General features: G+C 44.2%; 3 protein-coding genes and 1 pseudogene across 7 annotated transcripts; 2 read left to right on the top strand and 2 right to left on the bottom strand.

Moving 5' to 3' along the window:
• The first annotated feature begins 101,109 nt into the window (after positions 1–101,109).
• ATP12A (ATPase H+/K+ transporting non-gastric alpha2 subunit) lies at positions 101,110–123,197 on the top strand. Its single transcript, XM_061133215.1, has 23 exons — positions 101,110–101,127; positions 101,942–102,097; positions 104,799–104,858; positions 105,626–105,829; positions 106,829–106,942; positions 107,875–108,009; positions 108,130–108,247; positions 108,512–108,780; positions 109,826–110,024; positions 110,156–110,265; positions 111,152–111,286; positions 113,379–113,571; positions 114,419–114,594; positions 115,266–115,402; positions 118,339–118,489; positions 118,863–119,031; positions 119,122–119,276; positions 120,368–120,491; positions 120,604–120,749; positions 121,358–121,491; positions 121,609–121,710; positions 122,105–122,196; positions 122,288–123,197. Exons 1-23 carry the CDS (start codon positions 101,119–101,121, stop codon positions 122,314–122,316), a joined length of 3,117 nt encoding a protein of 1,038 aa, XP_060989198.1. The 5' UTR covers positions 101,110–101,118; the 3' UTR covers positions 122,317–123,197.
• A 7,691-nt stretch (positions 123,198–130,888) lies between these two features.
• Positions 130,889–247,844, top strand: RNF17 (ring finger protein 17). Its single transcript, XM_061133328.1, has 36 exons — positions 130,889–131,015; positions 133,423–133,517; positions 147,966–148,057; positions 149,926–150,037; positions 151,151–151,231; positions 152,563–152,663; positions 162,566–162,737; positions 163,913–163,989; positions 164,277–164,351; positions 167,836–168,140; positions 169,002–169,091; positions 170,647–170,805; positions 174,473–174,662; positions 175,483–175,651; positions 177,725–177,915; positions 178,872–179,013; positions 191,500–191,653; positions 193,454–193,569; positions 194,776–194,896; positions 197,640–197,760; positions 209,165–209,395; positions 210,048–210,198; positions 210,335–210,453; positions 215,444–215,534; positions 216,550–216,665; positions 218,280–218,569; positions 220,303–220,466; positions 231,696–231,815; positions 233,761–233,841; positions 235,863–235,988; positions 237,097–237,153; positions 239,136–239,252; positions 240,385–240,553; positions 242,242–242,377; positions 244,251–244,440; positions 247,712–247,844. The coding sequence occupies exons 1-36, from the start codon at positions 130,889–130,891 to the stop codon at positions 247,808–247,810; spliced, it is 4,947 nt and encodes a 1,648-aa protein (XP_060989311.1). The 3' UTR covers positions 247,811–247,844.
• On the bottom strand, positions 141,373–141,754 carry LOC133049465 (small ribosomal subunit protein eS24-like; annotated as a pseudogene).
• CENPJ (centromere protein J) lies at positions 247,366–288,007 on the bottom strand. 5 transcript variants are annotated; one of them, XM_061133876.1, is made up of 17 exons: positions 287,644–288,007; positions 282,969–283,478; positions 282,338–282,461; positions 278,549–278,851; positions 276,497–276,608; positions 275,637–275,739; positions 273,875–275,510; positions 271,864–271,996; positions 268,610–268,775; positions 266,203–266,445; positions 262,426–262,510; positions 255,154–255,215; positions 254,787–254,897; positions 252,373–252,513; positions 252,209–252,293; positions 252,002–252,122; positions 247,366–250,432 (listed from the first exon to the last, which is right to left on the bottom strand). In XM_061133876.1, the coding sequence occupies exons 2-17, from the start codon at positions 283,410–283,412 to the stop codon at positions 250,237–250,239; spliced, it is 4,065 nt and encodes a 1,354-aa protein (XP_060989859.1). In that variant the 5' UTR covers positions 283,413–283,478; positions 287,644–288,007; the 3' UTR covers positions 247,366–250,236. The 5 variants fall into 5 exon arrangements, with proteins under 5 accessions (XP_060989859.1, XP_060989861.1, XP_060989860.1 ...); XM_061133878.1 differs by having other exon boundaries at positions 282,969–283,430; XM_061133877.1 differs by having other exon boundaries at positions 287,741–288,007.
• Between the last annotated feature and the right edge of the window lie 351 nt (positions 288,008–288,358).

The raw sequence follows: 288,358 nt of genomic DNA, 5'->3' as shown, positions 1-288,358 counted from the left end.
ACAGGGACAGCCACCCTCTCTCCCCACAGCGGGGCCCCATGCCACCTCCTGGGCCTCATCGTCGCCTGCCCACCAGGATGGCCCTCTGCAGCTAGGAGCTGCCAACAGTGCCCTGCGGGCTTTTAGTAAGAAGCAAACATACCTGGGAAAGAGGAGGGAAGGGGCAGAAGGGGCGAGCTGCAGGGCCAGGGGCTGGGGGACAGGCAGGTCCTGTCCATGGTGGCCCTAAGTGTGAGGCCTCCCAGGGGTTGAGTGCTGCTTGGTGAGCACAGGAGCTTGGTGGGGAGCCCCCCAAGCCTGCCCAGACCACAGTCTTCTGTCCACGATTGAATTCAAGGTGGAGGGTGGGTGCCTAGCAGGTCTCTGCTTGTCTGTCCTGTGACCTGGCGAGTCTCACGTGGGAGTGAGTCTAGCTGTCAGACCACCTGCTCTCTCCACGTCTGCCCACAGAAGGTGGGCCAGGCTGCAGTTGAGCTGAGTGTCCCCAAGCTTCCTTGCCATTGCTGCTGCCAACAAAGCCAGATGTCCCCTGGCCTGCAGGGTCTCTCCTCAGATGCTGAACTTCCTTTGGCATTTGCAGCTGCCAGAGGGACAGGACCACTCCATGGCTGTGCCCCACTGGAACCCGTGGTGGGCTCCCAGGACTCCCAGAAAGCAAGGACTGCCAGGTGATGTCCAGGGAGGGCAGCCACTTGTCTCAGCCATTCCGGGGCAGGGGTGGGAGGCATTCAGGAAGTCCCTGAAGAGGCAGAGTTGCTCAGAATCTCCCTGAGACATGGCAAGGTAAGGTGGCAACACCGTCCTTGAGGAGGCAGTCGACAGCTGCCCGCACTACTGACCCCAAGTACTCGCCCAGCCAGTGTAGCCTGAAAGCAGGTGTGCCTACTTGCAGGGCTGTGGCAGGGACCCAGGGAGGTGATGCATGTGAGGTGTTGGGAGGTTCAGAGCCGCAGTTTCATGGGACCTCGATTAAGGCAGGAGCTACGTGGCTGGGGCCCAGACACCCACGACAGACACCGGGTAGCTGAGCTACTCGCTGTGTGTCATCAGGCAGCTCTGTGTGCGGCAAGAGCAAGGAGGGCAAGGAGCAAGTAGGCCTGTCCTCTAGTGACTCAGAGAGGGATTTGAGTCAGGGAGTCTGCAGAAACACTTGGCAAAGTAAGCACCTGAGCTGAGGTGCCAACTGTCAGCACCGTTCAGGTACAGGTGTTAGTCATGACCCACCTGCTCTCACTGCGTGTTTCCCTGTTGTCCTGCCCAGCAGGAGGTTGGCTGCATCTTCTGCCCTCTGGACTCCTTCTCTGATACAGACCTTGGCTGCCAGTCCTGCCCTACAGGTATAAGCTGGCCGGAGACCCTAACCGCATTTGGGAGACTGGCCCAGGGTGGGTGAGGAGGGTGCTGGGTCTGCACACTCCCCCGGAGCCCAGGTGGTCTCAAGCCCATCCCCTCAGGGCTGTGGGGAGAATGCACTGAGATTAGGCAGAGGAAGTATGCACAGTGATGAGGTTCTGTCCCTTCCCAGATGTGTAGTCCTGGCAGAGTCTCACAGTCCATAGTGTAGAGGGCCTGTTCCCAGGACCCCGCACACCATCCCTCGGCCTGGGGGCTCCTCCAGGATGAAGCCCAAACCCCGTCAGGACCCACCCATGAGATGTCCCCTCACAGACGGAGATTTACCCTGTCTGCACGGTGCTGCTGAGCCATACCTGGCCAGGAGCTTCAAGACCAGGAGGGAGACGCCTCATTCCAACACCAGTTTCCACTCAACAGGTCAGGTCTGAACTCTGTCCACTGTTTGCACAATGAGGAGGGTGACTTGCTAGTCAGGTGCTTCTCCAAAGGCTTGCGGAGGCTAACTGTTCAGTACTGAATGTGGCCGGCAGCCCAGCCCCTGGTGAGGGATGACCACGGGAAAGCCACACCCAGGGTACAGCAGGCCCTTTTAGACCCCACTTATGGGAGCCCCAGGATGCCGTGCTCAGCTGGGAATTCAGGACCTACTTAGTGCTCACCAAGCGGCTTCCCTGGTGGCCCAGCTGTAAAGAATCTGCCTGTGATGTAGGAGACCCAGGTTCGATCCCTGGGTCAGGAAGATCTCCCAGAAAAGGGAATGGCAACCCACTCCAGTATTCTTGCCTGGAGAATCCCACAGACAGAGGAGCCTGGAGTGCTACAGTCCACGGGGTCACAAAGAGTCAGACACGACTGAGTGACCAACACTTTCGCTAGCACTCACCAAGGCTTGCCATGTGTCCAGTGCCCTGCAGAGCTCTGTCTATTTGAATAATGTATATTTGGTCCTCCCGGCCAACCCAAGTGGAGGTGTGGTTCTGATACCCGTTTTATAGAAAGGAAAACGGAGGCTTAGGGAGTTGGGAGCCTGCCTATCACAGCCATCTGTGGGAGGCCAGAGCTCCCTACAGGCTGAGTGGAGCAAGGATGCCCAGCAGTTAGCACCAGCCACTCTCCTCTGCATGGGCAGGTGGGAACCAGTCCCCATGCTGTATCTCCAGGGAAGCCCTTCCTGGTAAACTGGAAAGGGGACCAGCTCCCTGCACCCCCAGGTACGCGGGAGTATCAGGGGCATCAGGGCCTGGGAGACGGTCACTGCTTCTCCTTTGAAGACAGCAGCCCAGGCTCTTCAGAGAGGACTCATGATCTAGGCTGCTCTCTCCACAGTCCTCAGCCAGTGTCTGCAGTGCCCAGCAGGACACTTCTGTCCCAGCGACGCCACACAGCCCATCCCATGCCAGCCGGGCACATTCGGCCCCCTCCCGGGCCTGGACAAAGCCACAGCCTGCACTCCGTGCCCCGCAGGCAGGGCCTGTACGCAGGCTGGGCTGACTCAGCCAGATGCAGAGTGCACACCCGGGTAAGGGGCTCCGATTTCTCCGTGGTGGGGGCTCAGAATCCTCCTCTTCCACCGTCAGAAAATTAGCACCTCGGGTTCAGGGAGGGCTTCTCCAGGAATTCCCCTCCTTGGTGTCTCAGGAGGGCCCCAATAGAGCTTAGGGTCACACCAGTCCCCAGTTCCAAGACCTCCTGAGGGAGCCCTGGGGCCTGAGCATGCTCAGGAGCAGCTGGGAAAAAGGAATCTCAGAGAGGCCAGGTCACCATGCCAAAGCCACACAGCAGGTTGGTGGACACAGTGTGAGTCTCCCCAGGATGGAAGGGCTCTGCCTCCTGGGTACCAGGCTCTGACACCTTGGTTGCCATAGGTATGTGTGCCCTTTGGGCTCCTCGAGCCCCCACGCTCCCACACATGCCTGCCCAGCTGGGACCTTCAGCAACCGCAGAGACCTCTCTGACCTGTCCCAGTGTGAGATCTGCCCCTCGGGACTGGCCTGCCGTAGGGGTAAGTGAGGGCAGAGGGGCAGCCTCGCTACCTGCCAGACCTGCCCCTGGGTGAAGAGACAGGGAGCCCAGGGAAACAGACCCCGGCCCACAGCCCCTACTTTCCTCACAAAGAGCAAGGTCCACCTCCCAGGTGGGACCATGAAGAAAGTTCTTAGCTCCCAGCCCACTCTCTCAAGGCGGGGGGAAGAAGAGAGCCTCTGGGCCACTGCTGACCCTTGCCAGAGGGCTGTGGCTAGAGGGGCTGAGGCTCCTGCAGGCCTAGTTCACAACTGTGTTTGCAGGAACCGGGGGTCCAGGCCGGCCCCCCACCCTGTGCCCAGCTGGCCATTATTGCCCTCGGGGCACCAAACATCCAACACAGTTCCAGTGTCCCCCGGGTACCTGGAGTAACCGGACCGGACTGACGGCGAGCGAGGAGTGTGCGCCCTGTCCCGGGGGCTGGTTCTGTGTCGGGGGAGCCCAGGTGCCCTCGGGGACATGCAGAGCTGGACACTACTGCCCAGAAGGTGAGCGGGGCAGTGTCTGTCCTAGCAGGGTCAGGGGCCAGAGGTGAGGGCTGGGGTGAGATCATGAGCAGCCTTCAGCCCTCCCAGGTCAGGGTTAGGTCTCAGGAAGACCTTCCTGAGAGGAAGGCTGGGACTGGTCAGCCAGTGAGCTCCCTGACTGAGGGTTCCCAGGGCGTCTCAGATGATGTGGTCATCTGTGGGAGGGGCTCCTCCGCTCCCTGCCCCTCCCCAGGGCCTCCCTTGGGGACCCCCGCCCCCCTCCCCCGCTGGGAAGAGGTGAGGAGCTGCTGTGATGACAATGTGGCTCTGACCCCTCTCAGCCCCTGCTCTTCTCCCTGACACAGGTACTAAGTGGGGCGCCGAGCTCCCCTGCCCAGAGGGCACCTACAGCTCCCAGTCAGGCAACAGCCAGGTGGAGGACTGCCTGCCCTGCCCACCAGGGGCCTTCTGCCCCAGAGGGGCCCCCAAACCTGTGCTCTGCCCAAGGTATGGGAGGCTGGAGGCGGGGGGCTGCTCCTGAAGCTAAGTGACCACATGTTACTCACTGGAGCCCAGTGCTGCTCCAGGCACCGGGGGGTCTTAGAGAGGCCTTCAGGACCCAGCAGCCTTTTTGAGACAAGATACAGAAACAGAATGGGCAGGGCCAGGGTACAGGGCTGATGTGGGAGCCACATGTCCATGGGCCCAGAGGTGGAAGGAGGGAGGGCGCTTGGGGCTGGAGTCAGTGAGGAGGTGCCTGTCTCACCTTTGGTGGGCACTGCAACTGTGAAGCCACCTCAGAATGACCCGGCCCAAAAACCAAGGGCCTGGAAGCTAACTCCAGCCTGGGTCTCAGCAGAGATTTGGCCCAAGCTCTGGGGTTCTCTCCTAATAGACTCTTTCAGCAAGTTGTGCCTTTTATTCCTGTAGTCAAAAAGCAAAAACTTAGAATTTTTCTTATTTAAAAAAAAAAGCAATCTATGGTCTTGTAAAAAAGTGAAAACAACATCATCTAAAAATAAATTTCAGAACAACTATAATTTCAAGGTAAAAAACACAATCATAAGATTACAAAGCAAAATATAAATGGACATTTATAAAATCTGAGAGAATTTGGAAAATCTAAGCACAGCATGAAAGGCAGAAATAATTGAGGAAAAGACTGAAAGATTTGAACACAATGTTTCAAACTTCTATCCTTCAAAGCTGCTCTAAAGGAAGCTAAAAGGCAAACACCAAAGCAGGGAGATATTTTCAACATGAACAATAGGCTAACCATCCATCTACTTGGTACCTCACTATGTAAAAAGCCATTACAAATAATATAAAATATGACAGAGAGAGAGAGAACCAGCAGAAAAACAGAAGCAAAGGTGTTTTCACAGGCACCTTTCAAAAGAAGCACAACTGGCCCATAGCCAGGTAGTAAAACGTCTTCCACCTTACGTTGTTTGGAGTCACACCCATCCCATCGGTGGCCTGGCCCAGGGTCTGAGTCTACCCTTGAGCCCTGCAGTTGGCATGGGGGCAGTGGGGACCCTGCCTGGGTGTCACGGCTCCTCCCCCAGGAAGGCTCTGGGCCCCACACCCTCAGCTCCACTTCCACTCTAGGGGAACCACCCGCCTGAGTCCTGGTGCGAGGCTGGCTGTGGCCTGTGTGCTGTGCCCAGCTGGCCACCACTGCCCTGACCTAGGTACCGCCACTCCTCGGCCATGCAGCACGGGCAGTTTCTCGGTAAGTGTTCGCTCCAAGGCCCTGGAGTTGGGGAGTCCTAGAGTCAGGGACACAGGGTACAGGCCAGCAGAGCGGAGCCTCCATCCTATCCCCTCCTCCAGACTCTGGAAACCTATGGACCAAGGAGATACTCAGAGACCACCTCAGTTCTGCTGGCGTCCACCCTGCTGTTGGGCCCCCCACACCCCACCCTCCTCAGAAAGGGAGGCACACGGAGCGTAAGGCCAAGGCCAGAAGTATCCCTAACCTGATTCGACACGTTTCCCAAGCACCTGCTCTGCCCAGGCCTGACCCTGATGTCGAGGTGTGGAAAGAGACCAGTCTTCCTGCCCATCCCTCTTTCCAGGGTCCAGGTCATCTCTGGTGCCAGGAGTGCCCAGGAGGAAAACTCTGCAACCAGACAAAGCTGGCCAGCCCTGCCGCATGTCCACCCGGGCACTATTGCCCAGCCCGCGGCTTGCTGTCCATCCCCTGTCCCCAGGTGAGACATTCCCTCTGACCTCTGGTCTCTCTGCTTCTGTGTGGAAAAGCTCTGCAGCCATCAGTGTCCCTCCACCAACGCAGGGCCACACCAGGCCTTCTGCTCCTACCCCAACTCTGACAGGGCTGGGACACCCACTTTCCTGCAGCTGGTTTCTAAAGATGGCTCTAGACCAGAAAATCACAAGGGAAAACGCGAGCCAGGCCTGTGGAGTGGGAGAGGAGTAGGGACAGGAGGGAGGCCCAGGTGGAACCCCAGCCTCCCGAAGCCCCACTCTCACGCCCCTCCCCCAAACCATGGCTCCCCTCCCCAAAAAGCACACCCCTCCTAGCCTCCTAGGTGGCTTCTGTTTGCTTGTCCTGCCTGCTATCAAAATCTGCTCTGCGTTCCAGTTACAGGTTGTATGCTCTGCAGTCAAACACTTGATCTGCTGAGAAGTAAATCTCACCCTTTCTTATGAGCCTGTTGATCAGGTCTCTCCTGCTCCCCTGCCCATCTGTCCCAGACCCTGCTCTGCTCCCTTCCTGGCAGGGTGACCAACCTGTTCAGGCCTGGAGCCCCACTCTGGCTTCAGGACCTTGACTTCGGCAGCCTTCTCCTTGCCCAGGGCACCTTTCGAGAGGCCCCTGGGGCTGCCCATGTGGAGGACTGCCAGCTATGCCGCCCTGGGGCCTTCTGTGGCAGAGCTGGCTTGGTCGAGCCCGAGGGTCTGTGCCGTCCAGGACATCACTGTGGGCCTGGTTCCAACACCTCTTCCCCGGTGAGTGCAGGCCCCACAGGGCCGCCCAAAGGCAAGCCTCCTAACCACCCAGGACTGGGCCAGGGTCAGGGGACACACAGAGGGCAAAGCCTAGTGCCCGCCCTCGAGGGCTCACTGCCTAGTGGGCTGACAGGGTGCCCCCAGCAGGTGGGATGAAACCACTGCAGAGCAGAGCTGGTGGGTTCAGAACCATCACACATGACCAGTCAAAGTGTGAAAAAACAAAGACAGGGCCAAAGTATCTGATGACAATCTCCAGCTTCCACCCGAAAAGGAACCAAACACAAATACAACCAGAAAAAAGCACAGCTGGACCGGCAGTAAGGACAGGAAGCAAAGTCCTTTTGTACCACAGGCATCTGCATGAGTGCATGCTCAGTTGCTCAGTCGTGTCCGACTCTTTGTGACCCCGTGGACTGTAGCCCGCCAGGCTCCTCTGTCCATGGGATTCTCCATGAGTTGCCATTCCCTCCTCCAAGGGATCTTCCCAACCCAGGGACTGGACTCGGGTCTCCTGCATCTCCTGCATTGGCAGACGAGAGCTTTACCACTAGGGCCACCTGTGAAGTCCCATTGTCTGCATCTACTAATCCCCAAAAGCAAGACCATTACCAGAGGCTCTAGGAAGGCACTCCTGGAGAACAGCATGCAGTACCGATCAAGAGACCCCAGGCAACTCCATCTTCTGACCCAATAATTCAAATGTGGGGAAAAGCCTGAAAGGGGAAAAAGTGATTTATGAAAGACGGTCAAACCACAGATTTTAATAGCAAAACCAAAACAAAGCACTATCAAGGCTCAGTAATAAGAAAGTATCTAGTCAGAGATATGGCATATCAACTCAGTGGGATTTTAGGTAACTCTTAATAATGACAAGTAAGTATACTATGTTGATACATAAATGATTGAGAGATGATTGATAGATAGAAACAGATATACCTTACACAATTGAAGCTGTGTATCAATACTTTTAGCAAACAGAGAGCTGGGATGCTTTATTTTCTGCAAAGTTAACCTCCCAGAGCTGTTGCCAAGGGAGGTGTGAGTGAGGGCCAGCACATGTGCACGAACAGGAGTGGCCAGGTGGAGCCGGGCAGGCTTCCTCAGAGAGGGGTCAGGCGGGACCAGGAGGGAATCTGGCAGAGACAACCTTCTCGTCCTTGACTTTAAGCCTTGACAGTCCCCTATTCCTCCAGGAGGGACTCCCCTTCGGTGACCTCTGCCCCCCTGGCCATTTTTGCCCAGCTGGCACCGAGAACCCCAGACAGAGGCCCTGCCCTGTGGGCACCTGGAACGCGGAGAGAGGGGCACCGGATGTAAGCTGGTGCCTGCCCTGCCCACCTGGGCTCTTCTGTGCTGAGGTGGGGCAGGCTGCCCCCAGGGGCCCATGTGCATCAGGTGAGGGAGACTTTGACCGCTGGCGGGAAGGCACCAAGCAGAGGGGGGCCAGCCAGCCACCCCGGTCCTGGCAGACAGAATCCAGGGAAATATGCCTGTGTGGCTGGGTTTGTGCAAACAGGAGCCACAGTGGAGCACAGGACCCTCAGGGACACAAATGCAAGGAACTGGGCCGCAGCCCCCAAAGTAGACCAGCCTGAGCACTTTCTCTGTCTCCAGGATTTTACTGTCCAGGAGGGGCACAGACCCCAAGACCTCTTGGTAGGCCTTGGGGAAACCTCGGCATGGAGGACCACGTCTGCCCTGAAGGCTCGCTGGCGACCATGCCCTGGGTGGACGGGCAGCACAGCAATGGCTCAGGTACTTGGTGCAGAGAGCAGAGCGGGGTTGCTGTGAAAACCACTACAGCGTGGGGGGGATAGGGCCACAGGGCGACCAGAGCACTCTGCTTTCCAGACCAAGAGAGCCACCAAGAGAGGACCTGTCCGCCTGGTCATTACTGCCCCCAGGGCACTCACCACCTACCCCTGGCCTGCCCTCCAGGCACGTCCAGTTCAGGGCAGGGCCAGAGCCAGCCTCAAGGCTGCTGGCAATATCCTGCAGGTGAGGTGATAGAAGGAGGCAGAGGGGCACTCCTGGGAACACAGTCAAGGTTGTGTCCTGGGGCCTGAGGGGTGGCAGTTCCCTGGGAGCCTATTCTCCCCACTGGCCCAGGGCCTGGGGGGCCCAATGAAAGGTGGGGAAGGAAAGGGCCTTGGGCCTTGGGTAGAACCCAATGCACAGCTCCTTCTTGTGGGAAGTCATACTAATTCTGATGGGGATGAATAATGCTGAGGTGAAAATGCTATGAAGCAGAGCAGAGGAAGGCATTGAGGAAGGACTCAGCCTGACCGAGGCTAAGACGGGGCCACAACGCAGGATATGTGCTCAGTGACCCGTCACCAGCCAGGAGGGAGAGGGGTTCTGCTCCTGCAGGGAGCACCAAGCAGCAGCTCCATCCAGCTGCATCCTTGGAGGTGGGGGCACTGCACCCGCCCACAGCTGAGCTCGCTCCCAGGTCAGCCTCAGCTGAGCAAGGGGGGGGACACAAGGTCAGGAGTCACAGGACCTCTGGCTGGAGGAACCTCAGGGGACAGGACCTCGGTGCCACCGGTGCAGGTTCTCCGTGGCGAGGGCTGACCCAGAGCCCACATGTGTAAGACAAACACCAGCCTGAGAGTCCCTACCAGGCGGCACCACCTCACAGGCACGTCCTCCAGGGTGAGGTCGGGGCCCAAGGCTGGTAAAACCAGCCCCTGACCTCAGGCCGCTCTTGTTCTAAGATGGCTCACCCTCTCCTTGTCTCCTCAGCGCCCCTGGTGCTGTGGAGGTGGCGATCACTGTGAGGCCACAGTGCTTAGAGACGTGTCCCTCGGGCCTCTTCCGGCACCCTCAGCCTGTGTCAGAGTGCGGCATGCAGGCGTGCGGGCGTCACCCTTTTCCTACCCCACACGTGCATGCAGATGTGTGCACATTCAGGCTTCCACAAACCCCCAGCCTTGAGGGCAGTCACAAAAGGGGAGCCACACGTCATTTCCTTTTCTCCTCCCAAAACAATACAAAGGCCCTCAGGTCCTCAGAGTTTGGCATCAGTATAATCAGGTGCCCTGACTCATCCCCTAAAGGCTTGAGCAAACCAAAAGGGACATAATGATGCAAATAGAACAAAAGACCTGTCCAAGATGAAAACAGATTTCCATAATGCCCAGAGGCCTGCATTTTGCCACCCAGAGGCCCCACCCCCTTCTGTTCTGTGCCCACATTTCTCCTGAATCGGGCAGATGCTGGCATCCCGATATTTCCTCCCCACCTTCTAGCTCCTAAGCAGGGTGCCACACAGACAGCCCATAATTTAGAAGGAGACACATCTCAGGACCCCATCTGACCCTGTACCACCCGACATCCCCACAGAAATCAGGACTGGACAGGACCCTTGGAGTCAAGGGGCTGTGACAGGAAATGGCCCGCTGCAGAGTGTATACCTGGTGGGGGCGGGTTGAGCGACCGGTTCTGGGTTGGAGAGGCTGATCTGTGATCTCACCCACCCCTGACTTTGGGCAGGAGCTGAAGCTGTCGGAGGGGCCTGTGCCACAGGAGGGGGCCCCTGCCCTCCAGGCTACTTCTGTCCAGTGGGAACGGGGGTGCCCCTTCCCTGCCCTAAGGGCACCTACTCAGATCGGTGAGTGCCCCCAACCATGGGGGTGGGTCCAGAACTGTCTTCTCCCTGGTCCTCCTTCCTGCACTGACATCTCACCAACGACATGCCTCTGCCTCAGAGGGTCACGCATGGGCCTTAGGGAGCAGGACTCTCATCCAGGCTGTGGGGTGCCAACCTGTGCCTGCCCAGGATGTCCACTGCTGGGAGCTTAAGAACATGCCGTGCCAAGAAAGAAAAGCATCAAGAACATGGCTTGTTCACCTGCGTCTCATCTGAGAGCAGAGGCCTGTGTCCCCACCTTCAGGACCTCCCAGTCCCAGGAAAGGATGCCCCAGAGCAAGGGGATAGCAGTGGAGCCAGGGCTGAAGGGCTTCTGGCCATTCTGGATAGCTCCAGACTCCAGACCCAGAGGTCCAGACTCAGGCAGCCTGAGTCTGATTTGAGGATTAAGATAGAAAAGGACCCCTCCGCCCAGGCAGTTATCTTGAGAGAGAGAGAAGCCAGCCTTTCCTTCAGCATCTGCAGAACGTTTCCCTGGGTACCCTGAATGCAGGAGGAATCCCAGGGGGATGACAAGAAGGGAAATGTAGAGGCAGCTCTGCCCGCTCATCCCCCATCCACTCCTTGCTACCCAGGACCCTCCCCACCTGGCTCCAGCCCAGCCTCCAGGTCTCTGTCTCTCCAGGATGCTTCTTTCCACGGCCTCCGAGTGCTCGTCCTGCCCCTCTGGCCATTTCTGCGGTGCGTCTGGCCTCACTGCCCCCTCGGGACCCTGCTCCCCCGGCTACTTCTGTCTGGCAGGAGTCACCTCCCCAAACCCAACAGGTAAGTGCCTCTCAGGACAGGAGTGGTCCCTGCACCGGCCACAGGCAGGTGGGCAGTCTAATGATGGGATGTGACTGGATGCGGGCAGTTTGAGGACAGAGGCCGTGTGTGAGCAGGGTAGGCCTGACCGCTACTCGCGGGCCGTCTGGCCTCCTGTCCCTGGCCTCTGTCCAGCAGTGTCTCACAGCGTGCTCACTGCCCTCCTGCACTGCAGTCATGGGATTCTGGTCACCCTGCAGCCCCAAACCCACCCCAGACCCACCCCACCTCCTGAATCAAAGCCCCAGTGGTCTAAAGCTGGGAATGTCGCAGAATTACAGGGATGAAAGGCAGGGAGGGCCGAAGGCTTTCGGAGACCAGGAAGTGGGTGTGAGAAATGCCCTGTGTGGGCCACCCAGAGGTGAGCTGGCTCGCCAGTGGTATGGCTCTCGTCTCCATCCCATGGGAGAGCGCCTAGTAGAGGGTGGGATACAAGACCCCCTGCCCGCAGCGGGATGCAGGCATATTTAAGAAAATAATCAGAGAGCCTCTAAGGGCGCTCCATGGAACGTGAGAGGACAAGGCTTTTGCGTCTGGAAGACTGGTATACCGTCTCAGGCCAGCACCCCATGACACTGCAGTGTCACCCCTACTCCCCTACCACAGCTTAGCCCATGTGTAAAGGACTTGCTTTTTGATCTGTCAGGGCTGTGCAGATGCTAGCCATGGGCATTATCTCTTTATAAAACCACTGAGCCTCTGACCCAAACCCAGGTCCACATTTTATCCCGGTGGCACCACACCAGTTGCCCAGCTCAGCTGTGACTCGACCTGCTGGCCTCAGCCAACCTCCTTCTTCTCCCCAGGCCACTCCGAGCAGGGGGGTCCCTGTCCCCAAGGCCATTTCTGCCCCCAGGGGACCAGCCTCCCCCAGCCTTGCCCTGCCGGCTCCTACAACAACCTGACAGGCCAAGCCTCCTGCTTCCCCTGCCCTGCCGGCTACTACTGCCCTGAGACCCTCACGACCTACAGTGGGCACCCCTGCCCAGCTGGTTTCTACTGCCCCCGGGGTGAGTGCCTGGGCCCTGCTCATCTAGGGGGAGTGGGCGGGTTTCGGTTCTCACTGCGCTGGAAACTGCAGCAACTTCGCAGCCCAGAAGTCCTCTACATCCAAGACTTAGTCCTCTATGTCCATAATATATCCATGTAGACTGAAAAATAAAGATATTAGGTAGCAGTGTGTTACAAACTTGGGGGCCTATGCCCTTCAGCACAGCTGACCACCTGGAGGAGGAGTCCTGCGTATTCTGTGGCTTTGTGGACCCCAGGGCCAGGGCCACACAGCCAGGGCGTCTGGTGGAAGTGGTGGGTGAGGAGGGGCTCCTGTGGCTGAGGCCGGGGCTCTGTGGGGACGGGCCTGGAAGGAGGGTGGCACTGCCTCCTGCCCCAGCCCAGGGCAGGGTTGGACTCCCAGGCTGGACCCAACCTTCTGAACTTTGCTTTTCAGGCACCAAGTATGCCACCCAGTTCCCCTGCCCTCGGGGCTACTATAACCCAGACCCACTGACCCAGAGCCTGGACAGCTGCCTACCCTGCCCTCCTGGCCACTACTGTGGGCAGGAGAATCTGACGCAGGTCTCCGGGCCCTGCAAGGCAGGTGTGTTTCCCGCAGCACACGGAGACGTCCCCACTGACCCCTGTGGTTCCCACTTCTGTCCCTGGACCTGGGGTGACCCCGTCACCCCCTGGCACAGCTTCAGGGATAGGGGTGCCTTTGACCTCCAGGTCACTGCCTGCCCTCCTGCTGGCTCCCATTTCAGGCTGGTTCTGTGTGTCAGCAGCATGGACGGCCCGCCCCTTCGACCTGGACAACTACACCAGCACCAACTGCCTGTGCCCAGCCACGGCCACGGGGGGCAGGTGCCCAGCTGGCTCCTTCTGCCCTGAGGGCAGCCCTGAGGCCATGCCCTGCCCCCCAGGGTCTTTCTGTGCCACCTCTGGTAAGGACTGAGCCCTGTCCAGCCATCGTGCAGTGACCCGGGCTCATCAGGCAGTGCGGTGAGACAGCTGGGGGATACTTGACCGGTCTCATTAACTACGCCTCGCGCACGCCACCACCAGTTTCCTCGAACAACTGCAGATTCGGTCTGCACCTGCCTCACGGGGCGCTGTGCCTGGTGGTCTTAGGGGCAGGGCTGTGTTGCCATCCAGGTGATCCATTGAGCTCAGGTAGATCACATGGAAGAGTGTGGGGAGGAGGCACAGTGCCTGAGCACCTACAAAGGCTGGACACCCCACTCACTGAGGACCCAGACATGAACTGGAATCTACCTGTCTGGTTCTCAGTTCCCCTTGAACTGGAGAATGCAGTGAGGGCCGGACCCCAGCCAGAGTCCCCTGCTGGCGGTGGACTCAGGCCTCAGGCGACACGGGAGTGGTACCCAAGTCTCAGGGCCAGGAGGAGGGGAGGATGGGACTGGCTGCTCAGCACAGGCTGGGCCTCTGGACTCTGGCGTGCTAAGACCTGCAGCCCAGAGGCACCTAGTTCACTGAGGCCGGACACTGCTCAAGGCCCCCAGTGCCCGGCAGGACCAACCACTTCTCACAGTGCGTCTGCTCTCCACCAGGCCTCTCCACGCCCAGTGGACCCTGCCAGGCTGGCTACTTCTGTGCAGGAGGAGCAGCATCCCCAGCCCCAGAAGATGGGCTGACGGGGGCCCCCTGCCCCCCAGGAACCTTCTGCCGTGAGTGTCTTAGCCCTACTTGCCCTCCTGCCCTAGGTCTGCTGACACCGCAGTCTTGGGTTTGCATTAGGACCCTGGGGCAGGCGGGAAAAGCCAGAGGGAAATGGGTGCCCAGGCTGTCTGGCCTGAGGCCGAGAAGTGTTATGGGGACATGGTAAAATACACCTGGGTGCTGGCGTGGTTTGGGTTATTTGGTGTTGATGGCTGAGGATCGACTGCTGCTGCCTTGCCACACCAGAAGCTTCATTTCCTCTCGGTATGTCACCCTTGCTCCTGAATCCCAGCCACACATAAAGATCTGGGGTTCTCCCTATGTATCATGCTGAGGGGCTGGGGGACGGGGCCTCAGGGAGATTGGGAAAAGGTAGTTCCAGAGGGGAGCCTCATCTCCGAGGCTCGGTCCACACCTGCTGTGCGCGGACTGGTGCCCCCCTGTACCCTCAGCTGAGGCATCACCCAGGCCCACACCGTGTCCTGCCGGCACCTTCTCCAGCCTCCCGGAGCAGACCACGTCCTCTGCATGCCAGGCCTGCCCACCTGGCTTCTATTGCAAGGAGGCCGGTCTCCAGGCCCCCAGTGGGCAGTGCCCAGCAGGTGAGAGAGGCAGTGAAGACCTGGGGTGCCAGCAGAGGGGAGGAGGCCAGGAGCGAGAGTCAAGGAGGGCAGCTCTCTGGGCACTGGGCCCTTGTGCTGGAGATCCTGCCTGGACTAAACATCTCAGGGGGAGTCTGAGAGCTCATCGCTCCTGGCCAGGTTACTACTGCGACTCCAGTGCTGGGCCTGTTCAGGACTTCAGCCTGCACCCTTGTCCTGAAGGCTATTACTGCCCCCCGGGCACATTCGTAGCCACACAGCACAGCTGCCCAGTGGGCACTTACGGCCCTCGGAAGGGTCTAAGGAGCATCACTGAATGCCAGCCGTGCCCTGCTGGGAAGTTCTGCGCACTGGCGGGACTCATGGCTCCATCAGGTGTGTTCTAGGGGCAGAGGAGACCATGGGCAGTGGAGGCTGTGGGCAGTGGTGGGAGGAACAGTGGGTTGCAGCCAGGCTGAGGAGGAGATGCTTCCGGAGAAGCTCCATGGACCTGGATCCCTGGCCAACACGGGATCAGAGCAGCATGGGCTGATTGGGCCAAAGGGAGGTCTTTATTCCCACTGCCTGCTCAAGACCCCTCAGGTCAGAAAGAAGGAGCCCCCACAGCCCACCTCAGGAAATCTCAGGGCTGGGCCCAGGCATCTAGTTTAGAGACTTCTTCAGGAGATCCTGGGGCTCTCCCATTCCTGCCTGCAGCCTCAGAGGGGGTTCCCCCCAGCCCCATTCTCAGCTCTGCCAGCCGAGCACCAGGCTGGGTTCTTCCAGAGGGTCTCCAGTGTCTGCCCCACCCCTCAGCCCTGCCCCTGTTAGCTGGTTTGAGGGAGTGGAAGAATGAGGGTGTCACTTTCTTAGAGAGTTCGGGTAGCTCCTGTACAAAATGACTGGAATAATCCACAAGGAAAATCTAGGCCTGGCTGTTGACTGTCCCTGTGGGGGACAGGCCCCACACCTGCTCTGACCCAGGAGCTCAACACTGGACAGGGGAGGGCCAAGGACTCCCACTATCTGCAGCCACCATGGGGTTGGCTGGGTATGGGGAAAGCCTCATGCTGCAAGGGGCAGGCAGGGCCGACAAGACATCCTCTCTCTAGGAGACTGTGCTGCAGGGCACTGGTGCATGGGAGGAGCCACGAGCAAGGACCCCACCCACGGGGCACGGGGCCTCCTCTGTCCGGCTGGGCACTACTGCCTCCAGGGTATCTACCACCCCCGGGCCACACCAGCCACGGCAGGGCAAGGCCACTCCCTCCCAGTCCTCTGCTGGTGGGAGGAGGGTCTCCACGTGCTCTACCCTGCTTCCAGCCCAGGGGCCCCAGATGAAGGGCAGAGCTGAGCCATGAGGGCCGAGCACAGAACTGTCTCCCCCAGAGGCCCCTCTCTGCTCAACAGCCCTCACCTTCCCCCTCCCCAAGACCCTTCCTCCAGCCTGAGCTCAGAAACCTCACAGTGTAGCTGACCTTCCAGCCTCACCCCTGTGTCTTGGTTACTCCCCACCAAGGATGCTCCTTCAAGCCTGGGGCTGCTCCCCACTTTGGTCCCTGCTTGCAGGATGACAGGTGAAGCTGGCCCAGAGGCTCCAGAGCAAAGCTGGTCCCTGCCCTCTGGAAGCTGAGAAGGGGCAGCAAATTCACCGGGTCTGACTGCCCACAGGCCTCTCCCCTCTCCTCTCTCTCTCTGACTCCTGCAGGCGCTCCTGTCCCGGCCCAATGCCCACCAGGTACTTGGTCTGAAGAAGGGAACAGAACCCCAGGAGGGTGTCAGGATTGCTCCGGAGAGCGACTCTGCCCTCGCAGCCACCCTCCGATCTGGCCAGCCCCCTGCCACCCAGGGTGGGCAAGCAGTTTATATCCTCTGACAGGAAGTGGGTTTTTGGCTCTAGTCCAGTATTTCTTGTCCGAGAATAAGAGGAAGAAATTCCTACTGGTAGGGAGGAGCCACTCCAACCGCCCTGTGGGGCCTGCGGCCACTTGTAGACAAGCAAAGGGTGCCGTGTGCTGGGACCCAACTACTCTGCTCACAAGGTCACTGGAAGGACATCAGGGTGGACTTGTGGCAGCAAGTCTCATCTCTGCCATCACCACCCCCTCCCTCCCCTGGCAGAACCAGGCTGCCAATCCTGGGGACCAGGCTGGGGGGAGGAGTCAGTGAGGCAGGAGGTTCCAGGAGTGTGCAGAGTGGGGAGAGACCCAGGCCCACCACACTCGAGGTCCATCTGCTGCCCATGGGTGCAAGCTCTTCAGCAACTCTCCTCTGCTAAGGCCCTTTTTTAAAATTGGAATATAGTTGCTTTACAGTGTTGTGTAGTTTCTGCTGTACAATGAAGTGAATCAGCTGTATTTATGCTGAATCAGCTAAGTCCCTGCACCATTCGGCCGATTCCCACCAGCTCTCTGTTTCACACACGGCTCTTTTGCTCACCCCTCATTTTCCCAGCATGTCCTGTACTGGAGGAACTGTCCCCGTCACCCCCATGGAGGGGCTTTCTGGGAGGTCGTGCTCCCAAGGGCACCTCTGCCCTGTAGGATTGACTGAAGCTGCTCCGTGTCCTCCTGGCTTCTATGCCTCTGGCACCCATCCCACAAAATGTCACGTCTGTCCCAGCGGCCACTACTGTGCTCCCGGGCTGAGGCCACAGCTGTGTCCTAGAGGTCAGTGTCCTGCCAGCAGCCCAGCTGACTGAGCAAAGGGTCCAGAGCAAAAGGGAGGAGGGGGGGGTGGCCACCACAGGACTGTCATCGCCTCCAGCTCCCCCAGATGAAGGGAGGGCTGTCTATTCTGATCACAAGGCGGCAGGAGCTCACCGCCTACCCAGCTTCTCCCGGGCGTCCTCCCTGCCCGTCTCCTTGGGCCTTGGTCCCAGCCCTGCCCCTTCACAGGTTTCTACTGCCCTGAAGGAACAGAACTCAGCTGGCAGCCCTGCCCCGCGGGCACCTACGGCCCTGTGCCCGGGCTGAGCAGCCTGCAGTCATGTCGAGCCTGCGATGGCGGCAGGTTTTGCCCCAGAGCCAACGCCACGGAGGCTGGCGGGCAGTGCTGGGAGGGCTTCTTCTGCTCCAGAGGGTCCACCCGGCCCAACCCGGAGGCCGGCACTGAAGGTAACTGCCCCCCATCCTCCCGCTGGATGATGAGCTCCACTCCATTTCCGGGGCCTCAACTGGGAGGCCAGAGACAGATGCAAGGCCCTCCGTTCACTCACCGGTCACCCACACAGGCTCATGTGTCTGTTCTTTCCAGGGACCTGGTTGCTGACCATGTTCCCATGCTCTGGCTCAGGGTTGGCAGAGCCTATGGTAACAATGAACTGAGCCCTGGCATTTGTCCCTTCTACCCATTGTCCATCTTGTTGGAACTCCCAGGGACCCCCATATCCCACACTGGCCAGGCCAGGGGCAAGCACCAGAGCAGGCCTGAGGAAGCTTGTTTTAAGGGTAGCATATGAATCACCTGGTGCTTACTGTGGGGTCAGGGAGGGACAGGCCATCAAACCAGAGTGTCTGGGGTGGGGGCCAGGCCAGGCACGGTCAATTTTATAATCTTCCTAAGGGGTTCTCATGAGCAGCCAAGAGATCATTCGGTGTTTTGAGTCTCTGGGGGGGTCAAATGTCCTGTGGAAAGTGACAGAGTCTATGGACACACATCCAGGGAAAACACAGATAGCTTCACCATGTCTCACGGAGCTCCCAGTGCTCTGTGTCCAGGGTCCGAAGGACAGAGGCCTGGGATCCAATCCAACCCTGGCCTCAGGAGAAGGGAAAGGGTCTGCTTCGCCTTAGATCACACAGTCAGTAGCCCAGCTGGGCGCCCACTGACCCACTGGTCCAGCTTCAAGCCTCTCTGCACTACCCCAGGAGCCCAGGGCTGCACTACCCCAGGAGCCCAGGGCCCACCACCCTGGAGAGGCCCGGGTGCCAGCTCCAACAACCCAGTCTGCTCATTGGTAGCCACCTAGGCCAGCTACCCGCCCCCACCCCCAGCCACCCTGGTGGCAGGAGTCTCAGAACCTGGCCCATAGGAAGCCAGGGGAGGAGGGAAGACACGGCTGAGCGACTCCAGAAACGGGAGAACACCACCGCACTTGCCAGTGCAGGGAGGCCTACAAAGACTTCTGCAGCGAGAGTGAAGCGGGTGGTGCTCCAGGGGCCCTCTTCAGTCCCAGACTGACCGTCCCCTACCCTTGAGCCTTCCAAGAAGGCCCGCCTCCCTCAGGGGCCCCTTGCCAACCTCACCAGCCGTGACAAGTATCCTCGGGCCTCTTTCCCTTGGTACCAGCAGTACGGGCGGTGGTGGACGGGCAGGTGCCAAGGTGTGGCCACAGGAGGGCCCTTCCCAGTGTGCCTCCTAGAGGGCCCACCCCGGAACCACCCCCAACCCCCCAGAGCCCGGAGCCTGTACCAGGGGTGCGGGCATAGCTGCTCCGGTACCCATGTCTCATCCTGTCCTTCTCAGTGACCCGGCTAACTTATCTCTTGGTTCCAGAGAGGGCCGGCCCTTGTCCTCCGGGACACTACTGCCCTAGGGGCTCGGCCATGCCCCAGCCCTGCCCACCTGGCACCTTTAGCCCACACAGCAAGCTCAGCTCAGAGGTAGGAGACCCTGGCCCAGGGAAAAGTCCGGGTGTGAGGAGAGCCTGTTTGGTCTAGCCTCTGAGATCCAAGGTTGTCGCACAGCCACACAGGTGCATCTCTTGCAGGCTGCCTGCTCCCCTTGCCCACCTGGCTACTACTGCGGCTCTCCCGGCCTCACCAGCCCTTCTGGGCCCTGCAGCCCAGGCTTCTTCTGCCTCACTGGGGCCCTCGTCCCCAGTGGCTCCCTGGGAGACCAGACCAGCAGCCCTTGCCCTGCAGGTACGCCCAGGGCTGGTCTGAGGAGGAACCAGAGAAGGTGGGAAGGAGCAGGCTCCAAGGTGGCCCTCAGTCAGGGCTGAGGGTCCCCCAGACCCTCCAGGAACTGGGTTTAGGATGGAGCTGCTCTGAGCACCGGGGAGTGGGCCTGCCTTGGCCCTGACTGTCGGGTCTGCTTCCCTTCTAGGACACTTCTGCCCCCTGGGCACTGCAGCCCCCAGGCCCTGCCCAGCAGGCACCCACAATGGCCAGGCTGCCCAGGACCATTGTGAGCCTTGTCCTGAGGGGTAGGTGCACCAGGCATCCCCCTCCCCAGACCCAGGGCAGCTGGCAGGCCCCTTTTAACATCACAGAACTTCCACTTTTTCTTCTCCCCATCTTTGTCACCTGGCATCACCAGGTCATTCTTCATTTCAAACCTGGGCCTCTCTGACTGTAATTTAAGTCACTTAAGCTCCACACAAAGCCCCCCGCATGCCCCGCGCGCTACTGAGAGCTGTGTCCCCATGCAGGGACAGCCCCTGCAGCCACAGAAGGAAGGCAAGCCCAGGCGCCCTCTCCTCCCCACACTGAGTCACGGGCCGCACAGATCTCTGACCCCTGCCTTGTCCCTGTAGCTTCTTCTGCCCGGCCAACACCTCCTCTGTGCTGGAGAACCAGTGTCCTGCCGGCCACTACTGTCCTGCCTCCACTGCTTTTGCTTCCCAGTTCCCCTGCCCCCGGGGCACCTACAGGCCACAGAGAGGGGGCACCCAGTGGTCAGACTGCAGCCCGTGTGAGCCAGGTATGGGGGCAGGGAGGCACCCATTCCAGCCACGTTAGGCCACTTCCTCCCTGGCCAGCAGAGGGGGGCACTCAGGCCTGTCCCATGTGGGGATGCTCTGGCCATGGCCCACAGTGTACATTAGAGCCACCCACCTCTACTGCATGGATGTGGGGGCCCCCATCACAATGCCCCCAGCATCCAGGGGTCCTCTCTTTCCCTCTGCCTTACAGGCTCCTACTGTCCCCTGCCTGGCCTGGCAACCGCATCTGGACCTTGCAGCGCAGGGTTCTACTGCATTCAGGGAGCATCTGTCCCAAATCCCAGTGATGGGACCACAGGAGACCTCTGTCCTCTGGGCCACTTCTGCCCCCAGGGCAGCCCCAGGCCCACTCCATGCCCCCCGGGTGAGTCACTGGTAGATGAGCACCAGCAGTGGGGGGTCTGCTCTGGGCCAGGGAGGGGAGATCAGCCTTGGGGAGGCCTCAGGGAAGGCACGAAAGATGCCCCAGGTGGCACTTAAAGAGCATCGTCCAGGGCTCTGGATCCGCATAGCTGGGGCTTGTGTGTGGAGAGACTTACAGCCCAGGTCCAGGGCTCTGAGGGAGGCCTGAACAGGGAGGGGTATGACAGAGGCGCGGTGAGAGTGCATAGTGCTGGCAGGGGAGGTGGGTGATGAGACACGGAGGTGCCGCGCAGCGAGCACTGGTCTGGGAGGTCGAGTGGGCAGAGCAGGGCGCAGCCCTGTAATCCGAGACAGGCCAGCGCTAGTGTCCCTCCTGGAGGCCCCCCAGTGGTGGCCATAGCGTTGGGCCTGCAGGCTTTCTCCTGCCCATCCCTGGGGCCACATCGTGGAAGGACTGCCAGCCATGCCCAGCCGGTTGGCTCTGCTCCCGGGCTGGTCTGAGCTCCCCGGACACTCCGTGCGAAGGAGGTTGGTTCTGCCCCGGGTCCTCCGTCTCTGGGCACAGTCCAGGTAAGCTTGGGAAAGGGGTGCCATGGGGTGCCCAGGGCCAGCCTGGAGGGGAGACAAGGCCTGTGGGCTCTCCCTCCAGGTAAGGGGGCCGCTGTTCACAGCTTGGGAAGGGGGTGCTGTGGGGTCCCCCATGGGTGGGCCTTGAGGGGAGACGAGGCCTGTGGGCTCTCCCCCTGCACTCGGGTTCCCATAGCCCAGCAGTAGGGAGGTGGCCTTTGTGACCTGGAGCCCTGTGACCTGTGGACACCTGGGGACACCGTGCACCGGAGAGCCTCCCCATGCGCCCGAGCTCAGGAAGGGGGTAGGACCCAGCCTGCATACTGCTTGGTGGTGACCTCCATTCATAGGCAGCCTCCCCACCAGCGTGGGGAGGACAGCCCATGTGCAAGGCATGGCCCAAGAGCAACAGCATGGGAGGGGGCTCCTGACCAAGGGTGAGGCTCCTCTGACGCTGCAGTTCTCAGGAGGCACCCCCCGGCTGTCCCCATCTGGAAGCTCTGGCATAAAAGACAGTCTCACCTCCAGAACGTGGACACAGAGCACAGGCTTCCAGTCCCACCCCACTTCTCCTCCCCACAGTTTGGCTCCCACATTGAGCTTCACTGCAACTGGCATCTCATGCCCTCACCAGTCGAGGGTCCTCAGGAAACCTACTCTGTGAGCCCAGGTGGGCTTCCTACTGCTCGCCAGTGCTCCATGTTCTGAGAGCACAGGGGTCTCCCAGGGGCTTAGTCCACACAGCAGTTCCCACAAGAAGCTACAGTTTCAGGGACACCTCATAGGACTGGGACCGGGGAGCCCCTTTCGTGAGAAGTAAGTGCAGCCCAAGACTGCCCTGCATGCGCGGCTCTAGCCCAGCCTGGAGCACTTGTCCTGCACCTGCTCGGCCAGGCCACCGCAGGCCTGACTCCTGCCCAACGCCGCCCCTCCACGCAGGGGACCACCCCCTTCAGGCTCTTGGGGGACTGAGCTGTGAGGGTCCCGGGCCCCATACATCACACGCCCGCCTCTGCCTCACTGACCGGAGAGAGTCAGCAAAGGCTGCTCTGGGCTCTGGCCGGAAGAAGATGGGGGCTCTCCCGAGAGGAAGTAACTGTCTCCCCCATCTTTTCCAGGCATTCTCTGCCCTGCTGGGTACTCATGCCCCCCAGGCAGCCTGGAGCCCCAGCTCTGCCCCCCGGGGCAATATCAGGACGAGCCTGGACAGAGTCTCTGCAAGACCTGCCCTGCTGGAAAGTGAGGCGCTGGGCTGGGCTGGGCTCCTCCTCTATCCGGGTGATTCCTGACTTCTCCTGCCCCTACGTCCCCTGGGAGCCAGAGGAGCCCCCACATGTTGCAGGGACCGGTGGCCACGGGTTCTCCAGGCCCCCGTCACCCTGTGAAACCGAGCATAATGGACAGTAACGCCAGTGCAGGGGCGTGGAGGGCTGCAGGCTTCAAACAAGACTCTGAGAGAGGAGGACATTTTTGCCTCAGTGCCCATCTCCTCTGAACTCGCAACTGCTTCTGCCCAAACCCTCCACGTCCCAGGAGCTCTGGGCGAGCCAGCTTCCTAGAAAGTCTGGGGCTATAGACGTCCTTGTTCCTTTGTTCCTGACCACCTCATGTCTCCAGGTTCTGTCCCTATGGGATCCAAGCTCCAGGAGCCATATCCCTTTGGCCAGTGGACTGTCCAGCTGGCTACTACTGTCCTTTGGGCACCCAGAGCCCCACCCAGCACCCTTGTCCCAGGGGCACCTTCAGGGAGAGGCCCGGCGCACGCAGCACTCAGGACTGCAGGCCCTGCCCTGCTGGACAGTTCTGCTCAGACTCAGGTGATGAGTGCCATCTCCCGGGGACTTTGAGGGTCCTAAACGGTTCCATTTCCCCCAGAGGCACAGCCTGCCTGAGGTCAGACACCCTCTCATATCACTATGACCTGCAGCTCCCACAAGGGTCTCTGCTGGAGGCCTGGGCAAGAGGATGGGAAGGGAAGGTAAAAGTGACTTGCCCCAACCCCTGGAAGTTCACAGGGGGGAGGGGGATACACTGAAACAGAGGCACAGCCCAGCCCAGGCACATCCGGACTCCTGCAGTGTCCTTGGGAGGGGCCGTGTGGTAAGCATGGGCTTTGAAGGTCACTAGCCTTGCTCAGGGAGCAGTTAGGGGCAGAGCTTCAGGAGGACACCCCAGGATTGAGCCCCAGGATGAAAGGGTGAGCCCAGCTGTACCCATGTTGGAGAGAGGAAGTGTGAGGATTATTTGTCAGTGATAGCATCTAGTCCGTTTATACATAAACCGCCCAGAAGACACAGGTGGGTAGGAAGTGGAGTGGTGTGTGAGGCTGGGAGCAGAAGGGCAGAGTGTGTTCCCCCAGATGGTCCCCAGGCCCCCGATGAGCTGCATGAGAGCATTTGGGGAAAGGCCAGGGTGTGAGGTATGGGCCCACCAGCCGCAGGTTCTGCCCACTGAAGCCTGGCCTGTGTCCTGGGCCCCACTCTCACCTTGGCTCTGCATGACCATATGGGACCTTTGGCTCATTCATGCTCACAGCAGGGTTATTCGCTGTGAGGTTACTCGCTCACAGACTGAAGTGCCAGAGAGGTCTGAAGTGCCAGAGAGGCAGCAGCCGCAGAGCAAGTCTGGCTCCAGGCCTGACACCTCAACCACCAGCCTCCCCCTCCTCTTCCCCTTCCCACCTGAAGCCAAGCCCCACTCTCCACCCTCTCTCCACAGGGGCTGGGAAACGCTTCCCAGATGGGCCATGCTCAGCAGGTTACTACTGTCCCCCTGGCCAGACCTCAGCCACCCCTTCATCTTTCCGGTGCCCACCCGGCTTCTCCTGTCCAGAAGGTTCTCCCCAGCCTCAGGCCTGTGAGAATGGAACATTCCAGCCCCGGGAGGCCCAGGGGTCCTGTGAGCCCTGCCCAGCTGGGTTCTACTGCCAGGCCTCGGGCACAGGTGAGCTCCCCAGAGTGAGCTCAAGTTCCCCACGGGGCACTGGCCCCAAGGCAACATGCCAGAGACAGGGTCACTGAGCTCTCCGTGGGCCCCTCGGGGGCCTGGATCCATCAGCCTCGTTACAGAGGGGAAGGCCTTGCCATGGGCGGGGCAGGGGGAATGAGGAGCACGGGCGCTGGTGCCCTCCCCTGTATGTGCACCTCAGGAATTCTTAGGAGAGGATCTTGGTTGTCACGGTCGTAGAGTTATGATTCACGTGCAGCCCTTGACAATCAAAAGCAGGGTGAAGGAAGATGGCCCTTGAAAGAGACAGGTTTGAGGGGAGGGCTTGTTTGCTCTTAAACCAGGATGGGGTGTTGCATGGGGGCCCCCAAGATGCCCAGGGCCCAGCCCAGGACAGCAGGCACAAGGCTCAGGACAGGACAGTCTGAAATCAGGGACACTAGAGTGTCATGGACCCACTCAGTTTCCCCAGGATGTACCTACACACCTGAGGTCAGGATGTGCCTTCAGTTCAGTTCAGTCGCTCAGTCGGGTCCAACTCTTTACGACCCCATGGACTGCAGCACACCCGGCTTCCCTGTCCATCACCAACTCCCAGAGCTTGCTCAAACTCATGTCCATCGAGTCAGTGATCCCATCCTACCATCTCATCCTCTGTCATCCACTTCTCCTCCTGCCTTCAATCTTTCCCAGCATCAGGGTCTTTTACAATGAATCAGTTCTTCAAATCAAGTGGCCAAAGTCCTGGAGCTTCATCTTCAGCATCAGTCCTTCCAGTGAATATTCAGGACTGTTTTCCTTTAGGATTGACTGGTTAGATCTCCTTGCAGTCCAGAGGACTCTCAAGAGTCTTCTCCAACAGCACGGTTCAAAAGCATCAATTCTTTGGCGCTCAGCTTTCTTTATGGTCCAACTCTCACGTCCACACTTGACTACTGGAAAAAGCATAGCTTTGACTAGATGGACCTTTGTTGGCAAAGTAATGTCTCTGCTTTTTAATATGCTGTCTAGGTTGGTTATAGTTTTTCTTCCAAGGAGCAAGCATCTTTTAATTTCATAACTGCAGTCAACATCTGTGGTGATTTTGGAGCCTAGGAAAATAGTCTGTCACTGTTTCCATTGTTTCCCCATCTATTTGCCATGAATTGATGGGACCAGATGCCATGATCTTTGTTTTTTGAATATTGAGTTTAAGCCAGTTTTTTCACTCTCCTCTTTCACTTTCATCAAAAGACTCTTTAGATCCTTTTCACTTTCTGCCATAAAAGTGGTGTCATCTGCATATCTGAGGTTATTGAAATTTCTCCTGGCAATCTTGATTCTAGCTTGTGCTTCATACAGCCCGGCATTTCGCATGATGTACTCTGCAAAGAAGTTAAATAAGTAGGGTGACTATATACAGTCATGATGTACTCCTTTCCCAATTTGGAACAAGTCTATTTTTCCATGTCTGGTTCTAACTGTTGCTTCTTGACCTGCATACAGATTTCTCAGGAGGCAGGTAAGTTGGTCTGGTATTCCCATCTCTTGAAGAATTTTCCAGTTTGTTGTGATTCACACAGTCAAAGGTTTTGGCATAGTCAATAAAGCAGAGGTAGATGTTTTTCTGGAACTCTCTTGCTTTGTCTACGATCCAACAGAGGTTGGCAATTTGATCTCTGGTTCCTCTGCCTTTTCTAAATCCAACTTGAACATCTGGAAGTTCATAGTTCACGTACTGTTGGAGCCTCACTTGGAGAATTTTGAGCATTACTTTGCTAGCATGTGAGGTGAGTGCAATTGTGTGGCAGTTTGAACATTCTTTGGTATTACCTTTCTTTGTGATTGAAATGAAAATTTCTTTGGAATGAAAACTGACCTTTTCCAGTCCTGTGTCCCCTGCTGAGTGTTTCAAATTTGCTGGCATATTGAGTGCAGCACTTTCACAGCATCATCTTTTAGGATTTGAAATAGCTCAGCTGGAATTCCATCACTTCCACTAGCTTTGTTCATAATGATGCTTCCTAAGGCCCACTTGACTTCGCACTCCAGGATGTTTGGCTCTAGGTGAGTGATCACACCATCGTGGTTATCTAGGTCATGAAGATCTTTTTTGTATAGTTCTTCTGTGTATTCTTGCCACCTCTTCTTAATATCTTCTGCTTCTGTTAGGTCCATATCATTTCTGTCCTTTATTGTACCCATCTTTGCATGAAATGTTCTGTTGGTATCTCTAACTGTCTTGAAGAGATCTCCAGTCTTTCCCATTCTGTTGTTTTCCTCTATTTCTTTGCATTGATCACTGAGGAAGGTGTTCTTATTTCTCCTTGCTATTCTTTGGAACTCTGCATTCAGATGGGTATATCTTTCCTTTTCTCCTTTGCCTTTAGCTTCTCTTCTTTTCTCAGCTATTTGTAAGGCCTCCTCAGACAGTTATTTTGCCTTTTGGCATTTCCTTTTCTTGGGGATGGTCTTGATCACTGCCTCCTGTACAATGTCACGAACTTTCATCCATAGTTCATTAGGCACTCTATCAGATCTAATCCCTTGAATCTATTTGTCACTTCCACTGTATAATCATAAGGGATTTGATTTAGGTCATACCTGATGTCTAGTGGTTTACCCTACTTTCTTCAAAAAGACTAAATTTAGCAATAAGGAGTTCATGATCTGAGCCACAGTTAGCTCCCAGTCTTGTTTTTGCTGACTGTATAGAGCTTCTCCATCTTTGGCTGCTAAGAATATAATCAATCGGATTTCAGTATTGACCATCTGGTGATGTCCATGTGTACAGTTATCTCTTGTGTTGCTGGGAGAGGGTGTTTGCTATGACGTGGCCTTGGCCAGCTCTAAATGCAGGCAGCTACAGGGAGGCCCGAGCAGGGGGTCTGTAGGCCACTGAGGGAACCCAGGGTGTGGCCCCAGTGTGGCCAGCGTGGGCAATGCCATGTCCTAGACAAAGGGAGCTTTATGCTTGACAGCCAGGGTCCCAGAGACTGAGGTCTCAGGGGCCACAAAGGTTTTCTGATGACACACCTGCTACACGGCAGCCCGTCAGACGCCAAGGGGCCCCTGCCAGCCAACATGCCCCAAATCGGACTAAGAATAGAGTGCTGTGCCTGGGTCAAGGCAGACTCAGGACCTGCCTGCAGATTCAGGTCCCAAGTCTCCCACCCAGTCTGCTCGGGGTGGGGGCAGGGGGGGTCAGGTCTCCCACAGTCTTAGGGTGACCCTGCTGTTCCCCCCAGGTCCTGCTGCCAGGGCCCCCAGACCATGCATCCAGGGTTACTTCTGCCCCCCCGGCTCCCACTCAGCCACTGCCCACCCATGCCCTAGAGGGACCTTTGGGCCCAGGCAAGGGGCCACTGCAGAGCTGGACTGTGAGCTGTGCCCAGCAGGTTGGTGAACTCTGGACAGGAGCCCTCAGGAAGCCTGGCTGAGAGGCCGGGAGAGAACAGGAAGAGTAGAAAAGGCAGCAGGAAGTTCCTGAGAGTGAGGGCCTGGCCCCTGGCCATTGTCAGGGCAGCACCTCGAAAGTCCAGGCCCACCCGTGGGCCTTGACATGCCATCCCTCAGGGTCCCACAGCCCCCACCCTGGGTTCCCAGGGCCTCCCTTTGCCCCTCCAAGTTCACCTCTAGTAATCAAAACAAGATGAATCCCAACTTCCCGCCAGAGGCCTGATGTGGAGAGAGAGGACAGGTCTCCCTCCCGAGTGCCTGTGAAGGTCTATGGCAGGTCAGGGGGTCAGGAGGTTCAGAGAGGTCAGGAGAGTCAAGGGGAGTCAGGGGAGTCAGGGGACTGGGAGGAAGGTGGGGTCAGGGAGGGTCAGGGGATTGGGGGAAAGGTGGGGGTCAGGGGGTCAGGGAGTCAGGGGGTCAGGGGGCACAGCCCAGGAGGGCACAGCAGCTGCTGGAGCAGAGAGAGGGAGGAGGGAGGCCCACTGACACTGCCCTTGGGTCTGCTCCTTCTAGGGATGTTCTGCTCCTCGGAAGGACTGTCTCGGCCGTCAGGGTTCTGCCACCCCACCCACTACTGCTCAGGGGGTGCGGTGTCCCCCACTCCCATCCAGCACAAGGTACCTGACGGGGCGCAGCCCCCAGACGGGTTCTGACTCACCTGTAGCAACTGTGCATGTCGGTCCACAGAGCCAGCCGGCTCCTGATGAGCTGACGGCTCTCCCTGCAGGGCTGAAGTACCTGCAAGCCGGGCCCTCCTACCAAGTGTCTCCAGGGCTTGGCTCAGGGCCTGCGGCTTAGTTGAGTGATTCTAAGACATGTGTCTTCTTCACCATTCACCATCTCTAAACCAGCAGCATTTATAATCCTTGGCATTTGGCAGTCATAATGGCAGTGAAACTTTTTCTTTCAAATCACTCACTTCCCAGCAGATGGCATCTTTTTGGTTTGAGACATGTGGCAATATCAGCAGGTCGCATGTACAAAGCCTTTATGTGTGCTGGCTGGCAGCATCCATGTGCTACACACACGTTGACGCAGCAGGCCTCACAGGGGCCCTGAGGGAGGCCCCAGGGTGACCCCATTTAGGCAGGAAGAAGCTGAAGAACACATGGGGTAGTGGGCTTTCTCAAGGCCACATGGAAACAAAGCAACCGTCACTGTGATGGATTATTCTGCAGAGCAGGGCAGTGGAGAGGTTGTTGGTGGGTGGGTGCACAGACCCAGTTAGGCAGACAGATGGACAGATGGGCTTGGTTGACTGGCTTTGATTCTTGTTTTGTTACTGACTGGCTGCATGACCCTGGACACACATGCCCCTTTAGAACAGAGACATCCCCTTCTTGAAGTCACTGAGTCCATGTGAAGGCCAGAGAAGAGAGCAGGCTGGGACAGAAAGGGAGGAGGGGAGGCCCTGCAGCAACGCTGTGATGTCCTCCATGTTCCCCAAAGGTCATAGCCGTTAAGGTGGAAAGCGCCTGTCACCGGGGAAATTTGAGACTCTTACACCCTCTTCTCAGCTTCGCCCCCAGGAGCAGAGGAGTCTGCAGCCGGAACCACAGCCAGTCCTGACACCCTTTCTTCTCTCTGGATGCACAGGTGGAGGCCCCCGGCCTCTCTGGGAATGACATCTGCCCCCCTGGCTTCTTCTGCCCCCGCGGAACAGGCTTCCCAGTCCCCTGCTCGCCAGGGTTTTACTCCTCAGCCCCAGGCCTGGCCAGTGAGCAGCAGTGCCAGCCATGCCCTCCAGGGCACTACTGCAGCCGCCCAGGACTGTCCCACATCCTGGAGGCAGGGGTCTGTGATGCGGGGTGAGTGGTGGCCTGCATGGGGAAGAGGGGCCCAGCAAGGTGTTCCAGAGGCCCCAGTTCACAGACTAACCCTAAATTCCCATGGTCTCTCCCAGCCCCTCTGATGAGCCCAGGTCAAGGTGACCAACTCTCCCAGGAATTCATGCCCCCAGTGTTCCATCCCTCAGATACGGGGCTGAACTGCACACACCCCACGGGCCCTCCCAGCACCGACCTCCCAGGGTCCAAGGAGCTCTGGTGTCCTCACACCCTCTGCAGTTGGGCCAGATCTTGGTTTTTATTCCATCAGCCAGCACCCTCTGCCAACAGGTATCTGAGATTCCTGGCAGGTGCATTCCCCTTGTCGTCCAAAGGGCTGGAGAATGGCCATGGCCACCAGTGAGCTCCACCTCTGGCCCGGCCAGAATGCCAAGGTCGTCCTGGAGGAAGTTCACTATGGTCCCCCATTTTCTCAGGTACATCTGCCTGGGGGGCAGTGTCGTCCCCTCACCCTCTGATGGAGCCCATGGATACAGATGCCCCCCCGGTTTCCGCTGCCCCGCAGGGGCCCACAGCAAGCTGCCCTGCGAGCCTGGCACCTTCAGCCCGTTGCCTGGCTCTGACACCTGCCTGCCCTGCCCGGGAGGTACCTACTGCCAGAAGGCTGCCGCCGTGGAGCCCGTCACCTGCCCCAAGGGTAACAAATGCCCCCAGGCCCGCCTCTGGGGACAGAGGGACGTTGGGCATGACCCCAGTGGATGGTGCCCCTGAGGGTTCAGTGCAGGCGGGACCACCATCTCCCTCAGCTTTGCTCTGTCCTGGGACTCCCCAGTCAACAGCAAGACCACAGTCCCTCCCAGCAACCAGCAGCCCGCCTGTGAAGTGGGGCTACCCATGCTAAGGTGGGGGGGGCCAGCGCCCCACCCACGGCCATGCCTTCCTGCTCAGAAGGCAGTTCCCAGCGGAGGCCCCAGAGGTGATAGAGGGGAGAGCCCAGGCCTGCCTGAGGGCAGATGTCTGGTCAGTCCTTGCGCTAACCTAAGTGCTGCTGACCTGGGGCAGCCAGCTGTCTGCAAAATGAGACCAGATGGCCCGGGAGAATTCTGCCTGGGGTGCGGAGCTGACTCGCTCTCAGCAAACACCCCCAGAGAAGACTGCCATGCGTCCGGGTGGCCAGGCTACCTGTCGTGGGTATGGCCATTTCTCCAGAAGAGACCTGGGGGCTTACATGACCCGCTTTCTCCCAGACAACACTCTGCTTCTCTCTCACCCCTGACCATACACATCTCCTACGTCTCACTAAGTAATGACCCCAGAGACAGTGCTGCTGCCTCTGTGTGCACACACACACACACCACACACACTCACACACACATGCACACAGGCACACACACATATACACACACACAAGGGTACATATATGCACACCTACACACACAAGGGCACGCTCACACGCACACACACCATACACACACAGGCACACACGGGCATACACATGCACACAAGGGTACATACATGCACACCTACACACACAAGGGCACACACACAGGTGTGCACATACAAGGGCACATACATGCACACCTATACAAGGGCACGCGCACACAGGCACACACACGCACACACACAAGAGCACATACATGCACACCTACACACACACAGGCACACACACACACATACAGGCGCGCACACAGGTGTGCACACACACACACAAAGGCACACCCCGGACAGACCTCCAACAGCACTCCCATCCCCTGCCTGAATTCCAAGCCTGCTGGCCTCTTCCACCCGCTGAGCCAGTCACCCCACCCCTGCCCTCTGGCTGTGTGCTCTGCCTGGAATGAGGGAAGTCTCAGAGCCAGACACTGAGAGCTTCCTGCTCTGGCCTCCCCACAGGTCACTACTGCCCAGCAGGGACGCCCTCTCCTCATCCCTGCCCAGAGGGGACCCTGAACCCCCGGGAAGGTGCTCTCTCCTCCAGGGCCTGCCAGCCCTGCCCTGCAGGGACGTACTGCCCTGGGGAAGGCAACGGGCAGCCTGAGGGTAGGTATCAGCAGCCCCACACAGCCTCCCCAGGATGTGCCTTGGCAGGGCCACGGCGGAGGTCAGGGGCTGGCTTCAGTGCAGCCCCCTGCACCTCCTCTCTTGAACCCTGTTGCTTCCTCCCTCCCCCGAGGGCCCTCAAGGCTGGGAGCAGTGAGGTGCTCAGTGCAGGGGTGACCTGGATGAGTCACTTGACCTCACGGGCCTCAGTCTCCGACCCTTTAAAATGGGGTTGAGAGCATCCCACAGCCCATGGCGGCTGTGGAGAGTGGGGTCCTTACAAACCCAAGCTTAACGCCAGCTGTCATCTCTGCTGCCCCACCCCCCAGGCTCCGTGTGGAAGTCATACCTGTTTCCTGACCTTCTCCTGCCTCCAGGGTTGGGGGCTGCAGGCAGGGATGGGGAAAGGCTGGGACACGGGTTTGCAGTACCATTGGCTACCCTAAAAGCCTTCACCTCTCTGCTCAAGGACCTTGCTCAGCCGGTTACTACTGCGAGGGGGGCGCCTCTAGCTCCACTCCCTGGAGAAATGCTGCGTTCCCCCTCAATGGGCCTTGCCCTAGAGGCCACTACTGCCCACAGGGGACCCTGCATCCTATTCCCTGCCCCGTGGGGAGGACAAGGAGCAGCCCAGGTGAGCCTCTGACCCGTGCCTCCCATCCCCCAGCCACGGGACCCTCCCTCTTCAGCTCCCACACAGCCCACAGCACAGCCTCCCTCCACGCCCACAGCACAGCAGGAGCGTCTGTCAGTCTGGCTCCTTGGGGCTCCCTGGGTGGACACGAGTCCAGGCAAAAGACCAAGGACAGGCTTGCCCAATGCAAGGCTCTGCTTGTAGAATACCAGCGGTGCCCTGGGGGAGACCCTGGCCATGCCTTTTCACTGACACTCATGGTGCTGGCTAGGTGCTGTCCTGGCAGACGGCAGTGGGCCTGATAGGGAGCCTGTCCAGGGCCGACTCTCCAGTGTGTGGACCTCTCTCTCCAGGCGGCGTCTCTGAGGAGAGCTGCAGGCCCTGCCCAGCTGGCTCCTTCTGCCCGAGCCTGGGCCTTGGCTCTGCCCCTGGCTCCTGTGCGGCTGGCTCTGAATGCCCCTTTGACGCCAGGGCCCCTAGTCCCACCGCTCTGCTCTGCCCACAGGTACCTCCCTGGGCATGGCAGGAGGGAACCCAGGCACCCCCAAGGCCCAGTCTCAGGCAGGAGCTCTCAGGGCCTCATAGGTGGGGCTGCAGCTCCGTCCCCCAGACCCCTCTCTGCTCCCCAGCCACCCCGTCCAGCCTCCTCTTCTGCACTCCAGGCACCAGGGCCTAAACCGAGAAGGAAAGACAAGGCACTGCCCCTCCCGAGCCAGGGCCCCTGACCACACCCAGCCTGGCCCTCAGAGGTCTGCTCTCCGTCCAATGCCCAGGGCCACTCCTGCCCACCTGGGGCTGCTCAGCCTGCCCTGTGCCGTCCCGGAGAGTACCAGCCCTCCCCGGGCTCAGACGCCTGCCTCCAGTGTCCACCTGGCTTTTACTGCCCGCATCCTGGAACCAGAGCACCCCAGCTCTGCCCAGCCCACGCCTACTGCCCAGCCGGTATGCCCAGCAGCCCCCAGTTCCCATGCCTCCCGGGCTCTCTTCTTTCCCAGTAACTCCCCCATCCTACCCGCTTCCTTCATTTCATTCATTCATTCATTCACAATCCACAGAGGGCCTACTGTGCGTGGGGCACCAAGCTAGCACTAGGAAGGCCAGTGTGCAGAGCTGACTCACAGCCTCCGTCCTCCCTCCACTCCACCCCACACCTCACTCTCCCCCTACCCTCTTGTTTCTCTTCCCTCCCTCTATTGACTCACCCACACTCCGTGCCCACCTCCTCCCTGCACCCACTCTGGGGGCCCCAGCAAGCACCTGGACCACAGACAGTGATAGACTGCGGTCATCGGCTGTGCTAGTCTGGGGCAATAGTCTGGGGTGGCCTCCTGAGCTCTGCCTGGAGAGGGGCCCTGCGGGGACGTCAGGGGTCTGGGGATGTGACAGATGAGACGGCAGAGCCATAGCAACTGCAGGCTTGCTTGCCCAGAACACATTGTGCAGGAGCCCACACTTGCACCAGTATGTCCACACACAAGCACCTGTACATACACACATGTATTCTCACACACTCTCATGGTGCACACGCACACACTTACAGATGCACAAACACGCACACACTGTACATGTGCACACACAAACACATGCGGCCCATGGGCAGCCCAGCACACAGGCAGGTGTCCACAAAAGTCCATAAGTTTTGTCACGTCTTAGGTAAACGTGGGAGAAAATTCTCCTGCCCATTTTAGGGTGGTAAGCACGTTACGTTTACAAGTGTTTGATCTGCAAGTGATGTGTACATTTGTCTTTCCTGGGCCCATGGTGTGGAAGTTATACCCCTTTTAAATGACCAACCTCCTAGCCCAGAATATTTAGGCCATCCCACATTCAAATAATGTGGCCTGTTGTCCCATGATTGCATGTCATGCTAGTCACACACATACACACACACGATACACACACACACCCCACACACACAGTACACACACACCACACACAGTACACACACACACAGTACACATACCGTACACACACACCACACACACACCATACACAGGACACACACAGTACACACACACCACTCATATTACACATACAGTACGCACACACACAGAGTACACACACAGTACACATACAGTACACTACACACACACCCCTTGGGGGGAGATGGCTCTCCTGGACCACCCAGACCCCCACCCAGACCATCAGCACCCCCTTACTGAGGTACTGATGCTCTTACTCTTAACGTCCCCCCAAACTAAACCTGCACCTTTCAGCGTCTTACTCGCACTCCAATTGCTCCCTCTAAACCTTTTCCTCTGTCAGGGAATTTATTTCCATTCAGGGCATGTGCACTAGTATCTACCAGCCAAGCCTACATGCACAAGGAAACACTGAGGCCAGCAAAGCCAGAGGGCGCCCCCCAGGACAAAGGCCAAGGCTGTAATGGGGTTGGGGGTGCTGCATCATGGAAGATGGAACAGCCACGGGAGTGCTGCCCAACCCAGCGGGGCAGAGGGCCTGGGACGGAGGAAGTGGGAGGGGAGGCAGCTCCTGCTCAGACCCGGCAGGGGGGTGAGGGGGCTGAGACGGTAGAGGGGGAGCCCAAGGACTCTGATGCATGCATGGAGGCCGCCAGACAGCCAGCAGCCCCTCCCCCCAAAACCACTCCACGCTCCTTGAAAACCCTCCATGGGAGTTCCTCTAGTAAAGAGACAGTGATCCCAGGGGGCGGGATTGAGGGCACCACTGTCACCATTCCATCGGCTCTGAGCAAGCCGCCTGAGAAACCCGGTGCCCTCAGGGCAGCAGGCACCGATGTGTGGGGGGCCTGGGACAGAGATGCCTTTGTGAGCCCACCCTTCCGGGCAGGTCCAAGGCACAGGCGGGGCCCAGGCCATCCACTGGCCACCTTTACCAGCTGCTCCCCGTCTCCAGGAACGTGGTCCCCACCTCCATGTCCACCAGGGACCTTCACGCCCAAGGACATGCCAGGCCTCCGGGAAGAGGGTGACTGCTCTGTCTGTCCCCCTGGTCACTACTGCAGGTGAGTAACAGCCCAGTCATTCACCCCCTGCCACTGCCATCGAAGTGCACCCTCAGGGTGAAGAGGCCCAGGGTCCCTTAGCCTGTCCCAGAGTCTCCAAACTGTGGAAGCCAGGGCAGCCAGTAAGACCACTGGCCGCATGGCCTGAACAGGAAGGGGAAGCCTGACAAGTGCATAGAGACAGTTAGAAAGTCAGGACAATTAGTACAGACCTAGATTTTAAAATAAATGATATACATTCAAACCAAATAAGAAGTGATATGAAATGAAAATAGCTCTGCTCAGTTCCAGCCTAAAAACAGGGCAGTTCCTCACAGATAACACCTTCCGTACCTCTGGATGATACCAACATCCCGTGCAGACGCCCAGCATCCCACACAGACGCTAGGGGGAAGGTTGCAATTCTTCCTGTGCCTCTCCTTCTGAGTTTTCTGTAGCTTGAGGAGCTTAGGCTAGAGAGAGAATCTGCATCTTCTTTAAACAGAATGACAAATGAGCAGGTGGCCCAAATCCCACCTGATACCCGACACCTGCTCTCTGTGGGAGACACATGCAAAGTTTCACCTGCCTGCAGGGTGGAGCAGCAGGAATCAGGGCAAGAATGCTGCACCCCTGGTTCAGAGACACACAACCTCCAGGGGATTCCCTCTCTTCCAGCATCTCCCGAGACCTTAGTAGCAGGCCTGGCTGCTCAGAGCAGCCAGACAAAGCAAAAGCACGCTGGCAGTCTCTGGTCAGGAAGAGTTCCCACACATTCAAAGCAGCTCTGGAGGCTGGGAACAATGTCGTCAGAGGAGGTTCTATTGGAAGCAGAACCTGCTTCCCAGTGGAGTGTCTTTTGCCTGTGAGGAGACAGCCAAGGCTCCTGAGCCTCTCCATCTGGGGGTTCCTCTCCCATCTAGGGAAGGGAAGTCCAGTTTTAGGTCTAGCCTGCCTTCTCCCACTGCTGAGCTGGAAGCCAGACTGGGGCTCAATCCTGGGCCTGGGGGACCCTGAGCACACGTGGGGACAGTATCTGCTGTCCCCGGCCTCTCACGCCACAGCAAGTGCCACAGGGTCCCCAGCTTGTCCTGGAGGGCTTGCCCTGCTCTTATCCCCTGAGCTTGCTCACAAGCTCCGTGAGCAAGCTTGCATATGAGAGAAGATACCCAGACACCCACCTTCTCCGGAAGGTGGGGCGGGGCGGGGTTCCAGGTGTGAGCCCACACCCAGGGGCTCACTTTTTCTGTCACATGCTTGGATACAGTCACACGTGCTCCTGGGGCAGAGTTCAAAGATCTCTCACACACACCGTGGGTCACAGTGAGAGTGCCCGAAGCCAGGGTGGGCTTCCCCCACCCTGGGGCACTGGGCTCAGGAGGGCTGCTCTGTCCTGGTCTCACACCCTCCCCTCTCTCTGGCTGGTAGAAACGGACAGGTGAAGGGGAAGTGTCCTGCCGGTTATTTCTGCCCACCTGGGACCTCTGCAGTGATAACACCAGGCCCCAGGGAGCCCCAGCACCCATGTTCCCAGGGACAGCTATGTGCCAAGCAGTGCCCACAAGGTAACAGCTCCCTTTGCCTGCCCCTGGGGGTATGAAAGAGGCAGAGGGAAGGCTGTCCAGCCCTCACTGCATGGCCCACCCTAGCAGAGAAGCTTTTCCATGTGTCACAAACAGACTCTAAAAATAGTCAACCCTGGTTTTTGTACATCTAATGTGTACATGATACACATATGTGTAATTAAATGCATATACCACATGTATATAATATCCTGTACGGTACACACCCAGTGTAATCCAGATGGTCACTGATTTGACAAACGCAGAAGCCAGGGGAACCAGGACGGGCATTCAGACCTCGAACTCCTGGGCAACAGAGTCCCCCAGCCCCTGCTCCAAACACAGGCTCCCGCCATCCCAGTGCTGTGCCCCACCTGCCATGGGGCAGAGTCTCCCTGCCTCGTGGGACCCAGCACCATCCATGTGCTTCAGGCTTTTACTGCCCGGAGGGCAGTGGAGAACCTGCCCTGTGTCCACCTCACACTGTGACAGCCGCCCCTGGAGCCAAGGAGCAAGAAGACTGTGGGCCTTGCCCTGCCGGGCATTGGTGCAAAGCAGGTGAGGCACCTGTGACCCTGGAGTGCGCAGTTCCTGAGAAGGGCTGGGGAGCAGGGAGCATGAGCCCTGCACTTGCTTCCAGGGGCCTCGGCCATCCAGCCCTGCCCAGCCGGCCACTACTGCCCCGGAGGCAGTAACATCCACCCAGGAGCCCCTCAGGCCTGCCCGGAGCACACCTACCTGGCAGTAGAAGGGGCCCAGAGTTTGGCAGAGTGCCTCCCCTGCCCAGCCGGCTACCACTGCCCGTCCCCAGGTAAGAGGCCATCCCCAGGCTGGATGCTGAAGCCTCTGGGGAGGAGAGTCAAGAGGCACTGGGGAGCAGCTTCCTTGCCTCTGCCTTTGCCCCAGGTCTCTCTTCCGTCAAAGATTACCCATGTCCTCCAGGCCACTGGTGTCCAGGTGGTCAGGGTGCCCTTCTCTGCCCACCTGGAACGTTTCGGACAGAGCCAGGGGCATCATCCCGGGACGACTGTGAACTCTGCCCCCCTGGCCACTATTGCCCAGAGACTGAGCAGAGTGGCCGCGCAAATGTGTTTGCATCCCCCTGCAGAGCTGGAACTGAGTGCCCTGCAGGTGAGAGTGCAGTGCTTCATCCCTCCCAGCCCCTGCCCCCAGCCCTGCACCCCAGGAGTTCACACAAGAGGCCCAGAGAACATCACACAGGCACTGCATGGCCACCTGCTGGCCCTAGAAAACCATCGGCCTGGTCCCTCAGTGTCCACCCAGTCTTTGGTTGGTTCCGTGCATTTGGATCCCCCCAAGGCCAAGGGCCCTCAGCCTGTTTCTGTCTCCCTCAGGTGCTGTGGCCGAGGTCACCTGCAGGGCTGGCTCTTACTGTGGGCCCCAGACTGGGGTCCCCCCTCTCTGCCCTGGGGGATATGCCTGCCCAGCCGGCTCCTCAACCTACGCTGGCCCAGGTCAGCTGTGAGTACCCCAACCCCGCTGTGTGAGTCTGAGGCTCCCCAACATGTCTCAGCCTCCGGGCTCTCCGACAGGGGTCAACGCCCTCAGGTTCCCAAAGGATTCAGGCCAAACAGCGGGGTTCAGTGACAAGCACCAGGGGCCCTCTGCTTGTCTTCTAAGCCTCTGTCCCAGGGAAGGAGGGCAAGGAAGCAAACTGCACTGAGATGCCCTTCATCAGGGTCTAAGGTCATCCTGTAGGGCAGCCAGGTTTAAGTAAATAAATTAAAATGCAGGAAACCCAGTTATATTTGAATTTCAGGTAAACCGAGTAAATTGCACATGTAACTATGGCCCATGCAATGCTTGAGAGCATTTATACTGTTTATCTGAGATTCAAGTGTCACTGCACACTTTGTATTTCACCTGGCAGCCCCACTCCTATGTCCCGGACTGACTCCCCCAGCTGCCCCACCAGTCTTATCTAGTCCACACATCCTCATGTCCAGGGTGAGGTGGGCAGGGAGCAAGGACATGGACGCTGCCCAATGGCCTGGCCACCTGGGCACAGCTCAGCCCCTCCAGAAAGGCACTGCGATATGCTTAGGCCCATCAGATACAAAGCAACCGGAGGCCCCCATCTGGGGTGATAGTGGAGCCCCCCTCTCCTTGCCAGCTTACCAGCCTTATTAAGGCCCGTGCCTGGGGGAGGTCAGGCTCTACTAGTGAGACAAGAAGCCACAACACAGACCATCATTGTGAAACTGGGGCCTGGACTCTTTGTCTGTGCAGCTGCGTGTTTCCCCACTACTGCCCCCCCGGCAGTGTCCATCCACGTGCGTGCCCAGGGGGCTCTGAGGCCCTGAATGGAAGTGGCCTCAGGGTCTCCCAGGAGACTTGCTGCCGGCTCTGTGAAGCGGGCACCTACCACAGCTGGGCTCTGGACGCCCTGCCCTGCCAGCCCTGTCCCGCCGGATTCAGTTGCCACCAGGGTGAGAGTGGGAAGCAGGGGGGCAGGGCTTGGGCCTCGAGTCGGAACTGGGCTGAGCCTGGTGGGGTGGACAGAGGTGGCAGGCGGAGAGGCCGGCAGAACCCTAGGAGTGTGCAGGGGATAGGCCTGTAGCTCAGACCCATGGAGGACACAGGTGAAGGAGGACTGGGAGCAGGGAGGCATCACATCTGTCCTGATGTTGGATGAAGGCCTATGAATCAGACCGTGAACAGCACCGTACAAGCTCACAGGGTGAAGCTGGAGCCCAGGAATAGGACACGGGCTGCCCAGCATCTGTCCCTGCCTTCTCTGTAGCCCATGGCTCAGAAACCCCTCCACTCCCCACAGGGACAGAGAGCTACTACAGCCAGCCCTGCCCGCTGGGGCACTACTGTCCTGCCGGGACCCCCAGCCCCAGGCCCTGCCCACCTGGAACCTTCCAGAACAGCAGTCAGGCGGGCAGAGAGGGAGAGTGCCTGCCCTGCCCCGCAGACACCTTCAGCGCCCAGCCAGGCCAGGCAGGCTGCCTGCCCTGCGGGAGTTCTGCCTTCTCTCCACCAGGTGAGTCTCACAGGCAGCCAGCTGGCTGGCTGCCCTTGTCTGCAGACAGGGACTCCAAACACACTAGGTCTCCTGTCCCTGCAGCTTTGAGGGTCAGTGGTGTAAGGTTTCAGGAAGCCACCTTAGCCCTGAGTGGAGTCGTGTGCGTGGATGAGGTGAGTCTGGGCAGTGACTTCAACACGCAGACAGGGAGTAGGAGGAACACCCTCAGAGAGCCTGAGGGCCAGGCCTGCTCCAAAGGCCAGGATGGGGTGTTGGCTGGGACCCTGAGATTGCCCAGCTGGATCCCGATCCGGTGCTGCAGCTCCGAAGCCCTGCAGGGCATCAGGGGCAGAGCTGTGAGCCAGAGACCCCTTGCTGACCCCTTCACCTGCCTTCATTTCAAAGACGTGGCCTTCACATAGCTTTTGCTGCATGACTCATTTGCTGGTCCATTGTGCCAGCAGAAGATTTAATCAGATAATCCCACAGAGGGAAATTTAGGTCCCACGGGTCACACACATCTAGCCTCAATGGGGGCTCATTCCAGCCCTGCCCCGATGAGGTCTGATATCCACAGACAAAGCCAGAAGACTTTACCTAGGAGAGTAATAAGAGCATAAATAATGAAAGTTAAGCCATGTTTGAGGATTAGAAGCCTCAATAAAATAAAGCTGTCAGCTCTCTCCCAAAGGATCTGTTGTTTCTCTGCAATCCAAGAGAAATTCCAGCAAGATCTTCGTGGGTGTGATCTGATTATTTGCAAATTCAAGGGCCACAAGTAGCTAAGACAAACTTAAGAAGAACAAAATAGGAGACATAGAGGTTCTATATTAAGATTTATTTTAAGGGCTTCCCAGATGGCGGTAGCGGTGAAGAACCCACCTGCTGATGCGGAAGACATAAGAGAACTTGGGTTGGATCCCTGGATCAGGAAGATCCCCTGGAGGAGAGCAAGGTAACCCACTCAGTCCAGGGGATCCCAAAGAGATATGACTGAAGCAACTTAGCACACACACATACAATTAATTAACATTGTGCTTAGTCGTCAGTCGTGTCCTACTCTTTGCAACACTTTGGACTGTTACCCACAGGCTCCTCTGTACATGGGATTCTCCAGACAAGAATACTGGAGTGGGTCACCATTTCCTCCTCCAGGGGATCTTTCCAACCCAGGGATCAAACCTGTATCTCCTGTCTCCTGCACTGCAGGCAGATTCTTTACCTGCTGAGCCATCATAGGATTAACTTTTTTACTAGGTATTTGATACCTTTTGCTGTTATTGTAAACACTATTAGGTTTTAAATTTTCATCTTCTAATGTTTTATTTGTCTAAAGATGTCTCTTTTCAGCTTTAGTCTAAAGCATATTTTAGCTAAGTGGAAAAATCTAGCTTGACAGTTATTTTCTTTCAGCATTTTAAAAATACAGTTCCGTTGCTTCTGGCTTTCTATTTCTGTTGAGAAGTCTTATATATGTGCCTTATTTACTCTCTGCAGGTAATTTTCCTTTTTCTTGGGTGGTTTAAGATTTTCTCATTATCTTTGGTTTCTAGGAATGTATCTGAAGTTTTTTCCTGCAGTTTTTCTTTGTGTTTATCCTATTTGAGTTTCTTTAGTACTTTTCAAGTAGTTGGATGTCTTTTAATTTTGTGACATCTCAGCCATTATGTTTGTTAATATTTTTAAGTATTTACTCTGTTTTGTCCTTTCTCCTTTCCTTTGGCTTTCAAATTATATGTTGTCTCTTTTCACCATGCACATGTCTCTTGCACTATTTTCTGCATTTTTCATCTTTTATTTTCTCTTTCTGACATTCAATTTGGATGGTTTTTTCAGACCTATATTCTACTTTATCTTCTCTTCAGCTCCACCTAGATGTGTCCAACTCTTTGAGGCCCCATGGACTATTCAGCTCCATATAATATGCTATTAAATATTTCTAAAGATATTTTATTTTTTGCTATTGAATCTTTCAGTTCTAGAATTTCTGTTAGTCTTTTATAGTTCCCTGTTCCCCTGTGAAATTCTTCATCTCGTCATTTAATTTATCAAATATGCTAATCAGGGACTTCCCTGGCAGTCCAGTGGTTAAAACTCCACGCTTCCAAAGCAGGGGATGTGGGTTTGACCCCTGGTTGAGGAGCTAACATTCCTCATGCCGCTAGTTCTCAGCCCTGGCTGTACAATAAAGCCCTCTGGGCACTTCTTAAAAGGTAGCTCTTCTGCCCTCACCTCAGAGGTTTTTATTTAATTAGTCTAAAGGGGACCCAGACATTGATAGCTTTTAAACACTTCTAAAAGATGATTCTAATGTGAAGTCAGGGTTAAGATTTGGAAGATCTCATCCAACCCCTCGAAGACCCTCAAGGTCTGTACTTCGCAAAGGCAGGTCTCTATCCCCCACCTGGCTGTGTCTGGCTCCCTGCCAGGTGCCAGGGACTCCTCTCTCCACAGGTGCCTCCCACTGCACGTGTCGGGGCCTGAACAGGGTCTTTCAGAAGTCGGACAGCTCCTGCATCTGCCAGGCAGGACACAAGTCCTACGATGATGACGAGAGCAGCAGTGAGGAGGACTGTCAGCCCCAGGTAGCCCGGGGGCCTCAGTGGGGCAGGCAGAGGGAGGGGAATGCCATCCACACAGTCTCTCTGCCTGCCAGGGTGGGGATGACCTCCTGCGTAAGTGGGAAGACCTTGGGCTCTCTCCCTGTCATAAAACCACAGAGCCTCAGTTTTGCAAAGGGTCTTGGGAGTTGCCCCTGCAGTGGGTGACCATTCTGTGTGGTCCAGGAGGCTGGAGGAGGAACAGCGTCCCTCACGAGGCACACAGCCCTGCTGGTGGCAAGACATGGGGTGCCTTCCCCTCACAGCCATCTCTGGAGGTTCTGGATCTGACTTGTTGTTCAGCCACTAAGTCATGTCCAATTCTTCGCAACCCCATGGATTGCAGAATGCCAGGCTTTCCTGTTCTTCACCATCTCCTGGAGTTTGCTCAAACTTGTGTCCACTGAGTCAGTTATTCTTCTTAAAAGACAGTAATCTCTTCATGGGGACACTTCGCTCAACCAGCTCGTGGTACAGAAGCCTCTGTGCTGACCCTGGCTGACACCTCTGTGCTTACTACAGCTCAGTCAGCATATGAGACGACTGCCAGGACCCCAGAGCCACCTGCCCACCCAGGTCCGATGGCAACTCCAACTGGAACGCTGCTCTCTCACCACCTCCTCCCACCCATACCCTTCCTCAGGCAATTCTCCCTTCCCCGTGGAAGACCCTGCTCCCTTGAAAGGAAGACCCAGCTCCTTGAGGCTGCTTTATCCCTACCAGATGGAAACAGGCACCAGCTCCGGCCATGGCTCCAGCCTGGCTGGCTTCCAGCGTGCCCAGGAGCCCAAAATCATGTTCTCACTTTCCAGAGGTCCATCCCTGTCTGAGCTCCTCTCCCCTACCTTTTGTAGACTGTGTGCATAAGTTGCTTCAGTCATGTCCGACTCTTTGCGACCCCATGGACTATAGCCCACCAGGCTCTTCTGTCCATGGGATTCTCCAGCCAGGAATACTGGAGTAGGTTCCCATTCCTTTCTCCAGGGAATCTTCCCAACTCAGGGACTGAGCCCATGTTCTCTTATGTCTCCTGCATTGGCAGGTGGGTCCTTTACCTCAAACGCCACCCTGGAAGCTAGGGGTTCTCAAAATGTGATCTTGACTCTGACAACATCAGCATTACCTGGAAATTTGTTAGAAATGCAAATATTCAAACCCCACCCCAGACCCACTGACTCAGAAACTCCAGGAGTGGGACCCAGCAAACTGGGTTTCCAGCAGCCCCCAAATAGATATGATATTCACTGAAGTTTGAAAACCACTCACCAGCCTAGCTCCCGGGTCTCGCCCACGTCTGCGCTCAGCTGAGGGCCCTCAGCTTGGATGAGGAGCTACTGTCTAGAGCCATCAGGGCACCTGTCCTTCATGTCACCAACTGGCCAGCTCCTTGCTTGCCTACTCGGGCCTGGGAGGGCTGGTTCCCCGAGACACTGCACCGTCTCTGAAATGTTCTCCGGTGCCCCCAGGCTGAGGTGCCGAGGTCAGGGACCTCCTCCCCGCCCCCCCCCCACAGGTCGTGGAGCGCTGCCTGCCTGGGGACGTCCTCTTGGCTGCCACCCGCACCTGTGTGTCTCCCCGGCAGCACAACTGCTCTTCCTTCTGTCACCCAGCGGGAGGCCAGCTCAGCGCGAGGCTGGGCATGTGAGTGATGACAAGCTGCTTAGACCACAGTGAAACCACCACCCCAGGCAGGTCCTGACTGTCCCCAGAGCGCCCGTCCCAGAGGCCTTGGCAGGACCCAGGTTGAACCACATGCTACAAGCTCCTCCCAGAACGCCCTCTGTGTGCGCACCTCGAGCAGGGAGCCAGCCAGAGCGGTGGGGACACGCAGCCGGGCTGAGGAGGTGCTGGAGCAGGGAAAGTGAGGTCCACACCCCAGGCCCCGGCCCCCAGTAACTGCCAGGAGCTGACCCGGACTGGACGCTGAGTCAAGGGGGTCCCGATTTGGCGCCGAGTTCTAGACTGCCAGCTGACCTTTGCACCGGGTGGAGCGGGCAGTGGAGAGGAAGATAAACAAGAGACTTCTGGCTGAACCGTTGGCTCTTGCATCCCTCTTCCTGGCAGGAAGCCAAGCCAAAGTGCTGAGCCTTCCCCCACCCCACCCCCAGGACGACGTTTTCATCCCAAGCGTGGCTCTCATCCTGGGAGATGCCCCAGCCAGTGCAGGAGCAGGGCATGAGCGTGTGTGGTCCAGTCACCTCAGGTTCCCCAGGGAAAGCGCAGCCCCAGCTCAAGCAACTCACATCCCTCTGGAGGGGCCCACATGGCTTCACACTACCTGAGACAGACCCCGTCCTCTCCCACAGCTGCCAGTGCCAGGAGTACGTCTCTGCAGAGGAGCTCTGTGATGCCCAGTGTCTGGCCAGGGTCGCCCAGCTCTCCCTGGCCTCGGGGCCCAGCAGGAAGCTGATCCTCAGCATGAAGGACGAGGCTGCAGGCAGCATCCAGAGGGTGAGCCCAGCTCAAGGAAGGATTGGAATGGAAGGGCAACTCTGCCCACTGGAGAAGGAGACGAAGCCGCCCAGGCCTGGCGGCTGCAGAAAAAATCAGGCACCATCTAAAAAAGCCAGGAGGTGGAAGGAATGCCCATCTGTGAACCAGCCCTCCCACCTGGTCCTTGGCTGCCTGGATGAACGTCCATCTGTGGCTACAGGGAAGGGCAGGCAGGAGGCAGTAGTGGTATTCCTCATGTCAGTGTCAACCATCCCAATCTGAATGCCAGAGGGCCTTGGAAACCATTAGCTTCACTTCCCAGTAGGCCCTCCACACGTCACAGAGATGGTGTGACCCTGCAGCCACCCAACCAGAGTCTTCTCCAGCCCAGATCTCCAGCTACAGAGCAGGCCTGTCTCCTGGCCACCAGGCTGTGGCCCTGGCTCTCTTCAGGGACTTGAGGCAGAGGATCACGGCCTGGACGCAGGTCCAGCTCACTCTGGATGCTTGTGCACCAGAGGTTCTAGACCACTGTGTCTGCTCACCACTGAAAGGGTCGGAAGGGTCATCTGGCCCGGGACTGGACAGCAGATGTGGGGTGATGGGGTGAGGTTTCCGAGTTGCTCTGTAAGTAGGATGTTTGCAGGTGGAGAGAAAAGAGAGGAAAAGGCCTGAGTTGAGTCAGGGGTATTTCCTGAAAACAAGAAAGAGCCCAGGTCAGGACGTCACCTGGGAAAGCTCAGTGAGGAAGGAGACATGTCCTGGGGGAGGTGGGGTGGGCCCCGCTGAGCCTTGTCGAGCCTCGCCAGGGGCTGGTCTGGGCTTCTGTCCATCCAACGCTGCAAGTCTCCCTGCCCTTCTCCCAAGGTGTTCAGTGCTGTGTTTTGTCGTTAGGAGGTAACGCGCACTCTGGGCCCAGACCCGTCCTTCCAGGGCAGTGCCAGGGTCCATCTCGTCCTGTGCAGCCCCCGCGGCCTCCTTGGCTTGCTCATCTCCAGCGGGGACACACTTGATGCCTTCCTCCTCGGTGAGCTTTCCCAGTGGGGATTGGAGGGGTGAGGGATCCCCCAGTCTGGCAGGAGTCACAGGTCATGTGGGAAGACGATCTTTTTTCCTTAAAGGGAATCTAGACTGGGGGGGTGGGGGCGGGGCACAAAGGTAGGCATGGAGCCCCCAAGCAGGCCCTGGTCCTCTAACTTTCCTCCCCTGAACTCTCCCAGGTCCACCTGTGTCCAGCTCAAGGCGGCAGAGGCAACCTTGGACCCCAGGCCCAGGGCACCGAGCCCCCCAGGATCCCAGCATCCACCCCCACATTCCAAACCCAGTGGTCTGCCTGGCAGCGGGGGACGTGGTTCTTTTCCAGCTTCACATTCTTCCCCACAGTGAGTCCTGCCCTGACTCTCTCACCATTCCCCGCCCAGGTGTCCAGTGATCTCACATACAGACCAGATTCGCAGTAGCGAGTCACAGGCCAGGGCTGCACCTTGCTCTTGGCCTGACCAGTCATTTCACTGTGACCTGGATTCCATATCTCGGACCTGCTGTTCCAGCTCCGAATGGGGTTGCCAGACCTCTGCACCTTGGGAGGAGAGGGGTCTCACCAAGGTGACCTCTGACCTGTGCTCCAGCCCATCTACAGGGCTGCCCTGTGCCGGGGTCAGACCCTACACCTGCTCAGTAGCCTATCCATCTTGGATGCCTTGATTTATAAAGATTGTCTTCCCCGTAATGAGCTGAAGCCTGCCTCTCGGTGACACCCCTCCCCCACTACTGGACCCTCACAGCACAAGCCTGAGTGCTCCTCTGAGACAGCTTCACTGGTGGGAGAGGCTCAACATTCATCCTCCACGCAGTGAGCACTGGTCAGGCCCTCAGCAGACTTGATTCCCTGTCGTTCTCCCACCTGGTGCTTCCCTGGGGGCTGCTGTGGGGCTGGGCGCCCCACCTGTTCACACACACACACACACACACACACACACACACACACACACAAAATCACAACAGCACTGACACGAGGTAGGTAGCCAATGAGACAGAGGCGAGAGGGTGGCCAGTGCCTTTTTTTTCTTCTCCAGTAGGTTTTTTAAAGAATGGATTCCAAAAGCAAAAATATGGGGCAGAGAGCTCACAAATGTAAACTATCTTTCTAAGTGCTTTAGCAATCAATATAGAGACAGCACACATTGAAGGTTCAAGAGGAGGTGTTTCTCCAGGCGTGGCTGAAGATCTCAGCGTTAATCAGATCTGAACAGAACAGGCACCCAGCCCACGTAGAAGCAGACCGAGGGTTTGATTTCACGCGTGGAGTAGCTGCCCAAGTTCCCCCACACGAAGCAGTGAGAGGGTGATGGGGCTGGAAAGGAAAAGGACTCGCACAGAGTGAGCCCCAGCTTGGACATTTCCAGGCCCAGCTCGCCTGTAATCCCATGGGCCTGGGTAGCCCTACCTCTCAACCTCAGTCTTCACCTCTGTGATGTCTTGAGAGGCAGGAGACAGGCCTGGTCAGAGAGAGTGGCCAGACCCAGACCCGTGCTTCTGCCCACCTGCCCCCCTAGCAGGAACTGAGCACTGGCTGTGTGCCTGCCCTGAGCCACCTGCCAGGGTTCAGAGGTGGACAGACCCCACCCTAGAGGGCACCGGGCGTCCGGCGTGCTCACCCCGGCGTGCTCACCCCAGGGGGGCATCTCTCTCTGTGGGCCAAGAGGGAAGGGTCTCACCTGGCACCAGGTTTATTTCACAGGACAGCGTCCTGGGGACAGGGTGTGGGCTGCCCGGGCCTGTGGTTTCAGAAGCCCCTGGAGCTCAGGCCTAGCGGCTCATTCCACAGATCGCTCAGCCAGTCACTACCCTGTATACCAGACACAACACCTGTTCAACAGCAACCCCCACTGGGACTTCGGGGCCTTCAGGCAGCTCGAACGCCTGGTGCGGGAGACCCACCTCAGCTTCTCCAGGTGACTGTGGTGAGGCTATCCAGTTCCTAGAGTGCGGGTCACAGCCTCTCCAGGGTGGGCGCCAGGAGGGCACAGGGGAAAGAGGGGGCCTCAGACCATGTCAGGGGTGAGGGTCATAGGCAGCTTCCCTGGGCCACATTACTCTAGGGGGAGCCCCTGCCACGGCTTGTGGCCCTCAGACTGTCACCATATTCTGGCCCTTCACCCCTAGGTTTGCTCACCAGTTTGTAGATCCGGGCACGTACGTGTTTCAGGACAATGGGCTGCCCGAGAGCCTAGCTGTGGTGCTGGTGAAGGAGCAAGGGGTGGCCTGTGACCCGGGCCTGCCCCCCGTGCAGCCCTCCTCACCCTATCAGCTTGCGAGGCATGGTGTCCTCAGGCACCAGCCGCCAAACCTGGGCCCAGACTGGGTGGCAATCTCAGGTACTGACCACAGAATGGAGGAGTGGGGTTGCAGGGGGCGGGGGACCAAGCTCCAGCCTGCAACCCTGGGCACAGCCTTGAAGACGACAAACTTGTCCTTGAACCTGGCATTCCTCTGCCAGGCAAAGAATATTGAAATTCCCTCCTGGGCCTCCTGTCTCAACCCCCTGCTCCTATGGGTCCTGGGGTCCCTGCCTCAGTGAGCAGGGTCCCTGAGTGGAAGTGTCCAGAGGTGCCTGTTCTTGCCTCCTCTGCAGGTCTCCTGCCTTCTTCCCTCTGTATTCATGAGCCAGGTCTGCCGTCCAGGCTGAGCCTGTCCAAGGGGCCAGGAGGGAGACAGGCAGCCCATAGCAGCTGAGGCTCAAGGGCCTGGCCCTGGGGCAGCCAGAGGAGGACGGAGCAGCAGCGTCCCGGGAAGGCCCCCCACCCCACCCCCAAAGAATCCAGGGTGGAGGAGGACCCCCAGTAGGATGGTGACTGGGTTACACCTGGAGGCAGGAGTGAGGGCTGTTGACAGGGGGCTCAGGAGGGTTAGAGCCCAGAGGCAGCAGGAAGAGAAAGTGGGGACTGCTGCTCTCACAGCTCCCCACCCACCCCCAACCCCGTAGGGGTGCTGCTGACTGTAGGCTTGGCAACCACGCTGCTGACCAGCCTGGGCTTCGTGCTGAGACCCTCCTCAGTGGCCCAGGCCTGCCCTGTGAGGGCTCGGGGGCCTCAGTGGAGGGGCCTTGGGGAGCCTCTCATGCCCGCGGAGACTGTGCCCCTTGAGGACCGGTGAGTCCCCTCCTGCCAGCTCGCCTCTCGCAGCCCCCGACCAGCCCGGGGCCAGCTATGTGTGCAGGCTCTGAGGCTGCTGCTTCTCTGCAGCTTTCCGTCCTCTGAGGACCTTGGTCCCTGGGGCTCCAAGAAAGGAGCTGATTCCTGGAGGAAAGCCACTGCCCAGGGCCCAGGTACAACCGCCCCACCCGCCTCCCCCTGCCCTCCCCCCAGCACACCAGGTGCACATGTGGGAAGCAGCTGGCTTTTCTACTGACAGTTAATGGCAGTCCATACCATCTCTCTGAGCCTCACCACAAAACCTAGAAATGGGCATTTGGAGAGCTGTATTCCCATTTTCCAGACAGACTGATGCCCCAGGAGGTGTGAGTGGCTCTCTGGGCGCCCTCAGGTGGTGAGGTTGGAGAGCGGCCAGAGCTCTGGGTCCTCACTGTGCGGGTCAGGAGCTGCGCTGGGGGGACGGGCACTGCCCTGCAGGGTCCCTTCACGGGACGACCCACCTGCCCGTGTCAGCTCCTCTGCTGAGCCAGCCTCCCCTGCAGGCAGGCCTCCGCGCTCCTCTGCCCCTGCATCCTGCCTGCAGAGCCCCACGGGAGAAGGGAGCTGCTGAGCCCAGGGCCCCTTCCTGCAGGGAAGCTGCTTGCAGCCCACACCCTGGAGGACTTCAGCGTCCGCACACTCTACGACAAGCTGGAGGATCAGAGCCTCCATGTGGCGGCCCAGCTGAGCAGACACAGGAGCGACGCACTGGCCTTCTACAGGGGCGCCAGCCTGCAGCTGCAGGGGCTCCAGGTTAGCCCCAGCCCCTGACAATCGGGACCACCGCCTCTCCCACGTCTCCCTCCCCACCTACCCACCCACCCCAGGAACAGCCACCCCTCTGAGAATCGCCTGAGTTGAGACGGAGGGCCACACCCAACCTGAGAAGGTGACCCAGCCCTGGTTCCTCCAGGACCTCCTGCAGGGCCTCAGTGCAACAGAGCGGCCAGGGCTGGGCAGGGCTGGAGACCCAGAGACAGGGGGCAGGGCTGCTGCCCAGACATGCACTGGACAGAGCGCAGCCTCGTGGAGCAGCCGCAACACAGCATCTCCTGGGGAGCCTGAGCAGCATCCGCCAGGTGCGAGGCCAGTACCCAGGGGTGGGGCAGCAGGTGAAAAGCTGTGATATCAAGGCCCAACAGTGTTTCACGTGGTTCATCCCACTCGGTGCCAAAACCAGAGAGCATCCAACCTGATCAAAGAAGATGGTCCTGGGCATAGTGCCAGGGAGAGACACTCCCAGGTTGGGGGGGCACTAGCATGAACAGGGGTCTGACAGAGGAAGGGGTCCGGTGCCACTCCCTGGGGCCACAAGGGCCCTGGAGCACAGCTTCCAGCACTGTCCTCACAGTCCTGCACTGCGTGATGACTGTACTCACATCACCTCCACTAACCCGTTCAGTTGTCACAGGAAACCTATGAGTGGTATTACCACATCCCCATTGTACAGATAAGGAATTTGAGGCCTAAAGAGGCTAAAGGACCCTCCCAGCTTCCACAGAGAGTGCACAGCTGGCCCAGAAACCCACTCTGCTGCATAGGACTTATATGCCTCCACCTGCAGCTGACAGCATGCAGGAACATGTCTCGTTAGACCCCACGAGCTCGCCAGTCACTACCAGACTTGGGCTCCGAGCCCAGCCACAGCCTCCACGGAGCTCCCTGGCCCTTTGGGGGAGGCAGGCTGTTCCTCAATGAAGTCTACTCCCTGGAAAGTAGTATGGGGGCTGAGGTCCAGACAGCTGTGTCACTTTTTCCACAGTCAACATCCTCCAGGTCCCAGCCCGGGACAGGGGTGGATTCAGGGTGCATGGCAGAGATGCCAGAAACCCTCCCTGGCAGATGCATATGTGTGTGAGTGTGTAAGTGTGTATCAGTGTATGTGAGAGTTGTGAGTATGGGGTGTGAGTGTATGTGTAAATGTATGTGGGTGTGTCGAGTGTGTGTGAACGTATGGGGCGGGGTGTGTTTGTAAGTGTGTGAGTGTGCATGAATGTGGGTGGGGTGTGGGTGGGTGTGCATGTGTGTAAGTGTGTGAGTGTGTGTGTGTGTGTGAATGTGTGTCAGTGTGTGTGTGAGTGGGTGGGTGGGTGGGTGTGACTGTGTGTAAACGTGTGTGTGAGTGTGCAAATGTGTGGCCTGGAGGACCCTGGGGACTAAGCAATGACATCCAGAGCTTTCCTTGACCTTCCCTGCAAACCATCTCTTCTTAAACTCCTCCTCTGTACCTTCTGGGCTGGGACATCTGGCCGAGTGATCACGAGGAGAAGGACAGAGAACACTTCCTCTGAAGTTTGCCTGAGACCAGTCATTGCCCTCTGTCCTGGGCACTGACGGAAGCTGGGTTAGAAGGCGGGTGCTACTGCAAGCTGCATGCTGGGGTTCCATTTTTCCTTTTTGTTGGCCAAATTTTCAAAAATAATATGTGACAAAGCATTAGCAAATCAAAAAGACAAAAAAACAAAATCTTCCTCTAACCCAGGAGAGTCACCATGTGATTGGGAGGTGTGCAGCCACAGCGTGTGCCTGCTGGCCTGGGGCCCCGCACCACAGCAGGGTTCTGAGTTGGACAGAGGCGTGAATACCAGAGGGGCAGATCTCTGATTAGAAGCAGCTAGGAATGAGATGTAGAGAGAGGGGGATACCATCTGGACTCAAGCAGCAGGATGCTTCCCCCAGGCTCCGCCCCTGGGTGTCCAGCCGGTGTGGTGACCGCCTAGAGGAAAGGTGGGGTATACACACCAACTCCATGAGCGGGGAGGGGTGAGATGTCTGGCAGGGTGGCTGTGATGGATGAGGGGATGTCTGAAGGGTTCTCTGTATTCTTCCCCCCAGGCTGCACCCCCAGTGTGTCCCCCCCAGGCTGTCATGTGGAGCTGGACCGAGCCATCGCAGCCCTGGCAGCCGCACTTTCTCAGGCGTGTGGGCCACCAACTGGGGCCCTGAGAAAGGTGAACACCCGGGGCAACCACAGCCTGACTGTGTGCAGACTCATTAGGCACACAGGCACACACACGCACACACTCACCACACACTCACACCCATACACTCATGTGTACATGTGCATCACACACACCATAAACACTCACATGCATGTGCACACAGCCACACACACTCACACCCATACACTCATGTGTGCACATGCATCACACACATGCACACACACTCACATGCATGTTCACACAGCTCACATTCACACTCACCACACACTCACACCCATACACTCATGTGTACATGTGCATCACACACACATACACATTCACATGCATGTGCACACAGCACACAGCCACACACACTCACACCCATACACTCATGTGTGCACATGCATCACACACACGCACACACATTCACATGCATGTTCACACAGCGCACATTCACACTCACCACACACTCACACCCATATACTCATGTGTGCACCTGCATCACACACAGGCTCACAGGCACCTGGGCCTCACGCTCTGCAAGTGCCCCGCCCTTGCTCAGAACCCAGGGTACGAGGTCTGTGCTCTAGGTGCCCCTGCTCCATCGCTTCTGAGCCTCCTCCAAAAAGCGTGTTGGAGACAATGCCCCCCATCTGCTAGCTGACCTGGCCTCTGGCAGGACCCTCAAGAGGGGCCCGACCCCCAATTCTTGCTGAGGGCAGCACGTCTGAGGGACTGAGGACTCGGAGGGCCTCTGGGTCCTTAGTGTGGCACCCCTGTGCAGCAGGGCAGAATCCATTGTGTCCCACATGTCCCAGGAGGCCTGGGGGCACAGACAAGGGAGGCCACCACTCTCATCGGGTCTTAACTGACTCTGGGCAGCTGCTTGGGGCCCCTAGGAGCACCCAGCAGTCAGTGGCCAGGCTCCCCAGAGACATGGCATCCCACACTCAGGTCGGCACACCTGTCCAGGTCAAGTTAGCAATGACGTCCTGGTTCCTCACTGTTCTTTTCCAGGCCCCGAAATGGAGGAAAGTTACAGGACTGTCTGTCCTTTCCAAGGCCTCTGGTTGGGTTGGTGAACAGCCTGTCTCCACCTGTCAACAAGATGCTCAGTTGGTGAATGACATTCTCCCAGAGCCCCAGCCTCTGCCCTCCCCTGAGGAGCACCGAAGCCCAAGGTGGGCAGGCGTGGACACCCTAAGCCCCCTGGCACCGAGGTTCTTAATTTTCACCACCTGATTTAGAGCCTCAACCCATTCTGATCCAGCTACAAGTCTTTGGGGCTCCCTGCCCCTGATAGCCCCCATTGTTATGGCCACCCAGGTTTGCCAAGGGGTTGTCAGTTTGAGGACCTCATCAGAACTCATGTCACTCACTGGGGTTGTCCCCACCCGTGGGAAAGAGGCCACATTCACTCCAGGTGACCCCAGACTTCATATTCCTGCCCCTCCTTCTGATTCTCCTTCCTCTAACTCCCATCTCTCTTCAGGTGGAGACCCACAGTCTCCTTTGTTCCTCCGAGTTGAGGAAAGGAAGTGGTAAAATCATTGACTGTGTTTACTGATACTGAGATAAGCACTTTGTCTGTTATCTGATCCTCAAAACAACACTGTGAGGTGGTACTATCCCTTGGTTTAAAGGTAAGGTAGCTGGGGCTCAGAATGGTTATGTTACAGGAGGACCTGGAATTGCAGCCCAGGGCATCTGACTCTCAAACTTGCTCAGTCTGAATGCTCACCCCTCTAATCCCTGCACCAAAGCCACCATGGCCTGTCCTCCCAGAGACATCTCTCCTCTTGGCTTCCTGACTGAAAGTCCTGGAGAGCTTATACAGATGATTGAAGTCCTGAAGGAAAGAGAAGAGCCCAGACTCTCCTGCTCACATCACCAGGCTGGGGCCCCTGGAGGTCCAGGTTGCCAGAAAAAGAATCACAAAAAAGGAAAGGCAGGTCAGGAGTCCAGGGACCTGAATCCCTGACTGGACTCTGTCCTGGACACTGGACATTGGGGATCATGAAAAAATACCTCCCAGCAGCTCCATGAGGACCACCCAAGAGAATGTTTCAGTTCAGTTCATTTCAGGCCCTCAGTTGTTTGCAACTCTTTGCAACCCCATGGACTGCAGCAGGCTTCCCTGTCCATCACCAACTCCCAGAGCTTGCTCAAACTCATGTCCATTGAGTTGGTGATGCCATGAAACCATCTCGTTCTCTGTCGACCCCTTCTCCTCCTGCCTTCAATCTTTCCCAGCATCAGGGTCTTTTCCAATGAGTCAGTTCTTCCCATCAGGTGGCCAAAGTATTGGAGCTTCAGCTTCAGCATCAATCCTTCCAATGAATTTTTAGGACTGATTTCCTTTAGGATGGACTGGTTGGATCTCCTTGCAGTCCAAGGGACTCTCAAGAGTCTTCTCCAACACCACAGTTCAAAAACATCAGTTCTTCAGCATTCAGCTTTTTTTATAGTCCAACTCTCATATCCATACATGACTACTGGAAAAAGCATAGCTTTGACTAGATGGACCTTTGTTGGCAAAGTAATGTCTCTGATTTTTAATATGCTATCTAGGTTGGTCATAGCTTTTCTTCCAAGGGGCAAGCGTCTTTTAATTTCATGGCTGCAGTCAGCATCTGCAGTGATTTTGGAGCCCAAGAAAATAAAGTCTGTCACTGTTTCCATTGTTTCCCCATCTATTTGCCATGAAGTGATGGGACCGGATGCCATGATCTTAGTTTTTTGAATGTTGAATTTTAAGTCAACTTCTTCACTCTCCTCTTTCACTTTTATCAAGAGGCTCTTTATTTCTTCTTCACTTTCTGCCATAAGGGTAGTGTCATCTGCGTATCTCAGGTTATTGATATTTCTCCCAGCAGTCTTGATTCCAGCTTGTGCTTCAACCAAACCAGCATTTCTCATGACGTGCTCTGCACAGAAGTTAAATAAGCAGGGTGACAATATACAGTCTTGAGGTTCTCCTTTCCCAATTTGTAACCAGTCCGTTGTTCCATGTCAGAAGAATGTTTACTGCTACCTTTGACACAGGACTGAAGGAGTCTAGAAGAACAAGTGATTATAATGAAAGACTTCTAGAAATTTAAAGACATTTGTAAGGATCAGGAAAGATAAGATAGGCTTTAAATAAGGATGGTCCTAGCAGCAGGTGTTGGGGAAGGATCTTCCTGGAGGACAGCAGTGTTGACCAAGACCTGAGACGATAGTGAGAGCACTCAGGTCTTGCTTGAGACCCAAGGCCCATCCCCAAAGCCCAAAAGCTCCCTGGACACTGTCCAGCATCTTGCCTCAAGGTGTGAAAACTGAGATCTGGAACTGAGCGGCCCAAGGGGACTCTGAAGGAGACATCCATGTACGGACCAGGCTTGTAGCAGGAAACAGATGGAGAATTTGAGAACAGCATAATAAAGGAGACGTATGAGGGTGTGCAGGTCCAGGCACCTACATGGACTAGCACAGGCCTCCTCCTGGCCTGGCAAGGCAACAGCAGATGGCAGTCCCTGGACCCAGGAAAGCACATAGCCAGACAGGGCACAGCCAGCTGATGCAGGGGAGGGAAAATCTTTTTCCTCTACCCATCTCAGGTTCTCACACAAGCAACAAGAGAAAACAGAAGCTCATTCACGGGTCCACAGCCCATGTGTGGGACCCTCAGCGCAGGATAACTTGAAGGGAGGTTGGAACTGTGGTAACTCTAAGAACCTTAATGAGAGGACAACACATTTTAGAGAAGTGACATGAAAACAGTAAAGGACTTTGGGTTTCCAGGGCCGCAGATTTTGGGATGGTAGATACAGGGGAGTGTCATGATTGGGGGGACTAGTGTCTACGTAAATTCCTCTGGAGGTATCTCTGGGCTGGTGAGGGTCTAGGGTGCCTCCAGTGATTACCCTCTGAGCCTCCTGGTAAAGAGGGGAAGGGACCCCTTCAAAAGGTAAGTCCTGTTTTTAGGCAGATATGGGAAGGCAGAGAGATTTTCTTATCTCATTGTGCCTCCTTGACATGTGCTGGGCGTGAATTGTGCTCCTGGCACTGAGAAGTCACCACCCGTGGGCAGGGAAGGCTGCCTGGGTCCTGTCATCCAGCTTCAGGGGACCTATGTGTGTGTCCTTCATGTTTAAGTCTCCTATCTCGTCTTTCCCTAATCTCAGACTCCCTGAGGAGATGTTAAACACGGCCGAGGGGGTGGACCACCAGCAGTAGAGGCCTGAGAGGGTGTCTCTCATCCCTCTTTTTCTCAGCCCCCAGAGGCAGCCAAGAGCTGGATGGCGCCCCCGGGATGATGTCAAAGGAGGAGGCCCTGTGAGCCCTGCCCCCATGCACAGCCAGGGAGCCCTTCCTGAGCTGCAGGTAGGGGCCGGGCAGCGTGGGGAGGGGCACAGCCCAGGAACATGGGATGATGTAGGGAAACCGCCCACCCTCCAGCCTGCTTGTCACTTACACACTGTGTACGACTCTGGGACACAGGAAATTAGAATTGGAGAATACTAGTCAAGAGTCGGACATGACTGAACGACTTCACTTTCACTTTTCACTTTTATGCATTGGAGAAGGAAATGGCAACCCACTCCAGTGTTCTTGCCTGGAGAATCCCAGGGATGGGGTCGCACAGAGTCGGACACGGTTGAAGTGACTTAGCAGTAGCAGCAGTCAAGAAAAGCATTGTTTCAATCAACAAGTATTCATTGATTTCTACAATATTCACAAGGGCAAGAGGTGAAGGTTTAAAAGAATTTTCAAAACAATGGGGGAAAAAAATCCCAAAGGTAAGGTATGATCACATAATAATATTAAACCTCTAGGTCAAAATGTTACCATTAGTAGACACTTTTACTCTTTTAGAAAAAATGTGCAAATGGCCTTAGAGAAAGGTAACACAAACAAGTAAATTGTATTAGAATGTTCAAAGAATCAGAAAAAAAATATTCATTAAACTAAATACCCTTTTTTATCTACCTAAAATATCTGACCAAGTTCAGTTCAGTTCAATCGCTCAGTCGTGTCTGACTCTTTGCGACCCCACGGACTGCAGCATGACAGGCCTCCCTGTCCATCACCAACTCCCGGAGTTTACTCAAACTCATGTCCATTGAGTCGGTGATACCGATCTGACTAAAGTACTAAGTAATTGTGAGGAATAAAGAAATAAGCACTCTCATATTCCACTGGTTGAAGAGTACAAAATTTAAACCTTTCAGGAAAGCATTGGGCAAAACTCAGCTACACAATCATCTCTGCCTATAAGAGTGTCTGAGATAAGCAATTTTTAATCAGAAATCACTCACTCTCCCAAAAAATAAATAAGAAAGTCTCTGCCATTGTAACCACAATTAGCACAAAAGGCCCTTCACAGCCTGCTGTCCCCAGCCACCATTTCTATGTCTCCAGCATCATCTCTGTCAACTTTTCCAAACAAATTATTAATGCATGCTACCACAAAACTGAACTTTGACTACTTCCCACACCAAGCCGAACATCTCCTTGGGTAACATTTGTCACTGATAATTCCTTGTTCTATGTTTGCCTTTCCTTATAGACTACAAACCTCATGGGAGTTCACTAACGGGGTTCCATAATCAACAATTGGCTTGACACATAATGGGTGTTCAATAAATCTTGCTTTATCTATGAATGGATGGACATACAAATGGATGGATGAATGGATCCATGTATGAATGCACTGATGGATAGATGCATGGATGGATGCATAGATGGATGGATGGATGGATGAGTGGATGGAAAGATGCGTGGATGGAAAGATGCATGGACGGAACTGGGTAAACTGATAGATAGATAAAAGTTTCTTGAGCTCTCTTAAATATATATATATATATATACACATATATATATATATATCTGTTTCCACACATGCTGTTGCCTTTGCCTAGCATGCCCTACTTCAGCTGTCCTCCCAGTTAATTCCTTTGTGTTAACATTCAGTTGAGTTGTCTCGCATCTTCCAGAGAGCTCTCGCTGATCGCAACTGCCTGTGTTAGGCCTCCGGCTTTTTGCTCCTGTAGGCCCTGCACATCCCTCCACACAGTTCTCACTACACCAGACTATAGGCCTGCATTCTCTTTTCTTTAAGTGCTGAGCTCTTCAAGAGCAGACGTTTCTCAACTCCATACTTCCAGCATTGATGCCCCCACCTGTCATGGAGAAGCTCAATGGGTTTTTAGTGAAATTAGAATAAAAGGGACAGTAATGAGGACTGTATGTCCCTTGTTTCTAGAGGAAGATACAGCAGGTGGAAGACAATTTGGATGAGCTGAATGAGGAATTCTTCCAGCTCACTGCTCAAGCCTTGGCGCTCCAGAAAGAAGAGGACAGAACAGGCCAACTGCCACCTAGCAAAGGCAATCTGTGTGTGGTAAGCCCACGAGACCACCACCTCAGCTCCTGAGGTGTCCACAGACAGCTGGGTCTCATGATATGGGGCCCACAGGGTGACAGTGTCTTCCATAGAAAGGTGTTTGGAACAAAACAACCAGCTCAGACCAGAAGGCCCACAAGTTTTGCCTGTTGTGTTTGGCAGATAGAGGGCTCACCCTGGGGGTCAGTGCTACATGTATAGGCAGGGGAGCATGTCGGCCACCTTTCATTTTCAGGTTTCTAAGTAAATTGATGGCATGGAAAGACTGGGGAAGGGCATGAAAGGGTACAATGGAAATATTAATAGCTTTTCCAGCTGTGGCCTAAACAAAGAGTTTTCTGTGAGATGCACTCCCATCCCAGCTCAGTCCCTGGAGGTGTAGATCTGGCAAAGCTGGAGGGGCACAGGCATGAGACACAGTGCCAACTCAGCTGTGTCTGCACTGACCTCGTCACTAAAGCAACACCAGCTTGCAGGCCTCGAGTGGACAGCTAGATTCCTGATGCTGTGTTAGAATACTCTTTCTCCTGACCTGAGGTTTTGGTGTCCCTTTGACTTTTGCATCCCAAGCCCAGTGCCTCCTCCATGTCCCCCTAGTTCCCATCTTGCTGAGTTGCTGAAGACAGGCAATGCCATGGGTTGCAGGGGGTGCAAGGTTATGCACCCCTGTCACCAGGCTTCAATGCCCAGAAACACTGCTCACCAAGGCCTCCCTCTTCACAACCAAGGAGGTCATGCCTCCAGGAGCCACCCCAGGAGCCAAGATGCTCCCTGAGTACAGACCTCCTGCCTGAGTCTGGATGTTGGGGGGGTCTAGAAAATGGGTTCTTCTCAGTCAAGCTGTCCTCTCAAGACCAAAGCACAAGAAAGGACATCTATGCTCACAAACAAGCAAGGGAAAATTTATCTTGTGTGCACACAAGGCACAGTGCGTCATGTCACAGTCACAGAACCCACAGACCCTGCCAGCGGCTCCAGAGAAGCCCAAATGCAGACGGCACTCTGAGTCCCCCACCCAGTGTGCCTGTCACTCTTCCCCTGAGCACAGCCAGACCCCTCCCAAGAGACCAAGTAAGCTGGAGGGCTGGTTCCTGGAGGCAGCCATGCAACGAGGTGCAGGCACCCAGCACCGCTGCACTGAGGGGCTCAGGTGACAGCGGTTTATGAGAATAAAGGAACTGGAGATTTTCATGCTTAAAGAGACATTGTGTTAATATCCCTGGCATTAAAGAAGGGACAAACGGGATGAGCTGAGGGGCTATGAAAAGATTTAATTATTCAATAATTGTTCCAAATTATTAAACGTGATGATTGTGTAATGAAATAATTAGTTGTTGTTGTGCATGAATGAGGCAACATAAATGCAGGGGACACTGTGTTTTTCTTCGTTAAGCATGAGGCCAGTTCCTGGATGTAGCCTGTTGGCATCTTCCCCAGGGTTCAGCTGGGTGTTGCCTGGAATCTGTCAGAGTGACCAGGGTCACAGCAGGTTACAGGGTGGGCTCAGGGCTTGCAGAGTCCCGTCTCCTCCTCCATTCGTGTTCTTTCCAGGTGGTTCCCGGGATCTGCCCCTCTGAGCAGCATGAAGACAGACCCCACCAGGGAGAGGCAGGCATTCCCCATGGAAAGAACCTGAGACCCTGGGCCCTGCAGAGCAGCCAGGCCCTGGCACTGGAGGCCAGGAGAGCCTGGGTGGCCCGCAGGGCAGAAGAGCTGGAGTGGGAGCTGTCCTTGCTCGTCCAGGTGGTGGCTGGCAGCCGGCCGAGCCTGGGGAGGCGCTGAGTCAGAGGGGGCCAGGCGGCTTCTCCACGGGCTTGGCCAGGCGCCTCTGCTGTCTGCTGGCAGGAAGGGGGCGTGTGTACTCAGCTTTGGGACCTGCTCCTTCAAAGCCCAGCAGGCAGCCTGTGCTGGTTTCTGCCTGTGATCCTTGGGGTGAAGGAAAATAAAGTCTCACAGGTGAGAAATCAGTGTGTGTTCTCATCACTGAGCCTGCCCCTCAAATCTCTGTGGTCCAGGCCAAATGCCCCCCAAAAGCCTCATCTGGGACCCTGGCTTCAGGGGAGGAGAACACAGGTGCAGCTGCTGCACAGAACTTTCCTCGCTGCTGTGTCCTTGCCGGGAGCCCAGGGATTGATGGTGTTCCCTTCCTGGCGCCAGTGCCGTCCAGGCCAGGGGAGCAGTCACGCCTACCCTGAGGGCCTCCAGCACCAGAGGAGACTCGGCCATGCCCTCAGGGTTAACAGAAGAGTGTGTCTGATGGAGCAGCAGATAAGAAGACAGCTACTAGGAACTCATCTGTTTGTGACATGCCCTTACTGATTAAGCCTGCTTTCACTGTTACCCCTTTTTTCCAGTTGTACACCCTTCAAGCCAAGGTAATGTATCACCAGGCTGCTTAACCACCCCTGGGGAGGAGGCTTCTGACGTAGGGGTCACTACAGTAATGGGGGCCCAAGTTGTTTTTAGAAACTTGGAGTAGGCTCTGGGCAGTGCTGACTGGCTAAGACTAGCTAAGACCAGCCAGTCTAAACCTGGGCGCGTGCAGAACACAGATCACCTCACCTCTCCTCTCCCTTCATGCCTCTGCCATACAGCTGAGACCTGCCAGCTATTTTACCCGATCGATATCTCAGCTCCCTCATTTTCTGAGAGGCAGATCTGAAATGTGGTCTTCCTTCTCCTAGCCTCTCTTCTAGGTTGTAGCTTCCTTAGAGGCAAAGTGTCTCTCTCTCTCTCTCTTTCACACACACATACACACACACACACACACACACACACACACACCACTCAGCACACTGCTTCTCACGTACAAGGCATCAGGTAACCCACACATGCTTCCTGCATGTAACTGACCTTAGGGATACAGACTAACCCTGAGATCACATGGTCACGTCAGGGCCACACCACACCTGGAAGCCATGCAGAATCACTAGTGCCAGCCTCAGGGACAGACGGGGAGACGCTCAGAGGGGCGGGACATGGACCTCCAGGGTTGGACCCTTGGGACAACTCTTGGGAGGGCTGGAACTTGACCCAAGCCTTCAAGGGTATGAAATGTGGATGCTTGGAAAGAGCCAGGGGGAAGAGAGAGCATTTCAGGCCTAGTAGCCTCAGGGATTGATGTAGGTGACCCCAGGTGACCTAGAAATCCCATTTCCACCACTCTCAAACACCCAAACACAGCCCAGACATGTGAGTGTGCATGTGTGTGTGTGTGTTAGAGTGGACCCAGGCCTGCAGGTGAGATGTGAGGAAGAAAAGTGACCCCCACGGCGGGGTGGGGAGCTGCTCCCACCTGTGGGTCTGAAAGATCAGCTGGAGAAGGAGGCATGTCCACCCAGACCTGAGTCCACGGCCACCTCTTGTGGGTCCTAAATCAACCATCAGGGCAGTCAGACACTTAGCAAAGTGGACTCCAGCCTCTATTCACAGAGGGAGCCCCAAGGAGGAGCAGCCTCCATTCACAGAAGAGACCCCAAGGGGATCAGGTGGCCCAGGTCTTCAGGATGCTAGGCCTGGACTTGACCTGGGCCAATGACAGTGAGAGGCCCAGGTACAAAGGTCCCCACAGGGTGGCGTGGGAAAGTTGGGGCCCCCAGGACTGTCCTCGTGTGTCTGGAGGACAGTGACCCCCTGAGTGTCAGAGTGGAGGGGTAAGCATATCGCAGGAGAATTGCCAGGAATTGTTGGAAGGCAGCTTCTGAATGTGGGAGCTGGAGCATCTGTGTTTCTAACAAGCTCCAGCTGAGACGCTCAGGCTGTTCGTCTGTGGTCCCCACTTGGAGTCAAGGCTATAGGAGAATGTGGCCTCCAGTGCTGGGAGGGCCAGGGGGGCATGGATTTCATTTGTTCCTAAGTTTGAGCATCTACTCGACACCCAAGTCCAGAACAGGACGTGCCTGTGAGCCTGGGGCTCAGGTGGCACAAGCCCCCACAAGCCCCCCGTTTCTGAGCCCATGCAGCCCATGAAGCACCCTGAGGTTGTCCCCACCCCTCAGTAAGGGCTCTCTGGAAGGTGAAGGCTGGGCCAAGAGCTCTCAGGGCGCTGCCTCACAAGACCACACAATGGGGGACACCAGTTCCATTCAACACACAAGAAAGGACAGCTGCAGCCACTGCCAAGTGGCAGGATTCATGTTCAGACCAGGTCTATCCAACAACAGAGCCCAGGCTCTTAACCACCATGTTACAGCGACTCTACTGAGGGTTTCACAGCTGCTGGAGCCCACCCGCAAGGGCAACAGGCAGCCCGCTCTCACCCACAGGCCTGGACCACAGGGCACCAAAGCTGCACCTCAGAAATCTCATGAACATTCGGCGTCGAAGGGCCTATAGGGATTCACTTTCACTTTCTAAATATGATTTCTCAATTGTTTCTAAGATGAAAATTAAGAAAATACATTCAAAGGTATAACAATCAACATACAAATCATTGGGGACCATCGAAGTTCTAACAGTTACTAGGATAGTGTGTTTTAATATAGATTGCAAGATATGTCTCCTGCCCTCACTAATTTTAAAATATTCTGAAATTGCACAGGCTTATGGACTCTGTGGGAGAAGGCGAGGGTGGGATGTTCTGAGAGAATGGCATTGAAACAAGTATACTATCAAGGGTGAAACAGATCACCAACCCAGGTTGGATGTATGAGACAAGTGCTCAGGGATGGTGCACTGGGAAGACCCAGAGGGATGGGATGGGGAGGGAGGTGGGAGGGGGGATCGGGATGGGGAACACATGTAAATCCATGGCTTATTCATGTCAATGTATGGCAAAAACCACTACAATATTGTAAAGTAATTAGCCTCCAACTAATAAAAATAAATAAAAGAAATCACAAAGCAAGACATTTTCAGACTTCTGAACATTGTAATAGTGGATCTGCAGGAATCTGGACTTGTTTCAATAATGCGCCACCAGCTGACAAGTGAGATGCTGGCAGGAGCCTGTGTCCACCCTCCTGCTCAAAACATTCATGTCCATCAGAAGAGCCTCTTCGATCTCACTGAACACTTCATAAGTTACATAAATTTGAACCCATAAAATAATGCACACTCCTAGCAGACGGCCATAGGATCCTGCTGGCAGAAAGCCTTCCCTCCTCTGTGTGCCTGAGTCCTGTCCCAGCCTGACGCTCTGCGCAGCCACCCACCTTCCTCTCAGGGTGAAGCCCTGGGTCTTGGCCGCTTAGGCCAAGAGGGCCTGTCATTTCCCCAGCGTGGGCAGTGTCTCTGGGGAAATCACCAGAGCACTTCCGTGTTGGAGCTGCTCCTGGCCCAGGTCCTACACAGAAGAGGGACGGCCCCCAGAGCTCACCCACCTTGAGTCGCTGCCCTGCCCCACCTGCCGCATTCCTTCTCTCTGTGCTGTTGACAGCCCAGCCTCTCAGCTTGCTCTGCTCCGACATCAGGAAGCTCCGAGGACCAATGTCCTCCCCCCACCTCCGTCACCAGCATTCTCACCTGTGCTCAGCTGCACCCTGAGGGTGAGGACCTGCCACCTCTGCTCCTACCTGGGGGTGAGGAGGGGACCAAACTGACACTCCCTGAGGGGTCTGAGGACAGCGGGTCCCTGTTCTGGGTGAGGTGCCCTCCTCTTGGGCACATCAGGAGTAAATGAGGCGTGATGAGTCACTTTCTTAGTTCCCTGACCTGAGTGGGATAAACATTCTGTAAGAACCAACCTCTACCATCCCCTTCCTTATTCTGTCAAATGAGCTAAATAACAATACTGACCTCAGTGTTGTTTTCAGGGTTAAGTGAGTAAATGTATATAAAATTTTTAGAAGAGCTTTGACACATAGTAAGCACTTCCATGAGTGTTCCCTATGGAAACACTATTTTATTTTTGCTCTTATGTGTTTCTGGCCCTGCACCCGCTCCTTGCTGCCCACAGAGCAGCCCACAGGGGTAGAGAGTTCTCAGGGAGCCAATGTCAGGTCCTAGGGTCTCAGAGGCATGATCTGAGGCCACCCGCCTGAGAGCAGAGCAGTGAGGGCACCATTGTGACCCCTGCCCCTGCCCCCAGTCACCCACAGAGGTGCTTCCAAACAAGCTCATGTTGATTAATCAAATACGTCCCATAATAGTCCTGATAAAACCATATGTCAATCTGAAAGAAAAATGTTAGCATTTAGAATCTTACAGTTACAGAAAAAAGTAATTTCAGTTTGAATATATACAAACTATATATATATATATATATATATGTATGTATGTGTGTGTGTATCCTCCTCAAAGAAATACGACAGAATAACTGTTATGCTTCAGCTATTTAAATTAAAAATGAAAAAGTTTACACGTCAAGTGGCGTGTGAGATCTGGTACATAGTAGTACAGAATTCTGCTAGGGCGTACTGAGGACAAATTCTAGAAAACCTCCCTCTGAGGGAAGGGTGCAGCGTGCATTCCTTCCTGGGTCTACCTTCCACTCACTGCAGGGCCTCAGACCAAGAGTAAACCAAACCAGACAGGCAGCACTGTGAGCAGAAGCCCAGGCCCAGACAAAGGGAACAGTGATCCCATTTGCCCAAAGGAAGCCCTGCAAGTGCTTACATCAAGTGTTCTAGGCTGGGGCCATCTACAGAGGGAACATACAGTATTCTTCACATCACACTTGGGTTTTCTCAGTATTTCAGTCATCCTGACTTCCATCAACAAACTGAGAAAAACCCCTCTGGCCTTTTATTCGTATGTAGACAGATTTTATACCTGTCTGGAAACAGCTACTTCTCCACTTATGCAGGGGAGTAATAGGAATGATGTTTTTGATTGCCTGAGCTCTGTTCCCTCTTGGATTTGCCTGAGCTCTGGGCAGGTGGACACAAGTGTGCAAAAGCCCAGTACAGCTGTCACCCCACAAGAGGGAGACAGGCTTTCTCCTGAGTGGGCCAGAGTTATCTCAGCATGACATCTGGCTTGCTTGGCCGACACCTCAGAGCCCAGGCACCCAGCGAAGTCCCCGGCCCTGATGACATCAGACTGGACTCCTCTTGGCTGTCCTTCCCTATGCTGTTCGCTCTTATTCACACCAGCCCATCCTGCTTCCCACAGGTCAGCTGAATTCGATTACAGAAGGAGACCAGCATGGAGCCAACTTCATTCTCTTGATGCTGGAAACAAAAGACAAGCTTGGGTAAAAGCATTTGTTTAGTTGGTGATGAGATATATTAGCACAATTTAGAATAAATACCACATGCAGACCTGTTAACAGCCAAAAATATGCACAAGCGCTATCAATCCCTCTATCTACATGTGGTTTTCTCCTTTAATACTTTTTACCTAATGCGTTTAACTTTAAAACTGTATTGAAATTTTATTGAAATTTATACTCCATCTAAACTTCTTAGAAAGTAAAAGTGTTAGTCGCTTAATCATGTCCAACTCTTTGTGACCCCATGGACTGTAGCTCACCAGGCTCCTCTGTTCACGGAATTCTCCAGACAATACTGGAGTGGGTTGCCATTTCCTCCTCCAGGTGATCTTCCCAACCCAGGGATTGAACCTGGGTCTCTTGCATTGGGGGCAGATTCTTTACCGTCTGGGCCACTAGGGAAGCCCTAGTATAAACTTATTTACACAAAATTAAAATTCATAATTTCAAAGAGCTCACCATTCACATCTTGTGTGTCTCTTCAGTGGCCATGCATAGATACTAAATATTGTGATCAGCATTTGCATATCTTGAGTTCTGCTTTTTTATACTGTTTTGCCTATAACACTCTTTTTCTATGTCTGAACAAGGGAATGATAGTGTTCACTTTGACTTTTTTACTTATGTGGTGTTGGAGCAATGTACCATAATTTGTTCAAGCATTCTCTATTACTCTCTGATTTTTCTAGTTTTCTACTTTTGGATAATGCTATGATGAATATCTTTATAAAGATTAGCTTTTTTTATTTTCAGTTATTTTATTGCAATATGCTTTTTTGAGGTGACCTTATGTGATCAAACGGTTTGAGTGGATTTTGAGTGTAGCTATATTATCAGCTTACCTCATTATGTCTGATCCTTGAACCTAGACTGTCCCCAATCCTGAGACAGACTATAGCTGATATGATGCTCCAAAGAGACCACAGAACACTCCCCCACCCCACTCTGCCATCAGCCCTCTCCCCTCCCTGAGGTACCACCACAGTGGTCATCTGACACTCAGCTTGAGCTTGGTCTCACCTGAGTTTAGGTGTGTATCTTCTCAACCTAGCTGATTGATGAAAAGAAGATAAATTTGATTACACATCAATGACGTGCAAGATAGTATTTCATACTCACAAAACCCTACAAGGAAGTCATTCTTGTCCCCATTTCTGAAGATGCACACTGGGGAATTCCCTGGAGATCCCGTGGTTAAGACTCAGCGCTTTCACTGCCGTGGCCCAAGGTTAACCCCTGGTTGGGGAACTAAGATCCCGCATTCCATGGGGTGCAGCCAAAAAAAAAAAATGAAGATGAAAACACTGAGGCAGTTTAGTAACTTGCCACAGGCCCCAGAGGCAGCAAAAGACTGGGTGGAAAACTGTTGTCAGGGTTTTCTGAATCTGCACCAACATCATACCAGCCCACAAAGCTCTGAAAAGAACAGTGCTGCTGTGAAGATGACGACAAGAAGGACCCACAGTTGTGCTTGGGGTCTCGGGCATCCTTAGTGGCAGGAGCAATGGGAAACATCCCCCAGGTTGTGAGTCGCTGGCTGTAGCACTAGTCACCAGGAGGAAGAAGGTGGAGTATTGGCTGGTCTGACTTCATGATTCCCTGAATAGGGGACAGAGATGCTTGACTCTCTTCCTGTTCTTTCACACCAACCGCTCTCATTCTAGGGGGCCAGGGCATCTCAGCCAGAGACCGGCAGCAACGCCATGGAAGGCTGTGATGCTCACTTCATCCTCAGCCCAGAGGAGGCTACAAAAGGAAGGTGATCTCTCCAGCCATCAAGACCAGCAAAGGCGAGATGGCTTTGCCACAGTTCAGCTGATTCTGGAGCAAAGTCTTCTTTACTGTGGAAGGAAATAAATGTATAGCTCTAAGAGCTCAGGGACTGTTCCCACGTTACACGCACTGGGGAAAGTGTCTCCCCCGCTTCTCCACATCCCCTCCCCGCCCTGCCTCCAGCCCTGTTGCTGTGTGACCCAGGACAAATCACTGGCCCTCCTCGGCTTCAGTTTGCTCATCTCCAAGACGTGGGCCATGAAGTTGAATCATAAAGAAGGCAGAAGAATTGATGCTTTCAAATTGTGATGCTGGAGAAGACTCTTTCCCTGGGACTGCAAGGAGATCAAACCCATCAATCCTAAAGGAAATCATCCCTGAATATTCATTGGAAGGACTGATACTGAAGCTGAAGCTTCAATACTTTGGCCAACTGATTTGATTCATTGGAAAAGACCCTGCTGCTGGGAAAGATTGAAGGCAAAAGGAGAAGGGGGTGACAGACTGACTCAATGGACAAGAGTTTGAGCAAACTCAAGGAGATAGTGAAGGACAGAGGAGTCTGATGTGCTGCAGTCCATGGAGTCAGTCCATGGAGTCGCAAAGAGGCGAACACAACTTGGCGATTGAACAACAACAAAGACATAGGCAGTGAGGAATCTGCCTCACAGGCTGGGGTGAGGACTCTGCAAGACTTTCGAAGCCTTTGGAACAGCTCGCAGCAAATGGTGAAACCAAGGGGGCCTGTGTGGAGGCCTTTCTGTCCCTCATTTCTTGTAGAGGAGACTCCAGCCTCCATGATCTTTCCTGGGTTCCAAAAGGTGGATTCCAACTGTTGCTAATCAAGGGAGGAGCAGCTGAGAAACCACCTGAGGCAAGATTAAAGGATCAAGATTAGGAGATATGACCACCTAAAATGAGATTAAGGCAGGGCAAACCCTGCCCACACGCTAATCTTGTTAGAGACTCCACCTTTGAGTTATTGTTATAAAACCCTCATCAAGTTCTCCCCTGTTAGGATCCATGTGCAGAAGCCTGGCACATTTCCCCTTGAGCTGGAGGGAGGGCCTGGAGCACTCCCTGACAACATCTCAGTGAAATGTGACCTGGAAGGGACCCAGCTTTCACCAGGGGTTGCCAAGCATGGGTGTTTGGGGGCTCTTCCAGTGATTTCTTGTAATTGTATTCAGGTCAGGTCTCTTAAGCCTTTTTATAAAAATTCAAGCACAGAAATCATGTGGGATATGATTTTGAACTGCCATTTGTCTTTAAAGCATTTATAGGCTGAGGGCAACATTTCTTCTCAGAGCCTTCTCTATCCAGTGTTCTTCTCGGGGGGACAGGTCATCACAAACCCCAACCCTGAATTCAGCATTAAAGGTGATCATGGAGCAAGACATCCCACACAGCACAAAGGTTCCTGGGAAGTCATCAAAACAAACAATAAAGTTTTTTTTTTAATCCCTTTTCACAAAAGATTCAAGGTTTCATTATCTTGGTCCCCAGCTTGTCTAGATTAATAAGTCAGAAAATCATCTTCCACCCTTTACAAGAGACTCATTCCTGCTCATTCTCTTTAAGCCAGTCTTTCTGCCCAGGCTTCTTTCTCCAGCTCTTTACTAAAAAGTCAGCATAGCAGGTATTCTTGTGGGGGCCATGCAAAGTGGATTATTCTAACTTGAGTTCCCTGGTGGGGAAGGGGTGGGGAGAATGCATTCTAGAGGCAGAGGAGGTAAAGTGAAAGTCGCTCAGTCGTGTCTGACTCTTTGCAACCCCATACAGTTCATGGAATTCTCCAGACCAGAATACTGGAGTGGGTAGCCTTTCCCTTCTCCAGGGGATCTTTCCAACCGAGGGATCGAACCCAGGTCTCCTGCATTGCAGGTGGATTCTTTACCGCCTGCAAAGGAGAAAGACCACAAATCACAGAAATGATGAAGACTTTATAAATACCAGGGATTAATCTAAATGAAAGTAGTATCAGGCCTGATGAAGATCTGAACTCTGGCTCACAGCACAACACTGGTGCAGAACCAGCTCCTTTCAAGTGTTAGTCCCCTTCCTCACCTTTCTATCTCACTCAGTTTTGTGGGGTTTCCAGGTGAGAGCTGATGGGGTGAAGAGACACAGGAGACAGCCTGGCAGAAACCTGCCTTCCCCTAACACTTGGGTCAAGAAAATCACAGAGGCTGAAGCTAGAAGGTGCACTAGAGTTCTTCCAACTTTGTTTAAGAGATGAAGAAGCGTAACTCCTCAAGGAGGTGGCTCCCCTGAATTTGCACAACTGTAAGTCAGAGGAGGAAGAGGGCCTGGCCCACAGATCCCCCTGGACTTTCCAGGGTGACAAGCAGCAAGATACAGTGAACCGGGAGCTGTGTGACAAAGGGACTCCTAAATGTAGGCATCTCCTCCTCCTGGGAAAATCCCTTGGATCCTCTGACCCTCAGCTTCCCTTCTGTAAATACGGGCATGCCCACACGCTTTTGGTGTGAAGCTTTGGGAGGGGATGCAGGGCAGACACCCCTGGGAAACAGAAGCCATCAGAGGAGACTGTAGATGGAGGCAGACATTTCAAAGCTAGGGAATCTGAGCAACCAACTCATGTGACTCCAAATTCACGTCCAAGTGACTCTGTCTTGACTTTGTGTGACTGGTTCCTGTTCTGCCCAAGAGAAACCCTGGAGCCCTTGAGAAGGAAGAACTGCTTTAATATGCAGTAATTCTCCAGTATTTTCCCTCCGATTGAAGTGGAAATGTAAAGTTCAAGATTCTCATGTAGAGTTAGTTAGTCAGTTCAGTTTAGTTGCTCAGTCGTGTCCAAGTCTTTGTGACCACATGGACTGCAGTACGCCAGGCTTCCCCGTCCATCACCAACTCCTGGAGCTTGCTCAAACTCATGTCGGTGATGCCATGTAAAGTAGAGCAGAATAAAGACAGTCTTTCAAGGTCTCCACACCCTTTGTCCAGTGACTCAACTTCCCCCTGGGCCTCTCCACCCACCTCCAGGAGGGCCTGAGTCAGGTGGCTGACAGGTCCGTGGTGTCAGCCTCTCCCAGGACTGTAGAAAGATAAAGAAGATGGACACAATGTCCCCATTCTTGGACTTCCTGTGGCTGGACTCAAAGTCACTTCCTGTAGGCTTTACCATTGTCCCAACTGCCCTGGGTATCATTTCTCCTTCCTGATTTCATCACTGGTTCCATCCATTCAGCCAGTGTTCACCTAGCAGGTGCTGGGGTGATACTGGAAGGCATGAAGGAATCCCAGGCCCTACATGACGAAGGTGTGCCATCCTGTGCTTGGACCCAGCTTGGTGGAGAGCAGAGCAGGCCCCTCCACACATGTCCTACACAGTCACCTGTAAGCAAGGGGCTCATGTCCTCACTGTACAGCAAAGGAACATCAGTCCTGGGGAGACTGTCACATACCCACGGCCAGCTCACAGGAAACCAGCAAGCAAGCAAGCTGGATTTGGACCAAATCTCTGAACATAGAGCCTCCTACACTTATTCACCTTGAATGACTCGAATGATAGATAAAAAGAGAGTCAGAAAGTTGGACTCTAAATCTGAGGCATTAGCAGCCTTAGAAATGGTTTTGTCATTGGTCTTAGTCTCAAGGGAGGAGAGGGAATAATGGCAAGAACACTTGCTGTTTACTGGGAGCAGTTACTATATCCAAGCATCATATAGTCTTCTTTTTTTCTTTTATTGAAGTGTAGCTGATTTACAATGTTGTGTTAATTACTGCTGTACAGCAAAATGATTCAGTTATAGATAAATATTTACATTCTTTTTCCACTTTGGCTTATCATAGGATACTGAAATAGTTTCCTGTACTATACAGTAGAACCTTGCTTATCCATTCCGTATACAAGAACTTACATCTGCTAATCCCAACCTCCCACTCCATACTTCCTCCAATCCCCTCCCCTTGGGCAACCACCAGTCTGTTCTCTATGTCCATGATTCTGTTTCTGTTTCATAGATAAGTTCATTTGTGCCACATTTTTATTCCATGTGTAAGTGATATAACATGGTATTTATCTTCCTTTTTCTGACGTTCTTAATTTCACTTAGTATGATCATCTCTAGGTCCATCCATGTTGCTGCAAATGGCATTATTTCATTCTTTTTATGGCTTAGTAATATTCCATTGCAAACAGCTGACTCATTGGAAAGTCCCTGAAGCTGAGAAAGATGGAGGGCAAAAGAAGAGGACATCAGAGGATAAGATGGCTGGATGGCATCACCAATGCAATGGACATGAACTTGGGCAAACTCCAGGAGATGGTGTGGGACAGGGAGGCCTGGTGTGTTGCAGTCCATGGGGTTGCAAAGAGTTGGACATGACTGGGCAACTGAACAACAGCAACAACAATATTCCATTGTCTGTATGTATCACAACTTCTTTATCCATTCCTCTGTCAGTGGATGCTTAGGTTGCTTCTATATCTTGGCTATTGTGAATATTGCTGCTATGAATATAGGGGTACATGTATCTTTTTTAATTAGTTAATGCCCAGAAGTGGGATTTCTAGGTCATATCAGTCAGTCAGTTCAGTCACTCAGTCATGTCCAGCTGTTTGCGACCCCATGGACTGCAGCACTCCAGGCCTCCCTGTCCATCACCAACTCCCAGAGCTTGCTCAAACTCATGTCCATTGAGTTGGTGATGCCATCAAACCTCTCATCCTCTGTCAACCCCTTCTCCTGCTTTCAATTTTTCTCAGCATCCGGGTCTTTTCCAATGAGTCAGTTCTTCCCATCAGGTGGCCAAAGTATTGAGTTTCAGCTTCAGCATCAGTCCTTCCAATGAATATTCAGGACTGATTTCTTTAGAATTGACTGGTTTGATCTCCTTGCAGTCCCAGGGACTCTCAAGAGTCTTCTCTAGTGCCACTGTTCAAAAACATCAATTCTTTGGCACTCAGCTTTCTTTATAGTCCAACTCTCATGTCCATACACAGCTACTGGAAAAACCATAACTTTGACTAGATGGACCTTTGTTGACAAAGTGATATCTGCTTTTTAATATGCTGTGTAGGCTGGTCATCGCTTTTCTTCCAAGGAGCAAGTGTCTTTTAATTTCATGGCTGCAGTCAGCATCTGCAGTAATTTTGGAGCCCAAGAAAATAAAGTCTGTCACTGTTTCCATTATTTCCCCATCTATTTGCCATGCAGTGATGGGATTGGATGCCATGATCTTTGTTTTGTGAATGTTGAGTTCTGAGCCAAATTTTTCACTCTCTTCTCACTTTCAAGAGGCTCCTTATTTCCTCTTTGCTTTCTGCCATGAGGGTAGTGTCATCTGCGTATCTGAGGTTATTGATATTTCTCCTGGCAATCTTCATTCCAGCTTGTGCTTCATACAGCCCAACATTTCACATTATGTACTCTGCATAAAGATTAAATAAGCAGGGAGAGGATATACAGCCTGGATGTACTCCTTTCCCAATTTGGAACCAGTCTGTTGTTCCACGTCCAGTTCTAACTGTTGCTTCTTGAACTGCATACAGATTTCTCAGGGGGCAGGTAAGGTGGTCTGGTATTCCCATCTCTTGAAGAATTTTCCATAGTTTGTTGTGATCCACACAGTCAAAGTCTTTGGTGTAGTCAATAAAGCAGAAGTAGATATTATTCTGGTACTCTTTTGCTTTTTTGATGACCCAGTGGATGTTGGCAATCTGATCTCTGGTTCCTCTGCCTTTTCTAAATCCAGTTTGAACATCTGGAAGTTCATAGTTCACATATTGTTGAAGCCTGGCTTGGAGAATTTTGAGCATTACTTTGCTAGCGTGTGAGATGAGTGCAATTGTGTAGCAGCTTGAATATTCTTTGTCATTACCTTTCTTTGTGATTGGAATTTAAACTGGCCTTTCCCAGTCCTGTGTCCACTACTGAGTTTTCCAAATTTGCTGGCATATTGAGTGCAGCACCTGTACAGCATCATCTTTCAGGATTTGAAATATCTCAACTGATATTCCATCACCTCCACTAGCTTTGTTCATAGTAATGCTTTCTAAGGCCCACTTCACTTCACATTCCAGGATGTCTGGCTCTAGGTGTGGTCACACCATCATGATTATCTGGGTCATGAAGATCTTTTCTGTATAGTTCTTCTGTGTATTCTTGCCACCTCTTCTTAATATCTTCTGCTTCTGTTAGGTTCATACCATTTCTGTTTGTTATTGTGCCCATCTTTGCATGAAATGTTCCCTTGGTATCTCTAATTTTCCCAAGGTCCGATGGTAGCTCTATTCTTTTTGTTTTTGAGGAACTGCCACTGTTTTCACAGTGGCTGCGCCAACTTATATTCCCACCAACAGTGAGGTTGGGTCCCCTTTTCTTTACACCCTCTACAGCATTTATTTGTAGACTTTTTGATGATGGCAGTTCTGACTGGTATGAAGGCACCCTATATTCTAAGCACTTTATATGCAGTATCAAATTTAATCCTCACTATGAGACATAACAGAGAAGGCAATGGCACCCCACTCCAGTACTCTTGCCTGGAAAATCCCATGGACGGAGGAGCCTGGTAGGCTGTGGTCCATGGGGTCACTAAGAGTCAGACACAACTGAGCAACTTCACTTTCAATTTTCACTTTCACACACTGGAGAAGGAAATGGCAACCCACTCCAGTGTTCTTGCCTGGAGAATCCCAGGGACGGGGGAGCCTGGTGGCCTGCCGTCTATGGGGTCGCACAGAGTTGGACATGACTAAAATGACTTAGCAGCAGCAGCATGAGACATAAGAGACATGGGTTCAATCCTTGGGTCCAGATGATCCCCTGAGGAGGCATGGCAATCCACTCCAGTATTCTTGCCTAGAGAATCCCACAGACAGAGGAGCCTGGCAGGCTAGTCCAGGGGGTCGCAGAGTTAGACACAACTGAAGCAACCTAGCAAGCACGCATGCGTGATCAGGTAAGACAAGTGTTATTGTCCCAATTTTATATCTGGAAAGACTGAAATTCAGAAAACAATCTGTCCACCATCTCAAGCAAGATTAGTGAAAAACCTGGGGCTGAAACCCAGAGGTAGAGAACCCCAGAGCACCTGCTCTGACCTGCTTTCACCCTGCCCCCTCTCAGGGGCACAGCAGAAGCTGAGGGGAGGGCAGAAGCTGAGGGGAGGGCATCCTCATGCCTCCAGAAAGTCTGCTTGACCTGACTATATGCATACATCTCGACCTGACTATATGGATACAGACATGCAGCATTTACAGCATAGAATAATGTGAAATGTATTTTAAAACACCAGCAGCTCTGCCTGTCAATCACTACTGATAAGCGGAAACAACAGTGTGTATTATTACACACACTTTATCCCATTTTATTGGTGAGGCTTCTATATCTGGCAATACAGCTGACTTAAATGGCCTCAAATCTTTAAGCGTGCTAAAAATGGAACAACTTTTAATGGCAAGGCTGATCCTTAAACAGAAGGAAGTGTGGACAGGGTGGGGTACGGTAATTCCCAGGTGCCATAAACTAGGAAGGAACCCAAAGCTGGCACAGTTAAGTTTGCAACTGCCTTCAGGGCATGCTGGTCCCAATCTCCTCAGGGTTTAAACAGAAAACAAGATTTAAATTCTCACAAGGAGGGTGACTGGGGCTGAGAACACAGCCTAAATCCTTAGTTCCAAAACCCCTCCCAACATAAGAAGGGTGCGCAAGGCAAGACTCTGAACAGGCTGTTGAAAAGAAGGGTATCTGCTCTAGGCACTGGGGACAAGAATGCTTCCCTGAGGGTCCAGGACCCCAGGCATTCTCCTTAAAGAGACATGCAGCTAGAATGTACATTACCCCGGGATCCCCAAGCCATGATATTATCACAAAATTGGTTGCAAAACTGGTCTGGGAGGACTTTCACAACAAAGCTACAAGGGATTGTTTCATGGCAGAAACAAACCCCACTAAACAAACTCACGACCAAAAATGAAGAAACACATGGGGAAACAGCCAGTGGGTGTGAGAACACACAAATGAACCGAAAGGTCAGAGTGGTAAACATTGGAAGTAATAGAACAGCAGCATGGATGAGAACATAAAAGTGTGCCGAACCATCAAAACATACAAAAGAATGAATCAAGTTTCTAAAAAAGAAAAAGGTCCTATTTGAAAATAAGGGGGGAGAAGGACTTGAAAAAATACCAAACAGAACTTTCAGAAATGAAAAACGTAGGGTTAAATAATAGAATACACAAAGCTAATGTAGCCGAGAGAAGGAAAGATCAGAATCTGCAATTGATGGGCAAGATGTGGAACCAGAGAAAGTCCATCCCTCTTGGGTGCCTCCACAGAGAACAGGGATGGCGGCCCACTCCAGTATTCTTGCCTGAAGAATCCCATGGGTGGAGGAGCCTGGTGGGCTACAGTTCACAGGGTCACAGACAGTCAGACTCAACTGAGCAACTAAGCATACATGAGAACAGGGAAGGAGCCACGTTCAAAGGGACAGTGGCCAAGAAGGTTTTTAAATCTTCAGATTCAAGAACCTCAAGTCCCCAAAAGCATAAATAAATAGAAATCCAAAGGCTTTTAATGGACTAAGTAAAGAAGTGAAGAAAAAAGGAATCATACTTTGAAACTGTGGTCGTGCTGTTGACCAGGTGTATCTCTGCTCACTGAGGATGAATTTCCATTTTGTCATCCGCCCAACAGACCTTGAGAGCAGAACTGGGAAGGAGACAGTTACTGAAGCAGAAGGAGCTTCAGGAAGGTGACCGGTGTGAGAAAGGAGGAAGCAAAGGAAGGTGGGGAAGGAGTCAGGAAAGGAGAGGAGTGGAGGAGAGACTAGGAAAAGTAACATGGCTTGATGAAAATAAACTGTACGTTTGTTTACATTAGCATTTACCAAATCTGTGTTACTGGGAAGGTGGCTTTCCTCTCTTCCATACTCACAGACTTCTGTTGTGATTATACGTCTGTCAGGATAGACTGGACACAGTGAGGCTGACGGTTTTTGAGATGTTGCCCCACCTTCACTCTGCACCCCCATTTCATAGCAAAGAAAGTGTAATCGTTTTCCCTCAAGCTTTGTTCTTATCAAAAACAACCAGTGCAATTTCCCACAGAAAGGACCTGTAGACACAATTATTTGTCATTGTTAAGTAATTTCTCCTGTTTGGGCCATGAACACAGGGGTAATTCTCACATTCAAAATTATCCACACATTCCTTCCCCCAAATTTTTTTCACATTTTTTTCCTCCAAAATGCTTGCCAATTTTAGAGCAACTGCTGGTTAAGAAGTGGTTTGCATTGAAAAGTGATACAGATTCATATTTCTGGAATGCTATTTTTTTAAATTATTTATTGATATATTTTTGGCTGTGTTGGGTCTTTGTTGCTGTATGGGCTTTTCTCTAGTCGTGGTGAGCAGGGGCTAATCTCTCATTGCAATACACAGACTTATCACAGTGGCTTTTCTTGCTGAGCACAGCCTCTAGGGCATGCAGGCTTCAGTAGTTGTAGCACGTGGGCTCAGTAGTTGTTGCTCCCGGGCTCTAGAGCACAGGCTCAGTAGTTGTCAGGCACGGGCTTAGCTGTTCCTTGGCATGTGGGGGTCTTCCCAGATCAGGGGTCAAACCCAGGTCTCCTGAATTGGCAGGTGGAGTCTTCACCACTGAGCCACCAGGGAAGCCCTGAAGTAAGCTATTTTGAAATTATAGTTAAATTACCCTAGTTATTATGTCAAAGCAACATAGTTACATAAAACACTTCAGAGTTATACAGGACCTTGGATATGACTGTTACACAGTCACTCAGCCAGGGTAGAAATGTTTTTATTCTCTTAAAAGACCCTTTACAGGGGACTTCCCTGGTGGTCCAGTGGTTAAGAATCTGCCTGGCAGTGCAGCGGACACAGGTTCAATCCCTGGTTGGGGAACTAAGATACCACATGCCTCAAAGCAACTAAGCTCACTTGCTCTGGAGCCACAACTAGGGATCCCCTGTGACAAGGACGAGTGATGCAGCGAAAACCCCACATGCTGCAACTCAGACCTGACACAACCAAATAAACACTTTTTTTTTTTTTAAATCCTTGAACAGATCATCCAGATTTACTAGCAATTTTGACATTTTCAAGTATGAAATATGCCCCCATTTATGATAGTGAAAACATTGTTCTCAAAATCAGGAATTTGATGTAAATGAATTAAAGAAATATTCTCCTCACTCAAAGTTTTAATTTTACATGTTCTATTCCAATATTGACTTTGATCATATAACAAAAGTAATAAGCATATATTTCAAAGTACATCTATCTTTTGTCTTAAAAATGAAAATACTAAGCTGTAAATATATAACTATCCCCGAAAGGGCCTCTAAAGAGTGCTTTAGGTGAAAATGAAAGTTGCTCAGTCGTGCCTGACTCTTCGCAACCCCATGGACTATACAGTCCATGAAATTCTCCAGGCCAGAATACTGGAGTGGGTAACCTTTCCCTTCTCCAGGGAATCTTCGCAACCCAGGGATCAAACCCAGGTCTCCCGTACTTCAGTCAGATTCTTTACCAGCTGAGCCACAAGGGAAGCCAAAGAATGCTTTCAGTTCAGTTCAGTCGCTCAGTCATGTCTGACTCTTTGCGACCCCATGAATCGCAGCATGCCAGGCCTCCCTGTCCATATAACCAACACCCGGAGTTTACTCAAACCCATGTCCATCGAGTCAGTGATGCCATCCAGCCATCTTATCCTCTGTCATCTCCTTCTCTTCCTGCCCCCAATCCCTCCCAGCATCAGGGTCTTTTCCAACGAGTCAACTCTTAGCATGAGGTGGCCAAAGTATTGGAGTTTCAGCTTCAGCATCAGTCCTTCCAATGAACACCCAGGACTGATCTCCTTTAGGATGGACTGGTTGGATTTCCTTGCAGTCCAAGGGACTCTCAAGAGCCTTCTCCAACACCACAGTTTAAAAGCATCAATTTTTCAGCACTCAGTTTTCTTCACAGTCCAACTCTCACATCCATACACGACCACTGGAAAAACCATAGCCTTGACTAGATGTACCTTTGTTGGCAAAGTAATGTCTCTGCTTTTTAATACGTTATCTAGGTTGGTCATAACTTTTCTTTAGTCATGTTTAAATGGCTACACATAAATGTGTTTCCACTTATATCATTAGGGTTTCAATAAGAGCGTTTCTTTCTGAAACCAATTCACAAATTGATAAGATCAGTGTCATATTTAAAGTAACTTCTACTATTTAACACACAAACTTCCAAGATCTTTGTTGCTTAAATGAAGTCTGAAACGGGGGCTCAGGGGTCTTTTTGTTCAAGGGTCTTTTTTTTTTTAATGTATTTATTTGGCTGGGAAGCACAGCCACCCCATGGAATCGTCCACTGGTTCCACTCTGTTCAGTCAGTGGAGGGTCATGACCCAGTCATGAGGCCCATTCTGAGGTTGGGTGGCCCGGCACTGTCTACACCGCTCCTCCCAAGCAGGAGCATCGCACAGCACACTGGGCCGACTAAAACAGCAGACAGGATGAATCATGAGTCAGTTTCTATTCACTGGCTATTCCTTGGGTTCAAGCTATTTTTATAAAAACTGAACATAGAGCAGTGAGTATTCTCTGCTGTAGATTTAACTGGGTGAGTGTTGGAGAAGAAAAACACCATCGGTAAATAATTATTAGTGAACATTATGCAAATGTTTCATCTCTGGAGCCTGAAGTGGGTGGACAGGGAAGCAAAGGGAGATGAGGTGACCAGAGGCCTGGTTGCAGGAACAGGGAGGTGGCCCCGCATGGCCTCTGTGGTTTGTGGTGACGTGTGTCCCCGGGTGGGTGTGAGTGTTTGTGCAAGTGGACTCTTCCTGGGCCTGGACCAGCCAGTTCTCAGACAGCAGCTTTTTTCACTCTTGAGCCCTCAGTGTCTCTGCAAACCCATGACGCTGGCCACCAGAGGGCTGTGGGAGAGGGGTTGGGGGTGGTGGAGGCTGGGTCCCCAGGGCACACTGGTCCCCCTCGTGGGTGGGTTGACATCCTTTCTGCTCTGCTCCATGTCTTACTAACAAACCTGAGGCAAGTGACTCCATTGTCCCCGCAGAGAACACCATCCACCAAGTGACAGAGGCTGGCGGCCCCCCAGGTGTGCAGGGCACGCCCCGTCTGCTTTCTCTCCAAGTCCACATACAGCATCCCTGCCCAGCCCTCACCTCCGCACGCTCCTTCCTGCCTGTGCCCAAGCTCCCTTCCACCTGGTCCTGGTCCCTCAGGCTTTCAGTCCTTCAGGGACAAGCAGTGCAGATGCCCTGCCCCTCAAGGCGCTCATCCCACCACAGACAGCTTCAAACCCACTTCAAACCCCCCCATGGGGGCTGCTGTCCTCCTCACATCCATCTCCTGTTCTAGGTTCCCCATCACCATCAAGGACAGTCAGTTCACTTCGGTCACTCAGTCATGTCCGACTCTTTGCAACCCCATGGGCTGCAGCATGCCAGGCTTCCCTGTCCATCACCAACTCCCGGAGCTTGCTCAAACTCATGTCCATCAAGTCAGTGATGCTATCCAACCATCTCATCCTCTAGTCGACCCTTTCTCCTCCTGCCTTCAATCTTTCCCAGCATCAGGGTCTTTTCCAATGAGTCAGTTCTTCCCATCAGGTTGTCAAAGTACTGGAGCTTCATCTTCAGCATCAGTCCTTCCAATGAATATTCAGGACTGACTTCCTTTAGGATTAACTGATTTGACATCCTTGCAGTCCCAGGGACTCTCAAGAGTCTTCTCTAACATCACAATTCAAATGTATCAATTCTTCGATGCTCAGCTTTCTTTATAGTCCAACTCTCACATCCATACATAACTACTGGAAAAACCATAACCTTGACTATATGGACCTTTGTTGCAAAGTAACGTCTCTGCTTTTTAATATGCTGTCTACGTTGGTCATAGCTTTTCTTCCAAGGAGTGAACGTCTTTTTAATTTCATGACTGCAGTCACCATCTGCAATGATTTTGGAGCCCCCAAAGTAAAGTCTGTTACTGTTTCCACTATTTCCCCATCTCTTTGCCATGAAGTGATGGGATTGGATGCCATGATCTTAGTTTTTTGAATGTTGAGTTTTAAGCCAACTTTTTCACTCTCCTCTTTCACTTTCGTCAGGAGGCTCTGTAGTTCCTCTTTGCTTTCTGCCATGAGGGTGGTGTCATCTCCATATTTCAGGTTATTGATATTTCTCTCGGCAATCTTGATTCCAACTTGTGCTTCATCCAGTCCGGCGTTTTGCATGATGTACTCTACATATAAGTTATATAAGCAGAGTGACAATATACAGCCTTGATGTACTCCTTTCCCAATTTGGAACCACTCTATTGTTCCATGTCAATCAAGGACAGACCCCAGCTTTTTCTGGTGCCACTTTCCACTTGCTCTTTGGGCCACTAGCTTGGTTTCCACATTCTCAAAGCACAAGAGAATTTAAAGGTCACTTTAATAATGTGTCCTAGCACATTCCCTTCCATTGTTTGGCACTGAAAGTTTTAAAATTTGTAGAGATAAATGTGTTTTCTTTTGTGGTTTCTTCCATTGCTTATGCATCCTTCCTATCCCAAGTTTAGCCCTATTGTCTGTTCTTGTTTCTTTGTTCATGTGTGCTTTAAGGTAGGAATCCAATTTCTTTTTTTCTACATATAATATTACTTCCCCTCCATTTCTGTTTGTTTTGCTTTTAACTAATTTGTTTATTTATTTTTGGCTGCACTGGGTCTTCGTTGCTGCATGCAGGCTTTCTCCAGTTGTGCTGAGCAGGGCTCACTCTCCAGTTGTGGTGTGCAGCCTCCTCGGAGTTGTGGCACGTGGGCTCAATTGGCCCACAGTTTGTGGAATCCTCCAGGACCAGGAATTGAACCCATGCTCCCTGCATTAGCAGGTGGATTCTTACAAGCTGAACCACCAGGGAAGTCCATCTACTCTATTTTTAATACCTCTTCTTTCTATCTTACTTGAGTTCTCCTATATACACATATTTGTTTTCTATTCCATTGATTTATTTTTTAATCTCTTCTCTCCCATTTGCCTATTTTGATTCATTATTGCTATGTTCTAAATGTTGTAGGTTAATGATAATTTCTTACATCCAATAATTCAAGTTCTTCCTCTTAATTCCTTTTTTTTCTGAAACATTTTAGCTATTCTTAGATATTTACTCTTTCATTGGTGATATTCCACCAAAAAATGTGTTGGAATTTTTGTTGGAATTGAATTGTATTTACAGATCAATTTCTGGAGATACATTTCTTGGATATTGATCCCCATATTCATGAAAGTTGGCCTATTTCTCCTGAGATCATTCATGTCCTTCAATAATATTTTATAATCAATTTCATAAAGTTCTGACACATTTTTGTTTGTTTTAATTTGAAGAACCTTGTGTTATAGTTTGTTGCTATTGTCTTTTTTACTACATTTTCTACTTGGTTATTGCATTAAGATGTTATTAATTTTTTAAAACCGACTTCAACAAAGTATAATTTACATAAAATAAAATGCACACATTTTAAGCATACAGTTAGACAAGTTTTGATAAACATATACACTCATGTAACCCAACACCTCAATTGTGATACAGAATGTTTCCATCACCCCAAAGTGGTTCCCAACCTTTACCCATAATCCTGAGTACTACAGATTCACTGTCTGCTTCATAGTACTACAGATCCAATTTGTCTTTCCTAGAATTCTACAAGATTAAGTAATATAGCACAGACCTTTTGTCCCTGGCTTCCTTTGCTCAGCACAATGTTTTCAATTCCTCTACCTTACATTGCTTTTGCTGTGCAGATGTACCCTAAATTGTGTGTCCATTTACCCGTTGATGAACATTTGGGTTGTTTCCAGTTTGGGGCTCTTTTAAGTAAAGCTGCCATGAACATTCATGTACAAGTTTTTGCGTAAGCAAACACTCATTTCTCTTGACTGGATAACTAGAAGTGGAATTGCTAGGCAATATGTCTAACTTACAAAAAGTTTCAAAACTCTTTTCCAAAGCAGTTATCTTATCTTACAATCCACCTGTAATGCACTTGGCGACTCCATGTCTTGCTAAACAGGTGGCAATTTGAATCTTTAGTGATTTGGTTTGACTCTTTCAACAAATTGATTCACTGCATTTAAGTTTTCAAAATTATTAAATTTTAATTCTATCACTTTTCTTTTTCCTTACCTAGTCTAGCTAGATTTATCCATTTTTATTAATATCAATTAAAAACAGCTTTATATTTTATTTTCTATGTTGCTTGTCTGTTTTGTGTTTCAGATTTCTATTTCTGTTTTCACTATTCCCTTCCTACTTATTTTGGGTTTAACTTATTCATCTAGCACCTCAAATTGGAAGCTTGGAGAGTGATTTTAGACCTTCTTTTCTAATATACACATTTAAAGCTAAAAATTTCCAACTTTTATGCTGTACCCCCACAAGTGATATGTTGTGATTTTAATTTTAATTTTTATTTATTTCAAAGTATTTTTCTACTTTCCCTTGTGACTTTTACCCATGGGTTATTTAGAAGTATGTCACTTAATTTCAAAATATTTGGGGGATTTTCCAAATTTCTCTCTATTATAGAATTCATAAATAATCTGTCCAACAAATCATTGAACTCACTTATTAGTAGCCAAAGTTCATGACCAGATTTTCTTAGATTGTCCCTATGGATAAATATTTCATAACAGCTTCTCTAGGGGCTCAGTGGTAAAGAATTCACCTGCAATACAGGAGACATAGGTTTGATCCCTATTTGGGGAAGATACTGTGGAGAAGGAAATGGCAACCCACTCCAGTATTCTTGCCTGGGAAATCTCTTGGACAGAGGAGGAGCTTGGTGGGCTACTGTCCATGGTGTCTCAAGAGAATCAGACACGACTTAGCAACTAAACAACAACAGATAAGTATTTCATATAACAGTATAAATGTTACACTGGCTAGAAACTCCAGTGCAATGTTTAATTGTAGCAGTGATAACAGTGATGCTGTATATCTGATTCTTCAGAGAATCTTCTGAGATTTCACCATTCATGTCTGAATGATGATGTTTGCTATAGGTTTTGCTGCCTTACCCTTTAATAGATTAAAGAGTATTTACATGAGAAAAATTTGGATATTTGAGTGCATTTTTTACATACTCTGATATATCACTGATTTTTTTTCTCTTTTAAACACTGATTTTTTTTCTCTTTTTAACACATTTTTTCTCTTCTTTCTCTCTTTTGTCTCTTTTTGCCATAGTGATTACTTACACTGAAGCTTTTCTGCAATTGGATCACTTTTGTAACTTTATTGCTCATTTTTTTAAATACAGTTCTGGATTCATTTTTGCTTGTTTTTGTTTGTTTTTTCATTATTGTATTTTTGATAGTGATTTTAATATACCTAAAATTCATTTGGGTATACGGGTGAGGTGAGCAGAGGTGAGAATCTAAATATAAGTTGTTTAATATAAAGCTTTTATGGTGACTTATAGCACAAGAGTGAGCCTGTGGCCTCCACTTCATGTGTCCATTGCTCCCTGGCTCAGTGCCCCTGTCCTCACTCCAGCATGAGCCTCCTGCCCCTGACCTTCCAGCTGACCATGGGCTCACACCTCCACAGGGCCCTTCCCTGGGGCTCTTCATAGCAAGAGCAGACTGCCAGACCTTCAGCCAGAACCAGACCTTCAGCCAGAACCAGACCAGCTCTTCAGCCCTGCCAGTCAGGGCTGCCCACCCTGAAACAAACTCAATCAGCAGAGCAGTCCCCGTCACCTCCAGGAACTGCTCCCATAGGACATAGGAGAGGATGTTCTGGGCACCAGGGTCCTGGGGAACTCCTCCAGGGTGAATGGCCCCCACCACACCTACCCAGGCCACAGGCACTGCCCTGGTGTGGCCCAGTCCATTTCCCATCTCTCCCATCCCTCCCATTTCCCTGCCTCCCAGCTGGTCCAGGCGCCTACCCCAAATCCCACGCCCCACCCCATCCTCTGGGCCACATGTTGCCTCTGCGCCACAGATGGAGGTGGGCGTGGGGGTGGGAGTAAGCGTGCCCACTAGCAAGTATCCCTTCCATGAGAGCAGCTATCTAGGAGTATTTTCAGTCACCTGCAGGAAGACTGCCTTGTCTGGTTTACAATCTTCTTCCTAAAGGTTGCCCAGAGAAGCAGGCCAGACGCTCACCTCTCTGGCTCTCTTTGGTCGCTTTATCATGCACATCTGTAGCGCCCATCACCATGATAAGGTTGCACGCAAAATCCTGGTTATAATTCTTCCAACCATAATCATATCAAATGTTAACATGTGAGCAGCTATGGTCCAGGTGTGCACACTCCAGACAGCCGGCCTACAGCTGGGGGGGCGCGGGTGGGTAGTGTATAGGATTGCTTCGCACCATCTGAGGGTCCTCTCACCCGGAATAGGTTATGAACGGATAACTTTTCTGTTTCTCATAACAGGAAGACAAAAATATCACTCTCAAAAGAGCGATTCTTGACCAGAAATATTTTAACTCACACTTAGTTACTCAGTGAAAGGTAACTTGAGGTAAAATGGAGCTCTGCTTATCTCTGCAAGAATATCTACTGCCTCCTATTACCATAAACACATTTTATTTGATGAGAGCGAAAGCGAGTCCAGTCTGGTCCACCTAAATGATAATCCTGGTTGAAATCCAGCTTGAGCTGGTCTGGAAAAGTGATCTCCTTAGAAAAAACTCTCCAAGGACAAGACTCTGACCCTCCAGAGCAGGCAGGACTGTGGCCAGTCCCAGGCCTTCGCCAGGACGGGACCACCACTCTCAGCTGGTGTGTACCCTCCCAGAACTGATGCGTTCGCTTACACTGTGTATGTAGATCATCCTCCTAAGGGACAGTCCCAGCCTTCCTCAGATTCAGGGGCCAGCAAAGTGAACTGACTTGCCCTTTCCATTTCTCCACTCCCAGTAAATCCTTTCCCCACTGCCTACATCATCCATCTGGTCAGGCTAGACTATGTGGAAACAAGAAACCCCAGTCAGCAGCACCACCAAGGATTCTCTGCATCAGGTCACAGCAGGCGTGGGCCCAGGGGCCTCCTGGGCAGCCCCTCCCCTGCCGCCCCAGCTCCTCACATGGAGACACTAAGATGAAAGAAGGGGCCTGAGTTGAAGGCTCACACTGGTTCTTAACTACTCTCTCCAGAATGAGCTTGGGCTTTCCACTCAGCCCAGCAGCACTCATCACACAGCCCAGCAAGACTGGAAGGAGACGAGGAAGGCAAGGGATGCAGAGAGGATGCTGGAAGCATACTGACCACCTCTGCTGGTGCCTGGTCCTGATAAACGCAGGGCCGAGAGATGTGGAGACAGCAGGACACCATCAAAGGGAAAGAGCCTCAAGAAGCTGCTCGGGAGACATGCTCCTGAGTGCAAGCCTGGGGTGGGTCCTCTGACCAAAAATCTCTCTCCCACACGATGTAAGAACTGTGACCCCTTCACTCTGCCTAAAACCCCTCCGATGGACAGAGGCTTAACTGAGTTTCTTCTTGAAGTCTCAGCGACTTTGAGAAATCTAACTTGTGTTTTCTCTCTCAAAATTAATTTGAAAAGGTTTTCCCCACAAGCACCACCTGTGGCTCAAATGGTAAAGAATCTGCCTGCAATGTGGGAGACCCAAGTTTAATCCCTGGGTCAGGAAGATCCCTTGGAGAAGAAAATAAGAACTCTCTCCAGTATTCTTGCCTGGAGAATTCCACGGATAGAGGAGCCTGGAGGGCTACAATCCATGGGATTGCAAAGAGTCAGACACAGCTGAGCAACTAATGTTTTCACTTTCACAAGCCCTAAGTGGGGTCAGTGAGAGAAGAGGCAATTTGTTGGGAAATGTGAAGAGGTCATTTTGGAGCAGGGATTATGAGAAAGCAGGCAGGGGGCCAGATGCCAGCTGCCCAGAGGCATGTGGGGAAGCAGGGAGGAAGAACCCAGAGTGGGGAACAGCAGGACCCAGATTTCCACGTCTGCACTTTGGGGCCTCCTGCTGCTGCTCCTTCACCTCTCACCCCCTCACTCCTACCTCGTCCTCCTCCTGGAGCAGATTTCAGACCAGTTCCACAGGGAGACGTGAATCCCTTTGAGAAACATGGCAGAGCTAATCATTAGATTGGCCTTATATTTTTAATTACTTTGTACATTTTATAGAATTTTATAGTCTTGCCTGGGGATACAAACAACAATCTTAACTGTTTTTAGAGAAAATAATGATCTTCCCAGGTGGCACTAGTGGTGAAGAATCTGCCTGCCAATTCAGGAGATGCAAGAGATGTGGGTTCGATCCCTGGGTGGGTAAGATCCCTTGGAGAAGGAAATGGCAACCCACTCCAGTATTCTTTTTTTTTTTCCACTCCAGTATTCTTGCCTGGAAATTTCCTAGGACAGAGGAGGTTGGCAAGTTACAGTCCACGAGGTCACAAAGAGTCGGACATGACTGAGCACACACACACACACAAAATTCCAAACACCTGGATTACTTTTATAGTTTTTTCTTCCAGTTTCATTGAGTTATAATTGATACACAGCACTGTGTAAGTTTAAGGTATGCTGCATAATGATCTGACTTATATACATCATGAGATGATGACCACAAAAGTTAGTGAACATCCATCATCTTATGTAGAAACAAAATAAAAGAAATAGAGGAAAAAAATGTTTTCCTTATGTGGATTACATTTTTTAAATGAGATCTATTACTTGTTTTCTGATTACAAAAGTAATACATGTAATAATAAACGTGAAAATAGGAAGAAGAGAATTGAAACCACTGGCAGTTTCACTGTAGAAACACCCCATGCAGTCACTGAGGCAGCACACACTGCCGGCCATGAGCCAGAACTCACGCATTGGCCTCTCCAGCTGCAGAACTGGAACTCATTTCGTCGACTGCTGTTAGATGTGGCCACATAACTAAATTCCTAGCCAATGAGCATGAATGGAAGCTACATGTGCCACTTCTGGGCCCGGCCCGTGGAAAGCTCCCACACTTGCACTCAGTGTGCCCTTCCTTTCCTGCTGGCTGCAATCAAGATGGTCTCTAAGGCAACCTTGGAGACCCTACCAGCCTCGGTCCTGTGGGAACTTGTAGAGGAGGGGCCCCTGCCAAGCTGCATGTCACCCAGCAAGGCTAAGTAACCTCCGGTAGTACAGTCTCCACTCTGTCCTACAGCTCACCTGCCCCACTGATGTACCTAAGGGCTCTCTAGATCTCTCTGCTGCTGCTGCTGCTAAGTCGCTTCAGTCGTGTCCGACTCTGTGCGACCACATAGACGGCAGCCCACCAGGCTCCTCCGTCCCTGGGATTCTCCAGGCAAGAATACTGGAGTGGGTTGCTATTTCCTTCTCCACTAGATCTGTCTAGTAACCTGTAAATAGTCTACCACAGGCCTAGCATAACAACAGGCCCTCAGCAAGCATTCTTGTTTGATCACTGATCAACTGATCGGCTGAATACGTAGATTCTCAGTGAAACGACTCCTGAAGAATCCCCTTCTTTCTACAGCTGCAAACCTTTTCATACTGGAGTTGAGGCCTTGCTATCCAACAGCCCCATTGCCAGCCTGGCTGGGAAGCCCCCGGTGGGCCAAGCAGTTCTCCACTTCTTTGTTTCCCCCACCAGGAAGCATGACTATAAACCTTTCAAAATGGTAGGCTCCAGCAAGGAAAGAGTTTAATGCTTATTTTACAGATCTGGAGTGTCCGGGGGAATGCCATATCATCACATCTAAATTCTGACAAGAATCTGCCGGCACGAGTTGTGTACAACATGCATGTATGGGTGGGTCAATCTGTGTACAATTTTCCCTGCTAAAGCACATGTTGGTTCCAGGCATGCAGACAGGTGTCATCTAGAACACAGACGATAAAGTAAATGTCTCCCAGGAGTAAAGACAATAAGCAATGGAAAAGTGAAATTAGAGGACTAGAATTGAAGAGCAAGAAAATATAAGAAGGAAAATGCTTAAACTGAAAAAATAAAGATGAACAAATGTATATTAAAGAAAAATTTTTAAATGATAGTATTTAAAAAAGAAAGAAAGAAAGAAAGACTAAGATCCAAGTGAAAGCCCTGAGATTTTCCAGCTTCCCTGTGGCTGCTGGCTGGGTGAGGCTGGTTGGAGCCTGGCTCAAGTGAGCAGGGGTGGGTCTTTCCACAGTTGCTGGATTTAATGGGCATCCCAAGACCCTTTCCCCTACTTTCTCTGCCATGAACATGCCTCAGTGTGGAATTAAGCTAACTATTGTGGAATTGCCTCTCAAGACCAGTTTAACAGCTTGTTTGAGCCAAAGGGATGTAGGGCTGAGATTCATGGAAATAGACTTGGCCCAGGATCCCCAGTTCTGCGGTGTTACACCTTGTGCCACTCAACAGATGTAAAAGGAACCTTCCAAGAGGACTCATAACCTGGTCTCCTGCATTGCTGGCAGATTCTTTACCATCCGAGCCACCAGGGAAGCCCCATTGCCACCGTACTTGCCTCTATATGTGTCTGTGTGGCAGCTCGCCACTCCAAAGTCTTTCCAGAAACCCCCATCAGGGCATGGCCCCCTAGGATAAGCACTGTGCCCACCAGACCCTGCCCACAGACCCTGAGCTCCTGCCCTCTCCCCACTCTGTGTGTTTCCATGCTGTTTCGTGCCCTCAACAAAACTAGCAAGTAAGCAAGGTTTATCTTGCCCATTCTCCCTACGTCTTTGCCTCATAACCTCACCTGCGCCATCCTGTCACGGTCTTGCCTTTAGCTGGCCAGCTTCCCTCTAAAACGACCAGCTGGTTGATGCTGAAGGGTATGCACATTTCAAGTAAGGCTCTTAGACATCAAGTGCCTTCAAGATCCATGAGGAGGAAACTATCAGGATAGAATTTCAAGCACATTTCAGATATTGGAGCCATACAGGGACCTGCAGATCCTTCCCAAACCACACCCCATGGATTCTAATAATTCACTGGATGTTTTAGATGGTCTGTGCCCCAGGACGTGAGTCTCCAGAGTCAACATGCTTTCATGACCCCCATCATCTGGCCAGTCTCGCTGTGGAAGTGATAGCCATGCGGTAACCGTGGAGTGCAAAGCTGTTGACACCTCTTCCCCAGCTGACGAGAAGGTGTGTGTAACACAGCTCTGAAGGCTTCATGCATGCTCAATGAAACCATAAAGAGCTGGAACTAGGAAAATTCAAGTGATTTTTATCATGGCTTCCACTTCCTCCCACCCTGATCAGCCGTTCCTGGAGCTATGCCAGCAGAGCACAGTGAACGGACCTGTGCTGCCCATCCCCCATCCCCAGGTTCTGAGCCCTCCTACTGCCACAGGATGTTCCATGACACAAGGAGCAACGACAATCAAAGAGGAAAAGCAGGAAAAGCTGAGGGCTGGTGGTAGGTGCATAGCACAGCCAGCCTTCAGGACCATGAGTCCACCCTCCAGGTACAAGCTCTTACAGAACACAGGACATTCCATCATTGTCTCATCTGATCCTCAGGCATCCTGTGGAGGCAGGTACTACTCCAGGAGGAAACTGGGTGAGTCACACAGTTGCTATCTGACAGCAGAACACAGACTTTCCAGTTTCTTTTCTAGTGTTCTTTTCACTCTATTGCACTATCCCCTGGGCAAATACCTCTGACTCTAGGCAATTATTTTCCCCCAATGAATAGTATAAAGCTGCCTATTAAGAAGGTGATTGTTAGCTCCCAACTCTAGCCAGAAAAAGGCCAAGGGCCCAGAGGCTGGGTGGAAAGGAGCCACCTCTTCCCCCTCGTTGCCTGCCTCTTGGAAATACTAGAGTGGGTTGTCATTTCCTCCTTCAGGGGATCTTCCCAACCCAGAGATCAAAACTGCATCTCCTGCATTAGTAGGCAGATTCTTTACCACTGAGCCACCTGGGAAGCCCAATGGAATACTCAGTTCAGTTCAGTCGCTCAGTCGCGTCCAACTCTGTGACCCCATGAACCACAGCACGCCAGGCCTCCCTATCCATCACCAAGTGCCAGAGTCCACCCAAACCCATGTCCATTGAGTCGGTGATGCCATCCAACCATCTTATCCTCTTTCGTCCCCTTCTCCTGCCTTCAATCTTTCCCAACATCAGGGTCTTTTCAAATGAGTCAGCTCTTCATATCAGGTGGCCAAAATATTGGAGCTTCAGCTTCAACGTCAGTCCTTCCAATGAACACCCAGGACTGATCTCCTTTAGTGTGCACTGGTTGGATCTCCTTGCAGTCCAAGGGACCCTCAAGAGTCTTCTCCAACACCACAGTTCAAATGGAATATTACTCAGCCATAAAAAAGAAGAAAATCTGGCCATTTGCAACAACATGGATGGACCTCAAAGACATTATGCTAAGTGAAATAAGTCAGAGAAAAACAAATACTGTATGATCTCACTTATATGTGGAAGCTAAAAAGTCTGAACTCATAGAAACAGAAAACAGGTTGGTGGGTGCCAGAGTCAGATCTGGCTGGGGATGGGAGAAATGGATGAAAGGGTTCAAAATGCATAAATATCCAGTTACACAGTAAATAAGTCACATGAATGTGACGTATGACGTGATGACTATAGTTGATAATACTGCACTGTGTGTTTGAGAGCTGCTTAAAAAGTAGATCTTAAAATTTCCCATCACACAAACACAAAAATGTTATGTTGGATGATGGATATTAAGTAGACATGACACAGTACACACAAATATCAAATCACTATGCTATATCTGAACTAATATAATGCTATGCGTGTGTGTGTGCATGCATGCTAAGTGACTTCAGTTGTGTCCGACTCTTCTCGATCCCATGGACTGTAGCCAGCCAGGTTCCTCTGTCCATGGGATTCTCCAGGCAAGAATACTGGAGTGGGTTGCCATGCCCTCCTCCAAGGGACCTTCCTGACCCAGGAATTGAACCTGCATCTCTTAGACCTTCTGCATTGGCAGGCAGGTTTTTTTACCACTAGCACCACCTAGGAAGCCCTGTTGTTTATTCTGCCCATTTTTAAATAGGGTATTTTGAGTCACCAATCATGTATTTAATTGATTAATGTAAATATTAACAATTTCTAAACAACAGAACATAATACATAAATTCAGATAAAATCTGATATCTAAGTGGGTGCTTCTAGAGATTGCATGTGCAGGTCTTTGTGGAAAACGTAATTTCTTAATAAAGTGATCTCTAAAGGTATTTTCTCACTAATTGCCCATTGTTTTCTATTATAAACAGTGAGGAGTAGGAAGAATAATATGCTAATCTGAAAATGTTTTCTCTAAGACTACTAAAAAGCGTGTCACGGAAATCAAACAATTGAACACTAACCAATGATCCTAGTCGCCCCTTCACAGTTTGAGTTTCCCACTCAGCAGCCATATTGGCAGCTTGTCTTCCTTCTGCAACCTCAGATTTCCCATGATGCCCAGCTCTACATCCACTGCGTCCATCTATGTGGCTTTACCCGCCTTCATTACTTGATAAGGCTGGGTAGTACCCTCGAGCCTCATGGCCTAACACAGAACACTTTAATTTTGAGGGTGGAGAATACATAAAATGAATTATTCCCCTGCTTTGTTAGGCGTAGAATGTTGTGTGTTGTGTTTACTTTGAAAGAGGTTTATTCATACTACGCATGACATCCAAAAATATCATACAAAGGCCCTTATCAAATTTATAAGGCTTCCCTTATATAGCCAGGGTCATCATAAAATGTTTTTGTGAAGTGAGGACGTGAGGCCATTTCCTATCTGGTCAATGCTGTTTCCAGTCTCCACCAGGCTTTCAGAAAAAGCAAATTTTTTTTTTTTTTTACATTTTTTTCATTTATTTTTATTAGTTGGAGGCTAATTACTTTACAATATTGTAGTGGTTTTTGCCATACATTGACATGAATCAGCCATGGATTTACATGTGTTCCCCATCCCGATCCCCCCTCCCACCTCCCTCCCCATCCCATCCCTCTGGGTCATCCCAGTGCACCAGCCCTGAGCACTTGTCTCATGCATCCAGCCTGGGCTGGTGATCTGTTTCACACTTGATAATATACATATTTCAATGCTATTCTCTCAGATCATCCCACCCTCGCCTTCTCCCACAGAGTCCAAAAGTCTGTTCTATACATCTGTGTCTCTTTTTCTGTCCTGCATATAGGGTTATTGTTACCATCTTTCTAAATTCCATTAGTATACTGTATTGGTGTTTATCCTTCTGGCTTACTTCACTCTGTATAAGGGGCTCCAGTTTCATCCATCTCATTAGAACTGATCCAAATGAATTCTTTTTAATGGCTGAGTAACACTCCATTGTGTATATGTACCACAGCTTTCTTATCCATTCGTCTGCTGATGGGCATCTAGGTTGCTTTCATGTCCTGGCTATTATAAACAGGGTTGCGATGAACATTGGGGTACACGTGTCTCTTTCAGTTCTGGTTTCCTCGGTGTGTATGACCAGGAGTGGGATTGCTGGGTCATATGGCAGTTCTATTTCCAGTTTTTTAAGGAATCTCCACACTGTTCTCCATAGTGGCTGTACTAGTTTGCATTCCCACCAACAGTGTAAGAGGGTTCCCTTTTTTCTACACCCTCTCCAGCATTTATTGCTTGTAGACTTTTGTATAGCAGCCATTCTGACTGGCATGTAATGGTACCTCATTGAGGTTTTGATTTGCATTTCTCTGATAATGAGTGATGTTAAGCATCTTTTCATGTGTTTGTTAGCCATCTCTATGTCTTCTTTGGAGAAATGTCTGTTTAGTTATCAGGCCCATTTTTTGTTTGGGTCATTTATAGAAAAAGATAATTTTCTATGCTAAACACAGAATGGATGTTCCTCATTGGAAACAATGATTTGTTTACCAGTGATTGATGCTACCAAAAATGACAAGTTAAGAGCCATGGATTTTCCTTCTTTACATTTTAGTGAATTGGTCAAATAGATAGTTTAACTTAAAGGATTGTCCCACTAATTCCAAGAGATAAGAAAAGAATGGTACAGATTCAATCATTTTCATATACTTGCTAAAATGATGGAAAAACCCATGCTTATGATAAAACTAAATTCTCCTATCTTAAAGAAAAAAATTTTTATTTATTTTATTTGGTTACATTGGGTCTTAGTTACAGCATGTAGGATCTAGTTCCCTGACCAGGGATCAAACCCAGGGCCCCCTCCATTGGGAACACAGAGTCTTAGCCACTGGACCACCAGGGAAATCCCTAAATTCTTAGGAAATTCCTAAATTCTACTTTATTTTTAAAGGAGGGATCATCATGCTAATCACCAAGTTATAAAACTCAAGAATTATTTTAAAATTATCCAGAGGTCCTCCAAGACCCCCCTTTCTTCAGGACACTGATCATCAGGCCTGGACCCTGCAGGGCATCTGCCTGCCTCTGAGGTAAGCAGAGGTGAAACATCGTCTCTGAGCAACCCCTCAAGAGCCTGTGTTGTCCTCCGAGCGTGGAGCAGGGAGGGGGCTGGACACATAGTTTCTAGCATTTCAGAGGCGGTTCTACGAGCTCTCATAAAACTTCGTATGGAACTTTACAAAGAAGGTTCAATGAGGCCTCCCTTCCCTTTTGCCCCGAGTCAGAAAAATGAAGCCGAGGCTGCATAGCAGAGATAACTCCAGGCTGCAGGTCTGGATCGGCCTCATCACTCACTGGCTCTGGGTTCCCCGTGTTTCCATCTGCCATCTTGAAAGTACTTCTGGCAGCTCCCAAATTCAACCAGAGGAATAAAGCCAGTTGGAGACAGATGAAGAAGAGAACTGGCTCACAGCGTTGTGGTGGCTGGTAGGGCAAGTCTGAAAGCCATCAGGGTGTGGGTTGGTGTCCACAAGAGCAGCTGTAAGGCCTTCAGTCTGCTTGCATGGGGCCCACTCAGATGACCCAGGCCCACCGCCCTTGCCTAAAGTCAACCGAGTACTTACTGTAGTTACCTCTTCCAAATACCTCACAACTGTACCTGGAAGGACGTTAGACTGAATAACCAGGGACTTCAGCATTGCCAGGTGGACACATCGAACAGACTCTAACCCCAGACATGTGAAACAATGACACCCCCAACTTCACATACTCAGGCGGTTTTCAATTTGCTAAAAGGGTAGGTAAAAAGAACCCCATGACAATCACATTTTAAACCACCAACCTCATTCAAATTCTCTCATATTTGCTAACATGAAGTGAAGTGAAAATCTCTCAGTCGTGTCCAACTCTTTGTGACCCAAGGGCTATACAGTCCATGGGATTCTTTAGGCCAGAATACTCGAGTAGGTAGCCTTTCCCTTCTCCAGGGGATCTTCCCAACCCAGGGACTGAACCCAGGTCTCCTGCATTGCAGGCAGATTCTTTACCAGCTGAGCCACAAGGCAAGCCCAAGTATAATACAGTGGGTAGCCTATCTCTTCTCCAGCAGATCTTCCCAACCCAGGAATCGAACCGGGGTCTCCTGCATTGCAGGTGGATTCTTTACCAACTGAGCTATCAGGGAAGCCCATTTGCTAACGTACATACATATAGTTCCATATAATTCCATTATTATTACAATAATGGTAATCATTGTACACATAGCCTATTTTCTGCTATTTTCATCTAACTTTATTTAAGCACGTCCTTATACTGATACTGTCTACATGATGTCCATATTTTCCAATTAATTCATAACATTCATTCATGTTACTATACTGTAATTTTAAGTCATAGCTCCTTTTCTGATATCCACATAGTTCCAAATGTTTACCATTTAGAAATCACCACTGTGGATATTTTTACGCAAATAGCTTTTTAAATGTTTAGACAAAAGCACTCCTGTCACTTCTTCATTTCCTCCAACTCATCAAGCCCACTGCAGATGTCACACTAACACTTGCCTACACAGCACCAGAGGAGGTGAAGTGAGGGACCTCCATCTGTTCACTTTTAGGTCCTTCAACTGATTGGATGAAGCCCACCACATTATGGAAGTAACTTATTTTACTTGAAATCTATTGATTTAACAGGCAATCACATCTTTTTTGGGAGGAGGGTGCTTCCCAGGGGGTACTAGTGGTAAAGAACCCATCTGCCAATGAGGAGATGTAGGAGAAGTATGTTCAATCCCTGGATTGGGAAGATCTCCTGGAGAAGGGCACGGCAATCCACCCCAGTATTCTTGCCTGGAGAATCCCATGGACAGAGGAACCTGGCGGGCTACAGACCATAGGGTCACAAAGAGTCAGACACAACTGAAGTGACTGAGCACACATGCACATCTTTTTTTGCCCAGAAGCATGCAGGATCTTAGTTCTCCAACCAGGGATCAAATCCGTGCCCCCTATACTGGGAGCTGGGAGTCTTAACCACTGGACCACCAGGGAAATGCCAAAGTTTGCTTGACTGCTTCTTTGCAGCAATTATTATCCGAGTTTTGTTCCCTTTCTTTTACTGTAGTAGTTTGTTTTTTTTTTCTTTTTTTTTTTTTTCTGGTTTATTTGAGGGCTGTCTTTTACCAAGTTGCCCTTTGCTCTGTCAGAAATGAACTGTTGGCACAAAGCAGCCAGGCCTGCGGGTGTTCTGTAAATTCTTGGTGCCTGAGTGACTGCAAGTGACCTGCTGGTACGTGATCACCTCACCCGGGATGCTGTGTGCAGATGTGGTTGTGGAATGTGCGCCCTCTGCTGGCTGCCTCTAGAATTCAACGTTGTTCTTGAGACCGTCAGAATTCCCTAAGAATCGAGAACATGATCTCTGCACAGTGGTAAGAATTTTCTGGCTAAAGTGATATTTTAATAAAAATAAAAACAAACAAAAACTACTTCCATGCTTATTCAAGTTGGCATCTTAAGAGAAACACTGTTCATATGGGCTCCTGTAGAGGGGGACTGGTGGAGAAGGACGTGGCAACCCACGCCACTATTCTTGCCTCTAGAATCCCATGGACAGAGGAGCCTGTTTGACTGCTGTCCATGGGGTCGCACAGAGTCGGACACGACTGAAGCGACTTAGCAGCAGCAGCAGAAGCAGGGGGGACTGGCATGGCAAAAAGAGAAAGTCTGAACATTTTAATTTCATGTTTAGGGGAGCAGTGGAAGATGGGAAGCACCGAGGCCAGGGTCCCTGGAAGTGCTGACGAGCAGTAAAGGGCCACATGGCACGCAGAGGTTGCCAACGTCCGCAAATGACGTCTGGTTAAATTTGCACTTTAGCTCAACAATGAATAATTTCAGTATAAGTATGTCATCTGTGGTGTTTTGTTGTTGTGTTAGTCACTCGGTCATGTCTGACTCTTTGTGACTGTAGCCCGCCAGGTTCCTCGGTCCATGGGATTTCCCAGGCAAGAATGCTGGAGTAGGTTGCCATTTCCCTCTCCATGGGATCTTTCTGATCTGGGGATCTAATCCCGGTCTCCTGTATTGCAGGCAGATTCTTTACCACTGTGCCACCTGAGAAGCCCTGTAATATTTGAGACATACTAAAAAAAAAAAAAAAGTATTCATTGCTTAACTGAAAAGCAGTTCTGAAGGGAGCCTGCATTTTATCTAGCACCCCAAGAGGTAGGAAAGAGAGACTAAGATGAGAGGAAAGGCCCGCCCACAGTCTAAGAAGGCTGGAAGCTGGTGGCAGCGGAGTCATCAGACCAGAGAGGCAGTGAGCCCCAGAGAGCCAGATCCCCTGCTGACATGCTGGTAGCAGGTTCATCCACACAACATGAGCTTTGGCAGCCCGTGGCCTCCTCTCCTCAGGGAACACCTCAGTAGCCACAGTATGAGCCGCGCAAACGAGCCATGTTCCTCCTGCCTCCTCACTTCTCCTGGGGCCCAGAGGCCCAGAGGCCCTTCACCCCACAACTCTGACCCCTCCTGCCCCCTGCCTGACAACTTCAGAACCTCAACTGCTCACTCGCCTGTTTGGGGAACTTCCCAGAAGAACCTGCAGCCAAGCAGCTGCCAGTTTCCTCCCGCTCATCCCCAGAAAACAGTTTCTTAGCCTCTTTACTTGCTTTTCTTCCCTCAGGCTTGTGTACAGAACATCCAGTGTCTGGCATCGCAGTGAACTCTGCACTGTGTTGTAGATGGCCCACTCCTGTGCACCCTTCTGGATCCTCAAGAGTTAAGTTGGGCCCTGTTGTGAATGAAACTAGGGATGCGGGCTGTGTTCCTTCTTTCTCTCTTCCCCCCCCCCCCCCCCGCACCCCATTTGCTTCTAGAGTAAATTTTTGGAATTTTGAAGTGCTGATCTCAGGATAGATAGGTTTATAGAGTTACACCAGCTTACCTCATGCTGACTTAAGACACTGGGTTATCACAGACAAGTATTTAAAGTACATCAAAGAGAACAAGAGACACCAAGATAACAAAGCAGCTGTCCTCTGTACCTGATTTAGGGACAGTGACTCCATAAGGACCAGGTTGTTCTCATCCCAAGACCTGGCATCTCACAGGGACAGATCAGGGAGGAAAACTGGGGGGAGATGAACACAGTTCTCTTAACATCACTAGGAAAAGATCACACTCTTTTTTAATTAACTTAGGTCTTTGTAAAGGATGACATCCCCTCATCACATTATGAGATCAAAGTTGATCATTGTGGGTGCGATGGACCACATCTCTTACAATATTAATTCCATGGCTCCCCTCCCCTACAGCTCTGGGAACAGCTCAGTTTAGCCTGGAAACACAGGATAAATGTACATTTGTTGGGGGCACCCAGAAGGGAGACCCTAGAAATTCCTCTAACTTAGATGAGATCACCATCATCTACTCTTCCTTCTCTTGTTTCATTTCAAAGACTTGAGATAGAACAAATAAATTGTACCGAAATGAACAGCTGCTTGGGGCTTAGACCGGCTCAGGCGCCTCCTTGTCAGGAGGCTGATGGGAGCGTACAGTGAAGCCTGCAAGCCTGGCCCCGCTCTGGGCAGAGGGCCCTCCACTTTTGCTGCAGAATCTCTCACCATCAAGGTCTCCAAGGCTTGAGGATGTAGCCCACCCTGACAGCCCGCCCCCCTGCAACTCCCTGAAAGGATATGCTCCCCCTGGAACCCCTGCCCCCACTCAGGTCAGGTGACCCAGCCTTGACAGGGCACTTGCACTGGACTCACTTCAGGAGGCACCTGTCATCCCATCACACCGTTCACAACTTCCTCAGTTATTCTGGAAGTGGCTTCTGCACATCGACTCAGTGCTGGTCCTCGTTAGCCTTTGGCTGTCTGCTGTGGATATTCTTACCTGGGCTGCTGTATCTTCCACCAGGTGGAAAGCTGTTTCAGAGGAAGGGCCTGGTGTGATGCTGATATACATAGTACAAACCTCCAATAAGTATTTCAGGAATAAATACTGAGTGTCTGCATTCGGCTCCCTAACTCTGAAGAATGTGGGAGCTAGCGGCCAACAGAGCATCACTTCACTCATCAGAAGAGGCAAATTCCAGCAAAGTTAACCCAGCATATTTGTATAAATGACATCCTTCATGTCATACATAGTATGTGTCATACATTATACATGTGTATATGTTATAATTTCCATGACAAAGATGAAGACTCAAGCGGCAAAACCCTGTGTTCCCCCTAAAGTTAAATACAAAAATCAAAGACTTCAGAAGTGAAATTAATATTTTCCAACCACTTATTAAAAGGAAAATGGTAATTTTCTGAAAAAGGATCTTACTATCCAGAATTAGTCACAGAACAAAGGCCGTAGTGCTCTCACATCTAGGGGAGCATACCCAGGAGGAGAAAGGAGAGTATGGCTTCCGCAGCCACCTGAGCCCCGCACCCTCTCCCGGGGCTCCCGTGCCCACGTGGCCCTGGGCACCTCAGGTAGGACCATTACCACATCACAGGTGCTGACTTCTGGAAGCCAGTTTCCTTCCTGCAGGATGTTCATACACCCATAAAAATGAAGAAATGAGGAAACCGTGCCGAAGCAGGACTGACCGAAGTTCTGTTTGTTTTTTGTTTCTTAATTCTGACTCCAGGCAGCCCTCGTGGGTGGGGAAACGCTGCCCAGTCACAAGCTTGCAGGATGGGCAGGTGTGTGGAGCTGCTGCTCCGCGGGAGAGGGCGGCGGGCATGAGGCCAGAAGGGAACCGCCTCTTAGGCAATGTCCTCTCCCCCACCCCCCACCCCCCCACCGACTGCAGCAGGAGGGGCCTCTCAGGGACCAGGAGGAGTAACCAACACACACAGACCCACCTGCTTCTCTCCCACCTTCCATGGAGGTTGCAAAGGGAGAGAAGAAACCTGGAAAACTAACTCAAAGTAATAAAATCTCCATCTTCAAAATCCTGAAGCACGTAGAGCTTAGATCCTTTAGTGCTAAATTTGGTCTTGGCTCATTTACAATTATTTACACTTTGTTAATTTTGCCTCTTCAACTCAAGTTTAACTTCCCCCAGGGCAGAGAATAACATAATTTTAGTACCATTTTTCCCCTATGTCTAGTGCAGTCTCAAATATGTTGTGTATTAATGGACTAAAATGAGCCAGGAGTAGTTACATGTATCATAGTAGCATGTCCCAGTATGTAATATCTGCCACTCAGATCAGTCCACGAGGAGACCCAACATGTATGGGCTTCTTTTCAAGGACAGGAGACTGCCGCTTCACTAGAAGCTGCTACTGCAGTCCAGGGCTGAGAATGTGTCCCAGTTTGGACCTTGATCTTTCCGGCCAGCTCAAGAGAGCTCAACAGAACTGGGTGAAGGTCAAGGTTGATAGCCCCTGGGACCTGAGAGTGGTGAGTCTGTGTCTCTAGCAGGTGAGGACTGCTGCCTGCATCACATGGGCCTGGAGGCCACTCTCCTCCAGGAGCAGAGGGACATGGAGCAGGAGTTAGGGTGTTAGGGTGGGCGTGTGGGGAGTTGCAGAGGTCACACCCAGGCATCAGAGGCTGCCACGGGGGCAGAACAGCAGTAGCTGGATCTGTGCAGGACAGTGTTCTCTGCCATCCAGTTGGTGGCAACTGAGAATCTTCCAAACATGACACTGGCAAGACTAACAGCCATCTTCTCAGAGGGGTTTGCTCCAACTTACTCATTTTTAACCGCGGCACCCCCTCTCCCCACCTCCTTCTCTCCTGACCCCCTAAGCGGGTCAGTGTGAATCAGGCTTGCTCCTGAAACTTGAACTCCAGGCTTGAGCCCAGGGGCCTCTCTCTGGGTGTCCTGATTCTCTACTCCAGGGCTCCAGAAGCACAGAGCAGCTGCAGCCACTCTGCGCCTGCAGACCCCCTCCTCTTCGCTTTCTGGCAGAGTGGAAGCAAGTTTCATAGTGAGTCTGTGTCTCCTCACACAGACTCCACAGAAGCATGCAGTTCCTGGAGGTGGGACGCTAAGGAACCTGTAATATGTATCTGTAACTAGATGTCGCCGGAGTCTTCCTGTCCCTGAGGACTTAGTTATGACTCATTGCCGTTGCCCCTGCTCCACAGGAGGAGGGAGTGGAGACTGAGTTCCAACTCTGCCTTTTTGGAAAGAAAAGAAGGGAAGGGAGGGAAGGGGAGGGGGGAGGGAGAAATGACAGCGGCTGTGGGCAGCCCTCTTTCGGGAAGGAGAGGTCTTCATCCCCATCGGTGGAGGGTGGGTGCTGATCCCAGGCCCAGCGTGCCCCTCAGGCACCTTGTTCAACCCTCGGGCCTCATACCCCTTCATCCGCATCTGGATCCTGCAAGTAACTGGGCTACTTTTGGGGGTCGAGGGGCTCTCGTTTACTCCCCACTTCGCTCTGACCCCACAGCGCCCATCGAAGTCCGCTCTCGGGTCACCCAAAGAACGACCAATGCGGGGAGCTACAATTCCCCCTCCCCCATCCCCACCCCGCTTAGGACTTTTCACAATCTGACAAGTCTCAAGGGGAAAGGGTGGGCGGTGGTTTTCCCCAGGCCTTCCGCGCGGCAGGTCCGGGCAGCCGGACCGCACTGTCCACTGGACCCCACGCCCACCCGGCGCTCTGACCGCGGCCGGGGGCGGGGCGGCCGGGGAGCGGGGCTCGGGGAGGGGCGCGCAGGCGGGGGCGGGGCCGCGCTTTTAAGGCCGCGCCGCCTGCAGGGCTGCGCTGGCGCTTCGCACCCGCAGGAGCGAGGACCCCGCAGCCAGCCCAACGCGACCCGGCACCCCGGTCCTCGCTCGACTGGACCCCCGCCACGTGCCCGGCCCGCCCTCCCGACGGGACCCCCCGCCCGCGCCATGTACCGGGTGCGTGCCGCCGGGGCGGGAGGAGGGGCGGGCGGGCTCTGCTCCATTCTCTCCGCTCCGGGTCTGGAGGCCATGGAACTCCGGCTTGTGGGGTGAAGAAAGATGCTGACCCAAACACGGGAAGTGGCCGCGGAGCCGGAGGAGGGCGGCGCAGGGCTGGTGACGGAGAGGATGTTCTGTGGTCCTGACGCCGTCCTGCCCTCGGCGGTTCAGGAGTTCAGTGGGTACACCCTCCGGGCGCGCTGGAGTGTCCCTCGGGGACCAGGCGTGTCCACCGAGACACGGGGCACGCTGGAGTGTCCATTGGGGATCAGGCGCCCGCTCCGAGACACCGGGCACGCTGGAGTGTCCTTTGGGTACCAGGCGCCCCCACTCAGACACGGGGCGCGCTGGAGCATCCCATGGGGACCAGGCGTGCCCACCGAGACACAGGGCGCGCTGGAGTGTCTCGTGGGGACCTGGCGCCCCCACCCAGACACGGGGCGCGCTGGTGTCCCGTGGGGCCCAGGCACTTAGCGAGACCCTGCCACTCCTCGGAGAGATCTCGTCTGAGTCGGGGAAAAGAACTTCCTCGCCCAGGGAGGGGTCCCCTGAGGAGCCCACCCAGCCAGCCCTCCACAGGAGAGGAGAGCAGAGAGAGGGCGCTGCAGGCTCTATTAGCAGGAGCTGTAGAGAACTCCCAGGAGGGGGGACCGGGAATGGGGGCTGGGGGGAGGGCCCCTTCCTGTAAGTTCCACCCACCATGAGGCCCCCTGCTTCGCCTCAGAAAACCCATTTACCTCGGGCCAACGTGGTACCTCTGCTTCTCTTTCAGAAAAGAGAAGTTTACTCAGTGGAGCTCGGTGGAATCAAAGACATTAAGAAAACAGACAAGGAGGATGGCAAGGAGAAGTCCAGGGGCCTGAAAAACAAGTGCTTGGAACGCAAAAACAACCACCAGAAAGAGGAGCTTAAGAAAGAACTTGATATGGTCAGTTGATTTGGTCCCTGAGCAAATGGGTGCCCTTGAGCACTGTCCGCCCTGGTGACAGCTTGCCCCTATAACCCACTTCTTACAAAAGAAAAATTCAGTCTTAAGAATTTCAAAATCCCTGACGAGTGTTTCCTTGTTTTAAGAAAAAAAAAAAAAATGGTGTGATTGTATCTGCCCAGGGGTCAGGCCCTCTGAAGATTCCTGCATTCAGGCTGTAGGCACGCCCATGGAGGGCTCCTCTGAGGCCAGTTGCCACAGGCACTGCCCAGACCTCTCCCTTCCCTGCTGCTTCATTGAGATATTAGTAGCCTATGAAATTAAACTATCTCATCAGCCAGAACCACCCAGGAAGAAAACTGAAAGCCCCTAAACTTGCTAGGTTTCTGGGTATATTTGCCCCATGAGAAAGGATTTCAGTAGTAAGAGTTGGTCTTGGCTTCAGGCAGCCTTAGGCTCAGCTGAGGTTCCAGTTCTCTGGGGACTAAGCTACCTAGCTTCTCTGAAGCTCAGTTTTCTCTATGTAAAACGGGAAACAAACCATTTTCGTGGGTCTGTCAGGGGGAACGTGAGGTGAGAGTCTCTTGTAATGGCAGTGCTTTGTGGATGTGAAGCCCTGTTACTACTAAAGCTGGCCGCCCTGGGAAAGAACTGAAATGTGGCTGATTACATCTCAGGAATGCCAATGGAAACCTGCCCTGAGTCTGAGATTATGCTGGGTTGTCCTGCACTTCACTGCAGACTTCAGAGCTATGGTTCTCTGAGCAGCTGGTAGTGCTGTGAGCTCTTGTGTGCCACAGAGCAGGTTGTTAAACATTCCGGAATTCAAGCAAGCCAATTGGTAACTGTATTAGTAGCTTGAGATGTGACTGCTGCAAATCAGAGCTCTTTTATTTTACCTGGAGAGCTCATTAAACAACACATGCCACAAGGTGTTTGTCCATGTATGTTCTGATGACCCTGGAATTGGATCTGAATTCAAATCTGTTTCCCTGAAGTTCAGTTTCCTGTTTTGAAAAATTGGAATTAAAAATGGTACCTACCTCTTAGAGTTGTTAAGAGGATTACAGAGAAACTGGAGAAAGGTTAAGGTAGTCATTCTTATTTCCTACAGGTATCTAGCAGTTAGGGATGAAGATATAACTAGTCTTACTTGAAATTACTATTTATAACATGAATATATATCCATTCTATCATATGCCTGTTAATTACAATGAGAACCTTCCTTGAAATTTGAGCCTTTTCTGAAAATACAGAAAAATAATTCCATCGTGTTGACTGGGGTATTCCTTTGCTTCTTTGCTGAGAAACAGCTTTCTTTCCCCTCTTTTTCGCAACCTTCTTACAGGAATCCTGTAATTTGTGACTTTGTACTTGGGTGCCCTTGCATCCCAACCCCTCCAGAAAATTAGATGAGTAATGCAGTGTCCCTGGCTTCTGAAGAAACAAGCAGGTGACTCAAGCCCGAGGCACCTGGTGCTGCCCAGTGCTCTTCCAGCAGAGCTCACACCCGCACCCTCCCAACTCTCATCCCCAGAGAGTCAGGCCAGTAGGGAGGATGGTGCAGACTCCCCTTAGAGTCTGAGATCCGTCCATGAAACCAACAACTTTAATCATGTTAACTCTTCTCTGCCCCAAACTTGGCGTACTATGCAGAGAACCATGTCTTAATCCTATGGCTCCCCAGAAATGTCATATTCAGTGGGTATTGGTACGGTGAATGGAAGAACAGGGCCAATCTGATTAAGCACAGGACAAAACCCTAACTCTCTGTAACATGAAACATTTTTGCTTTAAGAAAAGAGACGGTTCTGGTACCAGTCACAGTATAAATTTTGTCTCTGACAGTCAGAGTTTTAGGATCCTGAGTGCTGGGTTTTTTTGCCACAGGAAGAGATTTCTAGTCCTTTAGCCCAGAGATTCTGAAAGGGACAGGACAGGACAGGGGAACTTTGCTCCCTGGGTGCCACAGCAAATGTCCAGAGATATTTATGGTTATTGCTCCTCAAAGGGAGGGTGCTGGTGGGCAGAAGTCCCCACAACAGAGTTATTGACCCAAAATGTCAATAATGCTAAGGTTGAGAAGCTGTGCGTTAGTTTAATGATTCTGTGGCAGAGTTAGCAAGTGTGCCCCCCACCCCCGGTATTTATTTGGCAGGTTTTTAATCTGAGGGCTTGTCTGATAGCAAGCTGAGCCTCAAGTGCTGAAGGAAGGAAAGGCCCATTTCTCTCTCCCAGATGGCCTGCATGGTGAGGGCTGTGTGGAGCTGTCAGGACACGTGGAATGGTTCGGCACTGCTGATGGGCTCCCCATTAATCCTGCAGTTCAGGTCTGAGTTGAGTTTCCAGATCACTGGTGTCTGGATGCCAGGTGTGCTAGGATCTGCATGTGCTAGAGACCAGACTGAGGTGAAATGCATTGCTTTACTCATAAAAACTAAGGACGGCTACCATGTGGTAAATGGCAAGTTAAGTCTGAACTCTCCGGGGATGGCCAGAAAATCTGCTGGCCAGTGAGCTCTCTTGCAGTGAGGTTCTCTTCTCTCACTGCAGGAACCCCTGGGACAAAGGTTCCTTCTTTCTACACTTTCTGGCCCCTCTCCCATCCTCAGTTTCTCCCAGATTTCATGGGCTTGTCAGGGCTTAGGGTTCAAGTCTTTTGGAATTATCTAATTCACTCTGTTCTTTTCATGGACTTTAGGATGACCACAAACTCAGCAAAGAGGAACTGGAGACAAAATATGGTACAAACATCATTACGGTAAGTCATCAGAGAACCAGTGACAGGGGAGGGGATCGGGGACCATACAAAGAGAGAGGCTGTGTGCTTGGGGCTCGTGAGTGACCTGCCAGCCCCCCACATGCCCACCTTGTGAGAGGAGGCTCATAACCTCAAGAGTAGCATGCCTGAGCCACAGGCCTGGCAAGGCCCGCTGCTGGGCTGTCTGTCTGGTCACAGACAGTTCTTTGACTGTGATTGCAGCTGAGCCGTGGTGACCCCTGGAAGGTTTGAGTGCCTCCTCGCTGTCATGGTCCAGGGTTGCTTTCAAACCCTGTGCCCAGGAAGTATTCAGGTCATGTCCAGGCCTCCTCCAAGAAGGGGGGATACCTTGTGACTCCTAAAATCTCCCATCGCAGAAGTGCTGCTTCATTCTGTGAATTCAAACTCAAAGATGTGGTGTCTTAACACCAGGACATTTGGATACATCTGTTCCGAGTGAACAGAAATATGTGCTGTGTGACTCACTGGCCTACAGAGAGGGAGGCAAAGAGGAGCAGCGGAGCCTGGGCTCAGAGGACGCAGGGGCAAGGGAGGCACACGGCGGGAAGGTGTCAGGGCATCCACCTTGTCCCACAGTTTACAGGATGTGCCAGGAGAACGGTGGAGTCCACCCAATGAGACCCTCAGATGGCACAGTGACTGAGCTGAGACATAGTCACAGCTGCCCACAGTCTGCAGAAATGTGACATCCAGCCTGAGGAGGTAGAAACATCTAACTCCTATTTCGTTTCCCTCTGCTTTCTCAGGGTCTTTCCAGTGCCCGGGCTGCTGAACTGCTGGCTCAGCACGGGCCCAACAGCCTCACGCCCCCCAAGGAAACCCCAGAGATCATCAAGTTCCTCAAGCAGATGGTGGGGGGCTTCTCCATCCTCCTGTGGATAGGAGCCATCCTGTGCTGGATCGCGTATGGAATTCAGTATTCCCATGATCAGTCCTCCTCCCTGGACAACGTACGGCACTGGGGGCTCCCCCCGGGTTTGCTCCTGGTGATGGTGGGGGCTGGGGGGTGGGAAGGGTGCACTATAATGCAAGGCCTTCCCTGGGCAGAGCATTGGGCTGGGGTCAGGGGTCTACCACTGACCAATCACTGCATGAGTCAGAGAAAATCAATAACTTCTCCAGGTATAAAATAGAAAGTATATCTGACTCTCTAGTGTCTCAGAGCAGTGTGAGCATCAATTTATAAGAGATCAAGCAATACATGATTAGTTCCTATGTGGGGAAAAAAAATTCGACATCCATGTGAGGTGTTTTGGGCTCTGTCTCCTCAAAGCTAATTTTCTCCCTTTACCCTGGAGAACTTCTGTGTCTAATAATAAGGTAGGACCAAACCACAAAGCTAGGGGCCACAAAGCTGGGCTCCCCTTGTGGCTCAGCTGGTAAAGAATCCGCCTGCAATGTGGTTGACCTGGGTTTGATCCCTGGGTTGGGAAGATCCTCTGGAGAAGGTAAAGGCTACCCACTCCAGTATTCTGGCCTGGAGAATTCCATGGACTGTATAATCCATGGGGTTGCAAACAGTCGGACACAACTGAGCAACTTTTACTTTCAAACCACAGAGCTAGAGCAGCCAACATGATGCTGAGAGAGAAGCCAGGTGCAAAAGGCCATATTCTGTGCAATTCCATTGGTGTGAAATGTCCAGAACAGGCCAGCCCTGGATTCAGACAGCCGATCAGTGGCTGCCCGGGCTGGGCCAGGGCGGGAGAGTGACCGCTGTGGGTACAAGGGGTCTTACTGGAATGATGGACTGTGGTGATTGTTATACAACTGTGTTAATTATTAATAGTCATTTAGTTATAACCTTCAAACGGGTGAATTGTATGGCCTGCAAGTTACATCAGGATACAACTGCCATCTCTCTGATTGGCCCATAGAGCACCCTGGCCCTCAGGTCAGTCTCATTCCTGATGCTGCTTCTCTGACTGGTGCCTGTCCTCCTCACCCAGGTGTACTTGGGCTCTGTGCTTGCCCTGGTCGTCATTCTAACCGGGGTCTTTGCTTATTACCAAGAGGCGAAGAGCACCAACATCATGTCCAGTTTCCAAAAGATGATCCCGCAGGCAAGTGTGACAGCCTCCCTGGTGTCTCCAGGCTTGAGACAAGCGAGCATCAGACGGGGGGGGCGGGGCTTGGAGGCCTGGGACCCCTCCCTGCTGTCTGCAGAGTCTTGGGGAAACTGGCCTAATCTCTCTGGAGCCCCCGTTCCCTCCTGGGTGTGGTCAGTGAAGCAAGGTGGAAGAAACTGCTCAGTCAAGAGCAGAATGGGACAGAAACACTAGCCACTGCCTGACAGCTCCTGTGGCTGCTCCTCAGCTTGGTGAACCACTCAGACAGAAGTCATTCAGGTGGTTCCAACATGAGCAAAGGGGTCCAACCTGTGATTGTTTAAACCATCAGTCTTTTCACTCCTATTTCTGAGCCTCGCTGCATGTTGCCCCCGAATGCTGCCAGTGTAGGAGGCCTCAGATCCCTCCTCCTGCAGCAACCTGGGAGGGGTCCTCTGGGGATACCACTGTTAGCACACAGAACCATACCTTCACTGGGCTGCAGAGCTGCTGGGAGGTGTGGTCTCTGGGTGGAATCTCTTGTGTTAGGAAGCAGAGACCCATCTCTCACTCCATTAAAGGCTTTCTGACCTGAGCGAGATCACTGATCCCTTTGGCTCAACCTCAGGACTCTTCCTAGACTTCCCAGCAGGATGGTTCATCCTAATGGTCCCCCTGTCTGTCAGGCCCAGAGCTGTGGCTTTGCTGTACCTCCCATGGCAGCATTTTCTGGGTCGAAGTCTATCTCTGTGAGCTCCAACTCAAGAAAAATAGTTCTTAGGGTCTTCAGGACCTGAATAGAAGCCTTGGCTTCATTGTCTGCTATTCTGACAGGCATGCACTCCCATGCCTTCCTTCCTGAGCCTGTGGAGGACAAGGGGCATGCAGGGGGGCCAGCATCATTCCAGGACGGGATCTGAGGCCTGGGTCATGATTTTCTTCTGCAGCAAGCGCTTGTCATTCGAGACTCAGAGAAGAAGATAATTCCTGCTGACCAGCTGGTGGTGGGAGACATAGTGGAAATTAAAGGCGGAGACCAGGTCCCTGCGGATGTCAGGTTACTGTCCACTCAGGGGTGTAAGGTCAGTGTCATGGGTGCCCTGAGGGTCATGCTCTTGGTGCTGTGGTCTTTCCAGGTCTCAGTGTAACCAAAGAAGGAAACAAGTTGTGTGACCTTGAACTCTTTTCAAAACTCCTTCTAGGTGGACAACTCATCTGTCACTGGGGAGTCAGAGCCCCAGGCCCGCTCCTGTGAGTTCACACATGAAAGTCCCCTGGAGACCAAGAACATCGCCTTCTTCTCCACGACCTGTCTGGAAGGTAGGTCTGGTAGCTTGCAGGACTGCCGGTTCCTCTCATAGCCTTTCTCCTTTGTCAAGCTTTATGTTTCTCTCTCTCTACCATCTCTTGCTGCTAAGCTTTTCCAAGAGAAAATGTGGAATTGAGGAGCCTAGAGAGCTGGTGTTTGGCCTCTGTAGTGTCATGTGCTGATTGGCCATGTGAGCCACCAAAGAAAGAAGCGTATAAAGCCATGGTCCCTCCTCGCTGCGGACTCCTGGAATAAAATGTCTGCTCCACCTGTAGGCACAGCGACTGCCATGGTCATCAGCACGGGTGACCGCACCATCATTGGGCAGATTGCCTCGCTGGCTTCAAGAGTTGAGGACTCGAAGACGCCCATTGCCATTGAGATCGAGCACTTTGTTCATATCGTGGCGGGAGTGGCGGTCTCCATCGGCATCATTTTCTTCATCATCGCGGTGTCCATGAAGTATCATGTCCTGGACTCCATCATCTTCCTCATTGGCATCATTGTGGCCAATGTGCCTGAGGGTCTCCTGGCCACTGTCACTGTGAGTCTGTGCTGCTAGTGTGCCATCCTGCTCTGCTGCGGCTGAGTCTGCTCCATCAGGGCTAGTCATAGGATGTTCTGTCTCTTAGAGGGACAAAGAGAACTGTCATCTGTCAGTATTTGAATGAATTGTCCTTGAAAACTTATATTTTCATTTTCAGAGATCTATCTGCAAATCCCATATGATGCTTTGCCCCTTAAGATCTAGATAAGACAGTCTTGAGCCACCACTTAGAAATTTTCTAGAAGCCTGACACCTTCCCTGCATTTCCACAGTTTTTGAAAGAAAAAAGAAAAAAAAAAAGCTGAGGGATATAGGTACACTTTCATTTCACTTCTCCCTCTCAGAGGCAGTCTGAGACACAAACTCCCTGTCTGATCCTGCAGAGTAGTTCAGCCCTTTCCACTCTGCCCCCTGGTCTAACTTTGGTTCTCCCTGTGTCAGGACCTAACTCATCCTGAAACAAGGCCCCCACGTGGGGAAGATTCATACCTCTGCTCCTGGCACCGTCCTGAGCAAAGACAGACAGAAGTGTTTGATTGCCTGTCTCCTCTGACTCCAGCAGACAGTAATTTGACCAAGCTGGAGCCTAAAGAACACTTTTGAGATCTGGGGGCTTCAGAGGGAGCCAAGAATATTTATTAACATTTGGAGATCTTAAAGTGAAACAAGTGTTTCTTGATTCTCCAAAGCAACAAGTAAGCCATTTGGGGCAAGCTCTTTGGCACATAGTGCCTGAAACCTGTCTTACAACGCTCTTGCTTGTGAACCACGGGCGCTCAGCAGCCAAACTCCCTTTGTATTGACTTGACACTTGCCCAACTTTGCTACCTGTGGATCCCTTAGGATCATTTTCCTCAAGGAGTAAAGGGACATGAGAGAGAGAGAGCGCGTGCAAGCTTTATATGCCTTCTCAGCCACTGGGTCTGGTGCAGTTTTACTGCATCTGTAACTATACCTGAAACTAGTTTAACTGTTCCTACATTACTGAACCCAAGTTCAGCATGGTGGTTTTTCTCAAAGCTTCTCTCTCTCCTCTGTCTAGGTGACTCTGTCACTGACAGCAAAACGAATGGCCAAGAAGAACTGCCTTGTGAAGAACCTGGAGGCAGTGGAGACTCTTGGCTCCACCTCCATCATCTGCTCAGACAAGACCGGGACCCTGACCCAGAACAGGATGACAGTGGCCCATCTGTGGTTCGACCACCAGATCTTCGTGGCGGACACTAGTGAAAACCATTCAAGTAAGCCTTGGGGTGCATCCAGCCTGGCCCTGCATGGTGGGCTCAGCACAGCTGGTCTGTGGCCGTGGGTGAACAGTGCTGCTCGTTGGCACAAGCCTGGCACCCTGAGCATCCATGGTTCTTCTTTCCAGATCAAGTCTTTGATCAAAGCTCTGCAACCTGGGCCTCCCTGTCAAAGATCATAACGCTGTGTAACCGCGCTGAGTTCAGACCTGGACAGGAGAGCGTCCCTATCATGAAGGTGAAGCCCCACACGCAGTCTCAGCCGCAGCCACTTTGCAGAGTGAAGTCACCTTCTCTGTTCTGATCTGGTGCTTGATTTAATCTCTGCAACTGAATAGCATTTGTTCTGTGAGAGCGAATCTAACCACAAGACCTGTAGGAAGCTTTTTCACTGTCACTAACTTCAAGAAATTTAAAAGTTCTCAAAATATTCATTTAGGTCTTCTGAAAAGTCTCTTTCTTGAAAATGATTGTGCCTTTAAGTTACTGTCCTAAATTCTTTACCAGCTAAGAAGATACAATCAAAGTTCCAGGGAACAACCCCTGCCCCCCTCCAAGATCGAGTTCATTGCTTTTTTTCCAGGAAAACTCCCGCTCTCAGGGCTCTAACTTGTCTGAACTCCCCTATCGCCAGCAGGTGGCGCCCTGCAGTTGACAGTTGTAGGTGTTAGTCGTGTCTGAACCTTTTGCGACCCCCCTGGACTGTAGCCCGCCAGGCTCCTCTGTCCATGAGATTCTCCAGGCAAGAATAATGGAGTGGGTTGCAATACAGGAGACCCAGGTTTGATCCCTGGGTGGGGAAAATCCCCTGGAGAAGGAAATGACAACCCACTCCAGTAGTCTTACCCAGGGGATTTTCCCAATCCAGGGATCAAACCTGGGTCTCCTGTATTGCAACCCGCTCCAGTATTCTTGCCTGGAGAATCCCATAGACAGAGGAGCCTGGCGGGCTACAGTCCCAAGTCAGACATGATTAACACTAACAGTAGTAAATCTGTCACTTATGGGATAACTGTTCTCTTCCTCTGGTACTTAGTAAGCTTAGGTTGCACACTGGTTGGTTGAAAATAACCACAGAAGAACCTGATTATGTGCTGCAACTACTTGTATCTTTTGATTCACAGAAAATTGTGGTTGGAGATGCCTCAGAAACTGCTCTTTTGAAGTTCTCAGAGGTCATGCTGGGTAACGTGATGGATATTAGAAAAAGAAACCGCAAAGTAGCTGAAATCCCTTTTAACTCGACCAACAAATTTCAGGTGACTTCCCCCTCACAACTGAATCTTTTGGTTTTTAATTATATTTGACTGTGCTGGGACTTTGTTGCAGTGTGCAGGCTTCTCATTACAGTGACTTCTCTTGTTGTGGAGCACAGGCTCTAGGGCTCATGGGCTTTAGTACCGACTGAATCTTTATTATCACTACAGCAGCATTTCTACTCATAGGTATCCTTTAGTCAGTATGTGTTTTGAATGACACTTGACTTTAAAAACAGTCCTCAGAGATTCAGAGCCTGGACATCTGGTTAACACAGAACAAGTAGAGGAGAGAAAAGATGAAGCTTTCAATGGAGCCTGCAATTCCCACACGTGGCCTTTCTGTATAACATGCACATAGACACACCACTGCCCGCCCTGGTGACTTGGGCACAGGGAGGGGCAGGAGCCACACCCCCCAACATGACAGGCTGAGTGAGGGGGGCAGTGAGGAGAAGCCAGCTGCCCCATCTGTATCAGGCATTCTTCATGTTTGGTCTCATGTAATCCTCACCATAAGCCTTGAAGGTAGGACCAGGTGAAGTCCCAACTGCAAGCAAGGAAATGGGCCTTAGAAAGTGTTGAGGTGGCCAGAGCCACCTGAGCATCTAAGTCTCCACATGTCTGTCTGATGCCTCAGTCTATGCTTTTTCTACTGCAACACAGAGGCCAGGTGGTCAGTTCAAGCCATTTGGGTGAACCTTGCCCTTCGTGAGGACCAGTGAGGACCCAAAGCGTTGCTTTCCATGTCTGCCCTGCCAGCAGTGCACAGGAGTCTCCACCCTTTGTTGCTCAGGGGGAGACTGGCCACCTTTGCCTGGTTGTCTCCCCTCCCACCAGCATAGCCAGCAGGCAGCCATGTCTACCCTACTCAGATCAGGACAGAGAACAAAGTGCTGCTACAGGTGGAGTTCTCTGGAGACTCCAAAGCAAGAGTGGGGTGTTGTGACTTGGTCTTTTGTTGTTTAGTCACTCAGTTGTGTCCGACTCTTTGGACCATGCCCACCAGGCGCCTCTCTCCATGGGATTTCACAGGCAAGAATACTGGGTTGGGTTGCCATTTCCTTCTCTAGGACTTAGTCTTTGCATAACATTAAATTATGTAAGTAGGATGACAATGTTTGTGTGCAAGTTTCTAGTGATTACGCACACGTTTTGTTTGGAAGGAATTTAGGACTGAAAAATAACTGTGGAACAAACATCTTGGTGGATAATTGACCAGTAAAGAGTCATGGTTAGCAAAGCAGACAACTAACAAAATGTATGATGTAAAATGTAGAGGAACTCAGATCTCTGTTCAAAACATAAGTGAAAATAGAATGACTAGCAATCTTAAAATAACAGTAGTAATCATGGCTATCATGTGCTGATTTCCACACTCCTCACAACTCTATTAGGTAGTCAAGAACGAGGAAACAGAGGACACAGCCAGCAAGGGCCAGAGCCAGGACTCGGGCAGACCCAGGGGGTGTGCTCAGCCTAGGCAGGTGGCCTTCCAACCACAGACAAGAATCCTGCTGGGGCTCCGTCTTCTCCAGGGAGAGGAAGAGCAGCTTCTGTGAGGCCTCCTGTATAGATTGTTGATGGAGAAAGTGGGCTCCCTGGAGTTGCTAGAAAGGAGTGGGTCCTACAGAAGAGGCCAGGGAGCTCTGAGATGCTTTAAAGTCACCTTATATGTGTGGACGCCTGCGCAGCACTCGGCACTTATCAAGGTGGTTTAAGATGAGGACTTGGAAGGTCTCTGGGGGCATCATTCAACTTAAAGAAGCAAAATAGCTCTGGCACGTGAGCTCTTTGAGTTGTGGCCTGAGGGATCTAGTTCCCTGACCAGGGATGGAACCCAGGCCCCCTGCATGGGGAGCTCAGAGTATTAGCCACTGGACTGCCATGAAGTCCCTCAGTCTCTGCATATTACTTGGCATGAAGTAGAAAGGACAGAACATGCCTGCGGAGAACACTCTTCCTTTATATATCACGGAGAATAGAAACAGAAACCACAGAGAAAGATATGTTTTGCTCATGAAAAGCTCTGTCCATCCAGTTCAGGCCCTTTGTAGTAGAGACGGTGTCCTTATGCGCGACCCCTCCCCTGCAGCTCTCCATCCACGAGACCGAGGACCCAGACGACAAGCGCTTCCTCATGGTGATGAAAGGGGCCCCCGAGCGGATCCTGGAGAAGTGCAGCACCATCATGGTCAACGGGCAGGAGCAGCCCCTGGACAGCAGCACGGCCGAGGCCTTCCACACGGCCTACATGGAGCTGGGCGGCATAGGGGAGCGCGTGCTGGGTGAGAGAGCGGGATCCTGCTGGCAGGCACAAGGAGGCAGGCTTGGGGTGCAGCGGGGTAGCCCTGGCATCCACTCATCTCTTAAAGGAGAATGTGGTCAGCATGCAGGGGATACTGTGTGATGGCGTAGGAGGGTGGGGGCCCTTGCAGACCAGAAGTCTGGAAAGATTTTATGGGAGGAGTTACATTTCAGTCTGGACCTTGAGTGATAGATGTGAAGGGTTGTGGGGGGAGCATACTCACACAGAGGGAACAGCATGAGACAAATGTGGGAATGGATGGAGGGGACCCTCTGGGCACAGCTCCCCGTTCTTCATCTCTTTATGTCTCTGTCTCTACCCCCACACCTCCTGTAAACTGCAATCTCCTCAGAAGTACAGACTGTCCACTCTCGGGCTTTCTGTCTCCAGAGCATACCTAATGGGCACAGGGTGAATGATTTGGGGATGAAACATATCTTTCCTAAAACAACATGTTATGGAACTGAAGGAACTGAACAATTATGGTAAACTCTAAAGTGTGTTAGTCGCTTGCTCAGTCATGTCCGACTCTTTCCAACCCCGTGGACTGTAGCCCGCCAGGCTCCTCTGTCCATGGGATTCTGTAGACAAGAATACTGGAGTGGGTGGCCTTTCCCTTCTCCAGGGGATCTTCCCAACCCAGGAATTGAACCCAGGTCTCCCACATTGCAGGCAGATTCTTTACCATCTGAGCTGCCAGATTTACTGACATCAATTCTCTTAAACTGGTAAAACACAAAGGACTGAAGTGTATGAAAATATTCCCTCTTTCTTTCATCATTTTTTAATCCTAGTTTCACCAACTCCTAAATTCATACCCATCTCAGGTTTCTGTCACCTCTACCTGCCGACAGACGAGTTTCCAGAAACGTATTCATTTGATGTAGAAACAATGAACTTCCCTACTTCCAACTTCTGCTTTGTGGGCCTCTTGTCAATGATTGACCCGCCTCGGTCCACAGTACCTGATGCTGTCACCAAGTGCCGGAGCGCAGGGATCAAGGTGGGACTTGCACATCCCTGACTTCACACATCTTCCACGGATGCTGAGTTCCTTTCTAGGAATGTCTGTCATAGGAGAGCCAGTATTTAGGTCTCTTCCCCTAAATGTCATAATTCCCCTTTTTTTTAAGTCTCTACTTTCACTGTACTAAGATTTCAGTAACTGTCCCATAAAAGCATAGTCACTGTGTCTGTGTGGAATAAACCACAAGTGCAATTGCAATGAACAGAAAGCCATGAAGTAACCACATGTCATCCTAGACCACAACAGACAATAAAAGGTTTTGCTACTTAATCTCAAGGTCCAGCTCCCATAGTCCATTTCCCTCATGATATGTCAAAATTTGAATTCCATTACTGTGTTCATTCCAAGGCTGTGGAGCATCATGAAGATGCTGAAGGAGACATCTGGCAGCCCACTCACAAAGTTACACCAAAGGGAAGGACTTCCTCCAGTGTCTGAGGAGGAAATGTAAGGTTTAGAAGCAAGGGTCGATCCAGTGGGATCCATGTGTCCTTCTGAGACAGGTGATACTCTGACCTAAAGATCAAGGACTGCAAGCCACTGTGCCCCCTCGCCATGGTGGAGTGGGCAAAACCAAGTCATCCCCACTCGCCTGAGCAGTGGAGTCCCTCACCACCCACATGCCTATCTCCTTGCCTGTGTTCTAGGTTATCATGGTTACAGGCGATCATCCAATCACAGCCAAAGCTATTGCCAAGAGCGTCGGCATCATTTCCGCCAACAGTGAGACAGTGGAAGACATTGCCAAACGCCTCAACCTTCCTGTGGAGCAAGTTAACAAGCAGTGAGTTCAGAACCCACACAGCAGAACTCAGGCCTTTATCACAGGCCCTACTGCCTCTAAAGAGTTGTCTGGAGCAAACCCCTTTTTGCCAAATATGATCTGCTGGTTTACTCTATAATTTCTGGCTGGTTTACCCTGTGATTTTTTTTTTAATTTATTTTTTTTTCATTTATTTTTATTAGTTGGAGGCTAATTACTTTACAATATTGTAGTGGTTTTTGCCATACATTGACATGAACCAGCCATGGATTTACATGTGTTACCCATCCTGAACCCCCCTCCCACCTCCCTCCCCATCCCATCTCTCTGGGTCATCCCAGTGCACCAGCCCCGAGCACTTGTCTCATGCATCCAACCTGGACTGGCGATCTGTTTCACACTTGATAATATACATGTTTCAATGCTGTTCTCTCAGATCATCCCACCCTCGCCTTCTCCCATAGAGTCCAAAAGTCTGTTCTATACATCTGTGTCCCTTTTTCTGTCTTGCATATAGGGTTATCGTTACCATCTTTCTAAATTCCATATATATGCATTAGTATGCTGTAATGTTCTTTATCTTTCTGGCTTACTTCACTCTCTATAATGGGCTCCAGTTTAATCCATCTCATTAGAACTGATTCAAGTGTATTCTTTTTAATGGCTGAGTAATTCCATTGTGTATATGTACCACAGCTTTCTTATCCATTCGTCTGCTGATGGGCATCTAGGTTGCTTCCATGTCCTGGCTATTATAAACAGTGCTGTGATGAACATTGGGGTACACGTGTCTCTTTCAGTTCTGGTTTCCTCGGTGTATATGCCCAGGAGTGGGCTGAGGCTGGGACTGCGGAGGGGATAAAGCATACTCTGTAATTTCTATATCTAGTCATTACTCAAAATTTTATCGAGCACCTGATATGTGCCAGCCACTGTATTGAGACCATGAAAATGACCTGTATTTCAGCCCAGTGAAGTAGATCTGAAAACTTCAGTGCTGAATTTAGCGTGAGGAAACTGAAGCAGAAACTTTATGGGAAATTACCTGCCATTGGTACAGATTCTCAGGAACACTGAGAATCTTTTGTGTTCTCTGAGCCCCTAGTCTGCATCTTGAGTATTTATTCCATATTTAGTTTTTAGGCTTCATAATGTGTTTTCATAATGTATTGCTATGTAAACATACTTCTTTTTGCTTTTTATTTGGTCATGAATAGAATGGAGGGCTTCTCTGGTGTCCACTGGTAAAGAACTCACCTGCCATTGCAGCAGACACAGGAAACATGGGTTCCATTCCTGGGTCTGGAAGATCCCCTGGAGGAGGAAATGGCAACCCACTCCAGTATTCTTGCCTGAAGAATTCCATGTACAGAGGAGCCAGGCAGGCTGTAGTCCCTGGGATCACAAAAGAGTTGGACACAGCTTAGCAACTAAACAGCAATAAACAACAACAAACTCAGTGAAATAAGCACAGGCACAGAGGTGCTGGTGGTGGGAACCTGACAGTTGATCATTTAAATCAGTCGAAGTCTCCAAAGTCTTAGTTGGAAAATAAATGTCATTGCTTTATTATACTTTGATGCATATGGGGGGAAAGACCCAAGAACATCTCCTAGTTTACCCAAACAGTTATACCTGTTAGGAACACAGAGCTGACAGGTGATAAGTGACTGCCAGGGCAACAAATTACCAGTTAGGACACCAAGCAGGTAAACAGCCTCTGGGCACAACATTTGTGTCTGGAGCCCCACTGCTCTTATGTGTAGATAACATCTGTGATAACGTCCATCTATGAAAACAGCTTCAGAGGTTGTACTTGTTTTGTTTTTTGAAACAGTAGGATTTTACTCTTTCCTACAAGTCACCACACAGGAGAGAGGGGTGGTTACTTTGTGAATGTTTTCAATTGTCCACTTTATCAACTGCAGCTTCATGATCAGGGAAAAACTGTTTTCGTAGCTCGGGGAAGAAGGGAAACAAGCCTTTCCTTCTTGCTTCTTCCCTTTTCTTTTTTTTTTTTTTTTAACCAGAATATAGGAAAACCTGTAGTTTGAGTCAAGTGCTAGAATTTCAATATTTAGCACCAATAGAAAAAAAAAGCAGACCTAAAAAGAGCTCAAAACTGTAAAAAGATAAACAAAAAAGCATGCGGTGTTTTGTGCTTTTGTGCTTAAAGAACGTTTAAGCAGAGATTTGAAGGCTGAGATGTTCACCAAGGGAAGGGAAAGCTAGAGGCCCCCACCCCTGGCAAAGGTAGTAGGATCTGTGAGAGCTTTACACAGAGTCAGGGGTTCAGAACTGAGAGCCAGGGACTTGGAACTGAGAGCGTGGGTGCTGTGGGGGAGAGTCAGAGGGGCCACATGGCACAGGTTGCCCCCAGCCCTGCAGACCAAGTGGGGATCTGGGCTCAGCTTGATGTTCCTTTGGACAGTGCTCCAGGGGACAGCATGGTCAGGTCTGCAGTCTCAGTAGTTCCTAGAACCTCACTTTTACAGGCAGCAGATAAAAACTTTCCTCAAAAAGACCTCAGTTAACTTTTCTCTCTACATAGCTGGTTGCATAGTAGACACTGTGAGTCTGAAATAAACAGCAAAGAGCTGTCACCCATGTGTTCAGGCAAAAGCTGGATTCTTGGATTCAAAATGTACAAATAGGCAGTTTTTTACCTCCTCTTTTGAGTAAAGTTTTGCTCTGGGAAGTGCCACCTCTCACCCATTCCTGTAAGAAATGGCTACTTGACTTGTTCCTACTGTCATGTGACACAAGGAAATGCCTGTCTGCCTTAGTTCACTATCTTGACAAGAGACCCACACACCCCATCATCCTTCCAGATGCTTAAGAGCCAGGACTTGGGGTTCCAGATAAAGCCAAAGAGGTTCACCCCACCTCCTGCCCAGAATAGTGTTTTAACCTCAGCTTCCACCTATGCCCTCACCCAGTTCCTCCTGCCTGTCTAGGGATGCTAAGGCTGCTGTGGTGACCGGCATGGAGCTGAAGGACATGAGCCCGGAACAGCTAGATGAGATCTTAGCCAACCACTCGGAGATCATCTTTGCCCGGACATCCCCCCAGCAGAAGCTGATCATTGTGGAGGGCTGTCAGAGGCAGGTGGGTGAATGCAGCACCCGGGGATCCTTCTAGGTCTGTCATCATTCTATGGGGAGAAGCAGCACTGAGCCTTGCCCCCCCTTAGGGCTCTGGTGAGGTCACCACCCCACATCTCCATCTGTCGGGGCTGACCCTGTCCACTCAGGGACCCTCCCTCCTGCTTGCTCCCCAGGGGACTACCTTTACAATTTGGATTCATATGGTTTTGATCATTCAAACACATCTTATTTGGAGCTTCTTCTTACTTCTGGGATTTCCCATCTTAATCTTTTTCCTCTAACCCAAAACGGGCCTTTGTTTTGGTGCAGCGGACCTCCAGGCTGCTCACTAACCCCCTCCATCCCCCTCCCACAACCTTCCGCCATCCCTGCAGGATGCTGTGGTCGCTGTGACCGGGGATGGAGTTAATGACTCCCCAGCTCTGAAGAAGGCAGACATTGGGATCGCCATGGGAATAGCAGGTTCTGATGCAGCCAGAAATGCAGCTGACATGGTCTTGTTGGACGACAACTTCGCGTCCATCGTCACAGGGGTGGAGGAAGGTGAGTGGAGTTTTGAGTGGTCTTAGCGAGGGCTGGGGCCAACCATGAAATGAGGAGTGAGTCCTATGGGGAGAAATGTCTTCTGCCTAGGTCGCCTGATCTTTGACAACCTAAAGAAGACAATCGCGTACACGCTGACCAAGAACATCGCCGAGTTGTGCCCCTTTCTCATCTACATCATTGCTGGGCTTCCCCTGCCCATTGGCACCATTACTATCTTGTTCATCGACTTGGGCACAGACATAGTAAGTAGCCAGAAAGGGAACAGGGTCTGATGACTTCCTCAGGTGAGGGAAACCTCAGTGTCATTACCTTCAAGGGCAGGAGATGGATTAATCAGTGCTTCTCAGACCTCAACATGATGGTTTCTGACAAGCTCTTAAGTGACGCCGAGTCTGCTGGTCCACCAACCACACTTCAAAGCACAGGACCAGAGAGATCTATCAAGTGTTTGAAAATCAAAACCACTTCACTCCACAGAAGAACTTTTCAACACATGAGTTCTTCACCTTTCCAAAAAAAACCAGGCCATTGGTCAGTTTCAGCTCATGTGCCTCCCCCTCTTTTTTTTTTAAAAAGCTGTCACCAAAATAGTCACTGTACTGCTTGGGGCCCAGTGGCCAAAGTGATAACTCACAGCCACCCCTTGTTAAGTAAAAGAATCTGTGACCTGGAAGCCCCTCACCAAACACAGTAAGAAGCAGCCATTAATAACACTAAAGCCTCACACAGACCTATAGAAATGTCACCTAAAACCTCCCCTCTGCTAGAACGAATCCCCTTAGGAAGATTTGTGACAGTCACTCCCATGTCTCTAGCTTACAGAGGCTTCGGGGAGCAAACAAAACCCACAGCTCTGCAGGTCACTGCCTACTCCCCATTTCACATGACACCTGGGCAGCCTCCATGGTCCAGGGATATTGGGGCATCTCTACCTTAGAGGGGAGCTGAAGCCCCAGAGCCTGCAGCAAGCTTGCTCTTCTTATCTCCACTGCTGTGGTTCTTCCAGGTATCACTAGGGAACTTGTGAGAAATTTGGGTTCTCTGCCCTCCAGGGGGAGGACCTAGGAGACAACCACTTCTCAGTGGTGGGAAGGGAAAGTGCTTTATAACTAGATCATCTAGAGATGGCAGCACAGGGTGACGATCAGACGATCAGACACAGGTGGATCATCTTCTCTGCAGACAGCACACCCTGTTGTCTGCTCCCTGGATGGACCAGTTCCGTAACACCACCACCACCCCAGCCCCCCACATCGGGCCCCTGGCTGTGCTGCCACTCTTTCCTTCCATCTAGTATTTCAGGGTCGGGCCTCATGCTACTCTCTCCCTCTAGATTCCCTCCATCGCCCTGGCTTACGAGAAAGCCGAAAGCGACATTATGAACAGGAAGCCTCGCCACAAGAAGAAGGACAGGCTGGTGAACGCGCCACTTGCCCTGTACTCCTACCTGCACATTGGTGCGAGGAGGGACTGCCCAGAGACCCACCGTCCCCTGTGGGGCAGGGTGGGCTGTGGGGGGAGCCCAGAGGAGAGTGAGGCAGGGCACTTCAACCTCTCCTGTTCTTCTAGGCCTCATGCAGGCCCTGGGGGCCTTCGTTACGTATTTCACCGTGTACGCGCAGCATGGCTTTCTACCCAGCACTATCCTCAACCTGCGGGTGGAGTGGGAGAACGACAATGTGAATGACCTGGAAGACAGCTACGGACAGGAATGGGTAAGGGCCAAGTTGCTGGCAGCATCCTCCCTGGATGGCTGTAAGGGGACAGGGGAGGTGATGGTTTTCTTGGTTAACAGGGCTTGAGGGCCCTGTGGTCACAGCAGCTTGCCTTTGCCAGGCTCAGCTCATCTCTCAAGTTGGAGGTCTAGAGCTCACCTGTTTACATTAGCTTGCATCCCTGGTGGCTCAGATGGTAAAGAATCTGCTTGCAATGCAGGAGACCTGGGTTTAATCCTCGGTTTCAGAAAATCCCCTGGAAAAGGGAACAGCAACCCACTCCAGTATTCTTACCTGGTAAACCCCATAGGCAGAGGAGCCTGGTGGGCTACAGTCCATGACATCGCAGAGTCCGACACGATTCAATGATTAGCACACTCAAGTGTAGAGGAGGAGCAGCCAGCAGCACCACAGCTGGGCCAAGTCCATTAAGTTAGCAGTTTTCCTGCTCGCCAGGTGAAAGGAAGAAAGGTTTCGTTCCAAACACAGGAAGTGACCCTCTCTCAATCATGGGGAGGGGAAAGAGAGTCGAGGCTCGTAGAAGGGCACCAACACCTCCCTGAGGTGTCCATCTGGGGCGTCATGGTCTTCTCTCTGGCCATTGACAGACAAGGTACCAGAGGAAATACCTAGAATGGACGGGCTACACAGCATTCTTTGTCAGCATCATGATTCAGCAAATAGCAGATCTGATCATCAGGAAAACCCGGAGGAATTCCATCTTCCAGCAAGGCCTCTTCAGGTACTGGTGCAGCCGCCCTGGGGGTTCAGCCTGGCCCTTTGCTGCCCAGATGACTGCATGTGGGTATGTGGGCCTGGGGCTGGGAGTTCAGAATTTGTTTGCTTTTGTGTCTTACAGAAATAAAATCATCTGGGTGGGGATTGCCTCACAGATTATCATCGCATTAATCCTCTCCTATGGCCTCGGAAGCATCCAGGCCCTGAATTTTACGATGATCCGGTGAGGTTCCCTGCAACCACGGGGAGGAACCGGCCCCAATCTGGCTGTCACAGCCTAAAAAGTCTTTCCCCTCAAGTCTTTCCAAAGAGAGAAAGTGAAACTGTTGTTGTTGTTCTCTTTTAATCAGTGTGAGGCTTTGACCTGCTCGTTTTTTCAGAAGAGGAGGTGGGTTTTCCATCCCTCACCATCCCATCTCTACCTTCATCCAACAGATCCCTTCTCAGGCAGTCACTGTTTCTAGCAGTCACAGTCCAGTTAAATAAGAAACCTTGGGGTTCTATGCTGTGTGACCCAGTGGGGTTGCTCTGTCCAGTCTAGAAAGGAGAATGAATGAGGCACTCAGCCACTTAAAGATGGGTGTGTGGGTCTCACACCATCCCCTCTCTCCTCCCAGGCCTCAGTACTGGTTTGTGGCTGTGCCACACGCAGTTCTGATTTGGGTGTATGATGAGGTGCGGAAGCTTTTCATCAGACTCTTCCCTGGAAGTGAGTACTAATGTATGGGGGATTTGGGGGCTCTTGATCTGCTCCAGCAGACCTTCCTCTGTTTCTCACTTACTGCTTCCTCCTTCTTTAGGCTGGTGGGATAAGAACATGTATTATTAAGACACCCGCTTCCCAAGCTCCGGCAGCTGCACATGGCGATGTTCTTCACCTTCTGGTGCCAGCTGGGCGACTGCTGCCATGGGGATGTCGTCGGAATGTGTTCAAGAAGAGACAGAACTGTAGGAAAGCACTCACTAATATTTTGTAATTTAAAACAGAGATTCCAGTGTTTATATGTGATTTTAATTTATATATCAATGTCCTTATTTAAAAATACATGAATTTCAAGGTAATGGTGTAGGGAAGAATAGCGTGTTTAAATGTCTGTAGAGCTCATTCATGTTAAACAATGTCAGGTAATCCAGACATCTGCTGGATTAAGGGTCTCCCTGCCCCTTAAGCTCTAGATAGCACTGCTCACAACTCCATTCCACACTCTACTAAAAATCCAGCACCCTCCCTTCCTGTGAATTCCCAGAGAATCATTATTTCACAGTCACGTTGCTCAGAAAAGGCTAGTTCAGCTAGAGGTTTGCAAAAGGGTGAAGTGACGGCAGGTTTACATCACAGTAACTTGGAAGACCTCAGTTTGACCCTGAGACATCCTTAAGAGTCCTCATCCCACCTGTCAGCTCCTCACAATCCTTCACTGCCCTCCCTCCTCCATGCTACCCTCCACCGACCACCAGTTCCAGAATGGAGCTCCAGGTGCTCTCCTGACCCAAGGAGGTTTTCATTTACCAGGATTGAACCTCAGTGGAGGAACCTTGTGGTTTAACACATAATATTTATTCTTTGTTAGACAGTTCATAGCACTCTGCAACACCAGTTTTTTGTTTCATGCTGTAAGTTTGTTTATTCGTGTGTAACATATGTGACTACACCCATATTAGTATCCCTGAGAGGCCTCATTTTTAAGTAAAAGATCTTTTATAAAACAAGACCTGAGAGTGGTGTTCTAATTAATTTGAGTTTGTCTAAAATGCAAAGCAGGGCTTCCCTGGTGGCTCAGATGGTAAAGAATCCACCTGCCAATGTGGGAGACATGGGTTTGATCCCTGGCTTGGGAAGATCCCCTGGAGAAGGAAATGACAGCCCACTCTAGTATTCATGCCTGGAGAATCCCACAGACAGAGGAGCCTGGTGGGCTACAGTCCGTGGGGTCACAAAGAGTCAGATACAACTTAAGAGACTAAACAACAACAGCAACAAAATTCATAGCATAGGACAGAAAAAAAAATGAGATGTAATTTCAACTTTCTTTTCTTTTTACTTCTTTAGTCCTTTTATTTTTCCAAGGAAGGTCTGAACTCTTCCCTCACAACATCCCTGCTCTGCCCTCTCTCTGATTTGGCACACATTTAAGTCAGAATTTCTTCGGAGGCTCCAGCAGCAGAGCAAGAGAGGAAGCCATTTTCATAGTCCTTCCATCATCAGCTGATACCCAGCACACACTCATTTAACAGGAATGACACTTGGTAAACTTTTTGTACTCAGTGGGCTGCCCCATTACCTCTCCTCCATCGTTAAGGAAGACAGGACAAACAAGGACGTCCTGCTGCTGATGGTGCCGAGTTGTGTCTCTAGAGCAAGCAAAGGGAGTCTTAGAGCCACAATTCACTGCTATGTTCTCAGAACCGTCATTGTAACTTCATGTAAATAGATGATAATGCACTGTGTCATTGTGTGTGTGTATTTAAGTTAAAATAACAAGTGTAATCTCAAGGGTTTTGATCTCTGTGTTCAGCCACAATTATCACACGTTATCCCTGGACTACTCTGATGATGTCAGTGGTTCAGTGACCTGGAACCCTTTCCAGGCAGTGTCATGACAGCTTTCTAATTCCAGTCCTGACAAGGCAGTGATGGTCCCAAAACTTCAACTATGAACCATTTGTCCTCACTCTTCTTCCTGCCAGGCTGTCTGAGGGCCCCCTCCTGTGATGGCTGGCAGCTTGTTGCCCTGCCAGAGCCAGTGAAGGACGCTGCAGATAGAGCACAAAGCCGCAAGAGGTTTATTGTGGGGTTGGATTAAGCTTGAGAGGAGTTCAGTTTGAAGTAGAAATCTCTTCACAGCAGGAACCCTGTCTGGAATAACTTTAGTATTGTACATACCTATCTTTGTAAAAAATTGACACTCATATTTGTGAAATGAGTAAATAAAAAATTTAAAGAATCACAGAAATGAGACTGGTATATCAACTCACTTTATTGAGTTGTAAACAGAAAAGAAGCAATAAAACCTCAAGACGGTTTTGCTTTGTGTTGTTGTTTTAGAGGAACGGCTTCATTGACCCACCAAGGCCTGGATACTTTTTAGAGAAAGTAACAGTTAATTTAAATCTGATTGATGTGGCAGAGTAACTCAGATATAGAGATAAGGCTGGATTTATAGAGTATTTTTTAAAACAATGTTTTGTCCTGACATTGTAATTCATTTTAGAAAATTTGGAATATCCAAGAGTAAAAAATAAAACCAACGAGAATCTAACTACCAAGTTCTATAACTAAACAAAAGAGTAGTTATTTCTTTCAGTTCAGTTCAGTCGCTCAGTTGTGTCCAACTCTTTGCGACCCCATGGACTTCAGCAAGCCAGGCTTCCCTGTCCATCACAACTCCCAGAGCTTGCTCAAACTCATGTCCATCAAGTCTTTTTCCTAAACATATACTTATTTCTAGGAAGAATTGAAATATAAAGCTTTTCATTCTGCTCTGTTAGTTAACATTGAGGATATGAGTCCAATGACTATACATTATTCCATACTGAGAGTGTTTTAACTATATCCCCTCTGTGCGATGGCTCATCTATTTCCTACTGGTAATCATTTTTGTTTTAAGGTTTCATTTTGTCACTAAATCTTATACAGCATCTCATTATTTTATAATAGATTCATCAAAATGGAATTGAGACATTAAGAGCATTTTTAAGGCTCTTGATAAATTTATTTTCATATAAGCTATATCAATTTATATTCCTGCCAGCAATAATAAAGTGAATGTCTTGGCTGTCAATAGGGTATGAAAGATCTGTCTACTATGTTGTTCGGCCACTAAGTCATGTCCAACTTTTTGTGACCCTATAGACTGTAGCCTGCCAGGCTCCTCTGTCCATGGGATTCTCCAAGCAAGAATACTGGAGTGGGTTGCCATGCCCTCCTCCAGGGGATCTTCCTGGTGGTGGGTGAGACCCCTTTAAAGAGGTGGTCAGGAAAGTCCTTTCTGAGGTGAATAAGCACAGAGAGGAGAAGTCCAGGAGGAAGGGATGGTGCCATGTAGCAAGAACAGGAAGACTGGTTCATCAGGCAGCTGTTGAAACAGGCAACAATATGACCTCATAGGGTCTCAGGCCATGGGAAGCAGGCTCAGTTTCATTACAAACACAACACTAGGCTGTTGAAGATTATTAGCAAAGGTGGAAACTTGCTCCAGTTCACTTGTTCAGATCAGTTTGGCTTCTCTGAGGAGGGTAGGAGGATACCCAGGCAAGAATGGACACAAGGTGAGTTAAGAGGCGAGGGAAGCAACGATAGACTGGGCAGGGTGGTGACAGGGGTGAGGCCCAAGTGTGAAGCTGTGTGTGTGTGTGTGTGTGTGTGTGTGTGTGTGTGTTCCTTTAGCTTCCAAGGAGGAATGTTGTAAGGGAGGTTACCTGCTGATGATGTGGATCAGGAGTGCTCAAATCAGGGCCCTAGAAAGGCCATCAACTTCCCTAACTGACATTATTATGGAGAGGAAGAAGGAGACACCTTCCCAGGAGACTTTTAAAATAGAGCAAGTGCTCATATGCTGGTTGTTCCTGACTCTGTGTTTACAAACACTGTCAGATCTCCACATTCATTCTGCAGTCATCACTCCCCCAGTGGATTTATGTCTCCTAACATGACAGTATCAGCAGCTGGTAGTTACCAACTCCTATTATGTCCTGGTTGATGTGATGACCTCCTGGAAACACTTTCTCGTTAATACTACGACCACCCATCAGTTTGTAGTGTTAACCTTGTAGGATCGCCTAGCACAAGAGGCTATGTGCTTAGTCACTCAGTCATCTCCTACTCTTTGCGATCCCATGGACTGTAGCCCACGAGGCTCCTCTGTCCATGGGATTCTCCAGACAAGAATACTGGAGTGGGTTGCCATGCCCTCCTCCAGAGGACTTTCCCAACCCAGGGATTGAACCTACGTCTCCCACATTGCAGGTGGATTCCTTACCACCTGAGCCATCAGGGAAGCCCCTAGTGCTGTCAGTTTCCCTCTGCTAAGCAGGTCAACTTTAGAATCTGTGAGGTCAAGTCAGGGGAGTCTGTGCTTGGATGGAAATCTGCACATGGCACTGAGCACACCCTTCAGGTGGGTTTTACAGATCTAAGCTTACGGAGAACCAAGTGCAACTCAGAATAGTCCGTGTTTGTTATATGTAAACACGAGGAACAACACTCCTTCCTCTGGAAAAGCCAGTTTTGCTGCATTTGCACAATACTCTGGCATCCTTGACTCCAGATAAACCTGTGCATCTCTGCTCCCTTGAACTGGTTCTAACTGCCTAGTTCCCACACCCAAATATGAGCAGAATAAATGTAACATTTGTTCATTTTATACCTAGAGGAGAGCCATGCTTTTAGCTTTTCTTTGAAAATTATCCCTTCACACTGAAAAGCAGGAAAAAACACATTTGCTCCTTTCAGGGGCACCAGGCCTTGGCACAGTTAGAAAACTGCCTGCTCTAGCTGCCATTTGGGATCTGGGCTCCGCTATCCAGCGCTCACGTGAGCTCCAAGGCCAGCTTTGTTCTGTACTTTGTCAGTGTCACTGTTTCTGCTTCAGACCAGATCTCGGGGCAGGCTGTCTCTCCTCTGTTGCCATTCCTGGGTTCCAGCCCTCCATCTGACATACCAGAACCCAACAACTCAGGGGTTCAGAGGTTCTAAGATAAAGTTTAATGGAAATTTAAGGCAAAAGCCTGATTCATTTTAAAGGGATAGAAACTCCCTTCTACAGACTTGTGAAGATAAATTGAGGTATTGTGAAATAAAGCATTTTGTCACAGAGGGTCGTGGCATTGTACAGGGGACAGGGATCAAGACCATCCCCAAGACAAGGAATTGCAAAATAACAAAATGGCTGTCTGAGGAGGCCTTACAAATAGCTGTGAAAACAAGTGAAGCAAAAAGCAAAGGGGAAAAGGAAAGATATACCCATTTGAATGCAGAGTTCCAAAGAATAGCAAGGAGAGATAAGAAAGCCTTCCTCAGTGATCAATGCAAAGAAATAGAGGAAAACAACAGAATGGGAAAGACTAGAGATCTCTTCAAGAAAATTAGAGATACTAAGGGAACAATTTATGCAAAGATGGGATCACTAAAGGACAGAAACAGTAGGGACCTAACAGGAGCAGAAGATGTTAAGAAGAGGTGGCAAGAATACACAGAAGAACTGTACAAAAAAGATCTTCATGACCCAGATAATCACAATGGTGTGATCACTCACCTAGAGCCAGATATCCTGCAATGTGAAGTCAAGTGGGCCTTAGGAAGCATCACTACGAACAAAGCTAGTGGAGGTGATGGAATTCCACTTGAGCTATTTCAAATCCTGAAAGATGATGCTGTGAAAGTGCTGCACTCAACATGCCAGCAAATTTGGAAAACTCAGCAGTGGCCACAGGACTGGAAAAGGTCAGTTTTCATTCCAATCCCAAAGAAAGGCAATCCCAAAGAATGCTCAAACTACCACACAACTGCACTCATCTCACATGCTAGTAAAGTAATGCTCAAAATCCTTCAAGCCAGGCTTCAGCAATACGTGAACTGTGAACTTCCAGATGTTCAAACTAGTTTTAGAAAAGGCAGAGGAACCAGAGATCAAATTGCCAACATCCCCTGGATCATCGAAAAAGCAAGAGTTCCAGAAAAACATCTATTTCTGCTTTATTGACAATACCAAAGCCTTTGACTGTGTGGATCACAATAAATTGTGGAAAATTCTGAAAGAGATGGGAATACCAGACCACCTGACCTGCCTCCTGAGAAATCTGTATGCAGGTCAGGAAGCAACAGTTAGAACTGGACATGGAACAAGAGACTGGTTCCAAATAGGAACAGGAGTACATCAAGGCTGTATATTGTCACCCTGCTTATTTAACTTATATGCAGAGTACATCATGAGAAATGCTAGGCTGGAGGAAGCACAAGCTGGAATCAAGATTGCTGGGAGAAATATCAATAACCTCAGATATGTAGATGACACCACCCTAATGGCAGAAAGTGAAAAACTAAAGAGCCTCTTGATGAAAGTGAAAGAAGAGAGTAAAAAAGTTGGCTTAAAGCTCAGCATTCAGAAAACTAAGACCATGGCATCTGGTTCCATCACTTCATGGCAAACAGATGGGGAAACAGTGGAAACAGTGGCAGATTTTATTTTTCTGGGCTCCAAAATCACTGCAGATGGTGATTGCAGCCATGAAATTAAAAGACGCTTACTCCTCGGAAGGAAAGTTATGACCAACCTAGACAGCATATTAAAAAGCAGAGACATTACTTTGCCAACAAAGGTCCGTCTAGTCAAGGCTATAGTTTTTCCAGTGGTCATGTATGGATGTGAGCGTTGGACTATGAAGAAAGCTGAGCACAGAAGAATTGATGCTTTTGAACTGTGGTATTAGAGAAGACTCTTGAGAGTCCCTTGGACTGCGAGGAGATCCAACCAGTCCATCCTAAAAGAGATCAGTCCTGGGTATTCATTGGAAGGACTGATGTTGACGCTGAAACTCCAATAATTTGGCAACCTGATGTGAAGAGCTGACTCACTGGAAAAGACCCTGATGCTTGGAAAGAGTGAAGGCAGAAGGAGAAGGGGACAAGAGAGGATGAGATGTTGGATGGCATCACTGACTCAATGGACATGGGTTTGGGTGGACTCCGGGAGTTGGTGATGAACAGGGAGGCCTGGCGTTCTGCGGTTCATGGGGTCGCAAGTAGTCGGGTCAGACTGAGCGACTGAACTGAAATGAATCCTGGAAGTACTGTAATTTATTAGTTGGTGTTTTGCCCTACATTTTATATTTGCAACATGGGATTTCTCCCTCTTACTTTCACTTCTTGACAAATGAAGCACCTGCTTGGACAGGGCACAAGGCTACAGTGTTTAAGGAACATTGAGGGTGAGCAATGTGGCATCCCCTCAGAGGTGGAAGCGGTGGGGCAGAAAAAACAGACTAAATAAACTGCCATCCAGGGAGGCCATAGTAGAGGTGCTAATGGTTGGGATTTTCAAGGACGGAGAGAAATCAATATGATGCTATCTCCAAAGTCTGAGAAAAAATAACTGTCAATTTAGAATATTATGTTATTAAATGCTCATTCAAGGATGAAGATGAAAATATTTTCATCCAAATAAAAGCTGAGAGCATTCACCATTAAGATACTCTCACTAAAGACATTTCTTCAGGGTATCCTTTTTGAATTCAGTTGTTGGTTTTTTGATATTGAGGCGTATTAGCTGTTTGCATATTTTGGATGTTAACCAGGGATGAGCTTTGAACAGAATACTTCTATTTCCAAAACAAAACACATAGAGGGGAAAAGAAAATGAAGAATACATGCTGGTTTTACTCTTAGTAGCTGAAGGCACCCTGCTATCTCCACGTGCTTCCTCCACAATACACCGATACTTGCCAAACTGCTACCAGATCACCTCATTTCTTGCTCACACAATTTCCCCAGGACTGGACTGTTCAAAGGATAAGTCCTTACCAAACATTCAAGACTCTCTAAAATTCGATTCCAACTTAATTCTCCAAAAAGCTCATTTAAAGCAGTATTAACTAACCTAGGCAATTGGTCTGTAAGTTAAATACCAAATAGGCAACAGCATCTACTCACCTATAATCCCTTGCTTTTGCAGTTCTTTCTCCCTGGAAAGCCTCATTTCCTCTGTTTACCTCTATAAGGTTCACTCAGGTTTTAAAGTCTAGTGCAAACTTTATATTCTCTACAAAGGCTTTTCACACAACGCATACAATTCTTATTTTCTCTAAGTCTCCTCTGCCATTTAATACAAACTGCTTTAGTGGAAGTTACCCGTTTAGGTAGAGGGTGACATATCACTCAAGCAGGAATCTGTTAGTTTATAAATCCTTCGTATCCCTAAACGTTCTGAACACTTAAATAAATACCAGTAGGGTCAACAATTGTTAGTAATGACGACCACACCTTGGTTTGAAACTGTTAACCAAATCTCCTCACGCACGAGTGGGTAGCTAGACTGGCTTCTCCACTAAAGCCACTATGATCCACTAGGGAAGGGGGACGACATTGCCACCTGCAAGGTCAAAAGCAAAGTAAGTAGTAATGCGTGAAATCCGACTTATATGCAGTGAGAGTGATAAGGCGCTGAGCTTTAGACAAAGGTCAGACCACAAAACGGTTCCTGAAGACCACGCGCAGTCTGCTCTTAGAAGCCAGAGTAAAACAGCAAACAGCCTCCTGCTGGGAGGGTCTGGGGCGGGGGAATGGGTGGGCTGGAGCTTCCTCGCTGCCGATTGGCTCCCTGGAGCCACCGCCTCCGGCGATTGGTCTCTGCCGCAAGGGATACTGGGTCGGCACGCGGCCCGGGCCTGGGATTCGAGGCGCGAAGATGGCGGCTGAGGCGTTGAGGGCTAGGCGTCCCGTGTCCTGCGGGCAGGTGGAGACGCACGGCCGGGCCCGGGGAGCCACCGAGGCCTTGTGCAGCCGGTGTGGAAGAAGGGCGCCCAGAGCTCTGGGTGAGAGGCTGGGGGTCAGTCCGCCTGCCGTCACGGGCGCTGAGGAACAGGCAGAGTAGGGAGTGGCTGCGACGGCGAGGGAGCACGGGGCAGCCCAGGCCTCGAGCGCGCAGCCCGCCTTTGAGGTCCTGACGCCAAGGCCCAGAGAGCGGCTTTCCGCCCTGCTGCGCACTGACTGCCCCACTGATGGGTGCGCAGGTTCAAGAAAGGGGTAATGTGAGAATTTGACCGTCATTCTGTGGTGAAGAAGCAACGAAACTTCTTTTTCTTGCGTAGTTTTGTTGTGGTAACCAAAGGTTCCTTATATTTAAGAACGGATATTAGGGGTGGGGGCGGGGGACTTGCTCTTTTGGCTTAAAGCCTTGTTCAGAAAACAGCCCGTTAGGTTTTGCGCATCTTGTGCTCAGTCTTGGGCCATCCAGGGAGAACGTGTGCCCATGCTCCGCTCACTGAGACTCTCCTCAATTGACAACAGGTTCAGTTTATTTGATCCTAACTTCACAGGCCTTACAGTGCTATATCTCTGCAGGGGTGTGTTGTTAAAACTAAACTCTTGGAGCTGCCAGAGTCGTCTTATCACTCTGTGCAACTGTTATCTTTTATACTTTCAAAGTGAAAGTCCATTTTCTCAGTCGCTCCAGGATGGACTCTGCTTGGGAGACCTGAGCGTAGAGAAAGTTGGTTGTGTTTTCTTGGGGAGAGGCAAGTTCTCTTACCCGAATTTCGATTGCTACTGTTTCATAGAAAATCTCCATTATTTGATGATATAGTATTACAAAATAAAGTTTTAGAACATGACATTTTAAAATCACCTGTTCTTTCATACATTTGTATTATAATGCTGAGAAGTACTCAATTGGAAAGATGGTGCCTATGCATGTGGAATTATCAAAGTGCTTTGTAAGCTGTAATGCAGCCCACGTTATTTCGACTTGTACAGTATCAGAAATCTTTAAAAGGTAAAACAGTTTTGATATCCTTAGTATCTCTGGAATTTAAATTAGAGCTTTAAAATTTACCCTGGTTTTAAACAACCTTTAGATGTTTCATTAGCTTAAAAACGAAAGTTCTTTTTTTTTATCAAAAGAATGCAATTGTTTTAATATAAATCAGCAGTAACACTAATATTATAGTAAATGAAGCCTAATTTTATCTAGTTTCTTTTCCCATTTTTTTCTTGCAAAATCTTTTAAAATGACTTAAAATGAAATAGCTATAACAAATATATTGTGATAAACCAGATTCTACTTAGAGTATTAAAATGTTGGTATTAGATGGTATTTCCCATCATAAATGCTAAATTTGTGAAAAATAACCTTTATGTGGGTCATGTTTGTGTGACAGTAGTGGCATCTGACTTCTGTGTTTGCCAATGTCTTAGATCATTAAGAGAGGATTTTTTTTTTAATTTAAGTGTAACTGATTTACAGTGTTTGTTTCAGGTGTACAGTAAAGTGAATTAGTTATATCAATACATCTACATAATATCCACTCTCTTTTTTTGTTGTTGTTTTGGTTCTTTTCCCGTTATAGACTATTACAGGCGTATTGAGTAGAGTTCCCTGTGCTATATAGCAGGTTCTTGTTATCTATTTTATGTATAGTAGTGTGTATATGTCAGTCCCCTTCTCCCAATTTACCCTTTCCCATCCCCTGGTAACCATAAATTTACTTTCTACATCCATGACTCTACTTCTGTTTTGTAAGTAAGTTCATTTGTACACCCCCCCATTTTTTAGATTGCACATGTAATTGATACCATACAATATTCGTCTTTCTGTGTTTGACTTCACTCGGTATAACAATATCTAAGTCCATCCATGTTGCTGCAAATGGCATTATTTTGTTCAAAGAGAAGGGTCTTGCCAGTTTCTCAAATTGACCTTCACTGTCCCCTTCACAGGATGGGAAGTATAAATTAGCAGAGGGAAGTATGATCAAGTAGAAGGAACATTAGACTTGGAAACAGAACTAGATTGGAATCTGGGTTATACCATTTATCCCAGATCACCAAAATGTTTATCCATTTCTAGGGTGTCAAATATAATATCTACAGCCTATTTAGCTGTGATAATTATAATCATCAAATGGAGTATGTCAGATTTTTATATGATTTTTTTCTTTATATGATTGTAAGAGCTGGCAGATTCAAAGTATTATAGGTACCAAATAACTATCTAAATGAATGCAAGCAATATTAATTATCTCTGCCTGGTTTTTCTTCTGATTTTTCTCCCTCCTGATTTGTATTGTTTCTCTTGAATTTTAATAAGTCATCCATTTCTAACTAAATAGATATATTTTTTTATAGAAGAGAATCCCTTTTAATTTTCCCCTCTGATTATACATAGAATATTCAACATTAACAAACTGAAAAGTTTAATTCACAGAAGAATTTCATCAGTAGGTCACCACCATGAACTTCAATGTGGACATTCTTTTTGTGACCTGTGCTTATTAATGACTGAAGAATACAGCACAATCCCATGCCCTGATTGTGAGGTAAGTTTTATTGTTCATATCAATCACATTACAACCTAATGTTAAAGGTAAAAATGGTAGAGAAATAAAGCATACTTCTAATTAGGAACTAAAAACTTGGGGTTTTGCTGCTGAGTCTTTTAAATAAAGAAACCTAGCAAAAGATAAAGCTTTTCACATACCTTTTTGTAACTATTCACAGTGATCAAAAAGAATGCAAGCTTAAGGTCATACACTTACCAGCCTACATCTGTATTTGTTTAAAAGATTTTTTGATGTGGACCATTTTTAGAGTCTTTATTGAAATGGCCAGAACATTGCCTCTATTTTATGGGTTGTTTTTTTTTTTTGGCCCTGGGGCATGTGGGATCTTAGCGCTTTGACTAGGGCTTGAACCTTCATCCTCTGCATTGAAAAGTGAAGTCTTAACCACTGGACTGCAAGGGAAGTACTAAAATCTCTATCCCCTTTTTCTACACTGATATCATGTAAGCAAATTTAGAATTTCCCTCTGCCCCTCAACCTTTGTGTGTCATTAAATTTACACTTGTAGAGATGTGTTTAAAAAAAAAGCAAACAACATCCTAAAGTTAACTTTAGAAGTGCTAAAAATAATGCAGTTGCACTAAGACCCATGCACTAGTGATAATGAGAATAAATTAAGGATTTCAAATAAAATTTACTGAACTTTGCGTTTACTACAAATATAAGTGTTGCTCAGTTTATATTAGTATGTTCCTAGAAAGTTTTCTTAATCTGTATTTAATTCTTAATGTTCCACTTGAGAGATCAGATTTTGAAGATTTGTATCCATTATTTTCTGTGGCAGTGTGCCAGACAGTTAATATAGAGGCAGAAGACTTGGAATGCAGTCCTAGTTCTTGTGCCCTAATCCCGAGTTTCCTCATTTGTGAGATGGAAATAATACCTGCTTTTCTTATAGAATTGTAAAAGTCAAATCTGAATTATGTGAAAGTTCTCTCCAAATTTTAAAATAAGTGTTGTGGTTGATGCTTGATTATTTAGATATGGATTAACTGGTTTGCAGGTTAACTAGATAAAAATACATAGGTGAGTAATAAGTCATGTCTGACTCTTTGCTACTGTATAGACTGAGGCATGTCAGCCTCCTCTGTCCGTGGAAGTCTCCAGCCAAGAATACTGGAGTGGGTTGCCATTCCCTTCTCCAGGGGATCTTCCCGACCCAGGGACTGATCCTGCATCTGTTATGTCTCCTGCATTGGCAGGCCATTCTTTGCTACTAGTGCTACCAAGAATATTTATAATAATGCATATTGTTTTTGTTGTTCAGTTGCTCAGCTGTGTCTGTCTCTTTGCAACCCCATGGACAGCTGCACACAAGGCTTCCCTGTCCTTTTCCAGGAGCTTGCTCAAACTCGTGTCCATTGAGTTGGTGATGCCATCCAACCATCTCGTCCTTTGTTGTCCCCTTTTCCTCCTGCCTTTGGTCTTTCCCAGCAGTAAGGCAGGATCTTTTCTAATGAGTCAGCTTTTCACATCAGGTAGCCAAAGTATTGGAGCTTCAGCATCAGTCCTTCCAATGAATTTTCAGGATTTCCAATGATTTCCTTTAGGATTGACTGGTTTGATCTTGCAGTCCAAGGGACTCTCAAGAGTCTTCTCCAGCACCACAGTTCAAAAGCATCAGTCCTTTGGCACTCAGGGCTTCCCTGGTGGCTTCAGCTTCCCTGAAGCCTGGCACACCAGGCTTCCCTGGTAAACAATATGTGTGCAGTGCGGGAGACCTGCCTGCAATGGTTCAATCCCTGGGTTGGGAAGATCCCCTGGAGAAGGAAAGGGCTACCCACTCCAGTATTCTGGCCTGGAGAATTCCATGGACTGTTTAGTCCATGTGGTCGCAAAGTGTCAGATAGGACTGAGTGACTTTGACTTTCCGCACTCAACCTTCTTTATGGTCCAAATTTCACATACATATATAATAATATGTATATAAACATACAAATGTGTGATTTGTGCAGGTTTCAATTATAGCAGAAATATGTACATACTGGCAGATACTTGTTTTGGAATTACATACTTTATGAATCATGGCCTTTATTGTGGGAAATTCCTATTCCCTCTCCCTTTTATTTTTGACAGTAGCTAGCTCCATAGTTAAGACAAAGGAGAGCCTAGCTCCTGGTTGAAATGTAATATCCCTGACAGATTGAGTCTTGTGGTGGGTAAAGAGTGAATGAAGGGAAAAGAAAGATGCAGACCACTGTAACTGTCTCTGCCCATGTCCATCCTGTTCTGATATTCAAAAAACAGCAAGTTTATTAGAACAGTAACCTCTTGCCTTTTGTGGCAGATGACTTTGTGTTTAATGGTCTCTTAAAACACTAGCATGTATTATTTTTAGTGTTTTGGGTAACATCTAATCAAGTGTTTATATTGTATTTACAAATACCGGTTTTTTATTTTGAAATTTACATTTATGTGTGCTTTTTTATTGGAGTATAATTGCTTTACAGTGCTGTTACAAATATTGGTTTTTGATTTTAGGATTGTAGCAAATCTATTTTGTATCATTTGACTAGTTCTGCCTCTCACTTTGGGAAACGTGGTCTATCCCATCCTACTTTTCTTTTCTCCTTTCTCCCTGTGCTATATTATAAACCACGTAATTGACAGAGGACTGTATTCAGTCTTCAAATGCACTAAAGCTGGCCGCTATTTAAAGGAATCCTTCAAGAAACCTTCCTGAAATTATTACCATTCTTTTATTAGTTTTTTATATATATATAATTTATTTTTGACTGCACTGGGTCTTCCTTGCAGCTCAACATCTCTCTAGTTAAGGCTCTGGGTTGCAGCCCCATGGACTCTCTAGTTGTGGCCCCATGGACTGTATGTAGGTTGCCAGGCTCCTCTGTCCATGGGATTCTCCCGGCAAGAACACTGGAGTGGGTTGCCATTTCCTTTTCCAGGAGATATTCCTGATCCATGAATCGAACCTGCATCTCCTGCATTGCAGGCAAATTCTTTACCATCTGAGCTGCAAGGGAAGCCCCTAGTTAAGGCATGTGCCCTTAGTTGTTCTGCAGCCTGTGGGAACTTAGTTCCCCAACCAGAGATGGACCTCAAGTCCCCTGCATTGGGAGGCAGATTCTTAACCACTTGACCACCAGGGAAGTCCCTGTTAGTTTTTAAAGTTTACATTTTGCTGGTATCTTGTATTTGGAAAAAGATAAGGAAGAATCAAGCCTAAATTAGTGCAAAGCCTGAATTTATCGACATTTTCCAGATTGAAATTTATTACTTTTAAATAATGTATATGCTCTAAAAAGTAATACCTATATTCACATTAGACTTATATTTATAATTTATCTTTAATGTTGAAGGCCCAGGTAATTCTATTTCATGCTTAAGCCTAAAATGATTCCATTCAGAGTTAATGAGAATGCTTGTGTTCTTATTTCTGAGTTTGAGTGCATATGAATTTATGTATCAGTCTTTATCTTTCATAGTGGCATGGGATTTTTAAATAACATCTCTGTTTTTGATATTCTGTTCCATTCAGTTGTGTACAACTCTTTAAGTCCCCATGGACTGCAGCAGGCCAGGTCTCCCTGTCCCTCACCAACTCCCAGAGTTTACCTAAACTCATCTCCATTGAGTTGGTTATGTCATCCAACCATCTCATCCTCTGTCGTCCCCTTCTCCTTCTACCTTCACTCTTTCCCAGCATCAGGGTCTTTTCCAATGAGTCAGCTCTTCACATCAGGTGGCCAAAATATTGGAGTTTCAGCTTCAACATCAGTCCTTCCAAAGAACACTCAGCACTGATCTCCTTTAGGATGGACTGGTTGGATCTCCTTGCTGTCCAAGGGACTCTCAAGAGTCTTCAACAATACCACCGTTCAAAAGCATCAGTCCTTCGGTGCTCAGTTTTCTTTATAGTCCAACTCTCACATCCATACATGACTACTGGAAAAACTGTAGCCCTAACTAGATGGACCTTTGTTGGCAAAGTAATGTCTCTGCTTTTTAATATGCTGTCTAGGTTGGTCATAGCTTTTCTATCAAGGAGCAAGCATCTTTTAATTTCATGGCTGCAGTGATTTTGGAACTTAAAAAAATAAAGTCTGCCACTGTTTCCCCTGTTTCCCCATCTATTTGCCGTGAAGTGATGGACCAGATGCCATGATCTTAGTTTTCTGAATGCTGAGCTTTAAGCCAACTTTTTTACTCTCTTCTTTCACTTTCATCAAGAGGCTCTTTAGTTTTTCACTTTCTGCCATTAGGGTGGTGTCATCTACATATCTGAGGTTATTGATATTTCTCCCAGCAATCTTGATTCCAGCTTGTGCTTCCTCCAGCCCAGCATTTCTCATGATGTACTCTGCATATAAGTTAAATAAGCAGGGTGACAATATACAGCCTTGATGTACTCCTGTTCCTATTTGGAACCAGTCTCTTGTTCCATGTCCAGTTCTAACTGTTGCTTCCTGACCTGCATACAGATTTCTCAGGAGGCAGGTCAGGTGGTCTGGTATTCCCATCTCTTTCAGAATTTTCCACAATTTATTGTGATCCACACAGTCAAAGGCTTTGGTATTGTCAATAAAGCAGAAATAGATGTTTTTCTGGAACTCTTGCTTTTTTGATGATCCAGGGGATGTTGGCAGTTTGATCTCTGGTTCCTCTGCCCTTTCTGAAACCAGCTTGAACATCTGGAAGTTCACGGTTCACATATTGCTGAAGCCTGGCTTGGGGAATTTTGAGCATTACTTTACTAGCATGTGAGATGAGTGCAGTTGTGTGGTAGTTTGAGCATTCTTTGGCATTGCCTTTCTTTGGGATTGGAATGAAAACTGACCTTTTCCAGTCCTGTGGCCACTGCTGAGTTTTCCAAATTTGCTGGCATGTTGAGTGCAGCACTTTCACAGCATCATCTTTCAGGATTTGAAATAGCTCAACTGGAATTCCATCACCTCCACTAGCTTTGTTCGAAGTTAAGCTTTCTAAAGCCCATTTGACTTCACATTGCAGGATATCTGGCTCTAGGTGAGTGATCACACCACTGTGATTTTCTGGGTCGTGAAGATCTTTTTTGTACAGTTCTTCTGTGTATTCTTGCCACCTCTTCTTAACATCTTCTGCTCCTGTTAGGTCCCTACTGTTTCTGTCCTTTAGTGATCCCATCTTTGCATAAATTGTTCCCTTAGTATCTCTAATTTTCTTGAAGAGATCTCTAGTCTTTCCATTCTGTTGTTTTCCTCTATTTCTTTGCATTGATCACTGAGGAAGGCTTTCTTATCTCTCCTTGCTATTCTTTGGAACTCTGCATTCAAATGGGTGTATCTTTCCTTTTCTCTGTTGCTTTTGGCTTCTCCTCTTTTCACAGCTATTTGTAAGGCCTCCTCAGACAGCCATTTTGTTATTTTGCAATTCCTTGTCTTGGGGATGGTCTTGATCCCTGTCTCCTGTACAATGTCAGGAACCTCCATCCATAGTTCATCAGGCACTCTGTCTATCAGATCTAGTCCCTTAAATCTGTTTCTCACTTCCACTGTATAATCAATTGTTAGGGATTTCATTTAGGTCATACCTGAATGGTCTAGTGGTTTTCCCTACTTTCTTCAATTTAAGTCTGAATTTGGCAATAAGGAGTTCATGATGTAAGCCATAGCCAGCTCTCAGTCTTGTTTTTGCTGACTGTATAGAGCTTCTACATCTTTGGCTGCAAAGAATATAATCAGTCTGATTTCAGTGTTGACCATGTGGTGATGTCCATGTGTAGAATCTTCTCTTGTGTTGTTGGATGAGAGTGTTTTCTATGACCAATGTGTTCTCTTGGTAAAACTCTTATTAGCCTTTGCCGTGCTTCATTCTGTACTCCAAGGCCAAATTTGCCTGTTACTCCAGGTGTTTCTTGACTTCCTACTTTTGCATTCCAGTCCTATTAATGGTTATTACTAACTATTCTATAGTTGTATACAGCAATATGACAGGTTTTGTTTTAGAATATGACCATACTTAGGTTGCATTACAAAAATACTGGCATTTTATTGATCATTTGGACCTAAGTCTAAAAATATATTGGGCCATGAGAAAATGACAAATTAACCAATCATAGGTAATTAGTATATATTAAAATCACATGTAGATTGGAATAACCTACAAATTGAAAATGGAAACTAGAAGAGACTGTAGGTAATTGTTTAATCTTGGATGGAGAAGCCTTGTTATTCATCACTGAAGTCAGAACCCACAGAAGAAAGTGAAAGCCGCTCAGTGGGGTTGGGCTCTTTGCGACCCCATGGACTATACAGTCCATGGAATTCTCCAGGCCAGAATACTGGAGTGGGTAGCCGTTTCCTTCTTCAGGGTATCTTCCCAACCCAGGGATGGAACCGAGGTCTCTCCCGCATTGCAGGCGGATTCTGTATCAGCTGAGTCACCAGGGAAGTCAGAAGCCACAGAGAAAATGCTGGTTAAATTTGACCACATTTTTTTCTGTTACAAGTAGCAAAAAACAAACAAGCAAAAACACCACCATAAATAAACCAAAAAAACACCATAAATAAAACTTAAGCAACAAGCTATTCTGGAGTAGGGGGGATAAAATCTTTATTGTATATATCAGAAGTTAAGACTCTACACAATTTTAACTGAAATATTTTAAATCAGTTGTATTTAATATTTTCTTAAATTTTCTGGGTGAAATGTCCTGTATCAAATCTGTTGGTAGTAACAATAACCTCTTACTATGAAATGCCAGGCTAAAGGGGCATAAATGAGGAGGTGGATAGAAATTAAGATTTTAGCCCTGAATTTTAGGGGGTGCTCTTAAAAATATTTGATGCAATCTGTTTTTTTAAAAGTAACACTTTTCCCTTATTATCTAATAATAGATAACTGTCTTTGGTACATTATACTTAAAAGCTTGCCAGAACATCCTCTTCCCCACCAAAGATATATATTTACACGGGACACTTTAACATTTAGTAGTCTGCTACATTCCTTCCAGCATTAACCTATTGTCATGAATGTCTCCTACATTATTTTTAATGGCTGCATAATAAACCATGGTACATAAATGTTATAATATAATCTCTTTATGATAAACACTAGGTGACTTCAGATTTTTTCATTAGGGTTTTGCACAATTCCTCAAACTCACTCCCACAAAAAAAAAAAATTCCACCAGCAGGTTCTGTTAATTATTAGGTCTAAAAAAATCCATGTTTGTATTTGTCATATTTTTTTTAAGTTTGGCCATTTAATGGGCAAAAAATGGGTATCTGTTTTAAATTGAAATTCCCTGAATACTAGTGAAATTGATCAGTTTTTCATGTTAACTTCTCAGTTCTTTATGGAAAATCTTTAAGAGATCCTTCCAGGTCCTTTCCATATTTTCCTTTTGAATTGTCTTTTCCCTAAATTGTAAGAATACTTCATGTGATAGAGATATTAACACTTTGTTCTGTGTGTTTTAACTCTTTTCTCCCATTTTTTCACATTTAATTTTTTTAGATTTAACCATTCAGAAATGTTTCCTTCTTCATTTGTTTTATCCCCCTCCTTCATGGCTTCTAAGTTTTCTTTGATTAGGCAAAATTTCTTTTTTTTTTTTTTGATTAGGCAAAACTTTCATCTCAGAGTTATACGTTATTTTATTTTTTTAGTGCATTTATCTTTTATTTTTTTAGAAAGGTCCCTATTAGGTCCCTTTCTAATATATTTTATATGATGTAAGGTGGTTATATGACTTTCTTCTTCAGAATGATTAGCTGATCCACACCATTTATTGGATTATCTTTTGTCTTTTTTTTTTTTTAATGTCTTAATTTATTCTCTCTCATGAAAAATCTGCACAGTCACCACAGATACAGTCACTGCAGAATCTTTACTGCTTTTTGCCGGGACCAGCATTGGCCTTTGCAGTCCCCCTGACTTTCTTCATTCTGTTCTTGCATTCCTTTTGCTGTTTTCTTGAGGTCTTTTTCTTCTCATCCAGGCCATGTCTTACAAGCCTGTGTTTGGGCTCATTCTTTGTGTAATCCAAGAATTCATAAACCATGCCAAAACCTTGCCACCACCAAAATAGATTCTGAATCCAAATACAAAAATGACATCTGGTCTTGTACATTTTGGCTAGTTTTTCCTGAATTTCTGTTTTAGTTACTGTTGCCTTCCCAGAGTGAAGAACATAGATTACCATTTATTTCCCCCTGAAGTGGTCAGTTGGTCATGAATTTCCTGATCTGAATAGTTACTGTGTCGTTCATGATGGCAGCTATCTTCAGGCAGCCAGAGAGTTAAAGAGTCTTTTTTGTCTATTTAATTGAAATCCAAAATCACTGCAGATGGTGACTGCAGCCATGAAGTTAAAAGACGCTTACTCCTCGGAAGAAAAGTTACGACAAACCTAGATAGCATATTAAAAAGCAGAGACATTACTTGGCCAATAAAGGTCCGTCTAGTCAGGGCTACAGTTTTTCCAATAGTCATGTATGGGTGTGAGAATTGGACTATAAAGAAAGCTGAGCACCAAAGAATTGATGCTTTTGAACTGTGGTATTGTTGAAGACTCTTGAGAGTCCCTTGGACTGCAAGGAGATCCAGTCAGTCCATCCTAAAGGAGATCAGTCCTGGGTATTCATTGGAAGGACTGATGTTGAAGCTGAAACTTCAATACTATGGCCACCTGATGCAAAGAGCTGACTTATTAGAAAAGACCCTGATGCTGGGAAAGAGTGAAGGCAGGAGAAGAAAGGGACAACAGAGAATGAGATGGTTGGATGGCATCACTGACTCAATGGACATGAGTTTGGGTAAGCCTCAGGAATTGGTGAGGGACAGGGAGGCCTGGCCTGCTGCAATCCATGGGGTCTCAAAGAGTTGGACATGACTGAGCAACTGAACTGAACTGAATTGAAATACCACTTATAGTCTGTATGAGATTCCTGTATAGTGAATCTGTTTCAGGACTTTGTTCTGTTCATTTACATTTGACCCCTGACAACTCAGGTTTGAATTGAGTAGGTTCACTTATATTTGGTTATTTTTCAGTAGCAAATACTACAGTAGGGGGTCTGTGGTTTGTTGAATCTGAGGATGCAGAGGAACCACAGATACAGAGTGCAAGTGTTAGTCGCTTAGTTGTCTCCAACTCTTTTGTGAGTCCATGAACTGTATATAGCCCACCAGGCTCCTCTGTCCTTGGGATTCTCCATGTGAGAATACTGGAGTGGGCAGCTGTGCCCTTATCCAGAGATCTTCCCAACTCAGGGATCAAACTCCGGTCTTCCACATTGCAGGCAGATTCTTTACCACCTGAACCACATTGTGGTCAGAAAAGATGCTTGGAATGATTTCAGTTTTTTTAATTTACCCAGGCTAGGTTTATGGCCCAGAATGTGATCTCTCCTGGAGAAGGTTCCATGTGCACTTGAGAAAAAGGTGAAATTCGTTGTTTTGGGGTGAAATGTCCTATAGATACAATTAGGTCTAACTGGTTCATTGTATCGTTTAAAGTTTGTGTTTCCTTGTTAATTTTCTGTTTAGTTGATCTATCCATAGGTGTGAGTGGGGTATTAAAGTCTCCCATTTTTACTGTATTATTGTTAATTTCCCCTTTCATACTTGTTAGAATTTGCCTTACATATTGCGGTGCTCCTATGTTGGGTGCATATATCTTTATAATTGTAATATCTTCTTCTTGGATTGATCCCTTGATCATTATGTAGTGTCCTTCTTTGTCTCTTTTCACAGCCTTTATTTTAAAGTCTATTTTATCTGATATGAGTATTTCTACTCCTCCTTTCTTTTGGTCTCCATTTGCTTCAAATATCTTTTTCAAGCCCTTCACTTTCAGTCTGTATATGTCCCTTGTTTTGAGGTGGGTCTCTTGTAGATAGCATATATGGCGGTCTTGTTTTTGTATCCATTCAGCCCGTCTTTGTCTTTTGGTTGGGGCATTCAACCTATTTACATTTAAGGTAATTATTGATAAGTATGATCCTGTTGCCATTTACTTTGTTGTTTTGGGTTTGAGTTTATACACCCTTTCTGTATTTCCTGTCTAGAGATCTTTTAGCATTTGTTGAAGAGCTGATTTGGTGGTGCTGAATTCTTTCAGCTTTTGCTTGTCTGTAAAGCTTTTGATTTCTCCTTCATATTTGAATGAGATCCTTGCTGGGTACAGTAATCTAGGTTGTAGGTTTTTCTCTTTCATCACTTTAAGTATGTCCTGCCATTCCCTTCTGGCCTGAAGAGTTTCTGTTGAAAGATCAGTTGTTATCCTTATGGGAATCCCCTTGTGTGTTATTTGTTGTTTCTCCCTTGCTGCTTTTAATATTTGTTCTTTGTTAATTTGATTTATATGTGTCTTGGGGTGTTTTGCCTTGGGTTTATCCTGTTTGGGACTCTCTGGGTTTCTTGGACTTGGGTGACTATTTCCTTCCCCATTTTAGGGAAGTTTTCAGCTATTATCTCCTTAAGTATTTTCTCATGGCCTTTCTGCTTGTCTTCTTCTCCTGGGACTCCTGTGGTTCGAATGTTGGGGCGTTTAACATTGTCCCAGGGGTCCCTGAAGTTATCCTCATTTCTTTTCATTCTTTTTTCTTTTTTACTCTCTGCTTCATTTATTTCTACCATTCTATCGTCTACCTCACTTATTCTGTCTTCTACCTCACTTATCCTATCTTCTGTCCCCATTATTCTACTGTTGGTTCCCTCCAGAGTGTTTTTTATCTCATTTATTGCATTATTCATTATATATTGACTTTTTAAAATTTCTTCTAGGTCCGTGTTAAACATTTCTTGCATCTTCTCAGTCCTTGTCTCCAGGCTATTTATCTGTAACTCCATTTTGTTTTCAAGATTTTGGATCATTTTTACTGTCATTATTCTGAATTCTTTTTCAGGTAGACTCCCTGTCTCCTCTTTTGTTTGGTTTGGTGGGCATTTATCATGTTCCTTTACCTGCCAAGTATTTCTCTGCCTTTTCATCTTAGATTGTTTGGAGTGACCTTTCTGTGTTCTGGCGGTTTGTGGCTCCTCTTTATTGTGGAGGTTCCTCCCTGTGGGTGGGGTTGGACGAGTGGCTTGTCAAGGTTTCCTGGTTAGGGAAGCTTGCGTTGGTGTTCTGGTGGGTGGCGCTCAATTTCTTCTCTCTGGAGTGCAAGGACACTTCATTAAGTGTCCAGTAGTGAGTTTTGAGATGTCTATGGGTTTGGTGTGACTTTGGGCAGCCTGTATATTGAAGCTCAGGGCTATGTTCCTGCATTGCTGGAGAATTTGCGTGGTATGTCTTGCTCTGGCACTTGTTGGCTCTTGGGTGGTGCTTGGTTTCAGTGTAGGTATGGAGGCTTTTGGATCTCTTATCGATTAATGTTCCCTGGAGTCAGGAGTTCTCTGGTGTTCTCAGGTTTGGGGCTTAAGCCTCCTGCCTCTGGATTTCAGTCTTATTCTTACAGTAGCCTCAAGACTTCTCCATCCATACAGCACCAATGATAAAACATCTAGGTTAATGGTGAAAATATTCTCCACAGTGGGGGATACCCAGAGAGGTTCACAGAGTTATGTCGAGAAGAGGGAGGAGGGAGATAGAGGTGACCAGGAGGAGAAGAGGGGGAATCAAAAGGGGAGAGAGCAATCTAGCCAGTAAGCAATTCCCTATGTGCTCTCCACAGTCTGAAACCCTCAGAGGTTCACGGAGTTACATAGAGAAGAGGAGAGGGAAGAAGGAGATAGAGGTGACCAGGAGGAGAAAAGGGGGAATCAAAAGGAGAGAGACAGATCTAGGCAGTAATCAGTTCCCTAAGTGTACTCCATAGCCTGGAACACACACAGAGATTCACAGAGTTGGGTAGAGAAGAGAAGGGGGAGGGAGGAGATAAAGGTGACCTGGGGGAGAAAAAGGAGAGTCGAAAGGGGGAGAGAGTAATCACACCAGTAATCACACTCCTGAGTAAAAATGGGTACTGAAGATTGGAGTCTTAAAGGTACAAAATTGATAACAAATACCAAAAGCAAAGATTAAAAAATCTAGAATAGAGGTTAAACTCTCAATAATACAATATTAAAAAAACAAAACAAAATCACAAAAATTATAAAAAATATATATGAAGTTTGCTTTATAAATAGTGTCTTTTTTTGCAAGGTAATAGTAGGTTATAAAAATGAAAATTAAAGGAATAATAGAAGACTTAAAATTTAAAAAAAAATTTTAATGATAATAAGTAAAAATATATCTAGGAATATCTCTGGAGCTATTGCGGGCAGTGTGGGGTCAGTTCAGTTTCAGATAGTTCCTTGTTCCAGCTTATACCTCTTAAGATCTATAGACACCTTCCAATGTAGTCGGTGCTAGCTACAGGGTTTTATTCTGTTGCACCTGTCACTTCCAAAGCGGTTCCCTGTTTATTTTGGCTTCTGTTTGCTGGTCTCTTCAGTGTCTGATTTCCGCCTTGACACAAGGGGGCGAAGGTGGTCACTTATTTAGGCTCACTTTTTCAGTCGTGCTGTGGGGAGGGAGGACCACTGCAAACAAACATCACTGGCGTGTGTGGGGAGCGCTCACAGTGCCTGGGCCACACTGGGTTTGCCCCTGCTCACGGCGTGTGTGCTTTGCCAGTCTACACTGCTCAGGCTCCAGGTTGGTCTGCAAGGGAACTGTCTAGAGCAGGCCCTGGGTTGCGTACACTTCTCAGGTCTAAGACGCTCAGGTTCAGGATCTCGGGTACTCCACAAAGGCGCAGACTCCGTTGGGCCTGCGTTTTGTGCCCTTCCCAGGTCTGAGCAGCTCAGGCGACCAGGAGCTTGGCGAGTGCACTCTTCTTAGGTGTGGTGCATCTTGTCACCTCCCTGGTCCTAGCTGCTCGGTTTACTGGGTGGCAGCTGGCGCACCATCTCAGGTATGCCATGTGTCTCTTCTGGGGATCTGATCTGTGGCTGCGACCCTCCCAGTGGATGTCAACCATCCAGTATCCCAGAAGTCTTGGTTAGCAACTGGAAGCCTGCTCGCAGTTTGGTAGGGGATGCCATCTCTGGGGCCGAGTTTGCCCCTTTCTGGCTCTGGCTGCTACCCACCTGCCTCCAGCAGGGGATGGGCCAGTCCACAGCTGGCTAGCTCTCCTCTGGCATTCACTCAGTGTTTTGTTCTGTGGGTGGGCTGGCAGTGCTTTAGGTTAGGGCTTTTCAAGGGATAGTTCTCTCCTTTTTTTTCCTCTCTCTCTCTGGCTATCCCACAGTTTGGGTTGCTATCTCATGTTAGCTCCCTCAGATTGCCCTAAGGGCATTCAGGCCTGGTCCTTACTCTAAGCAATACAGCCCGCTCCTCCCTGTACAGCCCCCGCTTGCTGGTGGCTCTGCTGGAAGTTGCCGTTAGGCATGTAATCTGTGGGTTTTATTTATTTATTTTTCCTCCTGGTTATGTTGCCCTCTCAGATTCCAAAACTCCCCACAGAACTGCCGGTGAGAGGGTTTCCTGGTATTTGGAAACTTCCTCTTTAAAGACTCCCTTCCCGGGAAGGGTCTCCGTCCCTAACTCTTTTGTCTCTTTATCTTTTATATTTTGTCCTACCTCCTTTCAAAGACAATGGGCTGCCTTTCTGGGTGCCTGATGTCCTCTGCCAGCCTTCAGAGGTTGTTTTGTGGAATTTGCTCAGTGTTCAAATGTTGTTTCAATGAATTTGTGGGGGAGAAAGTGATCTCCCTGTCCTATTCCTCTGCCATCTTAGAACCACCTCCTATCTTTTTCTTATTAAAGTTATTCCTAAGTATTTTAGAGTTTTGGACATACCCTAAGATAGCATCGTAAAAAACTTCACAGTAAATTTTTAAAGTAATCCTCCAAAGAATTTCCTTTAGAAGTGTGGTTAAGTATAAAGAAAGCTGAGCGCTGAAGAATTGATGCTTTTAAACTGTGGTGTTAGAGAAGGCTCTTGAGAGTCCCTTGGACTGCAAGGAGACAACCAGTCAGTCCTAAAGAAAGTCAGTCCTGAATATTCAATGGAAGGACTGATGTTGAAGCTGGACATCAGCTTTGGCCACATGATGCAAAGAACTGACTCACTAGAAAAGACCCTGATACTAGGAAAGATTGAAAGCAGGAGGAGAAGGGGACGACAGAGGATGAGATGGTTGGATGGCATCACTGACTTGATGGACATGAGTTTGAGCAAGCTCTGGGAGTTGGTGATGGACAGGGAAGCCTGGCGTGCTGCAGTCCATGGGCTCACAAAGAGTTGGACATGACTGAGCAACTGAACTGAAAATATTTTAGTTCTGTTTAGTTGATAGTTGCCAAATTACTGATTTCCTCAAGTATTAAAATAGAATATAAATGTCACTTAAGTATGTTTTTCTTTGACTTAAAAGATGATGTAAGGATCTTTTCATCTTTCTATGAATAACACACTAGTTTTTTGAATTCTGTATAAACAATTTACTGAATGATTTTTTGGTTTTTTGTTTTTAATCTTCTGTCTTAAGGTTGCTACAACTATAAATACAAAACAAGAATACTGCCCAATAGATGGATGTATTAAAGAAGATTCTTTTATGGAAAAATTGCAGCCTAAAAAGTATGTTCCATGTGCACTATTTTAGTATTTAAAATTCATTGTATTTCTGAAAGTTATTTTAGAGTTACTGATAAAAGGTCATTCTTATATCAGTATCTCTCTAACCCATTGTTTACAGAATGCTCTTTAAGTTTATAATTTGTCTGAGCTGTTAATGAAGTGGAGAATCCAACTTCTAAAGAAGCAGCATTAGTGTGTCCTCATTTAAAGTGAGGGGAAATAGAATTCACAATTACCATTTCTTCACCCTACTTAATTCTTTTAGTCTCTTTTGCATACCTTAGCTCTCCCAGACTCTCTGCTGCTCTGTGGTTCTTCGTGGCCTATCCAATAAAATCCAAAATCCTTTAGGCTAGCATTCCTGACTTTTCACATTACTGCTGCAGGTTCTCTGTCCAGATTTAAATGGGTGCTTAGAAACCAACAGAACAGTTATTTATTTAGATAATAAAACCACTTAGCTAAAGTCTACTTACTGGTTATTGATAGAGCCAGAGGTAGAACTCAGGCTTATTGAATGCCAGTACTGCTTCCACCTCCTCTATTTGTATTCCATCAATCACTTCCTCTTTAACCTCTGAGTGGAATGATTAGAATAAATCTTTAGGAATCTTTGTGGCTACATGTGAGTCTTTGGCCATAACAATTGGGACATCTTCAGGAATCTAGCAGTTGACTTACCGGGTGAGGGAGGCTGACTTTTTTTTAAAGAGTGCTAAGGATTGTGCACCCACACCAGAGGAGGGAGCCCCCTGCTCAGCTCTAGCCAGTTTCTGCTACATGTTAAGACATCCCAGTGGTCCCAGGTTATCCTTCTCAAGACAAAACAGAAATCTGGAATTTCTTTGTGAAGCTTTCTTATTTTTGAAACATGAAAGCCAAATCTGATTATACTTTTGTCTAGATTCATGTAGTGTCCGATATGGTTGCAAAGTGAAATTTTACTTTTATAAGTAGATGAATCTGTTTTAGGTATCCCAATTTTTTCCAAATTGCCAGTTTTCAAATTAGTTCTCCATGTCAAGTGTACTTAGGTTAAAAAGTCCTGTTTCCTAATTTTAGTAGAGTTTGGTTTAAATAGCGATATGCTTTAAAATAGAAGTGTTTCTTGATACATGATGCATTGCCTTCCTGATTTTTCTTCAATATTTTGAAACAGGAATTGGAATGATGGACTCCTTATGGCTAATGCATTCACATGTTTTCAAGAACATGGATATCCACTTTTTAAGTAATCAAATGTTTAAAAATTACTTTGTGTATCATTTCTTCCTACGAGAGTAACATTCAGTCATCATAGTTTCTTCTATAAGCTGTTTTAGGCTATGATTAACTTATTCACCAAACACAGTGTGCTAGCCAATGTAGGGATATAAAGATAAAACTAGGCAAAAACTCTATCATCTATGGACAAGAAATGTAGCTTGCTTTTCATTTAAAATTACCTAGTAAATTTATTACCTCATTAGCCAGGCCTGTTAGTATATTTTTTAATAGCTGGCATTTGTGTGTATACTTACTTACTTATTTTAATTGAGCTTCAGACAATTGAGTGATTATCAACATCTCTACCAAAAAATATCAGGGAAGGAGAAAGGATTAAGAAATTAAAGCACAATTTATATTATAAGCTATTACTTTTAGGAGTTGGTTAAGAAGTTGAATTCTTTAGTAAAGTTAGCTTTTATATGAAAACATGTTTAGTCATGATTTTCTTCTCTTTGCTTTTCACAGATAATTGAGAACTCATTGTAAATGTCCTAATAAGTCATCATAATTATTTTTAATAGAGGGTAAAAATCAAAATAGAAGATTAAAACCATTATGTTAATATTTATACTTAAAATAATGTACCTGACATTTTCCAGGATGAGGAATTGTTCTCAGGACTTTGAAAAGACTACTCATCAACAAACTGTTGGTTTAGAACATTCAGCCTCCACACCCAGGACTGTTTTGAACCCATCAGCTGTAATAGAGGTATGAAAAATGTAATTCATGAAGTGAGGCCAACCATTTTTACTTTTCTCTAGTAGCTTGACTTTCCTGTGCTCTCAAGGGTCCTGTAATTCAAATTCTTTGGGGAAGTTTAAAGGTAAACCTGCTCTCCTTGCTTCAGTCTCTTATTTTATTCTAAACTATGCCTCAACAATTGTTTTCTTCCCAAGTCAACACATTCTGCCTTTGATCAGCTGTTAGTGCTCTTGATATTTACCTGTATTCCCTTTGAACCTAGTTACTGAATTCAGATTTTATGAAACTTGTATAAGACACAAGTTTCCAGATTCTAAGTATGATTTTCCAGTTATTTTAACGGCAACTAAGAGACCTAGTGGCACTTAATGATGTAATTCTTGTTGGAGTATTGAATTTTATCAGCTATGGCTTTTGATAACTTTACATAATATATTCTTTTAATTGAAGGTTAGAAACAGAACAAATTCCAAAGTGCTGTTGAGTGGAATATTAAGTCGTTTTGTTAAGGAGATTATTCGTGGGCTGGGGGAGGAGAGAGCACTGTCTTCATGTTTAAATCCTTCTTTTTTCCCCATAAGAATTTTCTTTTGTTTTTATCAAGGAATTTCTGTACGTTAATTTTAGTGGGTTTTTTTTGTTTTTTTTTTTCTTTTCTGCCCACGCCACCCGGCTTGCGGGATCTTAGTTCCCCAACCAGGGACCAAGCCCGTACCCCCTGCATTGGTAGCATGGACTCCCAACCACTGGACCAGCAGGGAAGTCCCCAGTGTTTAAATCTTAACATAGCCTGATTATAATCTTCATTTTCTTAAAAACTGTTGCTGTTTATGTGTATTATTTATGATCATGATAATTTTTTTCAGGTAGTTTTAAGTTGCGAAATGGTTATAGGACATAATCCCATTTTTTCAGAAAGATACCTAAAAAAAAAAAATCTGGAGTACTATCAGCAAAACTCTAAAATGTTCATTGTTGCATGTTTTCAGATTGCTGTAATGGATCTAGGTTGCTTTTGTAAACAAAATGGTAGCTTGATGTTTTTGCAACTGTTACAGTCTATCTAAGCATCTGTTTTTATGTTTTGTATTTGTATGTGGTTCTTCTCCCCCTTCTTAGGAAAGTAAAACTGTGGAAGAGATTGATGAAGCATTGAAGATAGCAGGCCAAAATTTTGAACAATTAAGTATTGCTGTAAAAGTAAGCTTTCTGGAAAATTACATTCTATCCTAAATTAAGACATGTTCCCTTTTAATGTATATCATTGAAGGCAGAGCTTAGCATTATAGGTAGAGCTTACATAATCCAGTGAGAGAGAAACATACAAAAGAATGGAAAACTCATGGCCTCCTAGGATTAGTTTCATACCATTTGTGTTGGCAGCCTGCTTAAATTGAAGCTCTGTTAAGGAGCTATAATTTCTGTTTGCTGTGAGCTGAATTTTTTGTCTTGGAAGCATTGCAGATCACTTTTCTTACACTGCTCATTATTTGGCTGTATACTGTTACACATAGTTTTAGGTTCTTTTCTTTCTTGGCCCATTAACCCAAGAGACAGACTTCCCTCATTCATTTATTCACAAAGAACAAGCTCCTTGCACCTACCAACAGCAAATTCACCATCAAGGCATTCAAAAGATTGTAGCTAACATAGAATTTAAGAGTTCAACATATGTATTTGCAGAATACATTTACTGCATCTCACATCCCCCCAATTTTTAACCAATTTTAGCATCAAATCTAAGTCCAAAATCTCATCTAAGTATCTTCTAAATCAGGTATGGGTGAGATTCAGGGTATGACTCATGCTGGGGCAAAATTCCTCTCCAGCTGTGAATGTGTGAAACTAGTAAACTATCTCCTTCTAAAATATTAATGCATTTATTGGACAGGCATAGAATAGACATTACCATTTCAAAAAGGAAAGATTAAAAGAAAAAAAAAGGTCACAGATCTCAAGTGATGAGTCTTTGTTTAAAATACAAGGAAATTTGTGGAGTAGTTAACATTTTAATTAAAATATGTGTGTGTGCATATATATATATAGGGTTTTTTTTGTCCTTAGTGTGTGGCATGCAGGATCTTAGTCCCCTGATCAGGGATCGAACCCGTGCCCCCATGCATTGGGAGTGCAGAATCTTAACCACTGGACCACCAGTGAAGCCCCTAGTGTTATATTTTAAGTTTTTATAAATTTAAGGAATCCTGCCAGAGAGAAACTTAGCTATCCAAAATGATCCATTTCCTGTACAGAGTAAAAGTGATGAGAAGTTCAGAAAACTTAGTGGGTTTTCTAGTCCTTTTTGTAAATTTTATCACTAGAAAGTACTAACAAAGATGTGATCTTGCTGACAAGAAGAAGGATTTAAAGTTTAACCATGTGATTTTTCCCATTTTTATCATCTGATCTCTTCTGTTCTTATTTTGAAAAGAGTCCAAAAAGTACCTTTTACTTTTCAAAATTATGTTGAAAAATATAATTCCCACAAAATAAAAATACTAGATTAGGTCTTTGTATTATCTTTTCCCCAGATGCTTGAACACATACACAGTCAGACAGAAGAGGAGACAGTCTGTCTTACAGAGGTTCTGGAGAAGCAGTTTGATCAGCTTTTCACTTCTCTTGATTCCAGGTAATAAGTTAAAAATATAGACTCAGTGCAACTGAAGCTTTTAACATCAACTTGTCATTTTATTTCTCTACATAAATTGGAAAAAATTAGTAGATTTTAAACAAGTTTAGAAGATAATGGGTCGTTCCCTTACAAGCTGATGTCTACAGCTTTGAAACGAAGAAAAATTATTTATTTATTTATTTATTTAGGCTATTTGCCTTCTGGTCCCAAAGCTGTTAAATAATATCCTTCTTAAAGCAGCACAGAAAAATACTGTCTATTTCTGAATCCTGTTGTAGAATTCAGCATACTGGGAAAATGCAAACATACATTTTCATGTACATAATGCCATCATTTTTTATGTGTTTATTTGCATCAACAGCAAATAATAATGATTTTTCTAAACACATACCATACAGTTTTATATCCATCCTTTTTAAGAATGTTGATATATATGGTCTGAAGTAATCTTTAATCACATTGTACATTTTAAGAGACAGACTCATAAAAGTTGTGATAAATTGGTATTTAGAAATGGTGCTTTTCTATTTGACTCTTGTTTCTTGTTATAATTTCTAATTGGAATGCCCAGAACATAGGTTCAGCACACTGAATGAATCAGTTGATATTCTTTATTCCTTGATATTTATGATATCTCACATTTGGTATTTATAGTATCTAAGTGATAGGTCAGTTCAGTTCAGTTGCTCAGTCATGTCCAACTCTTTGTGACCCCATGGACTGTAGCACACCAGGCTTCCCTGTCCATCACCAACTCTTGGAGCTTGCTGAAGCTCATGTCAGTCAAGTCAGTGATGCCAACCAGCCATCTCATCCTCTGTTGTCATCTTCTCCCCTCTCTCTCTCCTTCTCCTGCCTTCAATCTTTCCCAGCATCATGGTCTTTTCCAGTGAGTCAGTTCTTCGCATCAGGTGGCCAAAGTATTGGAGTTTAAAGGTGAAAAGTCATGTGCATGCATTTTAAATGTTTTTAATAGTGGTAAATATACATCATAAAGTTTACCTTTTTAACCATTTAAGAGTGTACAAAATTAGCCTCCAACTAATAAAAATAAAGGAAAAAAAAAGTGTACAGTTTAGTGGTGGGGGGAGGGAGGAATCAGAAGCTTGAGATGAACATACGCTATTATATATAAGATAAATAAGAAACTACTGTATAGCACAGAGAACTGTATTCAGTATTCTGTGATAACCTATATGAGATAAGAATCTAAAAAAAGATTATATGTATAACTGAATCACTTTGCTGTATACCTGAAACTAATATTAATATTAGTTAATAATTTTAAACTAATATTAATATAACATTGAAAATCAACTGTAGTCCAATAAAATTGAAATTAAAAAATGTATAGCTTAGTGGCATACAATAATTTTATGATTAACTTTTTAAGGACTACCAGCTTGTGTTCTGTGATGGCCGCACATGTTTCTTTTCCACCAGTAGTGCTCAAAGGTTCCAGTTTCTCCACATCCTCACCAACATTTTATTTTCTTTTTTGAAAAGAATAGCCATTTTGAGGATATGAAGTGGTATCTCATTTTGGATTTGATTTACATTTCCATGATAGCTAGTATTGTGGAGCACATCTTTTCATGTGCTTATTAGTTGACCATTTGTGTATTTTCTCTGGAGAAATATGTATTCCAGTCCTTTGCCCATTTTTGGATTGTTTATTTTGTTATTGATGGGGTAGGAGTTCTTTATACATTATAGCTATCAATCCTTTGTGAGATGTATCATTTTGAGATATTTTCTCTTCTTCCTGTGGCTTGCCTTTTGTTTGTGGTTTTAAATTTTTTTTATTGAAGTGCAGTATTAGTTTGAATTTGAATTATGTTTGAATTACAGTATTAGTTTCAGGTATACAACAGAGTGATTCAGTTATACATATTCTTCTTCATCATAGGTTATTACAAGATATTGCATATAATTCCCTGTGCTGTACAGTATGTCCTTGTTTTTTATCTACTTTATATATAGTAGTGTGTATCTGTTAATCCAAAATGCTTAATTTGTCCCTTCTACCCTTAAATGTCTGTGGGTCTGTTTCTGACTTGTAAGTAAGTTCATTTATATTCCACATAAAAGTGATATATGAAAAAAAAGCGATATATGATACTTGTCTTTCTTTGTCTGACTTTAGTAAGTATAATATTCTCTAGGTCCATCCATGTTGCTGCAAATGGCATTGATTCATACTTTTTTATGGCTGAGTCATACTCCATCATGTACATATATCACATCTTTTTTATCCATTTAAGTTGTTTCCTTGTCTTGGCTAATGTAAATATTGCTACTTTGAGTACTTTGAACATTGAAGTGCATGTATTGAGTTTTAGAGTTTTCATCTTTTCTGGATATGTGCCCAGGAGTGGGATTTCTGGATCATATGGTTACTATTTTTAGTTTTTTATAGAACCTCCATACTGTTCTCCATGGTGAATGCACCAAGTTTCCATTCCCACTGACAGTATAGAAAGGCTCCCTTTTCGCCACACACTGCCTAGCATTTATCTGTAGACTTTTTGATGATGACCATTCTGATTTGTGGAAAGTGGGATACCTCATTGGAGTTTTGATTTCCATTTTTCTAATAATTTGTGATATTGGATATCTTTTCATGTGCCTGTTGACCATCTGTGTAATGGTCTTCTTTGGAGAAATGTCAGTTTAGGTCTTTTGCCCATTTTTAAATTTTTTGTTGAGCTGTATAAGCTGTTTGTATGTTTTAGAAATTAAGCCTTTGTTGGTCACGTAGTTTGCAAATATTTTCTTCCAGTCTGTAGGTTGTCTGTTGTTGTTATTGAACTAAATTACTTAGCTGTGCCAGCTCTTAGTTGTGGCATGTGGAATCTAGTTTCCCAACCAGAGATTGAATCTAGGTCTCCTGCACTGGGAGTCTTAGCCATTGGACCACCAGGCAGATCCCTCCTTTGCACTCTCTTGATAGCATTCTTTGATCCAAAGATGTTTTTAATTTGTGAAGTCCAATTTATCTGTTTTTTCTTTTGTTGCCTGTGTTTTGGTTTCATATCCAAGAAATTGTTGCCAAATCTTCAATTATGAAACTTTCTCCAACTGTGTTTTCTTCTAAGAGTTTTACAGTTTTAGCTTTTATGTATAGATCTTTGAGGCATTTTAAGCTGATTTTTGTATATAGTGTAAAGGAAGGGTCCAACTTCATTCTTTACCATATGGATATCCAGTTTTCCCAGCACCATTTGTTGGAAAGATGGGTCTTTTCTCCATTGAATGGTCTTGAGACTTCTGTCAAAACTCAGTGACCATGTTTGTGAAGATTTATTTCTGGGCTCTCTATTCTCTTCCATTGGTCCATCTGTCCTTGTGGCAGTAGGACAGTGTTTTAATTACTGTGGCTTTGTAGCAAATTTTGAAATCAGGATATGTAAGCTCTCCAACTTTGTTGTTTCTCAAGATTGTTTTGGAAGTTTGGGGTCCCTTGAGATCTCCTGTGACTTTTAGGATGGGTTTTTCTATTCTACATGAAGCATCATTGGAATTTTGATATGGATGGCTTTGAATTGTAAATTGCTTTGGGTATTTACATCTTAACAAATATTAAGTATTCCAGTTCATGATTATAAGAGATCTTTCCATTTATTTTGGCTTCATTAATTTCAGCAGTGTTATGTAGTATACAGCAAGTGTACAAGTCTGTTGCAGCCTCAGTCATGTTTATTCCGGAGTACAGTCTTCTTTTTATTCTTTTGTAAAATTAATTGTTTTCTCAATTTCCTTTTTGGACTGTTCATTGTTAGTATGTAGAAATGTATCTGATTTTTTATGTGTTCATTTTGTATTCTGTATCTTTGCTGAATTTATTTATTAGCCCTACTACTATTTTTGTGACATCTTTACCTATAACACTTTCCTGGTGGCTCAAATGGTGAGGTGTCTGCCTACAATGCGGAAGACCTGGGTTCAGTCTCTGGGTTGGGAAGATCTCCTGGAGAAGGAAATGGCAACCCACTCTACTATTCTTGCCTGGAAAATCCCATGGATAGAGGAGCCTGGTAGGCTATAGTCCATGGGGTCGGAAAGAGTCGGACACAACTGAGCAACTTCACTTTCTTCTCTCTCTTTCTTACTTATAAGATCATGTCATCTGCAAAAAGACATCACTTTCTTTTTGTCAGTTTGGGTGGCTTTTATGTCTTTTTTTTTTGACTAATTCTGGCTAGAACTTAAAATAGTATATTAAATAGCAGCGGTAAACTCTCACACCCTTTTCTTACTACTGTACTTAGAAGAAAAGCTGTCAGTCTTTCATCATCTAGCATAATGTTAGCTGTGGGTTTTTCTTATGTAAGTTTTATACGTTGGTGTAGTTTTCCTCAGTTCCTTGTTAGAGTTTTTATCCTGAAAAGGTGTTGAGACTGTCATATCCTTTTTCTCTGTAATTTGAGAGGATCTTGTGGGGGGTTTTCTTCTTTCTGTTAATATGCTGTATAACATTAATTGATACTCATACTTCATTTCAGGAATAAATCCCACTTGGCATGATGTATTATTCTTTTACTGTTTTGTTGATTCAATTTGCTAGTATTTTGCCGGGGTCCAGCCCCGGCAGGATCCAGGGGGTACCTCAGAATGAACGGCGTCATTGAGAGAAGACACGTGAGACCAGCCTTGATAGGGCCAAGTCTCAGGATGAACGGCGTCGGCAAGAGATAGAGAGAGAGAGACCCCAGACGGGGGTGTGCAGCAGAGTCTGGCCATGCTTTATTTTTTACCGTAGCTTTTATACCCTAAGTTAGTACATGTCTAAGGGGAAGATAGTTTAACATTACATCAGCTTGTCCTTCATGAAACCAGGGTGTTTTCTGCATACTTCTTTATGAAGGTTTTGTACATTATCTTCTGGCCTTGGGGCCTATTAACATGTTATGCAAGTCAGGTGAATGTAAATCTATTTTCTGTTTCTGTGGTGATCTTAACAGAAAAGTTACAGTCTCATAGGGCAACAGTACAGCATGTCACAACATGATAGAAGTATGACCTTGTTAACATAAAAGTCAATTCTTCTGCAGAAGCTGTCAGTTGAATTTATCTAAGAGGTTTACCCCACACAGACTCTGTGGCTTCAGTGAGTCAGCTTCTGCCTGGCACTCCTGACTGACAATTAACAACCATCTCGTTGTTACCACACCAGGGCTAAGCTCTTATTTTTCTAGATCTTTAACTATATTAACAATGGTTTCCATAACACAACCTTAGCACATTAAGAGCAAAAACACAGCAAGCAAATGTTAACCCAATAGCCACTTTTAGAATAATTTTTCTTGTGTTTTCTAATAGGGCTTCCTCACTCCCCGAAGGGCTCTATTCTATTAGGGTCTTTATATGATCAGGTTCTTTATGCTGTTTTATGATTAGGGTATTATAAGCAGTCATGCATATTAGTACTAAGGGCATAGAAGCATTTGCTAATCAAACTAAAATGTCAGCAAAGGAGTTTAAATTGAAACACTCCTTTCATTCTGGATAATCTCATAAAATACCACCACCGGGGAAACTTATTGATTAAAGTTCTAAATTGATTCTTATTTGGAAAGAGATCGGGGAAGGCCTTCTGCCTATGTCACAGAAATTAGGGAGTAGTCTATTGAAGCCAGTATCAGAAAGACAGATATCATCTTTAAGGTGAGTGCCAGGGGCAGCTTTTTGGAATCCCTGAAAACCTGATCCGCCTTGCCTGTCAGGTTTTCTCCTCATGACCTTGTCATGGGTGGGATCTCATGAGCTGGCTCCCGGCAGTATTTTGTTGAGTATTTTGCCTTAATGCTCATAAGAGACACTGATCAATAGTTTTCTGATAGTGTTTTCTTGTGGCTTTGGTATGAAGGTGATGCTGGTCTCAGAATAAGTTGGAAAGTGTTTTCTGTGGCTCTTCAATATTTTGGAATAGTTAGAGGGGAATATGCTTTATTTCTTTGAATTTTTGGTAGAATTTACCAGTGAAGTCATCTGGTCTGGGCTTTTCTGTGGGGGAAGCTTTTGATTACTAATTCAATCTTGTTACTTTTTATTGATCTGCTCAGATTTTCTGTTTCTTCATGATTCAGTATTGGTAGGTTGTGTGTTTGTAGGAATTAATCCACTTCATCTAGGTTATCCAATTTCTTGGCATAGTTATTCATAGCATTGCCTTCAAATCTTTCTTAGTTTCTGTAAAATTGATTATCCTATGCCTATGAACAAAGCTAGTGGAGGTGATGGAATTCCACTTGAGCTGTTTCAAATCCTGAAAGATGATGCTGTGAAAGTACTGCACTCAACATGCCAGCAAATTTGGAAAACTCAGCAGTGGCCACAGGACTGGAAAAGGTCAGTTTTCATCCCAATCCCAAAGAAAGGCAATGCCAAAGAATGCTCAAACTACCACACAATTGCACTCATCTCACACGCTAGTAAAGTAATGCTAAAATTCCCCAAGCCAGGCTTCAGCAATATGTGAACCGTGAACTTCCAGATGTTCAAGCTGGTTTCAGAAAGGGCAGAGGAACCAAAGATCAAATTGCCAACATCCGCTGGATCATCAAAAGAGCAAGAGAGTTCCAGGAAAACATCTATTTCTGTTTTATTGACTATGCCAAAGCCTTTGACTGTGTGGATCACAATAAACTGTGGAAAATTCTGAAAGAGATGGGAATACCAGACTGTATGCAGGTCAGGAAGCAACAGTTAGAACTGGACATGGAACAAGAGACTGGTTCCAAATAGGAAAAGGAGTACATCAAGGCTGTATATTGTCACCCTGCTTATTTAACTTATATGCAGAGTACATCATGAGAAATGCTGGGCTGGAAGAAGCACAAGCTGGAATCAAGATTGCCAGGAGGAATATCAATAACCTCAGATATGCAGGTGATACCACCCTAATGGCAGAAAGTGAAGAAGAACTAAAGAGCCTCTTGATGAAAGTGAAGGAAGAGAGTGAAAAAGTTGGCTTAAAGCTCAGCATTCAGAAAACTAAGATTATGGCATCCAGTCCCACCACTTCACGACAAATAGATGAGGAAACAATGGAAACAGTGGCAGACTTTATTTTTCTGGGCTCCAAAATCACTGCAGATGGTGATTGCAGCTGTGAAATTAAAAGACACTTACTCCTTGGAAGGAAAGTCATGACTAACGTAGACAGAATATTAAGAAGCAGAGACATTACTTTGCCAACAAAGGTCCGTCTAGTCAAGGCTATGGTTTTTCCAGTAGTCATGTATGGATGTGAGAGTTGGACAGTGAAGATAGCTGAGAGCCAAAGAATTGATGCTTTTGAACTGTGGTGTTGGAGAAGACTCTTGAGAGTCCCTTGGACTGCAAGGAGATCCAACCAGTCCATCTTAAAGGAAATCAGTCCTGTTGTTCATTGGAAGGACTGATATTGAAGCTGAAACTCCAATAATTTGGCCACCTGATGTGAAGAGCTGACTCATTTGAAAAGACCCTGATGCTGATTGGGGGCAGGAGAAGAAGGGGACGACAGAGGATGAGGTGGTTGGATGGCATCACTGACACAATGGACATGGGTTTGGGTGGACTTCAGGAGTTGGTGATGGACAAGGAGACCTGGTGTGCTGCAGTTCATGGGGTTGCGAAGAGTTGGACATGACTGAGCAACTGAACTGAATGCCTACTTTATTTTTTATTTTAGTAAATCGATTCTTTTCTTGTTTTTCTCGGCAGTGTAGCTAAAATGGGTGAATTTTAATCTCAAAGAACCGTCTTTTGGTTTCATTGATTTTTCTCTATTTTTGCCTAGCTATTTACTTATTTCCCCTCTGATTTTATTATTTCTTCCTTCTGTCAGCTTTGGGTTTAGTTTGTTACTTTTAGTTCCTAAAGTGTAAACATAAAGATTGAAGGCAAAAGAAGAGGGTGGCAAAGGGTGAGATGTTAGATAGCATCACTGACTCAATAAAATGAATTAGAGCAAACTCTGAGAGATAGTGAAGGACAGGGAAGCCTGGTGTGCTGCAGTGCATGGGGTCGAAAAGAGTCCGACATGACTTAGCGACTGAACAACAGGAAAGGTGTAAAATTAGGTTGTTGGTTTATGATGCCTTTTTTAATGTACTTAGAGCTATATATTTATTTCTCTCTCAGATCCAATTTAACTGCATCCCATAAATTTTGATATTTTGATTTTTCATTTTCATTTGTCTCAAAATACTCTCCTTCTGTTATTTTTCTTTGATCCATTTGTGTTTAGGAGTATGTTCTTTAATTTCCACATATTTGTGAAATTTCCAGGCTCCTTCTGTTATTGAGTTCTGGTTTCATTCCTTTATGTTCAGAAAGGATACTTTGTATACATTGTCTTTTAAAACATATTAAGACTTGTTTTTTTTTTTTTTACCTAACATGTGGCCTAACCTGGAGAATGCTATCTGTATGCTTGAGGAACCTTCCTGCAACCTTCTTGGGTGGTCTTGGTTCCCCTTGCTGCCTGAGTGCCAAATTAAGTGAAAGGGTTCTTCAGGTAGCCCCCCTGCCCACCCCCACCCCTGCTACAAAGTAGGACATTGCAAATAAGGTTTGCTATGCTCCCTTTGGAGGGAAGGAATCAGGAAGTGTGCTGCTGCCTCCAGACCAGGACTGCACCACACTGAGGAAAGGTCTGGGAAAGGACAAGAAATGAAATGTCCTGCTGAGAAAGAATGTGGTTTTTTTTTTCCACTGCACATTTGTGTCCTTGTTGTATACCTTTGTCCATTCTCCAATTCTAGAAGGTTATTGTAACCAATTCTTAGCTGTCATTTGACATCACCATTGAAGAACAAGGACTTCGAGTCTCCTAGTCTGCCATTTTGTTAACATCACTCCCTGGGCATGAATTTTAGGGAGAATCATCTGAAATTTATCAGAATGACCATTTATCTCCTAAATAAATGATTTTCATAAATTGTATATGTAATTACTAAAAATTTTTTGGAATACTTCTTCACCTGCAGAGCATGTGTGTGTGTTAGTCATTCAGTTGTGTCTGACTCTTTGTGACCCATAGACTGTAGCCCACCAGGCTTCTCTGCCCATGGAATTCTCCAGGCAAGAATACTGGAGTGGGTTGCCATTCCCTTCTCCAGGGGATCTTCCCGACCCAGGGATTGAACCCGGGTCTCCTGCACTGCAGGCAGATTCTTTACCATCTGAGCTACCAGGGAAATCCTTGCAGAGCCTGTGGCACATTCTTACCACTCTTCAGTGTGGCAAACTCCCCTTTTTTGAAGCCAGATTTGATTTTGAAGAAATCATTTTATTCATTTACAAGATGAATAAAATGAGCAATAATTACTGGTGCAAAATACCTTAATTTCCATAATAAAGTAATTCCACTATAGGTACAAAAATTTTTGAGTAATGAAGGAATAACTATTCAGTTTCATAACTGATAGCTCTGAAGATTATAGTTAATTGATATCTAAGCTTTGATTTGGTGAAGTCTGTTTTAAAGTCTTATTTCAAATTCATGTAATATGTATCTGCCTATGAAATTTTAAAATGTGCAGGTAGATCCTCATGAGAAATGAATACAGATATGTCGTTGTAATGGCACAAGTGACTGCAAGGTAGCCAGGATTTCTCTTACTTTTAAAAGTGGTAGATTCGTCTAGGGTTTGTCTTACCTCTGCAGTTCTGTGACACCTGTATCTGGAACATAACTATATTCTTCTACAAAAGTTTCTTTTTCTCTGGTTACATATACATAGCTTTCAACTATAACAGGTTTCAGTTCGGTTGAATGCCTCATTAACCATATTAAAATTTAAGTTCATGAAACTGCAATTACCTTTTCAATACTTTTGAGTTATGATAAATTTGCTTTCATAAAATTGTTCATGAAATATTGAAAAATAACTTAATTTTAAATGAAGGAAGAAGAGCCTGTGTGAAGAATTAGTAAGAAATACAGACAATTATTTATCAAAAATAATAGTGACTAAAAGCTGCATCGAAGCGAAAAAAAATGATTTGGATGCAGCTATGAAGATAGCAAGAGAATTAAAATCTGCGCCTTCTCTAAGGATATATTGTGACCTAAATCAGGTAATTTTATTAGTTCATAATGTGAATGATTTCTGTGGTAGCTTACTTTACCTGCTTTGGAATATGATATCTAAGACTTAACTGCAAGAATTTTCTTTTCAGATTATCCTAATTTTATTGGCATCAATTTAGAATTCTTAGGCGTTTAAATTCTAAGATAAACATTAATAACTTTGTTTGGCCTTTTATTATTATTTACCACTTAGGGAAATGGTGCAGTAAAGTCTTTATAACACACAATCTGAGAACAAGTAGGATGACATTAAGTCGAAAGTTGTTTCTAGGACACTTGAATAAAAAACTAGAACAAATAAGAGTAGCAAAATAAATAGGACTCTGTTTTTATAGACAGGTATGACTATCAACTCTTAACTTAAAATTTTATCAAAATGCTGTTTAAGTTTTTCTCCCAACCCCTGACTCTGTGTCAGGAAACAAGGCGCTTCAACCCTGTCCTGTTATCTAATCGTGTGCCTCCTGTTGGGCAAAAATAGAAACATGTTTCTTGCGAGATTGTTTACTGGGAAAGGGTTACCATCAGTCCTCTTTGCTAATTTCTGTCTTGTTCCCTTGAGGTATAGATCCTACTCTATTGTCTTGGAATCTTCAGGACCTCATTCCCCATAATCAGATGTTTGGACTGAACTGAGGTGTAAAATAGAAGCCCTTTGTTTACCTGCTTCCAAAGTCTTGAACTTTTAAACTTTTTGCACCATCTTACTTGACCAGGCCTCCATCTAGCTGTAGTTACACAGTAGTAGTCTATTACTGTGTATTATACATGAAACATTAGGGGGTGAAAAAAAGTAAAATTTGGTCTTTACCCTAGCTAGCCACATTAGGAAGATAGGGGCAGAAAAAGAGAGAAACACTTGAGGACAGCAGTGCAGATGCACAAGGAATGTGATCAGAATTTCCCCTGATCATGTAGCTGTATCCCATTTATTAATTAGTTGTTATCTTTTGTTGTTATATCTTAATACACATCTCCAAAAGATTTTAAATTTCTTTGGGGAAATTTGCATCCCTCCCTTTGCTTGCCTAAAATCGGACCCTGAGCACATTAGTGAAATACCTAAAGAGTATAGTTTTCCCTCTAAAATCTTACTCTGTTTCAACAGTATTTGTAACAAAACAAAATGCACATATGAGCAATACTTCTCTTTTGATTCTAGATTATCCGGACTTTGAAGTTAACATTTGAGAGTGAATTGTCACAAGTCAGCTCTCTAAAACTAAGGAACTCTCCCAAGTAAGTAATTGTAATTCATATAAAAGTAATCTATAATTCAGAAGAGTCTGATAATTAAGTATAAAAATGTATTAGAACCTATATTTATTAAAATAACTAGCAATTATAAATTGAAAATTTGGGTCAAAAATATTTCCCAGATTAGCAACCAAATTAAAATAAGTGTGATTTATGAATTAAAAAGTTGTTTAAATGCTCTTTCAGAGTTTTTAATGTTAGCTAATTTTTATTAGAGAAAGTAATAAACTTGTATTAGAACACTTTTTATGCTAAGTATTTAATTTTAGGTTGAATATGAATTGCAGTGAGATCATCTGTATGTTCAGCAGTATGGGAAAGATTGAATTTGAGGATTCAACAAGGTAAGTATTTATAAGAATGGCAACATGCCATTAGTGTCTGATATGGCCTAAGGGACAGAAATATTAGATCAAACAGAAAAATTGGTCGTTAGTGTAATGTTGATTCAAAAGCTGAAAAATAATGTAAGGGCAAAATGGTTTCTGTAAATTAATGCTACATAAAATATTTAAGAATTAAAAGACCTAGAAAGGATTAGTATCCAATGATTTATGTGTCATCTCTGAGGTTCATTTATTCAGCCAGCGTTGAACACTGATGTGCTAGCCTCTAAGTGTTGAAAAGTGAAAGTATTTACTCAGTCATGTCTGACTCTTTGCAACCCTATGGACTGTAGCCCTGTCAGGCTTCTCTGTCCATGGGATTTCCCAGGCAATACTGGAGTCGGTAACCATTCCCTTCTCCAGGGGATCTTCTGGACCCAAGAACTGAACCCACGTCTCCTTCATCTTCTCCATTGGCAGACAGGTTCTTTACCACTGAGACATAACACCCTCGATATTTAGATTTATGCAGAGAAGTTACAGTAAATAAAGAATGACATATGTAAACAGTAAAGTACATAATTGCTTTGATAGTAAAATGTGCAGTCTAATGGAGATGCAAAAGAAGGGAATGATCAGTTCTTTGCAGGGTACCAGGGGACTTGGAAAGAGCAGGTTTGATTTTCCCCCATTCATGAAAAATGAGTAGCAGTTGAAAGGAACAGTAGGGAGGCAGCATCTTAGCAGAAAGAAATTGATGGGCAGTGAGACAGTATACTGTATTCAGGAACCTGCGTGTAGAGTTTTGACAGAGGATACATAGAGGCTGAATCCTAAAAACTTGTATGCTCTGGTGGTATTTGAACTTTATTTCCTAGACCTGTGCTATCCAATATGGTAGCTGCTAGCCATGTGTGGTTATTTAAATTTAAACATAAAACTAAATAAAATGGAAGATTTTAGTTCTTTGGTTGCACTAGCCACATTTCAGGTGCTCAGTAGCTGTATTTGGTTAGTGACTATCATATTGGACAGTGCAGCGTAATTTCATTATCAGAGAAGGTTATGTTGGATAGCACAGCTGTAAATAATAGCCATTAAAAGATTTTCAGAATGAAAGTAAAAGTAATTAGGTTACATTTGTAAAAGGTAACTCTAGTGACCATAGAGAATTATTTGGAAGAATATGAGGCTGGAAGCTGAAGGATGGCTTAGGTTATTATATGACCTAGCATATAGTATTATATATTTATATTTATATATATATAAAATATGGCCTAGCAAATGATGAGAAACCAAATGTAGGTAGTAGCACTGGAAAGGAATACGTAATGACATGCTAAATAGGGAAAAGTGCTGAAACTTAGTAATCATTTCAGTGTGAGAAATGAGGAAAAGGGAAGCATTCCAATGATTTATAGGTGTATCTTTGGTGACTGAGGTGATGAATTGTGGTATTACTTACCAAGATTGGAAATATACAAAGAAAAGTTGGGAGGGGAAGATAGTGGGATATGCTGAGTTCCTATTGTTTACTAGGTATCTGGGGAAAAACCTCTGGAGGGAAGTTACAGGATTTGATTCTTGGTTTTGGAGTAGTCAGAATATAAATGGCTTAGAAACCCCCAAAAGAAAATAAGTTTATTCATTTGAAGGTGGTATGGCTCCTTGGGAAATCATCCCTCAAGAAGCATCACATTCATTACTTTGGGGAACTAATGAGGGCCTGGCCCACAGCATTACAAGCTCAGAAACAGACATGAGCAGATCTACTCTAAAGCAGGTAAGCTCATGTAAGCCAAGTTCACAAAACTAACACATGATCTGAATGCCAGTTTATTAATTTAAGGGGCAGATAGTATTGCCACAGGGACTATTAATAGAATACTTATGCTGGCATTCTTTTCCAGTATCCAAACAGACACAGAAAGCCAAATCATCAGAAATTGCTTTGTGGTGTTTTTGGAATAAAGGGAATAAGGTATATCAAATAGCTGTGAAGAGTGTTGGTACTAGTCATCCTGCTGTGTTCCTTGACCCCACAGGGAAGACCTTGCCAGAGGCCTCAAGTACCAGGCCTTTGGCTCGAGTCATCTTGCCCACACATGGAGCCCTGGCCCCTGTATGCCTCTATGACTTGACTTTCTGCACTTTCATGGATGATCATCCTTTCCAGTCAGTACATTCTTCTAGATGTTTTCATAACTTGAATATGGTTACTGTCAAGTATTTTTAATACCAAAAGGTATTATCTTTAAGTGTCTGTACTGATCTTGCCATGGTTTTAAGTTTAACTCAGAAGTCTTTTAAATTTCTCCCTAGATTTTCGGAAAAGTATCACTGTAGCCTGCCTCTACTGATGACAGGTGGTAATTAAAGAATGGGTTTGCATAGTGAAAACAGATATTGAAGTGGGTCAAGGACAGCACCCTAGAAAAATATTAAATTTCAAGACAGGGAAAGAGTAACCTGCAAACCAAAGGAAATGAAGAGGGAGCAAGAGAGAGCAATACTCTAGAAGTCAGAGTAGGAGAGGTTTCTGAGGCAAGAGTTGGTTGACAATGTTAAATGTCTCAGTAAGGTCAGATAAGAGTTGTATAAAAAGAAATGTTTTAGATTACAAAGTTGTGTATGTATATGTGTACTTAGGAGGTGTTTGGACCTTTAGTCAACATATATTAAGAGACAAAATAGGTCTGCTGAATTCATTTGGCTTTGTAGGTTCTTATTTCTGATTTCATTTGGCTTCTTATATGGGGATCTGTGAAGAAGCTAAAACTTTCATGGGTTAACTAGGATAGAGGCTTCTGAGACTCAATCTCATTTCTTTGATAGAATTTTGTATTTGTAGATTTGATAGATTTTATCTGTGTGGATTTGTGAAGATAGAAAAATATGGAGTGAAGTGAATAATCAGTTGCAGGTTAGTGGCTGTTGAATAATCATACCCAAAGGATTCAGACTAATCATCATTTTAACCCTCGATGTAGGTTTCTAGAAATTGTCTCAGGATTGTACCTCACAGTGCTTCATACACTTTATTTTCAAGCTAGTGAATTGAGAGAAATAATCTTAGCATAGTTTAAAATCAAACACCAGAGCCAAATCAAAGTTTAAACAATTAAAATTGAAAACCGTATCCACTGTTCTTTTAGGATCAGATAGTTGTGACATGACTGTGGCAAGTTCTTTCTTCAACTTCTCATTGATTTTCTGTTGTTGACCTTTTAAAGCTTGTGGACTTCCATGGGCAGAAGTTTCTTTTGGGATAATGAAATGTTGTAAAATGAAGTTATAGTGATGGTTATACAACTCTAGTAGAAATTACCGGATTTTATAGTACATAAATTATTTCAATGTTGCTGTTTTTAAAAATACCCATGGGACACCTGTACAACTTTAACTCTTTGTATGTGTCATAGTACTGTCATGTGGAAAGGAAATGGTTTTAAAGTAGATCTAAAAAATTATGATTTAAAGTAGCCTCTGTATTTTTAAACAGATGTGATCCTCAAGAAAGTGAAATGGAAAAGAATGGTCAAAAGAAATACAATTGTAAAAAGGAATTTTCTTATGGTGGTACATACCTATCACTAGAAAAGAAAAAGGTTGATATTTCTGTCCTAAGTAATGAAGCCCCACTGACTTCTTCACAATGGGAAACCAAAGACATGCGTTTGGAAGCTGACTTGCAGCCACAGAGAGAGGTTGTTGCAGCAACACTTCCTAAAACCATTGCTGCTCTACCTCAGGTGGGATCTAGCCCTGATGTGATCATTGAAGAAATTATTGAAGAAAACCTGGAAAGTGAGTAAAAATACAAAAACAGGGAAACAGTAAGTCATGTCTGGAATTTGAAACAAAATTAATACCTGTTTGTCCCTGACCTTAACAAACATATGTTTATTATCTTACATCTCATTATGAGTAAAGATGATCGCATGCCACTCCTTTCACATTTTCCAAAGTTAGGATAGTTTTTATTTTTAATGCAATAATATAGCTAAACTCTAATATTTGATTTAGGTAGTGTATTTGACTTTTTAGCATTCCACATACAAACCTCTATAAAAGATGAAAATACTGTTAAGTAAATGGTGTTAGTAGAAGCAGTCTGATGACTTTTTCCTTAAATTTAAGAACAGAATATCCTAAATTTTTGTCCTGAAATGCAATCCTTTATAAAAATGAATTATCATGAATATTGGTCTTTCCTAGTGGCTCCGACGGTAAAGCGGGAGACCTGGGTAATATATAGAAGCATCTATTTGGTAACGTTTAAATGTATCATGATTGTTTGATTAGATTTCTAGTGTTGGTTTTCTCCCCATCAATGTCAGTGAGATACTGCTGGGTGTAGTTACACTGTCAGTCGGCTTTAGGACCACTTTCAAGATCAGCTTTGGTTTTCTCCTCCCACCCCCTCTGTCCCCACTCCCAATCTGTTCCATTGGTTGACTTCCCAGAATGATACAAAAAAAAGACAAGCTGTTTTTTCCGCTATATTATTATTATCATTGGTTATCTCAGTAATCCTGATACATAAGGGTCTAAACCAATCCAGTATTTTGCCAAATTCAAGTACAGCTGCTTATACAGTGTGTTAAGTATGCCATTATCAACATAATAAAACTAACACAGTTGCCTTTATTTCCTATTTTGATGAAGCATGCTTCACAGATTATTTTGTTGAGACAACTAGATATCTAAAAAAGCCTCTTCAGAAAAAGTCATCTGTTTCTTTTGGATCAAAAACAGGTACTTTAACAACTCTGAACTTGATGTAGCAGAGTTTGATGTATATAAAAAATATTATGTTATATATAAATTTATATAAAGTATAAAGTTATATAAGTAACTTACAGAGAGTGAAACAGTGAGTAAAATGAATTTTATTAATAACTAAAACTTTTCTTTTTTTTTTTTTTTTTTTTGCTGTGCTGCATGGCTTGTGAGATCTTAGCTTCTCCACCAGGAATTGAACCCAGGCCTATGGCAGTGAGAGCTCTTAAGTCCTAACCACTTGGACTGCCAAAGAAATTCCCAGAACTTCTTTTTTAATGTTAAAAATCCTGGCTGTTATTGGCAAAAACATTTCTGAAATTTATAACACTTCCTTCAGCTGTCTCCCCCGTAACACATACATATTGCTTTACCTCATCCTCAGTATGGGTGTTATTCTTCATGATCTGTAGTGGATAGGTAAAATGACCTATTTGTTCAGTTTTTTATCTTGTATCTATACTTCAGTTCCTCCTAATAACTTTTACTAGATTTATTAGAACATCTGCATTGTTTAAAAATTAAATCTATTAAATACCCTCTGACCCTTTTCCCCTAATCTACTCCCATTCCATTTAGTCTATTCCTCCTTTCTAGAGTTTCTTTATGCCTGTTTGAACAAATACACATGTATTATTTTTCTGACTCTTAGTTTTTATTTTTGCACATAAAACATAGCTTGCCATACACACTGCTGTGTTCTTTCCCTTCCTTTCTCTTTTTTCTTTCTTTTTTCTTTTTCTGTTTTTGGCCATGCCATGCAACATGTGGGATCTTAGTTCCCTGACAAGGGATAAAACCTGTGCCCCTGGCAATGGAAGCGTGGAGTCTTAACCACTGGACTGCCAGGAAAGTCCCTTAATTCCTTCCTTAACATCATACTCTGGAGATTTTTTCATATCAGTAAAAACACTTGGCTTTATTACTACTATAGGAAAAAAGTTTCTACTTGTCTTTTTTATTCTACTCCATCCTTACTTCCACCAAAATATACACATCTCCCTCTAAATGCTGCTCACTATGTTGGTTTTCCCAGACACTTTTTCATACCTCTCTAGCCTGGTAAGATCTAGGAGTCAAAGCAGCCATGAGCTAATTATTGGTTCCTTCAGTTTAGTGTAGTTTATACAGGATTTTTGTAGCAATACTAGAAACATCATTGTCATTGGGGTTCTGAGCTCTAATTATGTTTATGAATAAATTCTGAAGTTTTTTGTAATGCAGTATAGTTATAGCATGTACTCTGACTCTGGTACCTAACTAACTCAGGTACATATGTGAACTTCAATTCCACTTATTTAACATATTTTGCAAATGTTCACAGTTCAGGTTGCTAAAGAAATCATTGTGAAAGTGGAATTTATTTATGTTTGGTTACTATTTGGGATTTGGGTTACTCTTTTATGAGGCCTAAGTATTCTAGAGTTTGCAGTGCTACAGGACACATTCTTTTAGAAGATACTGCATTCAAATTTTGTGAATTCTTTCCTAACTTTTGGTTTATTAATGTGATTTGAAAATTCTCATCCAGGTTCTCCAGAGCTAGTTTTTGTAAGCCATGTAATACATCCTTGCCACTTCTATATTCGGAAGTATTCACAAATAAAAGATGCAACAGTATTGGAAAGGAAGGTGAATCAGTTTTGCAGTAAGAATTTACACCTTGATCCTTCAGATGTTTTGGAGCTAGGTAATGAAATATTATTCCAAGTTAAAATATAAAGCTTAGTTAAATACTTGGCAACTCATGTAGACTTTTTATAATACAGATTGAGCAGGTATAAAGCTTTGGGAATTATTTAACATAAGCTAAATTTTATTTAGGTAAATTAGTTAAATATTAAACTTTTTTGCTCAGAGGTATCATGGTAGTAATATTATTATGGTATACAGTATACATAATTCAAATGTTTTTTTTTTTTCTTTTCTTTTTTTCAATTCAAATGTTTTTAATACATATCATTTGCCAAGTTTAATTGGAGTCATAGTAATTTGGAACTTACTGTCTTTTTTTCATATTCTTTTCCATTATGGTTTATCACCAAATATTAAATATAATTGCCTGTGTTCCCACTAGGACCTTGTTGTTTATCCATTCTGTACGTGATAGTTTGTATCTGCTAACCTCAAACTCCTACTTCATCCCTCTCCCAGCCGCCCTCTTCCTTGGTAGTCACAAATCTGTTTTCTAGGTCTGTGAATCTGTTTCTGTTTCACTAAAATTCATTTATATCATATTTTAGATTCCACATATAAGTTATATATCTCATGAGGTATTTATCTTTGTCTGACTTACTTCACTTTGATGATAATCTAATCTGACCATGTTGCTGCAAAAAGCATTATTTTGATCTTTTTATGGCTGAGCAGTGTTCCATTGTATATATGTACCACATCTTTATCCATTCATCTGTTGATGGACATAAAATTGACTGTTGAGTGAAATATACACAAAAACTCCATTATGGAGTATGGTGAGATTTTTAAAATTATAAAATCCATAATGGGTTAAATAATTTGTCCCCTTGTCTCTAGAGAAAAGTATTTCCCTAAGTGTTCCTTGTAGCATGCATATCATCCCTTGCTATTCACATATGGATGTTGAAGATGTCATTGAACATCTGAATGAGATGGATGCAGGGCAGTGCATCTATTTCCTAGTGCCACACAGAGGGTAGCTGGTAAATTTAATCAATGCATCTTAATTCTGTGTGTAATTTGCCATAAATTAGGCTTTCATTGGTAGCTCAGCTGGTAAAGAATCTGCCTGTAATGCAGGAGACCAGGTTTGATTCCTAGGTCAGGAAGATCCCTTGGAGAAGGGATACGCTACCCACTCCAGTATTCATGGGGCTTGCCTGGTGGCTCAGATGGTAAGGAATCCGCCTGCAGTGCAGGAGACCTGGGTTTGATTCCTGGGTTGGGAAGATCCCCTGGAGGAGGGCATGACAGCCTTATCCAATATTCTTGCCTGGAGAATCCCCATGGGCAGAGGAGCCTGGTGGGCTACAGTCCATGGGGTCACAAAGAGTCGGACACGACTGAGTGACTAAATACATACAGTACAGACTTTCATTACAAATATCTTCTTTATAACACTGTTGACTAAATATGATTATACTCTGTAATGAAGCTGTGATTTAATTTATTAGTAGAGTGTTTTCTCATTCTATTAATATCATTCAATGCCTGTATATAACTGATATCAAAAAGTACTATATTATCTGTTCAGCTTTATATTTGTTGCTGTTGTTGTTTAGTCGCTAAGTCGTGCCTGACTCTTTGAGGCCTGATGGACTATAGCCTCAAGGCTCCTCTGTCCAGGCAAGAATACTGCAATGAGTTGCCATTTTCTTCTCTTAGGGGATCTTCCCGACCGAGGGGTCAAACCTGCCTCTCTTGCATTGGCATGTGGATTCTTTACCACTGAGCCATCAGGGAAGCCCCAACTTTATATTAGTAGTTCTTTAAAAGTGTTGCTAACTCTGGGCTGATCTTCGTAGCTTATCAGAATATCAGAAGATTAGAATCATCATATACTTCTCATAAAATGAATAATAATTTTTAAAGTTAAAAAACAGTGTTTAAATTATGAATGTCTAAGGAGGGAAGTGTAGCAGTAAATTTAAATATAGTTAAAATTTTAATGACTGCAAATAACTCTCTAATATATATATAAAAGAGCTCAGTTTAGTTTCAGAAAATATTCTAAGAAAGTCAAAATATCATTCTTTAAGTTGTCAAGGATAATTAATTATTTCAAGGTAGATACACATAATTCACATACTCATTTATCTTTTGAGAAATTAGTGTTAAGGGAAGAAATGTAATACAGTGTTCTAGCTGAGTATCCTCTTGTTCCCTTTTTCTACCTGAGCTTTTCATTATAAAGAACAACAAATGGCTTCAATAGGCTTTTATCTCACCCATTTCAACAAAGAATAGTTTAATAGAATATAGTTTAAATCTAAGAATATTGGTTTTATGATGTATCAACATAAGAGGAGGGTTGATGACAGTCTCAAGGCCAAGTACAGGTTTTGGTAGAACTTGAAAGGTTACCCTGTGTGCCCCTGAGCTACCTGTTCTTATTAGCATGTGGAGAGGGGATTTTGCAGCCTCTCTCTATGTGGTAAGTGAACAAATCTTACCAAATTCATCTCTGATGTTAGCTCAGTTGTTAAGAGGATGGGCTCCAATACTGCCTGGGTTCTCTTCCTCCCTCTTCTAAGTAGCCATGTGGCTTGGGCTGGATTTGCAGCCTCTCTTTGCCTGGTTTCCTTACCTATGGGCTGGAAGCAGCATAACTGTGAGGTTGTTGTGGGGAAAAGGCAAATTCAGACAAAAACTACTGAGAACATTGCTGAGCAGATAGTAAAAGTAAAAATTCGAGCTTCATTCTAACTTGATTTTTTTTTTCTGGTTATTAATTTGTAATTCATCTGATCCCTCCGTAAGGTCTTCTTCTGCTGTTAGGTCCTTGGTTCACTTTCCCCTTTTCTGAACTCCACTGTGTATTAATTTCTTAATTTTTGCCTTTCACGCTCTGTCTTTCTTGGTTTCCTTACTTTTACTTCCCTTTTACCAAGAGAAGGTCATTGCATCTTCCTTTATGCTACCTAAGTATTTTATAGATTTCAGTATGTCTGTATCTGTACATGTGTGTGTGTGTACATGTACAAGGATGATCTTTACTGTTATAAGTACAGTGATTGATAGTCACTTACTTTGCATGTCTCCTCTCCTTTGTTTTTTTTAAAGAAACAATTAGATTTCTTTTTGTTTTTTTTTTCTTCTGTCTTTTTTACAAACCCTTGTGTTGAGGGCTGACTTTCAGTAGATTGCAGCAAGGGAGCTGATATGCTACGTCGGAAACCCTGACCCAGAAGCAGGTCGTCTACAAATGGTTTAGTACTAGGTTCCCCACAAATGTGCCATGCATGATGGTCGAGGGGGTGACCACCTTTCCAGCCAGGCCCCATGTCCCAGGACGAAGGGCTCTCCACACTGGAACCCAGTCCCGACGTGCAGTGGGGTGCACCACACTTGGATCTGAGGGATGTGGTCTCCTCTCCTTTCTTGAGCAGGACAGTCTTACTCATCTTTATCATAAAACACAGGTCCTCAATAAAGAACTGCTGGCTTGATACTCTGTGTTTTTGCCTTCCTGTCTAGGTCACAAGTTTCTGTATATACTACCTTTAATCCCTCTCATAGCACTGACTCAGTACTATATCACCAGTTAATAAGTTAGTTAAGACTTTTTTGTGATAAAATCTAATGTACTTGTTTGTAAATTAGAGGTAATTAGATATTTTCTTTGTAAACATTGATAATCATTTGTCTCCATTATGTAGGTGCAAGAATATTTATCAACAGTATTGAAAATGGAATGTGGTGTCGAGGAACTATTACTGAATTAATTCCAATGGGAAGTGAAAGTATTAGGAAACTTTGTAGTCCAACCAAATTCTCAGTCCATGAAGTTGCACTAATACAAATTTTCATGGTAGATTTTGGAAATTCTGAAGTGCTGATTGTTGCAGGGTATGTTACTTTATAAGTATTATATATTCCTTGCCTACTTAGAAACACTTGTGCTGGGGAAGTACTAAAGAATAAAGAAAAATAGGAAGAGGTAGAAATAAGTTATCCTTCTTCACTTCCAAGACATGTACTTTTTATTTTGCTCTGAAATTTGTCTTATTCATTACTAAATTAGCAAAGTATTATACTTTATCAGTGCTACTAGATGGGGAGCTTAGAAAAATAACTTTTTGATGTTTCAAACTTAAATAGTCTTCTACATTGCTTTAAAGCAGAGAATGAAGCACATAAATTTTCTTTCTTTTAAATAAATTGTTAGTTGCCAGATGATTGAGTAAAATTTTTAATCATATTTCTTTAATTTCATTATTGCATATTAAAGTGGCATAGTGTCTAGCTCATTCTAGGTGTTCAGAAATGTTTCCATTAGTCTTCTAGCAAAATAAAGCAAATTGAAAATGTTCTTGTAGTAAGAACTAGTATTAACTCTTGCATGGACATTTTATTAAATGGTCATAGCTTTATAAACAAATATATTGCTGTTTGGGTGTGTCATTATGCCTTTTAAGTTTAAACTCACTAGGTATATGAAAGATAATCCAGATAAAGTCTGTTGAGATGTATTCTGTAGATAGAAATAGTGTCTGTGGTTTTAAAAGATTGATTGAATCTATATAATGAGATAGTATGAATCAGAATATAACTTTTTAGAAGATTTAACTTAAAAAGAGAATGTGTAGAAATGCATACCTTTTGTGGGCTAAGGCAAGCTTGGGCTTGAAGCATTATTTTCATTAACTGTTGCTTGAATTCTTCCCAGGGTTGGTGACACTCATGTGAGATCAGAGCACATTGCTAAGCAGCATGTTGTACTAAATGACTTATGTCTGGTTCTGAGAAAGTCTGAGCCATATATTGAAGAACTGCTGAAAGATATCCAGCCACTAGCACATCCATGCTCATTGAAAGACATTGTTCCACAGAATTCAGTAAGTGAGACTTAAATTATTTCTTGTTTGGGGGCCAAATATTGCAATTTTTTTTTTATTAGTTGGAGGCTAATTACTTCACAACATTTCAGTGGGTTTTGTCATACATTGATATGAATCAGCCATAGATTTACACGTATTCCCCATCCCGATCCCCCCTCCCACCTCCCTCTCCACCCCATCCCTCTGGGCCTTCCCAGTGCACCAGGCCGGAGCACTTGTCTCATGCATCCCACCTGGGCTGGTGATCTGTTTCACCATAGATAATATACATGCTGTTCTTTCAAAACATCCCACCCTCACCTTCTCCCACAGAGTTCAAAAGTCTGTTCTGTATTTCTGTGTCTCTTTTTCTGTTTTGCATATAGGGTTATCGTTACCATCTTTCTAGATTCCATATATATGTGTTAGTATGCTGTAATGTTCTTTATCTTTCTGGCTTACTTCACTCTGTATAAGGGGCTCCAGTTTCATCCATCTCATTAGGACTGATTCAAATGAATTCTTTTTAATGGCTGAGTAATATTCCATGGTGTATATGTACCACAGCTTCCTTATCCATTCATCTGCTGATGGGCATCTAGGTTGCTTCCATGTCCTGGCTATTATAAACAGTGCTGTGATGAACATTGGGGTGCGCGTGTCTCTTTCAGATCTGGTTTCCTCAGTGTGTATGCCCAGAAGTGGGATTGCTGGGTCATATGGCAGTTCTATTTCCAGTTTTTTAAGAAATCTCCACACTGTTTTCCATAGCGGCTGTACTTGTTTGCATTCCCACTAAATACTGCAATTTTAACTACGCTTTGGGGTTCAGATTATTGAATGTAGGTTCATGGCACCAGTTCACTTGTTAAATACCTTTTGCATAATAAACTATTGGTGCAAGTGAAAAAGGAATTGAACTTCCATTTCTACAATCAAAATTGATCTTAATGGGAAATTATACTGAATATGTATATATGAACTTAATGATGGGTGAATATCTGAGTAAACCACTAAATTTTAGAGTCAAGTAAATATGGAGAGAGAAAAAAATTTGACGTGGTATGGTATATGTTTCTATACATCTCTTCTCTATTTGCATGACCCTTTGCTCACTACTTATTAACTATATTGCATTCTGCTTTTGTATTATTTATGAGTATTTGTTCCCCAGAAAGATCTTAAACTCCTAGAAGACAGAAATTGTGTGTAAGAATACTTGTTAAACAGTTGTATTATTAGAAAGTCCCAAAGCAGGAATCTATGCCTTTGTTCATCTTTGTATTCCAGCACTTAGCAAACCACCTAGCACACAGTAGGCATTCAGTAAATATTTGAAAGAATGAACAAATGAATAAAGAAATAAAAGGAAACATATGAAAATATTAGCATTGATGTTTTTCTCAAAATTGTTTTGGCTTTAATTTTATCCTATAATGGATAAAACTTTTTTTTTGCACTTATCTATTCTGAGTAGGTTTCACTTTTTTATGTTCATAAAATCTTTAGAAAATTTTTTGTTTTTAAGGAATATATGGTTTTGACCCCTGAAATGTATGAGTACTTAAAGATTCAAAGGTCAGTGAAAACAATTTTTTGGTTGTTTTTTTCAATGAGTGAGTATTTTTCCTTATTATTTAAGTAGCATGTGCCTCGTATATTGCTAGTAATGGAAACTAAGCATATGATGATGATTATAAATATCTAATGTATTACATGGCTTCCATTATACTTTTAGAATTACTTTTGGATCTCATCATTTAAGGGAAAAATTTGTATGTCAATACTTCTTTTATCTTTAAATTTTTATTTATTATTTTCATATTAATATTCACAAGTAAAACTAAGTCCTGAAGTGCAACAGCTTATGGTCACCTTGAGACCACGTTTATAAAATCCAAGTATGATCTGTACATTGTACATACATAAAGACTGTCCTCCTTGGGTTTGTGGGCCCAGTTGCTTGTAAATATCTATGGTTGTTTCAGTGCCTTTGCTCAGATTTACTGTTAGAAAGCTAAATCTACAATATTGTACCATTTAGAGCTAATTAGAATTACTGAACACATTGAAATTTTACTTTTTCCATAGAGTGAAGGCTGGGGAGAAGAAGCTAAAATAGAGTTTTTGAAAATGGTAAATAAGAAGGCTGTTTTAATGAAAGTTTTTAAAGAGGAAGATGGTGTGCTTATTGTAGATCTGCAGAAACCACCAACAAATAAAATAAGCAGTGATATGCCTGTGTCTCTTAGAGATGCATTAGTTTTTATGGAACTAGCAAGGTAGGTAACTTATTAAAACATAAATATCTTCAAGGTTATAGCTAGATAGGAATAACAGATTTTACCTTTAAAAAACATGCGGTCTAAAGTGAACTATAACATACTTTTAAGAGGGAGCACCCAATCCTAAGCACTAGACTATCAGGGAGCACACTATAAGATATTCTGAGAATTTAAAGGTATCTCTGTCAGAATTTTCTAAGTACAGTTGTGTGAAAATTGGATTCAGATCATTTGATTTAAGGAAATAGGCACATTAAGGTAGCTCAAAATAGAAGTTACTTGTAAGATAGTGAACTTTTTTTTAGACTCTAGTTAACCTTATAAGTAGCTCCATTAGGATTTCAAGAATTAGTGTTTAACAGTTCCCTATTTAAATTTTCTAAGCTTTGGAGTAAGATCATGGTCACTACTGTATATTAATATATGAATCTAGAGCAGATACTTAGACTTTTTTTTTCTCTTCTCTGATGAACAAAGAGATAAAAAGTAACCACAGAGATAATGGAAGATACTTTCTGTCCTGAGCAATAACAGGAGTCTGGAAGTCACCCAAGTAGATTGCATTCTGTAAAACTTAAGTAGGGTATTGTAGCTGGAAGGGGCCACAGAAACCCCTCAGCTGGCCTTCCTTGAGTGCTGCCATAGACCATGAGTATCAAGTCAACCAAAAGAGTAGAAACTTTTGAGTACAAAATATAGGCCCAACTGAAAAATGCTCCAACAAACTTAAAGGTTAATTATTGAGTTTTGAGACTTGACCTCTTATTTATCCTCATTTGATAATTAAAGATAATGCCAAGAAATACTATAAATTAGAGAAAGATTGGGGAAATATTCTTGGTAGATAAATCAGTATATGTGCAGGTCTTTTCTTCATATCAATTCACTGAGAGAAGAGAGACCTTAGGAAAATGGCTCTTGCTTATGCTTTTAATTATTATGCTTTTAATTAGGTTTAGATCTCAAACACCAAGACGTCGTTCTGAAAAAAATACGACCTTACACTATCCTCTACCTATTTTGCCTAAAGAAATGACAGATGTTTCAGTTATGGTTTGTCATATAAATAGTCCTTCTGATTTCTATCTTCAGTTGGTAAGTATATAATGGTCTTTTGAGACAAAGTATTTTTTCAACTATTAAGTAAAATGTGTAATGTAAATGAGTGCCCAGTATGCATTCTAGAGCAAACAAACTGCTGTCAGCCTTCCATAAATTTTAAGTTACTTCGTAGCTGCAACTTTAAACAAGAAACTCATGTGATTCATAGTAAATTGAAGGAAATCTTCATCCTGCAAGTTACTGAAAATATGAAGGGGAAGGAAAATGAAGGATCCCTAATGTGTAAATATTTCTTGCTACCTTCTGAAATCTAGAAACCAGGAGAGCATATAGAACTGGCAGATCAAAATAAAATAACACCCATATCTGATAATGTATGAAGATTTATTTATTGCTAGGTAATATTCTGAATTTGAACACTAAAATAGATTCCAGTTAAAGGCATTCCATTGTCTATTTGGATATATGACTGATGGGTTTGTTTTAGATAGCTACCAGCATTAAGGTTCATCATTATTGATCTCTTTGTGTACATGTTCTGTATGAATTAATGCATTCTGAGGGCCATAATGCTTTGTGTGAATTAACTCATTAGTCTTTACATCAGTCTTATAAGGAAGATACTATTACCTTCATTTAGAAGTGGGAACTCTAACCAAAGGGCTGAAGCAACTTGCAGAGGTCACGTGGCTACAAAAGAGTAGAGCCAGGACTGAGCTGGACTTACTCAAAGCCTGTCACCTGATCGTAGGCATGTGTATATATTTCTTTTTTTTTCCCATTTATTTTTATTAGTTGGAAGCTAATTACTTTACAATATTGTAGCAGTTTTTGCCATACATTGCCATGAATCAGCCATGGATTTACATGTGTTCCCCTTCCCCATCCCCCCCCTCCCGCCTCCCTCTCCATCCCATCCCTCTGGGTCTTCCCAGTGCACCAGCCCTGAGCACTTGTCTCGGCATGTGTATATATTTCTGGGCTCTCTGTTCTGTTCCATTGATCCATATGTCTGATTTTTTACCAATACCATACAACCTTGATTACTGTTCAGTTAAGTTCAGTCACTCAGTTGTATCTGACTCTTTGTGACCCCATGGCCTGCAGCATGCCAAGCCTCCCTGTCCATCACCAACTCTCAGAGTTTACCCAAACTCATGTCCATTGAGTCAGTGATGCCATCCAACCATCTCATTCTCTGTCATCCCGTCCTCCTCTTGCCTTCAATCTTTCCCAGCATCAGGGTCTTTTCCAATGAGTCAGCTCTTTGCATCAGGTGGCCAAAGTATTGGAGTTTCAGCTTCAGCATCAGTCCTTCCATTAATTACTGGAGCTTTGTAGTATTGTTTGAAATCTGGATGAGTTATGCCTCTTTCTTTTTTTTCCTCAGGATTACTTTTGCAGTTCTGGGTATTTTAAGGTTCCATGGAAAATTTTGGATTATTGTTCTAGTTCTATGAAAACTGTCATGAGTAATTTGATTGTGATTGCATTCAATCTATAGATTGTTTTGGGTAGTGTTGCCTTTTAAACAATATTCTTCTAGTCCAAGAGCGTGGTATTATCTTTCCATTTCTTTGAATCCTCTTTAATTTCCTTTATTAATATTTTATAGTTCTCAGCATATTAAGTCTTTCTCTTCCTTGGTCAAGTTTCTTGATAGCTGAATTTTTTTGGTGCAACTTTAAAAGGTATTGTGTTTTTACATTCCCTTTCTGATATTTCATTGTTAGTATAAAGAAATGAAACTGATTTCTGAATGTTAATCTTGTGTCCTACTGTTTTGCTGAGTTCATTTATTTTTGAACAGTTTGTGTGTGTGGTGTCCTTAGGGTCTTCAATAGGATCATGTTATTTGCATATAGTGACAATTTTAACTTCTCCCTTCCAAGTTGGGTACCTTTTGTTTCTCATCTGATTGCTGAGTGGCACACTTTAATTTACTGTGGCTTTGTAGCAAGTTTTGAAATGAGAATGTGTGAGCTGTCCAACTTTGTTCTTTTTCAAAGTTGTTTTTGAACTTTGGGGTCCCTTGAGATCTCACGTGACTTTTAGGATGAGTTTTTCTCTTTTTAAAAATTGTACTTATTTTTTTATGACTGTACTGGACCTTCACTGCTGTGTGTGAGCTTTTCTCTAGTTGCAGCAAGTGGGGGCTACTCTCTATTTTCGGTGTGAGGGCTTCTTGTGTTGTGGCGGCTTCTCTTGTTGTAGATCATAGGCTCTAGGGTATGTGAACTTCAATAGTCACAGCACACGGGCTCAGTAGTTGTGGCACACAGGCTTAGTTTTTCCACAGCATGTGAAATCTTCCCAAAATCAGGGATCAAATCCATGTCCCCTGCATTAGCAGATGGATTCATAAACTCTGGACCACCAGGGAAGTCTCTAGGATGAGTGTTTCTATTGTACATGAAACATCATTGGGATTCTGATAGGGATAGCTTTGAATTATAAATTGCTTTGGGTACTGACATCCTTTTTTAAAAAGATTTTATTTATTTATGACTATTTAGATCTTCATTGCTGCAAGGCTTTCTCTAGGTTGCAGCAAGTGTGAGCTACTCTTTGTTGCTATGTGTGGGCTTCTCATTGTGGTGACTTTTCTTGTTGCAGAGCATAGAGCCTAGGTGCGTGGGCCTCCATAGTTGCTGCTCACAGGCTCTAGAGTGCTGGCTCTAGAGTTGTGGCACATGGACTTGACTGTTCATGGCATGCGGGATCCTCCAAGTCCAGGATCGAATCCATGTCCCCTGCATTGGAAGGCAGATTCTTAACCACTAGACAGCCAGGGAAGCCCTGGGTATTGACATCTTAACAGTATTAAATCTTCCAGTTCATGAACATGGAAGGTTTTTCCATTTATTTTGTAGCAATGCTGTGTACTTACAACAAGTATACAAGTCTGTATCCTCAGTTATATTTATTCCGGAGTATATTCTTTTTATTCTACTGTAGAATGAGTTGTTTTCTTAATTTCCGTTTGGACTGTTCATTGTTAGTGTGTAGAAATGCATGTGATTTTTTGTAATCATTTTGTAGTCTACATCTTTGTATGCTTAATCGTATCCAACTCTTTGTGGCCCCATGGGTTGTAGCCCGCCAGACTCCCCTGTCCATGGAATTCTCCAGGCAAGAATACTGGAGTGGGTTGCCATGCCCTCCTCCAGGGAATAATCCCAACTCAGGGATCGAACCTGCGTCTCTTGTCTCCTGCATTGGTAGGCAGATTCTTTACCACTAGCTCCACCTGAGAAGCCCATTTATTAGACCTGCTAGTATTTTTGTGGCATCTTTAGGGTTTTTTACCTATAAAATCACGTCATCTTCAAAAAGAGATCATTTTCCTATTTCTTGTCAATTTGGTTGGCTTATATATAAATATATTTGCCTAATTACTTTAAATGCCTTATATACATATATATTTGCCTAATTACTCTGGCTCAAATTTACAAAACTATATTAAATAGCAATGGCAAAAGCATGCATGCTTTCTTATTATCATTCTTAGAAGAAAAGCTGTCAGTCCTTCATGTACAAAATTTGCTCTTAACCACTTCAAAATATACAGTTCTGTAATATTCACTAACTCACATTATTGTATAGCATGATGATCTGTAGAATTTGTTCATCTTGAAAAACTGAAACTTGGTACTCCCTGAACAGGACTTGCCTATTTCATTCTACCCCCAACCACTAACAACCACAATTCTACTTTCTTCTATGAATTTGACTATTTAGATACTCATATAAGTGGAATCAAACAGTACCCTGCTTTTCAGAAGTTCAGTTTACACAAATTCCATTTTTCTGAAAAACCTACATTGCTCTTACCAAAGAAAAGTCAGCCTCTTTGCTTTGCTACATTTTGGCTTTCAAAAAATTTCATAGGAACACTACTTTCAGATACCAGGGATACCTGTATTTGTCCTTTTGTCACTGGCTTGTTTCACTTAGCATAATGCCCTCCAGATTCATCCATGTTGTAGCATGCAATAGGACTTACTTTAAGGCTAACTAAATATTCCATTGTATGTATATGCTATGTTTTTTTTATGTCTATACTACATTTTATTAATTCAGTCATCCATTGATGGACATTTGGCTTGGTTCTACCTCTTGACTGTTGTGAATGATGCTGCAGTGAACATGGGTGTGACAAAACTGTGGTGTCATTTGGTTCCTTTTGTATATCTGTGTTTATTGTTACCATGGGGATTACACATAACATCCTAAAGTTATGTGTAATTATGTGTAAAAATTATGTGTAATTAAAGTTACGTGAAACATCCTACAGAAATCTAATCTGAATTAATATCAACTTTAACTGCACAAAACCCTACTTCTGTATAGCTCCATTTCCCTTTTAAATAATACCAATCTCAAAAATTAATCTTTGTACATCAAATACTCAATAATGTGGACTTATAATTATTTGTGTGCATTTGTCTTTTAAATCTTGTAGAAAATGAAAGTAGAGTTAGAAACCAAAGTTAATAATACTGGCTTTCATATTTGTGTGTTTATGTTAATCACAGATATGTATATCTTAATATGAATTTACATTATACTCTAGCATCCTTTCATTTCCTTCTGAAGGACTCCCTGTAGCCTTTTTTATAAGGCAGGTCTGGTGGTAGTGAACTTCCTTACCTCTTTTTATCTGTGAATGGCTTATTACTCCCTCATTTTTGAAGGATAGTCTTGCTGGATCTATAATTCTCAGTTCACAGTTCTTTCTTTAGCTCTTTTAAGTGTATCTTCTGATTACATTCTGACCTCCAAAGTTTCTGATGAAAAATCCGCTGATCATCTTATTGATGATCCCTTATATCTGACAAGTCACTTTTCTCTTGCTGCTTTCACAATTCTCATTTTATGGCTATTGACAGTTTGTTCATCATGCATCTAGTGTGTCTTTCTTTGAATTAGTCCTAACTTGGGTTTTTTGAGTATATTAACATTCTAAGCCTGCTATAACAAAGTGCAGGAATTCCCTGGTGGTTCATTGATTGATTAGGACTCTTCTCTCACTAGCAGGGGATGGATTCAATCCCTCGTTGGGGAACTAAGATCCCACAATGCCACAAAGTAGGTAGTTTTAAAAGCAGAAATGTATTGACTCCCAGTTCTGGAGTTTACAGGTTTAATGTCAGGGTGTTGGCAGAGTTGCTTCCTTCCTTCTGAGGTTGGGGGGTAGGGGAAGCAGAGATTTGTCCCATGTCCCTGGACTAGATTGGTGATCCGCTGGCAATCTTTAGCACTCCTTGGCTTCTGCTGCATCATTGCAGTCTCTGCTTCCTTCACATGGCAATCTCTCTGTGTAACTTGTCTGTCTCAGCTTTTTAATACAGACACCAGTCATATTGAATTAACTCCAGCCTAAAACTTTTATTTTAACTTGATCCTATCTATAAAACCCTATCTCCAAATAAGGACACATTCTGAGGTCCTGGGGGAGGCGGTTAGAACTTCAGTATATTTTGAGGTGAGGACTCAAACCAATTCATAACCAGTCTACTCTCTGCTCTATCAAAAATTTCCTCCTCACATACAGTCGCCCCATCCCAATGTTCCAAAAAAATCATAATCATCTTGCATCAAGTCTAAGTCCAGAATCTCATATAAAATCACTAAATTCTAATTAGCTTAATCAGGTATAAGTAAGAATTCTTTAATTGAAGCTAGGCCAGAACTTCTCTCTATCTCTAAATCTGTGAGAATAGACAGTAAGTCCAAATCCTAGCAGGAAGAATTCCATTAGAATCTTACAGCTTTAGAATAATCCTCAGCGGCTGGATGCTCTGTCCTCCAGTCCTCCTGGGGTGTGGCCCTTCTTCCTCAACCCTGCAGCAGCCTCATCCATTGGAATTGAGGAGTTGTCCTAACTATGAAACACAGGAGGCCCCATCCCTGGAACACAGGAGGAGACAGCCCTGCCTTTCAGGTCTGTGTGCTCTGGGCCTGCAGTAGCAGTGGCACACACTTGAGCCTCTGAATCACCTTTGAAATCACTCCTCCGTTTTCTTGAAACATATGTTCATGACCAGATCACTCTGTCACATCTCTTCTGCCTGTAGAATCTCAGAAGCCCACCACCCCTCTCCGCTTCATTTCCTCTCACCTCTGTCCCCTTCAGTTCAGCCTGGCAGTGTTTCTGCTGAGATGATTGGCTTGGACAATTTGGTGGACATCTTGGTGCTGATTGATTGGCTTCATAAATCATAACATCCATATTCCCTTCAGCAGACACTATCCAGTCATGCCCTTGGTGGTCTCTCCAGAGCTTGCTTTCTCGTTTTTTGAAATACAAATAGGCTAAGAAATTTCTAAATCTTCAGATTCTGGTTCCTTCATGTTTAACAATTTATTCTTCAATTTATCTTTCTCTTCTCACATTTTATTATAAGCAGCAAGGAGAAACCAGGCTGACACTTTGACACTTTATTTAGCAATCTCCTCAGCTAAATATCCAGTTCTACTTTCTACCCAGTACAGTATAATTCATCCAAGTTCTCTACCCCTGTGTAACAAGGATTTCCTTTCCTCCAGTTTCCAGTATCATATTCCTCATTTCTCTATGAAATCTCACCAGAAGCACCTTTAGCATCCATATTTCTACCAATAATCTTTCCAAGGTAATATGGATTTTTTTCATTCAGGTACCTCATAATTCTTCTTCTTCTTTCTGCTCATAATCCAATTTCAAAGCTTCTCCCATAATGTTAGGTATTTATTACAACAGCACCCTGCTTTACCATTGCAAGATCTATATTCATTCCTTAGAGTATCATAAGAAAGTTCCACCGATTAAGTTGCTTAAACAATGTAAGTTTATGGAGAAATAAATAAATAAATAATAAAAGTAAACAATGTAAGTATTGTCTCACAGTTCTGAAGTTTAGAGGTATTGAGGTCAAGTTGTTAGTAGTGTTGGTTCCTTCTGAAGGTCATAAGTGAGAATCTATTTCATGCCTTCTTGCCCTAATTGCTGGTGGTTAGCTGGAAAATATTGGTGTTCAGTGGCTTCTACTACTCTCCATTTTCTACCTTCATCTTTATGAGCCTTCTACTATGTGTGTGTGTCTTTGCCCAATTTTACTCCTTTTTTCCAGCCATGAAATTGAAAGATGCTTGCTCCTAGGAAGAAAAGCTATGACCAACCTAGACAGCATATTAAAAAGCAGAGACATTACTTTGCTGGTAAAGTTCCATCTAGTCAAAACTATGGTTTTTCCGGTAGTCATGTATGAATGTGAGAGGTGGACTGTAAACAGAAAGCTGAGCGCCAAAGAATTGATGCTTTTGATGTGTTGGAGAAGACTGTTGAGAGCACATTGGACAGCGAGGAGATCAAACCAGCCAATCCTAAAGGAAATCAGTCCTGAATATTCAGTGGAAAGACTGATGCTAAAGCTGAAACTCCAATACTTTGGCCACCTGATGGGAAGAAGAGACTCATTGGAAAAAGACCCTGATGCTAAGAAAGATTGAAGGCAAGAGGAGAAGGGGATGACAGAGGATGAGATAGTTGGATGGCATTACCGACTTAATGGACATGAGTCTGAGCAAGCTCTGGGAGTTGGTGATGGACAGGGAAGCCTGGCATGCTGCAGTCCATGGGGTCACAAGGAGTCAGACACAACTGAGTGATAACTGAATAAAGAAACTAGTCATACTGGATTAAGACCTACTTTCAGTTCAGTCGCTCAGTCGACTCTTTGTGTGTCAGACTCTTTGTGACCCGATGGACTGCAGCACACCAGGCCTCCCTGTCCATCACCGACTCCAGATTTACTCGAATTCATGTCCATTGAGTCAGTGATCCCATCCAACCATCTTGTTTTCTGTCGTCCCCTTCTCCCCCTGCCTTCAGTCTTTCCCAGCATCAGGGTCTTTTCAAATGAGTCAGTTCTTTCCATCAGGTAGCCAAAGTTATTGGAGTTTCAGCTTCAACATCAGTCCTTCCAATGAATATTCAGGATTGATTTCCTTTAGGATTGACTGGTTGGATCTCCTTGCAGTCCAAGGGACTCTCAAGAGTCTTCTCCAACACCACAGTTCAAAAGCATCAGTTCTTCAGCACTCAGCTTTCTTTATAGTCCAACTCTCACATCCATACATGACTACTGGAAAAACCATAGCCTTGACTAGATGGACCTTTGTTGGCAAAGTAATGTCTCTACTTTTTAATATGCTGTTGAAGTTGGTCATAACTTTTCTTCCAAGGAGTAAGCATCTTTTAATTTCATGATTGCAGTCACCATCTGCAGAGATTTTGGAGCCCACAAAAATAAAGTCTGCCACTGTTTCCACTGTTTCCCCATCTATTTGCCATGAAGTGATGGGACCAGATACCATGATCTTAGTTTTCTGAATGTTGAGCTTTAAGCCAACTTTTCCACTTTCCTATTTCACTTTCATCAAGAGGCTCTTTAGTTCTTCACTTTCTGCCATAAGGGTGGTGTCATCTGCATATCTGAGGTTATTGATATTTCTCCCAGCAATCTTGATTTCAGCTTGTGCTTCTTCCAGACCAGCATTTCTCATGATGTACTCTGCATATAAGTTAAATAAGCAGGGTGACAACATACAGCCTTGACGTACTCCTTTTCCTATTTGGAACCAGTCTGTTGTTCCATGTCCAGTTCTAACTGTTGCTTCCTGACCTGCATACAGATTGCTCAAGAGCAAATACCAGACCTAGTATTCCCATCTCTTGAAGAATTTTCCAGTTTGTTGTGATCCACACAGTCAAAGGCTTTGGTATAGTCAATAAAGCAGAAATATATGTTTTTCTGGAACTCTCTTGCTTTGTTTATGTTCCAACGGATGTTGGCAATTTGATCTCTGGTTCTTCAGCCTTTTCTAAAGCCAGCTTGAACACCTGGAAGTTCACAGTTCACATATTGTTGAAGCCTGGCTTGGAGAATTTTGAGCATTACTTTACTAGCATGTGGGATGAGTGCAATTGTGCATTTGTTTGAGCATTCTTTGGCATTGCCTTTCTTTGACCTACTTTAACGACCTCATTTTAACTTGTTTATCTCTATAAATACTCTGTCTCCAAATAAGGTCATGTTTTGAGTTTCTGGGGGTTACAGCTCCATTGTATCTTCCCGGGAGAGACGTAAATCATCCCGTAATGCTTAGCTGATTGGATTTGTAGATTTGTGTATGTCATCAAATTTGGGAAGTTGTTGGTCGTTATTTCTTCAGATAATCTTTCTGTTCCTTTCTTTCTCTCTCATTTTTCTGGGACTCCTATAATGCATATATTGGTGTGATTGATGATATCCCACAAATATCTTGGTCTCTGTTCACTTAATTCTTTTTTTTCTTTCTGTTTCTCACTATTTCAATTGTCCTATATTCAAGTTCACTGATTGTTTCTTATGGCTGCTCAAATCTGCTGTTTAACCTTTCCAGAGTATTTTTTGTTTCAGTTACTGTACTTTTCAGTTCCAGAATTTGATTCCTTTTTATAATTACTATCTGTTGGTATTTTAGTTTTGATCCTATATTGTTTTCCTTGTTCTCTCTAGTTCCTTGTCTATCTTTTCTTTTAGCTCTTTGAGCATATTTAAGACAGTTCTAAATTCTTTGTCTAGTAAATCCACTATCTGGACTTCCTAAGGGCTGATTTCTGTCTGTTTACTTTTCCAGTGGTCATGTATGGGTGTGAGAGTTGGACTATAAAGAGAGCTGAGCACAGAAGAATTGATGCTTTTGAACTGTGGGGTTGGAGAAGACTCTTGAGAGTCCCTTGGACTGCAGGAAGATCCCAACCAGTCCATCCTAAGGGAAATTGGTCCTGGGTGTTCATTGGAAGGAACTGATATTAAAGCTGAAACTCCAGTATTTTGGCCACCTGATGTGAATAGCTGACTCATTTGAAAAGACCCTGATGTTGGGAAAGATTGAAGGCAGGAGGAAAGGGGACAACAGAGGATGAGATGGTCAGATGGCATCACTGACTCAATGGACATGAGTCTGGGTAAACTCTGGGAGTTGGTGATGGACAGGGAGGCCTGGCGTGCTGCGGTTCATGGGGTCACAGAGAGTCGGACACGACTGAGCAACTGAACTGAACTGAATTTTGTTACTTGGAATGAGCCATGTTTCCCTATTTCTTTGTATGTCTTCTGATTTCTTGTTGAAAATTAGGCATCAACTATTATAATACAGTAAAACTCTGAAAATCAGATAGCCCCCACACACATGCACCCATGCATAACTGGATTTGTTTTAAATTGTTGAAAACTGTGGTAGTTTTTTTCTTTTGAGACTTTTTCAAACTGTTCTTGCAAGTACTATTGCTTGTGTGTGATCTCTGAAGTGTCTGTGTTCTTTTAGCTTGTGTTTGACAAGTGTTTATGTTGACTTCCTTGAATGTTGAAAGTTTAATTGGGTGTTTGCTTCAATGCTGTAAGCCTTAACTGTTTTCCAGAGCCCTAACAAAGCTGGTTCAGATGGTTTCTCGTTTTTTCAGTGTTTCTATGAGGAAATGAGAGCTTGGAGCTTCAGATTCTGCAATTTTGCTCCTGTCACTTGTCTGTTGAATATTTCAGTGTTCCCTTTGGATAGCCTGTTAGTGGAGGAATATGAATACTACCTACTTAGAAATAAAGGTTTAGAAGGCTTTAAATAGTTTTAAAAATTTTTAATGAAATAACAAAAATTTCAGAAAATTTCCACTTGCATTGTTGCACTCACAAAAGAGAAAAACCTCATTTTTTGACCATTTGAGATGGTTTTTAAAATACTTTTTAACTTTAAGAATTGGTATTTGGAGAGATAAACAGTTGTCCTTGGTTTTGTTTTAGTAACTATGTTTGAAGTAGTATAGGAACTTCAGGAACTGTGTTTTAAAGTAACCAGATAATCCTGTTTAATAAAGTAAACCTCTACTGAATTATGAAGTCTTTTCACAAACTCTACTGAAATTACTGATTTAAAGATTTATCAGTTCAGTTTAAAACCATTAGATGGATGGCTAATGGGAAATTAGACATTCATACAATGGCAAAGTAACATACATGAATTATTTGGTGATCACAAGGGAAACATGTAACTGTGTAGAGAAGGGATGAAAGTTGCCACACCATTCCATAGATGAATCTTAGCTTACTAACAGTGAGTAATGCTGTCTTCTGATGTGTTGCAACTATCATGTATTCTAGCCAAAAGATTTGGCTTGAATCCATCAAACTTGTAGATATAACTTTCTGTTTTGAGGAAAGTCAGGGCATATACCCTAACTCAGTGGAGGAAGAAGATAAATAATAGGATGAAGACATAACCACATAAATCCAGAAGATGAGGCTTTCTACAGAAAAATAGCAGACTATCTTTAACAAGACAGGATTATGGGAGGTGGGAGAGGGGATCGGGATGGGGAATACATGTAAATCCATGGCTGATTCATGTCAATGTATGGCAAAAACCACTACAATATTGTAAAGTAATTAGCCTCCAACTAATAAAAATAAATGGAAAATAAATAAATAAAAGCCTCAAGCCCCAAATAAAAGAACACTACACTAATTTATAAGACTTATTTAGATGACCAAACATAACAAGTAGTCAGATTGGCTACTTGGTTTGGTCAATTCAGTTCAATTACTCAGTCATGTCCAACTCTTTGCGACCCCATGGACTGCAGCATGCCAGGCTTCTCTGTCTATCACCAACTCCTGGAGCTTGCTCAGACTCGTGTCCATCGAGTCGGTGATACCAACCAGCCAACCATCTCCTTCTCTCTCGTCCCCTTCTCCTCCTGCCTTCAATCTTTCCCAGCATTAGGGTCTTTTCTAATGAGTCAGCCCTTTGCATCAGGTGTCCAAAGTATTGGAGCTTCAGCTTCAGCATCAATCCTTCCAATTAATATTCAAATGATTTCCTTTAAGATTGACTGGTTTGATCTCCTTGCAGTCCAGGGCCTCTCAAGTGTCTTTTCCAACACCACAGTTGGTCAGTTAGGGAAATATAATATGGTTTAAAAGTACTAGTAGGAGCACTTGCTGAAGCAGAGAATGTGAGAATTGATAGGAAAATGCAGATTATCAAATTGTGTGGCATGGTCTGATTTTTGGTTAAAAAAAAACCATGGAAAGTGTGTTTAGAAAAAGATCTAGAAGCAAGAGTTCTCTGGTGGTCTAATGGTTAGGACTTGGTGCTTTTACTGCTATGGGCTCAGGTTCAGTCCCTGATCAGGGAAGTAAGTTCTAAGATGCTGCATGGCACAGCCAAAAAAAGAAAAAAATCTGGAAGGATATCTTAAGATAACTGGAAGACTGTGATTTTTATAAATTTTTGTTATGTCTTATATATGTTAATTTTTATATACTACTTTTGTAGCAGAATATTTCAAACATAAATTACATGACTGCTTATGTCTAATTCGGTTCTAATATTTGATCATTTTATGAGCAGTGCCTGTAATACATGGAACATTTAAATTTTAAGTTTCTATGAAACAATAATGCTGTAATCCCTGCTTTAATCTCTCTTTCTTAGATAGAGAGCCTGGATTTTTTATTTCTATTAAAGGGAATTGAGGAATTCTATAAAAGTGAAGATGCAGAAAATCTGGAAATCCTCTGTCCAGTTCAAGATCAAGCCTGTGTCGCTAAATTTGAAGACGGAATTTGGTACCGAGCAAAAGTTATTGGTAGGAAATTGCACCCTATTTCCTCAGGGAGATGTTTCATTTAAAAATTGATATCATTTGAGTCAGTGCAAATTAAATCATTAATTAAATTAATTAAATCATTATCTGATCTTACAATTTTGCTCTGTCATCTAGCTTTAGAAAGCTAGTGATAATGTTGATAGATGAACCTCTGGCTCCTTGGATTTCATTTGATTTGACTAGGACTTTAACCATTATTTTGTTTTCTAACATTTGCCTTATTTAAAAAATAGTTCTAAATGACCTACACATACTCCAATCTCTACTGAAAAGACAAATACTTTTAATTCTTTTGGCTTTCTTTTGTCATTTATCTGTTATTTCTTCTAAATAATGTGTAATACTTTGTAGACACTTCACTCTTAGGTAGTAAATGTATTAGATGAGTTTTAGATCTCACAGCTGTTTTGTCACCACTCTCTCCTCCATAGTTATATCACAGTTTTTAGTTAAATTCATATTGTGTGCAAGTATTTTCAGTGCTATTCCATAAAGTATAGCTTTAATTCTGAGTTGATAATTCCATCAATTTTTCACTTTTTTAAAAAAATTATGGCTACATTTTCCTAATAGTTTAAAACAATTTTCTACATGATAAGACTTTTCACATAATGTTGGTTTGATTTTTTCTTTTGTAACAGTGAAAACATCATTCCATCACTTGCTCCATGTAGACTTGCTTGTCATCTAGGCTTACTACACTGTTGTTATTCTGGGGAGTTGTGTCACTTGTTTTCCTAGATTCAGCTGCTAGTTTTCTGAATTCCGTTTACTTTTTAGGTTTACTCTGATGGAGCATTTTCCTCAACTCTTTACCTTAAACTTGAGGTACATATGTCTTTTCAGACTCTGCTTGAGTGCCATCTTAGGTAGTACTGGTGTCGTTCCATTTGCTTTCACTTCTCCCTAGGAGCAGAGAATACCTGAACTTTTTCCATTTTGAAATTGTATTCTGTAGAAGTTTATAAATTTGAAAGTAATGGCAAAAAGTTTTGTAGCACTGTATACACATGTGCTTAGAGGAGCTAAACACTCAAAATGAAAAGATAGATCTTTATTCATGCTTCAGTCTATTTGAATGTTCCAGAGATTTCTCTGGTATCTCTAAAATATGAAAACTAGTTTGACATAGAGGTCTGTTTCTGCTCATTTTTCACAATATCTACAGATAATTTTTAAAATTTCACTATTAGATATTATTGTATGAATCGATCTGTGCCTTGATCATTAAGTTTCTTGCCTTGCTTAATTACCTATGTTGACTAACACATTAAATGCTTAGTTTGTGTTTGGTGCTTTGCAAAGTGTATTTTAAGTAGGTGAATCATCAAAAACAATCTTAAGATCTGACTCTGTTGGTGCACCCACTCTACAGGTGAAATAATGAGGCTGAGAGAAAAAAGTAATTTGCTCAGGGTAGTATCTTAGAGATATTAATTAGATTTCCTCACAGTCACATGTCATTTAAGTGTCTTAACTCCAGATCTAATTCTTAACTTTTAGGCTGTAACACATAGCATTGGATGACTTTGTTATCCCGATTTTGGTTATCTTTTGATATCTTTAAATTGTTAGTTTCTCATTCACCAAGTCTGAAACAACAATATATTATGGTTGGTTTTGTGAGAAAATATTAGAAATATTTTTTACATTAAAAAAATATTAAGTTTGTATGTTAAACATAAAGATATTCTAATCTAGTTGATTGTAGATCAGTCTAAACTTTGCTAGATAATGTTTTTTCCAAGTTTGTGATTTCCAGTTTCATAATTTTTGAAGGATTGCCTGGACATCGTGAAGTTGAAGTTAAATATGTGGACTTTGGCAATACAGCAAAAATAACACTTAAAGACATGCGTAAGATAAAGGATGAGTTTCTGAATCCTGCAGAGAAGGTAATCTGCTTACTGTGAATCATAGGTTTAGAATATCAGTACAAACATGAAAGGAGTTTTGAAGTTATTTTTACTGTATAAATGTTCTTTTAACTACAGTTTTCCTGTAAATAATTTCTAACTCATGGGCTATCAGAGTTTCTGTAGTTACTATTTAAGAAATAATATGTATCTTAGCAGATAAGCATTAATTATAATTATGTGTATAATATGTGTGTTTTTGTAAGTACTTACTGGTCTGCAGCCTTTAATGTATTATTTTGAAATAACTGTACAATGTGATAAGAATATGATGTATTATGTGAAAAAAGTCATTACAGAAGTGGTTTCACTGTGATCCCATTTACGTTTAAGTATGTGTAACATGTGCAAGAGAAAGATGTCTGGAAGGATAAGTAAAAAACTTACCCTTCTCTTGGAATCCTACTCCCCAAAGATAAGTATGGTTAAGGAAGCTTATTTCCTAATTTATATACTCCTAGTATTTGAATTGTTGTTAAGCAGTACTTTTCATTTAAAATGGATAAAATAATACAGGAAGAACTTGAAAATATAGATGATAAAATAAAGGAGGAATCATTCAGAATTATTCAGTATTTTTGATATATATACTTCTAAGATGCATCTTCTGTGTTTTTAACAATTATAAGACTATAGATAGTCCTATAACCTGCATTTTCATCTAACAATATATTGTAGTATTAAAATCTGCAGTTCTTTAAGTGGATGCTTATTATTCCAGTATCTGAGTATAAAATGGTTCATTCAGCAAAGTACTCTGGGGATTTTTGTTTCATCTTTGGTTTTGGTATTTTTTAATAAGCTATTTGGAATTTTATTTTTTTAATTGACATATAGTTGGTGTAGAGTATTATACAAGTTACAAGTGTACAGTATAGTGAGTCACAATTTTTTAAAGTTATACTTCATTTATAGTTATAAAATATTGGCTATATTTCCTGTGTTGTTCAATATATCCTTGTAGCTTATTTTATATGTAATGGTTTGTACCTCATAATCCCATATTCTGTTGATTCCAGCTGTTTGCATTTATAAGTATTGTTAGAGAGATTTTTGGACATTTGTTTTCTAAATATGTATTAAATTCAAATGCAAAGTTTGGTTTTGTACACATTTAACACTTGAATTCTAAAATAACTGTAAGTTAACATTACTTTCTTAATGATGCAATTTTGTTTGACCTAGGCAATTAAATGTAAGCTGGCCTATATTGAACCATATAAAGGGACAGTGCAGTGGTCAAAAGATGCTAAAGAAAAATTTGAAGAAAAGACTCAAGATAAGTTTATGACATGTTCCATCATTAGTAAGCTTTCTTCATTTTTATTGGGTGCCATGTGATCATAATCTTAAATAAGACTAAGAGTATAATATATAACATTTTTCAGATCTTATAATTTCAGTGTGTTGTCATTATGAGCTGTGAGAAGTAACATTTATTGAGAACTGAGGACAATGGAATAATATCTTCTGCAGGCCCGAGAACCTAAAATCAGCACATGAGGCAAATTTCCACTGAAGATCAAGTCATCCTTAGCATGTCTTCTTGAAAACCCTAAAGTCAGGAGTTAACTTCTCTTATTTCTCTTTGCCTTTGGGCCAGTCTCTGTCCCTCATCAATTTGCAGGAAAGCGAAGGGAAATGGGAGATAACTAGAAAATAGTTTTTGTTTTATTTGACTCAGGTGAATTTAACTGTAGGTTCTCAGCTTATTTTGGAAAAAATTGTTTATCTTTGAAACAGTTTGAGTCTGATACACAGGCTAAGCTCTAGCCCTCAGTTTTGTAACTCAACAAGTTTAGTGGCAAAACCTGAGTTTACATGAAGATCTAATATTGATCTCCCTTATAGTGAGTATTCATCATATAGTCTACTTCAGGATAGTCATGATTGCTGCCTCAGAATTTCTGGGGGTATTAGAAAGTGATAAGTATGTATTCTGTATAGCTTTTCTCAGTTTGAAGAATTGTGAAACATGTATGACCCCAAGGGATTTGGATGGAGGATTCGAAAGCTGCTGTTATCAGAGATTTTGATCTTTTCCAAAGCTGTGACTGACATTGGCTGTGTTGATCTGAGCAGTACTAGTGCAGGATATATACAACTATGTTTACTTAGGTTTGACTTATATGGCACTTTCAAAGGCCCTTTTTATGATATCTACTTTTTCATTTTCATTTAGCAAACTCAAAACATCATGAGATTATTAGACTGTTTTATAATGAAGAAATTGAAGCTTAGAGATCAGTTGCTCAAGGCCACATAACCTAGAAATGATTTAATTATTTAGTTATAACCTAGAATGTGTTAATTCACTTTGTATAAGATGTTATTCTGATGCAGTAGTTCTGTAGAAGAGGAATATGATTATAGAAGTTGTACCCTTAGTCTATAGAATTTTTTGTCTGGCTTCTCTAATATAAGTAGTAAATTAAGGGTCTTTTAGTCCTGAGTAACTTGAGCTGACTTTGTCATTGTTCAGTCACTCAGTTGTGTTCAGCTCTTTGCAGTCCCATGGACTACAACATGCCAGTCCTCCCTGTCCTTCACCATCTCCCTGATCTTGCTCAAACTCATGTCCATTGAGTCGGTGATGCCATCCAACCAGCTCATCCTCTGTCCTCCCCTTCTCCTCCTGCCCTCAGTTTTTCCCGGCATCAGGGTCTTTTCTAATGAACTGGCTCTAACTTTAAAGTGCTTTAATTGTCCTTTTAGCTTTCCTCTTGGTATTTTATTTCATTGGTTTTTAGCTACTTTGTTTAATGTCTCCTCCCAAGGCTAATCCATGAAGACTTAACTCGGATTTCTTTCTTGACTCTCCCTTTTTCATTCTCAGTTAATTGTTATGCCAGTAATATCTGAGCACAAGTGTAGTGTATTTGATTTAAGGAGTGACAGAAGGCCCCACTTGACCTAAAACATCTTTCCCTATCAACCTGCACAGTGATGAGATCAGTATATGTTGTTATCTTATAAAGCAAAGGACATTTAATTAGGAGCAGAGCAGGTAAGATAGTAAAGGTATGGAACAGAGGGAAAGTTGGCCCTCTGGAATAAAGAACTTGTGCAAGGAAAGTATGAAATCAAAGTGCTAAGGGGAACATAGAAGATGAAAAGTGAGGAGCTTGGACTTAACTGAAGGTTCCGAGTTGCTTAGCATTTTGTTTCTAGATAATATATCTGGTCCATTAAAAAGTAGTCAGGGATGATTTTTAAATTCTTAGGGGGAAAAAGCCTTCCAACAAGTATTCTTATGGCTAGGCAATGTAGGATGTTACTGCTGATAATAGTTTATCTTTTCATTTGGAATCATCATTCTCTTTGCACCTGCCGATCTCACCTGCCAATCTCAATGCATTAGCCGATCTCAATGCATAGAAGTGTGTGTTTCTTAAAGAAATTTCTCTCACTCCTTCAGGTGTGTACAGAGAACCTCTCTGTGCGCAAAATAAGCAAATAGGCACATGAGATGTAACTTTACCCTAAGCTGACTCCCTGTTTCTTTTAGGAAATAGGCCTAATAAGCAGGTAAAAAGTTAGATGGTTTGTCCTAAAAACAGAAGGAGGGGGGGAAATTCCAGTTAATGCTCTGGGTTGAGTTTTTGTTGTTTGAAACTTCGTGTTCTGTGTGTGTCATTCTTAGAAAAGCTGTAAACCTTCACAAATAAGCACTGCCCTGTATTAATTTTTATTTATATCTTTTGCCCTCTGGAACTTGGCAGAATCCAGTAAAACAGTTTAAAACCACAACAGAATGCTGTTGCAATTAATGTATGTCACTGTGTTTTTCTCTGAATCTAAAAGCTTCAAGCTGCTTTTGGTTTATTATAGAATATAGTACATAATAGCCTAAAATGTAAATTTTATTAACATTGGCAGTTCTTTCATGTATGACAAGTGATGTATCTACCCCTAGAGAGAAACGGATATTATTGAGCAGGAGGCCTCATGTATGCAAAATGAAGGAAATTAAGTTCTCAGGTTTTTAAAATTGCTTCATTTGTGATGTGTTTATTTCTTTCCCCAAACTAGTCTTAATATTTTTACAGAAATTCTGGAAGATAATGTGCTGTTAGTTGAACTTTTTGATTTTCTTGGTGCTCCTGGAATGATTCCCATCAGTATTAATGACCAGCTAGTCAAAGAGGGCCTAGCATCTTATGAAGTAGGGTAAGTGGACCTGTAAACTTTTATTTTTAGTTTATATGTAACACTGTTCACAAAAAGGGAAACTGGCATATCATTCTCCATTGGAGATCTGCTTAGACTATAGACAGGAGTCTTTGCTATTAATGGGTCAGTAAAATGAGAAGAAAAAATAATTGGAGTCTTTAGTCTAGGTAGGAGTAGAGTTGCTTTTTCTTCATTCCTACGGGGCTCTACAACAAGAATGGTTCCTGGAGATAAAGGGTGCATCTGAGAAAAGGAGACTGACATTTTATTTTAGGTGGGATGTCTGCCTTAGGTGGCCTCTTGAACTGTTTGTGAAGAGGATCAGGAAGAGAAACGGCAGGGTAGGGGTGAGCAAAATAGTAGAGTAGCCTGCATTCTCATCTGGAGAAATAGGAATTTTTCCTGGGTGCAAGTGGATACTTTGAAGGGGAACCAGGCTTGACCATTGTGCTTTTACCCAGGACAGGTCTGGTTAAAAGGCCTGTGGTTGAGGCAACCCAGAAGCAGAAGGGCAGAGTGGTGGTAAGAAAGGTTGGAGGGATTTCTGGTGTTAATTTTATATCCTGCAACTTTACTATATTCATTGATTAGCTCTAGTAATTTTCTGGTAGAGTCTTTAGGGTTTTCTATGTAGAGGATCGTGTCATCTGCAAACAGTGAGAGTTTCACTTCTTCTTTTCCTATCTGGATTCCTTTTACTTCTTTTTCTGCTCTGATTGCTGTGGCCAAAACTTCCAACACTATGTTGAATAGTAGTGGTGAGAGTGGGCACCCTTGTCTTGTTCCTGATTTCAGGGGAAATGCTTTCAATTTTTCACCATTGAGGGTGATGCTTGCTGTGGGTTTGTCATATATAGCTTTTATTATGTTGAGGTATGTTCCTTCTATTCCTGCTTTTTGGAGAGTTTTAATCATAAATGAGTGTTGAATTTTGTCAAAGGCTTTCTCTGCATCTATTGAGATAATCATATGGTTTTTATCTTTCAATTTGTTAATGTGGTGTATTACATTGATTGATTTGCGGATATTAAAGAATCCTTGCATTCCTGGGATAAAGCCCACTTGGTCATGGTGTATGATTTTTTTAATATGTTGTTGGATTCTGTTTGCTAGAATTTTGTTAAGGATTTTTGCATCTATGTTCATCAGTGATATTGGCCTGTAGTTTTCTTTTTTTGTGGCATCTTTGTCTGGTTTTGGAATTAGGGTGATGGTGGCCTCATAGAATGAGTTTGGAAGCTTACCTTCTTCTGCAATTTTCTGGAAGAGTTTGAGTAAGATAGGTGTTAGCTCTTCTCTAAATTTTTGGTAGAATTCAGCTGTGAAGCCATCTGGTCTTGGGCTTTTGTTTGCTGGAAGATTTTTGAGTACAGTTTCGATTTCCTTGCTTGTGATGGGTCTGTTAAGATCTTCTATTTCTTCCTGGTTCAGTTTTGGAAAGTTATACTTTTCTAAGAATTTGTCCATTTCATCCAAGTTGTCCATTTTATTGGCATAGAGCTGCTGGTAGTAGTCTCTTATGATCCTTTGTATTTCAGTGTTGTCTGTTGTGATCTCTCCATTTTCATTTCTAATTTTGTTAATTTGGTTCTTCTCTCTTTGCTTCTTAATGAGTCTTGCTAATGGTTTGTCAATTTTGTTTATTTTTTCAAAAAACCAGCTTTTAGCTTTGTTGATTTTTGCTATGGTCTCTTTAGTTTCTTTTGCATTTATTTCTGCCCTGATTTTTAAGATTTCTTTCCTTCTGCTAACCCTGGGGTTCTTCATTTCTTCCTTCTCTAATTGCTTTAGGTGTAGAGTTAGGTTATTTATTTGGTTTTTTTCTTGTTTCTTGATGTAAGCCTGTAATGCTATGAACCTTCCCCTTAGCACTGCTTTTACAGTGTCCCATAGGTTTTGGGTTGTTGTGTTTTCATTTTCATTCATTTCTATACATATTTTGATTTCTTTTTTTGATTTCTTCTATGATTTGTTGGTTATTCAGAAGCGTGTTATTTAGACTCCATATGTTTGAAATCCCTTGCATTCCTATATACTAACAATGAAAAAACAGAAAGAGCAATTAAGGAAACAATACCATTCACCATTGCAACAAAAAGAATAAAATACTTAGGAGTATATCTACCTAAAGAAACAAAAGACCTATACATAGAAAACTATAAAACACTGATGAAAGAAATCAAAGAGGACACAAACAGAGGGAGAAACATACCGTGTTCATGGATTGGAAGAATCAATATTGTCAAAATGGCTATTCTACCCAAAGCAATCTATAGATTCAGTGCAATCCCTATCAAGCTACCAACGGTATTTTTCACAGAACTAGACCAAAGAATTTCACAATTTGTATGGAAATACAAAAAACCTCAAATAGCCAAAGTAATCTTGAGAAAGAAGAATGGAACTGGAGGAATCAACCTGCCTGACTTCAGACTCTACTACAAAGCCACAGTCATCAAGACAGTATGGTACTGGCACAAAGACAGAAATATAGATCAATGGAACAGAATAGAAAGCCCAGAGATAAATCCACGAACCTATGGACACCTTATCTTTGACAAAGGAGGCAAGGATATACAATGGAAAAAAGACAACCTCTTTAACAAGTGGTGCTGGGAAAACTGGTCAACCACTTGTAAAAGAATGAAACTAGAACACTTTCTAACACCATACACAAAAATAAACTCAAAATGGATTAAAGATCTAAATGTCAGACCAGAAACTATAAAACTCCTAGAGGAGAACATAGGCAAAACACTCTCCGACATAAATCACAGCAAGCTCCTCTATGACCCACCTCCCAGAATATTGGAAATAAAAGCAAAACTAAACAAATGGGACCTAATGAAACTTAAAAGCTTTTGCACTACAAAGGAAACTATAAGTAAGGTGAAAAGACAGCCCTCAGATTGGGAGAAAATAATAGCAAATGAAGAAACAGACAAAGGAGTAATCTCAAAAATATACAAGCAACTCCTGCAGCTCAATTCCAGAAAAATAAATGACCCAATCAAAAAATGGGCCAAAGAACTAAACAGACATTTCTCCAAAGAAGACATACAGATGGCTAACAAACACATGAAAACATGCTCAACATCACTCATTATCAGAGAAATGCAAATCAAAACCACAATGAGGTACCATTACACGCCAGTCAGGATGGCTGCTATCCAAAAGTCTACAAGCAATAAATGCTGGAGAGGGTGTGGAGAAAAGGGAACCCTCTTACACTGTTGGTGGGAATGCAAACTAGTACAGCCGCTATGGAAAACAGTGTGGAGATTTCTTAAAAAACTGGAAATAGAACTGCCATATGACCCAGCAATCCCACTTCTGGGCATACACACTGAGGAAACCAGATCTGAAAGAGACACGTGCACCCCAGTGTTCATCGCAGCACTGTTTATAATAGCCAGGACATGGAAGCAACCTAGATGCCCATCAGCAGATGAATGGATAAAGAAGCTGTGGTACATATACACCATGGAATATTACTCAACCGTTAAAAAGAATTCATTTGAACCAGTCCTAATGAGATGGATGAAACTGGAGCCCCTTATACAGAGTGAAGTAAGCCAGAAAGATAAAGAACATTACAGCATACTAACACATATATATGGAATTTAGAAAGATGGTAACGATAACCCTATATGCAAAACAGAAAAAGAGACACAGAAATACAGAACAGACTTTTGAACTCTGTGGGAGAAGGTGAGGGTGGGATATTTCAAAAGAACAGCATGTATACTATCTATGGTGAAACAGATCACCAGCCCAGGTGGGATGCATGAGACAAGTGCTCAGGCCTGGTGCGTTGGGAAGACCCAGAGGAATCAGGTGGAGAGGGAGGTGGGAGGGGGGATCGGGATGGGGAATACGTGTAAATCTATGGCTGATTCATATCAGTGTATGACAAAACCCACTGAAATGTTGTGAAGTAATTAGCCTCCAAGTAATAAAATAAATAAATAAATAAAAAGAAAGGTTGGAGGGTTGAAGTCAGGACACAGCAGTTCTTCTATGGTAGGGACTTGTGCAGGGCAGTGGCTCCTAAGGGATCTCCTGAAGAACTCCATCACACATCCCTTAAGGAAGCCAATATTTGAGTACACCCACAGTGATGCCTGTCAGGGTATGCCAGAGAAGCAGCAACACCCAGCAGAGGTCTGCCATGACATGGCCAGTGTGTCGTCTGGCTCTACCTCCCTCCTCCCCGCCTCTATCCCCACCCAACACTGATGGAACCAGAAGTAGAAGAGAGGGCTGGCCTTTTCCTCTGTAGGTTCTAAGCATGGGAGAGAGAGAAAGGAGAAGTAATATTTAAATGTATTGGACTGAGTTTTCTTTTTTTTTTACATAGGATTATTGAAATATATAACATACACAATAAAAAAAGTTCACACTTTTTAGGTAGAGTTATGAGTTTTGATAAACACATATAATCATGCAGCTGTCATTACAGTCAAGTTGCAGACTATTTCCATCACTCCCCAAAGTTCACTTTGTTTCTTTATGTAGTGAGTCTCCTTCCTCCATACCTAGTCCTTGGCAGCTACTGATCAAATTTCTGTCTCCATAGTTTTGTCTTTTCCACACCTTCATATAAATGGAGTCATATAATACTTGGCCTTTTGGTGTCTCGCTTTTCCATTTGGGTGCAAAGAGTCGGACACAACTGAGTGACTAAACAACAACAACCTTTCCATTTAGTATAATGCTTTTGAGATTAGGTCATGTTGCCTATACCGGTAGTTCTCATTGCTTTGCTTACTCGTATTCCATTGTATGGGTGCACCATAATATTATATGTTTACCAACTGATGGACACTTGGGCTATTTCCAGTTTGGGGAAACTTCGTGAATAAAGCTGCTGTAAATATTTGCATATAGGTGTTTGTGTAGCTATATGTATGTATGCAGAATTGCTGTTTGTAAGGTAAATTTATTTCTACCTTTATGAGAACCTGCCGAATGTTTATGAGAGTTGTATTGTTCTCCATTCTTGCTAGCACTTGGTTTTGTCATTTTATGTTTATATTAGCTCTTCTTATAGGAGTATAGTGATTTTCATTTTAATTTCCTTAATGACATTAAAGATCTTAACATGCGCTGTTTGCCATCTGTATCTCTTCTTTGGTGAAGTATCTTTTCAGATGTTTTGCCCTTTTTAAAAACTGTTGCTTATTATTATTGAAATATGAGAGCTCTTTATATATTCTAGACATGTCTTTCATTAGGCATGTACTTTGCAAATACTTTCTTCCAATCTGGCTTCTTAGGGTGTCTTTTAAAGAGCCGAAGGTTCTGTGTTTGAAGTTCAGTTTGGCAATTTTTTCTTTTATAATTCAGGCACTTTGTATTTAGCTGAGAAATCTTTGCCTAAGCCAAGGTTGTAAAGATTTTCTCCTGTGTATTCTCCTTATGTTTTATAGTTACATGTTTCATATTTAGGGTTGTCATTCTTTTTATTTTGTTAAATAGACTGTTTTTTGTAGCCATTTTAGGTGCAGGACATGGAGTGGAAAGTACAGAGTTCCTTTATGCTTCTGCCACGTAGACACAGCCTCCCCACTGTTATCAAGCAGGAAAGTAGTGTATTTACAGGGAACAGTGAAACTCTTTTGACATGTCAGAATCATCCAAGTCCAAAGTTTGGGTTACTATATGTATATTGTGTGGATTTGGACATTATGTAGTGGCTTGAATATACAACTGTAATGTCATACAGAGTATCTCCACTGTCCTGAAAATCTGTGAGAGCCTAACATTCTTCCCTCCCCTCTGCTGCTGCTGCTGCTAAGTCACTGCAGTCATGTCCGCCTCTGTGCGACCCCATAGACTGTAGCCCACCAGGCTCCTCTGTCCCTGGGATTCTCCAGGCAAGAATACTGGAGTGGGTTGCCATTTTCTTCTCCAATGCATGCATGCATACTAAGTCCTTCAGTCGCATCCGCCTCTGTGAGACCCCATCGACAGCAGCCCACCAGGCTCCTCTGTCCACAGGATTCTCTAGGCAAGAATACTGGAGTGGGTTGCCATTTCCTTCTCCATCCCTCCCCTCTAGCTTATGGCAAACACTGATCTTTTTATCGCCTCCATAGTTGTGTCTTTTTCACGATGGAATCATACAATATGTAGCCTTCTCAGATTGGCTTCTTTCATTTAATAATTTGCTTTTAAGGTTCCTCTGTGTCTTTTTCTGGCTTGATAGCTCATTGCTTTTTAGCACTGAATAATATTCCATTGTCTGGTTGTATCATAATTTGCTTATTCAGTGACTTACTGAAGGACATCTTGGGTGCTTCTGCTGAGAACAGGACCCAGGCTTGTGGGTAGAGTGGAGGCAACACACAGAGTGGGGGTGATGCCCACTTTGGGCATGTCGTGTGAGGTCCTGTGGCTGCTAAAGCAGAGGGAGGATCCTCAGGAAGCAAAGCACTGTGCAGTGATTGGTGAGCGGTGGGTCATGCCCTTAGCCGGAGGACCGCAGGGCTCATATGATGGAGCCTCAGGAGCAGGCATGTCAGTAGCTAAGGAAGGGAGGTGAAGAGAGAGGCAGGCATGATTCTTCACTCCCAAATGCTCAGCCTTGTACTCCTCACAGGCAAATCCAAGGTTCATGGGTCAGCCTGAAATTTGTACATTTGGGAGGCCCCCATTCAGGAAAAGTGTGCAAAATTATAATATTTATGTAGACTGTTAAAGGAAATCAACAAATTACAGATTTTCAAAAGTTGACAAATACTACGAATATTAGAAAATTCAGAATCATCTGTAAAATACTTTTACAGATTTTTTAACTGTATACTGATTACCACATGAAATGGCAGATTTAGTGATATTTCCTTTGGAGAGAACAGAAAAGTAAATGTCTTTTCTCTAGTGTGGTTGATTGAAATTTGTTTATTGGTAATTTTTTAAAGTTTTTTTTAGAACCATAGCTCAGTTATTGGTAGTGTCATGTAAATTTCTAAAACTCATAGTTAATTTTAGCTATTATTTTATGTGTTATATATACATTGTGTGCTGTGCTTAGTCGCTCACTTGTGTCTGATTCTTTGCAACCCCATGGACTGTAGCCTGCCAGGCTCCTCTGTCTGTGGAGATTCTCCAGGCAAGAATACTGGAGTGGGTTGCCATGCCCTCCTCCAGAGGATCTTCCCGACCCAGGGATCAAACCCAGGTCTCCCACATTGCAGGTAGATTCTTTACCATCTGAGCCACCAGGGAAGCCCAAGAATACTAGAGTGGGTACCCTTTCTCTTCTGCAGGGGATCTTCCTGACCCAGGAATCAAACCAGGGTCTCCTGCATTGCAGGTGGATTCTTTACCAGCTGAGCCACCAATGACTGGAGAGCCTCAACTGGCCTCAGGCATTTTCTTCAAAGTGGAATTTGGTGCCAAATTTGTAAACAGAAAGCTCCCCACATTATCAGATGTAAACTAGTATATATAGAATGGATAAACAAGGTCTTACTGTATAGCACAGGGACCTATATTCAATATCCTGGGATAAACCATGATGAAAAGAATATGAAAAAATTATATGTATAACTGAATCACTTTACTGGACAGCAGAAATTAACATTGTAAATCACCTATATTTCAATAAAATAAACTAAAAAAAAGAAAGCTCCCCATAAGTTTCCCCTTCCCTACATACAATGTGCCCCCTCACAACTGCACTCATTCTAGTCACTTTTCTGGTTCCTATGGGCACCTGTGCTTGTGTTAAAGATGCCTGCTTGCACCCCCTTTTTGCATTGCATCAAGTGTCAGGGCTTCCTGGAATAGGTCTGTCAGTCAGAATATGGTGATTTGTCATTCTGTAAAGATTTAAGGACTGCTGGAGGGAACACACCTTTTACGGCTGCTCTCCTCAAAGCCCTGTTCTTTGCAGGATTAAGGGTTATCTCTTGAGATTGTAATCTGTTACATCACTATACCTGCAAAATATTTACTTATATAGCTTATATATACATATATATATTATATATACATTATGTATATAATATTAAGACACTTCAAGTTTTATTTTAATGAATCTTTAATATAGTTTAAACTGATATTTATTAATGTCTTGATTTGATTTAGTTCACTTTTTAATAGGGTAACCCTAATTCTTGTCCAAACTGGGACATGTTTAAGTATAAAAAAGAAGCACTGTTACACCAGATTAATAGGCATATAGTGGCTCACTGTACTCATTAAATAGTTTGTCTCCAGCATCCTCCTCATAGTGGTATATTTGCTTTATATTTTCATGTTGTGACATTAAAGGTCTTAGGAGTATTTCTGGAATCCATTCCCATACCAAGATGGCTAGCAGTAGTGTAGCCATCACAGGGAAGTGGTGGTTAACCACAAAACTGTATCCCACTAAATCCAAACTAAATGTGTTTCAAAGTCAACTCCCCTTAGCCAAGCCCCTAGAATACTTAGACCAAAAAATGAGAGTAGGAGTCAGTGATCTTAACTAATTTAAGTTAAAATACTTACTTTTGAAAATGTTGATGTAAATCACGGCAAGATCCTCTATGACCCACCTCCTACAGTAATGGAAATAAAAACAAAAATAAACAAGTGGGACCTAATTAAACTTGAAAGATTTTGCACAACAAAGGAAACCATAAACAAGATGAAAAGAGTACCTTCAGAAGAGGAGAAAGTAATTGCAAATGAAGCAACTGACAAAGGATTAATCTCCAAAATACACAAATAGTTCATGCAGTTCAACATCAGAAAAACAAACAACCTAATCAGAGAATGGGCACAAGACCTAAGCAGACATTTATTTCCTCAAAGAAGACATCCAGATGGCTAATAAACATATCAAAAAAAAGCTCAACATTGCTCATTATTAGAGAAATGCAAATCAAAACTACAGTCAGGTCACCATACACCCATCAGAATGGTCATCGTCAGAAAATCTGCAAACAGTAAATGCTGGAGAGAATGTGGAGAAAAGGGAAACTTTTCCTCTTGTATGATGGTGGGAATGTAAATTAATACAGCCACTATGGAGAACAGTATGGCAGTTTCTTAAAAAACTAGGAATGAAACTGCTATATGACCCAACAGTCCCACTATTGGGCATATACCCTGAGAAAACCATAATTGAAAAATGTACCCCAGTGTTCATTGCAGCACTGTTTACAATAGCCAGGACATCGAAGTAACCTAGATGTCTGTCAACAGGTAAATGGATAAAGAAGTTGTGGTACATTATAGAATGGAATATTACTCAGCCATAAAAAGGAATGAATTTGAGTCAGTTGTAGTGAAGTGGATGAACCTAGAACCTGTTACACAGAGTGAAGTAAGTCAGAAAAGAAAAAAACAAATACCATATATTATCACATATATATGGAATCTAGAAAAATGGTACCAATGAACCTATTTGCAGAGCAGGAATAGAGACTCAGACACAATGAACAGACTTATGGACATAGTGGGGCAAGGAGAGGGTGGGATAAATTGAGAGTAGCATTGAAATATGTACATTACCATTTGTAAAATAGATTGGTAATGGGAAGTTGCTATATAGTGCAGGGAGCTCAGCCTGGAGCTGTGTGACAAACTAGAGGGATCGAAAGGGGAGGGAGATTCAGGACAGAGGGAACATGTGAATACCTACGGCTGATTCATGTTGATGTATGGCAGAAATCAACACAACATTGTAAAGCAGTTGTCCTCTGATTAAAAATAATAGAGGCAGGGGAGGCACATTGCTTTGCAAACCTTCCCAGGGAACCAGTTATTATAAACCCACCCTGGCAGCCCCAGTCAGTTTCCTTGCCCTTCAGTACCCAGATAGCTGGTTCCTGCAGACCACAACCAGTCTTACTGTTTCCATTGTATCTGTTCTCTGTGTGTGTTAGTTGTTCAGTTGTGTTCGACTCTCTGTGACCCCATGGACTGTAGTCCACCAGGCTTCTCTGTCCGTGGGATTCTCCAGGCAACAATACTGGAGTGGGTTGCCTTGCCCTCCTCCAGAGGATTGTATCTGTTGCCTGTCCTCAAATTAGAACATGATTTTCCCTTGATGAGTGTTTTCCCTGAGCACCTAAGGAGTAAGAAGAAAGGAAATGTGAAGTCCCACAGTCTAGTCTGTTGGGGTCACCTGTATCATACATGCACACTATCCTTTATAAAATAAAACAATGTTTCCCAAATAATCTGGCCCCTGTGTGCTTCAAGGTTCATGCCATGTCCTATTACTTTACTATGTCAAAGCTACATATTTTTCCTTTGGTTTCTGGAATGCCTCCCTAACTTCTGCTTGTCCTTTTAAAATGTCACTTAATCAGAGAAACCTTCTCCAGCTCCAAGACTAGGTTAGATTTCATTGGCCTATGCCCTTGTTCTTTGTAATTTATTTTTTGTGTAATTATGTAATCACTCACTATCATAATACCATAAGATCCTGGTGGACTAGACCCTGCTTATTTTGTTCACTGCTGTATCTCTGGAACCTAGAACTCTTGGCTCACAGTATGTACCCAGTAAATATTAGTTGAATGAGAGGAATGAATATCAGGGTCTGGAGCATCGAGAGAGACCTGATTGGGTGATTCAGATGGGGAGTGAACATATAGATGATAAATGAGTCCATCATTTTCATCAATCATCTCAATCTCCATAGATGAACATGCAACTCTGAGCATTTATCATTTACAGGAGAGAGAAGCCCAGAAAAATGGTAGATCAGGAAACTGAGATTAGAGAAAAACCAGGAACCAAAGAAAGAGAACATTTCAAGAAGGCAAGAGTAGCTAGTTTAGGCTCAGAGTTCATGTCAGATAAGGACCAAAAACTATCTAATAGATTAAGAAGGAAAAACTTAGCCCCTCTGGTTAGCACACTCTCCAGTTTATTATGAAAGAACTTAAGATTTTTCCTTTGAAGAAATTTTGCCATTAATTATCTGTGATTAGATTCTGAACTGTTCAGATTAATTAAACATTCTAATCACTTAATTCAGTAATTTTGCTTGTTAACAGATTTTAAAGTAACAATTGTTTCCCACTTGTATCTCATTGACAAACAGTTTGATAACTTTTAGGCAAAGAGAAATATTCAAGTTACCCAAAAAAATCCTGAATAATTCTATTCTTTTGTGAGTACAAAATATCAATAAGGAATGATTAAATTATTAGCACACTTGGTATTTTAAACTGTTTTTAAAGTAGAAAGCCTGGATTTTACATGTTTTTTTCCTTTTGGCCCTTTGTTAGTCATTAAGAACTCTTTTTAAAAAAGACTAAAATTGCCGTTAATATCAAAACTTCAAAGCAGTGAATCATAACTAAAACTTGTTCATCTCTAGATCTAACCAAATACAAACATAAATATTTTGCAAACTATTCATATTGCTAATGGGTTGGTTTTTTTTTTTCAGATATACCCTCAAAGATAATTCTAAAAAGCATATTGAAGTATGGGATCCTCCTCCAGAAGAAATTATTTCAAATGAAGTAAACAATTTAATAAATCCTCTATTTGCAAAATCTCTACCTAGTGAGGATCTGCAGTCACTTTATAATAAGGAACTGCCTGTGCACATCTGCAATATAGTGTCTCCTGAGAAGATCTATGTTCAGTGGTTATTAACAGAAAACTTGCTTCATAGGTATAACATCCAAGGAAAACATATTGTGCATATAGTTTATTCTTTTCTGTATTTTATTTCAAAGATCTAGAACTCATAAATGCAGAATTTTAAAAGTACAAAATTATTTCCGCTAAATAGTCACTTAAAAACTAGTTAACAGTATACAAATAGTATATTAACTGATTATTTTTATTGTATTAAGATTTCTATAGTCCACAAAGGCTTATTGAGCACCTATTATTTGACAGCCAGTATTATAGCTGTTGGGGATATAGTGATAAAAACATGGACAAGTTTGTGCAGTCATGGAGCTTACATTCTAGTAGAGGGAATGACAGTGAACAAAGAAAGTTACCTACAGCAGGAAATGATGATGAAGACAAGAAAAATAAAGCCGCTGGGCAGGAAGACCTCACAGAGTCAGTGACACTTGAGATAAATCCTCAAGGCAGTGAGGAAGCGAGCCTTGCAGATGCCTGGGGGGAACTCATGTCAGGCAGAGGAAAGAGCTAGTTCAAGACCCTGCAGTAGAAATGTGCTCAGGTGCTCAAGGAGGAAGGAGGCATCCAGTTAGTTTGGAATAGAACAAGGGGTGGGGGGGTGGGGAGGTCAGAGAATTGTACGTTAAAAGAAAGTTTCAGAGAGGTTAAAAATTTTTTTCTTTACATAGTTTAGGAGAAAAGATGGTTGCTGCTTATGAAAACTCAAAATGGGAACCTGTTAAATGGGAAAGTGATATGCACTGTGCTGTTAATATCCCAGATAAAAATCAGTGGCGAAGGGGCCAGATCATCAGAATGGTTACAGACACATTGGTAGAGGTAAATGCAGAATTAAAAATATAATCAAGAAAGTAAATGGATTTTGTATTTTCATGCAATTTTTATTACGCTTTTCAGTTTGCAAAAAAAAATTAAAGCATATTTTTCCATATACTTAAACTTATTGTTTTCATAGGTCTTGCTGTATGATGTGGGTGTTGAACTAGTAGTGAACGTTAACTGTTTAAGAGAACTTCAAGAAAACCTAAAGACAATGGGAAGATTATCTTTGGAATGCTCTCTTGTTGATATAAGGTAGTTTTTAGCTGAGTAAAATTTCTCATTACTGAATATGATTTTAAATATTTTTCTTTTTTGATTCTGATCTGTTTTTATTTTGCTGACATATTCTGAAATTTTCCTAAAGATCTAGTTAATTTTAAGGTTTTGGGAAGCAGGAAGGAAAAAATATGAGGCACATAAACTTTGGTGGTATTAAGGAGATAGAGATAGGTGAGTATGACAGGTATCTAGATTGAATTCAAACTGTTAAACTTGAGACACAAATGAAGATAGGAATAAAAAATAAAGTTTCTGCTGAAAAGTTTACTCACTGCCTTATGGGGATTCCCATATACATAACAAGATGTTTTTCTCTTGCTGCTTTTAGGATTTTCTCTTTATCCTTAGCTTTTACCACTTAAATTATAATATGTCTTGATGTAATCCTTTGGGTTCATCTTATTAGAACTCTCTTGGGTTTCCTAGACCTGGGTATCTGTTTGCTTTCCCAGATTAGGGAAATTTTAGCCACTTTATCTTCAAATAATTTTTCTGGTCCTTTCTCTCCTTCTTCATTTCGGAGTCCTATAATGCAAATGTTATTCCACTTCTTGTTGCCTCCAAAGTCCCTTAAGTTATCTTCACTTTTTTTTTTTTCCATTTTGTTGCTCTGTCTGGGTGAGTTCCACTGCTTTGTCTTCTGCTTGCTGATTCGCTCTTCATCCTCATCCAGTCTGCTATTGAACCCCTCTAGTGCATTTTTCATTCAGTTACAACTTCTGTTTGGTGCTTTCTTAAACTTTGTGTCTCTTTGTTGTCATTCTCATGGTGTTCTTCCGTTCTTCTTCTGAGTTTGCATGTGTACTAAGTCACGTCAGTAGTGTCCAATTCTTTGCGACCCCATGGACTACAGCCCGTCAGGCTCCTCTGTCCATGGGATTCTCCAGGCAAAAATACTGGAGTGGGTTGCCAAGCTCTCCTCCAGGGGATCTTCCCAACCCAGGGATCAAACCCACGTCTCTTGTATCTCCTGCATTGGCAGGTGGGTTCTTTTACCACTAGCACCCCCTGGGAAGCCTCGCCTGAGTTTGGTAAGCATCTTTATGATTACTTTTCAGCCTCTATCAGGGAGATTGCTTATCTCTGTTTTGTTTAGTTCTTTTTCTGATGTTTTAATCTTACTCTTTTGGTTAGAGCATATTCCTGTCTCATTTTGCCTAGTTCTCTGTCTGTTTCTACACAGTAGGTAAATCAGTTGTCTCTTCCAGTCTTGGCAGAGTGGCCTTATATAGGAGATGCCCAGTGGGACTCAGGGGTACGATCCTGCCTGGCCACCACAGCCCAGCACTCTAGGGGTGACCCCTTTGTGGGTATCTCCTTCTGTGGTGGCAGAACTGCAGCAGCAGCTGGGCACTGGTGGACAGACCTGTTGTTTGGGTGGCTCTGAGGTCCACCTGAGGCTCAGGAGTGGAGTGGGCAGGGCTTTCAGCATGGGAGACCTGTTGGTGCTGACAGGTTAGAGGGAGACTTCCAGTACTGGCGAGAGCAAGGTAGCCAGAGATAACAAAAAAAGTTCCTGCCAGTGTCTCCATCCCTGCGAGACATCCCGGCTGGTTCCTGTCTCTCCAGCAGATGCTTTAAGATTTAGTAAGAGGGTCCTCTTCATATGTTGTCCTTGCACTGTTCAGTGTGGTGTTTTTGCACTTGTTTTTAGGTTCAGTCTGGGCACAGGCCCTTTAAGAGCAATTTTTCTGTTCTCTGCTCTTCTCTAGTTTTCCTGGTCATATTCCCTATTGGATTTCAAAGCCAGGTGTTTTGGGAATCTGTCCTGTGTAGAATCTAGGAGTTTCGGTGTCTCATGTAGAGCTCGAATCCCTGGCTCTTCAGAGAAGAGACTCATATCTTTGTGATTCCTCCTGGCTATGGATCACAGCAGCTAGGGTGTGGGTCTTTACCTGGCAAGAATGTGTCTCTGCCTCTCCTACCTTTCTTGATGCTGTCCTTTTACCCTTTGTTGTAGAGGCTCTACCCTCTGTTCATTGATAGAACAGAATTCTATCAATCCCTTTACTGTACCCAATATGGTAGAGAATGCATTCCTGTAGACACCGTGAATCAGATGACTTAAGGACTACAGTGGAATATCACCATTTCAAGAGTGGAATAATAGCCTTATGCATATCTGGACCATGTATTAATAGCCTTAACAGGCATAATTTTACTTAGTCATCACAACAAACCTTTAAGCTATGACTAATGTATTATTTAAAGACAAGGAAATTGAGTCTTCAAGAGGTTAAATATTTTATAATCCAGAGTAATACATCTAACTGTTGAACTGGGTTTATAAGAGTTCCAATTCTAGAAACAGCATACTAACCGCTATGTTTTACTACCCTTCTGAGAAATCTTTTTGTATAGATTTCTTTTTATTGTGGTAAAGTGTACACTAACATAAAATTTACCATTTTTAAGTTTGCAGTTCCATCAGTTCAGTCACTCAGTTGTGTCTGACTCTTTGCAACCACATGGACTACAGCACGCCAGGCTTCCCTGTCCATCACCAACTCCCAGAGCTTGTTCAGACTCATGTCCATCAAGTCGGTGATGCCATCCAACCATTTCCTCCTCTGTCTTCCCCTTCTCCTCCTGCCTTCCAGTCTTACCCAGCATCAGGGCCTTTTCCAGTGAGTCTCTTCTTCCCATCAGGTGTCCAAAGTATTGGAGTTTCAGCTTCAGCATCAGTCCTTTCAACGGATATTCAGGACTGATTTTCTTTAGGATTGACTAGTTGGATCTCCTTGCAGTCCAAGGGACTCTCAAGAGTCTTCTCCAACACCACAGTTCAAAGACATCAATTCTGTGGCCCTCAGCTTTCTTTTTTATGGTCCACCTCTCACATTCATACATGACTACTAAAAAAACCATAGCTTTCATTAAGACGGCCCTTTGTCAGCAAAATGATGTCTCTTCTTTTTAATATGCTGTCTGGGTTTGTCTGTCATAGCTTTTCTTCCAAGGAGCAAGCATCTTTTAATTTCATGGCTGCAGTCACCATCTGCAGTGATTTTGAGCCCAAGAAAATAAAATCTGTCACTGTTTCCATTATTTCCCCATCTATTTGCCATGAAGTGATGGGACCGGATGCCATGATTTTCGTTTTCTGAATGTTGAGCTTTAACCAACTTTTCCACTCTCCTCTTTTACTTTCATCAAGAGATTCTTTAGTTCCTCTTCACTTTCTGCCATAAGGGTGGTGTCATCTGCATATCTGAGATTATTAATATTTCTCCCAGCAGTCTTGATTCCAGCTTGTGCTTCATGCACCCCAGCATTTCGCATGATGGAACAATGGACTGGTTCCAGGTTAGGAAAGGAGTACATCAAGGCTGTATATTGTCACTCTGCTTAGTTTAACTTATATGCAGAGTCCATGATGCGACATGCAAGATGTTCAAAAGTTAATATTTTTAAATGTATGTTCATAATAGGTCATAGAAAACCTTAATGTTGTGTGTATACTGATACTACCTGTATATCATCATAAATAAAAAACCATAACTAATTCAAGAAGTCACTGATGATATAAGTTTCTTAGCTGATAAGAGCACTGTCTGGGCTTCATAATAGTTTTGCTAAATCCTATTTGGTCAAACTACATACACAGTTGATGTCATTAGTCACTCACGTAAACCATCTAATGGGAAAAGGATTGGCCAGATTGGTTCTTTACTCAGAGGATGGGGCAACTCTGATGAAACTCCATATCCCTTTAGTGGTGCATGTTGGGTAAGTCACTCCATTCATGGCTGACCCTGTGACCCCATGGACTGTAGACCACCAGGCTACTCTGTCCATGGGATTCCCTAAGCAAGAATACTGGAGTGGGTTGCCGTGCCATCCTCCAAGGGTACTTGTTTATTCTGTGGACATGGATTTGATGGTTAGAAACATCTAAAGTCATTCAATTTCCACTCTGCAAACTAAAATAGATGATGAAATTGATATTCTGCTCTTCATTGATCTGTCAAGTATTTATTGAACATTGTTTACCATGAATATTAAAAATAATTTTTTATAAATGAAGCTAATATTCATGAGTAGTAATTCATATTAGCTTTAAATTCCAGAAAAAATCTTCCAAAACTATTTGGGCAGAGAAATCATTACTACAAAGGGGCTGTTCTATTTGTATTTCCATTAAGAATTTTTGGTGTGCCTTCTGTGTGCTGTGACCTATCCTAGGCATTGGAGATATGATGGACTAAGACACAATACATGTAAAACATACAACACATAGTATACAGATGGCCCCTTGAACAGCACAGGTTTAAACTTCACATGTCCTCTTATACGTGGTTTGGCACTAGTGACACATCTGTGGTTGGTTGTATCTGAGTGCAGAACTGCCTTATGGAGGGCCAGCTGTAAACTTATACACAGGTTTTTGACTGCATGGAGGGTCAGCACCCCTAACCCCACATTGTTCAAGGGTCAAATGTATGTACACATAACATATATCCCTGCTCTCTGAGTTTACGGTGTAATTAGCCCTGGGTCGGGAAGATCACCTGGAGAAAGGGAATCCACTCCAGTATTCTTGCCGGAAGAATACCACAGACAGAGTACCCTGGCAGGCTATAGTTCATGAGGTCACAAAGAGTCAGACATGACTGAGTGACTAACACTTCTAACTTTCACTTTTTTTCAGCACATATGAAATGTATATAATAGCTTTAGAAAACTTAAAGCATACTTAAATTTTAAGAGTTCTCAGTGCAGCCTCAGAGCAGATGTATATAAATAACTTAGCATGTAATTTGGGCTGTAAGGAGACTAGAGGGATGAACAAAAGGCTATGAAAATGGGGAAGAAATTTAAGAAAATAACACAAAGCCATGTTTAAATTGATTTCTCACTACGTATGTTGTTGATTCAAATATATATGTATATGATGGTTCTTTTATGGTTTCTTTATCCTATACTATTTGTTGTAAGACAAGGTATCATTTTTTTGTTTTAGACCAACAGGTGGGAGTGACAAGTGGACAGCGACAGCCTGTGACTGCCTCTCATTGTACCTCACTGGAGCTGTAGCAACCATTATCATACAGGTGTGTGACAAGGTGAACAGGTAGAATAGATTTGTACTGGTTATTTCATTGGGGTTTTGTACAGGTTCATTTATTTTGTTGAGAAAATAATAGCTATTGGGATTTTTTTTGTTTTGTTTTTTTTCTTGGCTGCATGGCACATGGGATCTTAGTTCCCCGACTAGAGGTCAGACCTGGGCCCCTTGGCAGTGAAAGTGCAGAGTCCTAACTGCGGGACCATCAGAGAATTTCCTGTTTGGACATTTTTTTGCAACGTTTTTTTGGTCTTCAAGTTAATGCCGTTTGGGAATTTTTTATATTCTTTACAAATTGGAAAGTTAGGCTTCTAGTGAAATCATATTAACTGTATGTCTAAAAGGTGTTTTATGAATATGGATTTGAGAAAGGATACGTATATAGGATAAATCTTTTCAGAACACTTAAGAAATATTTCTTGCCTCCTTAACCTTTTTTTAATTTGATACATTATTGCAGTAATGCAATTTGATCCATTTTATTGCATTAGCGATTAGAATTTTCTTATAAGTAATTTTATGTTTATTTTTCCTGTGTGTATTTCCCCCTTTTGTAATTCCACAGAAAGCAGAATATATGTTTTGTAGTTCTTTCTTTGGCTTTTCACAGGAAAAAAAAAGGCACACCAGGGAAAAAATAGTTTAGTTACATAACTTACAAAGAATTTAGGAGAATAGAGAGCTTGTAACTGAGGGTGTGTTCCTCTCTTCAACCTGGAATGGGAAAAAAAAGTTTTCAGTCATCCATTTTTCTCCTCTTTTTGGTAAACTTCACCTTGACTGTGAGGTGTTCATGATAGAGTTCATAAAACAACTGTCTTTCTTTGTTGACTCTTTTCCATGCTATTTTCTCTCTGATGTGTTCAGAGATCAAAATTATTGGTTGGAAATTTTTCTTTGTGGCATGGAGAAATGTGGACGGAACACCTGTGAAAAGTGTAACGTTTATAAGAAGTTGCATTTTTGAGTCTCATATTTATTCTGCTCTTAAATCACTGCAGGAAAACAATACAATGTGGCCCTTACCTGTGAAAATTTTCTGCAGAGATGAAAAAGGAGAGCGTGTTGATGTTTCTAAATATTTGATTAAAAAGGGTTTGGCTTTGAGAGAAACAAGGTATAGACTGTTTTTAAAAAATATTTTGTGATGGATGCTGCTTCTTTGCCTGTGTAAATCGTGATATCTGTGTGTGCTCAACCTGAATTGCCTCTTATTTGTTCTTGAAAATGATTTATATATAACTTAACCCTGAGGAGCCAACTTACAAATAAATTCACTCAAGATTGCTGAATGTTTAAATCCCTACTGACATTTTTGCTTTTATACTTTCCCCTTTGCTCTGGCGTTTACACTTTAAACCAAAGGAAAAGAGAATTACACAGTGGGTACCAAATCTGTGCTCTTTAACCTCATTTGCTTAGACAGAAATATTTAAACTTTATGTTAGAAATTCTGGTAAGTTTATATCAAATATATTTGTGTGAAATAGGTAGAAAATGAGTAGAATTGGGTAGCAAAACAAAAGTAATTGAACAATATATACATGTAAAGATCCTTTTAGGTACTAAGTTTGGGGTTTAAATACCTTGGTCCTAGAGGAGAAAGGATCAGGCTATTAACTGTAGTAGCCCTAATATCCTCTTTTTATCTCTTTCCTTTTAGAGGTAGAAGTAGATTAGAGTTGTAAATACATGTTCTAGGTAGCAACCATCCGCCATTCGTGGCCAGATCTCTTTTTTTCATCTTAGATTATTATCTCTTACCCTACTTGGATCAGGACCCCAATCTTAATGAAATGGAAAGAGAATGAGAGATCAGAAATAGTGCAGAACCCAAGGTATTTGGCCAATGCAGTAGATGCTGACTTGGCAAGCAGCCAGGCTCTGCAGCTAGTCTTGTGTTGACTGACTGCAGGCTAACACAGTTCCTTGCTGCAGGAAATGATAAAGTGAAAAGTGCTGGGCAAGTTAATATTACCAGCAGTATCTGCCACTAATTTAACATTCTTTTCTATTTTTTGGCAGTAAAACTACTATCTCAAGGCTGGGGATGTTTGTTGAGAAATTATGTAACTGTTTTATCAGTGCTCATTTCCTTTTAGAAGAAAGTACAGGAAAATGGAAAAAACAAAAATCTATAATTTTTCTAACATCAACAATGTTTGTATTTCCTTCTAGGATATTTTTGTAGGTTTTTTTAATTGGAAGAGAATAACAGGAAGTAAAACAATTATCAGTGAATATAGCATGTTACCACTAATACTTAATATCTGAATAATATGAGAAAACTGTTTTTAAGGGACTTATTATCTTTATATTATTTTATGAATGTTGTTAACTTGCCACATGTATTGATCTGCCTTTGGGCTAAATTAAAATCAACTTGAAGTTGTTGTATTTCCCAGTAACAACTAATTAATTGTGTGGTATTTGAGATATATGTAATAGAAGATTTTAAGAGAGAATAGCATGTAAATATCAGATGGTAATTTAATGCATTTAAGTGAAATTCTATTGCTTTATTCTCAACAAGCTCATTCATAATGTAAAATAGTTCTCATTACAACTTAAACTGTGCTCATTTTTATGTAACAAATTAGAATCTCCTAAACTAGAGCAAAATGTTTTCTTTATCTTTCAAGTATATTTGAATGATTCTTTTTATATTGTTTTCCCAGAATATTTTTATTTGCTCATGGTTGGATATATTATTCTTTCTTGCATGTTACAGAATTAATAAATTAGATAATAGCCATTCATTATCCCAGAAGTCTCTGGAAATCCCCCAGGAACAAGGAGAATCAGTGGTTACTAAGTGTATTAAGATTAACTCTGACCCTGACAAGAAAGCTGCTGTTGGTATCAGTGAACCCAATGTGACTGAATTTAGGGAGAAAATTCTAGAGCCAAGAACCACTGGATGCTATAAACCACCAGCTATTCCTAACCAGAAAGTATTTGAGGCAGTAGTCAGCTGCATTGCTGATGATGGAACTATATTTGTGGTACCTAAATTATCAGGTAAGAACTTTCACTTTATATAGGATTATTCTGTAAAAATCGTTGCTTTTACCACTAGGGAATTCTCTAGTAAGATCCACATGGATTGAAATACCTTGGGTAGATATTTAACCTTTCTGAACCTTATTTTCATTCACTGAGTTGTTGTGAGGATTGAATGCAATATACAAAAAGTGCTTTTCACAATGCCCAGCACATGAAAATCATTGAGACATTGGGAATGGATAAACGTTGGGCCTAAGATGAGCATGGAGGTGGTTCCTTTAAACAAGTTTGTAGGCTAAGAAAAAAGAATACAAAAGTTTGAATTCATTTAGAATGAGAAAAGAAAGCATAGTCAATGACTGGAGATTCAGAGCCATTTGATATTTAGGTGGTCCCTGAAACCTCTTTAGACTTATGTGCTCACACTTCTTTCTACAACCTGATTGTGTCCAGAACACTCAATAACTCACAGCAACTCTAGCTTTCACAGGACTTAAACTCTGTTAGCTTCATAGTAAGTCCACCTATGGAGAGAGGTATGGGGGCTATGAATTTGTTGAAATTTTTTGTCTCATTTGTTAAAGTCCTAAATATTGTTTTTTAATTTGAGAACCAGACTAAATCTGTGTAATTGGCAATTCTAGAAGTGAGTAGTGTTTCAGACCTCTAGCAATAGTACTTAACCCAGAAACTTTCTTGATGTGTACAAATAATCATAGGTAGAACTGGTTGCCAGATGCCTTCCATCCAATCCCCTGATACTGATAATGTGGGTTAGCACTATTACACCTAGTTTATAGAAGAACAGACTGAGAGTTGGGGTTTTTTTTTTTTTTTTTTTTTTTTGGCCACCCTGGAGTGTATGTTGGATATTAATTCCCCAGCCAAGGATTGAACCCATGCCCCGTACATTGGAAGGGCAGAGTCTTAACCTCTGGACCACCAGGGAAGCCCCTCCCCAAGACTGAGCCTTATATTTAAGAACTCACAGCTGAACTGTTAGAGGAACTGACACCAGCGCTTACCCTTTCTGGTATAAGTTATGGGGATCTATATTTATTGTGGAAATAATGAGCCAGTTAATCGGAAGTAGCTGTATTAGAATTTTAATTTTATACCTGCAGTATTACGCTGTATCTAAGCATCAAATAACATATAACTTGTGTTCTGTTTCACTTAGGTGTGCTGTCAAAATGATCTTAACTTAAAGCACTAGTCCTTTTATATTAGGGCTATCTGGTATGTGTTTAGAGTTTTACAGATTTTTGCACTTCCAAAATAATGCTTGCGTTTATAACCAGAGATCAGAATAATAATTTACATGTTGTTAGTCAGTAGTATGTTTTGAAACATAGAGAAGTTACTGACCGAATTAGATTTGTATTAAAGTTCTATTATGTAGGGACTGATTTTAATTCCTTTCAATGTTACCTAAGTGGTGAAGTGGGACTTCCCTGGTGGCTCAGATGGTTAAGAATCTGCCTGCAATGTGGAAGACCCAGGTGTGATCCCTGGGTCAGAAGATCCCCTGGAGAAGGAACTTGGCAACCCACTCCAGTATTCTGGCCTGGAGAATCCCATGGATGGAGGAGCCTGGCAGGCTATAGTCCATGGGATTATAAAGAGTCAGACACAACTGAGGGACTAACACACACACGTGTTAAAGTAACTGAAGTTTGATGATGACTTCATTTGAGAATGGTAGGGAATTTTTCCTAAATGCTTTCTATTTTTAATAATTTCTTCAGAATTTGAACTAACAAAAATGATGGATGAAATTCAAAGTAATTTAAAATGCCTTGGTCTTTTGGAGCCTTATTTCTGGAAAAAGGGAGAAGCTTGTGCAGTAAGGGGATCAGATACCATGTGGTATCGAGGCAAGGTAATGGAAGTCATCGGCAGCACTATCAGGGTGAGTCTGACATTCTTTTGTGACTATTTGAAGGCTAAATGCTATAACATTAAATGATCTTTTAAGTGGAAAGACATGAAATTGTGATTAAAACATCTTTTATCGAGTTCATTCGTGTAGGCAAATCAGTTAAATACATTATATATTTATTTGTAATAAGAATTTCTCTTTTTATTTTCAAGTATATTTATTAACCTGAATAATAAAAAAATTTCCTGATAAGAATTTTGCCACTGATATTTTAATGGTGCCACTTATTTATAATTGTCAGCCTTATTTGTGTACATGGCATTAAGTAAAACAACTGGTTCTCCAGTATTTTCTATATCTCCTTAGCAAATTTGTTTATGGGACTCCTAATTTACCCTTTCACATTAAGGGTTAATTTACCTTTCCAGAATACTAAGAATAGTACTTGAGTTTCACCCAGAATCTTCAAATGGAGCTGCGTACAGGTGACCCTTAAACACATTGAGGCTGGGGGCACCAACATTTTGTGTAGTTAATTTGAGTATAATTTATTCCGTTCTCCCATATCCACAATTCTGTGTCACAGATTCAACCAGCTGTTGATACTGATAGCTGTTGATATTGATATTGATGTTGATATTGATACCGTGTATTGATAGCACTGTAGTAGGTTTTTATTGAAAAAAATCCATGTGTAAATGGACCTTCATAGTTGTGTTGTTCCAAACCTGTGTTGTCCAAGAATCAACTGTACTTTGAAAAAAACTGTATGTAAAAATATAGATGAAAATGCCTCCACTTACGTTGTACTTACCAAGTATAGCAATGAAATCAAGAGACATTTGGCCTGTAAAGATTTCAGTTTTAGGAGGGGTGGAAAAATTAAGAAGTCTTTTGTTAATACTTGCACAGGAGATTATTATCTATTTGATGATGATACCTGATAGTACATAGCACTTTAGGTTTCTAAGCTTTTTTTCACATGAGTGTGTTTGTTTATATTTTATTGTTTACCTCCAACTATCATAGATGTAGGTCATTATTCCCATTTTACCAGTAACAAAATTTAAATTTATGTTCAGTGATGTTCCCAAAGTCAACCTGTCAGTGAGTGGTGGTGCTGGAATTCATATCTAAGCTTCTGATTCCTAAATTTCTGATCTAAGTCTTGTGCTTTATGTGCTGGAATACAAACTTTACATGTTAAATAGAATTAAAATGGTTTCAAATTTTGGGTTAATATTTAGGTGTTGATGCATGGATACTTAACAGATTCGTATGTTTATAAGCAGATAAGTCCATTTTCACATACATTTGAATTGTTCAAATAACCCTTTTTCTTTAATATAAAAGTAACTTGAAATTCAGTTTTCATTGTTATCATAATTTATGAATTTTACATATATGGAATCCAAATAAACAAGATAGTGGTGAACTGTTATTTTTCTCACACTTTCTAATATCTCTATTTTTAAAATTTATTTTAAAATATTTTGATACTATAATCTTTCAAGGTTATCCTGCGATCCACATTAAAAAATAAACATTACAACATACCCATGCACTTACCTTAATTACCTATAATGTACTCAGATATTTTTTACTCAGTTCTATTTCAGTTTTTATATTTTTTTAATTTAGAGAATACTTTATTAGTTTCTGTAATCAAACCCATGTAGATAAGACCTAATATATTTAATACAGTGCATTACCCCTGTACAAATGGAAAAAATTATATTTAATGTTTCTAGACCAATATGGCTGTTAATTTCTGTACAATGCCAACCCAACACAATACAGCTCGGATACTTTTTCCAAAGTTGACAGCACAGCCAAAGTTTCCAAAAATTCAAATTATATTTATTTATTTATATAAAAAGACAATAGCAGTATGTTATGCATCAATAGCAGCAACAGCTTTTCAAAGTTCTGCAATCATTTGAACAAAATTATAGAGACATCCAGCACACTCCATTAAAAAAAAAAAAAAAGGTAAAAAAACAAAACCTCAGAAAACAACAAAGTTCTGTTACTGTTGTGGTACCTGGCACCATTTTTTAAAATTATGTTTCTCAATCATCATCTGGAAAGAAAACATTCTAGAATAACATCATTAAAAACAGATCTGATAAAGCATGGTCACTACTGCATATTATAAAGCAGCTACAAGATATTTTACATTCACAGAGGTATGATACAGTACTGTCCTACATCTGTGATACTAGAGGATATAATTAAAAAGGCATTATTTGAGACTTGAATCTGCTTTTCCTGCAGAGGTCCCAAATGATGGTTATGACACAGCTCTGGTATAGAAATAAACCTTCTTAGATAGGATTTCCTTTCTTTAGTGGCATAGTTCTAGGTACTCACTGCTCTTCATGAATGTCAGCTAAAAACTCATTAAAAAAAATAAAACACAACCATTGGATTCATACAAAGATGACTGAGGAGAGGCAAGCAGGACTCAACCTAAGTAGTATTTGACCAACTCCATCATATCTGAATGGTTAAGAGCTTCATGGAAGAAAGGAGATGCCAACTAGCACTTCAAAGCTTTGGGCCACAACCAAAACACAGCATCATTTCAAACAGAAGCAATAGCCAAGCACTGCCCACTTGGATATGTTCAAGGATGTTGATGTCACTATTTCATCATCTGCTCACTCATCCAGGAAGAAGGGGAGATCAGTTACTATTTCAGTTTTTTTTTAATGCTAATTACCTTGGGCTTTCTTGAGCCCAATTAAACAGTGATACATTAATTTCAGTATGTTGGGGTAACAGAAATAACTTATTGACATCCCTTATTCTTGAAACTATTTAGAAACTGAAGTGTGAAAATGAAAGCATTTAAAAAGTGGGTTGTTCAAAGGAAACTATAAGCAAAGTGAAAAGACAGCCTTCAGAATGGGAGAAAATAATAGCAAATGAAACAAAGGATTAATCTCAAAAATATACAAGCAACTCCTGCAGCTCAATTCCAAAAAAATAAATGACCCAATCAAAAAATGGGCCAAAGGACTAAACAGACATTTCTCCAAAGAAGACGTACAGATGGCTAACAAACACATGAAAAGATGCTCAACATCACTCATTATCAGAGAAATGCAAATCAAAACCTCAATGAGGTACCATTACACACCAGTCAGAATGGCTGCTATCCAAAAGTCTACAAGCAATAAATGCTGGAGAGGGTGTGGAGAAAAGGGAACCCTCTTACACTGTTGGTGGGAATGCAAACTAGTACAGCCGCTATGGAGAACAGTGTGGAGATTCCTTAAAAAATTGGAAATAGAACTGCCATATGACACAGCAATCCCACTCCTGAGCATACACACCAAGGAAACCAGATCTGAAAGAGACACGTGTACCCTAGTGTTCATCACAGCACTGGTTATAACAGCCAGGTCATGGAAGCAACCTAGATGCCCATCAGCAGACGAATGGATAAGGAAGCTGTGGTACATATACACTATGGAATATTACTCAGCCATTAAAAAGAGTTCATTTGAATCAGTTCTAATGAGATGGATGAAACTGGAGCCCATTATACAGGGTGAAGTAAGCCAGAAAGATAAACACCAATACAGTATACTAACACATATATATGGAATTTAAAAAGATGGTAACAATAACCCTATATGCAGGACAGAAAAAGAGACACAGATGTACAGAACAGACTTTTAGACTCTGTGGGAGAAGGCGAGGGTGGAATGTTCTGAGAGAATAGCATTGAAACAAGTATAGTATCAAGGGTGAAACAGATCACCAGCCCAGGTTGGATGCATGAGACAAGTGCTCAGGGCTGGGGCACTGGGAAGACCCAGAGGAATGGGATGGAGAGGGAGGCAGGAGGGGGGATCAGGATGGGGAACACATGTCAATCCATGGCTGATTCATGTCAATGTATGGCAAAAACCACTACAGTAAAGTAATTAGCCTCCAACTAATAAAAATAAATGGAAAAAATAATAAAAAATATAAAAATGTATGTAGCCAACATGAAAAAAATAAAAATAAAATTCACAGTCCAAAAAAATAAATAAAAAACAGGTTGTTGAGGACTTCTCATTTCTGGTTCCACATTTAAGGAGTTTTGAAGTTGCCACACCATCCTATCAATAACTAAAAAGCTGAACAAACTGAAACCTCTTGGAGCCATAAGAGATGGAGTATACTTTGAAATATGCCAGAGCATTCTGTTCTCCTTAATAAGGCCTGCACTCAGGAGAAAGTAGTTCATCAGGGCCTATTATCAGAGCCAAGTGGACATGGGGGAAAGGAAATTACCCAATCCTAGTTAACTCTAGACTTCCACACAGGAAGACCCAACTCCAGCCTACTATGTCCATCATCTCCTATTTAAGGAGGGGAGAACAAAAGACTGAGAAACACTTGTGAAGTTCAAAGTTTGACGTCATATGCTCAATGAAAGACTTAAGACCTAATTGTAAGACTGTAGAACAGTTCCCCTTCTCCCACACCTTCCTGCCATGTTACTGAAGGCCTTTTACACAGAACATGTCCAGCTATCAGGAAAAAATACTGAACAACATGTTACTGGCATAAAAACAGATGTACAGATCAGTGGAATAGAATAAACAGCCTAAAAATTAAACTACATATATGGACAATTAATTTATGATAAAGCCAAGAATATACATTGGGGATAGGACAGTCTCTTCAATAAATGGTATTGGGAAAACTGAACAGCCACATACAAAAGAATTAAACTAGACCATTATCTTAAACAATACACAGAAATTAACTCAAAATAGATTATAAAGACTTGAGCATAAGACCAGAAGCCAATAAACCTCCTAGAAGAAAACATAAGCCATAAGTTCCTTAAGGTATTGGTGGTAATTTTTTGGATGTGACATCAAAAGCAAAGGCAACAAAAACAAAAATTAGCAAGGTGAGCATCAGACTAAAAAGCTTCTGCACAGCAAAGGAAACCATCAACAAAATGAAAAGGCAACCTACTGTATAAAAGAAAATATTTCTAAATCATATATCTGACAAAGGGTTGATATCCAAAATATATAAAGAACTCATAAAACTCAAGCCCAAAAATAAAGCCACTTAATGGTCGATCCATGACAAAGGAGGCAAAAATATACAATGGAGAAAAGACAATCTCTTCAATAAATGATGCTGGGAAAACCAAACTGTAAAAGAATGAAATTAGAACATTCCCTAACACCATATACAAAAATAAACTCAACGTGGTTTATAGACCTAAGAGTAAGACTGGATACTATAAAACTCCTAGGGGAAAACCTCAGCCAAACACTATGGTGTAAATTGCAGTAATATTTTTTTGGATCTGTCACCTAAAACAAAGGTACTAAAAGCAAAAATAAATGAATGGAACCTAGTGAAACTTAAAAACTTTTGCAGAGTAAAGGAACCATTGACAAAAGAAAAAGACAATGTACTGAATGGGGGAAAATACTTGCAAGTGATGTGACTGGTAAGGAATTAATAGCTAATGTGTATAAACAACTCATAGGACTTAACATTAAAAAAAAAAAAAACCCTGAAAATATTACATTTTAAATCTACTATACCCCAATAAAAATGAAAACAACCTGATTTTAAAATGGGTAGAAGAACTGAATAGACATTTTTCCAAAGAGGAAATGCAGAGGGCCAATAGACTCAGGCAAAGATGCTTAACATCACTAATCATCAGGGAAATGCAAATCAAAACACAATGAGATATCACTTCATACCTGTTAGATATGGCTGTTATCAAAAAGATCACCAGCAACAAGTGCTGATGAGGATGTGCACAATAGAGAACCGTCATATGCAGTTTATGGGACTGTGAATTGATAACAGCCACTGTGGAAAACAGTATGGAAGACACTCTAAAAAGTAAGAAAAGATTTACTATGTTGTTGTTTAGTCCTTGAGTTGTGTCCAACTCTTTTGCGACCCCATGATCAGTAGCAGTAGTCCACCAGGTTCCTCTGTCCATGGGATTTTCCCAGGTAAGAATACTGGAATGAGTTGCCATTTCCTTCTCCAGGGGATCTTCCCAACCCAGGGTTTAAACCTGGGTTTCCTGCATTGCAGGTGGTTTGTTGACCACTGAGCCTCCTGAGAAGCCCCTGGAACTACTATATTATCCAGCTCTATCTAAATAAAACAGGAATATTAAGTGGAAAGATAGTATGCTCCCCGGTGTTTATTACAGCATTACTTATGATAGCCAGGATATGGAAGCAGCCAAAATGTCCATTGATGGATGAATGGATGAAGAAATTGATGTGTATATATAGAATGGAATGTTGGTCATAAAAAAGAAAAAAATTTTGTGGTTTGTGGCAAAATGGATGGACCTTAAAGACATTATGCTAAGTGAAATAAGACAGAGAAAGACAAATACTTAAGGATCTCACTTTTATGTGGAGTCTGAAAGATGACAAAAATTGAGCTCATGGATATGGAGAATAGATTGGTGGTTGTCAGTGGCAGGATGGGCAAAATGAGTGAAGGGGTTAAAAAGTACAAACTTAACTATAAAATAAGTAATTCATGGAGGTGTAATGTATAGCATGGTGACTATAACTAATAATTATGTACATGTGAGAGTTGCTAAAGAGTAGATCTTAAAAGTTCTCATCACAAGAATAAAAATGTTTTGTAACCATGTGTGGTGATGGATGTTAACTAGACTTACTGTTATTATCATTTTCAACATATGCAAATGTCAAATCATTACCTTGTATACCTGAAACTAATGTTATAGGTCATGTCTAAATTTAAAAATATTAGGCATACTAAAAGGCAGAATAACACAATTTGGAGAGACATGGAAAGTATCAGAACCAAATATGACAGGGATGTTAGAATTATCAGAACAGGAACTTAAAAAAAAAGGCATGTTTAAGATTCTAAGGAGTAAGTAGACAACATGCAAGAACAGATAGGCAGTGTAAGTAGAGAGCTAGAAATACTACCTCTAAAAAGTAGAGAGAACAAAAACTGGGGGGAAAAAAAGAACCAAATACCTAAGAACTGTGGGAAAATCACAGGCATGTAACATGCAGATTAATGGAAATAACAGAAAGTGAAGAGAGAAAATAATACTTGAAAACTTATGACTGAGAATTTCCCCAAGTGCATGTCTAGACACCAAACCACAGATCCTGGAGCTCAGAGAACACCAAGCAGAATAAATGCACAACAAATGGACTGTCACTTCAAATGACAGAAAGTCAAAATTAAAGAAAAACCCTGAAGGAAACCAGAAGAAAAAGTAACTTCACGTATAGAAGAATAAAAATAAGAATTATGTCCAGCTTCTCCTCAGAAACTATGACGTGATAGTGGATTGAAACATTTAAAAAATTTAAAACATTTAAAATCTTGAGAGGGAGAAAAAAAATCAGCTTAGAATTATGTACCCTGCAAGATTACGACACTCAGTTGTGAATGTGTCTGGTGGTGAAAGTCCGATGCTGTAAAGAACAATATTGCACAGGAACCTGGAATGTTAGGTCCATGAGTCAAGGTTAATTGGATGTGGTCAAGCAGGAAATGGCAAGAGTAAAGACCAACATCTTAGGAATCTGTGAACTAAAATGGATGAGAATGAGCAAACTTAATTCAGATGACCATTATATCCACGACTATGGGCAAGAATCCCTTAGAAGAAATGGAATAACCCTCATAGTCAACAAAAGAATCTGAAATGCAGTACCTGGGTGCAGTCTCAAAAGTGATAGAATGATCTCGATTTTATTTCTAAGGCAAACCATTCAAAATCACAGTAATCCAAGTCTACACCCCAACCACTGATGCCAAAGAAACTAAAGTTGAACTTGTATGAAGAGCTACAAGACCTTCTGGAACTAACACCAAAAAAAGAAGTCCTTTCCATCATAGGGGATTGGAATGCAAAACTAGGAAGTAAAGAGATACCTGAAGTAATAAGCAAGTTTGGCTTTGGAGTACAATAAATCAGGGCAAAGACCAAGAGTTTTGTCAAACTCTTAGCATGTTTTGTCAGAACACGCTGGTCATAGCAAACACCCTTTTCCAATGATAAAGGAGATGACGCTACACATGGACATCACCTGATGGTCAATACTGAAATCAGATTGATTTTATTCTTTGCAGCCAAAGATGGAGGAGCTCTATACAGTCGGCAAAAACAGGACCTGGAGTTGACTGTGGCTCAGATCATGAACTACTTATTGCAAAATTCAGGCTTAAATTCAAGAAAGGAGGGAAAACCACTAGGCCATTCAGGTATGACCTAAATCAAATCCCTTATGATTACACAGTGGAGGTGATGAATAGATTCAAGGGATTCGATCTGGTAGACAGTGCCTGAAGAACTATGAATGGAGGTTTCTAACATTGTTCAGGAGGCAGTGACCAAAACTATCCCAAAGAGAAAAAAATGCAAGAAGGCAAAATGGTTGTCTGAGGTCTTACAAATAGCTAAGAGAAGTGAAAGGCAAAGGAGAAAGGGAAAGATATACCCAACTGAATGTATCGTTCCAAAGATCAGCAAGGAGAGATAAGAAAGCCTTCTTTAGTGAACAATGCAAAGAAATAGAGGAAAACAATAGAATGAAAAGGACTAGAAATCGCTTCAAGAAAATTAAAAATACCATGCAAGGATGGACACAATAAAGAACAGAAACAGTAAGGACCTAACAGAAGCATAAGAGATTAAGAAGAGGTGGCAGGAATACACAGAAGAACTGTATAAAAATGGTCTTAATGACCTGGATAACTGTGATGGTGTGGTCACTCACCTAGAGCCAGACATCCTAAAGTGTGAAGCCAAGTGGGCCTTAGGAAGCATTACTACAAGCAAAACTAATGGAAGTGATGGGATTCCAGCTGAGTTTTTTCAAATCCTAAAAGATGCTGCTGCTAAAGTGCTGCACTCAATATGTCAGCAAATTTGAAAAACTCAGCAGTGGCCACAGGACTGGAAAAGGTCAGTTTTCATTCCAATCCCAAAGAAGGGCAATGCCAAAGAATGTTCAGACTACTGTACTACTACTCTTATTTCACATGTTAGCAAGGTTATGCTGAAAATCCTTCAAGCTAGGCTTCTGCAGCATGTGAACCAAGAACTTTCAGATGTGCAAGGTGGGTTTAGAAAAGGCAGAGAAACCAGAGATCAAATTGCCAACATTCATTGGATCATGGAGAAAGTAAGGGAATTCCAGAAAAATATCTACTTTTGCTTCATTGACTATACTAAAGCCTTTGACTGTGTGAAAGTCAGTCAGTCGTATCCAACTCTTTGTGACCCCAGGGACTATACAGTACATGGAATTCTCCAGGCCAGAATACTGGAGTGTGTAACCATTCTCTTCTCCAGGGGATCTTCCCAACCCAGGAATGGAACCCAGGTCTCCCACATTGCAGGCAGGTTCTTTACAAGCTGGGCCACCAGGGAAGCCGATTTGACTGTGTGGATTGCAACAAACTGGAAACTTCTTAAAGAGGTGGGAATACCGGACCACCTTACCTGTCTCCTGAGAAACTCTATGTGGGTCAAGAAGCAACAGTTAGAACCAAACATGGAATAACAGACTGGTTCAAAATTGGGAAAGGAGTACAACAAGGCTGTATATTGTCACCCTTCTAACTTTACTTACATGTAGAATACATCATGCAAAATGCCAGACTGGATGAATCGCAAGCTGGAATCAAGATTGCCAGAAGAAATATCTGTAGCCTCAGATATGCAGATGATACCATTGCTAAAGAGCCTCTTGATTGAGGGTAAAAGAGGAGAGTGAAAAGTCTGGCCTAAAACTCAACATTCAGAAAACTAAGATCATGGCATCTGGTCCCATCACTTCATAGCAAATAGATGAGGAAAAAGTGGAAACAGTAACAGATTTCATTTTCTTGGGCTCCAAAATCACTGCAGATGGTGAGTGCAGCCATGAAATTGAAAGATGCTTGCTTCTTGGAAGAAAAGCTATATCAAACCTAAACAGCCTATTAAAAAGCAGAGACATCACTTTGTTGATAAAGGTCTGTATAGTCAAAGCTGTGGTTTTTCCAGTAGTCATCTACAGATGTGAGTTGGACCGTAAAGAATGCTGAGTGCCAAAGAATTGATGCTTATTCATAATATGGTGCTGGAGAAGACTCTTGAGAATCCTTTGGACAGCAAGGAGATCAAACCAGTCAATCTTAAAGGAAATCAGTCCTGAATATTCATTGGAAGAGAGTGATGCTAAAGCTGAAGCTCCAGTACTTTGGCCACTGATGTAACGAGCTGACTCATTGGAAAAGACTCAGATGCTGGGAACGATTGAGGGCAAGAGGAGAAGGTGGCAACAGAGGATGAGATGGTTGGAGGGTATCACTGACTCAACGGACATAAGTTTGAGCAAACTCAGGGAGATGGTGAAGGACAGGGAATCCTGGGGTGCTGAAGTTCATGGGGTTGCAAACAATTGGACTCAGCTTAGCAACTGAACAACAACAAGGACTGAATAGGTGGAGCACAGAGGATTTTTTAGGGCAATGAAACACCCTGTGTTTTCACAGTGTCAGTCCCGTAAGGTGTATACCAGTAAATGAACCCTAATGTAACCTCGGTGGACCTTGATTATGATGTATCCATATAGGTTCACGATTATAACAAATTACCATTGTTGTACAGGATGTTACAGTGTGAGAGGTGGGATGGGAGATGAGGGGCTATTGGGAAATCTCTCTACCTTTTCTCTAAATTTTGCTGTGAACCCAAAAATCTTTTAAAACTGAAGTCTTCAGAAAGTTACTTTACAAAAAAGTTTGAGGATCACTGGATGATATAAAAACAAGTTTCTTTCTCGTAGAACTTCTCAGAACCTTTGTTAGGCATGTGATTCTCCAAGAAGGGAACAATACATGCAGTTTCTCAAACTGTGAAGCTGTCTGAGGAAAACTGAGAATTTGAGATACATTCTTTCATTAAGTGGAAGTCAGGACTTCTAAAATACTTAGAAAAACAAAAGATTTAAACATCCTCCAAAAAAGTGATTATTATCAAGAAAAAATGTTCATGTGTAAGAAAACCTTTTGACAATGAGGTTTGATAACACTCTGGGATGAGGAAATAATGATGTTACTTTTTTGTCTGGAGATTTTTAAAATCCAGATTTATCTCTCTTTCTGGAATGTTTTCTTTTTAATAAAGAATTAACAGAAGGAGTCCCTTCTGTCCCCTAATTTTTAGTACTAAATTTTAATTACAAGTTTTATTTTTTCTGTTAGGTACAATATTTAGATCATGGATTCACTGAGAAGATTCCACAGTGTCATCTTTATCCTATTTTACTGTATCCTGATACACCCCAATTTTGTATTCCTTGTCAGCTCTATAACACCATACCTGTGAGTAAACAGTGATTTGTAGGGTGGAATTTTAAGTACTGCCTTTTTATTAATAATAATTTTTAGAAATTGGAATGTAAAACGAAATCCCTTTTAGTAAATAGTAAAATATTTAGAAATAAGCTTACTAAGACAGCTAAAGGGCCTTTATGAAGAAAACTACAGGATTATACTAAAGGGTATAAAAACAGTGAATAAATTTAAGAGATGCAGTTTCTTCATAGATGAGAATTTTGTTTGAGGTTATTTTTTAGTTATTGTTTCAAGAAATTGGAAGCAGGAGCAGAGAAAGTAATGGCATACTATCTCTTGCTGCATAACAAATTAAGCTTAAAATTTAGTGATCTGAATCAGCAATAAGCTTTTTAAAAATTTCATACAGTTTCTATGATTCAGGCATTGGGAGCAGCTTAACTGAGGGGTTTTAGCTTAAGAGTCCCTGGTGACACAGCAGCAAAGAGGTGCACCAGAAATGCAGATCCAAAGAACTGACAGATAAGGATCTACTTCCAGATGTTCACTCACAGGGCACTGGCACTAAGCTGGGGCTTCTCAGGGGTTTTGGCAAGAAGCCCCCTTCTGGCTATGTGAACTTCAACATAAAAGGTAACAGTCGCTTCCCTGCTGGCTCAGAAGTAAAGAATCTGCCTGCAGTGCGGGAGACCTGGATTCGATCCCTAGAGGGGAATGGTTACCCGCTCCAGTATTCTTCCCTGGAGAATTCCATGGACCGAGGAGCCTGGTAGGCTGCAGTCTGTGCGGTCACAAAGAGTCGGACATGACTGAGCGACCAACACTTTCACTCACTGTAGTCATTATACAAACATTGCATTGACGTGTTGGTCTTTTTTTTTTTTAAGTTTTATGATGCTTTTTTTTTTTTTAACTTCCCTGTAGTTCAAACAGTAAAGAATCTGCCTGCAATGCAGGAGACCCGGGTTCAAACCCTGGGTTGGGAAGATCCTCTGGAGAAGGAAATGGCAATCCACTCCAGTATTCTTGCCTGGAGAATCCCATGGATAGAGGAGCCTGGCGGACTACAGTCCGTGGGATCACAAAGAGCCGGAATGACTGAGCAACCAGCACCATCACTAAACATGATGCTTTTTGGGGGGGTGTAGGTTTATATTTTTAAATCATAAAATGCTTTAAGAGAATAGTATTTGAGGAGGCTGATATAAATTATTAGTTTCTTTTTTTAATTAATTTAATTGGAGGCTAATTACTTTACAATATTGTAGTGGTTTTTGCCGAACATCGACATGAATCAGCCATGTGTGCACGTGTTCCCCATCCAGAAACCCCCTCTCACCTCCCTCCCCATCCCATCCCCCAGGGTCATCCCAGTGTACCAGCCCTGAGCACCCTGTCTCATGCATCGAACCTGGACCGGCGATCCGCTTCACATATGATAGTATGCACATTTCAACACTACCCTTTCAAATTATCCCACCCTCACCTTCTCCCACAGAGTCCAAAAGACTGTTCTTTATATCTGTGTCTCTTTTGCTGTCTCGCATATAGGGTCATCGTTACCATCTTTCTAAATTCCATATATATGCATCAGTATACTGTATTGGTGTTTTTCTTTCTGACTGACTTCACTCTGTATAATAGGCTCCAATTTCATCCACCTCATTAGAACTGATTCAAATGCATTCTTTTTAATGGCTGAGTAATATTCTATTGTGTATGTGTGTGTGTGTGTGTGTGTGTGTGTGTACCACAGTTTTCTTATCCATTTGTCTGCCAGTAGACATCTAGGTTGCCTCCAAATTATTAATTTCTTAAGATTTTCTTTATTATATACCCATGATTCTCTCTGCAAACTGCCTGTATATTTTGTCCTCCTCTAGTGTTATCTGTTTATGGCTACTTTTGTGTATCTTCATTTACTTTCTGCTCTTATTTTGTGAAAGAACCTGAGTTTATTAATCCCAAATAGGTTGGGAATGTCTGGCAACCAGATGCAGTAGAACTCCTTCAAGAGCTGCTTTCAAAGAGAGAGGTGGAAATTCACATTATGGTAATTTGTATTTAAAGTATATATCATTGATTTAGTTTATCTGTCATAAAGTGTTACAGGTAACATAATTTGTGAGGTTTTTTTTTAATGAAGAACTGTGTTCCTATGTGATTGTAAACTACTCATTAATATAAAAAAGTTACCACTTTGGTTCCTAGGCTCATTTTAAATAGGCTAATTTTGAGAAAGTTCCTGAGAACTTCCCAGAAGCAAGAAAGTCAGTAATTTGGAAGATCCCTTATTAACAACTTATTTTGACATGGGAGGAAATGGAGCTGTTTATGAAAACATACATGGTAGTTTTCAGGATGGTGCTGTGTGTGTAGCACTGTGTTAGGTGCAGGTAATTCTCGCCCTCAAAGGCCTTGTCTACTTAGTGAAACAGTGAGACACAAGACAAAAACCTGAAGACTTTACACCACAAAGAACTTGCTGGGAACTGATGACTGGTAAAAACAGTTAAGTGTAATAGGAATGAAAGAATGGGAAAGTCAGTGAAGTTCTCCTGACCAGAGAAATGCAGTGTTCAGGTAGGCACGGGGACAGAAATGGACATGTCTTGAGGAGATGTGTTTCCTAGAACAGTGGAAGTTTTGTGAGGAACAGTGGTGGGAATAGAGTGTACGTGAAGCAGACATCAGTCAAGAGGCCCGTTGGAGGTTCCTGAGCAGTGAAGTAAAGAGAAGATTAACTGAGATCTTGTTTGAGGATTCCAGTAGGAAGATATAAAACCATAAGGAAGTATTTCTCTATGAAAGGTGTGATGATAGGCTGACAAGATCTTAAAAGAGCCACAGACACAAATAAGATGGTGGAGAAGCCTATACAGTTGTTCACAGCCTCTGTGGGCTGTCCTGGAGGTCCCTCAGAGATGGCACTGTTGAGTTTATGCAGGTGGCTTACTTTGCTGCTTGGCTTAGCCTTGGAGAACAGCATGGAGTGTACCAAAGGCCCTCGATTTCTCAGAAACCATGCCGGTGCTGCCTACATCCCTGCTGACCTCCCCCAGAAATGCCAGTCTGCCTGATGACTGATGGCACTGACCCGGTGCTTCTCACCTGCTGGACACTGTCTTTGGCCTGCAGATGCATCAAGAGTCAGAGAGTCATAAACTCAAGTCTTCGTTGAGCTTCCATTTTAGTGATGGGAAACAAAACAAACAAAAATATATACACACACACATATAGGGAGAGGTGGGCTGGGGAGGGATGACATTTTAATACAGTGGTCAGGGAAGACATCCCTAAAAAGATAAAACTTGATTAAAACTTTTAAATGGTGAGAAGAGACGCCGCGCAGATAGCAGAACAGTGCAGAGAGCTCTAGGCCAAAGATGCCTGGAGCATTCAGGGAGCAGGAGCAGACTGGGAAGGAGCTGGAGTAGGAGAGCCGAGAGAGCTGCAGTGGATGTGATCCGACCTCATGTGCTGTTTTCATTCTGAATGGTAGAAACTGGACAGGAGAGAGAGGTATAAGCAGGAGATCTGCTGGGAGGCAGTACACTAACTCAGCAGAGACCTGAGTTTGGACCAAGTTGGTATCAAGTGAGGGATGGTCAGCTCATCACTCAGGTGCTTGTTAGGTACCTGATATCTGTAAATGGACCCACGAGTTTTAAAACCATTTATGACTCCTGGACTTGTTAATTTCTTCTGATTCCTACCATTTGGGGATTTTTAACTAAATTTCATTGCTTTACCCCTGAGCATACTTTTTCTTTCTCCTCCTACTTACTATAAATTATTAGTATCATCTAAAGATGATGTATAATATATTATTTTCTGATAACTAGAAAACTCTCTACCTTATAGGCATGTAAATGTATTTTATAACTACCAAAGTAGTAGAATTATTGCTTCATTATCTGCCAAAATACCAGGAAGGAAATTTTACAAAATGACTCACTAGTCAAACAAGTAATACTGTGATTGTCAGAAGTCCAATTCCATTTTTGCTGAGTATAAAGTTTTAATCTTCAGACTGTTTTTATAGTAATGATCTCCTTTATTGAACTTAAATAGGAACTACCAGAAAATCCATGGGGGAAATTATCTATTCATCTCTATTTTGGTGGAATGTCACTTTCTTATTTTTTGGCACACCATAAATATTGCACTTTTGAACAATCTGAGGAAATATTGAAGGAAGTAAGTAAAGTATGTTTCTTTAAAATCTATACTATAAAGAAAAATATGGTTAAAAATTGTCATGTTTTGTCTCATGCCTCAAGTCTTCCATATAGTCCTACATGTCTGATTTGTTAAGAGAGCCTAGAGGATTTGTAATTCTTTATTGAGAAAGCTTTATAAATGTCCTAAAAAAAACTTTTCAATTGCACTAAAATTCACTTAATGTTTTTGTATCTTCAAACCTAATAAGAAGCTCATGTTCTCCAGCATTGTTTGAATGCAGATGTGAATGATAAAATCATAATGAAATTTGCTGCCAAAAATTGACTCCCAAGATAAAATGTTTTTTCCTCATATTTGATATAACATTTCCCTTGTTTTGCCTGTAGGAACTCAGAGCCAGATTTTAAGCTTAGCTTCAGTAAACAGCCCATTCCAGTTGCCTGGTGCCTCTGTGTTTAATATCTTTAAAAAAACATTAGCCTGTTATGGATATGGTTTCATATTGCAGGCTGCCACAAGTATTTTATCAAAATAGGGTACACACCATAAATAATAGTATGAACGTTTTATATAGCAAGATATTGTTAGACTTACAATTCACTTATTAGGTTTTTGAATATTCATTTTATCTGCAGTACACAACCAGACAGTGGGTGGTCAGTGCAGTGAAGGAAATTACTTTTTTCTCTCAAATGGAAAACTATTACATAACTTTGTACATACACATAATCCTCACAGCCAGCTATTGAGCAGAGAAGTGTTTGGTTTGTGTGCATATGTGCCCCTGTGTGTTTGTGTTAAAAGTGTTTCATCTGTTAAACGGGTTTTATAAAGATCCTTTAGTCTTTGCCAGATGTATGTACTCTTCACTGTGGACATTTAAAATGAAAGCTAAGAGTTCCCACTCTTATAAACTGATTACAGTTGTTGACATGCTTCTAGCATAATTTGAGGATTCTTCTTGTTGCAATGTTAAATTACTCAGAACACTAAATTTTCCTATAGTTAAGCTAAAATGAATGCCAACAAGAACATGCACACAGTTTTTGTGGGATGAAATGAAAGTGTCTTAAAACAATATTGTATAGGTAAAGTTTTCATTGATAATACTATATTATTTCAGAATCCAACAGATTACAATAAAAAGTATGAGGAAGAGAGATGGAAAATAAGGTTTGAGGTAAGTTTCAATCTAAATATTTTTAAAATTTGGATACTTCATCAATACAAAGAATTTCATTCAAGATCAGGAAGTAAGCATTTTCTTCTGTAACAGCTTTATTGAGAGAATTCATATACCATAAAATTTAACTTTTTAAAGTGTACAAGTACAAGCATTGGTTTTTTAACATATTCACAGAGTTGTGTGATCATTACAGCTATTTAATTCCACAACTTTTCATCTCAAAAGAGAAGCCCCACACCAGCAGCAATCACTTCCTACCTCCCTCCACCCCGCAGTTTCCTGGAAACTGTCTCTGTGGGTTTGCCTGTCCTGGACGTTTCATAGAAAGTGACTTATATAGTACATAGTCCTTTGTTACTGGCTTCTTTCATTGACCATAATGTTTGCAAGTTTGAATCATGTTGTATGTGTCCTTTTTATTGTTGAATAATATTCCATTATATGGATATACCACATTTTATTTATCCATTCATCAGTTGATGGACATTTGGATTGTTTTTACCTTTACAGATAGTAAATAAAGCTACTATGAACATTTGTGTACAAAGTTTTAAGTGAATGTTGGTTTTTGCTCCTCTTGAGTATAGACCTAGAAGTGGAATTACTAAGTCATGAGAATCACACAGTCATATGACTGTGTTTACCATTTTAAGAAACTGTGAAACTTATCCAAATGACTACAATAATTTACTTTGGTACTAGGATTGTACAAGGGTTCCATTTTCTCCATATCCTCACCAACACTTGTTATCTTGACTTGTTTCCTAGCCATCTTAGGATAGGTATGAAGATACAAGTCCCTTATCAGACATGATTTGCAAATATTTCTCTCATTCTATGGGTTGTCTTTTCACTTTCTTGATGATATCCGTTGAAGCGCCAAAGTTTAAAATATTGGTGAAGTCCAGTTTATCTGTTTTTATCTTATTTTTTATTTTGTCACTTGTGCTTTTTGCTGTGCAGAAAGTGTTTTGATAAGTAAAATTTTATGATTTATAGGTAGAATTTAATTCCTATAAGGACTTCCCTGGTGGTCCAGTGGCTAAGACTCTGCATTCCCAAATGCAGGGGGCGCTGGGTCAATCCCTGGTCAGGAAACCTAGACCCCCACATGCTGCATCTAGACCTGGCCCAGCCAAATAAAAAAATTTACAAAAATAATTCCTATAATTATAAAAATAACATATGCTTGTTGTAAACTGTTTTGTAACAAATCAGTAAAATTTTAACAGTGGAGAGTCACTTTTTGCTGAAATCAGCTAAGTGGTTCAAGTATGTGTTTTGCCACCAGTTTGGAATTGTTACATAAGTGAGTCTACAAATTTGAATGTGATTATTTTACTATTTATACTGAGTACCATATTCAGGATTTTTATAAGTTAATAAAAGTCACCTATATTTTTATATATATTTGCTTTTAACAATTGCTGACTGCTATGATCCTCTTTGGAATCATATAACTTTTAATTATTCTTTATCCTTTTATAGAACTTAAGGGAGAGCACACTTTTCTGATGATTTTTAACTTAAATCTTCTTCTGGCATTTCATATATTATTTTAGTTTTTATTATAAAATACATACTCTAAAAATGAATGCAATACTACAGAAATGTGAAAAGGAAAGAACTTGCCCCCATTCTACACCTCGAACACCCCAGTCCCACTGAGCAGTGTCAGTTTGTTAACTATTCTTCTAAAATATTATGTGTATATGTAAATATTATAATAATATGTAAACAAACATTCCTGTGGAGGAGGGGCAGTTAACATCTTTTTTTTTATGCAGGAGACAAAAGCATTCTAAAGATCTCTTGATTGCTTACCACATTTTGGTCCTGCTACAACAAAATTGTTTTGTGATAGTCTCAGCTAGCTTTTTGTTAAGAAAGTAAACTGGCATTGGAATGAACTTTAATAATGTAATGGCTTTCTGTAATAGTCATTCTGAAATTTTAATTTATTTGTGCTGTTTTAGGATTTGCTTTTGCCTGAAACAGAGACTCCTATTTTACCACCATATTTGTCTTCATCTCTGCCTCCCCCTGAGGAACTCTATGCTGTTCAAGTTAAGCACGTTGTCTCACCCAGTGAAGTATGTAATTTCGGTAACACTGTTGGTTATGGTCTTAACTCTAGGATGGATTCTTCACATTTCTATCTTCCTGACTTTATTAACAATTGCTGACCTCTAGTTTACCTACCCTATAGTTTCTTCTTCAAATATCTGTTTATACTTAGTAAGGCAACTGTTTCTTAATCACTTTTGGGTTTTCCCAGTAATGTATAGCTCTTTAAATCAAATATTTAGATTTTTAAGTTTGAACTTACTGCCACCGAAGAAATCTCAGACGTCTCATTCCTCTGTCCTCTTCCTACATTGAACTTACGTACTCTTTACCCTGCTCTGTTTTTTCATACTATTTGTCACCTTCTAATGCACCGCTACTTTCTTGCTATGTCTGTCTACATCTCCCTACTAGAATGTAATTCCATGAAGATAGGGATTTTTGTGTTTTGGGCACTGGTATGTCCCTGGAATACCTAGAATCCTACCTGATACATAGTAAGGCACTCAATAAATATTGACTGAGTGAATAAGTACACTAAAGAAAATTCAATTATATATGCTTGACTAACAAGAGAAAAAGAGATGACAAATTAAGTGGCAGTGCAGTCCTTCAGCTGTTTTTATACAGTAAACTATTCCTTCACAAGCGAGGAGAATTTACTCCATAATTTCATCAGAAAACATAGTAGTGTAACCTATTGTTGGTTTTTATAATGATTTTTAACTAGTTATTATTGTTGCAGAACAAATTACCCCAAATTTAGCAGCTTAAAACAACACACATGAAAGTCAGGAATCCAGGGTGTCAAGGTGTTGGAAAAGGGGTGTGCTGCTGCACAATCCAATTCCAGAGCTCGGTGCTAGGCTCCTGCCCTGTGGGCCTCTCCTGGGCCTGCTGACATGCATGTGCCTGCCCCCGGCGGACCAGGCACCACCGAGGCAGAGGCCACATCTTCTGCAGTCTGAGCTCAGTAGTCACTACCATCATGCTATGGCATTTTTCAGCCACAGAGAGCAAGTCTGGTTTAATATGCGGACTTAACTCTATAAGGACCATGGGGCCATTATTGGAGGCTTTGCTGCAGTACTTTTGCCCATATCATGAATACTGAGTTACAGAATTTGAATATTTTTCCCTTCCGTTCCCCCAACTCAGGTATATATTTGCCTTGATTCTGTCGAAAGTTGTAGTTTGTTTAACCAGCACAGTGACACAGAAGACAGTGGAGTTGGCTGGGAATCTGAGTCCGAGAGCCTCGAGGAGGCACTGCAGAGGTTCAATAAGAATGTGGAGACATTCCCTCCTCTGACAGACTTCAGAACAGGTACCAGTCTTTCAGGAAAGTGGGATTCCTAATGAAATCATTGTTTTGTTTCAGTGCTGATGAGATTGAGTTGTTTCTAAGGTTAACGGGTATTTTTATTGCCCTCACTTTATACGCTTGGCCTCATGCCTTGGGGCATTTTGATTTTCCAAAGCTTAGGCCGCCTGTGAACACTTGACTGCATGAAGATGGCTTTTCTGAGCTTGAGGTTTTGCCAGTAGCTCAAAATTGTGAGTTGTTATTTAGACCTAAATGGCACTTAATTTCATTACAAGCCACCTAGAGAATTTTGGTGTGAGGGCAGGGGAATTCACATTGTGTCCAGTCCTGTCAGGATGGACGAAATTCTGCTTTTTCCCTTTCTTATATATATTACCATCCTTTATTAAATACATGGGATTCTCCTACGAGGAAAATGCATTTCGTTATCTGTGGTGACAATTCCTGAAATACTGAGTGGTGTCTGTACGTTTTATCCATGTCATGTATAGAGATGCATTCATCCTTGTAGTTTGTACTTATCAGAGGATACTTTAGCAAAGGAAAGCTAGAGCCTAATGTCTTATCTGCTACTTAGTAAGATTTTAATCATTTGTGACCCATGTTTGGCTGATAAAAAACACTTGCCCTTTTCCCTGCCTGGAAAGTTCTGGAATGTATAGCAGGACCACTGCTCTACTTTCCCCTACTGCAGGTCTTCTTTCCTGGTGCTCTTCCTCTCCCACCCGCCAACCTCCCTCTTCTGCCCTGCCCTTCTCCACCACCTCCTCTGCCCTTGCCTCCTCTCCTAGGAAGGGCACTGTGAGCAGGAACACTTTGTACTGCAGTGTCCCCAGCTTTTGAGGAAGGCAACTTGCACAAGTAGGTGCTCATAAATATTTGTTGAATGAGTGAAAGAATAAACTCATTATCATTTTTTCTTTTTGTAAACTAATTTATAGTCTAGAAGAAACAATTCCTTCCTCGTGTTCTTCTCTCAAGGGAAGTTACACAATCTGTGCATGATACAGTAATTCATGGAGCTATCTATACATATATTGTTTGTGCATTTTTCTATAGTTATTCTTGAATTAAAGTTAAGTATGCATACTTAAAAGTTGATTCATAGGCAAGTGCCTATTAAATACATATGGAATCTATATTAAAGGAGTTGAATAAGGAATCTGGGTAACACATTGAGGATATGTGGTTAGAGTGGGTTGGGAGTATATGGTTCAGAACCTTATAAATTGCAGTCTAAGAACTTGGTACTGCAAACAGTTAAGATGCCATTGAAAAATGTTAAACTAGAGAGCAATGGAATTGTATTGGAGGAGGGGAAAATTTAAAGTGGAATAATAGAAACCATTTTACTATCCTTTGCAGAAGACAGCTGCCCAAAAGAAAAAAATTGGGGGCATATAAGAAGTGGGAGGAGTGGGAGGATGGTCTAAGCCATGGGAGGTAGAACTAGGAACTCTGAGAATGGGATAAATGTCTTTCTTCAAATGTTTTCCTAATTTAGGGATTAGGAAAAACAGGGTATATAAACAGAAAAAAGAGCACAAGCCAACAAATGGCTGTTGAGTGTTTAATTCTGAATAACGGGTATATGGGGATTATATCTTCTTTGTACTTTACTGTATTTCGAAACATATCTCTAAGAAAATAAAAGGCAATGTAATTTTCCCCTTTTTCTGTCTTTTCAGAAATGCCTTGCCTTGCAGAATATGATGATGGCTTATGGTATAGAGCAAAGATTGTTTCCATTAAAGAATTTAATCCTCTAGCTGTCCTGGTGCAATTTGTTGATTATGGATCAACTGAAAAGCTGACAGTAAACAGGTTAAAAAACAAAAAAGTAAACTTAGTTAAATTAGGATTCTTAGTTCTATTTTTTTTTTTAATAATTAAAAAGATTTTACTTCAAAAAGCTATTTTATAGCTACTATTGGGAGTGTTTTTTTTACTCTAAAAGTTATTCTTTATTGTGGGAAAATGTACATAACATAAAATTTACCATGTTAAATTTTTTAGTTTAAAGAAAAAAGATTACCATCATTCATTTTTAAGTATACAATTAATTGACATTAAATACATTCACAGTGTTGTGCCACCACTGCTATTGTCCATTTTCACAACTTTTTCATAATCCCAAACAAAAACTCTGGACCCCTTAACAACATTCTGTTCCCTTTCCCTCGGCTCCCAGTGAGTCCTCTTCTACTCTGTATGAATTTACTTATTTTAAGTTCTTCATACAAACATAATCATACAATATCTGCCTTTTTATGTCTGGCTTATTTTACTTAGAATAATGTTTTCAGAGTTTATCCAGTTGTAGCATGTCAGAATTTCATTACTTTTACAATTAAGTAATATTCCATTGTACGTATACACCACATTTTGTTTATTCATCTGTTGATGGACACTTGGTCTGTGAATAATACTGTGGTGAACACTGACATAAAAAGACCCATTTAAATTCCAGCTTTCAACTGTTTTAGGGTATGTACCTCGAAATGGAACTACAGGATCACATGGTAATTTCATGTTTAACTTTTTGAGAAAATGCCAAAGTTTTCCATATCAGCTATACTATTTAACATTTTTATCAGCAACACACAGGAGTTCCATTTTCTCCACATCCTTGCCAACACTGTTATTTTTCCAAGTTTTGTTGTTATTTGTAATTATTTTTTAATAATGATATAATACACATATAAAATCTATCATCTTAACCATTTTTAAATGTATAGTTAAGTAGTGTTATCTCAATTTACATGGTTAGTGCAACAAATCTCCAGAACGCTCTTCACTTTCAAAACTAACTTTGTACCCATTAAATGATTCCTCATTGTCCCTTCATCCAGCCCATCAGCCACCATTCTGCTTTCCACCTCTATGAATTTGATTATTGTAGGTATATCTCACATCTTTTTATAACTGGCTTATTTCACTTAGCATAATGTCAAGGATCAACCATGTTATAGCATTGTTAGAATTTTCTTCCTTTTTAAGGCTGAATAATATTCCATCATATGTATTTAACACATTTATCCACACACCCATCAGTGGATACTTGACTGTTGTGAATGTTATGAAGATGGACATACAGATATCTCTTTACAACCCCGCTTTTAGTATACTGAGAAGTGGAGTCACTGGATAATATGCTTATTGTTAGTACTTGGAGGAACCACCAAACCTCCCCAGCAGCATTTTACATTCCAACCAAACGTCCAAGGGTTCTAGTTTCTTTCTATATTTCTCACCAACACTTGTTATCTTCTGGGTGGTATTTTGTTTTTTTTAATAGTAGCCATGCTAATGGGTATGAGGTGATATCGTATCATATGGCTTTCTTTGGCATTTCCCTGATGATTAGTGATGTTGAGCATCTTCTCATGAGTTTGTTGGCCACTTACAGCTCTTTGGAGAAATGTCATTTTTAACGTGAACATATTTTCTCTCATTCTGCAAGGTACCTTTTCACTCTATTGATTGTGCCTTTTTGCATAGTTTTAAGTTTTGATATAATTGAATTTTCTTCTGTTGCCTGTGCTCTTGGTCTCATATCAAAGAAATCACTGCCAAATCCAACATCATAAAGTTTTCCCCTAATTGTGACATTTTGAACATTTTTTTAAAATAGCGTTTATTTAATTATTCTTAAAAAAAAAAAACATTTTTAATTTTAGAATTTCTTCTGTGACAGACTGCGTCAAATCCCTCTTCATCTTATGCAGTATCCAGCCCGAGCCATAAAGGTTCTCTTGGCAGGGTTTAAACCACCCTTGAGAGATGTAGGAAAGACAAGAATACCATATTGTCCAAAGTGGAGCATGGAAGCATTGTGGGCCATGATAGACTGCCTACAAGGAAAACAACTTTATGCTTCTTCCATGGTAAGTATCTGTCTTAACTGACCAAGATTCTTTTGAAGCTATTTCAAGGATCTCTAGTAATTTTCTAAAATGCTTTACATGTGAAATGCTTTAAAGTTTATAATGCTGTAAATACTATAGGATTAATTTTAAGGCTTGTTCAAATGATGTCTTAGTTTATACTTAACAAGCTTTTGATTAGCCCTGCAATGATACAAAATATCAGGGATGTAATGACTGAGATAAAAAAATGATCCAGATGAATATTCTATAATTAAAGAACTGGTAAGTCAATGAGGTTCTCAAGGCAAGAATACTGAAGTGGTTTGCCATTCCCTTCTCCAGGGGGCCACATTCTGTCAAACCTCCCCACCATGACCCATCCATCTTGGGTGGCCCCAAACAGCATGGCTTAGTTTCACTGAGTTAGACAAGGCTGTGGTCCATGTGATCAGATTGGCTAGTTGTCTGTGGTTGTGGTTTCAGTCTGTCTGCCCTCTGATGCCCTGTCTCAGTGCCTACCGTCTTACTTGGGTTTCTCAAACCTTGGATGTGGGATATCTCTGCACGGCTGCTCCAGCAAAGCGCAGCCACTGCTCCTTACAGTGGCTGAAGTCAAGTGGGTCTTAGGAAGCATCACTACGAACAAAGCTAGTGGAGGTGATGGAATTCCACTTGAGCTGTTTCAAATCCTGAAAGATAATGGTGTGAAAGGGCTGCACTCAATATGCCAGCAAATTTGGAAAACTCAGCAGTGGCCACAGGACTGGAAAAGGTCAGTTTTCATTCCAATCCCAAAGAAAGGCAGTGCCAAAGATTGCTCAAACTACCACACAATTGCACTCATCTCACACGCTAGTAAAGTAATGCTCAAAATTCCCCAAGCCAGGCTTCAGCAATACGTGAACCATGGACTTCCAGATGTTCAAGCTGGTTTCAGAAAGGGCAGAGGAACCAGAGATCAAATTGCCAACATCCACTGGATCATTGAAAGAGCAAGAGAGTTGCAGAAAAACATCTATTTCTTTTATTGACTATGCCAAAGCCTTTGACTGTGTGGATCACAATAAACTGTGGAAAATTCTGAAAGAGATGGGAATACCGGACCACCTGACCTGCCTCCTGAGAAACCTGTATGCAGGTCAGGAAGCAACAGTTAGAACTGGACATGGAACAAGAGACTGGTTCCAAATAGGAAAAGGAGTACGTCAAGGCTGTATATTGTCACCCTGCTTATTTAACTTATATGCAGAGTACATGATGAGAAACGCTGGGCTGGAAGAAGCACAAGCTGGAATCAAGATTGCCGGGAGAAATATCAATAACTTCAGATATGCAGATGACACCACCCTTATGGCAGAAAGTGAAGAGGAACTAAAGAGCCTCTTGATGAAAGTGAAAAAGGAGAGTGAAAAAGTTGGCTTAAAGCTCAACATTCAGAAAACTAAGATCATGGAATCTGGTTCCATCACTTCATGGCAAATAGATGGGGAAACTGGCTGAGTTTATTTTTCTGGGCTCCAAAATCACTGCAGATGGTGATTGCAGCCATGAAATTAAGACGCTTACTCCTTGGAAGGAAAGTTATGACCAACGTAGACAGCATATTAAGAAGCAGAGACATTACTTTGCCAACAAAGGTCTGTCTAGTCAAGGCTGTGGTTTTTCCAGTAGTCATGTATGGATGTGAGAGTTGGACTATAAAGAAAGCTGAGCGCTTAAGAATTGATGCTTTTGAACTGTGGTGTTGGAGAAGATTCTTGAGAGTCCTTTGGACTGCAAGGAGATCCAACCAGTCCATCCTGAAAGAGGTCAGTCCCAGGTATTCATTGGAAGGACTGATGTTGAAGCTGAAACTCCAATAATTTGGCTACCTGATGTGAAGAGCTGACTCATTTGAAAAGACCCTGATGCTGGGAAAGATTGAGGGCAGGAGGAGAAGGGGACAACAGAGGATGAGATGGTTGGATGGCATCACCGACTCAATGGACATGGGTTTCGGTGGACTTCAGGAATTGGTGATGGACAGGGAGGCCTGGTGTGCTGCGGTTCATGGGGTTGCAAAGAGTCGGACACGACTGAGCGACTGAACTGAAGTCAATGAGGGAAATGTTCTATTAGTAAACCACTAATAGAAGTAGAATGAATTAAGTGTTATCAAAGAAGTACAGATATTTGGGGGTGAGACGAAGGGATAAGCAGGAATGATTTCTATCTGGAGAGACTGGGATATGGTATTTGAGCCCCTGCCCAGTAGAAAACCAAATGCTTGTTGAATAAGTACGACGGGAGAAGTGACATTTAAACTGCATCCTAAAAGTTCAAAAAATTAGAACGGAGTTGTCAAAATCAGAGAAAGTGGTTTTCATGGTACTCATACTAAGTTTGAATTGTTTAATGTAATAGAACTGTATGAAAAGGTTCAAATAAGAAAATCCAGGTTATGCTCAGTATGAATATGCTTTCTACATTAGAGGCTTAGACACAAAAGGGAGACCCACAGATTCTGACCTATACCCATGTTTAATAACACAGCTGTTTTAAAACTGGAAAATTATACACCAAAACTCTGCTGTTTTTAAGTGTCATAAAATCTAGTATTTGTATATTTTATGTATTATAAAATCTAATATTTTATATATTTAAATATTATAAAATCTTCTGGAATGACAGCACAAGTGGTGCAGCAACTATCCCTTTAGATGGAAACATGTTCTTTAGTTCAGCTTCATCCTCACCAGTGTTGTTTCAGCCCAACTTGTCCTGATTTGGGGATTTCTGCTATGTTGGCTGTGGCAAAAATGAGCTCTTACTGAAGCAGTGCTGTTACTAGAAAGTGCTTTTTGAAAACCTCTGTACGTATCACACTCCTCTGTGTGCAGTAGTGTAAAGAGCTTACGCAAGGTTTCTCTCAAGAAGCCAGTGAAAATACTAGCAGACCAAGTATTCTTAACAAATACACGTGTATTCACCTCATGAACAACAATCGAAATGTGGTATGTGCATAAAGGTATGCTTTATGTGTACAGTGCAAATTAAATTTTAACAAGGAAGGTACTATAAGAGCCCATTGGCTCAATCCAGGAAAACTTTGGGGATGAGTTACATTTCAAATAAAGTAGAAGATGGAAAGAATGGAATTTAGCAAGAAACCATCACAAATACCTTTGAAAGTACATAGTACAAATTTATAAACAAACTTAGAGAATGCCTTGTCTCTCTTGCCAGCTATAGGAGGAACAGGCAGCAAAGACATGATGGCATTTTCTTGACAAAGATTTTTTCATTTTAGGCTCAGGTACAAGAACAAATGGTGACTTTATATGAAGATAAACAGTATCCAATTCATATGTCATTAGTAGAAATGGGGCTTGCAGACCGAGATGAATGATGTAAGTACCATGACTTCTTGTTCATCCTTACGGTCAGCTTCAGGCACAGCACTGACACAGCAGAGGTTCACACTGTTCCTCAAAGGAATGACAACCAAGCTCAACAAGAATTTGTCTTCTAGATTTCTCCTTAACAGGCCCGTCTAAACTACTGAGTGCCAGTATCAGAAAGGTTCCATAGTTGTGAAAATGCTGGGACTGAATAGCTGTCCTGATTGTTCAGATAGTTACAGGGTGTAAGGAGGAGAGCAGCACTGAAAATAACTCAAGCTCATAACTCTTACCTCTACATATACTACTGGACAACCAGTGTCCTAATAACAAAGATTATTAGGGTTAATCGGTAAATAGCTCACACTCTATCCATTCACATAAGTGTAACACACAATTTAGTAACTAGATTTGAACATTAAGCAGCGGTTTAAAATAACACATTTCTGTTTTTCAGGTATACAGTACAGAGCATCTGTAGCAGCCCAGAAGAAAGTTTTCTGTTACAATGTAGACCATTTCAGGCTTATTTCCTTCACTTGTTCTGCAATAGTGCTGGGCTTTTTTTTTCCTTACATGTTGAACTGTTAAGAACTGTTTGAAAAAAGTTAATAAATATTTGCTTTCACTTATTTACTTAATTTTAATTTTTAAATATTTTAGCCACGTTAGGAAAAATATTTCCTATATATTCAGTTTAAGAAATAAGACACTGTCAGCACAGGTGTAGGCGCCTGTTCTACCCTTCCCCAATCATTCTCTTACCTACAAAGGAGGTGAATACTGTGAATTTGGCGTTTATTGTGCTTATATACCTTGGAGAAGGGCATGGCAACCCACTCCAGTATTCTTGCCTGGAGAATCCCATGGACAGAGGAGCCTGGTAGGCTACAGTCCATGGGGTCGCAAAGAGTAGGACACGACTGAAGCAACTTAGCACGTGCTTATATAGGTCTTTATGATTTTACTGTATATGTAGGCATCCATAAACAATATACAGTTCTGTATATTTTTAAGTGTGTGCAGTATCACACAGTTGCCTTTCCCCCTACTTTATTTACAGTATTGTATCCTCACTGATATGCATAGCTCTGTTTTATTCACTTGCATTGTTACATCCCTCTGTGCACATAATTTATTCTGTTAGATCTTTAGGTTGTTACCAGTTTTTTCTCAATAAGAGTTATTCTACAGTAGGAGCTTCTCTGTACCTATGAGTGGTTTTCTAGTGAATATACTTACTAATGGAATTTACTAAGTCCTGAGGTAACTGTTTTTCAAACTAACTCTACCATTAGTAGTCTTGAGTTCCTTGCTGACATGCAGTGTGGCCAGACCATTATTTGCCAGTTTATGATACTACTATAGAGATACTTCATTTTTGTAATATGCATTCACTGGTTTAGTTGCTTGTTTATTGCTCATTCATATCTTTGGTAATTTTAACTAGTAAGGCTTCTTAATGTATTTGGGTTATTAATCCTTTGTCAGATATGTGTATCTTTTTCTAGTCTGTGACTTTTCTTTTTGGGGTGTCTTTGGACAAACTTTTGACTCATTAACTTCGAAAATTTGTGCTGTGTCTCATTTAAAAAAGTCTTTCTCAAAGGTGGACCTTGTGATCTAGGGGTTAGAATTTGGCACATTCATTGCTGTGGCCTGAGTTCATTTCCCGGCTTGGGGTACTGAGATCCCAGAAGCTGTACAGCGTGGGCCCTCCAACCAAAAACAAAAATGGCTTTCTATCCTGAGGTTACATAAATATAATTCCTTATTTCTCTGAAAACTTTTTAACACTGCCTGGTTGTTTCTCAGGCCCCACCTTTCTCACGTGTCCTGTTTTGACCAGATATCACCCTCATTACAGCTGCTTTCTCCTCCCATGAGATCTGCACTCGCAGAATGAACTCTTCTTACCTGTTTGACTGATTTGTATAGTCCCTCATTGTTTTAACTTCCCATTCTATGACCTTGGTAATAGATACGATGCTTTAATTTCAGCACTGATTGAGTATAGTAAGAGTGAGTGGAGAAATGATTCCTCCTTCAGTGATGTTTCTGAGCATGACCTTGATAGGGCTGACAGGCAGTAGGAAAATCTATGTGATAAAAAACTATGTGATACTGTATTTCTTGTACTTCCTGGTTTTCATAGCCATCACCAACCATAGAAAGCATCCCCTTACTAAAGTCTATGCTGGTTATGACCACAGAAGACAAGGGAGGTGAGTTAAAAATGAAAGCTGCCCCTGTTCATTTCAAACTTAGAAAGCAAGAAGTTTTATACTCCAAAGTCTTTTCTATTTATTTATATATACACACAGACGCACACACACAGAGTATATAAATTAAACCACAGAATCCACAAGAAATGTACATTTCTTTTTAACGAGAAAATCAAGTTAGTGTCATTTCATGATGAGTCACACAAGTTTCATGACAGTTTTGTGTCCATGAGAACATTACCGTCCTTGTCTTTCATTCTTACTCGACCAGATGTGTACTTGGTCTCCTGATGCCCGTTTGTGTACACAGTTTTCACAGTGCCGTCTGGATACTCCCGTCTCTTGAACTGGGCCGTATGCAGTTCTCTTTGGCCATTGTTAAACTCTATGATTTTGTTGCCATCTCTGTAAATTTTAAATAGAATTTAATTCCTTTATAAAAACATGAAGATTATAGCAGGAGAAATCTGGCAGTTACTCCTTCTCCAAGAGCATCCCTGGTCCTTATTTTAAGGATAATGTCCCATTATAAAACAAAGCTAGGGCGCTAAAGTTGAGAAGTTGTCAACTTCTCAACACAGAATGTTTTTTTCTATTTTGGTTATTTCTCAAATTTTGTATGAACACATATGTGGCTCCCTGCCACATACAAAGGTTAGAGAGCCACTGCTTTAGTAAGTGTGGCCCTGTGGTGTCTGCATCACCCAAGAGCTCACTCGAAATGCAAATAATTTGAGTGGGGCCCAGCAACAAGCCCTTGAACAGTCCCTCCAGATTCAGATGAACCCTGAAGTTTGAGAACCACTGCTGTAAGTGAAAAACTGCACAATTATCCTGAATGAATTGCACATTCGAAAGCTGCTAAGAGAATAAAGGTTTTTATCACAAGAAAAACATGTAATTATGTGATGATGGATGTTAACTAGACTTTTGTGATCATTCTGCAATATATACAAATATCTAGTAAATTTTTGTGGTACATCTGAAACTAATGTCATATTTCAGTTACACCTCAATTTAAAAATGATAATCCTGAATGAACTAATAACATGGGATGTGTCTGAGTATAGACGAGAAAAGACTGGTCATGACATTAAATAGATGGCTCTAGGGAACTCTTCATAAGAGTCAAAATTGAGAAACTTCTGAGTTTTAATACCTGAAGATCGGTTAGATGGCTCTAGGGAACTTTTTGTAAGAGTCAAAATGGAGAAGTTTCTGAAATCTATTCTGTACACATAAGATCTTCCTCAAATTTTCTTTAGTTGAGCACCAGATAAAGACCACCAGATTTCAGACCACAATAAGGGAAAAAGAGCCATGACCATAAGGAGTTCCTACATTATTGCCAAGTTTACATCACATGAAATTCAAGTTAATGGGTACTTAACTGCTTACACTCCAGGAAAGGAGGGTGAAACTAAAAACAGGACTGGATCTGACAAACCTCTATTATGGTTTTAATTATACTGGTACCTATAAGATGCTCTTCACTGTGGATTAGAGAAGTCATCTCTGACTTCAAGAAATTTAACATTCAGAAGGATAAAGAAAGAAACTGTTAATTTGGAATTGGCTTAGAGAAGCCAGAAGAGTAGGCTTAGGCTGGGACAGGGAGACCCAGAATATCAAAATATAGAGTCCAGTTATTCTTAAAAATTGACAGGGAAGCTTCCCTTCTGTGTCTCACTCACTGTTTCCAAATTTCACCAAACTTATTTCTAAATAAGTATCTGCCATCTTCCTTTCGTGAAGTGCTCTTTACATATCCTTTAGATCTCTAAAGACTAAGCAAACGTTAGACTCCACTTGTCTCAAACTTGTCTTAAATTCTAAAGTGCTGCAAATACATCTTACCTGCTCTCAGATTCTGAACTCACTAAAATGTTGAATGACTTATTAAAGTTTAAGATTTTTAAACTTCATTACTGATTGAAAGTTGAAAACTAGAAACCAACTTAATAGGTAACATACCGTTGTACCCTGACAACTGTACCATCTGGGAAAATGCTCTCTTCTTGTCCATCAGCAAACAAGTTTTTGATAGTCTGGTCAGGAAATGTGATTTCTTTTCTTCCATCTGGGAAATGTTTTTCTGTAAGAAAGAGGGTTATTATAAATATTTTATTTTTAACGGAAGGAAGAATTTAATAGAACTGAGAGGGTAGAACAGGTTCTCACCTATCTGGCCATTAGAGAAATGTAGAACTTCCAGCCCCTCTGGGAACGTGGTGTGGGCAGTCTGTGTGGCTGCATAGTAGTAGATCTGTAAAGACATGCAGTCAGCGCTGCTGCTCCTTCAGGGCTGTTTATGCTATAGAGAAAACACACCTGTGGAAACCTACCACTCTCCCGTCTGGCATGACCTGCTTGATATCACCGTTGAAGAAAGTGACAGTGACGGTCTCCCCATCTGCACTCACTTCCTTTCGCGTTCCATTTGGAAACAATACAACATGGCACCCGTTCTTATAAACCTTCTCTATCTACAAAAAAGAAAACCAAACTAGCAAAAATTTCCTGAGACCACATGACAAAAATGTCCCTAATTCTTATAAATTGCCTACCTTGACATTTTTCATAATAAAAATTAAAACATTTCTCAGAGAGAAAAGTTCCAATTCAAAAACAATCAACTTAACCTATTAGCACGTCATGTCTATTCTTAAGTCACCTATTCCCCCCAAACTTTTCAGTTGTTTTTTTTAGGCAACCTTCAGATTATCACTTCAGCTGTAAACACTTCAACAAATCTCTCTACAGGAACACTGTGAATTGTGAGGAATGAGTGAAGGACAAAGACCAGCAATCAGAAGGAAACTATTACCATCCCTAACAAACTGTAATTCCCTCATTATATCATAACCTTCACACTGTTTTTCATAAATTCACCAAAGAAAAATAGGCTTTGTATGGTTTACTTGAATATGGATGAAAACAAAGTCCACACACACTTGGGTTGATGTGTCTCTCCAATCTCAGTTTTTTGTTTTTTTTTTTTTCTTTTTTATTTATTTATTTATTTTTTTTTATTGGTTGGAGGCTAATTACTTCACAACATTTCAGTGGGTTTTGTCATACATTGATATGAATCAGCCATAGATTTACACGTATTCCCCATCCCGATCCCCGCTCCCACCTCCCTCTCCACCAGATTCCTCTGGGTCTTCCCAGTGCACCAGGCCCGAGCACTTGTCTCATGCATCCCACCTGGGCTGGTGATCTGTTTCAATCTCAGTTTTTAATGGTCCCTTCCTTTCCCCATTTTAATGCCAACTATTGAAGGAACTGAGTCACTGAACATATAATATTGACCACATTCTGGATCTGGCCAATTGCTTTTCTATTTCTGTGTCAGTTAACATGTTCTCATACCCTGTTTTTCCTTAAAAAACCCAGTAGTTACTCTAAAGGCTTGATTACATTCCAGATGAATTATTCTGATGAATGCCTTTTAGGTACAGCAGTGGGCTCTGTATGACAGCGTGTCCAGAAATTCAGTAAGTACACAGCTGCCTCACGACCTCAGCCCTGACTGGATGGCATCATGAGACCCGTCAACCTTTCATCTGAGGTTTCAGCAGCCACTGATGACTGCTGCCCAAGACCTTTCCTTTCATTAGACCTTGTACACTGGTGATATCCTAATATTCTCATTCCTCTTCAAAAAAAGAAAACACTTCCTCATCAACAATTTGTTACCCGAAAGTAGAGTGTTGCTTTTGAAGTGTGGTATTGGAGAAGACTCTTGAGAGTCCCTTGGATTACAAGGAGATCCAACCAGTCCATCCTAAAGGAGATCAGTCCTGTGTGTTCATTGGAAGGACTGACGCTGAAGCTGAAACTCCAATACTTTGGCCACCTCATGCCAAGAGCTGACTCATCTGAAAAGACCCCGATGCTGGGAAAGATTGAAGGCAGGAGGAGAAGGGGACGATGGAGGATGAGACGGTTGGATGGCATCACCGACTCAATGGACATGGGTTTGGGTGGACTCCGGGAGTTGGTGATGGACAGGGAGGCCTGGTGTGCTGCGGTTCATGGGGTCACAAAGAGTCGGACACGACTGAGCGACTGAACTGAACTGAAAGTAGAGTGTAGAGGAAAACTACTTTAGGATAGAGGTAACAACTTCCTTCTGATTGCTGGTCTTTGTCCTTCACTTATTCCTCACAATTCACAGTGAACTTCAATCTTCTCATTTCTATTAAAGTGGATCAAAGAACCTAGAGAGTACATGTTCTAGAAACCTAAGGAAAAATCCCCTCACCGCCGCCTCAGTAACAAACCCTTGCTTATGTCCCTTCCCTTGTCCTTCATTCTTTAACTGGAGCACCCAGCCAGGCTGTTCCCACTCAGAACCTTTCCCAAGCACAGGAATAATACTGTTGGGATGGAGCAGAGAAGCAGCTAATCCAGGAAATATTTAAGGAGGGGTAGGGCATAGAACTGTGGCTTTTACAAGTACAAGGGATTACCAAGGCATTCAGCCATGTACGGGGCAAGAACAAGAAGTTTCAACGATGGGACTGTACTCCTCCTCTTGTTGCATCTCTCAGTTAGAAATAGCAACTAAATGCATTTTCATTTATCAAGTGTTTTCAGAGGAGTCCAAAGGTTCAGGCTGAGGACATGTGCCAAAGCATTGAAGACCTTAAGCCCCATCAAGTCTCAAAAGTCAATGATTTCAGAATCTGTTTCAACTATATTTTAACCCATGTCTATTTTTTATAGAATTCATTAAAAAAAAAAAGGTAACCTTTCCATCAGGATGGCTGATTTCTCCCTGAATTTCCTCTTTTTCATCCTCCTCTTTATAATCAGGATCTGAAAAGTTCACTGGTTCAGGCAGCTCCCTGGGTGAGGCCGTCTATAAGGACAGGAGGCTCTTAGTCTGTGCTATATGACATGTAATAAAAATCTCAAGCAGCTAAAACTTAACACTTATGTCCAAAAGCCAGATGTCACTATTATAGGATTCTACGACTAGTGTTGCTGTTGTATAGAAAACCTTTATGATGTTAAGTAAAAAGCTTCCTTTATAAATGGTTTTGAAACTTAAACCAGTTCACTAATCAACTGTAAGCCTAAGAAATATGTCTGAATATATAAAAACAAAGATTTACCTGTCCCTTCTCTGAGCTGCCTAAATCACGAGGCTCAGACTTGGATCTTTGAGATGGATTGCCTGTTAGAATATTATTGCCAGTTAGTTTGATTATTTAATTGGAAGATTTAAGTTGACTCAATACTATAGTCAAACATTTCCTTAGTTCACTCTTCTTTACCCATTATTTAAGAAAGTTTTAGTATTTTTCTTTACTCATTCCTAGTTCTTCATTATATAAATTAAAATGCTTATTCAAATAAGTCCTGATGACCAAGAAAGACAAAGACAGTATCTGTTTTCTGAAAGTTTACAACCTCTTTCTGGAGAAAGAAGTGCTCAACCAACCTAATAGATGAACCTGAAGGTGTTCTGGAGATAGTCACCAGGGCCTTTAGTTAAGAGGGCAGAAATGGAGAACAAAGAATGGAAGCATCCAGAAAGACACAGAGAATCTGGCTTGAAAAAGAAACTGGATAGACCTAATGGCTGTGGTCTAAACTTTTTAGATCATGACCTATACACCCAATTGTATCGTGCATTAGGAAAACACACATTATAAAATAAGCACGTATGTGTGCACACACGCACACATAGACACACCACCACAGCAACAACAAACCAAAGTTAGGTTTAAAAGGCACTAAAGTTCTATTATTGTCTTCCTATATGCCAATGGATAGTAGTCCTAAATTTGAAGGGTTTCAAGCTCAAGTGCCAGGATCTGACTTAAGTGTAAAAAACCAGAATGGATCCTGAGTGCTCCACAAATGGAGCAGAGCAGAGGCTGAGGGTCCACTAAGCAGGCATGGGCGTGTGTGGAGACGGCAGTGTGTGCTGTGTCAAATAACAGACCCAAGGATCCCAAGTTGCCAGGTACTAGCAATGTCATACGGTTCAACCTACTTAATCGATTCAGAAAACATCAACATCAGAGGATTAGTTTAAGGACGGATGGGAATGTGGGGGGGCGGCGAGTAAAGATAAAAGGTATCAAGGAGCGCACACAGGTTTTGGCTAAATGACCAACTTCCTCCATGTCACAGGCACAAAAACCACACTGCAGTCTGAGCTCTGTGTTAACATCACCTCTGAATCCTGTAACCACCCTCCACAGAAGAGACTAATATTCTCATTTTATAGGCAAAAGGACTACCCATAAAGAAGTGAAATTCAACTACATTAAAGAAATTGGGGAACTTTTAAGGTGACATCAGCATCATGGCAGTTAAGCCATTCCTCTTTCCCCTTAACAACTAACTTGACATTTGTAACTGAACAAAAGTGCCCCAGTGCCTTATACCCAGGGATCTGGGGGGATTCTTGCCCACCTGTGCATCTGAAGATAGACCAGACCTCAGTAGAAGCTGTGGACCCAAGGGACTCAGCAAACCCGCCCCATTCCCACTCACCACGAGGGGAAAAACCTGGAGAGAGTGGACCTGAAGACATCCAGGGTAGACAAGCAGGCTAAGCGCAGGACAGAGATGAGTTTGTACGCAGAGCAGAGGGAAACCCGACAGAGCTGCCCCCAGCCCAGGGGACAGTGCACAGACGTGAGCTGTGTGGTGGTGGCAGATGATCTCTCCCGAGGAGGACATGGTAAGTTTGAGTGGGGAGTGGCTGTCCAGCTGCCTGCCATGTGGCTCAGAAGCCACTTTCTCTCCAGGAGCACCTGAACTTCTGAGGAGGGACTGGACCTCCACAACACGGGAGTCAGGAAAAGAGGAGGGGAGCAGGTAAGAACATCATGGGCATGGAGGGATGCATCACTGCAGGACCTCTACTGGAGGTCCACCCATCCTACTCAAGGATCTCCCCCTGGGCCCACGGGCACCTCAAAACCCTGAACCCACACCCCCACTGCTGCCAGCTCCTTGTGTGTCTGCGTGGAGTGCTCAGAAAATAGGCCACAGTCAGTCTGTGGACAGGGAAGGAAGCACAAACTTGACTGATGGTCCTGCCTCCTGGAAAACAAAAGAAAGGTTTCTAGCAGCCAGCCTGGTGAATGAAGGAACCAATGAAGTCATAAAAGCTTTGTTAAGGAAGTATCTGCTACTTCAAATTCTGGAGGTGAAGAATTTGATGACAGATGAAGAATGCCAACAGAGAGCATCTATTGCAGAGCAGACCAGATGGAAAAAACAAGTGACTTGGAAAACACAAATTCAAGAATAATACAGATAGAAAAGCAGATGAAACTAAGAAAACCAACGAGAGCTATTGGATTCCCACTAGAAGGGCAAATACTTGAATTAACTATTGTTTCAGAAGAGGAGTGGTAGAAAGGGGCACAGAGTTTAAAGATATCAGAGCTTTTATTATTTAAAGAAATAATAGGTGAGAACTTCCTAAATCAATGATAATAAACCTTCAAGGCAGCCAGGGGAAAAAAAGAAGTAACCTATGAAAGCACAGTCTTAGGCTCTAAGTGGATTTCTCAGCAGAAACCCACAGGCCAAGAGAGGAAAACAACATATCCAAAGTATCAAACAAAAACTGCCCACCCAGACTACTTTATCCGGCAAAGTTATCCTTCAGATATGAAGGGGAAATAAAGGCTTTCCCAGACAAAAACTGAGGTAGTTAAGCATCACCTGACCTACAAGACACTGCACAAAATGCTGAAAGATCTTCAAGTAGAAACAAAAAGATGCTAACCAGCAACAAGACAACATGAAAGTACACAACACATTGGTAAATGTGAACATGTACAGTCAGATAAAAAGAAAAAACCTAATTCACCTAATTACAGTATAACGTTTAAAGGAAAAGAATATTTTTTAAAACTCCAGCTATGGAATTCCCTGAAAGTCCAGTGGTGAGACTCTGCACTTCCACTGTAGGAGGTAAAGGTTTGGTCCCTGATGGAGGAACTAAGGCCCCGCAGGCTATGCAGTGCTGCAAAAAAACCAAAAACTCAAGCTACTGTAATGTTACTGAAATCAGAGCATAAAAAAGGCAAATTGTGACATCAAAACATAAAAGGGTGGTGGAGCCTTTATAATGATAAGTTGCTAATAGCATAGAGCAGATTGTTTTATCTGTGAGATGTTTTATGTAGGTCACATGGTGAGCACAAGCAAAAATCTAGAGTTAACCCACAAATACAACAGAACAAGCGATGGAGCACAACACCATGAGAAAAAAAGTTTACAGAAGTAGGCAGAAATGGGCAGGGGGAGAGAACAATGGAAATAGAAAACCAAAAGAAAGCAATCAATAGGATGGCAGTTATAAGTCCTTACATATCAATGATCAACTAATGTAAATGCCCATAGAACAGAATAGAAAAAAAAAAACCCCACATATACAATCAACTAATAGTCAACAAGGGAGTCAAGAACACCCAATGGGGGGAAATGCACAGTCCATTTGTAAAGCAGTGCAAAAACTGAACACATGCAGAAAAATGGAATTGGATCTGTCTCACACCACTCACAAAATGAACTCAAAATGAATCAGTCTTAAACATAAGACCTGGTACTGTAAAAGTTCTAGAGCAAAACATAAGAAAGAAGCTCCTTAACAACAGTCTTGGCAATAATTTCTTGGATATAACATCAGAAGCACAAACACCAAAAGCAAACTTAAAAGTTTCTGCCCAGCAAAGAAACAATCAACAAATAACCTACAGAATGAGAGAAATTTTTTATAAACCATCTATCAAATTAAAAGTTAATATACAAAATATATAAAGAACTCATGCGTGCATTTTAGTCGTGTCCAACTCTGCGACCCTATGGACTGTAGCCCACCAGGCTCCTCTGTCCAAGGGATTCTCCAGGTAAGAACACTGGAGTGGGGTCCCATGCCCTTCTCCTGCGCATCTTCCCAACCATGGGATCAAACCCATGTCTCTTTATGTCTCCTGCACTGGCAGGTGGGTTCTTTACCACTAGCACCACCTAGGCGGCCCTAAAGAACGCATACAACTCAATAATTAAAAAACAAAGCACAAAAAAATACGACTTAAAAATGGGCTGAGGGCTTTCTGTGCTGGCAGCACTCTCGCAAACACGGTGAACGTTCCTAACGGCCACTGAACGAAGTGTGGCAAGCACCAACCCCCAAAAGTGACCCAGAACAAGAAAAGCAAGGGTTCTCTGCATCCCCAAGGAAAGCAGCGTCATGACAGGAAGCAGAGGGGCCATGGTGGGCAGACTACGCCGATTTTCCAGAAAAAGGCTAAAACTACAAAGACTGTACTGAGGCTTGAATGCATTGAGGCGTTGAGCCCAACTGCAGATCTAAGAGAATGCTCGTTATTAAGAGATGCAAGTATTTTGGGCTGGGAGGAGATAAGAGAAAAGGCCAAGTGATCCAGTTTTAAGCTTCATGTTTTGTTTTATGAAGAAGACAATAAAGATTTGAGATTGTTTATGTGCTCGCTTCGGCAACGTATACTAAAAATTTGAGATTGTTTTTAAAAAATAAATAAAAATGGGCAGAGGAAATAACTAGACAATTTCTTTAAACATGGCATCCAAATGTCCAAGAAGTACATGAAAAGATGCTCAACATCACTACTCAAGAGAGAAATGCATATCAATGGCTATCAAAAAAAAAAAAAAGCCCAGACAAGTGATAACAAGTGTTATCCTGTTAGGTAACAAGGATGTAGAGAACACGAAACCCTTGTACAATGGTGGTGGGAATACAAATTGGTACAGCCACTAGGGAACAGTATGCACATTCCTCAAAAAATTAAGAACAGAATTACCATATAATTCAGCAATTCCACTTCTGAGTATATATATCCAAAGGAAATGGAAACAGGATATTGAAGAGATTACATGCATTCCCATGCTGACTGCAGTATTATTCACAATAGTCAAGATACAGAAATAACCTAAAGTGCCCTTCCATGAATGAATGAAGAAAATGTGGTACATATATACTAGGGAATATTGCTATATGGTATAACTTATATGTGGAATTTCAAAAAGCCACACATTAAAACAGAGAATAAAACGGTGATTACTAAGGGCTAGGAGGTGGAAGTTAGGGTATGCCAACTTGCAGTGAGCTGTAAATAAGTCCTAGAGATACAAAGCACAGTGTAGTGAATACAGACAACAATACTATGCTATAATCATCAAACTTGCTAAGAAGACTAGATCTTAATTATTCCAACCACTAAAAAAGAAATCATAACTATGTGATTTAATAGAGGTGCTAGGTATGGCCACACTTACAGTCACATTACAATATCTAAATGCATCAAATCAACATGATGTACACCTCAGATTTACACAATGTTACATGTTAGATATATTTCAATTTACAAAGATACTTTTTATATCTTTAACATATAAAGAGTAAAAAGACAAGCTATACACTGGGAGAAGATAGCTGCAATATATGAAACTGTTACAGGATTATGAAGATGTGGGGACCCTCCCACAAATAATAAAGAAAAAGACAACTCCACAAAATAAAGATCTCATCAATTTCTTCTCACAAGATGAATTCTGAACAGCTACTAAACACAAGCAAATGTGTTCAACATATTTAGTAATGGTGATGCAAATTAAAACTATGAGATACAGATACACCCCTAACAGACTGGCATGAATTTAATTCTGAAAATCAAGTAATAACAAGATGTGGAGCAAAGCAAGCACTTACATTGCTGGTGAGACAGTAAAATCACTTTGGAAAATATTTTGGCACTATCTGTTAAAGATATTCCTACAAATTACTCAGTAACTAGCCCTAGGTATATGTCTTAGAGAAATGAATGTGTACCAGAAATGTGTAGGAAAGTTCACAGCATCATTGTTTAACATCCCAAAACTTAAGAAAAACTTAACCATCAACAGAAAAATAGCAAACTGTAATATATTCATAAATGGAATACTAATACTACCTTGCAGTGAAAATTATTGAACTAGATCAACAAGACTGAATCTCAAAAACACGTAGTGAAAGAAGACAATGGAATACATACAGCATGACTGACTCCTCAGAAAGTTCAAAAAAAGTAAAACATTTTTTTTAGGACTATACCTATGAAAGTAGAAACTATTTTCAAGGAAAAGCAATGTAATATGATCACGGAGTGGGCAGTTCTGAGGTGTTGCTAATTCTTATTGTAGGAAGTGGTTACTCACATTTCCTTTATCATTTTCAAATCACATATGTTATACCCACTTCTATAAATTTAATTTACAGAAATACTTTCTAAAACTTCCAAGCAGATTAAAGAACCAGCTGTGAAAACAAAAGTTCATGGATGAAAATAGTGTATTTGTGACTTGATGTTTGAGAAGGATTTCTTAGTCACAAAAAGCAAAAACCATTTTTTTAAAAAAATTGATTAAATTCAATATTAAAAGGAAAAACACATGTATAAAGAAACACAAACCAAAAAGCTAAATATAGATAAGTAGAAGATACTGGCAGTGCTTATAATTAACTTTAATAAGCAAAACCTTACAAGCACACACACAGTTTTAAACAGGCAAAAGAGATGAACAGGCAATTCACAAGAGGAAACTCAAATGTCCACTAAAAATCAAAAGATGCTCACATTACCTCATCAGTAATCAGGGAAATGCATATTAAAATGACAGTGACTCATCATTTCACACCCAATTTACTGGCCAAATTAAAGTGTAAGAACATCATGTGTTAGCAAACACAAAGAGCATGTTCTGTTCACAATTAAAAAAAAACTGTAAAGGGAAGTGAAAGTCGCTCATTTGTGTCCAACTCTCTGTGACCCCAAGGACTGTATAGTCCATGGATTTCTCCAGGCCAGAATACTGGAGTGGGTAGCCATTCCCTTCTCCAGGGGATCTTCCCAACCCAGGAATCGAACCCAAACATCTCCTCAACTGAGACAAACCTGATGTGACCCAATATCCTACCCCTGACATTTGTCTGAGAGAAACTCACATGACCAAGACTTGTCCTATTCATTCTGTGACAGACATGGAAAACTTGAATGCCCGTCAACAAGACAGCTTAACTGTGGCAAATATACATGGAATATGTACAGCTGGAGTTTATATATATTACTGAGGGTAGGTCTTAAAATACTGAGAGAGAAAGCAAATGGCAGAGGGATGGAGTATGATACAATACTACGTTGATTTATGGACACAATGTACTAGAAGAATGAAAAATAAAAAAGGGAATGTGGTCTGGGTGCAAATTAACTGGAAGGAGGATACACAGGGGCTTCAATTATATTTACAATATCTTATTTCTATTAAGTTGGTGTAAATTCTCCACTCTTTAAATTTCTAAAATATTTTATAAAAAGATCATGCAACTATCTTACCTTGTGTTGGCAAATAATTTTTTTTGTACTTTTCTACCTGGGTTCCTGAAGAAATGTGACTCTTTTGAAATCGAACTGATGAATTCTATAGTATGAGAAAATGTTGAATATAAAATTAGTTTAGTCTATACATTACTACAAGGAAAGAAAGTAACAGAACTCAGCTTGCAAAAGGAATATTTTAAGTGTGTTCAATTTGTGCTGTTTACATGTACATTGAGTGAACAGGCCGGAGTGAACCAGCTGCTACTAGGAATGGACTACACACATACTCACACACCACCTCTGGAAATACATTCTCTCCTCAAGTGACGCACAGCAGTGTGAAACAACAGTTTCTGTGACGTTACCAGAGCGGTCAGAGGAGAGGGCTGGAACTCATGGTCAGATCCAGAAGACTGCACACACTGTCCTCCCACCCCCCGGGGTTAGAGGTCAAGGGAGATGTCTTCCTTGCTCCCATCTCCTCCTCCAGCCAGATATCCTTCTCTCCTGCCCCGTCGATCTCGTTCACGTGCCCCGCTTGTCAGGAGATGATGCCATAGCTGCCACCTCTAGACTACTCTCTCCCACCTCAGCTAAGTACTCCAGTGGACAAAGGAGAACTAGTCATTACCAATATCTGCAATTATTAAGAGCTGCAAAAGTATCAATTTCAGAGCAACCTACAAAATAATAATCATTCAAAAAGCCAGTGCCATTTAATAAAGTGCCAAAGTATTTAGGCCACAATTTCTGCCATTACCTTCAAATGGTTCAACAAAACACTTTACATGGAAATGTGGCAAAATGTGAACAATGACTGGATCTAGGTGAGTGTTCAGGTATTCATCATACTATTCTTTCAAATTTGTTTGGCTGTTTTCAAAATAACATGGTTGGGAGGGGGGAATCTCACCCTCTGACTCCACGTCCTGTCCTCCCAGCTCAACCCACTGACACCCTCCCTCCTCCAAGGCTTACAGCCTGCAGGGTCCCACGATCCACTGATCATGTTTCCTGCATCCCCCCAAAACCTCTGCCCTTCTTGAGCAGCCTGAAATTATGGCTCATTCCAGACACTCTTGCTATATATACTGTCAACTTCCACACCCTTCTCACTCTGGTATTCACCGGGTTGACAAACCTCTACTGTCTACCATTTACACTCAAAAAGCTGAATAAGAAAAAATAACAAACAATTTCTACTTGAAACATACCATCTCTAACCTCTGTGGAGTCAGACCACATTTCCCCTCACTTTCCGCTCTTGCGGACCCCGATTTCTCCTCCCTCCCTCCCCTCAAAGCTCCCAGACCCTCCTCCATCCTCCCTCTCAGCAGAGAGCCAGGCTTCCCACTTCTCTGAGAAAAGGTAAAGGGTTGGGGGAACTTCCCACCAAGGGCTCCCCCATGTCCAGCTCTGGGTCCACACCTGAGCCGCCCCATCACCAGGCACAGACGTCCAAGCCAGTGCCTCCACCCCTCAAACCCCAGCTCCTCTCCGTGTGCACACCGCTTCAACAACCCTCGCGTTGTCTCCTGCATCAAGGTTTCCCTCTCCGCATACTCAGTCCTACCAATACATAAACACTTGTTAATTTTCCCATCTTAAAACAAAACAAAAATAAAAAACTTCCCCTACAGCTACTACCCCATTTCCTTGTATTTACTACAAGACTTCTGCACAAAGCTTTACACTCTTGTCTGAAGCGTCTCACTCTCTCACCCAGTCAGGCTTTCCTCTGGCAAATCCGAGGATCCACTGTCAGCCCTCACCTTACTCAGCAGCAGCCTCTGAGACACGGGTCTCTCTGCCTGCTGTACTTGGCCCTCAGGACATCACACTAACCTCCCCATTTCAGCTCTGGTTCTTTCTCCTCGCCATCCATACCTTCAGCCCTAGTGGTCTCTCCCACACATTCTGAGGGCCCCAAACTTCTAGTCCAGACCTGACCTTCTCTGGATACACATCCAACTCTGCCCTATGTCCACTTGATGTCCAGCAGGCAATTCAAACTCACCTGACCTAACCTGAGCTCCTAACATCCACACCCCCGGAAACATGTACTCTCTTTTGAGGGGACTCATGATAAATGGCCAAAAAAAGACGACACTCGATTTGGAAGCCCGCTTTCCTGCTGTCACACCCCACACCCAGTTTATCACTAAATCCCACCCACATCTCCACCCTCCCCAACTGCTCCGCAGCCTCAGCCACTAGTCTCTGTCTAAGGCCGCAGTCCCCCAATGCTCAGGTGGTGCCGGCAGCCCGCCTCAGTCCACTCTCATGTCTGCAGCAGGGGGGCCGCCCCTCCCATGCATCCTTCTGAAAGTTCGAGATCTCAGAAGAAAAGGCAGTGTTCTGGGAAGTGATTAAGGCCTAAGGAAAGCTGCACCGGCCACTCGTAGCCCATCTCCAATTTCAAACTCTGCTCTGCTCCCCAGGATGGACTCTGCTCCAGCCACACCAACCATAGGGCTCCTCTGGCCTCGGACTCCCAAACCGTCTTATCCTGGCTCACTGCACCCTCTCCTGGCCGTTGTTCAAACCTCGCTTTCTCAGGAGGGCTTTCCCCAGATGCTGGACAGAAAACTCCAACACGCTCCCCCAACAGGGATCCCACCTCCTTGCTTTTTCTCCTCAGTCCTCATCACAACCTCACACACCATGTCCAACACTCATCTTTCTTCCACCACTGGAATACAAGTTTCAAGAGGACAAGAAGTCTGTTTTGTTCACTGCTTGATCCCCAGTGCCTCAGTGTCTGCACATCATAGCCATGAATATAGATGAGTTAAAAAACAAACAGTTGATTCAAAAGGATCATATGCACCAAAAAAAGAGGATCTCTGCAGAAAATTTACTTACCCTGTTTTAACTGAAATTACCTGCCTACTGTGTTATAATTCCTCTATAAGAATTATCAAAATGAGGGACGTCCCTGATGGCCCAGTGGTTAAGAATCCATGTGCCAATGCAAGGGAAAACAGGTTCGACCTCTGGTCTGGGAAGACTTCACATGCCACAGAGCAACTGAGCCCGTGAGCCACAGCCACTGAGCACGCAGGCTGCTGGGCCTGCACGCCCCGAGCCCGTGTGCCACAAGAAAAGCCGCTGCAGTCAGCCCACACAACTAGAGGAACCCCCACTCCCTGCAACTGGAGAAAGCCCGTGCACAGCAACAAAGACCCAGCATAGCCATAAATAAATAAACAAAAAGTTTAAAAAAAAAAAAAGATTAAAAGTGGGACTTCCTTCATGGTACAGTGGTTTTAAAAAATCATAAAAACGAGTTTGAAATCTTTACAATGCACAAAAGAAGAATTTAACTGTGGTGAAATACACATAGAACTACCATCTCAAACTTCTCAAATCAGTTCATTGTTTAAGTACGTTCACACCGCTGTGCAGTCGCCCCACCATCTCCAGAGCTCTTACCTTGCAAAACTGAGTCTGTACTCAGGAAACAGCAGCTCCTCCCCTCCCCCGGCCCTGGCACCCACCCTCCATATCTTTCTATGAATCCAACTCCCCAAATATTCAGCATCTCCCCAGGGTGACAGAGGCTTCTCTGGTGGCTCAGTGGGAAAGAATCTGCCTGTAACACAGGAGACGCAGTTTGATCCCTGGGTCAGGAAGATCCCCTGAAGGAGGAAATGGCCACCCACTCCAGTATTCTTGTTCGGAGAATCCCACGGACAGAGGAGCCTGGCAGGCTACAGTCCATGGGATCGCGCAGAGTCGGACACAACTTAGCCGACTAAACGACAACAGAGATAAGGTGACAAAACCTACCAAGAACCCATCTTTCTTTGAGGCGGTCACACACTGACCCATCCTGGTGCTGCTCTCTGTGGCTTCTGCCTTCTTCCAGGCATCCAGTCGGAACCTTTCCATCACTTTTATTTCCTCCCGGAGGTCTGTGTTCTCTCTGACCAACATTTCTATCTGGCTTCTAAGACGGCCTTGTGTACTGGACCACTTTGCTTCCTTTCTTTTCAGATCTTCCTGTAAATCAGACACCTGCCGCTTCAAAGCCTTTCCAAAAAAAAAACAAAAAAACAAAAAAACACCATTACTAGAATTAAAACAATGCAACAGAAGAGACAACACATCAACATACCAGGATCGCTAGCCCAGCACAAAGAGCAGAAAAGGGAAGACTTAGCAAATCACATTTCAGAAACATCGGGTTCCTCAGGAAAAGGAATGGGGTTCAAGCTGGAGTCTCACCTCATACCATCAACAAAATTCCAGGAGTTGGTGGGGGGGGGGGTGGTGCGTCAGACACCACATAGGAGCCATGAGGTAATCGAGGTCTAAACTAAGATATTAACTGAAATCGAAAGAGACGAGTGGGGTTATCTGGTGAAGAAAACAGTAACAGGAATCCATGACTAACTGAAGGAAGAGCAGTGGCAAAGGGAATAAATGAAGTCAGAACTCCCAGCCCTGAAACTGGGTCTATCTGAAATTCCTGAGACTAAAACTGGGTCTATCTGAAATTCCTGAGAACTGGGTCTGAGAAAATGACTTGTTTCAAGAAACTCCTGGAGATGTCTGAGGAAGCTACTTGCAACTGTACAAACAGAAATCAGCCACCTGCACCCATGTGGGTACAAATTACAGGGAATGACTGAGAGCGGAGGGAAGCTTAGAATCAAGAAAGCATCGCTACCACCCACAAGCTCACTCCGACTGAGGTGTGAGTGAGGAGGTCCACCACCTCATGAACACGTGTGGGCCTGGATGCCCACCCAGCCTCTCACAGCCTCACAGCAGTCAACAGAGCAGCACAGGCAACAGGGGGAGGAACAGGACTCAGGGGCCCTTCCCAGGTGTGACTTCAGAGAGAGACAGAGGCTGGACCCAGGTGAGGTCAAGGCCCTTCCCAGGATTCGACGTCAGACAGACAGACTCAGGGCCTGAGTGAGGTCAAGGCTCATATCCCAGTTCTGTGCCATGAAAATACATGAAGTAAAGTCATTACCTCCCTGAACTTCCTATTTATAAAACAGTGGCGTGCAACTAACAAATGAGCAATTTCTAACTGGCAACCACTGTTATCATGTGGGTAATGAACTATTCTACTAAAATGGCAACTCATAAATCTAAATAATTTAAGAATTCAAAGCCAAATAAGCCAAACAGAGACAAATACTATCAGAGAGGCACTGGTGACCCACTCCAGTACTCTTGCCTGGAAAATCCCATGGATGGAGGAGCCTGGTAAGCTGCAGTCCATGGGGTCACTAAGAGTCAGATACGACTGAGCGACTTTACTTTCACTTTTCACTTTCATGCACTGGAGAAGGAAATGGCAACTCACTCCATTGTTCTTGCCTGGAGAATCCCAGGGACGGGGGAGCCTTGTGGGCTGCCATCTGTGGGGTCGCACAGAGTCAGACACGACTGACGTGACTTAGCAGCAGCAGACAAATATTATATGGTATCACTTACATGTAGAATTTTAGGGGGGAAAAGCTGACTTCCAAGAGCTGAATGCTGGTTTCCGAGAGCTGGAGGGAGGGGAAATGGAGCAAGGGAGGTCAAAGGACATGAACTTTGAGCTGTAAGAAGAGTGTAAGTTCTGAGGGGCTTCGGTACAGCTCAGTGACTGGTTACCAAGGTTGCGCTGTGCACCTGACAGTTGCTCAGAGCAGATCTTCTGCATCCTCCACACCCACTCACTCAGAGATAACTTGACCTTGGTAATTATTCCACAATGTAAATGTGCATCAAATCATCACACAGTATACTTCTAAACACATAGCTATATATTTCAATAATTCCTCAGTAAAGTTAAAAGGAATTCAAAATCAATGTTTTGAATTTATCCATGTCATTATCGTAGTCTTTTCTGGGGAAGTCTTTAGTAAGAAAAGAACTGACATATTTTACTCTTCACAAGTCAAGAGTACAGTACTTCTCTGGAGGTCCAGTGGTTAAGATGGAGGGGGCAAGGGTTCGAGCCCTGGTTGGGGAACTAAGATCCCCATGGCATAGCCAAAGAGTAAAAAATTTAATAAAAATTAAAATGAAAAGCTGTGACTACAGAAGGTGTTCCTGGTATCTCAGATTATCTGCTGAGTCAATGGATGATTAATACGTTGATACCCAATTTCTCTTTGACCCAAATAATTCTAAAATTCTTACAAGACTGCCATCTTTACTAACTTATGAATATAAATAACTGACATACTTGTATTTCTTCACGTTCCTTTTTATCTGGAAAAGTTCTTGCAACTGTAGAGTACTTTTCAAAAACTTTGCGTTCCTTTTGTAACTTCCTCATTTCTTCCTTTTTAAACTCCTCTATTCGAGCCAATTCTTTGGCTTTCTGTTGTTCAAAGTCAGCAGTTTCTTTCCTAAAAGGAACAAACCACATTATCATCTAAGGAGACCACCTTGATATCGTCATCCACATGTGGCACAAAATGAAGCCCCAATGACAGCCTGGAATGGAGGAGCTGCTGGTTTTGGTGACTCCACCTTCAATCAACAGTAGTGAAATAACAATCAACTCAGTAAAGCCCCTCTCAGCAAGCACTCTCTGGGAACCTACTATGACTCAGGCACTATGCTAGGAACTGGAGAAAACACAGTGAAAAAAAATAAAATCCTTAGTCCTACAAAGCTTCTTACATTCTAGTGGGAGCAACAGAGGACAATAAAGATAAACAAGTAAAATATATGGAACACTGGAAATGTTAAGAATAAAGCAAGGAATGGGGTTAGAAAATATGGAGGTCAGGGGACTGAAATTATGGATGGAATCATCTTGCTGAGACAGTATGTGAAGTGAAATCTGAGGGACCGGAAGAGATCGGTCATGAAGATATCTGGACAGAGTATTCCCGAAAAGGAAACCGCATGTGCAAAAGCCCCGGGGTACGAACGTGACTCGTGTTCAAAGAACAGACAGGAGGCCAGTGTGGCTAAAGAGACAGAACAGTAGGAGAGAATGTCAAAAACATGGTGGGGCTGGGGGGACTAATAACGGTCATGGTCTCTGGGACCACGGTGAGGACTCTGGTGTTGAGCACAGCAGCACACTGGTCTGGGGCGTCTTTCTGGATGCTGAGCTGAGAGCACACGGAGCAACGACAGCAGGACTGTGGAATAAGGGGTCCCGGCTCGCATGCTCCCACACAAACGACAATCTGACCACCATCCACAGACAAAAGTGGGAACTCAAGGCTTCTGTGGGAACTCAAGGACCCTGGGAGGTAACTGAGAAACCCTGGTGAAGCCTGAGATCAAGGACAGCACTTTGAGAAGGCAGGTCCATGCAGACCTACTAAATGGCTACCTGACTGCACTGCACACAGCCCCACTGCCAAAGGAGGCAGGAGGAGCCATGCCCACCCCTGCCCCTGGAAGCAGACCCACGGACCCTGGTCCTGCCCACAGATCCTGACACAACCTGGTGACCCAGCTCCAGCCCTACTCTGAGTATGGAGGCAGTCCTGCCGGACCGGGGACCCACTGAGAAGATGCTCAGGAACCTAGCAGGAACCACACCTGTGCTGACCTCTGGAAACACACCTCCCATTACAGACCCAGCAGTGGTACAGGAGGCAGCCCATGATGTAGTTTCAGCCCTGCCTGACTGCGGTCCAAGGAGTTCTGTCCACTGGGGATGTGGCAGGAACCACAGCCGACTGCAACCCTGGTGACAGGCCTATCAAATGGCGAACCCCTTCACCGTGGATCCAGCACAATGAGCCAGCTACAATCCCACCGTGATCCTGGAGGCACCCATCAGTCCAGGAGTCCAGCAGGACAGGTCTTTACCTGCCAGAAACAGCCTCTAGAGACAGGAGCAGGTGTTGTTTCTTCAAATACAAGGACATCCACACAAGTTTACACAGATCAGTAAGAATCAGGCAAACATGAGACCACCAAAGGAAACTGTTAATAAAGCTTCAGTAACCAGCCCAAAGAAATGGAGATCTACAAACCACCTGACAAAGAACACAAAGTAATTGTTTTATGAAGCTCAGCAAGCTACAAGAGAGCACAGATAAACAACTCAATGAAATCAGAGAAACAGCATGTGAAACAAAACGAGAACAAACAGAAATTATTAAAAAAGAAAGAAGAAATTCTAGAGCTGGAGAATAAAAGAAATGAAGGACAAATGCAACAGAGAACTTCAACAGCAGACTCAAGCAGAAGAAAAAAATCTGTGACCGCACAGGCTGGTGACTTGAAGATACCCAGTCAGAGGGGGGAAAAAGGGAAAAGAATGAAAAGGAGTGAAGAAAGCCTATAGGACTTATGTGATGTGACTGAATGAATGACACACGCATTAGGGGAGACACACAAACCTCTAGTCAGACTAAGAAAAAAAGAGAAATACAGGCCTTAACAAATACCTCAGAAATAAAAAGGACCACATGTGAACAATTATATTCCAAAACACTAGATAACTCAGAAGAAATGACAAATTCCTAGAAACATACAAACTACCAAAACTGGACCCAGAAGGAAGAGAAAGCCTGAACAGACCAATAACAAATAAGAGGACTGAATCAGTCATCAAAAACTTCCCACAAAAGGAAAGCCCAGGACAGGTGGCTTCACAGGTGAGTCCTACTAAATACTCAAAGAAGGATTAATACCAATCTTTAAAAAGAAGGGACACTTCCAAACTCATTCTGTGAAGCTAGTTTTCACTCTCATACCAAAGGCAGACAAAAACACAAGGAAAGAAAACTAAAGGCTAATGTCCCAGATGAATAAGGGTGTAAAACTCCTCAAAAAAAACCTAGCAAACCAAATTCAACAGCACAGTAAAGGCATTAACACACCACGACTGATTCCCAGGATGCAGAGCTGGCTCAGCTGGCTCGTGCAGATGAACACGATATAACTGGTGTGGCCGCTGTGGAACAGCATGGTGAACATGACACAAACTGGTAAAATATACATGACATAACTAGTGCGGCCCCTGTGGAACAGCGTGGTGGCTCCTCAGCACTATTTTCAATAACCCAGAGGCAGAAACAACCCCATGTTCAGCTGCAACCCAAGGAAGGCCAAAGATCACTAGAAACCAAGAGAAGACAGAAGAGAAAGCACAGCTCTGCTGACGCCCAACTTCAGGCTTTCAGTCTCCAGAAATGTGAGAAAATAAATGTGTTGTTTTAAGCCACCCAGTTTGTGTGCACTGTGTCACAGCAGCCCTAGAACGTAGTACACTGGCCAAGGTGGCACTTGAACCCACAGCTCCAAACTGCTTGTCAAACTTCAGTTTATGACCGCATCACTAAGAGAATTCCCCTTTTAACACATCTTTGACCACAATAGGTCATTTTATCTAAATTTATTAAATTCTTTTGTGGAATGTATTTCACTTCCTGCTCTAGCTAGATTAACAGGAATTGTTTCAAATAGTTTAGATATAATCTTAACGATGTAACTGGATCACTGTACATTTCCCCCACTTACCTGAGTTTTTCCAAGGCACTTTCTCGTTCAATGCGAAGTTTAGCTAAAGATGCGTTCTCAGCTTTAAATTTTTCTATTTCCGTTTCCAATTCAGTAATTTTCTCTCTCAAAATTTGAGATCGAGCATTGCCACCTAGAAGATAAGCCACCAATACTGAACTTCACAAAAAGCTTTCAGCAGCAAAACACTAGCTAGCTATTACACTAAGGGCCCTAAATATTCTCAATACCTGTATTATTAAAAAGCATTAGGAACAATACTTCTAAAAGACAAAAAAATTTACAATGGCCTAACTTTGCAGATGGGGCAATCTAAACTTGAAGAATCAAATCATTCTACCTCAAAAAACAATCTGATGACAAATTAACACTACATATTTTAAAAATCACTCAAATTTTTGAACAAATATACATAAAACAGCTTAAGAACATGAACAAGCATTCATAGGAGATCTAAAGCACTAATCAACACCAAAATCAAAGTTTATCCCCCACCAATAAAAGAAATACAAATTAAGACCTTTTCCACATCAAATTTGCTACTTAACAAAATAGCCTATACTTTTGCCCTTCAACCACCCATTTGGAAAATAACCTTAATTTATATCACAAGACTAAAAATACATGTATCTCCCCTCTAACCCACTTCTAAAAATCTAGTTAAAGAAGGAACTTATAAAATCATACAAGTCATTCTACACAAAAGTGTGCATTGCAGTGTTATTTCTAATAGTGAAAAACAACTGAAATGTTCAACATGAAACTACTGTAATAAAATGATGCCACATTAATATAATTCTCTGCAACCATTTTAAAAGTACACAGTTTTAATGATATGGCCAAAGCACTGCATACATCTGGTCAAAAAGGATAAGGGCAATTATATGTCTCTACCATATTAAAAATACATAGGAAAAATGAATGTAAAGAAGTAGATCACAGTTACCTTAGGATGGTTTAGTTATAAACACTTTTGCTTCTATACTTTAAGCTTCCAACCTTCCAGCAAAAAATACTATTTTTAAAAAATAGCTTATATTTTAAAGCACCCATGCTTTGCTAGACATCCAAGTTTATAATATACATAAAAGAATGGAAAACTGTTTTTGATATAAGTTTAGAAATTCCATCCCATCAACTAAATACTTTACAGCCATGAAATGGAATGAGACAGATGTATATTAGCACAAGCTTCAAAATGTATTACAAGCAAGGGGCAGAGCAGTATATACAAAGTGTGTTTACATTTGTGTAGAAAGGTAAATTATATACACATTCACATATACACTTTCATATGCATGGAATCTTGGTACAATACACAAATGAAATGGGGAAGTTGGTGTCTCTAGGCGCCCAGGTCTGGGGCTGGGGAAGAGAGGAAACTCAGATTTTACTCTATTTCTTCTTCATTATATTTAGCAAGTTAATGCATGAGACCATTAAAAAAACTGATTTAAACTGGTGTGCACAAGTGAAGGTAACACAGCAACACCAACCACAAGTTGGGTATTCCTTGGTTGGTGGTGGTGGTTTAGTCGCTAAGTCTTATCCAACTCTTGCGACCCCATGGACTGTAGCCTGCCAGGCTCCTTCTCCAGGGGATCTTCCCGACCCAGGAATCGAACCCTGGTCTCCTGCACTGCAGGCAGATTCTTTACCGACTGAGCTATGAGGGAAGCCCAATAGCCCTTGGTTATTAAAGAAACTTAAGTGTTATCTCACCTTATAGTAATTAATTTTAGAGCCTTGGCAATAAGACACAGGTTAAAATTTGAAAAAGTCTGCAATCACAATTCTTCCAAATCTTATACTACTGTGCGCGCACGCGTGTGTGCGTGTGTGTGTGTGTGACTATTACATTATTTAGGCTCACAAAAGAAATCAAACCTTAACAAACACCTACTAGGTATCTACTGAGCATCTAGAAAGATTAAGATTTTAAGAAACATTCTGACAACATACTGATAAAATAAATTTAAACTTACAACATTTCATTACAATACTGACATACCAGGTGGGTGGTCTTGACTTGTGTTTAACTTGGGATCATTTCTCGAGCGTGAGTGTGACTTTGACTTCGATTTCAGAGAAGGAAAGAATTCTATCATCAGATCTGAGGTAGGAGGAGGGCTTGGGTCCCTACTGGATTTGCCCAAGTCTTCTCCCTTCTTGACTGGCACGACCTTCCTTTTTATCATTTTGTCCAGTACACACATTTCACTCTTGTTAGGGCAGGTTGTCTGGGGAGTCCCATAAATGGCTTCATTCCCAAGAACACCATCATGTTTAAATGAATTATCTTCAAGGTCAGTCCAAGTTCTTTCATCATCAAAGTCAATTTTATTCACACTTATAGATGAGTGTCTTCTGGAGGAATCAGAAACTTTATTTTTCAAGCTTTCTATTATGAGAGAATCATCACTGCTATAATCCTTATCAGACAAATCTAAATCAACATCTCTCCTTTTCTCTTCCTCTTGAGTCGTGATGTCCCGAAAAGGTCCCTTACCATCACAGACTTGTGGACTATCTTCTCTGCTGCTGGAACTCCTTTCCTTACCCTCAGATGACGGCTTTATAGTGACGTCAAGCCGTTCCTCCAAATCGGTGCTATGATCACTGTCTGTAACACCTTCACCATCGCCTGCACTCCACCTGGTCTGCCTTTCAGGAGGGTTCGTTTGGAACACTCTCCTCCTGACTTCACAGGACGGCGCCCACAATCCTCCCGGTGAGAACACTGAATCAAGTTGTCTGGGAGCAACCTCGCACTCAGCCTTGCTTCCACACTGGGCATGGTCCGGATCCTCGTTTTGGTTATGCTGACTAAAAGAACCCAGTGTTGCTGTCTTCTCTTCCCGCACACCTTTGACAGGGGTAGAAGACAGCCGGCGACCTCTGCAGTTCTGCCGGTCCCTCTCTAAGATCTTCAGTACAAATGAGGAGTTACTAGAAAATGATATTTCATCAGCAGCTTGTTCTAAAAACAAAAATTCATCTAATTCCAAATTTTCCTTTTCCTTTTCTTGTTCCCAATTCTCTAACTTTTTCCGAAGAGAAACATCAAGAGAAGATTCTGACCCTTTCCAAGTTTCACTTGCTGGGCTCTGAGAAGCCATACAGCTGATGAGTCCTGTGGAAATGGGAAGTCTGTCTTTACTGCGTGCCTTATTCCAGATTGTGCAACCAACATCGCAAGGTTTTGTACACTCAGGTACATTTTCTTTATTATTAGATTGCACTTTTTTTCCTAAACTCATCTGCTTTCTGAATTGCCCATCACATTTCTTCCCGGCTGGCATTTTCAATCCTGATGGAGAGAGACTTTTCCTACTATTACTCTTAAGCACTTTTGGCTTCTGACTGAGTGTGAGCGAACCATACTTGGTTCTGACTCTACTGTTCTTTTTAACAGGAAGGTTCTCTGTACAGATTTCTTTATTTATAAGAGCAGTTTTCCGCTGGAATTGTTGTTTATCTGATTTAAACACAGGCTGGTCCTCTGAAATGCTTTGAGTGGTGACTAGGTTACTTTCTCTCCCCTTCTGAAACTTAGATTTAGCATTAGTAAATCTGGCTAAACCTTCTCCTCGTTTTAAGAATGGTTGTTTTGGTTTTGCTTTGATAAGCAAAGATCCTTCTGCTTCCTAAAATAAAAGAATATTTGAATTAATTCTGGTATATCCAAATAATCTCAAAGCTATTTTTTAAGCAAATTATAAACAAATCTCTAAAGCCTTAGATAACTGGATCAAAATAGTAGAAATGCTAACCTTTAGCTGTTTTTGTTGCAGTTCTAGTTCTTCCAACCGAATCTGTTCCTCTAAGTAGTCTTCAAAAGTTTGTTTTCTTTCTCTAATAGCAGCTTTAATAGGCCTAATCATAAAAATAAAATTATGTAACATATAAATCATAGTGTGGTGAATACTTTACACTTAATGTGGCTGATAGACAACTCTGACTGAGAACTAACCTTTTCCAACATTACAAATTCCATTTGAGAATCTATTAAAAGCTACAATTCCACTCCATCTCCCAAAATACAGAAATACATGTCTCTACATGTGATTTGAAAAAGCCCCTCTGAAGTCCACCTACTGACCTCAGATTAACTTTTAAAGTAACATATTCATTATATAATTAAGATATGTTTCCAAGAATAGGTCATTAAATAAATATTCTTTGAGATCCTTAACAATATTAATAAGTCATTTAGCATTCCATAACATATACTAAAATATTTAAGAAAATAATAAACGACCTCACTATTGATATTTTATCTTTGATATAAAATTCTATAACCACACTCAATTATTATTTATAAGTGATACCAGATGTGCAACTCCAATATATGATCTTTCTCTTCTCCAAAACAGGATTTACCTATTTGAGAATATTAGTTTTATCCAGGTATTTCCCTTAGATGAAAAAACTGCTAGATTCTCCCAATACAATGTCAAGGCTACTTTAACTGATTATCTTCCCAACCTCTTTGCTGACAATATGGAATAAGATAGATCTTCAATCCTATACTTAAAAGCACGTCCAAGCAAAAACAATAAAACTATGGATCTTTCAAAGAAAGTACCAATAATAATGACTCATATTAAATTCCTTTCAACGCAAATGATACCTTTCTTCAATATTAACCACTTCTGAGGAATCACCAATTTTTTTTAAGTTCGTATCGTTCCCTTCCTGAATCTGTTCCGTCATTTTCTCCAAACATGGTAAGATACCTTCTCCTAGAATAAAAATTAGGAGCAATTTAGTTCAATAAAAAAAGCAGACGAAAGTCTTAAAATGTGAGAATTTTACAAGTTACTATGCTAAAAAAAAATTAAACAATGTATACCAAAGATTTTAAAACACTCAATTTAATATGATAAAGAAAAGTATAAAACCCTAATTAAAACACAACATCCTTCAAAAAGTTAACGTTAAGGGGGAGAAATTTTCTAAGTTATAAAAGACTCAAAGAATTGTAGCAACTGAATGTAATACAATAACTTGACTGGATCCTACTTTTAAAAAACACCTTAAAGAGGCAATTTTGGGATCACAGGGAGCATTCTAAATTGCATTTCCATAATTAAGGTCCCTGGATACAAAAATATTAATAGCAATGTGGTTATATAGAAGAATGTCCTAATTTTTTCCAGATATTTGAAATTATATAAAATAATGTCTCCATATAATTTGAGATGAAATGACTGAGCAAACTATCAATATGTGCAGATATAAACAAATAAATTTAAGTATAGATACAGATATCTACAACATACAAATATAGATAGACAAAGTTAATGTGGAAAAATATCAATTGCTGCATCTAGGTGGTGGGTACACTAGTAACCACTGCAGCGGTCTTTCAACTTTTCTGGATGTTTGAAATTTGCCAAAATAAAAGGTTAATGGGACTTCCCTGCTAGTCCAGTGGTTAAGACTCCATGCTTCCACTGCAAGGGGCAAGGGTTTGATCCCTGGTTAGGGAAGTTTCACATGCTGCACAGTGCCACCAAATAAAGATGAAAAGGTTAAGGGAATGTACTGTATAAAAAATAAGGAAAATTTCTTATACCAAGAAATTACTCTAAACTAGGAATAAGATATTATCCACAAAAGGTGCCCAATACTAAGTATTGAATAAAGACTTTTTGTCGTATCATTTGTGTTTTTCTGTATCTGACTCTAAAGAACATATACATAAAAACACCATTAAAGTTGAAAAGCAAATTAAAATTTAAAATACTGGAAATGATTCAATCCTACTATAAAGAACATGAAATAAAGACATATTATTTGATGATCTGCATAATGATAACATTAAAATTATGGTTATGAAGGCTACAGAAAGTGCCATGAGCACTTTCCACATTGAGTGGGAAAAGAACATAATTTATTACACAATACTCACTCTATGATTACAAAATATGGAAAGAAACAAAAGGCCAGGGAGTGAGCACAGAAACAGGACTTTACACTAGAAATGCCTTGAGCACTCAGTGAGTTTGGAATGAGCAGACACTAAGAGCCAGTGCTCTGGCAGGAGCATGGCGGGTGCTGAGAACACAGAGATACAGTAAGGGTGTCGGGGTTGGAGGGATTTCTCTTACAAGTAGTAAGTCCCATCACTAATCTATTGTTCACATGTCACATCTTCTATCCTATTCCCCACCACCAACACACACACTTTTTAAATCGATTTCTAACTTTTCCTAAGCTCTCGAGAAAAATGATCCATGCAGAAATCACTGCCTCCCTTTCTGAAGACCTGATGCTACCACAGCAAGGTCTGAAGTCAGCAAGAGTCATCCTGCAACTTGTTCCTGGAAAGTCACAAATTCTGTGTCCAAACCAGGCTCAGTGGCTATACAGAAGTTAGGATCTCTCATTTAAAGACGTAGCATGGACTTCCCTGGTGGTCCGGTGGCTAAGACTCTGCACTCACAATGCAGGAAGTCTGGGTTCAAACCTGATCATGGAATTAGATCCCACATGCTACAACTAAGTGTTCACATGCTGCAACTAAGACCCAGTGCAGCCAAGTAAATAAATACACAAATATTTAGGAGGACAAAAAAAGACACAAATAGGAGGAAAAAAATGCAGGACTTTCCTTGTCTTAGAACAACTAGGTGACACTGTCCATTAACTATAGAGGATAGAAAAATAAGTAACTCACCTTTAGAAGAGTTATCGTTTTCTTCCTTCAAATCATTTTTTTCTACAAGTGCTTCCTGACACTCTGCCTCATAAAACACACTGGGAGAAGCACCACTTCTTGAAGTTAAAACAAAATCCTGATGAGCAGTTCTAGAGAAGTCATTTTGTTCACTGGATAAAATGTTAGAAGGGTGTTTTTTTTCTTGGCTTTGATTCTGGTAGATATATGATGGCAAGAAGGGCGTGGTTTTCTCTACAGTGGTTGAATTTCCCAGAGGTTTGTACTTTTTCTGGCTCTGGTCATCAGGCAGTGGAGTTAAACCTTACAATTAAGAAAATCAACAAAACTGATGACTTTCTATAATATTTTCTGTTCTGTTAATGGCACCTATGTTTTCTCCAAAGTGAGAAAAGTACTTTTTTCCTCATTATTAGAAAACTCTGTTTAACAAAATCATGAAATTTTAAGAGTCCGAAGTGACATTTGCATGCTTTTGATTGAAAGTGCATTTACACCACAACTCATGTGCAGTGTTCACACGCCAGAACTGCAGCCTGCCTAACTGTGGAAGGCACCGTTCACCCTCCATCTGTGAGCACTGCCTAAAGCTGTCAACTCTAAGCCCTGTGACAAACAGTTAAATGCAGAGCACCAGTGCAGACAGTTACAAATAATCTGAACTGTTCCTTCACAATCAATAACTGCTCTGTGTTACAACACATGAAAGCATTTTTCCTTTATGTTCCCATTAAGATGCTGGTGACCTCAGGTGGTAGAATGATGGGTGATTTTGTTTTGTACTTTTCTTTAATCCCTAAATTTCCTGTAATACTTTTCACCTGTTCTGTATCCAATAAACAGACAGAAGATTCCCTTTCCGTGTATCTCAAAGATACAATTCTTAGAGAATAAATGGCAATACTAGCCATCCTACCTGCTGTACCAGCCCCTTGCAATTTACTACTCCTGTTTTCCCAGATTGTTTCAATTAAACTTAGAATTAAAGATACAATGGGGGGGGGGGTACCTCCCAGACAGTTCAGTGGTTATGACTCTGTGTTTCCACTGCAGGAGGTGCAGGTTCAATCTCTGGTCCAGGAACTTGGGACCCACCAGCCATGTGGCATGGCCAAAAAAATAAGACATAGTGGGAAGTACTTCATAAAAGAGGCATGCCACCTATGTCTTATACCCTCTGCTTCACCCCTAGCCCACAAATAAAACTGGAAGTCAGGTAGGTCCTCACTGAATATCAGATTCAACCTGCCTTCTTTAATAACAATATTCTCCCATCTAAATATTTTTGACTAATGGTCATCCCACTTCAGCCTAAAAACATCTCTGACAGAAGAGCAAAATCCCAAAGCAGCAGTCCTCAAAGTGTGGTCTGTACACTCCCAGTCTCCAAGACTCTGTCAGGGCATCCACCAACGTCCAAGCTATCTTCAGAACTACTGAGACAGTATCTGCCGTTTCACTGTGGTGACATGCACCCTGATCACACGCACTATCAGGGAGCTTCCTGGGGACCTCACTCAAAAGCAGGACAGCAGTACCTACTGTGCTCACCACCACACTCTCAGCTCAAATACTAACAACAGCTTTACTGAAGAATGTTCCAGACAAAGCAAGCAGGAAAGTTATTCATTTTTTAGCTTAATATTAACTCTTGAGTTCATGTCTTCTGAGTATTTTATAGGACAAAATGTGAAGTATGCATAAATCACTTCTGCTGTAAACTAAGCCATGGGCTGTGAAATTTTTTCAGCCATAAGCTTAACTAATTGATCTTTCAGGGATTATTTCTACTTGAAAGAATGACGAACTATGATGATTTAAACCACAGTAATTGGCAGAATATTTTCTCAAAAATGAAACAACTGAGCCAGACATTTCAAGGAAACTGACAGTATTTGTTGCCAATGATAAAGTATGAACTTTCAAGTAAAAATCAGAATGTTGGAAAATACGTCCATCACCATGAGCTTGAAAGCTTTATATTTCAAGACTTTTATGATGATATCCATTGGAGCATTAATACATATAAATTTTTATACTTTATAATGAAATACATCAATATTTTTAGAACCTACCTAACTCAGAGAACTATTATTTTCCAAATAACCAATGCATGATTTTACCAAAGCATGGATGATGAAAAGTCCATTCAAAATGTCAAGATACTTTAATGTATTTTAATGTAATAGAGCACATATGATTGATTCCATACTGTGAATAACAGCTAAGAACTGACCACTGGTTAAGTTCAGTGGAATACCAAAGAAATAACCACGTTATTTGAAAAAGCTTTCTCCTTTTTCCAATCACATGTCCTTGTGAGGCTGGATTTTTTTCACATACATCAACCAAAACAACATAAATGAAGAGATGGGAGGCTAAAGTAGATATGAGAATCAGCTGAATTCTATAAGCCAAAAGTTAAGAGATTTTCAAAAACACTGAACAATGCCATTCTTCTCAATTATTTTTTAGAAAATGTTTTTTGGTTAAAAAGTGTTATTTATAGCACATAATTATTTTAAAGAAATTAGTTTTTAAATTTCCTAGTTTTAATCTCTAACACAGTAAATATCAATAGCTATAGCCCATATAATAATACAAACTTCTTGGAGTCCTCAATAATTTAAGAGTGTTATGGGGTCCTGAAACCAAAAAATGTTGAGAGCTGCCCTAAAACAACTGTTACATAATGTGAGGTAGTTCTCACATTAGTAACTTTAAAATCTGCTTCCCTTTTGCTCTACCATGTGCTATTTCTACCCAGGAAACTATCACAGGCTATTATGTAAGTGATCATGATTCTTATTTTTCTGTCCTCCATAAAAGAACCCTGAACCACTCAATTATTTCCAGATATACACCATATTCTCTATATTGTCTAAGATAAACATCCAAATTCCCTGAGCCATTCTTCATTTGCTGCCTTCCTTATCACCAGTGCTACCACCACGCCCAAGATACCATCCAGCCACATCTGCATGCACACCTACCAAGGTCTTTCTTCTTTGTATTCTCTACGTCCAGGACAGCCTCTCAACAGAACTGGTGCTCCACTCAATCAGTAAAGCATGTCTCTTAAAAGGCAGCACCAAGAAGCAAGCACACTGCCCCTGACCACTGTTTTTCAAACCATGGGACACAATCCATTTTGAAATGCCCTTGCTACCTGCCAGGCATGTGAGTAAGAACTGATTCATGAAATTTCTCTGAAATTATGAGTCATGATTTTAAATGTTTTTGTTACTATACAACCCTGGTCAAAAAACTTTCAAAACTACTGCTCCAGACCACTTTTCAACTGCTTGCTCGTCCCCATAAGTACATCATGCTTTCTATTAACTGATCTAGCATTCAACAGAAAAGCTGTCCAGTACTACCCCAGAAAGTATTTCTGGTACGGCTTGTTAGCGGAGCAGAATGGCTTCTACACGTACACACTTTTATGACCCTGATCAGTTTCTCATTCACCAGGCAGGGGTTGTACCTCAGTAGCCCTAGGTCAAATTCAGCTCCGCATCTTTTATTCCGTTGGGTCTTTTTAAAAAATTTTATTTTATAAATAAATGTGAATGCCTTTAAGTAGGGCACACATGCTCCAGAATGGCACAGATCCCTCATCTGTATTATATTACACCACTACCGTTCCATAGTTGTCTGGCTGGCTTGAAATTGGAGTTGGCAACATGACAGAGAAATGGTAGAAATAACCTGTCAAATAACTAAAGACAGGAAATGTATATAACTGCCTACTACTGTACTGACCAAAGGCCTCACAGTAAATAATACCTGGGAGTGTCTGCTGCCCAGACACCAAGGCGAGTAGCTCCTCCTGCTCACCCATGAGCCTCTGCAGCTGCTCGAGCTGCCGCTTCTTCAGCTGCTCCTGCTTCTTCTGTTGCTCTTCTTTCAGCTTTTTAGACATACAATTAACTTGATTAAAATGACTATTTCTTTATGGACCTCTGCTCCTTAACATTAATCTTAATCCCTCCAAGCTCCCTTCTCGTATCTTCCCTAATAAAGAGTTCCAAAGAGGGATCCCTAAGTAACTTAATCTGCCACCAAAACTCCGAACTCTCAACTAAGACAGACAAAAAAAAAAAAAAAAAATCACACGAATCCTTTGATTCTTAAAGTAGGATCTGTATCAGTCCATTTATAATCAACTAACATTTGATCATTCATTTCTAAATCAGTTTTTACAAAATGAGGTAGGAAGATACTGTTATTTTAAGTGCTGTATTTGTATCTTATGTATTAATCATGTTTTAATGTTTCACCTCAAACAAAAGGCAAAGTATGATATTATGAGTAAAAGATAAACAAAGACCTGGAACAGATGACTTTTCATTGTAAACAGAAACCTGAAATAACTGTGCAATCATACACATACATATCAAGTCAAACCCCGTTTTACCTGTTCAAGCTTTTTAACAAGTGGGTCTTTATAAGGCACTTCTTTGAATTCACTTAAAAGATCTGCAATAAACTCATTTTTGCTATCTTCCCATTGTCCAGGAGCATCCTGACGTGCCACTATCTGTGGCCCCTCTTTAGTTAAAGGAAAGACTCTCTGTGGTTCAGATTTATCTGACTGTAACTTGTACGGGCTGTTAGGCTCCAATTTCTGTTCTTCATGAAGTGAATCTTCTTCCCTTATAAAGCTGAAACTATTTGAAAATTGTGTGGCTTTAACAGGAAAGCTGGTAGAAAAGTTCACATTTGCTGGCTTCTCTTCCTCTGCTTCTAAAATAGGACATCCACGATTTAATATGACCCCAGCCCGAGAAGGATTCGCCATCCACTGGGTTAAGAAGTTCTGCCCACTGTTTAACTCTGAAGAGGCTGGCATCAGAAACATTTTGGTCCAATGACAGTACTATATTTAAATAATGTAAAAGATGGAACAGTTATTAATTTCCAACACCTGCAGAAAGAAGACAGAAAACAAATAAGCTATTCTACCCAAACCTCAACCTAGCACAAAAATCTACTGAGTATTTCTTACATAAAAGACTTTAGCAAAGCAATCAAGGCATTAGTTACATATTTTTTTAAATGTCCTTAAAAAATCCACACTGAGGAGATCAAAAATCAAAGTTCCCTCTGATTCAATCAGTTATGGATCAATTTACACAAGTGATGATCAATCAAAAGACCTAAAACTAAGGAAGCAGGATTCCCTGGTGGTGCAGTGGTAAAGAATCTGCCTTTGCAAGAGACTTGGGTACAATCCCTGGAAGATCCCCTGGAGGAGGAAATGGCAACCCACTCCAGTATTTGCCTGGGAAATTCCATGGACAGAGAAGCCAGAGTCCATGGAGCCACAAAGAGTCAGACACGATGAGCACAACACAACAACAACAAAAACCTAAGGGAGTTAAAGCTCGTCTAAGTTATTTGATTACCAAAAGAAAAACAAGTCACTATCTATATCCACTACTACCCACTTTAACCACTTTCAATGATTCTGACTGTAGTCCAATACTGCTTCTTCACCCAACCAGGAAAGCAGTGTTCCTCCTAGTTCCAGAACAAGTCACCACCACCCCAAGGCTTTATCTGCCACCATCTCCTGTTGTCCCTTCCTCCTCTTCCTAAAACTCCCTGAGGCAGTCTCTTATCTGTATCCCTAGAGGTCTCTGACATCACTACTTTGGCATTCCTCTCATTATTAGTGGCATTTTGTTTTTGTGTTCATAATCTACCAAGTGAACCACCCTACACTGTTGGTGGGAATGTAAATTGCTGCAGCAATTATGGAGAATAGAATGGAGGTTCCTTACAGAAACTAACAAAAGCGTTACCATATGATCCAGCAATCCTACTCCTGGGCATATATTCAGAGAAAACTAGTTCGAAAAGATACATGCACCCCAATGTTCACAGCAGCACCATTCACAACAGCCAAGACATGGAAGCAACTTAAATGTCCATTGACAGATGAATGGATACAGATGTGGTCTATATATACAATTGAATATTACTCAGTCATAAAAAAAGCATGGAATAATGCCATTTGCAGCAACATAGATGGATTCAGAGTAAATGATATCATTTATATCTGAACATTAAAAAAATGATACCAATGAACTTATTTACAAAACAGAAACAGACAGACATAGAAAACACTTATGATTACCAAAGCAGATGGGGAGAGAATAAATTAGTTTAGGTTTAACGGAACTAAAGAGCCTCTTGATGAAAGTGAAAGAGGAGTGAAAAAGTTGGCTTAAAGCTCAACATTCAGAAAACTAAGATCATGGCATCTGGTCCCATCACTTCACAGCAAATAGATGGGGAAACAGTGGAAACAGTGACAGACTTTATTTGGGGGGGGGGGGGGGGGCGCTCCAAAATCACTGCAGATGGTGACTGCAGCCATGAAACTGAAAGACGCTTGCTCCTTGGAAGAAAAGTTATGACCAACCTAGACAGCATAAAAGCAAAGACACTACTTTGCCAACAAAGGTCAGTTCAGTTGCTCAGTCATGTCCGACTCTTGCGACCCCATGAATTGCAGCACGCCAGGCCTCCCTGTCCATCACCAACTCCCGGAGTTTACTCAAACTCATGCCCATCGAGTCAGTGATGTCATCCAGCCATCTCATCCTCTGTCGTCCCCTTCTCCTCCTGCCCCCAATCCCTCCCAGCATCAGGGTCTTTTCCAATGAGTCAACTCTTCGCATGAGGTGGCCAAAGTACTGGAGTTTCAGCTTCAGCATCAGTCTTTCCAATGAAAACCCAGGACAGATCTCCTTCAAGATGGACTGGTTGGATCTCCTTGCAGTCCAAGGGACTCTCAAGAGCCTTCTCCAACACCACAGTTCAAAAGCATCAATTTTTCGGTACTCAGCTTTCTTCACAGTCCAACTCTCACATCCATTCATGACCACTGGAAAAACCATAGCCTTGACCAGACAGACCTTTGTTGGCAAAGTAATGTCTCTGCTTTTTAATATGCTACCTAGGTTGGTCATAACTTTCCTTCCAAGGAGTAAGCATCTTTTAATTTCATGGCTGCAGTCACCAGCTGCAGTGATTTTAGAGCCCAAAAAAATAAAAGTCTGACACTGTTTCCACTGTCTCCCCATCTATTTCCCATGAGGTGATGTGACCAGATGCCATGGTCTTAGTTTTCTGAATGCTGAGCACCAACAAAGGTACGTCTAGTCAAAGCTATGGTTTTTCCAGTAGTCACGTATGGATGTGAGAGTTGGACTATAAAGAAAGCTGAGTGCCAAAGAATTGATGTTTCTGAACTGTGGCGTTGGAGAGACTCTTGAGAGTCCCTTGGACAGCAAAGAGATCCAACAGGTCCATTCCTAAAGGAAATCAGTCCTGAATATTCATTGGAAGGACTGGTGCTAGAGCTGAAACTCCAATACTTTGGCCAACTGACTCATCTGAAAAGACCCCGATGCTGGGAAAGATTGAAGGTGGGAGGAAAAGGGGATGAGAAGGTTAGATGGCCTCATTGACTCAATGGACATGAGTTTGAGTATACTCTGGGAGTTGGTGATGGACAAGGAGGCCTGGCGTGCTGCAGTCCATGGGGTCACAAAGAGTCGGACACGACTGAGCAACTGAACTGAGGATTAACAGAAACACACGACTACATATAAAACAGGTAAACAAGGATCTACAGTATAGCACAGGGAACTACACTATCTTGTAATAACCTAGAAAGGAAAACAACCTGAAAAAGAATATGTATGTATATATAACTGAATCACTTTTCTATTCACTTGAAACACAACACTGTAAATTAACTATACTCAAATTTCATTAAAAAAAAAAAGTAGAAAATGTTCCTCCCAGACTGACAAGTGCATTTTCCCTCCGAGACTTGTCTAGATGCACTGACAAGGGGCATCACCATTGTGATGCAGTACTCAGATGTCTGCATCTGAAACAGAACAGGGCCCTGTAGTCCTTGCCCCGCAGTCCTCAGTTTGCCTTTTCTCTGTGGAAAAACTTCGGCCAAAGAATAAGTTCAATCAGAGAAGTAAGGAAAAGCAGAAGCAAAGAAAAGCGAACAGGACAAAACAGTAACAACTTAAGTCATTAAGCAAAATCAAGGCCCTGTAGTTCCTTGTCATGGGATAGTGATAATATTGCATATTGCGAGCCACTCGGGTGAGCTGTCTTAGAGAGACTAAAAAACTCCCACCAGGTGGAAGAAGTTAACTCCATGATGACCAACCAGACACTAGCCATGACACAGCTGCTACAATTCTGAGACCTGGCCTTGACAAAATGTGAACAAATTGACTCTGAAACTGAAGATTAACTGTACTTAAAACAATCAAGATGACTCCAATCAGAGGACCGTCATGACGAATTTCAAGATGTCTGTCAGAACTGACTGTGCTGTTTCTCCACCTAGATGCCTCCATCCAACTAATGGAAGCGGGTAGGGAAAGTCCTGTCTTTCCACAAAACTTGCCTCTTTATTGGCTTTGAGCAGTGAGCAGGTGGACCCCACTTTGGGTAACACATCTTTCCTCCACCTATAAAAGAAACTGCTTTTCACTGCTTCATTTCAATTTCATTACTATGATCCTGAAAGTATATTTACTGTCAGCATGATGCATAGAAATCCTGTTTTTTTCCCATAACCTGTTATTTATTATTGATACTAAGGCCTTGGTAAAGGGAGCATACTCAGTAAAATGCCTAGAAGGATTATCAGCATGTGAACTCGGATTTTCCTATTATCAAAATCTGTTTGAAACAAACGGACAGCCTTAATACCACCAAAAACTGCCACACAAGCATTCTTTAAAGCACCGGGGGAGGAGTTAAATTATCTGCAACGCGAGGCAGAAAATGTAGATGCAAACAATTCAAACCCACCCTCAGGTCTTGAAAACCAACTGATTACTTAGGGAGGTGAATTTCCGGTCTCCCAAAGAACACGTTATTGAAACCCACCGACCCACAGCAAATCTTTCAAACCCACAGCTTTGAATAACCTCGGAAAAGGGCACCCCGCACCGCCCCTCCGCGCCGACTGGCGCGCCCCCAACGGGCCGAGCCGGTCCCTCCGCGCGCCGCCGGCCCGCTCGGATTCAGGACGGCAAACTAACCAGCTCCTTAAGTTCCTCCCCACAAGAAGTCCAGCTCACAGGCCCGCGCCCCTCAGGCCTCTCAAGCCAGAGCCGGAGAAGGTGCTGCTGCACTTACAAACCACCCGCCACTGCCGCCGCCGCTCCGCCCGCGGACGCAAAGGCTCCTGGACAGTGTAGTTCCTTCGGCCCCTCTGCGCTTGCGCGAGCGCGCCGTCGGACACAAGCAAACTACAACTCCCAGAGAAGCCCGAAAGACACCCGTTAGTGGGCGCTCGCGGCCAGGCACCTTCCGCCCGGGCAGGGGTTCGGGGTCGGAGTAGTGGGCGGCTAAGCAGCGGGGAGATGGCTGCCGCAGAGCATTTCCGGGTCCGACCGCCGCCCCACCCACCTTGGCCTTGGAAAACGTCGCTGGCGCTCTCGCGAGAAGTGAGTCTTCTCGTCCCTGGAAACACGCGTCTGTGGGTGATCTGATCGGTGGAGGATCAAATGTTGTCAAAAAAGCCAAGATTTCTTTGTTTTTTGTTGTCTTTGCCAGGCGGGACCGAGTAAAGGAAGGGAGGGCAGTCGGCCACACTATTTCATGGCAAAGACAACCTTGTGATGAATTCACTGCTTGTCTTTATCGCTTGTCTTTGCTGCTTAATGCGTAATTGGCCGTGTGCGCAGTAAGTGTTAAAACTATGTTATTTTGAACACTGGCGTGCAAAGATCGAAATTTTTTTTTTGTTGTTGT

This window comes from Dama dama, chromosome 30 (genome assembly GCF_033118175.1).
Source record: "Dama dama isolate Ldn47 chromosome 30, ASM3311817v1, whole genome shotgun sequence".
Taxonomy (NCBI): Eukaryota; Metazoa; Chordata; class Mammalia; order Artiodactyla; family Cervidae; genus Dama; species Dama dama.
The sequence above is the reverse complement of the archived record's forward strand: the minus strand, read 5'-3'. Positions and strand labels throughout refer to the sequence as shown.

Bases quoted from the DNA above. Each gene is read 5' to 3' on its own strand.
- CENPJ (XM_061133876.1), bottom strand. From the start codon at position 283,412: ATGTTTCTGATGCCAGCCTCTTCAGAGTTAAACAGTGGGCAGAACTTC. The intron at 268,776-271,863 runs GTAAGTGGGGGA...TGTTCCTTTTAG, and splicing joins AGTGCCTTGGAAAAACTCAG to GAAAGAAACTGCTGACTTTG. The intron at 250,433-252,001 runs GTATGTTACCTA...TAAAATTTACAG, and splicing joins ACAGTTGTCAGGGTACAACG to AGATGGCAACAAAATCATAG.
- ATP12A (XM_061133215.1), top strand. The intron at 102,098-104,798 runs GTCAGTTGATTT...CATGGACTTTAG, and splicing joins TTAAGAAAGAACTTGATATG to GATGACCACAAACTCAGCAA. The intron at 108,010-108,129 runs GTCAGTGTCATG...AACTCCTTCTAG, and splicing joins TGTCCACTCAGGGGTGTAAG to GTGGACAACTCATCTGTCAC.
- RNF17 (XM_061133328.1), top strand. From the start codon at position 130,889: ATGGCGGCTGAGGCGTTGAGGGCTAGGCGTCCCGTGTCCTGCGGGCAG. The intron at 179,014-191,499 runs GTAAGTATATAA...TCTCTTTCTTAG, and splicing joins CTGATTTCTATCTTCAGTTG to ATAGAGAGCCTGGATTTTTT. The intron at 191,654-193,453 runs GTAGGAAATTGC...TAATTTTTGAAG, and splicing joins GTACCGAGCAAAAGTTATTG to GATTGCCTGGACATCGTGAA.